The sequence below is a fragment of the Megascapheus bottae genome, chromosome 28, assembly GCF_031878675.1.
Source record: "Megascapheus bottae isolate mThoBot1 chromosome 28, mThoBot2.hap1, whole genome shotgun sequence".
NCBI classification, from domain to species: domain Eukaryota; kingdom Metazoa; phylum Chordata; class Mammalia; order Rodentia; family Geomyidae; genus Megascapheus; species Megascapheus bottae.
This window is the reverse complement of record NC_143536.1, coordinates 12,350,325-12,638,682: the sequence shown is the minus strand read 5'-3', so window position 1 is coordinate 12,638,682 and position 288,358 is coordinate 12,350,325. Positions and strand designations below refer to the sequence as shown.

Here is a 288,358-nt window from a genome sequence, read left to right as displayed (position 1 = left end):
AAAATTCTGTCCCTGGCTACTCCCCTTAACACATGTCAAATCTCTAATCACTTTTCTACCTGCACAAATGCGTTCAGCACTGGTTAATTTTAATGCCTCTGAGCTCCTTCTTGTTTAAATCCTCTTTTGCAGGCCTGTACTGACTCATAGCTTTGGGACAATTTCAGCAACTGCACCCTGGATCTGTGTAGGATGCTATTTGTTTTTTGTTTTTTGTTTTTTAAAAAAAAGAGAGCGAAAAGGAGCAATGTGTGTGCGTAAGCACGTTTGCTTGTTTATGCCTAAAATAGCTCCAAAAAAGACACATGAGAAAGTGGTTGTTAGTTACCTGAAGTGGTGGGGAGGGGATTGGGTGGCTAGGGGGAGGGGGATGTCTCCCCCCACCTCTCTCTGTATATATATGTATATATAGCCTTTTCTTCTTTTGCCTTTGAAATCCTGTGACTGTATTACCTAATCAAAAAATAAACAGCATGTAAGAAACGGCACCCATCCTGGTTCCTCCTTCATGGTGCCTTCCCCTTGTTGCTTTCTGATCTAGCATTCTGCAATCCTAGCTGTTCAGAAGGCTGAGATCTGAGGACTGAGGGTCAAAGCCAACCTTGACAGGAAAGTCCACAAGACTCATCTCCAGTGAATCACAAGAAAACCAGAAGTAAAGCTGTCGCTCAAAGTGGTAATGGGTTAGCCTTGAGCAAAACAGCTCCAGAACAGCACCCAGGCTGGGTGGACAAGGCTGGCCTGGCTCTCTCCATACGCCACTGGCTGCGCGGCTCACATTGCCTTCTAAGTGACCAGTGACTCACCTGGCTTTCCTTATAACTGAGCACCGGCCTACCTTTGCCCCCATGCTCCAGATAAGGAAACCGAAGTTCAGAGAGTGCAGAGATAACTGCACTAGTCACTGTGATTGTCAACAGGGCGGCCAGAGTCTAAACTCCAAAATCTCAGCTTTCAACTCTGACTGCCTTTTGTGTGTGGGGTGTGTGTGTGTGTTATAAAATATTCCTTTGCTTCCCAATATGGGTGTGGGAATTTACCATCACCAACAGTGCCACGAATCTCTGCTGCTGAAGACACTTCAGTATTTGATTGGTTCAATTCGTTTCCCGAGGGAGAACATTCTAGACAAACGGGCCAGCACACATGCTAACAGAATGGATTTTTTTTCCCTGTCAGTCATGGTGCTTGAGCTCAGAGCCTGGGCGCTGTCCCTGAGCAGTTTTGTTCAAGGCTGGTACTCAACCACCTGAACCACAGGGCCACTTGTGGTTTTCTGGTGGCTAATTAGAGATAAGAATTTCATAGTCTTTCCTGCCCAGGTGACTTTGAACAGCTATCCTCAGATCTCAGCCTCCTGAGTAGCTAGGATTATAGGCGTGAGCCACCAGAGCTCATTAACAGAATGGAATTCTAATGCAGACAAACCTTGACTATGCAAATGTATCCACCTCTCCTCAAGAAATGCCGCTCAAGTTTTCCTTGTGAGCAGATCTGCAGTGGAACTTCCAGCCAGGCCTGAGGGACCGGTTCTGCTTTTCCACACACACTCTGCCAGGGTCCCAGGGCCACTACCCTCTCCGACTGTGACCCTCCCAGGGGGTGAATTCCACTTGCAGAGGTATAGTGTATCTCAAGGAAACCTTGTATGGACACATCCACTCCTTAAGCCCTCAAGTTTCTCCATGTCTGCATGGAAACCTGCCTTTCCCCGAGTCTGCATGACTGACAAGCTCATTAACAAAAATGTAACCAAAACAACGAGGCCCCGCTGTGTGTCAAATCACAGCACACAAATCATATTGTACTTCAAATATCTTTAAAACAAGCTAATGGTTTCTAAAACTCATTCTCTTACTTGTATAAATTCTAGACTTATGTGGAAGAGTGTTGCCTTAACTCTTTCTCCCCCAGCCAATGTGTTTCATTTTATTATTTTATTTCTTGGCACCGCATTCTCAATGATTAGAATACATTTTTTTCCTGCCAGTCGTGGGGCTTGAACTGAGGGCCTGGGCACTGTCTTTGGACACTTTTTGCTCAAGGCTAGCGCTCTGTCACTTGAGCCACAGCATCACTTCTGGCTTTTCCTGTGTATGTGGTACTGAGGAATTGAACCCAGGGCTTCTTGCATGCTAGCTGAGCACTCTACCACTAAGCTAAGCTCGTGGCTCCCAGAATACAATTATTTTTTAGCTATTATTTTAGTGTGGAAATTCCTAATACATTGGGAGTCTTAAGTGACATCGAGCCTTGGTTCTCACAGTGGCGTGCATGGCTTTGAACTTGTGTGAAGGCAGCTTTGACACAGATTGCATTTCCAGCCTCTTCCTGGCACAAGTGGGCTGGAGAAAGCCAGAAGGCAGACTGCAGAGGGACCGGCAGAGGGAAAGGAAGGTGTGGTTTCGCTGTCTGACTTCAAAGGCAGGTGGCAATCACAAACCTAACCCATTTCTTCTCAGCTAGACTAACTTTCTGTAAAGACAGAAAAACCCCAAGCAGCCTAAATCAAACCTCCCCCGCATAATTTGTTAATTTAATGATGTCCCAGTTTCCAAGTTATCATCTAATTTTTGTAAATTTCACTCAAGAAGCTCATTGTCAGGGGGAGAAAAGGGAGTGTCAAGTTTTTTTCCCTTCTTCTTCCTCTTCTTCTTCTTCTTCTTCTTCTTCTTCTTCTTCTTCTTCTTCTTCTTCTTCTTCTCCTCCTCCTCCTCCTCCTCCTCCTCCTCCTCCTCCTCCTCCTCCTCCTCCTTCTTCTTCTTCTTCTTCTTCATCATCTTCGGCTCCTCCTCCTCCTCCTCCTCCTTTCTTCCCCCCCTTCTCCTCCATCTCCTTTTCCTCCTCCTCCTCCTCCTCCTCCTCCTCCTCCTCCTCCTCCTCCTCCTCCTCCTCCTCCTCCTCCTCCTCCTTCTCCTTTGTGTGCCAGTACTGGTATTTGAACTCAGGGCCACGCATTCTTAACTTTCCCACTCAAAACTGGTGCTCTACCCCTTGATCTACACGTCTACTTCTGCTTTTTTGCTGATGAACTAGACATAAGAGTCTCACAGACTTTCCTGGGTCATTTCAAACTGTGATCATCAGGTCTTAGCCTCCCAAGTATCAAGCATTATAAGTGTGAGTCACTGGCACCTGGATTTCTTTTTATTTGCCCTGCAGTTCCTTCACGCATATGTGTTTGTTCATTCCATTAAATCTGGAACAGACAATGGGCTTGCTTCCTTCTAATAATGAGTATCTGGCACATGGATTTTTGTTCTTCCCTTTTTCTTTTTGCAAGTCCTGGGGCTTGAACTCAGGGCCTGGCCATTGTCCTTGAGCTGTCCAAAGGCTAGCATTCTGCCACTTGAGCCACAGCACCACTTCTGGCCTGCCCTCCCTCTCTCCTTTCCCTCCCTCCCTCCTTTCCCTCCCTCCCCTTCTCTTTCTTTTTGAACTCTGGGCCTGAGCATTGTCCCTGAGCTATTCAGCTCAAGGCTAGAGCTCTACCACTTGAGCTAGAGTGCCAGAGTTTTCTGGTGGTTAATTGGAGATGAGTCTCACGGACTTTTCTTGCCCATACTGGCTTTGAACTACAGTCCTCAGATCTCAGCCTCCTGAGTAGGTAGGATGACAGGCGTGAGCCACTGGTGCCCGGCCACTTCTGGTTTTTTCGGTATATGTGGTAGCGAGGAATCGAACCTAGGACTTCGTGCATGCTAGGCAAGTGCTTTACCACTCGGCCACACTCCCAGACCATCATTTACAGTTTCTATTTCTCCCATATTCTTGACAGCAAAGATGTGTGTGCGCCCAGTGCCATCTCCCCACCGCAACACATACCCTGCATCTGAAGCACACATTTCCCAGCCTCTAGGCAGCCTGCTAGCAGACCAGCCAGTTGGGATGAGGTATTGTGAAATAATAAAATCCCTACAGAAGTTTTCTAGGCAGGTTTGCATGTTCAACTTCAACTAGAAGGATCTGTCAACTTCCAATAAAGTTGATAACTATCAACCGAGATTGAGAGCTAGATCTCATTTGGGGATTCCAGAATGGTTCCTTCTGAAATTTCTATTGGCTAATTGCTCTGTGTTATTCATTTGCTTTGTGGGGCAAAGACTCTTAGCGTCTTGGTAATGCTCATTTGTATTTGAACGCTTGCATAACAGGGAGCTCACCATTCCGCAGTTAGCCTGTTTCCAACGTTGGACAATCTGTGTTGTCAAAAGCCAAACAGATGAATGGATTAAGATGTGGTACTTATACACAATGGAATTCTATGCTGCCATCAGAAAGAACGACCATGCACCATTCGTAAGGAAATGGAAAGACTTGGAAAAACTTGTAAATGAAGTAAGCCAGACCCAAAGGAGCACAGGCTCCATGCTTCCCTCATTTGTAGTAATTAGTACACATCTAGGATTCTCCTAGCAGAGGATCACGATAGCTCAAAAGCTATGTACATATGGTCATACAGGATAAGCCTAAATGATGTGAACTCTACGTTAGGGAAACAAGAGGTTTATCTTTTGTGATTATTGTTCTTAATGTACTATGTGAAGTTATTTCTTTTCTTTTTTTCCCCACTTATGGTTAATCTCATGGAGTTACTGTATCTGACTTTGTTACCTGGCATACTGTATATACACTTATTTATTTGAAATAGGGAAGGGAGGGGGGAAAACAAGATGATTGGGAGGGCGAGGAGGAGGGAGATAGGGACAAAAACATGAGAAGGGAAATCAAAGTTCGAGAAGTAATACACCCATTCCCTGACGAATGTAACTGTAACCCCCTATACATTATCCCGACAATCAAATACAATAAAAAATTTAAAATTCTTTTAAAGTAAAATTGAGGGGCTGGGAATGTGACTTAGTGGCAGAGTGCTTGCCTAGCACGCATGAAACAAAGAAGGCCAGAAGTGGTGCTGTGGCTCAAGTGGTAGAGGGCTAGTCTTGAGCAAAAGCAGCTCAGGGACAGTGCCCAGGCCCTGAGTTCAAACCCCAGGACTCACAAAAAGAAAAAAAGGAAGCCGAATTGACCTCTCATAGCTTTCACCAATTTGGTCTCAGATCTGCCCTCTGAAGAAACACAAAAATAACCTTAATCCCTCTACTAGACAGCTAATCTCTCTATGTGATCCTCTTAAAACAAATGGTGGTGACTCAGGCTACAGTTCTGTCAAGGATATAATAAACCCAATTACCTTCCCCCACTTTCTGCTTTTAGTGGTGGAGCAGGCTTCCATGAATCCACTTAGGCAAGGGCCACGCTTCCTGGCAGGCCTTGAGCCTCAGCCCCATTCAAGGCCTCAGCAGGGAGGCTGCCCCTCAGAGGCACAGCTGGTCCAGCCAGGGGCAGAGCAAGACAAGCAGACGCCCACCTGTCTTCCTGCCCCTTGTCCCGGTCTCCTCCCTCAGAGGTCCTGTGTCACAGGACCTCTGTTTATATGCATATTACTGTCTCCCCACCACCACCTCGCACCCCACAGTGGGAGTTAGTGGAATGGCCTCATTTCTAGGCTTAAGAATTTTTTGTTTTGTTTTGGTGCCAGTCGTGGAGCTTGAACTCAAGGCCTGGGTGCTGTCCCTGAACTTTTTGTGCTCAAAGCTACCACTTAAGCCACAGCTCCACCACTTCCAGCTTTCTGGTGGTTCACTGGAGGTTTGTCTGCCTGGGCTGGCTGTGAACTGCTGATTCTCACATCTCAGCCTCCTGAATGGCTAGGATGACCACGAGGTGCGAGCCACGGGCTGGCATCTTTATCTTAATACTCCTGTGGTACTTCACGTGCGAGACATACTAACTTCCACGAGGAAACTACCCAGAGTGAAAACAGATGAACCAAAAAATACCTCGCATTTTGATTTTATTTAACCACCAAATACATGCACTTAACATTTAACTTACTTTACGTTATAAATCTACAGCATGTAAATCATACAAACAACAGTTCAAGCCTTAGTTACTCCATCTTGTAACTAACCATGGCATCTACGCACATTCTTCCGGATGGAGGCCAGGAGAGGAACTCCTTTCCTCTGCAGGGTTCTGATGGGGCACTGCAGTGCCTGTTGAGCAATATCAACCAGGCGTCCTTGGGACTGGCCCAAAGACCAGGGGCTGAGGCAGAGCTAGGGGCTTTCCTGGAGAACGTGCGCCAGTCCCACATGTAGCTGACCAGGCTTGCAGCTCAAGTCACCATGGAAGTCACACCTGGCCAAGCGCCCCCACGCTGGTCCCTGGCCACAGTGCGGGAATGCGTGCAGAGCGGCAGAGGGATTCCAGAGCACAGGTTACAACAAGCCAGAGCTCCGCGCCGCAGTACATACTCGAGAATTCAACGGTGTAAGGAAAATCCTTTTTTTTTTTTTTTCCTTTGAGAACAACAGCTTATTTTTTTTTTTTTTTTGCAGAATAGTGGCTGTGTTTCTTTGACAGCTATAAAGAGAACCCTCAGCTCTGCTCAGCCAGGAAGCTGACAAAAAAAATTAAGTAACACTCTGTGTGTGTGTGTGTGTGTGTGTGTGTGTGTGTGTGTGTGTGTGAATGGAGGCTTGAACTCAGGGTCTAAGCATTGTCACTTAGTGTTCTTGCTCAAGGCTGGTGCTTTACTACTTGAATCACACCTCTACTTTGGGCTTTTTGCTAGTTAATTTCAGACAAGTGTCTCGCAAACTTTCCTGACCAGGCTAGTTTTGAACTGTGATCCTCAGATGTCAGTCTCCTGAGTAGCTAGGATTATAGGTTTGAGCCATGGGTGCCCAACTGACAAATAACTTTGGGAAAGGGAAAAAAAAAGTTTCAGTGATAAAAATTTACTTTCCAAGGGCTAGAAGCATAGCTCAAGTGGTAAAGCACAAGGGCTTGAGTTCACACCTTAGTGACTACCCCCACACAAAACAAAATAATAAACCCTTTCCCGCTAAGCTGTGTTCTTGCACGTGTTTTCACATCACGATGCACAGGGGTCTGCCTTGCATTCGCTGTTAGAGATGAAGGCTGCCGTGGGCTCGCTGACCTTCCTCCTCTTCGGGGAGCTCTCAGAACTCTCCTGGCTGAACATAAAATTCATCCTTTGAATCTAGAAGAAATCACCAGAGAGAGGCGTCACTCAGCAGTGATCTGCCATCTGCACGAGGCCTCTCTGGCAGGCAGTGATCCCTGGCGCTGCCTAGCGGATCCAAACCTGTTTGTTCTCCTGTGGCCTCGCTGGCCTGCACGCAGCCTGCTGCCAGCATCAGACGCTGGGATCCCAAGTTTCAGGAGTGAGGCTCCCCTGGAGGCAGCCGGGTTCTGGCTCTCTTGAGTGAAGTGAGCACAGCCAACTCTTGAGGGCAGGGTTGGCAGGGTGTGGGGCCCAGGGGAGCGGGGAAGGGTCAAGAGATCTAGGGCACTGATTGTTTATGTCCCAATTTCAGTCAGCAGAGATATGCTGCCTCATCTTTTCAATGTGTGTGTGTGTGTGTATGGGTATGTGTATGTGTGTATATATACATACATATGTATGTATGTATGTATGTATGTATGTATGTATGTATGTATGTATGTATGTATGTTGTGTGTGAGCATGCGCACACCAGTCCTGGAGCTTGGGCGTTCTCCTTGGACATTTTTGCTCAAGGCACTTCTGGTTGTTGTTGTTGGTTAATTGGAGTTAAGAGTCTCACAGGCTATCCTGTCTGGGCTGGCTTCAAACTGTGATCCTCAGATCCCAGTCTTTTGAGTAGCTAGGATTGTGTGCGTGAGCCACTGGCTAAAATATGTTTGAAAAGGAGCTCTGTCAGACAACTCCAACATTTTTCCTCTGATAATATATGTATTTTCTTATAGGGTGTTGCTACAAAATCATGGGAATAAAGCCAAAAATATAGTTTAGAAACAAAGATCTAAAAATGGGTCTTAAGCAATTAATTTCAACCCTAATTGATCCCTTAAGTTTTAGACAGAAGTTGTATTTCTTATCTCAGGAACCACAAATTCCCTCTGGCTTCAGCTAAAATTAAAAGAGTAAAATGGAAAATAAGTGGAGCTGCTTGCCAGGTGATACTTTTCTTTGAAAAGCCTTGCTCTAAAGGCGTAGAAACAGCAGCATAAATACTCCAAAGACAACAGGAGATCTCTGTATTTAGAAAAATGAGTTGTTTTCAGTTTGGCTGTAAGAAAAAGTCCTTAGACTCAGCTTGTCCAGAAATATTGCCTGGATACATTCCCATTTCCACTCCTCTTCTTGCCAATCTAGGAAGATGCTGATGAGAAGATGGTATCCAAATTCCCAAACAACAAGTTTACCTGATGGTTTGATAGTACTGCCCTCTTTTTCTTCTACTCTTCAAATAAACCTGGTTTCTTTTCTTTTTCTTTTCTTTCTTCCCCCCCCGATCCCTCGTTCTTGGGCTTGAACTCAGGGCCTGGGCGCCGCTCCTAGCCTCTTTGTGCCCAAGGCTAGCACTTTACCACTTGAGCCACAGCACTACTTCTGGCTTTTTTGAGTAGTTGTCCCAGCTGGCTTTAAACTGCGATTGTCAGATCTCAGCCTCCTGAGTGGCTAGGATTATATGCATGAGTCACCAGTGCCCAGCTTAAACCTGAGGTTTATTTCAAGTTGTAGAACTACAATTTTATGATAGTAAAGAGTCTTAACATTTTCAGTGGAGTATGCAATCTCAAAGCAAACAGTGGAGCCTGGGGATTCTTCACAGCTTTGAGAAAATGAGTGGTCCAAAAGAAGGGTGCTAGCAGTTGGGGAGCAGTCCTGTGAATTACACAGAAAAAAAAATGATCCTCCCTCACAAAGAAGCATTTGAGGAAGCTTTTCATGTGTACTGCTGCTTAGCAGTGCACGTGCTTACGGACAAGAGAGCCCGCTGATTGGACAGCCCTGGAGAGGGGCCGTGCTTCTACATGACTGTCATTTCCTACAGTCTGTCTTTCTCCTTTCTCCACACTGAGAGTGAGTTCACCCGCTCATCAGAATCAACTGCCAGTCCATGTGTCCAGTCTAGATCTGCCTTCCAACTCCACATGCACACGTATGTCTAACCTCACACTAAACACCCACGCGGCTTCCCACAACTCAAAGGTAGCCTGTCCATGTTGGAATTCATCACTCAGCCAAAGTACCCAGGTTTAAAAGCAGAGTGCTGAGCACCAGTGTGGCTCATCATGTAGTCCTACGTTACTTAGGAGGCTGAGATTGAGTTCGAGGGCATCCTGGTCAAAAAGTTAGCAAGGTTCTCTCTCAGCCAGTGTGGAAGTACAGAGATGCATGCCTATAAGCCAAGCTACAAGAAGACGTTGAGACTGGGGGATCATAATTCCAGGCCACCCTGACCAAAGAAGCGTGGGAGACCCTATCTCAACAGATGTTTTTGTTTTTACAAAAACCTGAATGAGTGGTGAAGTCAGTCATTTCAGCAGGGAGAGGAAATGGGAGGATCACATTCCCGACTGTCCTGGAGCACACTGTGAGCCACGCTCAACAAACACCCAAAGGGCTAAAGGTGGAAGGTGAGGAGAGGCATCCATAACAAGCCATCATCCTGACATCCAGGCCCGAGGCTCCTCACCCCTCCTTCCCAGATCCATCCCTTTGTCTCTGTTTTAAGCAGGTCAACATCCTCTCCCCCAATCACCACCACTACTGCTTCTCGGGTGCCATCCTCCAGTCTGGAGCACAGGGGACTTACAGGCAGCTCTGACCACCCCTTCTTCTGCTTCTTCACGCAGTAATGACTCCCTTGTCCTCAGGATGGAGTCCACGTGCCTCAGGTCCTAGCCATCTCTGCAGCGTCCTCTTGCTCGTTCCCTCCCTCCACCCCTCTCTACTTCCCTGTCTGGGGACAGCCCCACACTTGATTCCACCCTTCCCCACACCCCCACACTTCCTACCAGGGCACCTTTGGTCCTGCTTGCCTTGGCCTTCCCCCTGGAGACAGACTCGAGCTGGGACAGTATTCTAGTCACCTCTGTGCACTTGTTCTTGGCACAGGCCGGGTGTTCATCAGTACTGGATGCGTCCTTGAAACTATTTCCGGGGTGAAGTGTGAGCCAGTTGTGGTTCTGTTCATTTGCAGGGCAGGGAAAAGCCCCAGACTGGCTGGAGGATTGAAGGATCCATGCACTCCCTCTCACCCCCCCCCACAGTCACTTTGGCAGACCAGTGGGGGGGGCACTGGCATCAGTTCCCATCAGAGGTGTGGCCCCTCAGGCCTGGTGCCCAGCCTCAAGCCTTGTCCCCATCCCTTCTTTCCCATTCTGATCCTTGACTTATTTCTCCTGCCTAAAACAGTCTTCTCTCCCTACAAGCCCCAGTTCACTCAGATTAGTTCTGCAGACCTAGATGAAAAACTAACTCCTCAAAGAAACTCACCCTGACCTGGGATAGCATGGCATATACATATACACACACACACACACACACACACACACACACATATATGTATATATAAAATCTCATTCCCCCAACAGATTGTTACTGCCTCCTCCCGCCCTAGGACACATGGCAGAAACTCAAACCAATTCTTCACTTCTCTGTAGTCAGTCTTATCCAACACTAGGCAGATAATAGGGCGAAGGTAGAGAAGACCTCCCACCCCGCCAGTTCGGAATGGATCCTCCCCCAGAGTGGGAAGAAGGAACACGGCATAGGAGGACTGTAAATAGACCAGGTGCAGTGGCTCACACCCATAATCCTCGCTACTCAGGGGGCTGAGATCTGAGGATTATGGTTGGAAGCCAGGTCAGGAAGGAAAGTCTAATGTCCAGTTAGCCACCTAAAGAAGACAGAAGAGGAGCTGTGACTCTTAACTCACAGACTTTCCCCTTGGGCTCGCTCTGAAGCATGATCCTCTGATCTCAGCCTTCTGATGCTATAACAATGTAAAGGTAGAACAGGGGGTAAGGATGTGAAAATATTAACATGAGAATATGATGTAAAATAGTAACATAGTGAATATGACATGAAAATACTAAATGAATAGGATGTGAAAATACTAATATAATGAATATGATTAGAATGAAAAACAGTGAAATACAGCTAAAATACTTAAAAGAAGTATATTGTCAATGCCAACTTGTATCTAAAGGCATAAGACCATAAGATATAAAAACCACTAGAACAGGGCGCACGGCAGTAACGACGGAAACAGCCAGCACCCAGGCACACGAGATAGCATAATCGTGAATGGCTAAGCGTCCAGACACCTGGCCAGAGGAGAGAGAGTAAGACACCAGCACACCCCTGGCACAACCAATCCGAAAGAGACTTTTCTGGGTCCTAATCAATCTGAATCATCAAGAAGGAGTTTGTGCCAGAGAGGAGCAGCCAAGGACCAACATAAGCAAAAAGACCCAAAACTGAGGGACAGCACTTCTGCTGGCCTTAACCGAGATTGGGGTTCAAGGATCTTTGGCCTGCAGAAGCCGTTCCTTGCCCGAGAGGACTGACGAGGACTGAGACTCACACTGCGACAGGACTGGGAGCTGCGTCTAACAACTGATGGGCAGGCCCTGGTCACCTTTGGGACAAGGAGGCGTCAAGAGTGGTGAGTCCAGAGGGTGTGCTGGATAGGCAGGAGACAAGTAGGCATCGTAACTAGAATATAGTGTTAACTCTATTGAGTGATGGTAAATCAATAAACTCGGTTGCATCGTATTACCTGCCTATTGGTGAATTACCTCTCCTGCTCACGACACCTGAATAGCTACGATTACAAGCATGTGCCACTGGTACCTGGCTCAATGGTTTTATTTTTAATTTTTTTGTGGATAAGTGACACTTCAAAGAACATGCTGTGGTGGGGAAATGTGTAAAAATTGTGGAAATGAAGTGAGTGATGTAGCGTTCGATTATAGTAACAGTGAGATGATGGCCTGGGGGCAGGGGAAATAAACCAAAGCCAATCCCTATCCAGAGGCGTTTCTAGAAGCTAGTCTTTTCTTTTTGCCAGTCTTGGGGCTTGAGCTCAGGGCCTGGGCACTGTCCTTGGGTTTTCTCAAGGCCAGAGCTCTACCACTTGAGCCACGGCACCACTTCTGGCTTTTTCTGTGTATGTGGTACTGAGGACTCAAACCTAGGACTTCATACATGCTAGACACTCTTGGCCCCTAGAAGGTAGGTTCTTATGGCAGCTGGATATGAGAGTGGGACAGAGGCAGATGGGTCAATAATGCCTTCCAGTTGCTAGTTTTGCTACTGCAGAGAAAGAGGTGCCAATCTTCCCAGTAGAGGGTTCTGGAACTCGAGCCTGCTGAGGGCAGAGTATCTGCAAACCTTGCACAGGGACACACTGGCTGGGAGGAAGCCTGAGGCTCAGGAGAGAGGTCTGGGTTGGACATGTAAATCCAAGAGCATCTGCATATGGATCATTAATGTCCTGGGTGTGGACGCATTTTCTTATGGAGAGATCAGATCGTGAGAAGGGAAAGGAGCCAAGACACTGCCTGAAGGAATTCCACCATCTAGAGATGAGCTGGCGGATCAGCCAATCGAAGAGACTGGGGGAGAAGTGAGAACAAGGATTCAGGGAAGAGGGTATGGAAAAAATAGGAGACAGGCTTCAGGAGTGCCAGGTATTTCTGAGGTGTCAGGAACAATGAGGACCCGTCACCGAGTCAGCCACAGGGGGGCGAGGGGGTAGAATCAGGGAGCCCTGGACTGAGAGACCTAGAAGGCACCATGAGGGCAGCTGAAGCTTGTATAAGATGATGAAGAAATCTAGGCAAATACAAAAGGTCTTCAGAGTGTCCGCAGGCTTGTTCGGGAGCTTGGAGATGGTGTGAGGAGTGAGCAGGGGTTGGAGGAGTGGCTCAGCTGGTGGAGCAACAGCCAACGAGCAAGAGCATCAGGGGCTGAGTTTGAGTTCCAATCTCAGACCAAAAAAACAAAAAGAAAAAATGGGGGGGAGGGAGGGAGGAAGGGAGGAGGAAGGGGAGGGGAGGGGAGGGAAGAAGAGGGAAGGGGAGGGAAGGGGAGGGAAGGGACAGCAGCAGTTTCCAAGACTAGGAGCAGGCAGGCACATTAAAGCTCCCTTCCTCATGAAAGTCAGAAAAGATGTCCGGGACAGTGAGAAATGCCCCTTTACCAGATCTGCTCTCAGGGGGGAGTCTTTACCTATCCAAAAACTTCTGTTAAAATGTAAATTCTGCTGGGATTATTACTCAATAGAGTGTTAGTGGGAATTTACTTATCAGGGGATCGCCCTGGCAGCCAGCAGGAAGCGGGAAGCGGAGCCTGTCAGGCTTTGAGAAGACAGCTCCTGTTTTCTTCTAGAAGAGCAGTTAAGGCCACAGAGAGTCTGCTTTGCATGGCCAGGGAGGCCTAGTGGCCAAGTGAGGGAGCAGAGGGGCCGCCTTGGCCCTGGCAAGTGGCTGCCATGACAATAGAGTGAATTTTATTTAGTGCAATATTAACGTTTTTTTTCTTTCTTTCTTTCTTTTTTTGCCAGACCTGGGGCTTGAACTCAGGGCCTGGGCACTGTCCCTGCTTCTTTTGCTCAAAGCTACTGCTATGCCACTTGAACCACCAGTGCTACTTCTGGCATTTTCTATATATGTGGTACTAAGGAATTGAACCTTCATGTATGCTAGGCAAGCACTCTACCACTAAGCCGCATTCCCAGCCTCTGCACTGTTAACTTTTCAGAAATATTTCTTTACCACGTGCACATTTATAGATAGTTAGTGAAAGCCTAGCATCTTTGGGGTTTGCCTTTCTCCTAGGTCAAGCAATTCTATGTTTCAGAAGGTCTAGGCCCCTGAGGAAGTTATAGCACCAACACTAGCTTTGATTCCTCTCCCTTGTACAAGTTTGCACAAAGAAAGGTAGACAGGGGTCACACAAGCACGATTCACACAAATGCAGCTATGCTAACAGTGCAGCAGGAACGCTAAGTGTGAAATGGCGCAGCTCCCGGACGAGGCATATCTCCAGGCGACCAGCTCTGCTCACTTGTTACGGTTTTTATTTTCTGTAGTTAATGACTAATGCTCTGAATTGTGACTACATTTAGGAGATAAATCAATCATTTTCATCAAGTCCTAACTAGATATTGCCGTGTATCTCCAATTCTGCCTTGGATTTTCTAAGGCACAGTCTATCTTTGAAAGTTTTCTACTTTATTCATTCATTCACTCATTTACCAAACATACTTTGAGTACCTTTCTGTTCCAGCTGAGCAATGAAGATACAAAGCTCCAGACAACAGCTCAAAGACTCTATCCAAAGAATAGCAAGTTAAAGAAATAAAACAGGGCTAGGGAGTGGCTTGTGTGGTAGACTGACTACCTAGCAAGTGCAAAGGCCCTGAGTTTCAACTCCACTACTACTCAAAGTAAGACTCTGAATAGAACATGGGATGCCCAAAAGAAGAACTTTTACCAGGGTGTCAACTGGGACCAGCAGGTAAGGCAGAGATTTGAAATGGAATCAAGAGCACATCTAGAAACAAGGACTTATTTTAGACAAAATAATGATTTGTTTTGTTTTGTGAGGTCTGGGAGAGGTAAAGAGGATGCTTCTCAATTCACCATGAGCTTCTACCTGGACTAACTCATCATTAAGGTGGCGATGTGTTCAACGCACCTAACTCCCAGAGCACTGGCAACAGAGACCAATACAGCACACAACGGGCAGCAAGGCTGCCTGCAAGCTGCGGCTCAGGGCCGGCCGAGCACCACGGGAAAGCATCCCACAGCACATTTCTAGCTCAAAGCACAGCGTTTCTCCTGCTACACACACCATTGTAAAGACAAAAGCTCTTAAGCCAAACCATCATAAGAGCCAATTTAGTAAATCTGGAACTATGGAGGCAAAAAGTTGAACGATTTATGTTGTCTAACCTTCTTTATCTTATAGAGTTTATATTATCCTCTTAGGAAGGGGGACAAATGGAGGGACAAGAAGTCAGTAAGTACAGGAGTGGCACTCACAAGACACTATGTTGAAAGTGAGCCATGCAATTTGTCCGTGGGGGCTGGAGGGAAAAACTGGGAGTGAGGTTAAGGGATGACACTGTCAAAAGGGAACTATACACATTACTTGACATATAATTGTAATCCCTACGTATATTAGCTTTATTACAACAATAATTTTTTAAAAAGACACTACAGATTTGTAAAAAAAAATAAGAATCGTGTTTAGGCTACACTATCTTCAAATTAAAATGCTCAAGATTGATACTTTACCATTTGTGCTCTTCCTTTTGACAAACACTTGAATGCATTCAATAACCTATAGACTATGAAGATATGAATACCTCAGCTGTCATGCCATTCAACTCCCCCATTATCTGGTGAGATGAGGGAGCAGGTTTTTATTGCTATTTATGGGCATGGAAAAAACGAAGCTCAAGAGAAGTGAAATGGCGTGGTGAGGTCACATATTGAGTAAGTGGAAGTCTGGCACCCAGGTCTCCTTTCAGCTTCAGTGTACTCCTTCTAATGCACTTCAGCACAACTCAGAGAAGCAGGGGTGCCCATCAGAATGCCTTGTAAGGCTGCAGAGATTGCCTTGGGCACAGCTTACTGGGACCTCAAAGTAAACTAAATTCATTATCCTTCTTTTACACTCAAATTTTTCCCCACCAGCCTCTACATTCTGCTCATCATTTCCCAGTGATCAGAAGTGACCGACTGGAGTCTTTTAGAATGTAAACACAATGGCACGAAGAGCCTGGCCCAAGGCGTAGCACATGTGGGTCACTCAGTGACTAAGCCTCATTGGTCCACAGCCACGGGAATCCTTGCTCCACTCAAACTGATCTCATAGAGGGCTGAAAACTAGGTCCTGAAGAGATGTCCTGCCTACATGAATGCTGCTAATAAAGGAGTAAGAATTTGTGGCTGAGATGCAGGACTGTCCAATGAAGAGTTTAATTATCCCGGGGAGTCCTAAATGGAATCATGTATGTCCTTAAAAGAAGGAAGGATGACAACATTTGACCACAGAAGAGAAGACAAAGTGAGCATGGAGACAGAGGCTGGGGTGATAAGGCCATAAGCCAAGGAATGCTAGCAGCTACTACAAGCTCAAAGAAGCCACCTTCTCAGCTGCATTAACCACACTGGGTGTCCACCAGCCTCATGCAGTGAGTAGTTATTTAATGAATTTAGAACATTTTCATTAAAATAGAGTAGGAAAATAGAAAGAATAGAGCATTCAGAATTAAATTCCTACATTCTGGTTGAATGATTTTCAACAATAAGGAAGCAAATGGTATTGAGAAACATGGTATTCATATGTGTACAAAAGAAGTTGGATCTTTCTCCTCTCTCTCTCTCTCTCTCTCTCTCTCTCTCTCTCTCTCTCTCTCTCTCTCTCTCTCTCTCTCTCCCTCTCTCTCTCTTTTGCCAGTCCTGGGGCTTGAACTCAGGGATTGAGCACCATCTTTGGGCTTTCTCAAGGCTAGGGCTCTACCATTTGAGCCACAACCCCACTTTCGGTTTTTCTATGTATGTGGTACTCAGGAATCCAACTTGGGTCTTAGCTGGCTACGTAAGCACTCTATCACTAGACCAAACTCCTGGCTCCAAGAAAAAAAAATTAAACCTAGGATTGGCAAGGATTTTTTAGATATTGCTTTTAAAAAAGTGTATTAGGGTGCCGGGAGTTTGGCTTAGTGGTAGAGTGCCTGCCTAGCATGCACAAAGACCTGGGTTCAATTCCTCGGCACCACATACATAGGAAAAAGCTGGAAGTGGTGTTGAGGCTCAAGTGGTAGAGCTCTAGCCTTGAGAAATCCCAAGGACAGCGCTCAGGCCCTGAGCTCAAGCCCAGGACTGGCAAAAAAAAAAAAGTATATTAGACTTGATGGAAATGACCAATGCTTGTGCATCAAAGGACACCATGAAGATAATGAAAAGATGGCCCTGGATAAGAGAAGAGACTTGCAAACCATGTATCTAATAAATGACTAATATCCAGAATATAGAGAAAACCTGTACAACTCAACATCAAAGCAATCTGATTCCACATGACTGAGGACTTGAAAGGTTACAAAGCGCTGAGTACCAGCGACTCATATCTGTGGTCCCAGCTGTCAAGCAGCGAGCTCTAGAGGATCACAGTTTGAAGCCAGCTGAACAGGAGAATTCACGAGACTCTGTCTCCAAAATAATCAGCAAAAAGAAAAAAAAAAAAGCAGGGGTGAATTGAAAGCTGCGCGTAGCTTTCCATTGGTAGCATTCTGTTAGTCTTGTCAGCATTAAATCATCTTGTTTGGTGCTTGCTTTTTAAATGCCTTTTAAAGTCTAATTTTAGAATAAATAAATTCAGATGTGTTTTGGACAGTGTTATTTTGCAAAATGTTCTTGTTTGCAGATTGTCCATTGTTTTTGAGTAATTCCCAACCAATGTGACAACACTTTTATTGTCTTACCATAAAGCCTTAATGATCAACAGAAAAGCAGATATGGTGAAGCTTTTTGCAAACTTAAAAAATGCAAAATAAAGCATCCTCGTTTAATTTGTTTTCTAGTCCTGGCACTTGAACTCGGGGACTGGGTACTGTCCTAGGCTAGCATTCTACCACCTGAGTCACAGCACCACTTCTGGCTTTTTCTGGTATGTGGTACCAGGGAATCAAACCCAGGGCTGGGAGCATGCTAGGTGAGCGCTCTACCACTAGGCTATTCTCCTGGCCTATTTTTTTTTTTTAACAGGGTTGGGGGCACAGCTCAAATAGGACACAAGCTTAACAAACAGAAAGCCATAAGTTCAAACTCTAGCACTAAGGGAAAAATAATTAAAATGAGCACTCCAGAGAAGTAAGGCAGAAAGCTCATAAGTTTGAGGCCAGCCTGGGCCACACAGTGAGTTTATATGCATGACTGTTCATTTATTCAACAGAGCTAAGATGTGAGACATACATAATTTGATTTCACCCACATTTTTTAACTTAAAAAAAAAAACAAACCAGATTAGCAGGGGATGGTGGCTCACACCTGTAATCCCAGCTACTCAGGAGACTGAGAACTGAAGATGAAGGTTCAAAGCCAGCCCTGACACAAAAGGGCCTGAGACTCCAATTAACCTCTAGAAAACGGGAAGTGGGGCTTGGCCCAGGGGCAGGGTGGTAGCCTTGAGCTGAAGAGCTCAGGGACAGCACCCAGGCCGAGTTCAAGCCCCATGACCCACAAAACAAAAACAAAAACAAACAAAAAAAGATTAAATTTTAATTGTGACTCTGCAAGACCCTGGCAAAAAGAAAAATTATTCAAATAGTTTACATGCTTCGATTAGTAGATTTTCATCATCCAGTGTATCTTCATAATTATAGCACATTCCACTTAAAACCCACCACATTTTTATATGCTCAGTGGGCATATGTGGCTAGTGCCTGCCATATTGCCTGATACAACGTGTGTGTGAGTGTGTGTGTGTGTGTGTGTGTGTGTGTGTGTGTGTGTGGTGTATGACACTCCTGGGGCTCAAACTCAGGGCCTGGGTGCGGTCTCTAAGCTTTTGTGCTAAGGCTGGGAGGTCCAGAATTTGAACCACAGCTCTGCTTCTGTCTTTTTTTTTCTTTTTGCTGGTAACTGGTGATAAGAGTCACATGGAGCCAGGTGCGGTGGTTCAAAGCCAGCCCAAACACAAAAGTCTGTGAGACTCTCCTCTCCAATTAACCTCCAAGCCACAAGTGGCACTGTGGCTCAAGTGGTAAAGCACTAGCCTTGAGCTGAAGAGCTCAGGGACAGCACCCAGGTCCAGAGTTCAAGCCCCACGACTTACAAAACAACAACAACAACCCCCCCCCCTAAATTTTAGCTAGACACAGTGGCTCAAACCTACAATCATAGCCAGGTGTGGTGGCTCACACTTCTGATCCTAGCTACTCAAGAGGCTGAAATCTGAGGATCAAGGTTCAAAGCCATCCCTGGCCCTGAAGAATGTGAGATCTCCAATTAACCACTAGAAAACAGGAAGTGGTGCTTGGCTCAAAGCAGTGGCCTTGAGCTGAAAAGCTCAGGGACAACCACCAGGCCCAGGGGTAGGGCGCATAGACTTGAGCTGAAGGGCTCAGGGACAGTGGCCAGGCCCAAAGGTCAAGCCCCACGACCAAAAGAATAAACCAAAAAACAAAAGAAAAAGAACCTATAATCCCCACTGAGAGGATTGGGCAAGGCAGAGATGCACAGATTTGTGGACTGAAACCACCCAAGAGGAAGAGTTCAGGAGACTCCATCTCAACCAGTGGCTGGGTATAGTGGGATGTGCCTGTCATTCCTCATGAGGCAGGGAAGCAGGAGCAGGGGGATCACAGCCCAGAGTGGCAAGGTGAGCGGTGAGACCCTACCTTGAAAATAAACCAGGCAAAAAGAGGCTGGAGAGTGTGGAGGGAGGTGATAAAGCACCTGTCTAGCATGAGCATGAGGCCTTGAGTTCCGCTCCTAACACGACCTAAAGAAACGCACAAGAGCATTTTCATTAAAACCTTAAAGTCTGAGTTATTTTTTAAAATGTAACTGAATACATCCCAGTCTCTCAAAAATGCTCTTTCATTTAAAAATGAGTTACAGCTACTTCCCTTGTTTCAAGGGGCTGAGTAATTAAATTTGAATTTTGTGGTCGCTAAATGGATACATAAAGCTCATAAGCCCACTGAAGCAAGCTACTTAAGGAGTGATAAAATGAAGAGTTCTTTCTTGGTTGGTTGGGCATGAATGGAAGACATCTACAGGCAATGACATGATGGTGGTATTAGATGTACTGAACTTGGCATAAGCCTGCTGATTCTTCAAAACAGAGATGACTCGATAATGGAAGTGTGAATGCTGTGCTGAGCGTCTCGGTCTTGCTGTGGAGGTCACTGGCTCGTACATGACATGAGTATCTCCTGAAAGCTCTAGCAGGTGCTGAAGAGAGCAACACAGAACCCCAAGTACAGAAACCGCTCCTGGGTACCACAGCCCATGCTGGCCTGGGATGGGAGGTGTCTACTGGTGGACAGAGGACCTCTGTTCATACAGCTGCCTCTGGCTGGCAGAAAGAGGGAGAGAGGGAGAGAAGCAGTCAACACCTAGAAGCCCACCTTCCCCCTTGTGGGATGCAAGGTTCCCCCCCCCGCCCCCCCCCAGATGGAGCTGGGAAACAAGCAGACAGAGGAGTTCTATTGTCCCTTTATGTAGCTCTATGGAGAAAAGGAAAAGCAAAAACCTTCAGGCACTGGATCTTAGAGTGAGGATGAATTTTAATGAGGGTAGACACCTAAATATAAACTTTCATGTGATTTTTTTTTTGTGTGCCAGTCCTGGGCTTTGAACTCAGGGCCTGAGCACTGTCCTTGGACTTTCTCAAGGCTAGAGCTCTACCACTTGAGCCTCAGCACCACTTCTGGCTTTTTTCTATGTATGTGGTACCAAGGAATCGAACCTGGGTCTTTGTGCATGCTAGGCAAGCACTCCACCACTAGGCCAAACTTCATGTGACTTTTTAAATCAACAACAGAGTAATGAATTTTCAGAGTTTCTCATACCTTGCTTTCAGATTGTGTGTGTGTGTGTGTGTGTGTGTGTGTGTGTGTGTGTATCTGTACTGGGACTTACACTCAGGGCTTTATACTCTCACTTGGTTTGTTTGTTTTGTTTTTGCTCCAGGCTACCACTTGAACCCCAACTCTATATCTGGCTTTTACTGGTTCATTGGGCTTTTTTGCCCAGCCTGACTTTGAGCCTCACTGCATAGATCTCATCTGTCTAGCTAAGCTTACAGATGTAAGCCATCAGATCAACTTATTTATTTATTTTTTTTGCCAGTCCTGGGCTTGGGCTCAGGGTTCGAGCACTGTCCTTGGACTTTCTCAAGGCTAGAGCTCTACCACTTGAGCCTCAGCACCACTTCCGTCTTTTTGCTATGTATGTGGTACTGAGGAATTGAACCCGGGTCTTCATGCATGCTAGGCAAGCACGCTACCACTAGGCCAAACTCCCGGCCCCAACTTATTTATTTATTTATTGCCAGTCCTGGAACTTGAACTCAGTGCCTGAGCACTGTCCCTGAACTTCTTTTGCTCAAGGCTAGCACTCTACCACTTTAGCCACAACACCAGTTTGGGTGTTTTTTGTGTATGTGGTGCTGAGGGACTGACCCCAGCGTTCAGGAAAGTACTCTACCACTAAGCCACATTTGCAGCCCAACTTTTGTTTTTAATATATTCAAACACTTTTCTATAATAAAACAGAATTTTCTGTTATCCACTTAGTTGGCGTCTACTTCTGGTTCTTGTTTCCTTTATCCATTTCAGTAGCCAAGACACTCACATAGAAATACAGATATGGAGACAGTCATGTCAGAGGTCCTCAGTCCCCCGAGAGGATTGGCCACTGTGACTCACCTCCTGACAAAAGCCATCTGTCCCATCTTCAAGCTGAAATCCACTGCACCACCAAAGGTTACACTGTAAAACTCGTGCTGTTTGTTCACTCTCCTCAGGATGTTTTATTAAGCTGGAATAGTCCTGGCATCAGTATGAATAGCAAAGAAGAAGTGCCCTGGGTCTGTAGGAACACTCATTAGAGCCACATGCCTCCCCTGACCACAGGGCGGGAAGGACACCGAGAGTGGGAGGGTTGAGGAGGAAGGCTGCGTGCCAAGTGCCATGAGAGGTGCGTGAGTGGCAGCTGAGATCAAGGAAGGGCTCCTGGGCACAGGACATTTGCGGGGGGGCTATGGAGGGAGAATGGAATAAGAAAGATCCCGAGCCCAGGGCTGGCTGCGCCTGTCTGAGGAGCCCCCGGTGGGCAGGCAGCATCTAGCCCAGGACAGTGCAGGCAGTGCACCGGAGCCCAGGCCTGAAGGAGGACCTCAAAAAACAACATGGAGAGGAAAAGAAACCCAACACCTAGCACCTACACTAGAAGTACGAATAGTGAAAGCCGGACTGCTGCTTATGGCTACAAATCAGAGAGGGAGAGAGAATGAGAAAAGCAAGCATTTTCAGAAGCTCTTCTAATGTAAATCAGCTAACAGCCCCTGTTGAAGTGCAGGAGAGAACAGCTCCCCGCTGCCTGTGCTCCAGGAGCCCGGGAATTCCCACAGCGGTGGACAGCGCTCGGGACACACGGACAACGGGACTGATTCTTGCCATCTGCGGTCCTAGAAATCAAACCCAAGATCCTACAAACTGTAGGCACGTGCTCTACTGCTGAGTTCATATCTTCAGCTTCACATAGCAGATTGTGTGTGTGTGTGTGTGTGTGTGTGTGTGTGAGAGAGAGAGAGAGAGAGAACGCGTGTGCGCTAGTCTTGGGGCTTGAACTTAGGCCTGGGCACTGTCTCTGAGCTCTTCTGCTTAAGGTTAGCGCTCTACCACTTGAGCCACAGCTCCACTTCTGTCTGGATTTCTGGTGTTAATTGGAGATAAGATTGTCCCAGACTTTCCTGACTGTGTTGGCTTTAAACCTTGATCCTCAGATCTCAGCCTCCTGAGTAGCTAGGATTACAGGCGTGAGCAACTGGTGCCGGGGTGGCTTCAAAATTTTTTAGGTAGCTATGATTATAGGTGTAGGCCACCAATGGCCTATATATGATTTTTTAACTAAATTCTCCCATTGCTAATTTTTACTCGAAATACAAGGCATTCTACTTGACTATTTTCTAAGGTAAGGAAAACCACGTGTGTGGAGTGTTACATATATATATAGATATATTATACATACATATTTAAAACCCAAGGTGATAGGGTTTATACCATAGCACAGCTATGCTGCAGAATATAGCTAGACTACAGACCTAAAGTATGACATGCTATACATATTTTCCAACCAATAAAGATTTTCCATGAGACAGGAGGGCTGCTAAGTTTCAAAGTAAACACTATTTACTTAGACACGCAGAGCCATTTCTAACCTAGCTGAGGCAGAGCGCACAGTGGAACAGTGTGGTGCAGAGCGCATGGCACATGGGTACTCTGAGACTTTCAGCATCTGATGATTAAAAACTGAATGTTTCTGCCTGACTTCAGAAGAGCTTTTCTGATTTTCCCCAGTACCTTTCATTTCACTTGCCATGATCTAATTCAGCAAAGTGGAAGCATCGACTGCCAAGTGAGAAAACACCATGGAAAAATGAAGTGAGAAACTGATTTTTGTGAGTGTTTAAAATCATGTCACTACAGTTCACAATTCCTGGTTCTAATAATCCGAAAAGGAAGTGTCTCACCAGATGAAATCAAGAAATATTTGTCATCCTTAGATATGACTGTGTTTCATTCTCTTTCCCATATTTTGCATTAAATACATGAGAATCAAACTTCAAAGGCTTCCCCCCCCCCCCTTTCTGGGTATTGAGCTAATTCCTGGTGCTTTTTAAAAAAAATATAATTTACTCACATTTTCCCCTTTTGTGGATATATTTACCCTGGGGATTTCCCCTAAAGGAATGACACCTAGTTGAGAGTTTTTTTTGTTGGATATTGCAGCTCAGGACATACATATTTCTGTGGATGATTCTTTGTTTTTTTTCCCTACCCCAGGGGGACTCCCCCAACCCCCCCTTAAATGTAACAGGTTTACAAGAAGTGTTCTTTTTTTTTTTTTTTTTTTTTTTTTTTTGGCCAGTCCTGGGCTTGAGCTCAGGGCCTGAGCACTGTCCTTGGACTTTCTCAAGGCTAGAGCTCTACCACTGGAGCCTCAGCACCACTTCCGGCTTTTTTCTATGTATGTGGTACTGAGGAATCAAACCCTGGTCTTTGTGCATGCTAGGCAAGCACTCTACCACTAGGCCAAACTCCTGGCCCACAAGGAGTGTTCTATAGGTAAAGTAAATTTATATGTTGGCAAATATCCGATACACAGTTTACAATCTGTTAATTATTTGGTGTAAATGGTGCATTACTTGCTTTGGGTAAACATGAGTGTGTGACAAAATGAAGCGTGTCCTGAGCTGGTGTGGTCATTTTCCCAAAATCAAAGTTATTTGGGCTATGGGAAATTTAAAGGATCTTGGGATAATGAGTGAAATGAATATCCAATAACCAAGGCTTTCACTTCAAATCTCAGCTATGAACTTCCAGTCTTCCCATAAATGCAATCATCAGCTAAAACCCTTGCACTTACACTGAAAGCAGTTGAATGAACAGAAGCTAAGAGACACTGAGGGCTGAGATGCACATGAACTGCCATATATTCTCCAGTCCCACCCAAGAAGCAAGGGCTAAGCCTTCAAAGCCCTCGTCTGGCTTTTCTCATGGCACAGTGCCTAACTTGAGAAGCAGGGGTCTGCTTCCATCACTGACTTGCAAGTTTCCATCACAGTAAAAAGAAACTGGGAGGGGCGGGGGACGGGGGCTCTTGTTTGCCATACAGCAAACAGGAATGCTTTGACGATTAATGACATAATGTCTGTAAGGAGGCTGGAGTTCCTTGGCAAAAAGACACCACATAAATATAAAGTTATAATATTTAGGCTTAGTCCACAAGGTGAGACCTGGTTTCTTTGGCACTTGGGTAGAATGCTGCTCAGATGCCCACAGAGGAGTCTTGTGAGCCTCCTCAGAGCCGATGGCACAATGAATCTGACCACCGGGTTAGAGAACTCACACGCACAGATTACACTTGGGGAGTGAGGTGGAGCCAAGACTGCACTGTCACCACATTTAGAGTTTCTAAGGAAGGCAGTAGAGTGTATGTAGGTTTTGACTGAGAAATAAAATCATTCTCCTATCTTGATTTAGAAGAAAAGTTAGATCTGTGATTAAAATAAGGAAAGCTTGGAGTAAGTAATTGCATGAGAAAGCTACTTCTTGGAGTGGCTGGGATCTTATTGTGCCTCAGCCATGTTGCAGTGTCTGGCAGTTTTCTCTCCCTCATGGCAGTGCCCTGAGCCCGCCTTGGTGCTGCACTCTGGAAAGCTTATCTGTCCATCTCACAGAGGCTTCAGTTCTAAAGTTTCAAGGGACACTTAAATGAATGCAGATTGCACCCTGCAAAATCTTGTGGTGTAACTGAATGACAAGTAATGCTGTTATGACTAAATATTTGCAATTCTCAGACTTAAAGATAAGATGCATCTTGACTCAAAAGACCTCAGGCATGAGAAACGGCCCTTTCCTAAGAGGAAGGTTCATAAACATATCATTACTCGCTAGCTTACAATAAGATTCTGAAACTCCAACTGTCATAGCAAAGCACTAGAACAAGAGGTGAAAGGTGTGAATCTTCCTTTTTTTACTTGGTTGTATATTTCCTCAGGTTCACTGTTTTTTGTTTTTTAAATCATTGTCTACTGATCATGTGGTCACATCAACTTTAAGTTCAAAAAGCACTTTCTAACTAAAACTTTGACCTTAGCTCTTCTTTAGCTCTCTGTGGCCTAGGGACAAAGCCAGTGTGCACAGAAGGGTAGCGAGCCTGCGTGGGGAAGTGCATCCACATGAAAGGCGTGGAGGGGACCCAGAAGATGCCCTGGGGCAGGGAGTGGGCTCAGCCGGCTGAGGAGGCAATGTGTGTACAGAATGTGAATCCTGGAAGTTGGCTGTGTGTTCTGCAGGTGGGTAGGGAAGGAAGACGACCACATTCTAGGGAGTGGGTCAGATAAGTGAATCTGTGAAGGATAACAGAAGCCAGCTTTATCATCAATGGAGAAATTACAAATATGGAATGAGAGAAAAACTAGATTGATCTTTGTGGCAGTGTAGGTGTGAACTCGCAGACTTCCCCACAGACATGAATCTAGTAGAAGTATTTGAGTATGAGTGTGTGTGTGTGTGTGTGTGTGTGTGTGTGTGCCAGTTCTTGGGCTTGAACGTGGGCCTCTTCCACTCAAGCCTGTGCTCTACCACTTTCCCTACAGCTCCACTTCTGACATTACGGTGATTTACTGGGGATCTGAGTCTTGTGGACCTTCCTGCTCCAGCTGGCTTCAAACTGCTATCCTCAGCTCTCAGCTTCCCGAGTAGCTAGGATTATGGACATAAGTCATCAACACCTGGCTAGAACCTGTATCTGGCACCTTCCTGTATTCCAGCTCTTAGGCTGTGGTGGGTGGCAGGAGGGCTGTGGGTTTGAGGCCAGGCTGGCCTAGGCAGCAAGAGGTTACTGCCAGGAAGTAACAAAATGCTCAGAGAATTAGGGGTCATAGGCAAGGACATGGGAGTCTTCTGACAGAGCTCTCACCAGAGACATCTTGGAGGATATGACAAACAAAGTATTGTAGTAGTGGATAAAGCAGGGACTGGATAACTCATACTGTTGGACATGAAGACATGGAAAAATTGACGGCTTCGAAGAATTACCTGATAGATGATTAGTGGCAAAAAAGGAGTAGCATTGTAGTAGATCAGCCTGGCAGACACACCTTAACCAATGACGGAGGAAATATCACCAGAAGAGGGGCAGATAAGCACCATGTGCCACTCAAGAGGGGAATGAGGACATTCCCCATCTGAGGCATTTCAAGACGTCTTCCCCGAGTCTAAGTAGGAACACAGATGAACTCAGATGGGTATTCTTCAGAACAACAGGCTCACTGCAGGCAGACATGTAAAGGTCATGAAGACTGAGGATGAGGTCACAAGCTCAAAGAGACAAGGACTTTACCAACTCTGGCCTGGAAGTTTTGGCCATAAAGAACATTATTAAGATAGCCGAACACACCAGAGTGGAGCCTCACATTTAAGTGTAGTCATTTATCCAAGCTGATTTCCAGTGTGATGATGGTCGTGTGACCCTGTCCTTGGGAAAACTGGATTACAGCAGTCAGAGGAGATAATGCCAATGCTTCAGAAAAGTCATCTTTTGCATTGTCCTTGAAGCAGCTCAATATGCTTATCTCAAAACAAAAGCAAACGTCTATGATAAAATTGATTTTAGAACAAAGGCTTTTCTTTCCTGTTGGTATTATACATATTTTGCCGACACTCTCCAACCTGTTTACCTGACCATTCTGCGATGTGTCCTCCTGTAATGAGCTTGCTCTAGAAAACAGAGCAGGTGGGGGAAGCTGGAAGTGGGAAAATGGAAGGGATTTGGAAGGATGTGAGGTCAAAGCCTGGGGCAGAAGCAGATTGGGAATAATTTAGAGACCCTGGATGGGCCTGGAGTTTGGCCTAGTGGTAGTGTGTTTGCCTAGCATGCACGAAGCCCCAGATTCGATTCCTTGCTACCACATGCGCAGAAAAAGCCAGAAGTGGTGCTGTGGCTCAGGTGGTAGAGTGCTAGCCTTGAGAAAGCCCAACGACAGTCAATAACTAACTAACTAAATAAATAAATAAATAAAATGGGACTCAGGACAGTGAAGTAATGTACACCAAGTCACTTCTTTAAAAGAGACTTCTGAGCTGGGTGCCAAGAACTCACACCTATCGTCCTAGCTACACAGGAGGCTAACGAGGATCACAGTTGGAAGCCAGCTGGGGCAGAAAAGTCCATGAGATTCCATCCCCAAAATAATCGGCAAAGAGCAGAAGCGAAGGCCTGGCTTCAGTGGCAGAGGACTGCATGCCTGCATCCCTGGCAGGAATGGAGGAAGAGGACTCGTGTAGACGTCCTGTCCACCCCTCAGTGAATGAACGCACAACACTTGTGGATGGGATGGATGGAGTGATGAAAGACAAAACGCAAGGCTGGCTCCCAGGGTTTTAGGCAGAACTAACTGGAGAAAGGGTGGCATCAGTTACTGACATGGCTGACGAGTGACTAATGATGGGAAAATTAAAACCTGTAACCTGGCCAGTGGAATGGCGAGAATTAAACCGCACTGGAGAGGAAAGAAAGCAAGGAGATGGTCACCAGTGCATAGACAAGCACTGGAACAGGGCGCAAGTGGCAGGTTTGAACCCCAGCACTGACAAAAAGTAAAAGAAGGACCTTAGATAATTCTCTTGTAAAAGGGATAGAATTTGGATCACTGAAAAGAAAGGCATTGGGGACAGGAGAATATTTATGTGTTAAGGTACAGGGCAGCGGCGAACCTGACTTGCTCTCAGGGCAGTGAGAAAACTAAGTTAACTCAGGCAAGGGGAACGTGTTGAGTAACAGTGAGACACAAGACAGCTAAGGTGGAGCCAGATCATAAGCAGCCAGCAAGCCAGGCAGAAGTGTTTAGACTTGATTTAGTAGGAAATAGGAGTCAGGAGGCATTTCTGATTAGGGAAGTGATCTGATGAAAGTTATATTTAAAGCAGATTGCATGGCAGCAGTGTGCAGGGTAGAGGAGGCTGTGGGAGAGCCTGGAGGCCATGGCAGGGATTCAAATGGGAAAGGATGGAGCTGGACCCAAGCGCTGGAGAGGGAAGGCCTGGGGAATGCTGACGCCTGACTAAATAAGGTTCTCAGTGGAGGACACCGAGGTGAAGGTGATCTGGGCAGGGAAACCGCGGTGGATGCCGGAAGGGAAGGCAACGGGATGGCTGACTTGAGCACCGGATGGACGGATGGACGTGACCGCAGACTTCAAGGAAGAAGGTCCAGGGGCGGGACTAAGAGCAGACGTGTGGATCCCAGCAGAAGAGCGGACGTGTGGAAATCCACTGTCTCCCTGGGATGCCGGAGCCCTGGAATGGACGATCTGACCAAGAAAAACAGCTCGCCGAGGAGCACGTGCTCAGACCTCGGTGCTGTAGGGGGATGGCCCAGGTCGAGGCAGGATGAGAAAGGAAACCAAAGGAGAGAACTTCCCTCAAGACTCATTGGAGGAATGGAGAGAAAGTGAGATCTTAGAGTATGTCAGAGAAATAGTAAGAAATGTTTTCAAACGATTATAAAGTCAACTGCATAACAGGCCCAGAAGAACATAACAGAACCAAGACTGTGAGGCCTTTTAATGAGGAAACCATGGTTGATTATGAATTGAATCTTGTGGAGAGTGAAAGGGGGAGGAGGCCAGCTTTCTGCAGGGAAGGAAGGTGAAGAGTGGAGGTAGGAGCATGTGTCCTGTGAGCCGCGTGGTAAGGCAAGGCCAGCCCAGGACTGACGTCCTCCTCCCCCAGGGGCTTTGTTCTACCTATGGTAGATCAGCTTCCTCCACGTGTTCCTCCCTTTGTCTTTGAGAATTTCACAGTAACACAAAACATCCAAAATCAGTGGAGTAACTTGATCTCTCTCTGTGTGTCCTTGTAGATGAGTAGGAAACATCCATGCTTGCTTGCTCTCTCGCTCTCTCTCTCTCTCTCTCTCTCTCTCTCTCTCTCTCATCATGGGGCTTGAACTCTGGGCCTGGGCATTGTCCCTGAGCTCTTCAGCTCAAGGCCCTATCACTTCAGCCACAGTGCCACTTTCGATTTTCTAGTGATCAATTGATTAATTGGAGATAAGAGTCTCTTGGACTTTAGTGCCCAGGCTGGCTTTGAACCACCATCCTCAGATCTCAGCTCCTGAGTAGCTAGGATTATAGGCGTGAGGCACCACACGTGGCTCATGCTAACTTTCAAATTAGCTTTTTTTTCCCCAAAAAAAGTAAATTGAAAGATGTTTTGGAAAGCTCTGAAAAGACTTTGTGTGGGATTTTTCAAAAATTCAACTGAAATTTTTTGCGCATATTTTTCAGATATTTATGATATTGTGCCCAGCCAGGATGTCTACTCCCGTGTGGAAGGCCACGGGGAGCACCGCCTCCTTAGAAGACTATTTGGACTTATCCCTTGAACATACTTGGAATACTTTACATCGTAATGAAGAGCTTTTCATGTTCGAATTCACAGGCAATCCTAAGAATTCTCAGAAATCCTGTGTGAAACGTGTAATTCTTTTCTTCAAACAAAAATGCTTTAAGAAAACCCCCCATCGTGTGCCCTGTAAACTGCCTTTAACCTACGTATGTATTTACTTGCATTTAAGTAGTTGTGCTTTAGTTGTACAAGACAGATTAGGAGTACAATGCATCTTGCTCAATGTCACCCTTCCCTCATTCTCCCCAGCTCTCTTATTCATGGTTTTAAAATATATGTCCTGACATTTGGACAGTGGTAATTAAGTTGACACATTTTCTCCTGAAGCCTTCCTAGAATGACAGTGGTTTCTTTAAAAGACAGACTCTGAAATGATAAGAGAAGAGACAGCAGTGATGGAATTTTGGAAGCAGATGAAAGAGGCATAACTAAGGCAATAGACCTGAGAAACCCAAAGCAGCAAAGGACACCCAAATGTACCTCCTTCTAACCACCCATGTAGTCCTGGAAGAGGGACCAAGAGGATGAGGAGCAAGACAGGAGACAAACTCAAGGGCCTTTATGAAACTACTGTAATCCCTCACACCACCAAACAGTGTTCTTCTCCTAGTCTGGGATCAATGGATTTATTCTCTAGAAAAGATGCTATAAAATTATAGAACACTAAGTGTATGTGTAGGCCAGCGCCAGTGTAATACTAGCTACTTAGAAGGCTGAGGAAGATGGTAAACATTCATGAGCCCCTTTTCTAATGGGAACCCAGCAGAGTGCACATTCCAGTCATCCTAATGGGGATGGGATGGGGAGGCTAATATTGGCCCCCAAACGTGCTCATCAGGAAGAGAGATCCTATCCTATCTCAAAATAGCTAGTTCAAAAAGGCCTGGAAACATGGCTTACTAGCAGAATGCCTGACTAACAAGCTCAGGGCTTTGAATTCAAAACCCTAGTAATGCATGCATGCATGCATACATACATACATACATACATACATACATACATACATACATACACACACACACATATATAATTTTTTTAAAAACACACACATATGGGCCAGGAGTTTGGCCTAGTGGTAGAGTGCTTGCCTAGCATGCACAAAGACCTGGGTTCAATTCCTCGGTACCACATACATAGAAAAAGCCAGAAGTGGTGCTGAAGCTCAGTGGTAGAGCTCTAGCCTTGAGGAAGCCCAAGGACAGTGCTCAGGTCCTGAGCTCAAGCCCAAGACTGGCAAAACACACACACACACACACACACACACACACACACACACACACACACACACACAAATATAAACACAGTTTTCTTTAAAAGAAAAAGAACACAAAATGCAGCTGAGGCAGAGTTAAGGTGCTGGGCTCAGGGATCAGCAAACGTACTGAGTGTGGAGACCCTTGGCCTCTTCTTATTTGGCTCCCCAAATTGTAGTGGTCAGCCCCACTTCAAGCAAACCCACTGAGAAGATTTTTTTTGTTTATATATTTAATTTTTGTGCTCCTACGAGGGCTTTAACTTAGGGCGTAGGCACTGTCAGTTAGCTTTTTCACTCAAGGCTAGCATACTACCACTAGAACCACAGCCCCACTTCTGGCCCTTTGCTGGTTAGCGTCTTATAGAGCTTCCTGCCTGGGGTGGCTTTGAACTGCAGCCTTCAGATCTCAGCCTTCTAAGTACCTAGGATTACAGGTGTGAGCCACTGCCATCCAAATTAAGGGAAAAAAAAAGACTGTAAAATACAGCTTTTAGGAATTCTTTCTTGTAGATTTGGTCAAGTCATTCTACAATGAAGTCCATGGTCTGCAATTCTCATTCTCTAGCTCCTCGCCCTCTTGAATGTGAGCAGACAACTTCACCAGCTGGTAAATTCTAAGAAGATACAGAGTGCTAGAGCAAGTAGAAGAAACAAACACCGACATACTGGGAAGGGAAAACCTATGCAGAGATCATTAATATCCTCTAAGACAGAAGATGAGTCTACAGTCATGAACAATTGCAAGAAGTCTATCATAAAAAGAAATGTTCAAACCAACAGCCAACAGCTTCTGGAAATGAAAGGGCAAATAAAAACTCAATAGAAGGCTCCAATTATGTTGAATTTCTTCCAAGATCAGGAGAAAACTGGATGGAAAACATTTTGTTTTAAAATAGAGTACAGAAGGCCCAATACCAAAACAGAAACAGATCTAGAAAGAAAGAACAGAGAAACTTGACTAGATATAATTTGCATCAAGGAAATAATTCAAGAAAATTCCCAGAACTGAAGGAGCACTTGAATTACCAGATTGCAATGGGCCACTGAGTGCCTAGCATAAATAATAGATTGTAAAAATAGCCCCATATCATGGCACGCTATTATGAAATTCACAACCCTGAGGACAAAGCATCCAGACAAAAGTCAGATCCACAAAAACTATATGAATGCCTCAGGAGTCCTCAAACACGACAACACCAGAAGCTAGATGACAAAGGAACAATGCTTCAAAACAAATAATTGCCCTCCTAGATTTCTTCATAGACTCACAAAGCTCTGGCCACATGGCCTACATATTACTGTGACCCATATATCATGTTCCTTCTAGATTTTTATTTCCAGCCAAATTCTCAAGTAATTTTATGGCATGGTCATTCTTATGGCAATTCTTACGAGATCTTAAAATCTCAAAAACTCACTTCTCATTCAGTTCTTTCTAAGAATCGTATCAGAACATATGCTCCGCTAAAACGAGGGAAGTAATCAAGGAAAGAAGGCGGCCAATAGTCCCAGGAAGCTGTTACGTTGTGTATATTTTTACTGTAACTTTTCTATGTTTGCGTAAGTAGGCGGAGCTACACAAACACACATCCACTATGTTACAACTGCCTAAGTTGTTCTGTGCAGTAACATGCCATACAAGTTTTAGAGCAGGAGCGGCAGGCTGCACCTGCTCTAGGAAAGGCCGTCTCCATGTAGGTGCATGCACGCTGACATGCTCACGTGACAAGGAAAGCACCTCACAGCGTCACTCACGGAGTGGACCCAGGGTCCCACTGCATAGGACACACGACTGTCCTAAACAAAATTCCTCCAGCCGAAAGCAAGTGCCCCAGGTGATAAAGCAAGAAAACAGACCACCTACATGCTCTGGAATGCAATCCCAAAAGGCAGTATAAACACATACTTCTCCTTTCTTCTCTAAAAGAATAAAAAATAAAAATATATACTATGTATATAACATAGTTTGATCTGTAACATGAAGAAATCCAATATATTTGCCAATAACAGCGTAAAAGAGACACAGGAGTGCCAAGTTGCAGGGGCTAAGGGAATGGTGAAGGAATGGTTACAACAGTGATTGCTAGACTTGTACATTAATCAGCGTACATGTAGTAAAAATCCCACAGAAACAGATGGATATTAGAACCATGTAAGGATACCATGGTGGTATCTTAATGAAATCAGACTAATGTAAAGTTGAAGTGGATCCTGTGAACTTAGCACACATACACTGAATTTCTAGGTAAGTTAGAATATATGGTCCTAGAGTAAATACTAAAAAGTAACTAAAAAATACAGTGGGGAAAAAACCTGAAGGAATTTAAAGGTTTTATTCATTTAATTCAAAGAAAAACAGTAGAGGAGAAACTGAAATACAAAAAAGAGCCAAAACACAGAGAACAAAAAAATAAAACAAAAAACTTGATCATTTTATTAGTATGTGTAATAATAATCATTAAGTGTGATTGGATTAAACACTCAAAAAGATTACTGTACATAATAAAGAACATTTTTGATTAACCAGAGGGGAAAAAACTGTCAGCACTATAAACCATCAACACCAAACAGGTGTCTCTAGAAAGCCATACCCATAATGCAGTACACTGTCTTCTCAAGTGTGTGTGAAGAGTCCCCAGCATAAACTATAAATTAAGCCATAAACGAGTGTTCATTAAAATGTTAAGGTAGAAATAAACAAAATACTGTTCTCCTGACCTCAGTGGAATGAAATTAGAAACCAATAAAAAATAAAATCGGGGCACTGGTCATGGTTGCACAGGCCTGCAAACCCCGCACCTGGGAGGTGGGGACGGAGAAACACAAGTTCCAGATCAGCCCGAGCTACAGAACTGTCATCTGTCTGTTGCATGCACATTTGCACACACGCGTGTGCACACACACACACACAAAAGACACACACAGTAATAAAATAAAACTGAAGAAAAAATTAAAAGTGGAATTTCTTTATTTCTAAATAACAGGTCAAAGAATCAAAAAGAAATCAGGCAATACTCTGAAGTAAATTAAAATGAAGCTACAACAAAAGGTATCACTGCTAAAGCATTGCTTACGAGGAAATTCGACCCTCCTGGGACAGAGGCTTGGGTTCTCACCCTTAATCCACAAACCCTAACCCACCTAGAGCTTCTCTCCTCCCCCTCATCAACCAGTCAACCACGTTTGCAATGTGCTTGCTTATTATCACTAGAGACATCAGGATGTCCCTAAGGACAAACTGGCCACTGACCTGTATCTATGTGCAAAAACAGCCTTAAGCTGAGGGAAGAATTCTTAAAAACACAGACCAATGACTAATAAGAATTTCTAGGCCTGTTCACCTTCTGCAATCATTGTCCTCATCCTTGACCCTTTTTTTCCTTCTTATTACAACTTTTTCCTGAGAGGTTGTTCTCTCTACCTCCAGCTTTTATTTCTATAATCACTGGATTGTAGAAATGATATCCAATATCACAAATGCCTAAAGAAAGAGGAGGCCAGGGGATATAATTCAATAGTAGAGTGTGTGCTTAGCATATGAGAGACCCTGAGTGCCAGACTCAGCATTGATTTAGGAGAAAAGGCTAGGGGGGAGGGAAAGTGGGAGAAAAACAGGAGAAGGGGTATCAGTGTTCAAGAAGTAATGTACTCTCTGTGTTACCCTGACAATAACATGTAATTAAAAAAAGACTAAAGGTATGACAGTACACAACTGTATTCCAAGAGTTAGGGACGCTGAAGCAGCGGAACCTCGAGTATGAAGCTCGCCTAGGCACCGAGGCTGACCTTGTCTCAGAAAACAAATTTAAAAAAAAAGAAAGAAAGAAAGATGGGGGCTGGGAATGTGGCTCAGTGGTAGAGTGCTTGTTTGATTTCTCAGTACCATACAACCAGAAAAAGCCAGGAGCAGTGCTGTGGCTCAAGTGGTAGAGCACTAGTCTTGAACAAAAGGAGCTCAGGAACAGTGCCCAGACCCTGAGTTCAAGCCCCAGGACCGGAAAAAACAAAAGAAGAATGAGGAGGAAAAGGAGGAGGAGGAAGAAAGGAGGAGGAAGAAGGAAAATTGGGAAAGGAGAGAGAAAGGAAGGGAGGGAGGCAAAAGGAAAGGAAGAAGGGAAGAAAAGGGAAGTGACCTCAATTAAACTTGAAAAACATATAAAAGTACACAATTAGCTGAGTGCAGTGGCTCATGCCTGTAATCCTAGCTACTCAAGAGGCTGAGATCTGAGAATGGCACTTCAAAGCCAGCCTGGGCACTAAGACCATGAGATTCTTATCCCCAATTAACAACTAGAAAACGGAAAGTGGCGCTGTGGCTCAAGGGGTAGGGTGGTAGCCTTGAGCTGAAGAGCTCAGGGACAGAGTTCAAGCCCCATGACTGACAAAATAAATGTACACAACTAAGCCTGAAGCAAGCACAAGGAAGGAAATGATGAGGTTTATAGTGGAAATCTATAAAATAGAGTATATAAAGACAACAGAGAACATCTGATGAATCCAAACACTGGTTCTTTGAAGGACCATCAAAATTGATGAAACTTTAGAGAACATGACCAAGAGAACAAGAGGGATATTTGAAATGACTGGGGTGAGAAGTAAGGAGGAGGTGGAGAGGCAGGGCTCAAATGGTAGAACACTTGCCTGGCAAGGTCAATCCCTAATACCACAAAAAAGTTGAAATATAAGTTTGTCTCAAAGAAACGAAAGCATAGACCTTACTATTGACCTCACAGAAGAAAGGAATACAATGACCCATCTATGTGCCAATAAATTTAATGTAGATATAATGAACTATCCTAAATTAGGATGATGGAAATAAGATGACAACCACAAAAGTACAGATTTGTAAGGAGGAAAGGACTGACTTCACGATGAGCTTTGTGTAGCCTTGTTTAAGTGCTGACAGAGCTCCCAGCTGAAGTCTGAATGTGGACGTGGAGTGGGCAGAGCCCTAGGAAGGAAGAGGCCATGGGGTGAGAGCCTGGTAAAGCGCTTGCTTCTCTAGTTAACTTTTCCTTACCAGTGTCTGAAGTCTTGATATTGAGATTCTAATATAAAAGCTAAAAGAATTTCTCTCACAATGAGGCCCAGGTGCATACAAACATAACCTTACTGAGTACTGATAGACAATCTAGCGTCCGATGGAAAACCAGAAGCATATACAGCAGTATGAGGAAACTCAACTTATTGGTGAGGCCACCAGTTGGTGGCCCACATCTGTGATCCTAGCTACTCAGGGGCTCAGATCTGGGGGTCACAATTTGAAGCCAGCCTAGGCAAGACAGTCCACGAGACTCTTATCTCCAACTAAACATCAGCAAAGCTAGAAGTGGAGCTCTTGTGGTCAAGTGCTATCCTTGAGGAACAACACTCAGGGACGGTGTCCAGGCCCTGAGTTCAAGTCCCAGGACCTGCACCAAGAAAGAAAAAAGAAGAGATAACTCAGCCAGTTGAATGTAATTCTAAGATTTGAACTCATAGCCTCAAAGTTGCTAAACAGTAACTCTACTGCTAGCCACCCACTCAGGTGGATATAATTCAAGATGAGGAACACTGTCATTATTTTCCAATGTGAAATTGACTAACGTTCATTTATTTTTTAAAAAAAATCAGGGCCGGGAGTTTGGCCTAGTGGTTAAAGTGCTTGCCTAGCATGCGCGAAGACCCGGGTTCGATTCCTCGGTACCACATACATAGAAAAAAGCCAGAAGTGGTGCTGAGGCTCAAGTGGTAGAGCTCTAGCCTTGAGAAAGTCCAAAGACAGTGCTCAGGCCCTGAGCTCAAGCTCAAGTGATGCTGGCTTCACTCTGTATTCTCCGCCTCTGTTTATCTTAGGTGCTGGGTACTAAGTTTGCACCTAGAGGCTAATGTGGCTAATACTACCATGTATGAAATGAAGACATAATTCCGCGCACCGCTTCGTGAGATGCAGTGGCTAGTTCTCGGTAGTTAAGTCCATGACTGTCAACACTGGCATGGTCAGATGATTAATACCCTCTTGGCTCACCAATTTAACAGTTTATGACAAATCTCATTGTATGTAGTACTTTTTGAAGTGGTGAGCTGGTACTTCTGGGAAATTGCCAAAGGGAAAGAAATTGCATGAGAGCTATGAAGAGTTGTGGATGTTAACTATTGCCTGCCTTTCAAAGCAGCCATGACAGCTAATGTTAATTCTGCTGAGTGTCCTTTGTATATGAGTTACCTTTTTATTCATGAAAATAATAGCAATTTATGTACAAAAAACAATTAATCAATATTTAAATTAACCCAAATATTTCACTGGCTTCAGTATACATAACATTGTATTACTATAGACAACTTTTTTTTTTTAGCCAAACAGAATATTATATCTTACTCTTTAAAAAAAAAAAAAAAGGAGAAGGGGAGGAACGGGCCAAGAGTTTAGCCTAGTGGTAGAGGGCTTTGTCTAGCATGCACGAAGACCGGGGTTCAATTCCTCAGTACCACATACACAAGAAAAAGAAAAGCCAGAAATGGTGCTGTGGCTCAAGCGGTAGAACTCTAGCCTTAAGAAAGCCCAAGGACAGTGCCCAGGCCCGGAGTTCAAGGCTCAGGACTGGCAAAAAAAAAAAAAATGTTTCTTTTAATGTTAGGATTCAGTAGTGTCCCTACCTTAGTCACTAACCTCACCTGGCCTTCCTACCCTCAGCGTACAGATCTAGCCTTTCTGTGTTGAGACATCCGCAGCGCGTCAGGGAGCACTCCCCACTCATGATAGGAGAGAAACAATTCCCTTGGCTGTTCTGGAATGAGTCATAGAGAAAAAAAGAAGAAATGGCTTCTAAGAGTGGTTAACTTTGATTCCTTTTCACATGATTATCAAAATATAATTACATTCTGTAAAGGAGAACCAAAAAATAAACTGAAAAAAAATCCTACTTGAAAAACAACACATTTCATGAAAAAGACTGTATCGTCTCCTGAGGAAGAGAGAATGAGGGGTAGTTTGAAAAGGCTGGACAGTTTCTGTAGACAATGCGTCTTCTCACTGATTTCAATCATCAAATCCACTTCCAAGAATCTGAGAGAGATTCGCCCACACCACACTGCAACTAACAAGGCGTGTGTGTGCCTCAGGAGATGTGATGCTGTGAAAACCATCACACTACCGCTCCCCAAAATGCAAAACTTCGGTTCAGTAGGAGAAAATGAGTTCTGAATGAAAAGGCTTTTGTCTTATCTGCTGGCCAGAACACAAAGTAATTTTAAGAACTCAGAAGAAAAGATTTAGTTTCCAATCCATACTTCAGTGTGGCTGTTTACTTTGGCACCAAAGTGCTTAGCACATTAATTTCTTATAATCAAATCACTTATACTTGAATTAAATATTTAGGACAAAAAGATGAGAAGTGGACTTTATGGAGGGGGAAAAATGACTGCAAGCCAGCCATATATTGTGGTTTATGGGTTTTTTTTCCCCTTGGGTCTTGGAGCTTGAACCTAAGTTCAAGCTACACGCACGCATGCCTACACGCTTGCCTGGATTTTTTTTCTCCCTTAAATCACAGTTGGCACTGGAGACATGTCTTTAATTCTATTTTTTTTCTGGTTATGTGGAGATAAGAAGAGTCTCTCAGAGTTGTCTGCCTGGGCTAGTGTCAAACCCCAATCCTCAGACCTCAGCCCCCTCAGTAGCTAGGATTATAGGTATGATCCACCAGCATCAGGCTGGCTTAGAGAGTCTTCAATGGGATATATAAAGAAGAGAAAAGCTCCCTTAAAACAGTATTTTTAAGGGGCCGGGAGTTTGGCCTAGTGGTTAAAGTGCTTGCCTAGCATGCACGAAAACCCGGGTTCGATTCCTTGGTACCACATACATAGACAAAAGCCAGAAATGGTGCTGAGGCTCAAGTGGTAGAGTTCTAGCCTTGAGAAAGTCCAAGGACAGTGCTCAGGCCCTGAGCTCAAGCCCAGGACTGGCAAAAAACAAAAACAAAAACAAAAAAAAAACAGTATTTTTAAACTCAATAAGCAGAACTCCATACAAAATACTGTTTTCATTGTACATGGAAAATAGTGTGATATCATATATGTATGTTTAAGATATGTTTAAAAAGAAAATGAGCAGGGTACAGTGGCTCATACCTGTAATTTTAGCTACTCAGGAGGCTGAGATCTGAGGATCAAGGTTCACAGCCTGCCCAGGCACAAAAGGACCTGAGACTCTTATCTCTAATTAACCTCTAGAAAATGGGAAGTGGGGCTTGGCTCAAGGGTAGGGCGGTAGCCTTGAGCTGAAGAGCTTAGGGACAGTGCTCAGGCCCAGGGGTTGGGCAGTAGCCTTGAGCTGAAGAGCTCAGGAGCAGCGCCCAGGCTGAGTTCAAGCCCCAAGACCCACAAAAAAAAAGGAGAAGGCAAGAGGAGGAGGAGGAGGAGGAGGAGGAGGAGGAGGAGGAGGAGGAGGAGGAGGAGGAGGAGGAGGAGAGAAAATGATTCAGCTGGCACTGGCAGCTCACACTTGTAATTCTAACTACTCATGAGGTTGAGATCTGAGGATCATGGTTTAAAGCCAGGCAGACAGATTTTCAAGACTCATCTACAATTAACCAGAAAAAAATTAGGATGGAGGTATGGCTCAATTGGCACAGCACCAACATGAGTTTAAAAAAAAAGCTGAGTAAGACTGGGGCCCTGAAATCCAATCATCCACTGTAATTCAATCAAATAGTAAAACGTTGAATACTTTAGAAATATTTGTGGCTCTTATAAACTACTATTATCTACCTTTAGCTCACACTCAAAAACCATAATTTATGTTATTTATGCTTCAGTGAAATGAAAGTGTTATAGATGGGGAAAAATACCTTTTTAGATAAATAAATACAAAGGAAAAGTCTAAAAACAACTTTTTCTAGAAAGAGTATCTAGCAATTCTTTCTAAGATGAACAAATACTCATTGGATGACAGGAATTTGTTTTTTATTTTTGTGCTAATGCTGGGACTTCAACTAAGTACCTAGGTATTGTCTCTTAGCTTTTTTGCTCAAGGCTGATACTCTTATCATTTGAGCCACAGCTCCACTTTTGACTTTTTGCTGTTAATGGAACTTAAGAGTCTAAAAGACTTTCCTGCTCGTTTCCAACAGTGATCTTTACATCTCATCCTTCTAAGCAGCTAGGATTATAGGTGTGAGCCACAATACCCAGTGGATGTCAGAAATTCAAAAGTTGCAGAATACTACCCACTCCTTGGTATATATATAAAAAAAAAGAGAGTCAGCAAACAAAAGAGATTGCTACTCACTCCTGTTTATTGTGATATATAATAGATATTATATATGTGTATCTATATATAAGTGCACATTAATAGATAATATATGTATAGATATTGTGTGTGTATATATGTATATACACTATATGTTGCATGTATATGTATACAAACCACACACACATATGGGAGAGCAGAGCTGAAGGAGCTCCACCACTTGAGTTTTGCCTCCAAGCCAGCCTTGTTGATTCAGAGGTTGTTTATCACTGCTAGTTTGGTGGGTGGGGGGATTGATCCCAGAACCTTGCACTTGCTAGGAAAGCACGCTATCACCTGAGAGTCACACTTCCTACCCAGTTATAATTTTAAAACATTTTAAAATCTTGAAGTTAGAATTTACCAAGAGTAAAACTACTTCAGCAAAAGCCATTTAACACAGACTAAGAGTGGAAAGTTCAAAGATGGAATGTCACAGAGATAGAAATTTTGATGTCACCACACTATACTTTCCAACTTGCCTGGAATGTCCTCTGCCTTAATTTCTGCTAAACAAACATGACTTATTCATAAAATCACTCACTGCAGCCCAGTGCTAGTGGCTCAAGCCTGTCATCCTATCTGCTCAGGAGGCGGAGATCTGAGGATCATGGTTCGAAGCCAAACCAGGTAGAAAAGTTCCTGTGAGACTCTTATTTCCAATTAACCACTTAAAAGACTGAAGTGGTACTGTGGCTCAAGTAGCAGAGTGTTAGCCTTGAGTGAGGCTCAGGGACAGCACCCAGGCACTGAGTTCAAGCCTCAGGACCAACAACAACAACAAAAGAAACCAACAAAGAAAAAGGAAAAAATCACCCACTCTATGAACCTTCCCACACAATACCTGTTTACGCTAATTTCTGCATCCTACGAGCACATTTGGAGCCCATACACTGTGTTTGGGATTCTGGCCCTACCACTTATTTAACTGTGTATAAAGCCATGGGCTAACTTCTCCAAGTATCAGTTTCCTCATTTACAAAATCAAGATAACAATAGCATCTACCTCGTAAAGTATCTGGAGTGACTAAACGTGACAATACCTCGAAAGGCCTGAGAACACTGCTCAGTAATACTGTTTGCTCAGATTGTTTCTGCCCTTCCTATGTCCTCCATACCATTTCTCATAAGACGCAGGTACTGTGTCTTCAGCCCCAGTTCTCAAGGACAGAAACTATCTTACACATCTTTCTTTTCCTCACAGTGGCGATTATTCTCTCGGTAGGAATTCAAAAATACTCCAGGGTTAGAGATTTTAGAGTTCAACTTAGTTCAATCGTTTCTCTAAATTGTGGTGTGTTTTTTTTTTTCCTGCACCTTCCTAGACACGCCCATCTGTAGTCCATCGTGAACACAGTGGGTATCTATCTACATGAGAGCACAGCGAGCGACAGGAGCCTGTCCTCTCACAAGGCTCATTGTGAGAAATTTCATCCTGAGGAAGTGGAGAAGCTGGCAGTTTCTGGATAATGAAATTATATTCCTCATTCACAAACTATATGAATTTATAGTCTTTATACATTTTACTTCTGACACTATAACCATTGAAAATAAGGAAACATGTTTTCATGTGTGCAAAGGTACTTATTGTAGTATTATCTGTAATCTAAACACCAGGCATGAGCTGGGCGCCGGTGGCTCCCGCCTGTCACCCTAGCTACTCAGGAGTCGAGTCTCCTGCTCTCTACTTTCTGAGTATCTGGCATTATCGGCCACCATGCCCAACCACAATCTCATTCAAGTAGAATGATGCCATGGCAAAACTACAGGGGTGTGGGGTGCCATGAAGCAGGTCTGCACAGCAAGCTGTAGTGTAATAGCGATGTGTGATGGATGGTTTTATTACTTAAATGGCACCTATTACTTTACATGCTTTCTTTGATACATGCTGTATCTCAAAGTAACGTTTTAAGTACAAGTTCCACAATACATGCATGCACGTGAGTGTACACGTGAGTGTGCATACATTTCCGGCAGGACAACAGAATGTTGTGGACATCACTCTCTGGGCTCCTGGTGGAGAGAGGACCCTGGACAGCCAATGCCACCACCGCTCTCAGATCTTCACACACACACTTCTAAACCTACGCACGGGAAGTGCTACCACATGGCTTATCTATTCTAGCAAGGAAACCGTTCCTTTACAAGCTAACTTGATTACATTCCATTTGGCAAAAGAGCACATTTTAATTTTTGAACTAGTTAAGCTAGTTACTGGTGGCTCACACCTATAATCCTAGCTACTTGGGAGGTTGAGCTCTGAGGAGCTTGCGTTTGAAGCCAGCTTGAGCAGGAAAGTCTGTGAGAAGCCAGAAGTGGAGCTAGGGCTCAAGTGAATGAAAAAGCTTAGGGTCAGTGTCCAGTACTGGTGGTGCTCTGTGCACGCACATGCATGCCCAGAGAATTCAATTCCACACACACATAAATGCACAGAATTCAATTCAAAATTTTGTCTTAACTGGGTTTCGCCATTCCATGTTAACTGCCATCTTCCTTGAGTGAATCAGAAGAGAAAGTACATCAAAATGTTAGGTTTTCTGCTGGGTGCCAGTGGCTCTCTCCTGTCATCCTGGCTACTCAGGAGGCTGAGATCTGAGGATCGTGGTTCAAAACCAGCCCAGGCTGAGAGTCTGTGAGACTCATCTCCAATTAACCACAAAAAAACTGGAAGTGGAGCTGAGGCTCAAGTGGCACAAAAGCTCAGGGACAGTGCCCAGGCCAAAAAAAAAAAAAAGATTATCAAATGTTCTAAATGTATGGGTATCTTAAATAAGTATATTAAATATATTGACAGCCCTTCTTTCCCTTTCAGTCATGGACAATTTAATCTAACAACCTCTCTCTTCTTCTGGAAGACTACACTTTTTGGCTAAACCCTCCTAGATGTCAGGAGTCCATCTTGTTCCAGTTTTACACCTGACATGCTCTGCTGAACTCTGTTACTGGATGACCTGACCTGTGTTCAAAAGTGTCCACTGCATTTCACCAAAGCAGCGGAGGCTCACCAGAACTTGGCCTTACTTGAGTATTGTTCTCCTCTTCCTCCTCATCACAGTCCAGGCCCTGATGGACAATCTCGGCCGTGCTGTCCTCCGGATCTGACACTCGGCCGGTTTCCGTGGTCACCTTTACTTTTATTTTATGAAAGCCAGTGGAGACCATTCCTACGTGCATGTTCACCGGATCCCCATCAAACAGCAGGAAGTGTGAGTTCACTGCTTCCTTAAAGCCCGGGGGGTGATAATCATGTGGAGTCACTGCAACGTGAGAAGGGCAAAAGTCATTAAAATGGTGTTTCAAAAGAGTAAGTCAAGCGGCCGGGAGTTTGGCCTCGTGGTAGAGTGCTTTCCTAGCATGCATGAAGACCCAGGTTCAATTCCTCAGTACCACATACATAGAAAAAAAGCCACAAGTGGTGCTGTGGCTCAAGTGGTAGAGCTCTAGCCTTGAGAAAGCCCAAGGACAGTGCTCAGGCCCCCGAGTTCAAGGCCCAGGACTGGCAAGAAAAAAAATCCTTCTGTTTATGTAAGACAGTAGTTCAGCACTTAGGAATTTGACTAAAGGTCTCTGCCCACCTGCATTATAATAATGGAGTTTCATGGTAAGAGTCACATCATTGGGAAGGGGCTCAAGGTTCTGCATCAGCAAGTATAATTTCCGGATCAGGAGGATGCTGGCTCTTTTAATATCTTCACTGCTTCCTCTACTGTCAATACTCGTATTACTGCTGCAGTCACATAAAAACAGTAGTGTACTATTAAGGGGTGACATTGATCAAGATGCATTAAACACACGTGTTGACTGATAACTCTTATACAACTATTTACACATCATAAAACATAGTTTAAAAACAGCATTACTTTTCAATCTTATACTGCCATCTATTACAAAAAGAGTACAACTTTTGCTGGTCGCCAGTGGCTCATGCCTATAATCCTAACTACTCAGGAGGCTGAGATATAAGGATTATGGTTTGAAGCCAGCCTAGGCAGGAAAGTCTGACAGACTCTTATCTCCTGTTAACCACCAGAAAACTGGGAAGTAGTGCTGTGGCTCAAGTGGCATGGTGCTGTCCTTGAGTAAAAAAGACTCAGGGAAAGCACTCAGACGAAGTTCAAGCCCCAGGATCATCACCCCCCCTCCACACGCATACACAAAGAATACAACTTTCTACACATGGTCAAAAATTTCTGAACTAAGTATCAGGACATTTTGTTGATCGTTTTTGCAATGTCATTTAAGGGAGTACTGTTTTGGTGGCACAAAGAATTTCTAAAGAGCAAGTGTCCCTATAGCATTTAAAATTGGACCTGATTTTTCTATTTGGCTTTCAAATACTCACATGTCATAGTAATGAGAACAATGGATCTGATTTAGATGACCTGGCATCTAGTATCAGCTGTGCTGTTACCTTGACCTCGGTCAAGGTATTTAGATACACTCTAGGTCAGTTCACTCATTTGTGAGATCCACTGACACCTCTGTATGCCTCTCCAAGCACAGCGCCAATCAGTGCCCTGCGCTGCCTGCCTGCCTTGTCTCCTTCCTCGCTAGGAGCTCGGGGCACCACAGCTGCAGATCTACACTGAGAACCATTCGCCGCACCACTTCCAAAATGTACCTGTCCATGATACCATGTAGCTGGAAAGTCTTCCCTGAGGAGAGCTTCAGTTCCTTGATGCATCAAGTATGAAGGCTAGTGAATGTCTAACGCCTTTTGGGTGCAGCCATGCTCTCGCCTCTACCTTCACTTCCACCCCCCCCACCCGTAGCTACTGCCCCGTTTCCTTTCTGCCATGTGGTTTTGCATATGCTGTACACTTCCCTTGTAATCTGCTTTTCTGTGTCCCTTCGTCTAGTACCTACCCCCCTGTGTGTCCTCTTCTGGGAAGTCTTCCCTACCATTTCGCAGGGCCACCACCCCAGAGTCCTTGGTGTTAATTCATAAAGAAGACATTAAGTGACTACTTGAAAGTCCTCTGTCAATTTCAAACAACTCCCAGCATTATCTGCCCAAATGTAACTAATCTGGGCCGAGGTAACCAGGCAATCTCCGCGGGCTCATGGCTCTCCACGATGTACCCACAAGGTCTGAGTTGAGACTCCCATCTAAACAATGCCGGCCTCTGGTTTCTAAGAAATGCAGTGTGCATTACCTTCTCACCTCCTTCATATCTGAAAGAGCTGGCCATGTATTGTATTGCTTACCTCCCGGCATACATAACTTTAAAAGAAGAGAGTACTGGGCCAGGAGTTTGGCCTAGTGGTTAAAGTGCTTGCCTAGCATGCACGAAGACCCAGGTTCAATTCCTTGGTACCACATAGAAAAAAGCCAGAAGTGGTGCTGAGGCTCAAGTGGTAGAGCTCTAGCCTTGAGAAAGTCCAAGGACAGTGCTCAGGCCCTGAGCTCAAGCCCAGGACTGGTAAAAAAAAAAGAGTACTCTAGTTGTCAAGAGTACCTATATCTTAGTTTTCAGGAGTAAAGACAATTGTTTTAACATGAGAAGACATGCAAAATGTGCTGTATGATCTGAAAAGTATATAAATGTTAACGCATGTAGATAATATTTTAATTCTCATTTCTGGAATTTCCTCCTCCCATCCATGTGCTGTCTGTATCACAAATGAGAGGACAGTTAAGGAAGTTGAGTCCTAGAAAGAATTCCTGAGCCCCCTGGGGCTGAGGCAGGGAAAGGAAACTTCTGCTTATGTTTCTCTGAAACATCATGGCTTTGGGGATACCCTTAACTGCCACCGAAAGCTCCCACTGTCCAGAGATGTTCACTCTTACTTCTTCCCCTTTCTCTTCTCTTCCATCTCATCAGCAGTGCTTAGCTCCCTGGGCCTTCCTAGCTGTCCTGAAGCCAAAATCTGTGGAATCAATGCCCCACCACAAAACACTAGAAGCACTCATTGTTGTCTTTGTCATTAATAAATCTCAATCTTGGAGGCTTGCTTGTTTGTTTTGGCCATACTAGGGCTTGAACTCTAGGACTAGGCACTGTCCTTAAACTGTTTTGCTCAAGGCTAGCACTCTACCACCTGAGCCACAGTTCCACTTTTGGCTTTTTTTAAACTGTTAATTAGAAATAAGAGTCTCTTGAGACTTTCCTGCATGGGCTGGCTTTGAACCATGATCTTCAGATCTCAGCCTCCTGAGTAGCTAGGATTACAAGTATGAGCCAATGGGGCCTGGCTAAGTTTTTCAATGGGATGGTTAAACAGTACTTCAGAGTCTTTTGTAGGTAGGGACACATGTAGAAAACGGCAGTAGGGAAAGCAGATGAGAAGAGTTGTTTAAGCAGGCAGATAGTGCTATGGGTTTGTCTACCCTGGGTCAATCTTCCAATAGGGTGGTGGAAGAAGACAAACATCTCAGCACAGTTTGGAGAAACTAGGTCCATAGAACCTTAGTTCTTCAACCCACATCATGTAGAAGCCTGCTGGGTATCATTTCTACCACCATGACAGCTAGCACGGTCTCCATGCCAACCAGCTTATATCTACCATTTCAAGTATTCAAATGCTTGCCATACGCTTTTTAAAATTTTTGTGCTGGTCCTAGGGCTTGAACTCGGGGTCTGGATGCTATCCCTGAGCTATAGTGTTCACAGTTTACACTCTACCACTTGAACCACAGCTCTGCTTTCTTTTGTTGTTGTTGTTGTTGTTGTTTAGGTACTTAACTGGAGATAAGAGTCTCGCAGACTTTTCTGCCTGGGCTAGTTTCCAGCCATAATCTTCAGATCTCAGCCTCCTGAGTGGCTATGAGTACAGGCATGAGCCACTTGCACCCTGCTACATTCCACTTTACAGAGGGTTTTGTTAGTGTTTACCATAGAGAAACAACTTTTTCCTAGACTACTAAAACTTACTCCCATCATGTCCAATAATTAAATTATACCTGTCGAAATCCATAGTGGCTCCATATTTTGTGTATTTGAATTTGAACTGGTATATCTCAGTCACTTTCTAGGGGGGAAAAGCAAAGGAAATGGTGAAAAAATGATTTTAAGAGAAATCCTGATAATAGAAACATACTGGCTGCATACCTGCTTGCTTCACAGCATTCAATAATTCAGGAGTAGTATTTCTTATCTTTATGAAGATAACTTAATTTCTCTGCTCTATGCTAAAGTAGATTCAGTGACAAATACTGCCATTTTCACTAAAACTGAGAAAGAGGTATCTGCTACATACAAAGTAGTACAGCTGGTAGAGAACTCATTTATTCATGTAATACTTGTTTTACTGCATATCTCTGCGGTTCCAGGCACTGGAGTCACAAAGGATGAACAAGACAGAAAAGGCCCCTGCAGGTCAGGGAGATGGGGAGCAGATAAGCAAATGCAGGTAATAAGAGCACTTCAGATAGCGTAAGTGCTGTAGTCACTCTGGAATGCATTGTGTGAGTAGGTACGGGGAGGGGAAGCACGGATTGGACCGGGTTTGGAGGAGTGGAAGGGTCAGTGAGTCAAGAGCCGACCTGGACTCTGGTGCCTCAGGCAGCTACCTGCCAGGCTGAGGCTCTGTGGTGGAAGGGACTCTTCCAGGACCTGAGGGGAGATCAAGCAGCTGATGAGAACACAAAGGGAGAGTATAGGAGATGAGGTGGTAGGGAGACAGACGAGGCCTGTTTAGCCATGGTGCAGGTTGAGATCGTACTCTAAATCAACCAAAAGTCTATTAAGAGTTTAAGCAGGAGAGTGAGTTACATTTTAAAACCTTCCTGTGGCTACTTTCCGAGTCCAGGGGAAGACTGGAAACCCCAAGAGCAGTTGAGAAGTACTTCATTGAGAGACTTGGAAACTGGAAGAACTGAAAAAAGATGGAGGACCTAGGGCTGGCTGCCTGTCTTGTTTTCTAATCCTGTAGTGGCTGCCACTGCCATGTGCTTTCCTGTTGTTAGAGGGCTGCCTCGTGAGAGACGAGTCCTCGAGTCCTCGTTAGTTAGATAAAGGGACTGTGGTCTGGAAGCAGGTGACCACTGTGAGTTTCAGAACATAATCACTGTCCCCGTCCTTCATCTGATTCAGTGCTCACTCTTGGCAGCGTGGGTGAGGGCGCAGCTCAGAGCCTGTGTTCCGTCACCATTTGCACTCGCTCACCCGGCTCCACAGACCTAATGCCTTAACATACAACTTAATCATTAGCAATCAGGTTCTCGAATTGTTCATTTATGCTGCTCAACTCTATGGAGACTGACGACTAAGCCAGACAAATCATCTGAAAAATCAAATAAAGCTCAGGAGGCTGCTGTGAGAACACAATAGGAGAGATGGGTAAGATTGGAGCCACCATCAGGGGCCTAAAAGCAGCATGCTCACTCCACAAGGCCAGATACACAGCGTCCTCTCTCCAGCAATGCTGATTGTAACTGCCCCATCAAGCAAACAGCGTCCATTCTTCCCTGCCTGTCCATGCTTCTAAGCCAACTCTGACACTGTGTGTGTGTGTGTGTGTGTGTGTGTGTGTGTGTGTGTGTGAGAGAGAGAGAGAGAGAGAGAGAGAGAGAGAGAGAGAGAGAGAGAGAGAGAGAGAGAGAGAGAGAGCGAGAGCGCGGCGCCTTGAACTCAGGGCTTCAGTGCTGCTGTCCCTGAGCTTTTTTTTTTGCTTAAGGCTAGTGCTCTACCACAGCTTTACTTTAGGATTTCTGGTGCTTAACTAGAGGTAAGAGTCTCTGGACTTTCCTGCCCAGGGTGACTTTCAAGCGTGCTCCTCAGACTCGGCCTCCTGAGTAGCTAGGATAATAGACATGAGCCTCTGGCACCTGGAAACTCTAGTTTCTTGATGTTGTGAACAGTTTTTTTTGTTTTTGTTTTTGTTTTGCCAGTCCTGGGCTTAAGCTCAGGGCCTGAGCACTGACTTTCTCAAGGCTAGAGCTCTACCACTTGAGCCTCAACACCACTTCCAGCTTTTTTTCTAGGTATGTGGTACCAAGGAATCGAAACCAGGTTTTCGTGCATGCTAGGCAGGCACTCTACCACTAGGCCAAACTCCCGGCCTGAACAGTTATTTTTTAAAGGAATGAGATCTCTTAGCAGTGGACAGTTGCATTTTATTAGTTGGTTTCTAAAGTAACTAATTAAAGATGTATGTTTGTTTTGTAGGAGATGTTAATCCTTAACAACTTCAAACTGACTGCCTTTTCAAGAAAGGGACATTTAAAGAAAACATAATGCCTTCCTTATAACTCACTCAAAAGCTCTCTCTCTTTTCAGGCTGTTTACCTAACAATCATGCACCTTTCAACTTCTCATCAAGCATTCTATCAACAATGTACACAGCCTGTTTCTCCCTCCATATTCCAGCAAGACTCCAAGGGACACAAATCCACCTGAGATCTATTTTCTATACTGTAGCCAAGAAGGAGTTTTTGAAAATAAAAATCAAGACTATACTTTCAGGGATCATTTCTATAGTATGTGACTAGAGAAACTCCACTGATTCTGTAGAGGACTGAAGAAGAGCTTCAGAAAGCAACAGAAGAGAACAACAACTTCAGCAAAATGGCGGAGGAGAAACTGACCCACAAGATGGAAGCTAACAAAGAGAACCGAGAGGCACAAATGGCGGCCAAATTGGAGCGTTTGCGAGAGAAGGATAAGCACGTGGAAGAGGTGCGGAAGAACAAAGAGTGCAAAGATTCTGCTGATGAGACTGAAGCTGACTAATTTTCTTCTGAGAACTGACTTTCTCCCCTTCCCCTTCCTAAATATCCAAAGACTGTACTGGCCAGTGTCGTTTTATTTTTTTTCCCTTCTGACAAATATTCTAGAAGCTGATGTAGGACTGTATAGGTAGATCAGACTCTAAGATGTTGTTTTAGGGGCTAAAGGGGAGAAACTAAAAGTGTTTTACTCTTTTTCTAAAGTGTTGGTCTTTCTAATGTAGCTATTTTTCTTGTTGCATCTTTTCTACTTCAGTACCCGTGGTGTACTGGGTTCATGGCTAGTACTGTATTGGCTCTGTGAAAACATTTGTGAAAAGAGTATGTCGTGGCTTCTCTTAAAGTGTTAGATGCTGAATATCTGTTCACTTTTCAATCCCAATTCTGTCCCAATTTTACCAGATGCTACTGTACTTGAATGGTTAATAAACTGCACAGTGCTGTTAAAAACAAAACAAAACAACAACAACAAAAAATCAGGGGTAGAGGCAGGGTTTACACCTGTAATCCCAACTCCACGTATGCATGTGTGCCGAGACACTATCTAAAGCAAAAAGGGCTGGGGTGTGGCTTACTTGTTTTGCAAGTGTGAAGGCTTGAGTTCAAACTCAGTACTGTCCAAAAAGAAGGAAGAAAATACTGATCAGAAGATGTCCTCCTGGAACCTGCCCTTAGCCTAAAGTCCACAGGTGACCTTACTTACTCATTTGTCCCTGCCTATCTTGCCTGCCACTTGCCCTCTCACTCACAAAACACCAGGCTCTTGGCATATGGCACCTTTTCTGTACACAGACACCCAAGATTCCTTCCTGATTGGGGGTCTCTGTAGAGCTACACTATGGAATGTGCCCTCTCCAGGTGATGATAATCTTCAGGCATTCCTCTTTATTTTGTCAATTACAATCAATACAGCACCCCAGCCCCTTGGAGGACTATGTGAAACTGCATTTGCTCATTTTGTTCACTTGCTTATCCTTCCTTTATAAGAATGAAAGCTAGTTGCCAGGCACCAGTGGCTCACACCGGTAATCCAATCTACTCGGGAGGCTGAGATCTGAGGATCACAGTTCAAAACCAGCCGAGGGGGGCCGGGAGTTTGGCCTAGTGGTTAAAGTGCTTGCCTAGCATGCATGAAGACCCGGGTTCGATTCCTTGATACCACATACATAGAAAAAAAAAGCCGGAAGTGGTGCTGAGGCTCAAGTGGTAGAGTGCTAGCCTTGAGAAAGTCCAAGGACAGTGCTCAGGCCCTGAGCTCAAGCCCAGGACTGGCAAAAAACAAAAAACAAAAAAACAAAAAAACAAAAAAAAAAACAGCCGAGGGACAGAAGTCCATAAGACTCCTCCAATTAGCCATCAGAAAACCAGAAGTGGCCCTATGGCTCAAGTGCTCAGGGACAGCGCCCAGCCCCAGAGTTCAAGCCCCACGACTGACTATTAAAAAAAAAAAAGTGAAAGCTGCTAGAGGGCATTGACCTTGTCTCCCCCTGCCCCCCTTCCCCGTGTACTCCTGTGCTTTCTGTACTAAGCACATGAAGGAACCCAATGGTATCTATTGAGTGAATGAACAAATGTTCAGTCAATTAAAATTGTATCCCACAAGGATGAAGCAAGCACCCCCAATGGGCACAAAGGAACAGATGGAAAAGCCAGAGCTGTGTCCTTGGGATGTTCCTTAACCGTCTATCCCAAGCCAGTGCGTTCTAGAATGTACTTAATCACCACGCACATTTTTAGTGTGGCCTACTGGGCAGAAACATGGCAGGAAGCCGTGGCAGCCAAGCCATGAGCTCTGCAGGGCACACCGGCACTCTTCTCTAGGTTGCTTTCTTCAGTGCATCTCTTTCAAGACATGGAACCACTAGAGCGAAATGTCAGGGGTAAAAGCACCACAATAAAGGTACAGAAGCAATGCCTCAATTCTATTGGCCTCTGATCTAGGATTTAAGCCAGAGGTTTTCTGGGTTTGTTTTTTTTGGGGGGGAGGTGGGGAGGCTGGTCCTGAGGCTTGAACTCAGTGTCTTGGCACTGTCCCTTAGCTTTGTCACATAAGGCTGGTGCTCTACCACTTCTAGCTTTTTGCTGATTCGTGGAAATTAGAGTCTCACAAACTTCTCTGTGTAAACTGGCTTTAAACCATGGTCCTCAGGTCTCAGCCCCCTGAGGAGCCAGAATTAAAGGTGTGAGCCTCCAGCTCTTGCTTCCAAATATATTTTTGCTTCAGGTAAATGTTGACATTGTTATTGTTTGTGCAAGTTTGTGTAGGGCAGGATCTGCATCGAAGGATATGACTCAAGCATTTGGCACGGTTTCAGACAGTGCCAGGTACTGTGTGTGAGAGCATTGTTCTAGCGCTGACAGTTATGTCAGGGTCTTGGTGATGATCAGCAATCCTAAGGCTCTGTAACCTTGTGGACGCTTTCGTGCTCGGTCAGTATTGCTAGGCGACAGTAGCACCGATACTAGAACTAGTGCTGACTCGGTTGTAAGTTGTTGAATACCCTCAAACATGCTACTTTTTTTTTTTTTTCTGATTTTACTCAGATCTGAACTCATGGCCTCCCAATTGCTAGGCTGAGCCATGCCTGCAGCTGTGTTTTTAACTGATTATTTTAAAAACAGGGTCTGGCTTCTCACCTATGGGCATGCCTGAGTCTCCGTCCTCCTACTTTCAGGCCTCCCCTCGTGGCTGAGACCACACACGGATGTACTGTATCTATCCAGCTTCCCTCTGTGGAGTCTTTTGGACCTTTTCTGCCCAGACTGGCCTAGAGCCACAGTCTTCTCAGTTGTAGGCTGCCATGTAGGTTGAGGAAGATAGGCGTGCGCAAGTGTACTCAGCTATGCATTGAGAAGTGGTCTCACCAACTCATGACTAAATCTTCCTCTTCTAGCCTCCTAAGTAGATAGGACTATAGGTAGGTGTCACTGGTTCCCAGAAGCACCAACTTTTCTAGTAATCAAACATATGCCATGAATATCTAGTGGTGAAGGGATCCCTATTATAAGCAGCAATATGCAAATGGTCAAAATAATGTCAAATGATAGCTCGGAATTTATCTCCATAATAAGGTTTCATTTCCTAACCCCATCACTATATAGTCCAGCACCAAAACTCATTTAACGGTTTTCTTTCCACTCTAAAATCTTTCTGTAGCTCAGCCTAAGTTGCTCAGCATTTGAGCATTTCACTACCTTAAAAACTGCTGACTTAAAACTAGGAGGTTTGCAAGCATAAGACAGCAAGGCTAGCTCTGCACTAAGGAAATGGCAAATATATTAACAATGTTGCAAGAAACTTACAGAGACAGAACATTCCAGAAGTAAAGAAGGTGCAAAGGTGGAGGCAGGTAAACGCAGAGAACTGCCCCAGGCCTTCCTCACACAGTTCATACTTTCAAAAGAAAATATGAGCAGCTACAAACACTTAAGCTAGTCTTCAATACCATAAGGTAGACTAAAAGAAAACAAAGTGAGAAGGCAAACAGCTTCTCCCTCCACTTTTGGGATCCGCAGGACCCGGGCAGTGCTGAGGTGATGGCTGCATATCCATGGCTTTACTACTCGCTCCCGCTGGTAGGCAGAAGACAAGGCCAGACCCTCATCCTCAAGAGCTCACTCCCTATCTGCATAAGTCACCCACGTGACTCAATGTAGACCGCGCATGCGCAGGCCTCTGCTGGAGGAGGTTAGAGAAGGAAAAAGATGGTGTCCACCAGGCAGCCAAAGATGTTTGCATCAAAGATAGCCTTGAGGGTGAGTAGACTGCCTCAGCCAGGGGAAGAAATCTAGAAAGAGAAGTGAGGAGGTAAAACTCCAAGGGGAAATGACCATAAAACAACAAGGGGGGAAGTAAATTAGCTATAAAAAAAAACCCTTAGAACTATGACACATCTCAGTAAGTTTTTAAAAATGTTATAAGCAGAATAAAAAAAATCAATTAAGGCTGGGAGTTTGGCCTAGTGGTTAAAGTGCTTGCCTAGCATGCACGAAGACCCAGGTTCGATTCCTCTGTGCCACATACATAGAAAAAAGCCAGAAATGAAGCTGTGGCTCAAGTGGTAGAGCTCTAGCCTTGAGAAAGCCCAAGGACAGTGCTCAGGCCCTGAGTTCAAGGCCCAGGACTGGCAAAAAAAAAATCAATTAAAATGAACAATAAAATGAGGCTTTTCGATAATCACACATTAAGAGAATTATCTTAATGGTAACATGTCAAGACACGGGCTCATTTCCATTCAGTATTTTTTCCCTAATAACCCTATACACAGTTTTATATTTCTTATAATAAAGGATTGATCCCATTTATAATGAAATACTGAAAAGAGCTCACTATGTATTATTCTGTTCTAGATATATAATCTACAACCTCAATTCAGGTAAATATACTAAAACATCATTACTACCCACTTATATATGTATCTTCTTACCTCGGGTTCCTTGGGATTTGTGTAAAGCTGTTTAAAGAAAAATAAAAGGCATTTAAATTCTGACACTTATTAGATTTCCCCTCATGGAATTTGCTTTCCCTGTAGAGTTAAGTTTGTACTCCATTAATTGAGTGCTGTATTGACATAGTGCAAGTGAGAGAAAGGATGAGCTCTTACTTTGTTATTCTCAACATCGAAGAAAATTGATTGTAAGAAATTTAAGGTATTATCAGGTGCTGGTGGCTCAAAGCTATAATCCTAACTTCTCAGGAAGCTGAACTCTGAGGACTGAGGCTCAACGCTAACTCAGGCAGACAAATTTGAAAGACTCTTAGCCCCAAATAACAAGCAAAAAACAAAAGGGAAGGTGTGGTAAAGCTCCAGCACTGAGGGAGAAGGCCCTGTGTTCAAGTGTCACAAAAACAAAGAAAACGGAGCCAGGAGTTTGGCCTAGTGGTAGAATGCTTGCCTAGCATGCATAAAGACCTGGGTTCAAGTCTGGTACCACATATATAGAAAAGGCCAGAAGTGGTGCTATGATTCAAGTGGGAGAGCTATAGCCTTCAGAAAGCCCAAGGACAGTGCTCAGGCCCTGAGTTCAAGCCCCAGGACTGGCAAAAGAAAGAAGGAAGGAAGGAAGGAAAGAAGAAAAGAAGGAAGGAAAATCCTGCCCTGTATAAATAATGTAAATTAGTAAAAAAATTAACACAGGACAAAAAAATTATAAATTGCTTATATGTGACTGAATTACAGATAAAGTCTAAATAATCTATTATGGCTTAAAATGTTTTCTAATCTAAGATTGTTCATGAGATCATGTCCATGTCCTTTCTAAGGACATTCCAAGCACATTCTAACCAAATATATCATGTTATGTCCCCGGGTATATAAAACTTAAAAAGACAAAAAGAAAAAAAGAGAGTGAGGGAAGGAGTAACATCGTCCAAAAAGAAATGTACTCCTGTAATCCTAGCTACTCAAGAGGCTGCAATCCAAAGATCACCATTCAAAGCCAGCCCAGGCAGGGAAGTTCATGAGACCCTTATCTCCAATTAACCACCAAAAAAACCCTGGTTGTGCTGTGAGCGTACTTATATAATTATAACTTCTCTGTACATCACCTTTATAATAACAATGAAATAAATTTTTAAGCTTTGAATCAGCAAAGTAAAAAGTGAACAAAATACTAAGACCATGAGAGCTGGTAGTAAAGAAGACAGACAGGATATCCTACATACCACGAGCACGTATTATACTAGAGAAAGACATGGTTTATAATATCTCACTAAGGTTTCTGACGGAGCCTAGCTTGTACAGTCCAAGCATCGCCAGACGACAGGCAAAGGCCAGGCAGGCAGGGCAGGCCGGGCGGGGGTGGGGTGCTGCGTGCCACCCGCCTCTGGGCAGCTGCAGGTGGAGAAGAGGCCTACTTACCTCCAGTGTGCACTTACTGTGAGTAGAGCCATGTGCAGCTTCAAAAGAAAAGAAGACCAGCGTTACTGTATGCTCACACCATGTGCTGGTTATTCTCAATGAAGGCTAATCAAGCTATGCATTTAAATATTTGGGTAGAAAAAAAAAAGAGGCAGTTAATTAATGCCTCTCATCCACACGGGGCTCCCCTGCTATAGACACAAAAAAGAAGAGGGATACAAAAAATAGTTACAATCTGATTTGAGACGCAAAATAATTTTTACTCAAACTTAAATATACCTCAGAATCTTTTCTTTAAATGCCTCTTTCAAAGTTAAGGGTCTAAAGTAAAAATCTAAAATTCCTGCTATGTCTTATTTAAAAAAAGCTCTTGCCTCTGTATATATACACTATGATAAAGAGATTCTCTGATTTTTAAGAATAATAGAATATACAAACATAGACGGAAATATAATCAAAATAAATTTCAAGCCCAGAAAACACATCAGAACATATTACGGGACAGGATTAGGACTCTGGTGACACTATGTGGAAACATTTGTTACTGCAGGTAACTGATTTGATGCCTGAAACTATTATTACTTTATTCAAAGTGCAAAAAGATGACAAAGATAATGAAAAAGAAGATGAAGAGGAGGAGGAAGAAGCGGAAGAGGACATGTTTCCTAAGGTCAGGAGAAAAGCATACAGCAGGGAAGTGTCAGGTAGGAGATAACCCAAGTCAGATAGCCAGTGAAATGAAACAGCACTTCAGAGCTGCTGACCCACTTTTAAAAACAGAAGGACAATCTAGGCGGAGGGAAAAAGCTCCCAGGAGAAGCAAATCATATCCAAAAGGATACTGGAAAATAAGTCAGCACTGTGAGTGGAGATATGTGAAGACAAGAGGACTTGGGCATGTTCTAGAATTAACTGTTAGGTGGCTTGAAGATGGGTGGCAGTGATGCTCTAGAGAGACTTCCACACCCCCTCCAGCCTTGCAGATCTCATGAAGGACTCTGAACTTTATGTGGAAGCAACTCAGACCAGTTGCTACCTTTAGCTGCCGGACTTCAGAGCAGCCTAAAAAGATTTGGGAGGAGACACTAAGTCAGGTAAGCAAGAACATGGTGGGTACGCCAAAAAGCAGGATTTTTAGGGCCTCAAAAGAGCAGCTGTTTCTTTTCACCAGTCCTGGGGTCTTGAACTCAGGGCCTGGGCACTGTCCCTGAGCTTCTTTTGCTCAAGGCTAGCGCTCTACCACTTGAGCTTTTCCTGTGTATGTGGTACTGAGGATTTGAATGAACCCAGGGCTTCATGCATGTCAGACAAGCACTCCACCACTAAGCCACATTCCCAGCCCAAACTGTTTTTTTTTTCTTCTCTTTCGAAGCAGCTATCTGCCATAAATACAGAAGTACCACCACTTTGTACCAGTAGGTACAGATGGACTGGCACCTAACCTCAGATCACCGATCTTCTGCTCTTGCTTTTGTGTTCCTCAGTCCCTGCATCAGTGTTGAATAAGCCATATATCATACCTGCTCCGTGAAGAGAGGAAATATGTGACACCTTGAAGAACTAGCCAGCAGGGAGAAAAGGAAAGCAGAGACAGGAAAAGGGGGGAAAGCAATGATAGAAATTTCATTTATATTCATCTTCTCTCTTCAAATAAGACTAGAGCCTCTATTTTTTCCACAAACACCTTAACTGTCCAGGGAAGCAGAAGAGATCAGATGTACTTAAATATTAATCTAAAAACTCGGAACTATAACAGTAGCTGCTTTGAGAGAACAGGTTCTACTGGTGAACCAGAGTTACCAAAATAATCAAGAGCAATAAAAATGGATTCCCCAAGCCTGTTCCTTTTCATAGCTACAAAGGGAATCTCCCATTTTGAACAAGTGCAACGTGACAAATGCCACATTCTTGTCTCCCCTGTCCCAATCCTATGGAGCTTTTCCAGTGCCTTCAGAGGAAATTCTGTGGTCAAGAAGATATGCGTATGTGCAAGAAGAAAGGAGGTCTCCTCTCTCCTTGATGCAAGAAAGACTTCAGTGAGACAAGGCAAAGGAAACCCTTTGTGAATGAAAATGGAGGCACAGAACTAAACTCTTTTGTGAAAGGATAAGAGATGTATTGAATAAACTTTAAAATATTCTTACATATTTCTTTTCCAGAGCATCAAAACAACCTTGAATCCTGTCAAAATAAATAAATAGATAAATAAATAATATACATACATACCAAGGCAAGAAAAAAAAAAGGTCAAAGTACAGGATGAGTTTACATCTTTTGTTTAAGGTATATTAAACTGATTACTGTTTTACTTTTCTGTGTGTGTGTGTGTGTGTGTGTGTGTGTGTGAATGCGCGCCCTGGGCCTTGAACTCAGGGCTTAGGTGCTATCCCTTAGCTTTTTAACTCAAGGCTGGTACCCTACTACTTGAGCCACAGCTCCACTTCCAGTTTTTGAATTGTTAATGGAGATGAGGGTCTCATGGGGACTTTTCTGCCTGAGCCAGCTTTGAACCACGATCCTCAGGTCTCAGCCTCCTGAGTAGCTAGGAATATAGATGGGAGCTCCTGGCTCAGTGATTTCAATACATTCACAGAACTTCATAAATAATAGGCAAGCAATTTTGAGGTTGAGAATCACATGTTTTGTTTTTGGCTACCAAAAACAAAGCGGAGCTGTGGCTTAGTGGTAGAGTCTTTGAAGTTCTGGGTTCAAGTCCTCGGTACCACATACACAGAAAAATCCAGAAGTGGTGCTGTAGTTCAGGTGGTAGAGTGCTAGACCTGAGCAAAAGAAATTCAAGGACAGTGCCCAAGCCCTGAGTTCAAGCCCCAGGACTGGCAAAAAAAAAAAAAAAAGTTCACTGACATGCAGGTGATGAATAACCACTCCACTTATTTTTAAAATTGAAAGCAAAAGCTGAATCTTAAAATAATAGTGAGCACTGTAACTTTGTAGGAAATTAAGCTTTAGAAAGAAAGATCAGCGGGGAATGGTAGCTCACACCTGTAATTCTAGCTACTCAGAAGCCTGAGGTCTGAGAATTGAGGTTCAAAGCCAGCCCAGGCCTAAAGTCCATAGACTCTTATGCCCAATTAACCACCAGAAAACTGGGAGTAGTGTTGTGGCTCAAGGGGTAGGGTGGTAGCCTGGAGCTGAAGAGCTCAGGGACAGCGCCCAGACCCAGAGTTCAAGTTCCAACAATGACAAAAAATAAAAAATAAAAAGGGGGGAATGGTTTTAAATACGTGATCTCATGAAATAAAAGTCTTAAGGGTAATTTCAGCCATGCTAAAAAAAAAGTATTCAATTTTTATGGCACTTAAGTTATTTTTTGTGTGGAGTTTATCTACTTACCATTTGATAATGTGCAGTGACCCAGGACATTTTTTGTCTTCCCGAAGAATTTTTAAGCTTAGATCTGCAAAAATAGAATTAATTTGTTTTTATCTCCTAGACGACTGCTTTATTGACAATGGACATTCCAAATAGAACATTTCCTTTAATTACTTTATGTAACTTATTTAAGTTTTAAAGCTTCCAGAGATATTTTGAATGCATATGTATCTAGTTTTTAAAGTCCCATGTCTACAATGACCATTGTCTTAACAGTTTAGCATCTCCCCTCTTACAAGGCAGCAGAATCTATTTGTTATGCTTTGCTTCCAGTGAAAGACCACCATGCCTGACGCACTGAAAGCACACACTGCACTTTGGTCTATTTTCTCTCCTTCCTCCCTTCCTTCCCTCTCTCTCTCTCTCTGTCTCTCTCTTTCTTCCTTTTTGATTATGTGGTACCAAGAAATTGAACCCAAGGCCTTATGCACGCTGGGCAAGCACTCCACCACTAAGCCACATTCCCAGCCCTCTGTTACTTCTTTATCGATGAGACAATCTTCCATCGATTCATTTTTCCTTTCCATCCTTCACCTTCCTTCCTTCTCTCCTATCCTCTTCCCTTCCTTTCCTTCCTCCCTCCCTCCTTTCTTCCTTCCTCTCTCTCTTCCCTCCCTCCCTCTTTTCTTCCTTCCTCTCTCCTTCCTCCCTCCCTCTTTTCTTCCTTCCTCTCTTTCCTCCCTCCCTCCCTCCTTTCTTCCTTCCTCTCTCTCCTCCCTCCGTCCCTCTTTTCTTCCTTCCTCTCTCTCCTCCCTCCCTCCCTCTTTTCTTCCTTCCTCTCTCTCCTCCCTCCCTCCCTCTTTTCTTCCTTCCTCTCTTTCCTTCACTGGCTCTCACTTTCTCTTTCTTTCTTTCCTTTTTTCTTCCTTCAGTCCTGGGGCTTGAACTCAGGGCCTGAGCACTGCCCTTGGACTTTCTTCAAGGCTAGCCCTCTACCACTTGAGCCACATCACCACTTCCAGCTTTATCTGTGTATGTCGTACCAAAGAATTGAACCCAGGGCTTCATGCATGCTAAGTAGTCTACCGCTAGGCCACGCTCCCACACTTCTTTCTTTCCCTCCCTTCCCTCCCTTCCCCTCCCCTCTCCTTCCCCCCCCCCTCTCTTTTAAGGCTAGTGCTGAGAAGGGGCATCAATGTGTGAGAAGTAATGCGCCTTATATCTGGCAAATATAATTGTAACCCCTCTATACATTGAAATAAAAAAAAAGGCTACTGCTCTACCACTTGAGCCACAAAACCACTTTTGGCTTGGGTGGGGTGGGGGCTGGATTATTAGAGGTAAGAGTCTCATGGACTTTTCTGCCCAGCTGGCTCCGTACCATGATCCTCATCTCAGCATTCTGAGTAGCTAGGATTATAGGCGTAAGTCACTAGTGCCCACCTCATCTATTATTCTCAAGTTCAGATTTCCATCCAAAAGTCAATTCAGTTTTACACTTGGGAAAAAAGGAAGGTAAGTGTGAAATCAATAGTTGATTTGCACCGGAGTCTTACCTTGCCATAATATTTCTTTTGCTAAAGCTGATACGACCTGTTCTCTTCCTTCCTTCCTTCCTTTCTTTCTTTCCCTCTCTCTCTCTCTCTCTCTCTCTCTCTCTCTCTCTCTCTCTCTCTCTCTCTCTCTCTCTCTCTCTCTCTCTCTCTTTCTTTCTTTCTTTCACCAGTCCTGGGGCTTGAGCTCAGGCCTGAGCACTGTCCTTGGGGCTTTCTCAAGGCTTGTGCTCTACCACTTGCACCACAGCATCACTTCTGGCTTTCTCTGTGTATGTGGTATGGAGGAATTGAACCTGGGCCTTTGTGCATGCTAGGATACCACCTGTTCTATCAAAGGACATGCACAGTTTTCCACAGAGGCATAACATTAAGAGATTCTCAGAAAGAAAGTCACATGGAAGTGCTATGTGTAACTTTAAGTGCAGACACTGAGAGGGAGACATTATAATCCCCACAAAAATAAGGCCATTGTGAGGGGGTGGGGGAGGGGAAGGAGGACAAAAACAAGACAAATGTAACTGTAACCCCTCTATACATTACCACGACAATAAAATAAAATTTAAAAACATAAAAAATGAAACCATAAGGAATGATTCTGCCCCCAGGCCTAGCATGGTGATTCACCTAAAAAATGCACCTAATTTCCCAAAACATGTCTTTTATGATTCTATCTTCCAAACCAAAGGAAAGCTGCAACTATCTGCCACATATAAATACATTCATAAATGTGTGCTGACTGATGGGGAAAGGGGTAAAAAGAGGGAGAGGAATGGTTGTTGTATATATATTTTATATATATATATATTACATATATACAATACTCAATGTGTGAGCATGAAAATGGAACTTGAGATGGGTTGGGAGGAAATGGGAGAGAAGGGAGTGAAGAATGGAAGGAGTGACTCTGATCAAGATGCATTGTACACATAAATGGACATGTTACAGTGAAAATACATTCACAATTATAGATTTGTATCACACAGACCAACAGAGGTTATAACTGATACAAATGAGGTTGTTGTGATTTCACGTGTCATGCTTCTGCTTTTATAGCACAAATATATTTCATTGATGCTCAATGAAAATCAAATATTGCTTAAGAAAATTCCATTGGAATGAGGCCAAGGTAATCATCGAATACAAATGTGAGAAATTAAATGTTAGAAGGGAGGGAAAGGGGGACAAAAACATGAGAAGGGGTATCAATGTGTGAGAAGTAATGCACCCATTACCTGACAAATGCAACTGTAACCCCCCCTATACATTACAAAAATAAATTCAATGTTAGATTTTGAAAAATAGCAACTTAATAGGAAATTTGTGGGTAGCTATATTATTTATTTTCCAAATGACATTTCCATTTTGGTAACAAGTCAACATGATTTACATTCCCCCTTTTAAGCAAATTTGCTTCAATTTTGAAAAACTGAAGAGTCTCAGATATGTATTGTTTTATATAATGAGAAGAAAAAAGCCAGAAATGGCTTGTAGAATACATAAGACAATGTAAAGATACCTTTAAAGGCACAAGAAACAAAAGAAGTAAAAGTGGGCCTGGCAATTGAGAAAAGAATAGAACTGCTTAGAGTAATAGTTGCCTAAATACCTGTACTGCATACCTAGCCAAATAGCTGTGTGTATGTATATATGTTAATGGTAAGGAGGGGCTTCTCATCTGGTTCCTTTGAACTTCATTGTTAAAACATCAAAGAACAGGGGGCTGGGAGTGTGGCCTAGTGGTAGAGTGCTTGCCTAGTATGCATGAAGACCTGGGTTTGATTCCTTAGTACCACATACATAGAAAAAAGCCGGAAGAGGTGCTGTGGCTCGAGTAGTAGAGTTCTAGCCTTGAGAAAGTTCAAGGACAGTGCTCAGGCCCTGAGCTCAAGCCTAGGAATGGAAAAAAAAAAAAACCCTCAAGGAACAAATTTAGTTGAGGTACAAAATAGTGTGAGTCTTCAACACTCAGACAGAGTTGTTCTACGCTGTTTCAGGGAGAGCTCAGAACTGCCACACTTGGTCCTTCAGATGGCTTTGGCCATTTGCTAACTAGTGAGAAGCTAATGGTTGCTATATATACAAATACTAAACAGAATGGAATTAAAATGGGAAATGGATTAGCTAATTAAATGTTGAAAGACAGGACTGTGAGTTGGAATGAGCAGTATGCAAGAAATATCAGTTTACTCCAGCTAATTAGAGGAGAAAGTTACAGTAGCCACAGTGACAGTTTCATTGAACAGTTACCATCCACATGGCGCTCTCCATAAGAACTCTCTGGAAACAGGCCCCTTAGATAGGTTATGCAGGAAATAGAAGTAGCAAAGAGCTTCTTCACCATTATCAACGACTGGTGCTCATTCGTGATCTGGGTTGGGAAAACTGTTTCCTGGAAAGAGAAACAAACAAAGGTGAAAAACCTTAGTATGCTAACATATTTACACCATGACCACAGATAAGATGGAAAGCTTTGACACATTTATAGGTAATGAAAAGGAAAACAGGGCTTCAATGTTACATTAAATCCTTATTGTCAAGGCAGAGCTGAAAGGCAGAGACAATTACCCAAGTAAGTTAAGACTTAACAACAATGTCTTTCACTATGACCCATAGATGTGAGGCAAGCCTGAAGTTTTGTTTGTTTGTTTGTTTTGCCAGTCCTGGGCTTGAGCTCAGGGCCCGAGCACTGTCCTTGGACTTTCTCAAGACTAGAGCTCTACCACTTGAGCCTCAGCACCACTTCCGGCTTTTTTCTATGTATGTGGTATGGAGGAATCGAACCTGGGTCTTCGTGCATGCAGGGCAAGCATTCTACCACTAAGGCCAAACTCCCGGCCCCAAGCCTGAAGTTTTACCATGTAACGTCCTTCCCATTTCCTTTCTACATGTTCACCCAGCGCCTTCCTCATGGATACATAGCTGCTTGTCTGCCATTGTTTTCTCACCTGCTCCCTCACACACACTTTCCACACACTTCCAGTTTTGTGTTTTGTTGCTGTATTGGCAAGGCCTCCTATCACTGACCAGCCCCTCTCCACAACAGTCTTCACCTGTCCCTACAGACCTAGCTCAGTCTCTCGTGTCGGGGGAAGAGAGGAAGGGGAGTTCCTGGGGCTTGAACTCAGGGCCTTGGCGCTGTCCCTTAGCTTCTTCACTCTACCATTTGAGCCACACCTCCTCCAGCATGTTGCTAGTTCATTGGAGATAAGAATCTCACAAGTCGTCTGCCTAACCTGGCTTCAAACCTGGGATCCTCAGAGCTCAGTCTCCTGAGTAGCTAGGATTGCAGGCATGAGCCACCATCTCCAGGCTATTTTTCTGTTTTCATAGCTCTCTTTTTTTCGATGCGTTCATCTATTCTTCAGCTTCAGATACAGCTATACAGAGGACGTCAAGTGCCTGCTTCTGCCTAATTTCTGACATTAGACATTAGACATTCCTAATTTCTGAATATCTGCTCCAGACCACTTTATGGACCCTGTAAGCTCAGATCATCCCACCACCCTGGCTGAAAGGATCCCAAGTTTCATTCTGGAACACGTGGCTCAGCACCCATTCATAGCATCCACGTTAGACTCGGCTTCATCGCTGGCCTCCCTCTGTCCCTTACACTCAGTTCTCCCTAAGAATGTCAGACCTGCTGGGTACAGTAGCTCACGCCTGTAATCCTAGCTACTCAGGAGGCTGAGATCTGAGGACTGAGGTTCAAAAGACCATGAGACTCTTATCTACAATTAACCACTAGAAAATGGGAAGTGGGGCTGTGGCTCCAGGGGCAGGGTGGTAGCCTTGAGCTGAAGAGCTCAGGTCTGACAGCCCAGAGTGCAAGTCCCGTGACCCACAAAAAAGAAAAAGAATGTCAGACCTGCATTCTTCTTCCCGATCACTGCTGTTGCCGGGGCTCAGGCCATTCCCACACCCCTTATCACTGCAGCAGCCACTGGCGCAGGCAGCATTCAGCCTGTCTTCCATACTATCATCAGAATAACCTGATTAGCTATGACTCTTACCACTCTCAATGCACATACAGCACTCAAGTTCAAGTACCCTGCTATGGCAGTTGAAACTGGCAAATTCTAGTCCCTGTGGTCTCATCTCTCCCATGGCTCCTAAATGATGTGTATTAGAATGTCCATGACAACATTATCATAAGAGCTCCTAATTAGAAACTACCCAATGCTTCTCAATAGACTAGATGAAGAAATTATGGCGTATGTCCCAGTGGAGTACTAGGTAGCAATGAGAACAAATGATTGCAATTACATTTAACAACACAGATGACTCTCACATCAAAAACGAAGCAGAACAAACTCGATATGAATGAATTGTATGATTTCTTTTATATAGAATACAAAAGCAAGAGACTAATCTGGGCTGTTAGAAGTCAGGATGGTACTTTGGGCATGTGAAAGGCCTTGTTGTTTCTTCCTATTTTTCCCTTAGTTCATTTTTATCATATATTTTTAATTGTAGTTAATAGAAGGGTTACATTATATTCACCAGATAGAGGGCGCATTACTTCACATACATTGATACCCTTTCTTGTGTCTTGGTTTTGTTTTGTTTTGTTTTTTAAATAATGAAGCTATAGGAAAAGAAAACATTTTCAATAGACGGAAAGCAGATCATCTCTAAGGGGAGAATGACCAATTTTATCCTGTTTCTTGACCTGGCTTCTGGTTTACAAGGATGTGTCTGACCTGTTAATTTAGTTGTACTTGTGTATGCATTTTATGAACAGACATTCCCAATGAAAATATGCTTTAAGTGTAGACTAGTCAAATAAGTTTGGAAAACATTGCTTCAAGCAGTCCTCTTGGCCAGAAATGTACTTCTTTTCAGTTCCAAAAATGTGGACATTTTAGTTCAAATATGTATTTAATTTTAGATTCTGCTCCAGGTTTTGAGATGCGGTTGTGGGCATGGTGCTTGATAAAAGTCTTCTCTCCCGTGGAGTTTACATCTAATGCTCCACTGGCTCAATGCTTCCCTGTTATCCCAGTCACCCCTTGCTCATGCTGCAAGGGTGACACTTCCCACAGGTCTCTGGAGGGGCAATTTCAAGACTATTTACCCTGTGAACTTGCTACCTAGCTCAGTGCTCAGTACACAGTCAATAGATAAATGTTTTCTAACCTATCAGCAAGCATTTATTGAATACATGGGAGTAGTGTAAGTGGCACACAGAGAAAAAGAGAAAAGTTATATCTACAAAGTGTAGCAGAGAATAATTTCTCCTTTTTACAGTTTTAACACAGAGTAAATTAGACATACTAATGGGGTACAGTGTGACATTTCAATACATGTACACACGTGTAACAATCAGATCAGAGTGCGTGATGAACCCTCTGAACCCATCACTTCAGACATACACCATTTCTTTGTTTTGGAGACAATCAAAATCTTGTCTACTATCTATTCCAAACTAACCAACTATTGCCAGCCATACTTCCTCTACTATGTAATAGAATATGAGAAGCTTTTCGGGGTGCCAGGGACTCACTCCTGTAATTCTAGCTACTCAGAAGGCTGAGACTGGAGGATCAAAATTCATAGGTAGCCCAGAAGATAGGTGGAGGTATTTAAAAAGAACAAGAAATAAAATATCAAAAACAATAAATTAAACACAGAGAGAGAGAGAGAGAGAGAGAGAGAGAGAGAGAGAGAGAGAGAGAGAGAGAGAGAGAGGAGGGAGGGAGGGAGGGAGAGAGGGAGAGAGGGAGGGAGAGGGGGGGGAGAGAATTAGCCCAGGAAGAAAAGCTTGTGAGATCCCATCTCCAAAGTAATCAATCAGCCAAAGGCCAGGGTAGAATCATGGTTCCAGTGGTACAGAGCCAACCATGAACAGTCAAAGCTAAATTCATGCCCTGAGTTGATGTCTAGTACTATCAACAACAACAACAAAAAGAAGCAAGCTATTCCTCTTACTCAGGCATGGTGGCAGATCCTGTAATCCTAGCACTCAGAAGGATGAGGATGACAAGCTTTTTTTTTGGCTGGGGGCTTGAACTCAGCCTGGGTGCTGTCCCTGAGCTCTTCAGCTCAAGGCTACCACCCTACCTCTTGAGCCACAGCACCATTTCCCTCTTTCTAGTGATTAATTGGAGATAAGAGTCTCAGGTTCTTTAGTGCCTGGGCTGGCTTTGAACCTCGATCCTCAGATTTCAGCCTCTTGAGTAGCTAAGATTACAGGCATGAGACTGGGATGACAAGTTTAAGACCAACCTGGGCTACTTAGTGAAATCTGGTCTCAGTAAAAACAAAAGATTTTTTTTTTGCCAGTCCTGGGCTTGAACTTAGGGTGTGGGCATTTTTTTTGTATGTATATGGTACTGAGGAATCAAATCTGGGTCTTCATGTATGTTAGGTAAGCACTCTACCACTATGCCAAACTCCCAGCCCCATATTTTTCTGATCCAGTTGTACCTGTGCGCTCTCTCTCTCTCTCTCTCTCTCTCTCTCTCTCTCTCTCTCTCTCTCTCTCTCTCTCTCTCGCTCACTCTTTCTCTCTACCTCCCCACACTGTTTCCAGCATATCGATGACTTGCTGTTAAGGAAAGAGCCCAGTTTTGGGGCTGGTAGTTTGGTCTACTGGTAGAGTGCTTGCCTAGCATGCATGAAGACCCGGGTTCAATTCCTCAGTACCACATACATAGAAAAAGGTTGGAAGTGGTACTGTGGCTCAAGTGGAGCACTAGCCTTGAGAAAGTCCAAGGACAGTGCTCAGACCCTGAGCTCAAGCCCAGGACTGGCAAAAAGAAAGGAAAAAAAGGCCCAGTTTTGAATAATAATGATTTTGTTATATAAAGCACATCAGAAGTAAGCCCCTATTTAGGCATTGCAATCAATCGCCACATGTATAGATTTTCCTCCTCACTCGCTGCAAGTCAGGGTTTTCACGTGTGTGATATCCCTTGCAGCTATGCGCAGTTGGGCTAGGTTGCCTGAGGAGCAATGAGGCCTCAGCCTCGGCACAGCAGCTGCCCTCTGTCTTCTGGCCCATCTCTTGGTCTAGCTGGGGCTGTGTGCTTCTTTCTTTTTACGTTTTTATGTTTTCTACCTAAAGGGTCCTTGAGAATAGCTCGTTAAGTCAAGCTGGTTAGTGCTCTCAATTTGAGAAGACTCCCGAAAACCTTGGGGAGAAAATACACCTGTTAGAGAACTTTAATTTAGACATAACTTCCAGTGCTGTTGGCTTTGAGTTCACAGTGAATGAGTCATCAGCATGCATTAAATGTATTTAAACAGAAGCAGATGTAATACCGGTTATGGAATCATGGGCTGACACAATGTTCTGAGCAGAGGCTCAGGGAAACCTAACCCCATATTTCTCCTAAGCACAGCACCTCACATTCACTCATTCACTAGACCATGACTACTCTGAATAGCCAGAATCAACTCTGTGTGTGTGTGTGTGTGTGTGTGTGTGTGTGTGTGTCTCCCTAGACTAAGGAAGAGAGTATAGAAAGAAGCATGTGACATTTCTGGCACCTCTCAGGGTGGCTGGGAGTGGCTGGGTAGGAGGGAGCCCGTATGGTAGTGTGATTAAGAAAATCAACACACCAAAGCCAGCCAGCCAGCTCAAATCCATATTCTGCTCCCATAGCAGGCTCTACGATCCTGAAAAGGCCCAAAACCTTTTCAATATTAGGCCAAATACTAAACATTTTAAGTTTTGCAATGAAGTCTGCCAGGGAGTATGAAAAAAGCCACAGACTCTGTAACTGAAGCAGTTCCAGTTTAGCCATATTCCAATAAAATTTTATTTGTAACAACTAGTGTTGAACATCAGATTTTGCATAAATGAACCCCTCTGGGCCTCCACTGCTTCATTAAAAGTGATGACTACATTTCTGAATTATGGCAAGGTGCTTAGCAAGTGCCTGGTTTAACAGGTCCATATTTTATCTGTATGGTTTTACTTGTTTCTAGTATTATGAAGGTGATCCGCAGACATCAAACCTCAGGTGAAGTAAAGACAGCACTTTCCTGGAATTTACAGAGCAGCTGGGGACAAAAGACTTGGATCTCCAAGAAGTAGAATCACCAAGCCATCAGACGTATACATCACCAACGAGGAGAAGATAGCAGTACAGGGACTGCAGGTGCAGGAAGCAGCAGTGTTTGGTAGTAGAGTGGAAAGCCTACGTGAGGAACATGGATATCTAGGCCCTGAAGAAAAGACAGTTCAGAGAAGTGCTGGGAGAGAAACCCAACTAGTAAAGAGGCCAAGGAAGTCTGGGGTACAATGATAAGACCCAGATTGCTGAGGCTGAGTTCAAGAAGAGAGGAGGGATAGCCACGTACCAGCACCAGCAGCTCACGCCTGGTATCCTAGCTACTCAGGAGGCTGAGATCTGAGAATCATGGCTTAAAGCCAACATGGGCAAAAAAGTCCATGAGACTCTTCTTTCCAATTAACCACCAAAAACCTGGAAGTAGAGCTGTGGTGTAAAATGATAGGGTACTTGCCCTCAGAAGAAAAACAACAACAACAACAAAAAAAAACTTAGGAGAGAAAGACAGAGAGAGAGAGAGAGAGAGAGAGAGAGAGAGAGAGAGAGAGAGAGAGAGAGAGAGAAACAGAGAGACAGAGACAAACTGTTTTTTTGTTTTGTTTTGTTTTGTTTTGCCAGTCCTGGAGCTTGAACTCAGGTTCAAGTCTGGGTACTGTCCTTGAGCTTCTTTTGCTCAAGGCTAGCACTCTACCACTTTGAGCTGTAATAATATTCGGTACTGAGGAATTGAATCCAGGGCTTCATGCATGCTAGGCAAGCACTCTACCACAAGGCCACTAAGGCACACTCCAGCCTAAGAGATTCACTTCTATAATGAAATGCTTAAGTTTAAGAAAAATAAAAGCTCCAGCTCCAGGACTACCATATGCTGTAAAATCTAGTCTTCGAAAATTGATGAATTTGGGCCGGGAGTTTGGCCTAGTGGTAAGAGTGCTTACCTAGCATGCACAAAGACCTGGGTTTGATTCCTCGGTACCACACACATAGAAAAAAGCTGAAAGGGGCTGGGAGTTTGGCCTAGTGGTAGAGTGCTTGCCTCGCATGTATGAAGACCCAGGTTCGATTCCTCGGTACCACATACATAGAAAAAAGCCAGAAATGGTGAGGAAGCTCAACTGGTAGAGCTCTAGCCTTGAGAAAGTCCAAGGACAGTGCTCAGGCCCTGGACTCAAGCCCAGGACTGGCAAAAAAAAAAAAAGCTGGAAGTGTTGCTGTGGCTCAAGTGGTAGAGTTCTAGCCCTGAGAAAGGCCAAGGACAGTGCTCAGGCCCTGAATTCAGTCTCCATGACTGGCAAAAAAAAAGTTGATGAATTTGTTTGAAAACCAAGCCATACTTACAACCTTCTGTGACAAGCCAGCAAATGAGAAAACATGTATAGTTAGGTTCTGTACAATTCCAAAACTTAATGACAAGAATCATCTAGTAAGACTACACTAATCTAATTAGAATTCTTCTAATATTAATAGAACCTTTCTCCTGCTCAGATTAAAGTTGAAACTATCACCTGGGTAAAGCAAACCTTAATTCTTTGTTTAGGCCTTTGACAATAGTTCAAAACTGGAAACACCTGGAAGGACCCTTCTCATACAGTGTGCAATGCTACAGGTAACAAAAGAAACTTAGAAAAGTAATCTGGCAAATGATGGGACTCTTTATTATGCTCCAAGGTTCAAAGGTGCAAGTTCTAATAATCCTGTTACTTAGAGGCAGAGTCTGTCCAAAAGAAATCATCAAACGAAGAAGAATTTCCTGTAGAATGTATTTTGGAAGTTCTAAACATTGTTTTTCTATATAAGAATATGATTTATTGGGGCCAGGAATGTGACTTCACTAGTGGTAGAATGCTTGCTTTGAATGTATGAAGCCCTGGGTTCGATTCCTCAGTACCACATAAACAGAAAAGGCAGAAAGTGGTGCTGTGGGTCAAGTAGTAGAATGCTAGACTTGAGCAAAAGAAGCTCAGGGACGGGGCCAGGAGTTTGGCCTAGTGGTAAAGTGCTTCCCTAGCATGCACAAAGCCCTGGGTTCGATTCCTTGGCACCACATATACATAGAAAAAGCCAGAAATGGTACTGCGGTTCAAGTGGTAGAGCTGTGGCCTTGAGAAAGTCCAAGGCCAGTGCCCAGGCCCTGAGTTTAAGGCTCAGGACTGGCAAAAAAAAAAAAAAGCTCAGGGACAATATCTAGACCCTGAATTCAAGCCCCAGGACTGGCAGAAAAAAATAAAGAATACATTTCCTTAGTATATAGTGACAACATATTATGGCATTGTCCTTTTGCCAAATCACATCGTATTCTCGTATATAACAACATTACTACTTTTGCATGTGTGATGTTTGGGGAAGTATAAAAATGTTTTAATTGTTTTGGGGGGCTATAGTAAAATATGCCTCTAATCCTCCAGACCTCAAGTAATTTATTTTACTTTTCTTCCATATGGAGAGGTTTGATGGAAATAATAACATAAAGCCTTTGGTACCATGCCTGGACATGGACAAGTGCTGAATAAATACTGGCTTCTATAGTGATTAGTGTTGTTTTAATTATTAAACAACAAATACTATACTATCATTTACATTTTACTGGGAAAAGTAGTTTATGCCGTCTAAACAAGGAAGATTTGGTTGTATTCAAAGGTCAGTTGATTTACAGTGAGAAAGAGAACAGCCAAGCTGATTGTGACTCATACACCCAGCTCAGCATCTCTCCCCCCCACCACCCAGAAAGCAAATGAGATCGGTGAGAGGGCTGAGGCCAACCTCTTCCTGCGCTGCTCTCCTTCACTTCTACCTCTGTAACAACTTAATACCCCCAAACCTTATTCAGTCTCCTAATCTTGCCCTTGGACTTTCCATAACTACAAAAGACAGCACACATTCCTTAGGCCGCCTGTAAGATCTGTAATTCATCTACGTTCAAAGTTGCTGTCTAATTCTACTTGGTGCCCAGAAAGATGAGCACCCCACCCAGGAAGGGGGCTTCCGTGGGGCTCTCTGAACCATGCCAGGCTTACTTCCTCTTAGGAAGGACAAGACCAGCCTTCCTTCAAAACCCTCTTTCTATCAGTGCCATTTCATTATGCCAGATACTCATCTCCCTCACGAGAAATGTACCGATTATTTCTGCATTTACCAACTGACAAACTCCCCAATATTCTTCACATATATGCAAATATCAGTATGTTGACTCAACTACAATTAATCGTGTGTGTGTGTGCACGCATGCGTGTACGTACATGCATACACACGTGCTTGTGTGAACACACCTGTGTTCAGCTTAAACTAAGAGCCTGGATTCTGTCCCTTAGGTTTTTTTTTTCCCTCAAGGCTAGTGCTCTATTACTTAAGCCACAGCTGCACTTCTGTGTTTCTGGTGATTAACTGGAGATAAGAGTCTCACAGGTTTTCCTGCCCAGGCTGGCTTTGAACTACAATTCTCATATCCTCCTAGCCTCTTGAGTAGCTAGGACTAGACGCATAAGTCATCAAAGCCCAGTTTTGTTTTTTTTTTAAATCTTATTTCCCTAATCAGATTATTAAAAGCAAAAATTAAAGACCATTTCTATTGTATTATGTCCTAAACAAGGCGATATTCTATAGAATAAGCAAGCACTGCATTGCTGAGTGTGTGAACACACACTAAAGTGACCCAAGTAACTCCAGCAAGCCTGCTCCTAGAACACCCGCCATGATCTTCAGTGACCCCAAAGGTCCTTGCCTGGACTGAGCTACTGGGAGGAGGTGGGACTTCCCAAGTGAAGTCTGATGGGAAGGAGACAGCTCTAGGGCTGTGCCCTGACCAGGGTGCTTTGCCTCACCACAGGCCCCCAGTGATACAATCCACCATCTCTGGAACTCTGAACCAAAGTACATCCTTCCTCTCTTTACGTTTGTTTTTTTTGTGTTTTTTTTTTTTTTTTGCCAGTCCTGGGGCTTGAACTCAGGGCCTGGACACTGTCCTTGGACACTTTTTGCTCATGGCTAGCACTCTGCCACTTGAGCCACAGCCCCACTTCCGGCTTTTTCTGTGTATGTGGTTCTGGGGAATTGAACCCAGGGTTTTGTGCATGTTAGGCAAGCACGCTACCACTATGCCACACTCCTGGCCTTAAGTTGATTTATCTCAGGTATTTTCTTCATAGCAACGGTAAGCTGACCAACCAACTCCCCAGATTTCTAGCATTTTATTCTCAGCATTCTCCTTAGTTCACATAATTACATCACCGTGCGCCTTAAAAGTTTCCTAATGATCCAGGAAGTGGATGTCTAACAAAGAATCATTCTCTTTAAATATCATTTTGTTTTCTGATTTCCTGCACTCTGGAAGATATATCGACATTAAACAAGCACCTAGTGAGTAACTTTGCAAACCTTCTAATTTTCTAGAGCTCTTCAGTCCATTAGACATACTCTCCTAGAATATTACCTGCCAATTAATGAGTACGACTGATGCTTTTTTTAAAGAAAAAAAAAGACTAAAATCATGTCTCTAAAGTAGTTTACTAAATGGGCATTGATTTTCTTTAGTTCTTCACAAATACCTTAGATGTCCTGTGTGATCTGGGGGCGTGCGAGAGCTGAGCAGTCGCCATTATGGTCATCTATCAGGACTCTTCCAGCAAATCTGTCCTGTGAAGGGAGACATAATACGGAGAGGCTTGCCTAACAGAACACTTCCCGGCTTTCTCTTTCCAAAGATGAAAGTGAAAATTCTAAAAACACCCCAAAACCCAAACAAGGACAGTCTCCAGATTGTCCAGTTTAGAGAAAAGTTTATCAAGTTCAATTCTGAAAACTCATAGGATGAATTAATACTACAACAGTCTTATCAGGTTCTATCTAAAAATAAGACAAATTTGAATTGGGAAAATCCTTACTGTGAATTTCCAAATGAAAACTATAGAATCCCATCAATTGATGGTATTCTTTGGTAAATGAGTTAAAGAAACAATTCCATCTCTGCACCAATTGTCTTTGAATGTGGCATAAAGTCTCTGGGTTAATTTTCAATTACCCATAGAAAATTATATGATAACTTCATTTATTTAGAAATATACTTACAAGGGCTAGGAATGTGGCTTAGTGGTAGAGTGCTCTCCTAGCATGTATGAAACCTTTCATACATGGCCAGAAGTGGTGCCGTAGCTCAAGTGGCAGAGCACTAGCCTTGAGCAAAAAGTGTCCAAAGACAGTGCCCAGGTCCTGAATTCAAGTCCCGGGAGTGGCAAAAATGAACAAATAAATAAACAAACAAAAAGAAAAGGCTGGAAGTAGCACTGTGACTCAAGTGGTAGAGTGCCAGCTTGAGCACAAGAAACTCAGACAGTGCCCAGGCACTGAGTTCAAGACCCAAAACTGGTAAAGAGAGATGAGGGATGGGGAGAGAAAAAGAGGGGGGTGGAGAGGGAAGGAAGGAAGGAAGGAAGGAAGGCATTTATAGGAGGAAAGGAAGTTATATGAACATCTAAAGACTCAACAATGTATTTTAGATCTCCATGATCTCCTACAGGATAACAGTATTTTTGACCAAGGGCTCAAAATGTTTCTTAACCTTATTTGCAAATTCAAAAACTCAAAAGTTAATTGGTAGATTCCATTCCTACTAGATTGCTACTGGAAAAAAAATAGAGAAGAATGAGTATTTGTGAAAATGTGGAGAAACAGCAGCTCTACACACTGCTGGTAGCCAGTAACTGTGGAACGCCGGATGTGCCAGTTCCTCAAAGATGTACAATTAGCACAGTACCCAGGACTCTACTTCAAGTCTACTGGGGAGGGTGGGGGATGAAGGCAGGTGAAAACAATCCAAATATCTCTCCTAGATGAGCAGATAAACAGCTGAGCACAGTGGTGTGAATGCATAGCTTTGGCTGTCAAGTGGAAGAGGGAGGCTTGCGCACAAGCAGTGAGAGGCCAGTCTGAACAATACAGTGAGAGCCTGTTTTTTTTAATGGTTGGTAAATGAAAGGTGGCAATACACATGGAGTATTAGTTATTCTTTAGAAACAAATGAAACTGTGATGCAGGCAACCATGTAAAGGAGCCTCAGAAACATTTATGCTAAGTGACAAAAGGCAGATTCAAAAGAACAAATATTATATGCTCTCACATAGGAGGGAAGCAAAATCATACGCAGTAGAAATGGTGGAGGCGGGTGGGAGAGACCGGCATGGAATAGCTCATCTTTGAATGTGGTGTTTGGAAGAAGGCTGGAAGCGGATGGTGGTGGGATTAGACAACACTGAGCATGTGCTGGTGCCATCACACCCCTGGAAAGGCTGACCGGAGGACCTGCACGTTGTGCGTGGTGTGGGCTATAAAGAAAAAAGTGGGTGTTTAAAGCATCTGCTTTCACCTCACTTGTTGTGAGCTGTGGCTCACATCTGTAATTCTAGCTGCTCCGAAGACTGAGATCTGAGCATCTTGGTTAGAAGCCAGCCAAGACAAGAAAGTCCATGGAGACTCACCTCGAATTAAACCAGCAATAGCCGCAAGTGGGGGGGGGGGCTCAAGTAGAGAATACCAGCTGTGAGTGAAACATCCACGTTAAGAGCTTGAGGCGCTGATCAAGCCCAGGTACCAGCACTAAATGATTTTTAAAGAAAAAAGGAAGCAAGCGAATTCCTTTTGTTTACAAAGGCCTTGTTTTTAGTAAGGGCTTCTCCCCTTCAATGTTTTACAAAATTATAACTAAAATACTTGTAAAATAACCGTTCTATCTGGGATCACCTAGGGAAGCCCATGACCTGCTCTGTTTACAGATCAATACAAGCAAGATTCTGGAAGATTTTTTGCCAGTAAGAGGCTAAACTTGTCTGACACTACCACAAGATGGTGATAGAGATCACAGACAATAGATACTCAATTGTTCCAAAATTACTTCTTCAAAGCAACACTAGGGGACACTCTATTACAATATTTTCTATGTGACCAAAACTACCTAACAGTCCTTTATCCTTCAGCAAAGTCCCAGGTATCCTTTGTTAATTTCAAAGTATCACCTTCAAATCTGACTCCTGCATCTGCTGTCTCCCTTACATCTCAAGAAATAAAACAGGGAGGAGAAAGAAAAGTACCTATAAGACTTTAAGCTCTAGTTCTAGCCCATTAAACCATCACCCCCTACTGGGGTGGTTATTAGTTTTAGAGACAATAAATAAGGAATAATGATTTTTAAAATAGCTTCTATATTGGTGGGATATTATTTTAATTCTCTCTAATCACAAGATATTCTGATGGCCTGTCTAGAGAATCAAGTCCTGAAAATAGCAGCAGCCAATTAGACCAATGTATTACTGCACCTTTATTTTCTGTCTGATATATGGATGGCCTGAATTAAATTGATATTATCACTGAAAACTGAAACATCTAGGGCATTTGCTTTTGGAAAAAAATTAAAGTCTGATTCCACTAACATTTAATAAATCCCTTAGGGATTCATGTCTGTAAAGGAAAACAAATAAAATTAAATTTTATGCACATAGTTGTAGGTATACAGAGAAAAAATAATTAACGGTAAAATCTAGTAGAAAGAAGTTTGGGAATTAAGGAATCTAGGTTCAGATTCTGACTCAATGGCCTACTAGTTGTGTGCTGCTGTCCAAATTACTCAATTTCTTGGAATCTAGTTTCCTTTTTATAAGATGGGACTTTTTAGGGCATGTTCAGTGTTTGTCTGGTCATGTGTTTATCTAGGGATAGAGCAAAACATGTCTAATACATGGATTTTTAGAACCAAACTGTCTAGAATCACATCTCAAAGCCCAATTCACCCTCCCTATGACCTTGAGCAAATTACATGCCTTGTTTTTGCCAAGTATGAAACAAAGATAATAACTATCTTTATCTACTTGATAGGATTGTTTCAAGGATTAGTCATTATTTATGAGGCACTTGGGACACTTTCTGATAGACATTCCGTCTTATGGAACAAAACCTGCTTGCTTCCAAGATCTTACATGAGTGTTCTATCTCTGGTTTTCCTGCAGATTCCTCCTTCCTTCTCCTGTCCTTGAAGACATTTTTCCCATGAAACAGGAACAGACACCTAAATATGTGCACCTTTGAAAGCTACCCAGTGACTAACTCATTTACTGACCCCATGCTTCCACTTACACGAGCTGAACAAGGCTTCTTTCTTTTCTTTCTTGTCCGATCTCTCTCCTTCCATTCCCCTGCATTAGGGGGCTCAAAAATGTCTTCACAGGCAAGTTTTCAGTACAGCTCCCCTCCTCCCTTGACCATTGGGGTGAAAGAACACTCAGGACAGCAACTCTGGAGACTGGTATCTGCCCCTCCAGAAATAGGCAGACCCAGCCATCACCCGCCCAAAGTCACGCCTCAGCTTGTACACCCAGAAGCCCAGGCTGCTGGGGCTTGTTTAAAAGCCACATCCTTGAAGCCAGTGGCTCACATCTGTGACCAGAGCTACTCAGGAGGCTGAGATTTGAGGATCACAGCTCAAGGCCAGGAAAGTCAGGAAAGTCCGTAAGGCTTTTACTTTCAATGAACCAATCCATCATCAAAACGATGGATGTGGAGCTGTGGATAACCTTGAGCACAAAAACTCAGGGACAGCACACAGGCCGTGAGGTCAAGCCCGGGTCCTGGCACTAAAATGATACATACATACATACATACATACATACATACATACATACATACATACCCATTCTTCTCCCCAGCCTAAAGAACTGCACTTTTTTTCTCTCTTGGAAAAGCAGTACATTTTATCTGTCCAAATCAAGCCTCACTTTTCTACAAACCCTGTTCTGAGCATTTGTGAGTTGGCCTTGTGTCCAGGGCACTTAAGTACCATGCCCATGTCCCCTGCCACCTTGTAGTCTGTAGCTATTCTGTCCTAGGCGTTATTTTTCTTCTAAAGCTCTCATTAGACAAATAGACTCTCTTTTTCTCTTTGTAATGATTGTGTGTGTGTGTGTGTGTGTGTGTGTGTGTGTGTGAGAGAGAGAGAGAGAGAGAGAGAGAGAGAGAGAGAGAGAGAGAGAGAGAGAGAGAGAGAGAGAGAGAGAGAATGAGGGCTGAAACTCAAGGCCAGGGCACTGTCCCTGAGCTTCTTTTTAGTCAACACTACATCACTCTACCACTGGCTTTGAACCTCAACCCTGAGATCTCCTGAATAGCTAATATTACAGGCATGAGCCACCATGGCTGGCTCTACGCTAATGATTTTTAAACGTATATCCCCAGGCCAGGCTCATTTCAGGAGGTACTGGCCCATAACTCTATTCATTAGATAATTCCACTTTTATGCTCCAAACACATCCCATGTGAATTTTCCCCAAATTCTGTTTCTGTTGCCTCGCTAAGGAGTAGGATTATCAAACAACTAAAGGCTGAAATGGAAACCATGCGACTTTAACCCCGCCCCCTTGCCCATTCACCTGCCTAACCCACCCAGCTTCTTGTCAGCTGTGCTGTGTCTCCGCTCATCTTCGGTGGGGATTCCTGCAACCACCAGTCTGCTTGTCGTTAGCCTTAGTCCTCTTGTTCTCTTCTTTATACTGCAGCCAGTTTTCTCTTTCAATTACAAACCTGATTATGTATCTTTTCCAGACTATAGTGCTATGATGGCTTTCCACTGCCCTCAGAATAAAATCCAAACTACTGCTCACCATGGCTTCAAGGTTTGGCTCATGCCACCCTGTTTCATCTCCAAATCATTTACCCTTATACTTTTATGTACCAGCCATTCTTACCTAATTACCCTAAAGGGCTGCACTTCCCTGGCTTCCAGGCTTTGGCAAGAATTCCTCCTTCCGAAACATCTTCCTCTCTTCTCAATTCTTACTCATCTCCTGGAAAGCTTTCTCATGGCATGACTTCCTGACTGCCACCCTCACCACTAGCAAATCCAGGTTAATCATCTATTGCAACATGTACCATAGTTGCTTTTATGCTTCCATAATGAACAAAGGAGCTGTGGTTTCTATTAGCTCCTTGCTTTTCAAGTTATCCCCACCCTACTCTCACGGCAGCTTGAACTCGGGAACTGTGCTTGCTAAGCAGGAACGTTTTTAGTCATGTTTCCCTTTAATTATTTTTCAAGTAGGGTCTTACATATACACCTTGGTCAGTCTAGACCACCACAATTCTCTGGAGGTCTGGTTAAGATGGAGGTCTTACTTTTCCCCCCAGCTGGTCTCCATGATCCTCCCAATCTCAGCTTCCTGAGTCACCAGGATTACAGGCATGAGCCACTGTACCTGGCAAGAAGAGTTTGGGGTTCTGGTTTTGGATGGTGGTACTAGAAGTTTGAGCCCAGGGTTTCATGCTTGCGAGGCAGATGCTCTACCATTGAGCTGTCTCCAGTCCACTTCTGTGCTGGTTATTTTTTTTTTTTTTTTTTGCCAGTCCTGGGCTTGAGCTCAGGGCCTGAGCACTGTCCTTGGACTTTCTCAAGGCTAGAGCTCTACCACTTGAGCCTCAGCACCACTTCCAGCTTTTTTCTATGTATGTAGTACTGAGGAATCGAACCCGGGTCTTCGTGCATGCTAGGCAAGCACTTTAACCACTAGGCCAAACTCCCGGCCCTGTGCTGGTTATTCTTGCCACAGGGTCTGGCTTCCTTCCAGGAATGTGCCTAGACCATGAGCCACTGATTTCAGGTTGGGATGACAGGCGCACACCACCACATCTGCTTTTTCTATTGCAACTGAATCTTGCCGACTTGTGTGTCCACACTGACTTTACACCACAATCCTTCTAATTTTAGCTTCCCTAGTAGCTAGGATGACAAGTGGGAGGCACAGGTACCCAGCCCAGTAGAGTCAATTCAGAGAGCTTTATCATATGCATCATCACTATCTGATCCCAGAAGATCAGAACATGTTCATAAGAAAAAACCTGAAGAAACTCATGCTTAGCCAGGAGCATGGCCTAGTGGTAGAGTGCTTGCCTAACATGCATAAAGCCCTGGGTTCAATTCCCCAGTACCACATACACAGAAAAAGCTGGAAGTGGTGCCATGGCTCAAATGGTAGAGCTCTAGTCTTGAGAAAGCCCAAGGACAGTGCTCAGGCCCTGAATTCAAGCCTCGGGACTGGCAAAAAGAAAAAAGAAAGAAAGAAAAAGAAACTTATGCTTACAGTAGCAGGCCCTCTCGTTCTATTCCATCCATCCTTGCTAGCCTCTAATGTGCTATTTTAAATTTTGAGATAGGTTATCACTAAGTAGCTCGGGCCAGCTTTAAACTCATCATGGAGTCCATGCTAACGTTGAACTTGTTACCCATCTACCTCAGTCTTGAATTACAGGTATGTGCTTCTAATCTACTTTTCTTCTCTATGGATTTTTCCATTCTGGACATTTCCTATAGGTTGAATCATCTCACATATGACCTTTAGCGTCTTCTTTGACTTTTTCTTGAGTCCATAGCATCATCACAGACTAGAACAAAGTAGATAATAAACATTTGCTACTGGGGGCAGTGGCTCACAACTGTCATCCTAGATAAATGGGAAGCATATATAAGAGGTCCAGGTGGGCTAGGACAAAAGGTGAGACACTATTTGAAAAATAATAATTAAACTAAAAGGACTGGAGGTGTGGCTCAAAGGGCGGTATGCCTGCCTAGCAAACATGAGGCCTTGAGATCAAACCCTGATACTATTAAGAAAAAAAATCACTGAATAGAGCTGGGTCCCGTGGTTCATGCCTGTAACCCTAACTACTGAGGAGGCCAAATCTGAGGAAAGACCATAGACTCTTATTTTCAATAGATGACCAAAAAGCTGGAAGTGGAGCTATGGCTCAAAGTAGTAGAGTGTCAGCCCTGAGTGGGGAAAAAAACAAACAAACCCTAAGGGATAGTACCCAGGCCCTGAGATCAAGCACTAGTATTGATACATTAATCAAACAAACCAATCAATAGATGCACAAGGGAAAAGCACTATAGACACAAAAGAGGCATTTTAAATGTCATTTAAATCTGAATACCTAATTTTCTAGATGAAATCATCAAGATCTAGAGAAATCACAGCCTTACTCAGGGCCAGCCTGCCAGTGGGTGGTGAAAGTGGCCTAAAGAAAATGTACGCACAACGTCCTCTTCCTAGACTGATTCCCCAAAGTGAATTTCCTCTTTGTTTTCCCCTCCTCTAATATCATGCACCCCCAGACTCTTCCTACTTGTGGCCTTATTTGCTTGTGTGTTTCTAAACATGGCAGGGTGTCTTTTTTTGTATTCTGCCATGGGCTTGCTTCAGAAAGTAGAAAGGTCCAAATCACTTTCAAAATAAGCAGGTTCCTTTCAACCTGCAACTATTTTGTTGTTACTGTTATTTTCCCTGGAGCAGGTGTGGGGGGGGCGGGGGAGGACTCCTATTCAAGTACAAACCACTGCTTGACTTTGAAAGCTGGCCACCTAGAGACCATGCCCCTCCAGAGAATAGTTCTGATGGAATGTTTCAAAAATCACCTTGATCTGTTTCATTATCTATGAAACAGAGGTTTCATAACTATGAACTTACAGAGCTCTTCACTTTCAAATGTCTTTTGCATATGTATTTGTTGACAATGCTGGGATCTGAGAATAAATGATATGCCAGTATAATTCATCTTTAGATTTGGTCTGACCATACTGTGACAAGAATTATGATCTTGAAGAGACAATATTTCTGTGATCTTTCTAGAAAAATATATCACCCCAGGCCTTCCTGACCAACATGTCAAATGCCCTATTTTAAACAATGGCACAATTTCTACTTTCCTCCTTTATCTGAATCTTTATAAGACTTCAATCTTTGTAAGCTTCAGATAGACTAACCAGTTTTGTTTTGTCTAGTAAAACTTAGCCTACCTTTACTGTCCTTTGTTTTTGCCATTCCAACTGGAGCCAAAGCTAATTTATTCTATTTGCCCAAAGATAATCATATTTGATTTACTAAGGCTCTGAACCCATGTGTCCCAGTCTTCCAAAGCTAATATTTCATCTTTTCTTTTTTTGCCAGTCCTGGGACTTGAACTCAGAGCCTGAACACCGTCCTTGGGCTTTCTCAAGGCTAGTGCTCTACCATTTGAGCCACAACATCACGTCCAGCTTTTTTGTGTGTGTACGTGGTACCGAGGAATCGAACTCTGGTCTTCATGCAAGCTAAGCAAGCACTCTTACCACTAGACCTAACTCCCAGCCTCTAAAGCTTCATTTCTTACAAGAAAATCCCTGTCAAGGAGGAGTAAAGAGCCATGTACCAGTTGTTGTGGAAACTAAGATCTAAGGAGTGAGGTTCAAAGCTAGTCCAGGCAAGAAAGTCCATGAGACTCCTATTTCCAATTAGCCACCACCACAAAAAAAAAAAGCTGAAAGTGGACCTGTGGCTCAAGCAGTAGAGTGCTAGCCATGACCAAAAAAAGCTCAGTGACAGTATCCAGGCCCTGAGTTCAGGCACTGGTATTGGCACAAAAAATAAAGAGGGTATGAAAATAGTTCACAATGAACCCCGTGCCAGAAGAAATATATACTTTCTGAAAGAGAAGAGTCCCTTCTATAAGTGAACAATATCTAATAGCTAGATCCAGAAATGCATCTAAATGGCCTTCTCTTCCATATGTATGATAAGAAAGATGGCTTTATTCAAAGTTTGTCAGTGTCAGCATAAATGGATCCAAGATTCATAAAGCTCAGAAGGAGCCAGGGGATCTTTTCCTACTAGTAGAAGAAGGTGCTAGGAATAAAAGGATAATAAATGAAGATGGGAGGAGGAAGAGAGAAGGGAGAGGAAGAGTAAAGAAAGAGGGAGTCTGTACAGCTACTAAAAGATAAAGAAATCAACAAGCTCAAGGTAAGGATATTTGGAGCAGTCATTAAAAAGATTTTTTTGAAAGAAAAAAGAAGGGACTGGGAATGTGACTTAGTGGTAGAGTGCCTGCCTAGCATGCATGCAGCCCTGGGTTTGATTCTTCAGTACTCATACACAGAACAAGCCAGAAGTGGCACTGTGGCTCAAGTGGTAAGAGTGCTAACCTTGAGCAAAAGAAGATCAGAGACAGTGCCCAGGTCCTGAGTTCAAACCCCAGGACTGGGAAAAAAGGGCAGGAGGGAGGGGAAAAAAGAAAAAGAAGAAAGGCCTTCTTTCTGTAATCCTAACTACTCAGGAGGCTGAGATCTGAGGATCGAGATTTGATATCAGCCTAGACAGGAAAGTCCATGAGACTCATCACCAACAAACCACCAAAAGGCCAGAAGTGGAGCTGTGGCTCAGGTGGTAGAGCCCCACCCTTAAGCTCTCAAGCCCTGAGTTCAAGCCTCAAGTCCAGCACCAAAAAAAAAGAGGAGGAGGTCAACCTTATTTTCAGACCATACACAAATATTCCAATTGAATCATGGATCGAAATGTAAAACATAAAACCATAGAGCAAGGAAACCTGATTTGCCAGTTTTCTCTCTGTTCCTTAAGACTTTTCCCGGAACTTGCTTCAATGTCTTATTATCCACCACTGTAACAAATTCCATTTGGCCCTTATAACTCTGCTATTCCCTAATCAGAGTAAATTACTGCCACTCTATTAATTGAGTATGTGTTCATGCTCTTTTGATTCTTAGATATCTTTCTCGTGCTATGTCAATTACTTTGTGCATTCAGCTTAGTAGAGGAACTATATACTGTGCCAGGCGCTATGCAGAACGGTGTATGGTAAAATATGGTTTCCATTCCAAGAGATTTATGGTCCAGTGGGGGAGAAATTAAGATGGTACTCCCAGTGAGATTTAAAACCCCGTGAAAGGGGCAAAACAAAACAAAAGAGAGAGCGTGTTGTTACTTCACTTGCTCTGCACAGCCCAGCCTGTGCTCTGCACCCTTGAGCTGCAGAATGACCTGGACGTTCCCATTCCTCCCCCTTGTGGTTCCTTGCTGGTTGACTTCCCCGGGCTGGCTTTGAACTCATCCTCCTTCCTACCTCAGGCTCCTAAGTAGCAGGGATTACAGGCGGAGCCCCCGGCACCGGCAATTTCTTCTTTTAATCAAAAAAGAAGAGATTAAACGGGGGTGGAGGGGAGGCGAGGGGGGGCTCACCTCTTCTCAGTCCCCACCAGCGCTTCAGAATGGTTTGACCCCGGGAGAAACGAAGCCTTTAATTCAGATCTAAAAGCCTCAGGTAAAAAGGCCCCCACATGGAAGAGCTTACCACGCCCAACGTCCTTCTTCCAGAAAATTCTCCACTTCTCCCCGCCACGCCGCCTCCACACCTCCACACTCAACTCCAGACTTCACAACGGCTTCTTCAGCCTGGGCCCGCCCCCTCCCGCTCATGAATAGTCAATGAGCCTCTCCTGGGCGGGGCCAGGCGCACCAACAGCCAATCATTATCTCTTCCATCTGGGACCCGCCTCACCCAGTCTCATGCATATGCAAATAAGAGGCGGGTCGTGCCTAACGGTCTTTGGAGGGCCCCGCCCCCTCAGGGGACAGCCGGGCTCCTTCCAGGCCCTCCAGTGCCCTGGCCAAGGGCGCGCGGGGCCTCGGGAAGCTGGGGCTGCCCGACTGCGCCAGGCCCTCGAAGGGCAACCTGCGAGGCCAGAAAGAGGAGTTTGATATCCAGCAGACATCTCCGCCTCTCTCCTGTGGCTGGACTCTCTCCCTCTCCCCACCCTCGCTCTCATTTTCTCTCTCTGTGTATATATATATTATATATAATACAAAATATGTATATTATTTTATTATATATTGCATAATGACATAATATAATCGTGTGTCATACATTATACACACAATACATTATTATATTACACATCAATATAACTATATGCCAATATTAAATGTCATGTAACCACATTAACTATATATTAAATAATGTTATATATAACTATTATGTTGATAACGATTCTATAAGTTATGTTGCATATTTTATATTAATTACATATTTTATCACTTATAAAACGTATAGTTATAGCTGGGCGTTAGTGGCTGACGCCTGTAACCCTAGCTACTCAGGAGACTGAGATCTGAAGATCACAGTTTGAAGCCAGCCCACTCAGGAAAGTGTGTGAGACTCTCACCTCCAATTAATCACAGAAAAAGCAGAAAATGTGGTGCTGTGACTCAAGCTGTAGCCTTGAAAAAAGTTGATCAGGGAGAGTGCCCAGGCCCAGAGTGCAAGCCCCAGGACACCAATTATTTAAATATATATCTGTATCTATATATCCAGGAGGGGTGGCTCATGCCTGCAATCCTACCTAACTTAGGAGGCTGAGATCTGAGGATTGAGGTTCAAAGCAAGCCCAGGCACTAAAGTCGTGAGACTCATCTCCAGTTAACCACCAGAAAACCAGAAGGAGCACTATGGCTCAAGGGGTAGGGCAGTAGCCTTGAGCTGAAGAGGGACAATACCCAGGCCCAGAGTTCAAGTCCTACAACCGACAAAAAAAGATATAATATATACTATATAATATATTTTATATAAAGTATATAACAGATAATACATTTTAAAATACATGTTATACTTATGTTCATATATGATATATATAACACTAATGTGTAGTTACACAAACATGACCCAGCTTTCTTTACCCTGGCCTGAACTCAGCCCCTTCAACAGAGGTAAGTCCAGAATCGGGAGACTGTCTCCCTACGTCCTTCACCCAGTATCTTAAGTGCATGCTTAGCATCGTGTGGCACTCTCCTAAAGGTCCTGACATCTCCAGGTGTCTGCAGTGGTGTTTCCTAGAACAGGAGACAAAAGAGAAGGCACTGGGCACCTCTTCTAGTTTTGTCTCTGCAGGAAAAGAAAACAGCAGTAAGATTGAAGCTGGTCGGGCTGGGATGTAGCTCAGTGGCAAAGTGCTTGCCTAGGAAGTGCAACGTCCTGGGTTCGATCCCCAGTGCCAAAAAAGAAAAGACAAAAAAAGAAATACAGTTAAAAAAAAAAGATTGAAGCTGGTAAAAACCTGACTTTAGGACACAACGACTTAAGAAACACAATTCGAACTGTAACTATTCCCCAAGCATGACAATCAAAACTGTCTCTAGCCCTTGCAAATGCTCCCGAGGGGGGCAAAAATCACCTTGGTTTGAGGATTGCTTGGGTCCTACATTATTTCCAGAAATGACTTCTTAATTTCCCATAACACAACTGGACGGCTTTTCAATCAGCCTTTTTCCAGCTTCAGCAAATGCTGCCTGGTTTTGCTGGCTGGCTGGACCTCTACTGTCTTTATAGTAGCTGTCATAATTGTCCATCTGGCTTCTAATCTCAGCCATCAGCATGTCTGGAGACCTTCCCATTCTGACCCATATGAACGCAAGTTGATCCCACTCACAAACGAAGCTGTTCCATCTCACTCGGGGTTTTCTGCCCAGATGTATCTCCATCTAGACTTCATTTCTTTGTTAACCTGTTCTTTCCATGCCCCTCTCCCCTGATTTAGAAGGTAAATGAGCTTCATTTGAGGCATGGTCTGGTTAAGATAGCTGCCTCCGCAGTCCCAGTACTCCCCAATAAAGTGTCGGGCACGCTATGAACATTCCATACATGTGGGTGAGCCTAGCATGGTAGTGAGTGCCTGTAAGTCCAGCTGCTCAGGAATTTGAGGCCAGTCTGGGCTCCTTGTAACTTTAGTTTAGATCCTGGATGGCTGAATGAGCCCCTGTCTTTAGGCCTGTGCTGGGAGCTAGAACAAAAATCTTTCACCTTTTCTATTGACTTACCAACTCCTTGCGGGCAAAAGCTGTTCATTCGACTTTCTTTTATTATGTTCAAATAGATAAATGAATGAACTTATCCAATGCTTAAGGGAACATGCTAGACACTTAAGAATTGAAATGCTGGAGGAGCCTTTAGAACTCATCCAAGTCCAGTCCTTTTTAGAAGAGAGTTTAATTTGCTCACAGTCCCCAAGCTTGTTAAGAGAGAAACTTGCACGCACAGGATCGCATAATCAGAGACATCCCACATCTCTCATTTCAAGGCTTGATCTTGAATCCAGCCAGGGTAGCACTGATTACTTTTCTGTGAACCTAACTTACAACTCAAATACAGAAATCCCCAGCCAAAGAATTGTTCCTTGTCAATTCAGAAGCTTTGGGCTTATACTCTATTAAGTCCAGCCTTAGGGTATAATAACCAAATGAACTCAAAGATGCTATATAATATTCAGATAATTTTCAAGCTGATTTTCCCCCATTTCAGTGGTAAGAAACTGGAAACTGTCTCCATTCAAGGCCAAGCATCCTGGGTTTTGTTTGTTTGTTATTTTTGATTGATTAGCTGACTATATTGACAAGATACTGATTGGTTACATGTTGAAGAAAATATACAATATAAAATACAGGAAAAAAAAATGGTTCCATCCCCTCCCTCTTACCCACCCTTACCCACCTACCTCAAATACTCACTAGTGTGATTTGCTCAGAATAAGAGCTCAAAGCCATCTTGTTTGTTTGGGAAGACTAAAATATTCATTGTGCTAGACATTGATCATTATTTAGAAATTTCCAAAACTGCCAAAAGTTCAAAATTCTCAGATTTTTTGAGTTCTTACATCCAGAAGTAAAATAGTATTTGAAACATGTAAAGGAGATAGAGGGGGGAGGAGGGAGAGAGGGAGGGAGGGAAAGAGGGAGGAAGGAAGAAAGGAAGGGAGGAAGGGAGGGAGGGAGGGATGGATGGAGGGAGGGAGGGAGGGAAGAAGGAAGATGGGGATGGGAATGGGAATAGAATGGGGTATCTTATGTGAGAGACTTTCACTGGCTGTAAAATTAGCCATTCTGTCTTCAGAAACATTTGTATCCTTTCATTCTTAACACTTGAAACAATGGTTACTCTTCATATAAGTCTCTGGTTAGACCCCTGGCTTCAATCTCTTTTCCATCCCAGTTAAAAAGAATTCAGCTCTCTCTGATGACAGATTAGCCAAGCAGAGTCATGGCCCTAGATTTGGGGAACCACGCACTGGAACACTGTGTCCCCAGAAACACTTGGGTAAGTTAGAACTAATGGAAACTTTGTCCATCCGAGTTCAGTTAAACCTTGGAAATCTTCAAAAGATGCCAGGAACCAGGGGCTTCTGCCTCTAATCCTAACGACTCAGGAAGCCGAGATCTGAGGATCACAGTTAGAAACAAGTCCAGGCAGGAAAGTCTGAGACACTGATATCTCCAATCAGGCACCCCCAAAGCCCAAACTGAACCTGAGCTTCAAGTGGTAAAGTGCTAGCCTTGAGCAAAAAAACTCAGGGATAGTACCCAGGCCAGGAGTTCAAGTCTCAGTTCCAGCCCATACACAAAAAGATGTATGTTGAAGAATTATCAAAATAGCCATATTAAATATAAATTTACTCCCAAGAGGACATCTCTGGAGGCATCTCCCCTTTTAGTGTATCACATGTGAGAATTAGAATGAAAACTACTTGAGAGGCTGAGACCTGAGGATCACAGATCAACACCAGTCAGAGCAAGGCAAGTCCAGGAGACTCTTTTTACTTTTTTATTTATTATTTTTTGTTGTTGTTGGTTGTGGAGCTCAAGATCTGTGTGCGCTAGGATTACAGGCATGAGCCACTGGCACCGGCTCCTGAGACTCTCATCTCCAATGAACCCCCAGAAAACCAGAAGTGGTGCTGAACCTCAACATGGAAGAGCACTAGCCTTGAGCCAAAGTGTCAGGGCCCTGAGTTCAAGCCCTATGAATGGCAGAAAAGAAACTAGGGAGATGAGTGTACACAGTGAGGCAGGAAGGGTGGCTTACTTTATGCTCTCTGCTTTGAATTTGTATTAGATTCTCAAAAATCATTCTAACTTATAGTTAGGGAGACACTGACATCACTTGGCATTTATTTTGTACCTCCCATTTATAGAGAGCTGACACTGTGGGGACTGATGCTAATGACATGGCAGAGGGCACGTCGAGTGGGAAAGAGAAATCTCTAATACCACTCCCCATGTAGAAAACGCTTTGCAAACATTAAGAGAAGCGCAAGTCAGGGTGAGGGGCTAGATGTGGAAGCTCAAACGTCTGCATAAGGAATCCAGGCAGCTTTCACCAGCAGAGTGGCATTTTAGGAGAAGAGCACACATGTATCATTTCTTTTCTCCGTATTTCAGCAATGGCTAAGCAATTTCAAGAATGGCACACGTTTCCCCCATCACTTTAGAATCAGGAGAGAAAAGAAGATGTGAGACTCATTCATTCCTCCTCTGGTACTAATGCACTCCTGAGAGCTAAAATATTGCTTTTCAGTTCCAAGCATCTTATGGTGGAGGAGAGAGAGGCCCCTTCTTTGTCTTCTCCACTAAGGTTAAATCAGATGTGATGCTTTCATGCCAGCTGCTTTATTTTGAGCCCTCTGGTTTCTATGTGAGGCTGTTGCTTTATCCTACTTTTCACTGGGGAGGGCGTATGGTAGTGTTTGCTTGGATTTTTGTTTATTTGGTGGAATTGAGATTTGAACTCAGAACCTTGTGCTTCCTGGACCAGTGTTTTATCCCTGAGCTACATATCCAGCCCTGCTTTTCTTTTTGCTAATTATTTCCATTTTGCTTTTTTTGGTTGTGGTTATTGTTATTTGTTTGGGGGCTGAGATTTGAACTCAGAGCCTGGTACTGTAGCTTGGCTTGACGTATTCAAGCACTTGAGCCATGCCTCTACTTCTGGCTTTTTGCTGGTTAATAAGAGTGTTAAGGATTTGGCTGCTCTTGCTGCTCAGGTATTAGCTGCTTGAGAAGCTAGGAGCGTAAGTGTGAGCCACTGATACCCAGCTTTGCTAGGTGTGTGTGTGTGTGTGTGTGTGTGTGTGTGTGTGTGTGTGTGTGTGACAGAGAGAGAGAGAGAGACAGAGACAGAGACAGAGACAGAGACAGAGACAGAGAAAGAGAGTGTTCTGGGGCTTGAACTCAGGACCTAGGCACTATTCCCGAGTTTGTTTGTTTGTTTGTTTTATTCTAGGACAGTGCTCTATCACTTGAGCAACATTTTCACTTCTTGGTTTGGGGTGGTTAATTGGAGATGAAATCTCATAGACTTCCTTGCTTGAGCTGGCTTTGAACCACACCCCCCCCAGATCTCAGCTTTGCCAAACCAAACAACCACGAACTGAGACATCTGAAACCAGGAGCTGAGTGAGTCTGTCCTCCTCATTAGTTGCTGGTCTCAGTTATTTCGGAAAAGTAATACAAGTAGGCATGTGATTTGTAGTGCGGGGGGGGGAGTCTGTGATGCTTCTATCTGTATTTATGAATGCAAACCTAGCACAGGAAGCACCACTGAAAAGAGAATAGAAAATGTAAGTGTTCAGTGAAGACTTACATATTATCATATAGATAACCTTATATACTACACATAATATTGACTATACTGCTGATTTGGGATTGTGTGTGTGCGTGCATGTGTATGTGTACACACATATGTACATGCACATGTCAGGACTGAGGCTTGAACTCAGGCCCTTAGCTTTTTCGTTCCCAGCAAAGTGGAGCCCACAGCTCCACTTCCAGTCTTTTTGTTTTGCTTCATTTTGTTCTGTTGCCAGCCCTTGGTCTTGCACTCAGGGTCTAGGTGTTATTCCTGAGCTGCTTCTAGTCAAAGCTAGCTTCTACCACTTAAGCCACAATGCCACCTTCTGGTCCTTTCTGATTATTTTATTGGAGTCTCACAGACTTCCCTGCTTGGACTGGCTTTGAACTGTGATCCTCAGATCTCAGCCTCACGAGTAGCTAGGATTATAGATATGAGCCACCGATACCCTGGCTACTACTTTCAGCTTTTTTTTTTTTTGCCAGTCCTAGGGCTTGAGCTCAGGGCCTGAGCACTGCCTTTGGGCTTTCTCAAGGCTAGAGCTCTACCACTTGAGCCTCAGCACCACTCCGGCTTTTACTATATATGTGGTACCAAGGAAGCAAACCTTGGTCTTTGTCTATGCTAGGCAAGCACTCTTACCACTACGCCAAACTCCCGGCCATGCTTTCTGCTTTTCTGATGATTAATTGGACCTCAGAGTCTTACAGACTTCCCTAACCCAGGTTGGCTTTGAACTTTGATCCTCAGATCTCAGTCTCCTGAATAACTAGGATTATGGATACGAGTCATGGTTATATTTCTGTGTGTATATATACATATACACACATGTATGTATACTTATTATGTACTTATAATATATAAAAAAAGATACAGGGTTTCCAGCTTGGCTGCAGCTTCTGCACTGTGTCCATCTTTTGCAGCCCAAGAGAAGGCAGTCCATACAAAATAAACTCACAACTCCTCAGGTGCAACCGGCATCTCCGATTCTTCCCTCTCCCTGTCATCCTCCAACATATAATCCCATGTGTAGGTGGTGATTTACGGTGGCCTCGGGCCCGGCTCATAGTTGCATATCAATTTCTAAGCCCTGTGAGTTGATTCCTCCTGACGGGCGCAGAGATTTCTATGTGGGCTCTGTGCTCCAGGGAAACTCTGGGGTTTAATGAACTGGAACAAGAAATGACAGGGCTGCAAGCGACGGGCCACTGCCTGAGTGCCCAGGCTGAGATGACAACGAGGAAGCATGGTGGCTTTTCATGCATTAGAGAAACCTTCTGGTGGGAAACTTGGTTCAGCTTTTTTTTTTTTTGGCCAGTCCTGGGGCTTGAACTCAGGGCCTAGGCACTGTCCTTAGACACTTTTTGCTCAAGGCTAGCGCTCTGTCACTTGAGCCACAGCGCCATTTCTGGCTTTTTCTGAGTGTATGGTACGGAGGAATAGAGCCCAGGGCTTTGTGCATGCTAGGTGACAACCCTTCCACTCTGGGCGCCACCCCCCCTATTTCTCCTCCCCCCCACCCCTGCCCCAAGTCTTGGGGCTCCAACTCAGGGCCTGGGCATTGTCCCTGAACTTGTTTTTTTTCCTTCAAGGCTAGCACTCTACCACTTGAGTCACAACACCACTTCTGGCCTTTTCTGTTTATGTGGTGTTAAGGAATCGAACCCAGGGCTTTAGGTAGGCAAGCACTCTACCACTAGGCCAAAGTCCCAGCCCAGTCCCAGTTCAGCTTTTGGCTGGGAAGTTTTGGTGCTCACATGTAAAGTAATACAGTTCCTCTACATGATGAATAATGAATATCAACAGTTTCCAATAAAATCGCACCCAACCTGGTTTTCCATCTCTACTACCCAGAAGACCTGGAGAGAGATGGGAGATGGGGGGAGGTTCAAAATTTTCCACAGGTGCTGGTGGCTCATACTTACAATTCTAGCTACTCAGAAGTAGTAGCTGGGATCCTCAGGAGAATCTGAGGATCATGGTTCAAAGCTAGGCTGGGTAGGAAAGTCTATGAGACTCTTATCCCCACCACCAGAAGTGGTGCTGTGGCTCAAGGGGTAGGATGATAGCCTTGAACTGAAGAGCTCAGGGACAGTGCCAGGCCCAGAGTTCAAGTCTCATGACACAAAAGTAAAAGACTTATCTTCCTAAGCTGAACCCACAATCCTTAGATCTCAGTTCCTGAGTAGCTAGAATTACAGGTGAAAGCCACAGCACTCGACTTCTCTGTCTACTTATGTTTTTTTCTGACCTTGATTATGACAGTCTATGCTGTTTCCTCACAATGAAGGTTTTTCATTTTTCTTCTTTCGGACTTTTATGACTCCTTTAGGCTGTTTGCTTTTCTACACTGATTTTAGAATCAACTTAGTTAATCTCTACAAAACTCTCCACTGGGATTTTGATTGGGCTTGAGTTTGCGTTGCATCTCTAGATCAATTAGGGAGAATTAATGTCTTAAGAATATTGAGTCTTTTAATCCGTGAACATGGGATATCTCCCTATGTATTTGGATGGTTTGAAATTCCTCTCAGCAGTGTTTTTGTAGTTTTCACTGTTTTGGTCTTATGATATTTTGTTTAATTAATCCCTAAGTATTTCATGTTTGGTTGATTCTGATGTCAATGTTGTGTTTTTAAATTTTTCAACTTGCAATAATTTGTTACTAGTGTAGAGAAATACTGTGGGTTTTTCCTACATTTCGTATACGTATAGATGTGCTACCTTCTGTTTATTTTTAAACAAAAATAAACATTCTACATATCCTAAGATTGCCAAAGGCTTTCATATCTCCCTTATTACTGTTTTTTTAGACTGTGTGGGTTTTTAAAAAATTATTTCATAGTCTGTCCTGTGCAACCCACAAAAATATTCATGGAATGCTTAAGAGTTGACAAGCACATCCTTGTATTGTAGGCAGGACTAACGGTCCAGCTTAGAGACGGGAGGTGGAGATAAGGAGATAAGGGTCTTGATTTCTAAGACCCACAACAAGGTTTTCTTGTTTGTTTGTTTTGTTTTGTTTTTTGGTCGTGGGGCTTGAACTCTGGGTCTAGGTGCTATCCCTGAGTTCTTGAACTCAAGGCTACCACCCCACCCCTGGAGCCACAGCCCTACTTCCCATTTTCTAGTGATTAATTGGAGATAATAGTCTCACATTCTTTAGTGTCTGGGCTGGCTTTGAACCTCGATCCTCAGATCTCAGCCTCCTGAGTAGACCACAACCAGGTTTGAGCAAAAATTTCATCCTTGTCTTTGCCTTGAGGGCCAATGCCCAAGACCATGCAAATCAAATTCAGTCTTCCTTCCTTCCTTCCTTCCTTGCTTCCCTGTCTCCTTTCCTCCCTCCCTCCTTTCCTCCCTTCCTTCTTTCCTCCCTTCTTTCTTCCTTTCTTTCCTTCTTTCTTTGTCCTCTATCCCTCTCTCTGTCTCTCTCTCTCTCTCCCTCCCTCCCTTCCTACTTCTCTTTCTTTCTGTTTGTGCCAGTACTGTGGCTTGAACTCAGGGCCTGGGCACTGTCGCTGAGCTTTTCACTCAAGGCTGGCGCCCTATCCCTTGAGCCACAGTGCCACTTCTGGCTTTTGGCTGGCTCAGTGGTAAGAAGACTTTCCTGCCCAGGCTGACCTTGAATTGGGATCCTCAGCTCTCAGCCTCCTGAGGAGCTAGGATCACAGTCTTCCTTCACTATATCATGGTTCCCTTTATTGAGGCTTCAGTTATTGTGGGTTTTGTTTTTGTTTTTTCAGTATGTAGTGATTCCTTATGAAGCAGCAATTAAGCACGATATGGGAATAACTATTTACTGCGGCTACTTGGGGGTCTCTGGAACACAGCTCCCGCCATCGGTGAGGGGTCACTGTGTCGTCACAAGCCGGTGGCTCCCAGCCCCTCTCAGACTGAGCTGAACTAAACACACAAAGAATCTAGAATAGCTGAGACATTTGGATTAAGAAAAACAAAGCTAGCCGGTGGCTGGTGGCTGATGCCTGTAATCCTAGCTACTCAGGATTTTTTCTGCGAGCCAGGGTAGAAAAGTTGATGAGATGTGAGACTCTTTTCTCCAGTTAATCACCAAAAAGCCAGATGTAGAGCCATGGCTCAAGCAGTAGAGCACTAGCCATGAGCAAAACACATTCAGGGGACAACACCCAAGCCCTGAGTTCAAGCCCCAAGACAGACAGACAGACAGTATACACAATGGTACAAATGATAAACATTTAATAGCCTTTATCTGCTATATCAGATTTTGTCACTGAAATAGAGATGTTTTAAGTATTTATTAACTCATTAAAAATAGCGATGCTAGCTGGGCACTGCTGGCTCATACCTATAATCCTAGCTATTTGGGAAGCTAAGATCACGGTTCAAAGCCAGCCCAGACAGAAAAGTTGGTGAGACTCATATCTCTAATGAGCCCACAAAAAAAGCTAGAAGTAGAGCTGTGGCTCAAAGTGGCAGAGCTCTCACTTACAGCAGAAAGGCTCAGAAACAGTGCCCAGGTCCTGAGTTCAAGCCTCAGCATAGGAACACAAAAAGTAGCAATAATAAATGAATCACTCACTTATCTAAGCAGTATATTTATTTAAATCACACACACACAAATAATAACTGGCCGGGTACAGATGGCTCATACCTGTAATCATAGCTACTCAGGAGGCTGAAATCTAAGGATCAAGGTTTAAAGCCAGCTCAGGCAAGAGTCCATGAGACTCTTGTCTTCCTGAATATTGGAAGTGGCGCTGTAGTCAAAGTGGTGGAGCACTAGCCATGAGCAAAAGAGCTCAGGGACAGTGCCCAGGCCTTGAGTTCAAGCCCCACAACTGACAAAACAAACACGGAAGTAAAAAAAAAAAATGAGAGAGCAACACTGCCATTCTCCTGGCTTTATTTTCTGTCTGTGAATGTCTTTTAACACCTGGCTGAAAAGAAGACAGCTGGATTCTCAGAATCACTCCAGCATTAATTGGCTGACATGTCACGCAGCCTTTGGAAATGGCACTGCACCCTTGGCTGAGAAAGCAGGTAAGGAGACAAATCACCACTCAGCATTCTCTCTGTCTGTCCCAGAGCTGCCATCCAGTGCAAGTGAGAACCTGCTCCCCGATTCCCCTCTCTTAGCTACTGCTTTGATGAGTGACCAGAAGAGAAATAAAATGCCCAGGTTTAGAAAGGAGCAGGGTTGGTGGTAGCAGCTATTTATTACCAGCATTGCTGACATCCACCCATCTCCATCTGCCAGGAAGAACAGCAAATCTCCAGTCACCTCTCTTCCTATGCCAGAGGCCCCAGCCCAAACAGCAAGCCAAGGAGAGCAGCAGGGGCCAAGTTTGTTCAAGGCGATGGCAGATGGCCTCTACTTTCTTTTCTCCTAGATACAATGAGTATTGTGGTGTGAATTAAAATCAGTCTTGTTCTATGTGTGTGAGTGTGTGTATGTGTGTTGCCAGTTCTGGGACCTGAACTCACTGGTTTTGCTTGCTCCCAGCTGGTGCTCTACCACTTGAGCCATGCCTCCAGCCTGGCTTTTGGTCTGTTATTTTTTTTTAATTAGAGAATTTATTAACGTTGATTTTTACATCATATTTTAAATGACAAGTTTAACAAACAAGTGTTTAAGGAGGGAATCTCTATTTACAATCACTGGGACTTAGTATTTAGAACTTAATCAAAATTAGGCTAAGGGTTTGTACGTCATAGAAACATATTAATTTATGAAATAAAACATTATGTCTATAGAGTCATAGGTTTTTATTATGTCTATATAGTTATGTTTGTATTTCCTTTACCATGTCCATAGCATTGGGTATGCAGTTATTGAGTCCTCGCTCTTGTACACTTTGGATTTAATAACCGCATATTAAGGATACCATGCACCTTTTGTTCCTTAGGTCTTGACTTGTCTCACTCAGCATGATTCACTCTAGATTCATCCACTTCCCTGCGAATGCCATTATTTTATCTTGTCTGTTGGCTATGTAGAATTCCATTGTGTATATATACCACATTTTCTGTATCCATTCATCTGCAGTAGGGCATCTGGGTTGTTTCCATCGCCTGGCTATTGTGAGTAGTGCAGAGATGAACATAGCTGAGCAGGTGTCTTTATAATACCCTGGGTCATGCTGTTCAGGATAGATGCCCAGAAGTGGTATGGCGGGATCATAGGGAAGGTCTATTTTCAGTTCTTTAAGGAACCTCCACACTGCTTTCCAGAGTGGCTGAACTAGTCTACATTCCACCAGCAGTGCAGTAGGGTTCCTTTTTCTCCACAACCCCGCCAGCAACTGTCATTGTCTGAGTTCAAAATCTTGGCAATTCTTGTTGGGGTAAGGTGGTATCTTAAGGTCGTTTTTATTTGCATTTCCTTTATGACCATAGATGATGAACATTTTCTCATATGCTTTTCTGCCATTTTTAAGTCTCTCTTTAGTTCCCTTGCCCATTTAGTGAATAGTTTATTGGGTTTTCGGGGGATTCGTTTCTTGAGTTCCCTGTGGATACTATGGTCTGTTATTTTTAAAATGGAGTCTCACAGACTTTTCTGCCCAAGTTGAAGATGAACCTTGATCCTCCAGATTTCAGCCTTCCTAAGTGTCTAGGATGACCGGAGCGAGCCACCAGCACTTGGCTACAGTTAGTCTTTGTTTTGATCCACAGATTTATTCACCTGTGTTCCATGTCCAGCTTTAAAGTATGATGGTGGCCGAAGGTAGGAAATTCTCCCATACCCTGTCTCAATCAGATCCCGTCCTTACCATACTTTGTGTTTCCAAATGACTTTTCATCTAATAGTCAATGGAGTACATTGTAAATGACTTTGGAATTTTCTGAGTCACTTGAGCAACTCTGTTCTTGGCTAGCTGCCAGAGAAATCATAGACATGTTCATATCTTTCCCTAGATGGCAATAGATTTTTTTTCCTAAAAACTATTTTAAATTATAGAACAGGAGAATGGATCTTCAAGCCACAGAACAAGTATTTATTAAAAAGCCTTTTATTTCTGTAACTCTTCTGTTTTGTTTTTAGGGTTTTTTTTTTGTTTTGTTTTGTTTTGTTTTGTTTTTGGTCACAGGGCTTGAACCCTGTCCCTTAGCTCTTTTTTTTTTATTCAAGGCTGGCTACTACTTTGAGCCATGGCTCCACTTCTGATTTTCTGGTGGATAAGTCTCATGAACTTTCCTGCCCAGGCTGGCTTTGAACTGTGAGCCTCAGATCCTCCTCAGTAGCTAAGATTATAAAACGAGTCACTGGCACCCAGCTTATTTCCATTACATTTAATTGCATAGATCTAAGGAAAACCATATTTAATGGGCAAAACTTAGAGGGGAGAGAGGGGAGGAGAGGGAAAGAGATACTCCAGAGGCTCACACCTATAACCCAAGCTACTCAGAGGCTGAGATATAAGGATTGGTGTTCAAAGCCAGCCTCAAGGCTCTTTATCTCCAATTAACCAGCAGAAAGCCAGAAGTGGGGCTGTGGCTCAGGTGGTTGAGAATATCAGCTTTGAGCTAAGGGACAGTTCCCAGGCTCTGAATTCAAGCTCCAATACCAACCCCAACCAAGCAAAATGCAAAAGAAAAAAAAATAAACTACTTTGGCTCAATGCACTTACCTGTGGTCAAGCAAGGACAAAGCTCTCAATGTTCAAGGTGAAAAGCAAGCTCTAGACTCAGGGCCTCCGAGTTTTAGGATATGATTCAAGCTCGGGGACAACAGGGCCTGTTTTCCAGACAGTTCCATCCACCATCAGCACTCCAGGTGGCTCAGAATGTTTCAGAGTGAGGGAAAACACATCCTGCCGTGTTCAATCACCCTCATCTCCAGGCCTGCAGATAAACACTGTTATCAAAAGAAGACTTGAGTCTCCCATGAGTACTAAATGACTCACTCATTCTTTCCTCTGGCCCATAAAATGGTTTTTCAGTGTGGAGAACAATTCTCCACATGACTATTTATGTCTTCGAGCAGGCTAAACCCTGTGGTGCTCTGGAGGGGGGAAAACCTCGCTTCTCAGTATCAAGTTTAAAATCTATGCAGTTGTCTGCTTTATGGGGGACAGGACGTAGAGAAAGATTGGGAAGAAGGGCTCAGGTGGGGTGAGGCGGAGAGAGGAGGAAAGAAAACCTGGCAGAAAGCATTTAAGGATGGGAAATTTTGCACTGTGGCTCACACCTTTAATTTTAGCTACTCAGGAGGCTGAGATCTGAGGATCAAGGTTCCAAGCCAACCAAGGCAGGAAAGTCCATGAGACTCTTATCACTAATTTACCACTAAAATATATGAAAGTGGAGCTGTGGCTCAAGTGGTCAAGCACTAGTCTTGAGAAAACAAAACAAAACAAAACCCAAAAGTAACAACACCTCAGAGACAGTGAGTGCCCAGGCCCTGAGTTCAGGCCCCAGGACTGCCTCCCCTAAAAAATGGGGTGGTAAGATTTGCCATATCTTGGGCTTGGAGTTTGGCCTAGTGGTAGAGTGCTTGCCTAGCATGCATGAGGACCCGGGTTCAATTCCTTGGTACCACATACATAGAAAAAAGCTGGAAGTGGTGCTGAGGCTCAAGTGTAGAACTCTAGCCTTGAGAAAGTCCAAGGACAGTGCTCAGACCCTGAGTTCATGGCCCAGGACTGGCAAAAAAAAAAAAAAAAGATTTGCCATATCTTAAGTCCCCAGCAACTATTTTAAATGAAAATCTTACACATATTTAAAAAATGTGATTACTGTTCACCCCAGAAATGTCATTTTGCATAACTTCTAATTAAAATTGTTAAAAAGCATGCAAAAGAACATCAACTGTAGCGATTTTCAGAAAGCAAAAAGCTGGGAACAACTGACCTCTTTGAACATTAGAAGGCAGTGGACTGGCCACTGGTGGCTCACACGTAGAATCCCAGCTACTCAAGAGGCTGAGATCTGAGGATTGTGATTCAAAGCAAGCCCAGGTTGAGAGGTCCATGAGCCTCTATCACCAATGAACCACCAGAAAACTGGAAGTGGCACTGTGACTCAAAATGGTAGCTCTCTAGCTTTGAACAAAAGAACTCAGGGACAGCATCCAGGCCCTAGGTTCAAACCCCATGACTGACAAAAAGTAAAAAGAAAAAAGAAAGCAGTGGTTTATTGTTGCAGGATGTCCGCTGATCCCTGGCCCCTTCTAAGTAAATGCTGGAGGACCTTGTGAATGTTGTTGCCTTTGATTCCCACGATGAGGCTATTAGGTCAGTAGAGAGCTCAAAAAGTTTGCCTTGGTTTCTCCCTCTTTCTTTCCTTTCTCCTTCTCCTCCCCCTTACTGGTTCCTTTTTTTTTTTTTTAATGGGGGTGGGAAATCCTTGTCCAATACTGGGGGTTAAATCTAGGACCTCACATATGCTCAACAGGCACTTTAGCACATAGCTACATTCTAGCTTCACTGACTTGTTTGTGGTGCTGATATCAGGCCTTGAACTCAGGGTTCTACACTCTCCAATGGCTTCTCTGCTCATAGCTGGCTCTCTACCACTTGAGCCATACCTGTAGTCCCGCATCTTTTTTTCTTCTTGGATTTAGAGCCTGGGTGCTATCCATGAACTTTTTCTCTTCAAGGCTGGAGCTTTACCATTTGAGCCATAGACCCACTTCTGGCTTTCTGCAGGGTTATTGGAGAGAGGAACCTTCCACAAGTCCCACCCAGGCTGGCTTTGTCCTATAATCCTTAGATCTCAGCTTCCTAAATGGCTAGAACTTACAGGCTTGCTTGCTTTCTTTTCTTCTTCTTTTTTTTTTTTGAGGCAGGGTCTTGCTATGTGGCCCAGATTAGTTTGAATTTGTGGTTCTCTTATCTCAGCCTCCCCAGTAGTGGAATTACAGGCATGTACCACCACCATACTCAGCTGGTTTAATAAATTTTTTTTCAAGAAACAAAAGCTTGCTGTAATGATTTTCAGTGGCTGGGAATCTAAGAGGTAGATGAATCCCGTTCTTTGGAGTACAAGGGTATTTACATACCCTGAAGGACTCTGGGTCAGTGTACCAACCATTTCCTCACTTGTGGGCTAGAAGGAGCTCAGGTTTTGGGGGAGGGTTCTGAAGCTGGTGGGATTAGAGGTGCTAGCAGAGCAAGACCTGAGTGGAAGTGGAGCTTTCTCAATCGCTTTTCCCTCCCTCCCTGGATTATTTTGAAGCAGTCTACCCTCCCTTCCCACCTGTAGCTGAGCGATAGAGCAACTCAGATGAGCCTCTGCCATAAGCCATAAAGAAACAATTAGCCACAGTTAATGGTCCATCATTTGTTATTTCTGTATGCCATTCCCCCAGGACTTCCTCCTAAGTTATTACGCAGAAAGAAACATAAAACTGCAAGGAAAAGCTGTGTATATCACAGAAACAAAGGAAGGGCCTCACTGTGATTTAAAGCAGTGGGTCTCTCCATCTCTGCAGATGGAAGGCTGGCACCCACCAGCTTGCACCACTGCCAGACAGACATATGGACAGGGCCAGCTGCCCAATGAATAATCAAAGCTCCTCTTTACAGGAAGAAGTTCAAGGTTGAAGCAGAGGAACATTAAGATGAAGATGGAGCTCCTGAGCCACTACAGAGATGGCACAGCTTGAGAGGCCAGCTGTGTCCAGACGATAGGATGGAGATTGGATGTCCAGGCTCAGGAGACTGCAGGCAAGGGAGAGCTGGGGAGAGAAGGGGAAACAAGCTAGCCAGCGAGAGGATGGGTGTCCCGGTGTGAAAGAAGGCTGGGACTGAGGAAGGTGGGCAGAGTTTTCAGGCAGAAAAACCATTTCCATGAATCATCAAGAACATTGCTAGGCAAGTGTTTACCACTTGAGCCAGGCCCCTAGTTTGTTTTGCTATAAACTTGAACTCTGGGCCTAAGTGCTGCCAGTGCACTTCCGGTTCTTTTAGTTAATTGGTGACTTTCACAGGCTTTGCTGCTCAGGCTGGCTTTTAATCCGGATCCTCAAGGTACAGCAGCTAGGATTACAGGGGTGAGCTACCAGCACATGGTAGAATGCATCAGGCCCTGGCTTCAATCCCCAGGACTACAAAAAAAAAAAAAAAAAAAAAATTCCTAAAACTGGACGCACTTATTCCGAGAGGTATGTTAAATATTAGAAACCATCAATATGTCCCAAGGGTTCAGAGCCCAGGTGTTAGCCAATCCCAGCAGTGGAGCATGTGTCCTTCACAGGGTCACTGCTGGGTCATTGTCCCCTCCTTCCCCCTGCAGGAACTCAGTGCCTTTGGCTCTACTGCTACAATCAGCAGTCTTCAGCTGTTTTTCTTTCCTTCAGTGCCTATCTTGGGGTTTGAACTCAGGTCCCGGGTACTATCCCTGAGCTTTTTGTTCAAGGCTAGTGCTCTGCCACTTGAGCCACAGTCCCACTTCTGGCTTTTGGGTGGTTGATTGAAAACAGTCTTATGGACTTTCTTGCCCAGGCTGGCTTTGAACCATGATCCTCAGATCTTTCTCCTGAGTTGTTAGCCTTTAGCTATTTCTTAGCTTTTATGCAGCTGGTAAGAACTGAAAATAGGTGCCAAATATACTTTTTCTTTAAGTGTCTACTTGAGTTATGTCAATATCCCGAGACTGCCAGTGAGCTGTGACCATTTACTTACTATTCATGAAGTCAGGATTCCCCGAAACAAACTTCACAGGTAAATGGGGTGCTGAGACAGTTCACAATTAACCCATTTGCCTTAAGCAAGCAGGTTTCCTCTCCTACCTCAGTGTTCTCAGACCTTAGGATTTGCATTTAGATGATCCAGTCTCACTGGGGGTTCACAGACTGAGGAACACAAAAGAGCTGGGTGACATGGTTCACAGCACTTGGCTGAGTTAAATCTCTTGTACTGAAAGCATAAAGAAATAAAAGACAAATCCAGGGGCTCAACAACTGTTTGGGAGTGACAAAGACAGGTTTATTCACCAACTATGATCAGTGAGGCTACAGCAGTACCAGTGCTTTTACAAAGGCAAGCAGGTCTGTCAGTAACACTCCAGAACTTTTCACAGCAGCATCTGGGCCTATGTGTTAATGCTTTCTATTTTTTAAAATTTTAACTCTTACAAACCAATGAAGGTTCATTTAAAATACCAATTCATGGACGATACAATTCATGTGCAACCGCTAGGAACACTGTGAAATAAGGTGACTAAGAGCTGAAGATTGGCAAAGTCCTTTCGTGTTAAGTGGACTACAATAGCAGCATTCAGGAACTTTGCGATTCCCAGTTCTCAGGGTGTTCAGTCCTGACAGCTAGGCCCATCAGAGGGACAGAGAGGCAGAGGAACTCGGCTTCAGTGAGGAGGCTGCGCGCTGGGGCACTGCAGGGCTGGTGTCTGTGTCTGAGGCTTACAAGTGTCATTTCCCATTTCCCTTAGGAAAATGCTCAAGCAGCCCCGCCCCGCCCTCGAGGTCTCCCATGGAATCTCCATTCAGAGCCACCTCTTTGGAACTGTGACTGGAAATTCAACAGCAGGGACCTGAGCCCCAATTCTCCAATCTTTCTCCCCAGCCCAGGGCCCATTGGAAATTCGATTTGCCCTGCTGTCCCAGGAATGTATGACTTAAACACGCACCAGCTATTGAATTCCTGCAACAGAACTTACATATCAGCCCGCATTCATTCGTAAGAGGGTCAGAGCTTAGGGCCCACGTGAACTTCTGCTCATGTGAGCCGCCGGGGATGACAGCTTATAATGGCGTCCAAGACAAAACCCTTATCCCACTTTGCTATGGCTGCTGACTGCTTCACAGCTTCCATGGCACCCATTTTGTTTGCTCATTCACCTTTACACTGGCCACAAAAGCTTTTCACTTGTTAGAATTGTCTTTCCCAACATGGAGATGAACAGGGCCAGTATTCACCAAATGAGGGGAGAAAAAAATGTTCTGTGTGCCCTCACCAGGAAGCTCCACTGGGTTAAGGCAGAATTTTTTTTTATTTTTATTTTTTGGTACTGGGCCTGAGGCCAAAAGTATCTAAAAAGAGGTATTGAGCAAGTGAGCATAGTGAAGTTCAGAGATGAAACAGACATCCTGACAGCTCAAGGTCACAGTCAGTACAAAGTTATTGCTGGTCGGTGGCCACCAACAACTGCTTTTCCACCCACAGCCACTGTCCTCAAAGCAAATTTCGTATCACATTGCGTGTCCCCAGCACCCCTGGCTCTTTATCCGCCTACCTCCAGATTCCCACTAGCCTGGAGATGCTACGCCAGACTTTGAACCTGGTGAAGATGAAGCCACCAGGCCTCTGGGCCAACGGTGTCAATGTGGAGACACGTGTTTTGCAACTTGGTGTGAACACAGCTGGTGTTCTCTGGTGGAGGGACTGAGGTGACAGGTGCAGGTCCCTCAGGCACCTACCCATGGCACAACGTTGACTGGGACCAGGTGAGTGGTTCTTAAGTGCTTTAGTCCCCTAGACTACCTCAGAGGTAATGCTCCAAGGGAGTTTGTGGCAGGTCCTGTCAGAGGCTGCCAATTTGCCACACAAATTAGGTTGAGAACCAAGTACTGGGAACCATTCCCCAGCCTTTCCAAGGGAAGGAATACATAATGGATCTCATCAACAGGTGGGGAAAGAACATTCAGCAAACAGGCCAGAAGCAAACTAGATGCCAAGGCCTTTCCCAGAGGGAAGCAGATGTCAGAGGTCTGAGGAACGATGTCTCCTCCCTGGGCAGAAGAAGAGGACCAATCACATCTGACTCCGCCTCCTGCCCACACAATCAGCCAATAATGCCAGGCAGAATCATTCTCTAAGATGACTCCCTGCAAAGTATCTCGTGTGCCCCTCCACACCCCAGCACTATTGCTCTCCCCTGGTGGGGTTCAGGAGGGGTGGGGAGGAAGAAAAAATAAAGAGCCCAGAGGCCAGAGGTAGTTTTAATTACCACTGATGTGCAGGTGGCTGTTAGATGTCTGGACTTTGCCACCTCTCCCCCCACCTTTTGCTTAGTTTGTGAGAATCTCAGGACAAAACCTTTAAGAAAACGTTTTTCAGTGCTTGGGCATCATGGTGAGGCCCTCGTCATGGTCTCCAGTTGAAAAGCTACCTGCCATTTTCCTTTGCCAAAGGTCGGTTTCCCAGCCCTTCCTCAACCCACCTCCTGTGTGAGTAGGAAAGGACAAGGAGGGGATAAACCACAGGGCAAAGAAGAACGGGTTAGCAGATGCCACCATGCCAAGCACTCAACTTTATTTGCTTTATTTATATATTTAACAATTCTAAAGTATTTACTTCTTGCTTTGACAAAAAAATGAAAAATATAGGAGCACTGACTCCTCTTTAGGAGAAAAGGGTTATATGTACAACTACGGAGAGTTACGGTTCCTCCTTTACATACAAAGAAAATATTAATAAAAAAGTGCTTCATTGATCAAAAAAGGGCTAAGAGCTGCAAGCAATTATTCACACTGTACAACAGACCCAAGAAACCCGTATCATAACCTCTTGGCACCTGTCAATAGGAACTGCACAATCTTCCATCACTCCGACTCTTCCCTACCTGCCGGGCAGACCGCGCAGCACGCAGAGAACAACACCCTGTTTCACTAGAGCCAGACTCTGCACAAGCTGCCGCCACCCGAGCCCCCCTGTACTCAGACACTCTGGGTTTTGCCCCAACCGCCAGCACCAGGGAAGGCTTCCGCTCGAGCACCTGCAGGAGCCACCTTGAGACACAGCGGGCCCTAGGTGAGAGGAAAGGGAAGCGAGCACAAAGCAGGCTAGAACCTAGCATGGTGACCTCACCCACCCTTCTCCTGTCCAGTGACCTGTTAGCAGCTTTCAGCAGAGTCGAGGCCCTTCCCTGGAGGGAAGGCAGGCACAAACATGGATGCCAGCATAACAAAGCACCACGTTAAGCTCCTCTGCACCCTTCCCCATCTCCACCTCCAAGATTCTTGATTTAAGGCTCGTTTGGACCACATCAGAGCTCGCTGAGCAAAGGCTCCCTGACTCTCTTTAAGACGCCTGCAGCCACAGTGGACCCTCCACTGACAAGCCCACTCAGGAAGCCCACCGCAGAGAAGAGGACTTCGGGCCTTCTTTGCTGCCTCAATAGAAGAGGGGAGGAAGGCTGATTTGTACTGTGAAGGCTGCTCTGCCCCTTGAGGGGTGATCCACGATCGGTTTGGTTTGGGAATGGGGAAATTGTGGAACCCTGAGTCTGGATTTGCCTGTGCTGACCCAGGAGAGATTGTTCAGAGGACCTCGACCCACGGGGGCTCGCAGGTGTGCGTGGGCCCAGCTGCTGGCAGCCTTCACACAGCAGCAGGACCCCACCTTCTGGTCAGTCTGTACCCCAGGTCTTCGGGTAGGAAGCACGGCCCAGCCTTCCCAAGGAGGCGGTCCTGGGAAGCAAAGGGAGCCTCAGGCAGTCTGGGTCAAGTCACAGAATCCCACGTGGGCCAACATGCTGTGCTGACCACCAACCAACCCCTCGCCTGCCGCAAAAGCAGTACACATTTCCTTCCCCCTGGGGAGCCCGAGGGGAACCATTCGTGGTGTGCCAATCCTGTTGTCTGTCAGTGGGGTGGGGTGGGTATGGGGCAACACTCCTGGGCGAAGGCGCTGCCAGCTTCCCCACCAGCTCACGTGGTGGTGGCACAAGGAATGGTCACCACCGTTGGCGCTGTGTTCTGCCCCACTCACTGTCCCCCCATCTCTACTGCTGGCTGACGGCCCCGCCCTCTTAGAAGCTCACACCATCTCTCAGCATGCCCAGCAGCAGGCAGCTCGGCTGTTCCAGGAAGTCTGACCTCTGCTCTTCTATTACAAAACATCAAAATAAAAAATTAAGACAACCAGGGGACTTTTTTCTTTTTTGAAAGCAGAGGGAGAATGGAAAAGGGAAGGGGTAGAAGAAAAAAATCTACAATCCAGTGGTACATCCCAATTCCTGTCACTCTGTATAGATGGTTCCATGCCCCCATTCCAAAGTGCACGGGCCTCTCGGGCTGCCCGGGTGGTGTGGGCCTGTCAGAGGAGCAGCAGCTTGGCCTCTGCCCAGGCCAGCTCACTGAACTTCAGTTGGAAGTGGCAGCAATGGGCTTATCCAGTTCAAGGTCGACGCTGGAGCTCGTGGGATGTAGGCTGCTATAGCAAGACTTGCATACCCGACTGGGTTCAAAAAGTTGCTGGCTAGGAACCGGGACCTTCTGGTTACAACAACTGGAGCAGAATACATTCCCACAATTCCTAGAGAGAAGAAGAAACAAAGCCTCATTAGTGTTACCAAGCAGGTATGTGGTGGAGGGAACCAACCGCAGGAGACAGAACTTTGCCGTGTGCCACTGGATGTGCTGGAGACTCCTGTGAGAGCAAAGGCTTCATATCTCTAGGCCAGCAATCAGCTGAAGACAGGGAGGCCTTCCGCCCGGCAGACTTGCATGCCACTTTCATTCTGGAGGCCAAGAACACTTGGCTGCCTCATCACTATGGCTCAAGGTTACTTGACGTACAAGAAGATGCTGCATGAGAGAGATCCGTGAGAACCAATGTATCCGGGGCAGAAGCAGTCGCCAGCTCCACAGATAAGTCCAGGCCTGAGAATTTCCTCAGTGGTTACACCCACTAGGGAAATGGCCTCTGCTGCTTATGATTACTGGGAGACCAAAGACAACAAGAGAGATGTCTCTTGGCCCCTCAGAGGACAGAAACAACTACCTGGCCTGACTTGGGACAAGGAACCTTGCCCAATGGCCACTGCCCCAGAGGCTTGGGGGCAGCTTGTTGACACCTAGGCTTGCTGTTGCAGCATGCAAAGCAGGAGTTGAGCATGCTCCGAGAGACAAGAGGAGAGGTGGAAAGGCAAAGGCTTGGATGAACACACATGCACACACATACCCCCTTGTAGAGTCAGTCGGTTATGGCTCACTGCCTGGCCCCATGCATCTCCAGGGAAACTCAGCGCTCTACCTGAAGGTCTGACTACCCTCAACCCCCAATCCTCCTCCACCAAAAGCCCTGCTCAGCTGTACTCGCACAGCAGAGGTCCCATCACACTCATAGGAAAGGGGACAGACAAAGGACAAGATTCTGCCCCTCTTACTTTTGCTGGCCCTGTAGTGCACACAAATCCCAATGGGCTGAGTACAGAGAACTCTAAGGAGCCTGACATGCCCGCCGCCGAGGAGGGGAGGTGGCAGATAGGAAGGCCTCCTTGGCAATCAGCATCTCTGCCTTCTCCGTCATGCCCCCGGAAGGCACACCACTGCTGGCTAAGGCAGTGAACACCAAAGCTAGAACACCAAAGACCCCACGGGAACCAACAAATACTGCAGAAGGAAAAAGTGGCACGCAGGGCAGCGGAAGGACAGAGAACCAAAATGAGCACACACGATCTCATTTCTAGAACATAGTAAGCACTTTATAACTGCCTGAGGTAGTCAAAATTCCTAGATAACTGGGAAATTTTTTGAATACTGTCATTTTGTTCTGGCAATACTGGAATCTGAACTTGAGGCCTCATATTTACTAGCACGTACTCAACTACTTAAGCCATACTCATGGCCCCTTTTGCTCTAGTTAACTTTTTTTTTTTGGGGTCAGTTCTGGGGCTTGAACTCAGGACTTGAGTACTGTCCTTGGGCTTTCTCAAGGCTAGAGCTCTACCACTTGAGCCACAGTACCACTTCCGGCTTTTTCTATGTATGCCACACCAAGGAATCGAAAATCCAGGTCTTCGTGCATGCTAGGCAAGCACTCTACTACTAGGCCAAACTCCCAGCCTCTAGTTAACTTTTGAGAGATCTATTGGAGCCACGCCTTCAGTTTCACAAGACTAAATTTCTTTGATATGCCATTTGGAGTTCAGCTCAAAAGTTTTAAATGAATATCTGAATTTTATTTTAGTTCCAGTACTTGCACTTGAAGTCAGAGCTTTGTACTCCCTTATACTTCTTTTTTGCTCAGAGCTACTATTCCACTTCCTGAGCTACAGCTCAAGTCTATTTTTTTCTCTTTTCTTTTTTTTTTTTTTTTTTCTTATTTCTTGCTGGTTAACTGGAAATAAGTCTCCTGGATTTTGCTGCCCAGGCTGGCTTGATCCTCAGTAGCCTTGATCCTCCTGAGTAGCCAGGATTATAGGCATGAGTTCCCGGAGCCAGCTTCTGACATGAATTTGATCCGTCAAGCTTCTCTGGCTCCCTTTAGGAGGCTCTGGGAGGTATAACTGGAGTCGTCTCTTAGTCTACCATGCCTACATAATTTGCTAGGATAATTATCTCTGGGCAGTTCCGTCTCTACAAAAACAAAACAAAAAGCTACAGTGGGGCTGACTTGCAAGTTACCAGCATCATCCTAGCATTTCAATGACTGACTGGCTCCCCCACTGATCAGCCCCTGCAGAAGCACTGCTTCCTGTCACAAGCCCCAGGACTCAGCGGACCTGGATGGTCAAGAGGGAAGCACAAGGCTGCAGCTGGACCCACCCTCAACAGTCTCCTTGGTCAGCTTCTGAGGCTCCTCCCAAGCCCACCTGCCTGCCAGTGCTTCCCAGCCCCAGTTTTGCCCCAATAAGTGCAGAAAGGGGAACGACAGCATTAGTGTGGAGAAGTTACTGTAGGTGTGCAGACATCACAGACAGGTTGTTGCAAATGCTCACCACGTTTGATCAACACGGTCAGTGTCCCTGCAAGGAGGGGAGAAAGAGCTCAGAGAAGAAGCCAAAGACATTTGGGCTTAAGGTACAGAATGGGGAGACACATGATCCTACAAGCATGACTAATAGAGTTTGTTCTTCCATTTTCAGTGCAGCTCACTTGTATGGACCAACCGTGGCATGACTCCAGTAAGCCTAGCCCCTAAACACTCCACATCTGCAGGCAAGCATCCCTCATAACAACTCATTACCCAGACTGGAAGGGAAAGAAGTGGACAGCCGTCTGCTACTCATTCTCCTGCCAGAGACCACGGCTCACCAATGGCACAATGATCAAGTTTGGGTTTGGGGAGCACAGCAAAGTTCTCTGCCCACAGCCAGTAAACCTGCTCAAAGTAGCTGTGGGTTTCGTTCTGGGAATAACAAACAGTGGTTTGAATGGTGGCTACTAGCTCACAATCTGATAAAACAAAAAAGGCTATTTTTGCACATTAGCAAATTCAATAGTTTTGCAAGCACCAATTTCAGACACAGAAACTGTGATCCCAGGGTCCCCCTTAGGCAGAGCAGTGCCAGCAGGATGCTTGCTACCCGTCACTCTTCCAGCTCACCCTCCAGCCCCAGCCCACCCTACCACTCCCCCAATGGCACCTGCAGTGGTGCTTCCTACTGGCGAGCCAGAAGGCACTGTCACAAGCATAGCAGTGGGCAGCCAGGTGGTCAGGGAGCCAACGGGTCATCTGCAAAACAGATGGGGCCAGGTTAGTGACAGCAAGTGGGACATTCAGCTGGAGCCAACAGTCCCTGCTGGTGGCAGCAAGAGTCACTAGTCACTAGGACCCTGTCAGCTCTGATGGTACCAGCCCAGCAGGTCTGATGGCAACAGTACAAGAAAGGCGTCCAAATCATTTCCCTGGAGGGGACTCAAATTTCCCCTGAGACAAAGTGGCAGCGGCAGCCCTCTGGGTTGCTGTGAGAGTTGGCAGGGCAAGAGAGAGGTCTGCCTGATGAGGCTCCCAGGAACCAAGATGCCAGAGGTTCAAGGCTAACTTCTGTTCACTTCTTCCTTGACTAGGGAACATGGGGCAGGGATGGGGTGGAGAAGGACTACAAAAACAATTGCATGGATGGCTCTCAGAGCAGGGGCTGAGCCTGTACCTCTGTGTCTTGTTTATCCACCTGCTCCCAGCTGGCTTCAGAGAAAATCTCTGTGCTGCAGCGAGACAAACAGCTCTGATCCAGATTGCTTTCCGAGTCGGGGATTGAAGTCTGTTGGCAAACAAACACAGCTGAACAGAATGAACCTAGTCTCCTCTCAAAAGAAGAAGAAAGGTCTTGGTGAAGGAAGGACTGCAGGGGTCTGCAGGGAGACCGACCGGCATGCTCCGGTGGCCGCATCTGTAGATGCACCAACCATCCAGTCTCAGGTTGACCAGGTGTGGACGTAGAAAAGAAAGATGAGACTTTATGGTTCTAGAAAGTGGGAGAAAAGTGATCAAGACTGAGTGGGGGCTCCCAAAGCCAACTGCTTTAGTGGGCCATTCATCCAACCCTGCCACTTCAAGTAATTGGTGCTTTGGCCATGCCTTCCTCCTTTTTTTTTGAAGGACCATTTAGAACAATGAAAGAAAAAACAACAACAACATTAGTGTGAAAGAAAAGCCGAAAATGGCTTTTGGATTGAAACTCATTGGATGTGCCCGCCTTTAATGTACGCTGCCGGCTTCAGAGCCCATTATACTTACACCTGACAGCCCCATCCGGAGAAGAGAGCCACTGCTTGGAAAGCTCCCTGTTGAGTACCCCCATTTCCAGCCACCAACCCTATAAACAGTGCTTCAAAGAAAACCACAATTGCTTTCTTCCGTTTCTTTTTTCTTTTCATTCTATGGAGACAGGGTTACCCTACATAGCTCAGGCCTGGCTTCACACCTGAAATCCTCCAGTCTTAGCCTCCCAAGTGCTAGGATTGTGTATACTACCATACCCTGCTCCTCCTCGCCATCAGCCACAGAGTGGGTACAATACTTGTTTTTTTAAAAACCTCCATCTTTAAATTGCCCAAGGTCTGGGAAGACTGTAATAGCCTACGAGCTACTAGTCCCTAAAGTAGGATAAGCACTACAATTTGACAGGCACCCTTGGCATTATCCGGTATCTAAAGACACAGGAACTTCTGAAAAGATCTCAGTAGCTACATAGTGCTCGTTCTCTCCATTAGACAGAGCATGGGAAAAAAAGACTAGCAGAAGACAGATTGCGATCTCCATGGCTAAGGCTGTTCTCCAACCTCCTCCACGGGGCTACTCTGGGTCTTTCCAAGTCTTTCAGCCATCTTTTCCAGGCACCATGTCCTGGAGCAAGGGGTGCCCACCTCCGTGTGCTCTTGTGCTTAGGCAGTATCGGAAGAACGATGACTGAACTCACCACTTCATCTCCGAAGTCCCCATTGAAACGCAGGGAGCTGGTCAGGTACTGGCTCTCTAGGCGACTCTTCAGCTCCTGGACTTGTTTCTTCAAGGTCTCCACTTCCTGCTGGTGGCCCGACTCAATCTGGCGCAAGCGCTGTTGGATCGTGTCAGTGTACACAGGCATGCCATCATCATCCAGGTGGCTGCGCGAGGGCTGGTCTGGGCTGCTGGTGGCAGACGGCCTCCCCAAGTGACTGTGCAGCCACTTGTGGTGCAAGTTCCTCGAGTATAATGGGGCAGAGCTGCAGCTTGTGGCAGAGAGCTGGCGGCTCAGAGAGTCCTTGTTCCGCCCAGCCTCCCCATTGGTGCAGTGTCCGTTGGGTGTGGGGTACTTCTGGAAGGTGCCTAGTCCAATGGGCTGCTCCGAAGCCTTATTCTCAGTCTCTGGGGAGCCATTGCACACAAGCCCCTCTTTACATTCAGCTGAAGGCAAGGCACAGTGGGCCCGCTTGGGGCTAAGAGTGCTGCCAGGAGAAGTTCTGTGCACTACAGACTCACCTTGGCGCCTCTCAGCCACATTCCTCTCTGCAGGCCTGAGCTCTGCTGCTGGCATGTCCTTGCCACTCAACCGGTCACTGGTTATCAAGTGAGGTCTACGATGGACTTGAGGCCTGCTTTCAGATGTCACCTTAGCGTCTATTAACATGTCCACTGAACTGTCCACGTTTGGTCCTCTGGTCTCACATGGGACTTGGGAAGGTAGCGTAGAACTAGACTGTGAGGTACCATAGCCAACTTGAGCATCTACCAGTATGGGAGGCACGGCCCCCTCCCTGCCCTCTGTAGCATCCCTTATTTGCGGCGGCTCCCCAGGGGTCTCCTGGGAATCCTCTCCCCTAGGCGGGGCCTGGAGTGAACTGTGCCCACCCTGCTGTGGAGGGATACCCTGTGAAGACAGAGGCAAGCTGGAGTCTGGGTGGCTTTGTGGAGTGGAATCATCCACTTCTGGTTCTTGGTGTAGAACAAGCGAGCCCTCGGCTGACATCCTCCTTCTCTCCTTTGCTAAGAGTGTCTCCTTTTTGACCTCTGGCATTTCCACGCTCCCAGTGTGGGCAGGCTCTTCTGCCCCACTCTCCTCTTTGGTGGCCTCTTGCAAAATATTCTCCATCTGCCCCTCAGCCACTCCAGCTGCCACAGATAGCTCAGCACCCCCTGGCATCCTGCTAGGCTTTCCCAGGCTCTCCGCAGCATGGGCAGGAGGCTCTTCTCCAGGACCAGCCAGGTTGCTCAGCTCCAGGGAGCGCCGGTGCTCCTGCCATTTCTCATTCAGGCTGGGGTCACTACTGCGCCGGCTGGCCAGAGGCATTGTGCTGTCGCAGGCTGTGGTCAGATTGTCAAACGATCTAGTCTTTGGTAGCCTAAAAGAGAAATTGGGAAAAAGGATGACCTTGGAGGTTAATCAGAGGGAAACAGAAGGCAGTAGGTTTTAAAGAAGTCATGGTTTCACACTTGGGTCCGTTACAGCTGCACAATAGCATCTCTGAAGTGAGGCTCATTTCACTAGAGTCCTAAGGCTCTGCCTATCTACACTGCCCCTATGCCATGTTCCATCTACTCAAATAAGCTCAGAGCAAATGCTGGTTTTCAAAGAAATGCTTCTCCAAGTGCTAGTGGCTCCTATCTATAATCCTAGCTTCTCAGGAAGCTGAGATCTGAGGATTAAGGTTTGAAGCCTCCCCCCACACACACACGCGCGCGCGCACAGCCACACACACACACACACACACACACACACACACACACACACACACACACACACACACACACACACGCACACACACACACGTGAAATAGGGGCCATGAGAGCCCAGAGGCTATACTCCATCTCTAAGAAGCCATTTAATGCATGCATGCAGTAGAACAAGGGAGGAACAAGGCACAACTCACTTCTAGAAATAAGTATTTGTTTTAAACTACTTTCCTTAAAGAGACTACATTTCCAAGATCTAAGATGTACAGCCAGGTAATATTATTGTCTGTGCCGACGTCTGGCCCTGTTCTAACCCAGGAACTCATTCTCACGGGACTGGAAGCCTGAGCATCACCCCTGGGCTCACCGGCTCAGGGGGGGCTCATCAGGGCTGGTGCCCGGGGCGGGGTATGGTGCACAGCTCTCGTCCACCGGGGTGGAGGGGGATGGGCAGGGCAGGTACACTGCACTCCACAGCATCAGGTTCCGCACATGGCACACAGGGTATAGTACCTGAGGAGAGGGGGATGACAGAGGTTGAAATATGTCACAGATGGCTCTTAGAAATGTCTGACAATGAGACAAACAGATGGCATAGGTGGCAGAGACTGGGCTGCTGATCCACAGGGAGGCAGTGCCAACAGAAGCAATGTATCTCCCAAAAGGAACAACACAGGACAAGAGATTTTGTTTGGCATCATTTCCCACCTAAGTACCTTCCGTGGACATGCAAACCTAAACGACCTTTTTTTTTTTGGTGGGAGAGGCAGTCCTGGGGCTTGAGCTCAGGGCCTGAGCACTGCCCTTGGGCTTTCTCAAGGCTACAGCTCTACCACTTGAGCCACAGTACCGCTTTTCTATGTATGTGGTACTGAGGAATCAAACCCAGGTCTTCATGCTTGCTAGTCAGGCACTCTACCACCAGGCCAAACTCCTGGCCCCTAGAGGAGTTTGTTTGGGTTTTTTTTTTGCCAGTCCTGGGCTTAAGCTCAGGGCCTGAGGACTGTCCTTGAATTTTTCTCAAGGCTAGAACTTTACCACTTGAGCCTCAGCACCACTTCTGGCTTTTTTCTAAGTATGTGGTACCAAGGAATCGAACCCGAGTCTTTGTGCATGCTAGGCAAGCACTTTACCACTAGACCAAACTCCCGGCTCCCTCCCCCGCCCAGAGGAGTTTTTAAAGGTCCACTTCTCATTAATTATTTCTCAGGTCACCTTTATTGAATGACTTTCATTAGCTTGATTTGCTTCTTTTATAGCATGAGAAGTGAGTCATTCTGTTAGATAGTGATTTTTCCCCTGGTATAAAAGCTTGGCTTCAGCAGAAACTGTCAAACTGTCAAACTTATTTTATAGGACCATTTAAATTAAAAGGAATTTTCTTCCTGTAGTTTGTTCTCCAGCAGGCACAGCAAAGGAGGGAGAAAAGCAGCTTAAATCTTTTGACTGTTTCAATGTAACGGGAAGCATATTAATTACTTAGTAAAGCAATACAACCTCTGATTAGCCTGCTTTTGACTCCGTAAGGGTTTAAGATGCGTTCTGACACATACTGACACACAGACATATGTGTCTCCTCATTCCTCTTCTTAACAGAAGGCACTCCTCTAGGGAACAAAGTTTTAATGGCCTGCCAGTTCAGACATGCATGCCAATGTCATTAACACTTCTGTGCTGAGACAGAACCCATAGAGACTATCACTACCTGGTTCGTGGGGAGGGAGTTGGAAGCTGGGGGCAGTACCAGCTCAGCCATTAGAGACGTCCAGGAAACAACTTAAGGGCCTCTTCTACATATTAGACAGAACATGCTAAGAGCACACTGAGTTCCAGAGAAGGTGCCAGAAAAGATTTGTGTTTATAGTGTCATGGAAGAAATGTGTATTACACCAAATCACACTGGGCAAGTCAAAGCATCACCAGGAAACAGGCTTTGCTTAGATAGATGGGAGGAAAAAAAAAAAGGAACCAACCATACAGAGATAGCAGACCTGCTTTAACAAAGCAGGCGCTACTCACACAGCCTCCCACATATTTCCCATCCCCAAATTCCTTCTGACAATTAGAGCATAGGCTGAAGCATACATACGGCTTCTGATTGAGATGAATACAGTAGGTTTTTGAAGGCCTTGTTGCCTGCCCGAAGAAGTGACCACACAGAGCACGTCCGTTCCTGAGTATGCTTTTCCCCTCTCTCCTTGGCGTTGTTGCACAGGAATGTTCCAAAGAGGCAGGAATAGGTATGCTGTACCAGTTTCACCTAAGGGAGTCCAATGAGGCAAGAGCCTTCATTAGGGCACAGAGTCTCAAGGACATCAGCCCAGCCAAGTAAATCTACCCTGACAACCTTGAGGGAGCTTTTCAGCTCACTCTGCAGGTGGGGGAAGCCCGGCAGACCAGACAGTCACCAGCACCCGTGACTCAAAAACAGATTGAGGAATCCTACCTGCCCCAGGATCTCTGAGCTTCTGAGTCAGAGAGTAGCCACAAAAGCAACAGCGCCTATCAACTGGGCACAGGAGCCAGTCTATGTAAACTCCAGTCTAATCAAAAAGCACATCTACAAAAACATCCTCAACACTCAAGAAATCGTTCTGAACATTTCACACACCCCAGCAGGACCATGAGTACCAGATACTCAGCAATTGCCAGCCCACTCTTTTATGCTCTAGCTGTCAGGGCAAGGGAACAAGGATGTTCAGGCAGGCTGACAGGATCTGGGCTGGTGCTAGGAAATAAAAGGCTTCAATGTATGAGACCTGGTAGAAGGGAGAGAGCAGGTAACAAGGGTACCTAGGGGGCAAGTAAGTTCAGTAAGCAGTAGCAACAACAAGCTTAAAGGCTTTGAAAGAAGCATATACCTGGCATTTCTGAAGAACAGCACAAACCTTTATGACTTAAGGAGATCATTCAACAGGGAGAATGACAGGATATGAACCTAGAGACTCATGCAGGGGACTTCAGCTTTCATTCTGTGTGACTTGTAGTCACTGTGTGATTCTGAGCAGGGGAATGACCTTGTCTAATGATTTAGAAAGATTCTCCTGTGCGTTTTAACTTTCTAGGAGTGGGGCAGGAAAAATGATGGCTTAGCTAGCCAGTGTGGCATGAGCAAAGGCTGCAGTAAGTAATCAGGTTATAGATATTTTGAAAGCAGAGCTACAGAATCCAACAGACTGAATGTAGACTATAAAATAAAGAGTTGAGGATGATATAAAGTTTTGTTTAAAAGAATGGAGCTGTCACAAGTAAGACAGAAGACTCCTGAAAAACTGGGCTTTGGAGCAGGGAAACGTAGAAGACAAGAATTGGGGTTTGAAACACAAAGTGTTCAGGTGAAGTTGCAGAATATTCACCTGGTTAAGGTGAGGCTGAAGGTAAGTGGAGATGTCTGAGCTGGAAGTGTATATACTTCAGACTCTTCAGCACACAGATAGCACTAAAGCCATTAGACTGCGTGAGATCTATTAAGAGGGAGTAAAGTGAAGCAGCAGCCTCCAGTCTGAGCCTCGAAACTTGGAAGACCAAGTGGAATCAGCAAGGAGACACGAAGTACCAGCTAGGAGATCAAGGGAGAACCAAAAATGAATGCTCTAAGTCAGTTGAAGAAAGTAAAATAGGAGTTAAAACTATGCCAATGGTAATAATGGATCAAAGAGATGAAGAATCAGCACTGATCACAAGATTAGCATGAAGGCCACTGGCCACTCTAGCAAGAGCAGCTGTGGCAAAACAGTGAGTGAATGCCCAACTGAAGTAGACTTAAGAGAAAATGAGAAGAAAGGACTGGAGAGGGCAAGTGTAAAAGACTCAAGGAACTACTATAAAGGAGAAGAGCAAAATGAAATGATAGTTAGGGTTCAATGCTGGACCAAGAAAGATCTCTGACAAGATGAAAGACACTACTCCATGTTTGTATGCTAATACTGAAGAAGGAGAGGGGAAATGCTGGAGTCAGGAGTCAGTCAGCAGAATAGATGACAGGGGATGAGGGCTGGCAGACAGGAAGACAGCCAGAGGCTAAAAAGGACATGGACACTACATCTTCTTCAAGAAGGGGCAGAAAACATGGAAGGGAAGATTGGTAAATTGTGCAGAGGGAGCATGGGACATTCTGATTACTTCTGTTTCTAATTATTACTTAGGGTTTCTATCATCCCTTCAAAGGCTAAATTTAAAACAACTCAATGTTTGCACAGGCAAACCTGGTACACCTTGGGATTTACTGGGTGAACAAAAATGCCTGTTTATTGTTGCTTTACTCTATTAAATTCTAAAATGGCTTCATAGTTTTATATGAAAAATGGCTCATAACATTTTCACAGCACATCCCCCTGAATTTAGACGGGTCCCCAATGTAGAGACACAAGTCCAGACTCACAAGGAATGCTTCACTGAACTCAAAGGAGCAAGGAAATTGCCTCTGAAGCTGATGAACGCAGTCAAGCCACTGCAGAAACACTGGGCAACGCTCATTCAGATCGTCCGAGTTCTCCCCATGACCACACCGGTCAGCAAACTTATGGCCAAAATCTAGCCACTCCATCTCCACGAGGACCTGAAAACCCTGTAAGGGAGAGACCGTTTGTGCTGGATTATCCCAATGGTGACAGTCCTCAGTGTGATGTCACTAATGGCAGCTTCATCTCCCAAGACCTTCTGGCCAGGGAGCCCATGGCCAATGGCCACTCCTTGATGGGACACAACTGCTTCAATTTCATTCCATAGCCATTGAAAAGGCACTAAAATATCTCTTTCTTGAGTCTGTTTATATGTCTAGCTTCTCATTTACTTCATAAAAGTGGTACTTTTCCCACTAAATTTCTCTTATTTTGAAATTTTTGCTTTTTTTTTTTTTGCCAGAACTGGGCTTGAGCTCAGGGCCTGAGTACTGTCCTTGGACTTTCTCAAGGCTAGAGCTCTACCAGTTGAGCCTCAGCACCACTTCCGGCTTTTTTCTATGTTTGTGGTACTGAGGAATCAAATCCAGGTCTTCGTGCATGCTAGGCAAGCACTCTACCACTAGGCCAAACTCTCAGCTGAAATTTTTGGTATTAAATTTGTATAGGTCATATTTGTAAAAATCCTTTCCCACCCAAGGTTTACAAATATTCAGATACTGTAGGATAGTTTATTGTTTTCTTACATCTTTTCTTACATCCAGATGGTCATTTCAGAGCAATTTTGAAATTTTTGCTTTTTGGATTAAATTTCTATAGGTCATATTTGTAAAAATCCTCCCCCACACAAAGTTTACAAATATTCAGATACTGTAGGATAGTTTATTGTTTCCTTACATCCAGATGTTCATTTCAGAGCAGGACTCTTTCTCCACAGCACTCTATGGAGACCCATTATCATTTAAGCATGCTAAAATTCCTTGATAGAAGCCTACACTGTCTACACTCTGAGTATTTTGTTCCTTACAGTTTAAGAACTTCATGAAGCATCATTACAATGTAGCTCAAGGGAAAAGTAAGAAGGCAAAACAACTTCTGCTTTCTTTAAACCTAATCACCAGCCCAAAATTCGATCATAAACTCCTCTGAGAGGTTTCCTCCACGCATTCTGAGGTACTAACTCTCTTCCTCCTTTAGACATACTCACTTACCTCTATAGTTCGGTAGTAAGGGTCCAACAAGAGCTTGGCCAGGGCCACGATCTGAGGAGTGCGATCCCAGCCATCTGAGCAGTGTACCAGCACTGGGCGCTGATCACGATCCACAGCGTGTACCACCAGAAGGGCCGATTTCAAAAGCACAGACAGGTGATGGAGCCATTTTGTGCCCTCAAGAGCTGAAAGCCAGCTTAAAACAAATAGGAGATGAGAAAATGTACATTAAAAATGATTTATTACATCATGTTCAATGCCTGTCAAACTATAAAGCAATTCCCCAAGACTTTTCTCTTCAACTGTAGTACTGCCAACATGAACAGAAAATCTGTTTATAAAGCCTGCCCAAGGATGAGCCTCCAACTCTACTATGTAACTAAGGAGAATCTTAGAAACAGGGACTGTGCTTCATAGTACCTCCTTTGGTCCAATATCCTTATTCCCAGAGAAAACTCAGTATTTAATGTTTGTCAGTCCATAATAGCCACATAGACTAGGAGAAAAATGAGCTGAGGGTCCTGGTTCAAGGACAGCCCAGGGAAGAAAATCCCTAAGACTTTTCTCTCTAATTAACACTGAACAATAGAGCTGTGGTTCAAGTGGTAGGACTCCAGCAAAAAACAAACCAAACCAAAAAAAACCCCTCAGGGACAGCACTGAGGACCCAAGTTCAGGCCCCAGGAAGAGCACACACACACACACACACACACAAATGGTACTATCTAGAATCTTCTCAGAGCCACTGAGATATAAAACAATAACTAGTGGCAGGCAAGTCTGCCCAGCACGTTTTCAAAAAAAAAGAAAATTGATACATACGAATGTGCCTATAATGAGCTGTAAGCAGGATGTCGTTCCCCCAAATGGTATAAACATTGCCTATTACCCATACTTAACACGTATTACTATTTGAGTATTTATTAACCAAAACTGGGTGGGCCCAAGAAGGTGGTTTAGACTAGTGAATATTAGTATACCAGTGGCGACAAAAGAATTGCTGGGCTTAACCCAGACTGGATTCAGGAGGGAGCTAGGTTTATTTTTGTTTGTTTTCAAAAGGCCTTCAGGAATGTCAGAGAACAAGCAAATAACAAGTGAACAAGTGACAGTGTTTTCGACTATGTTGACATTTGTTTCTTATGTTTCCTTTTCCTAATGGCCCAAAACAAGTTCCAGTGTTTCCCAAATGCAATCAGATGTGTAGTTTAAAACCACAAGTGCAGCTCTTCAGAATCAGGAAAAAGGAATAAGTAATTCTGTCATGGAGCTCAGAGAAGGCTTTTCCAGAATTAGGACTACAGTATAAGACAATAAGGGTTACCAAACTCTAGGACATGGATATGAATTCCTGTTTATAGAGTTGAAGGAGGGGTTTTCCCAGCTAATAGAATGCTAAGTGTATGTACTGGTTTTACATAGTTTGTTCTGTGAACCACACTGTGACTCAAGGGGCTGACAATGACTTTATCATAGTTCTGTCTCAAGCTCAGTGCAGAGTAAATAGGAAGTACTACTGCTTATTATGTAGTAAGTCTGTCGTGGGTAAAATCAGTCTCAAGACTTTTTAATCTTCTAGTAGGTACCTAAGGGATATCTTTTTCCTGCAGGATTGTTTATTCTCATTCTTCACATAGTCTTGGAAGAAAGTAAAAAAGCTTAAGAGAGCAATAACTAGCTGGGCACAGGAGCTCACACCTGTAATCCTAACTACTCAGGAGGCTGAGATCCAAGAATGACAAATGGCGTTCAAAGATAGCCCCGGCACTAAAGAACTAAAGAACACAAGACTCTTATCTCCAATTATCCACTAGAAAACAGGAAGTGGGGCTGAGGTTCAAGGGGTAGGACAATAGCCTTGAACTAAAGAGCTCAAGGACAACGCCCAGGCCCAGGCGTAGGGTGGTAGCCTTATGCTGAAGAGCTCAGGGTCAGTGCCCAGGCGTTGTGGAGGACCAGCTGGTATGATCCATGCCTCTAAAACCTCCTGGGGGGAGGATGCAGTAAGACTCCCTGTGCTGTCAAGCAGGAGCAGAGACACACTATCCTGCAGCCTCACTGTGCCAAATGGATGGCAGGGCCTGGTGAGGATGCCCGTCCCTGCCAGGGCTTCTTTTTTACCCACTAACACAGCTTCAAAACTGTGTTATTCTTTGTGGTCAATTCTTTGTGGCAATGAATACCATCTTCTTTAAGAAAATTCTCCATTCATGGAAGTGGCACTGTGGCTCAAGGAGTAAGGCAGTAGCCTTGAGCTGAAGAGCTCAAGGATAATGCCCAGGCCCAGAGTTCAAGTCCCACGACAGACAGGAAGGCAGGAAGGCAGGAAGGCATGCAGGCAGGCAGGCAGGCAGGAAGGAAGGGAAAAGAAAGGAAATTACCCATTCATCTGAATCAGTTAAGGATTAATTAACAGTCTTCTTGATTCTGAGCCTAAAAAGACCTAAAATGATTTTAATGCATGGAAAGTATTAATGATTGTGTGTATTAATCTACCTTTTTCATTGTATAGGAAGGAAAACAGGTCCAAAGTGATTAGGCTACTTCATAAGGTTACAGTTGTGGCAGGTCTTCTGATTTCTCAGCCAGACTCCCTCTTTGCCCCACCGTAGAGGAGAGGATGTGCCAGTGAGCTAAACTCTTGCATAACATGTCCTTTTTAATCTCCAACAGCAAGCAGCAAGCTCATCTCCCCCTGACCTATCCGGCTCTCCCCAAAGGGCATTGCTTCCCTGAGGGGACGATGGCAACTGTGATGAACTGAATCATCTGCTCCCAAGAGCCAGTACAAGTGGTTCAGGCAACACCTAACTTAATAAATTCAATAAAGAATGCAGCAAAACGATGTGATCATAAAATCTATTGAATAGGACCCAGGAAAACACAAGAATCAACACAAGAAAGAAAAAAGAATATTGTCTTCTCCAGTACCATTTCTGACTTTCTGAAATAGTAAAACAGGGGTTCTTAAATATTTATGTGTTCATATTTGTTGTACAGAGATTGCTTCTAGTTCATTTGTATTCAGACAGTACCCTTGTAGAGGGTACTACTTCGCCTTCCTCACTACAGATGCTTGCTATTCATTTTTAATAAGCAATAACAATCATGATCATGTTTTTGGTAAATACAGTTGTTCAGAAGATGTAAAGGAACTGACCTAGTGACAAATTTAACCTGTTCAGAGCTTGATGAGTAAACTGTGACTGCTCATGGTGAAGACATCCCACATCAACAGTGTCACTATTGGAAGTCAGCAACCAAGGAATTAAACATAAAAGAAAAGGGGATGATCTCAGGAAAACAAGAATGCTACACTTCTGTTTTGAGGGGTCTCAAAGGGTTGGATTCTTCTCCAGTTCCCACTCTAGGCTGCCCTGCCCTTGATCCAGATAGAACACTATCCAGAGTGAAAGTAGAATTGAAGTTCACCAAGAAAGGTATCCTCATAAAAAGAAAGAAAAAAAAAACCCATTTAATGAGCACTGCAACACTAAAACCAATGTCTTACTTTCCGGGATCTGGCATCTGTGTGCACAGCAAACGCAAAGACTGAAAACTCCTCCGAATAGAATGAATGTTTGCCATCCCCATAAATACAACTTCACAGTTCGGGTAATACTCTGGAAAGAACAACAATAAAGAGAACATAAATATGTTTAATTTAAAGCCCACATGGCCAAATTCAGAAGAAGTAAACTGGCTATAAAACAAACGCACTGCAGCTGCTTACTAATGAAACTCCACTGTGGGGATGGTTGACTGTTAGACCAGCGCTCTACCCTAAGAGGAAAAAAGTATTTGAATCTAGCTGTCCTCTGTGAAAAGACAGGGAAGGTCAGATCTATAAAGAGGATATTGACATAAAGTCTGTTATCAAAAAGAAAGACTTGCAAACTTCTGTGTCACTTCATTTCTGAACCTCATCTAACTCATGGCTATGAAATTTCATGGAAAGAATCTGGCAGAACAATGCCTTCATGTGTTCAAATTTTCTCTAAGTATAGCTAATTTCCATTTCCAGCTTAGCTCACACCTGAATAAGGAGCTTAGTGCCTCTGTACCATCAATACATAACTGGCATGGAGACAGACTCTTAGGGACAGACAATATTCAAACAGCAGGAACGTGACAGGTCCTGATGGGGTACCCGTATTTATGGCTTCAATTTTCACTCCAGGTCTTCTAGGGAGAAAGCCTAAGAGGAGCTGGCTAGTGGGTCAGTGATGAGCCCAATCGCTGTCAGAGGCAACAAAAGCTTTAATAAGGCCAAGAAATTGCACCATGAAAGCAGGAATCAAACATGCTAAAAATTAGACAAGGAATATCTGCTTTCCTTGTCTCTTCAGGATGGCACAGAGGAGGCCTCAGTACATCCCCTTCATCTTCCACTTTTACTCAGAAAAGCAGGGTTAAGACACCGAAGAGAATGGCTGGCTCTCTCAAGACAAGTGAAAATGAATTAAACTTAGGTGGGCACAGACTGCACTTACAAGGGCGGAGCACTGGTGTCAAAGACGCAGACCGCTTACCTGGGCACTCACAGCCTCCTCCTTTGGCTCTGTTGGCCACAGCTGCAGCATAGGAGCGGGCATCCAAGATCAAAAGCTTCTGTGGTTGGATGGCTAAACTCTCTGCTCCTGAAGCATTTGACAGAGAAGAATCTAGGGACATTGGGGTAGGGGGACATAAATTGTGAAGTTAGAACAAGAAGCACATTATGATAGTACAAAAAATAGCTCAATTAAATGAAACCATTGATACAAGGGCTTCTTCCTAGTTTCTCTTTTGCTTTAAAAATAAAGTTGATTTTATTTTCTAACACTGACTCTTGTAGCACATGAGATCTGTACTGCTCAAATCTCTTCCCCCTCAGTTCTATGCCTAGAGTCCTTTCATAAAGCCTGGCATCATCACCTCCATGGACTAGAGGCACAGTTCTTGTTACGACTCTAAGGAAGACAGCACTCCCTACTCCAAGTCTGAAATAAAAGTTCTTTTAGTTTTTTTTTTTTTGTGGGGGGGTAGGGGAAGGTCAGTACTACAATTTGAATTCAGGGTCTCATGCTTGCTAAGTAGGTATGTATCATTTTAGCCAGGCCTCCAGCCCTTTTTGCTTCTGTTTTTCAAGTAAAGTAACAAGGCCTGAACCACAATCCTATCAATGCATCACAAATGGAGTGACAGGTACACACAACTATACCCAGATTTTTTTTTTTTTTTTGGCCAGTCCTAGGCTTGAACTCAGGGCCTGAGCACTGTCCTTGGACTTTCTCAAGGCTAGAGCTCTACCACTTGAGCCTCAGCACCACTTCTGGCTTTTTGCTATGTATGTGGTACCAAAGAATCAAATCTGGGTCTTCGTGTATGCTAGGCAAGCACTCTACCACTAGGCCAAACTCCCCGCCATATACCCAGATTTTTAGTAGTTAACATGGGAGTCCTGAGTAGCTAGAATTATGGGTGAGCCACTGTGCCTGGTTGTTCTAACTCCTCAGACAAGTCTATCAGATACTCTCTTCTGTAAAAGTTAACTTTCTAAGGAAAAGATCACTTCAAAAAAAAAAGGTTCTGAGAGCTATAAAAACTGGATCAAGTCAGCAACTTACCAAACTCCGCATCAGAAAGGTCTGCCCCATTAGGACAGTCTCGAGAACTGTTCCTGGTTGACAGCTTGCTGGCACTAGATCGGGAGTCAGAAGCACAAGCTTTGGCCACTGACTGCACCAGGTGCTCATCGTCTGCGTTTCTCCAGCCCCACCAGCTGACCTCTGGCTGTCCACAGCGGGCGATGACAGCTCCATTGCTCTGGTGCCTGTATAGAATCAAGACATGACGACTGTACCAGCCCACCATTCAGATGCTATATACTCACTCAATTTTAAGCAGCTTAATGAATAATTTGACTCATACTAGGGTGGTTTCAAGTTCTCTCAGTATCTAGAGGGCAGAAATTTCACACACGTAATTAACAATACCTATGCATATACTTCTTCAGTTATCACACCATTTTAAAGCAACTGTGTACATTTTTTTCTTTTTGAGTCATAGGGCTTGAACTCTGAGCCTGGGTGTTGTCCCTGAGCTTTCAGCTCAAGGCTACCTTCCAACCCCTTGAGCCACAGCTCCACTTCCCCTTTTTCAGTGGTTAATTGAAGGTAAGAGTCTCACTGACTTTAGTGCCAGGGCTGGCTTTGGACGGCCATCCTCAGATCTCAGTCTCCTCAGTAGCTAGGATTATAGGTGTGAGCTACCATGCCCATCAAACTGTGTACTTTTTTGATTTCTAGTCCCAAGGCCTAAACTCAGGGCCTTGGCACTGTTCCTGAACTTTTTAGCGTAAGACTAGCTCTACCACTTGAACTGCAGCTCCACTTCCAGCTTTTTGGGTAGTTTATTGGCAATAAGTCTCCCAGTCTTTCCTACCCAGGCTGTCCATGAGATTTGTTATTGTTATGAGGCTTAAGCTTGGGGCTTGGGCATTGTCCCTTAACTTTTTTGCTCAAGGCTACCTACCACTCTCCACTTTGAGCCATAGTACCACTTCTAGTTTTCTAGTGGTTAATAGGGGATAAGAGTCTCATATACTTTCCTGCATAGGCTGGCTTCAAACTGTGATCCTCAGATCTCAGCTTACTGACTAGCTAGGATTATAGGCATGAGCCATGGGTGTCCAGTGTGTATTCTTATTTTTAATGATTTTTGGGGGGGTAGCCAGTCACAAAAGGCCATATTCTGTACAATTCCATTAAATAAAGTTTCCAGCTATTTGTATGTAATGATAGATTACTGGCTACTTGGGATTATTTTTGGGGGGGATGGGGGGGAGAGGGGAGGAACCTAGGATGTAAGGTAGGGTTAGGGAAAGAATGATCAGTAACTGCTAACAGATACATGAGGTTTCTTTCCTGAGCGATGAAAAAATGTACTAAAATTGTATAGCTCCAAATGTAATACACTAATATACCAAACTTAAGGGACAAACTATATGTGATAAGAATCAATAAAAAATTTAAGGTATCAAATAACTTACTATAAAAATAAATTATTAGGAGCCGGGAGATTAGCCTAGTAGTAGAGTGCTTACTTAGCATGAATGAAGACCTGGGTTTGATTCCTCAGTACCACATACATAGAAAAAAGCCAAAAATGGTGCTGTGGCTCAAGTGGTAGAGCTCTCGCCTTGAGAAAACCCAAGGACAACGCTCAGGTTCTGAGTTCTAGGCCCAGGACTGGCAGAAATAAATTAATGAATTATTAGAAATAAAGGCTGGTGTAAAAAAATTCAAATTTCCTCTACTCAACTCTGTATTTCAGAAGATGTTCAGGATTGATTCCTCAGTACCACATACACAGAAAAAGCCAGAACTGGTGCTGTGGTTCAAGTGGTAGAGCATTAGCCTTGAGAAAGCCCAAGGACAGTGCTCAGGCCCTGAGTTCAAGCCTGGTCTGACCAAAAAAAGTTTTAAAACATGAACACATAAACACATACATGACATAGATGAATTTAAATAAAATGGATGGATTTACATAAAATGGAAGAGTGAATCTACTTGCCTTCTTCAAGGAACAATGTGAGAAAGATTTTTGTTTTTAAGCCTAATATTCACAAGCAAATGAATTAGATGTGGCAATAACTATCATAAGTTGCTTAATAATTTTTGAAGCCGCTCTCATTATGAGACAAGAAGCTGGAAGTACTGGTGTCTTGCCAACATTTGGGTCTCATGTTGAATGAAACCAAATAAGAAATAAAACCACTCCTGTCATGTCTCCTTACAAACAGGCACAAGGAACCTCCTGAGCTGAATGACTGCAAGGAATGATTGGAGAATAGGCTAGTGAAGCTTTTCTGAGCATGTTCTGCCTCTAAGTCTTCCCACACTGCCCAAGAAGAACATTAGGTGGCACTATTCAACCTTGGTTTTTGTGGAGTCCAAGGGCCCCTGGACGGATTTACAATAGCTAGATTTCTAGTGGGCTACTTATTGCAAGAAACAGTTTTGCAAGAAGAAGTTATGTTTCTGTAGTCTTCTATAATGCTTTACATTGCACAAAAGATAAGTTAAAAAAAAACTACAGTTAAAAAGCACTTAAAAAGGATTGGGAATGTGGCTCAGGATAGAGTGCTTGCCCAGCATGAATGAAGCCCTGGGGTTCCATTCCTCAGTACTACATAAACAGAAAAACCTGGAAGCAGAGTTGTAGCTCAAGTGGTAGAACATTATCCTTGAGCAAAAGAAGCTCAAGGACAGTGCCCAAGCCCTGAGTTCAAGCCCCAGGATTGACAAAATCAGAAAACAAACAACACAACCACCACCACAACAAAAAACAGCAGCAGCAGCAGCAGCAGCAGCAGCAACAACAACAAAACACTTAAAAAAAAAAAGTCATTTCTCATGAGCCAGAAGCGTAGCCTAGTGGTAGAGTGTATGCATGAAGCCTTTAGTTCAATTCCTCAGTACCATATATACAGAAAAAGAGGTGGGAAAGTACCCAAGGACAGTACCCAGGCCCTACGTTCAAGCCCCAGAACTGGCAAAAACAAAAAAACAAAACAAAACATTTCTTTCACTTAAACAGAACCAGGGAAAGAATCAAAGATGTCTGATGTACAAAAGTGTAAATGGCCTAGTGGTAGAGTGCTTGCCTAGCATGCACAAAGACCCAGCCAGGTTCCATTCCTCAGTACCATATACTTAGAAAAAAATAGGAAGTGATACTGTGGCTCAAGTGGTAGAGCTCTAGCCTTGAGAAAGTCCAAGGACAGTGCTCAGGCCCGGAGCTCAAGCCCAGGACTGGCCAAAAAAAAAAAAAAAAAAAAGTATAACTGATGTCCAATGGATATGCCTCACTTATAAAACACTTTCAATGTACACAAAAACACATACTACTTTAAATATTTCTAATTTAAGGATCAGGCAAGCTCCCCATGTGACTAGAAATTTCTAATGATCACCATGCACACAAGGAATAGAGCTGTGAACTGCACTACAGAGGTGCCTTTTGCACCACTTCTCTGTTAAAGAAATCTGTCTTCAGCTATAAATCCAATTAAGAGTCCCTTTGTCGCAGAATGACAAGGTCCTTATCAGGTGCCAGTTTGGCATGGAGCTGTCATGTAACTGCTGCTTTCAACCTCAGAAGTCACTGGTACAGTCTACAGACAACTAAATTCAGCAAATGTATGTTGGGTTCAGAGATATCCTGCCACTTAGATTAGCAAAGCAAAGAGAACATTCTTCAGTGTACCTCTCACAAAGCTCCCAAAGTTAGCCAGTTTGGAGTTCATAGATAACAAACACATGTTGTAAGAGAGGCTAGCTCTAGTAAAACTGGCCAGTTTTGCATAGACAATACCAAAACCTCTTTCCCTCCTCTCTCTGTCTCTCTCTCTCTGTCTCTCTCTCTCTCTCTCTCTGTCTCTCTCTCTCTCTCTCTCTCTCTCTCTCTCTCTCTCTCTCTCTGTCTCTCTCTCTGTCTCTCTCTCTGTCTCTCTCTCTCTCTGTCTCTCTCTCTCTCTCTCTCTCTCTCTCTCTCTCTCTCTCTCTCTCTCTCTCTCTCTCTCTCTCTCTCTCCCTCCCTCCCTCCCTCTCTCTCCCTCCCTCCCTCTCTCCTTCTCTCTCTCTCTCTCACACACACACAGACACACACATCTTTTTTTTGATGGTGGTATAACATTTACACTGGTGATTTCATTCATACCCTTAAGCTTTTTGGTCAGTGGTGTTTTTCTGTTTTTTAGTGTCTATGCAAGGCCTGAACTCAGGGCCTAGGTACTATCACTGAGCTTTAGGGCTCTAGGCTAGCATTCTACGTTCTAAGCCATAGCTCCACTTGCGATTGTTTTTGTGTTTAGTTGGAGTCATTGTCTTTCCTGCTTGGCTGACTTCAAATCACAATTCTCAGATCTCAGCCTCCTGTGTAGCTAGGACTATAGAGGTGAGTCACCAGTGCTGGTCTAGCCTTTGTCTGAGTCAGCCTGGATCGTGGTCCTTCTATTAACACTTCCCACCACAGCTGGGATGACCAGAAAGCAGCATAATGCCAAGTTTTTCCGGTATAGGTGCGATTTGTCAAATTTTGATTGCCTGGGCTGGCCTGGGGACTGGGGAACTTTTGATCTCAGCGTCCTCCATAGATAGGATTATAGGAATAAGCCACTAAACCTGGCTTCAACTGCAATACTTGGAAATTTTCTCTGAAAAAAAAAAAAAAAACGAACATTTTCGTTTATGTATATACTCTAGAGTCTCTAGAAAAGAGAAAATACCCTCTGGATTGCGCCCTTTAGAATAGGTTTAGAAAAGAAAAAAAATAACTCTAATTCTTATTCTATTCTAGAATCTTTTTTTCTTCAACCAAGACTCCTAGGCTTCTCTGCCTCTCAAAGTCAGTGAGAAGCAGACTGCAGGCTCTTGATCTACCCGAGCTGTGGGCCATGCATCAGCTGGCTGCTCTGCCATTCCAGTGGGGCTGCTCACTGATAAAGACTCATAAATCCCTTCAGTTTTCACTGTTCATTTCCTCATCACTCCAGTGATAGGTAAATTTGATGACCTACTTTTCTAGGGGTTTCTGAAGAAAAAAAGTGATGAAAACTAAGAGAGAAAATCTAATAATAGGTTTCACTGGGCCAGAGCAAATATTTTTTTACTCTGTGTTCAGGGCTGGGAACCAGAATTTGCCTTCAGTGGACTAAATGAGTAATCTGGTTACTTCACAGGGAATTCCAGAGAAATCCCTTCTGACAATCTCAGTAATTTCACTGGAATGCCTCTTGGCACTAGAGTTTCTAACTTGAGCTACTGGTTTCATCTCAGAGTCCAAAACGTCTGCAAATTAGAAAAATGAATTTTAAATGTAAAGAAGTAACAGCAATGACTTCCTAAAAATATAACATGCTTCTCTAAAAACTGAGTCACTGATTTATAAAGGCAGTGCTCAAGGAATATAATCTACACCAATCAAAGGAGCCCATGTCACTACTCGAGAGAATAAACTGCTATCAATTAGGGAACTTACTACTCAAGGTGACACAGCAAGGAGTGTCACCAAAAATTTGAACACAGGTTTGAGATTTGACTCTTAAAAAACTTGTCATTCTGTCACCATACTATCAACCCTTTCTGAAACCTGCAACTCTTGGCTCTTTCTGCCATGCGTCTCTGAAATCTACCCTGCCCCAGCCATCTCTAAATGTTTCCTCTCAATATAAGTCTTTCAGGTGTCAAAGAAAATATCACCGTTGATCCCACTCTATTTTCCCAAGTCTAACTTTCTAGGATTCATCTCTCTCAATCCTAAAGCCCTGCTAACAACTGAAGTGACATGTAGAAAGCACACATGATCTTGAAATTGTGAGCCTAACTGTTTTTCTATTAAAATGTTCTCACCAGTGTCACCCAAACTGCCAACTAGTGTCCTAGAGTACCAATGTGTTACTTAGAGGAGCAGCTTCAGCAGTAAGGAAGCACAAACCTGTCCAGAAAAGTTCTCTGAAACGCCTGTACCTGGTCCCAGGGCAGCAATGGTAAAGGCAGAAGACCACACACCATACACAGTGGGCACCAGTGTTATCCCAAGCTGGAGCGGGTCTGGCTTACTTACCTATAGACAACTGCAGGGATGCGCTTCCAGGATCTGAAGCTTGCTACACTTTCTAGTTCTTTGTCAGTGATCCAGGCAGGCACAATGAGCTCTTGTGGGTAGCTGCCACATAACCTAATCGAAGAAAAAGGGGTCGAGGCAGAGAGACAGATGGGAGATCCAGGTTAAGTCAACAAGGGAATATGGATTATGCTATCACAAAGCTAATGGCAATGGGGGGAAGTTACTACTTAACTTTTGATCTTCTAAACAGAATGGGCTATTCTAAGTGTTTGTTTATACTATACATATCAATGATACTAGTGTGGGTCATTCCACTGGATGCTACCATTTATTATCTAGAAATCTAACAATGAAAGAAAGGAGAGTTGAGGGGCACTATCTTTACTTTCTATGGTTAACTGTTGTAACACACATCTAGGTCATTTCTAACTACTATTTCAGGTTTCCAGAGACTTCTTAGGATTAACTAAGATTCTCTGATTTAAACCAGACGGTCCTAATTATAGGTAAGTGGTACAACCAAGAGTGTACAAAAGTAACAGCATATGCTAGCCTAGGTCCATACAAAATGTCAGTCCCATCAAGTAAGGTAAGGAATGTAAACAAGCTATTAGTCACAATTTCTACAGAACATACTCCACAACAAACTATACTCTGAGGAAAAAGCTCTCCTTTTACAAAGGAAGATGGCCGGTCAAGTTGGTGACCTGGGAACTAACATTTCTGATATATTTTTTATTTATAGGATAATGCTTCTCTGTGGAAACCAAGCTTCCTTCTTAACATTAAAAGAAATAAGACTTTCAATACAAATATTGAAACATGTCAACTATCACCTCCATGTCCCTCCTTTTCTGTCCACTCCTATGAATTATTATTAGAGGAAGAAGCAGAACTCCACACAATGGTTTAGGAATTGGAGTTTGATGGTTTTACACTAAATATCTCTTAGGTTTCATTTCCAGAAGCAGATGTAACAGAAGTCCAAAAGCCACCAAACCTAAATGACTATGAGTACTTTACAATCTTCCTAACAGCTATTCACTAACTCCTAAAAGTAACGTGAAACACAGCAATCATTGTTAATAAACTAACCAAGAATCTTATTCCTTTCATTTTAAGCTCAAGAACAGATTATGACGCTTACTTTTCCTTTATAGTACCAAGAGTCTTTCAAAGTCTTGAGGATGGAATCTGCTAGTTGTGCTTAAAATCAAAGACAAGAATTTTTTTTTTTTTTTGCCAGTCCTGGGCTTGAGCTCAGGGCCTGAGCACTGTCCTTGGACTTTCTCAAGGGCTAGCGCTCTACCACTTGAGCCTCAGCACCACTTCCGGCTTTTTTCTATGTATGTGGTACCAAGGAATCGAACCTGGGTCTTCATGCATGCTAGGCAAGCACTTTAACCACTAGGCCAAACTCCAGGCTAGACAAGAATTTTTTTAAAGCCATGTTACCTAGGAATTTTTTTGAAAAACAAGTTCGGTGAGGGAGGGCTCTAACATACATAGACATGTTAAACTGTAGCCTTTTGTACAATTATTTGAAAACAGTAAATATGTTAACAATAAAACAAAAAGGTTGGCTTCCTTTTTTTGACTCTACTAAATGTTCTGAACATCATGATCATTATCTTCTAGATACTACACTACCAGAGACCAGCCCTTCATCAAGCACTAGCTGCTCATTTAGCTTCTTACTGTTGAGAAGCAGGTGCCAGTGCAGGAAAGGTGAGTTGCAGTCAGCAGAGCCTGTGGCAGCCTCAGACTCTGCAAGGCCTGTCCCTCCTCCACATTCCTCCATCTTTCCTTACCATGTCTCAGAGAACACAACAGTTCTAGACCAAAACAATCTCAGGTTCTTAACTCTTTGGCTAAGGCCCATGTTAAAAGAGTGTGTTCAGTAGTTAGCAACTTTCCTAACAGAAGAAAATGGGGGATATACACTAACAGGACAGGAAAATTTGGCTATCATAATTTAAGGCAACTCCTGAGACCAAAGAATTAGTGCTACAAAGAAACTTAAAAAGAGGGCCGAGAGTTTGGCCTAGTGGTTGAGTGCTTGCCTAGAATGCATGAAGACCCAGGTTCAATTCCTCAGTACCACATACATAGAAAAAGCCAGAAGAGGTGCTGTGGCTCAAGTGGTAAAGTGCTAGCCTTGAGGAAAAAGCCCAAGGACAGTGCTCTAGGACTGGCAAAAAAAAAAAAAAAAAAAAAGAAAGAAACTTAAAAAGAAAGGATGTTTTATAGAAACTTGGATTACCAAAAATCAGTGACTATCTGCCTTACCCATTCTACCATAGCATCTATGTTAGCACCTATATATTCCATAATAGTTGTATTAACACATAAATGGTTTAATGGTCATAGCTGTGAAGTTAGTTTAAGACCAACATATTAAAAGAATAGAATAATACTTAATGTAATGTCTATGTCATAGGGTCTGGAGTAAAATGACAAAGACTGTCTCCTCTGAGATCATGGATCCTTATCTCTAATGTGATGGCAAGCAGTGATGAGAACAGTGGAAACTGCCTGCCTACACAGAGGTAAGAGTATTATTATCTAGACATGCTTGTATGTGCCAACAAGAACAGAGGCCTGACAGGGACAGAAAAATACCTTCAGGATCTTGTTAATGAAGGATCACTTTCTACTCCAGCAAAGGGAACAGAAGTTCAAGAAGTACACTGAAGATCATGCATTTAGACTTAATAAATAAAACTATTTTAAAGGAGAAGTATTAGGTTCAAATTTCTGCCGCCTGAGAATTGACCTTTCTACACGGGCTGTGAAAAACACAGTCTGTAGGGACCCACACAACTCACTTGTACTTCTCATTAATATTGGAAATCCTCCAGGCGTTGTTCATATCAAAACCCATCCGCTCCACTTCGTTCTTAAACCTTGACGATACATGCTCCCCTAGGGGCCAGAGAGGGAAAGAGAGAGAAAGAGAGAAACAGACAGAAGAAAAGAAGAAATGAATGCCATTTTCTGAAACAAGGAGAATAAAACCATGGTTACTTTGTTATATATATATATTTTTTTCAAATTCAAAGGCAGGAATTGTATTAATAATGAAATGACATATTTAGTTTCAGTTAAAAAAACACAACCCAGGCAGTTTAAGACAGTAAGGAGAAAATAACTTTGATCAAGAATTATGCTATCTCTCATCTCCACTTCTGACTATGAGGGTAGCATCACACAGCTCATTTTACTGCAGACAAACAAGAGAGGCAATAAGGAGAAAATAATTTTGATCAAGAATTATGCTATCTTCATCTCCACTTCTGACTATGAGGGTAGCATCACACAGCTCATTTTACTGCAGACAAACAAGAGAGGCTTTTATGGCCACTGTTCTTTCTTTTCACTCTGGTTACTTTTTCTGCCTCAACACCTCAAACCCATGGTCTGAAATATAAAGATCACCAAGGGGGAGGAAAGAGATAGGTTAAGAGGGATGAGTAAGGATGTTCAAAGGGGTGATGCTGATCAAGAGGCACTGTAGTCATAAACAGCTCTATTGAACGGCAACTCCTTTGTACAATTACTTCATATGTGTGTATGTATTTCTTTTAAAAGATCACTGAGAATAGTAATATGATCTATAATCCTTCATCAAAACCTTTATCAGTCAAATTTTAGAACTTAAAAGCAATTTTCTGAATTATAGAATAGTATATTAATTTTTTTTTTTGCCAGTCCTGGGCTTGAGCTCAGGGCCTGAGCACTGTCCTTGGGCTTTCTCAAGGCTAGAGCTCTACCACTTGAGCCTCAGCACCACTTCCAGCTTTATTCTATGTATGTGGTAACAAGGAATCGAACCCAGGTCTTCATGCATGCTAGGCAAGCACTTTAACCACTAGGCCAAACTCCCAGCCCCTAATATATTAATTTTTAAAAATTGGGACTGGCTAATCACGCATTGATATTTTCCAGTGCCAACTACCAGAGTAATTCACAGGAAGTGAGGGATGGTCCTATCAGCTCAGCTCAGGTCAAACTGCCAAAAAAGGGTAAGAAAAGCCTTCTGTTTTCTGAGACTTTAGGATTACCCAGCTGCAGGTAAGTAAGTGGGCAAGGAATCAATCCCAATCGCCAGTACTCCAGGAAGCACCCAACTACTAAGCAGAGTGCTGACCATCTGTATAAACACCCACTCAAATTAAGTATAATCTACATTTGCCCTAATAAATTTGGCTTTTCTTTCCTTAATACAATAACAAAGGTAGAGACATCATAAATGCTCTAAATCTGAAGTGCTTTCTTTCTTGAAAAGTCTTACAGTAGTGATTTTTATTAAAATATAAAATTTTAGCAGCTGAGTGAGGTGGCTCACGCCTGTAATCCTAGCTACTCAGGAGGTTGAGATCTGAGGATTGCGGTTCAAAGCCAGTCTGGGCACTAAAAAGACAGTGAGATTCTCGTCTCCAATTAACCACTAGAAAGTGGGAAGTGGGGCTAAGGCTCTAGGGGTAGGGTGGTAGCCTTGAGCTGAAGAGCTCAGGGATAGCACCCAGTCCCAGAGTCCAAGCCCCATGACCCGCCACACACATACACATACACACACACACACACACACACACACACACACACACACACACACACACACACACATCCATCCCCAAGAGCATTAGCAGACTTCTAATGTACATAAGTTGGTATTACAGGTTGTAAAATAAATGTTAGTTAAGGCTGAAAGAAACCATAATAACAAATAAAAGCACAAAACTAACTGCTTTGGTGATAAGACATATAAAGCTTTCCTCTCCCTGAGAGAAGAGTTACAGAATAGGAAACAGCAATTACTTGAATGAAGGACAATTCTGTAAAACTACTTTCCATTTAAACTGCTGTTCTTGAGCTTAAGCTAGGTATTATATGCTTCCTGAAGGAATGCTATAAAAAGATGAGGTTCAGAGATGCAGGGAGAGGTAATAGCCGAGTATGTCCCATTTGGAAAAGTTTTAAAAGCAATGTAGCAGGTTTCCAAATAGGATTAAAAAAAAACAAAACACTATCTGAATTGGGTACCATCTGTCTACAAATTACAAGAAATACTGACCACTGGGAAGATCAAACAAGGAGTCTTCCACTCAAAATGAAAAAGCTGGGAAATTAACAACTTTTCAATGCATTAGAAAGGTATTTCCCCTTTCCTATTATAGCTCCAACTTTTTGCAAAAAGCAAAACTATTTTTATTAGTGTTCTTTTATAATATATAGTTTCTTGAGAACAAGCAATACATTTTAATGATCTTTATATTCATAAAAAAAATGATTTCACTGGGTTGGGAGTTTGGCCTAGTAGTAGAGTGCTTGCCTAGCATGCACAAAGACCCAGGTTCCATTGCTCAGTACCACATACAGAGAAAAGCCAGAAGTGGTTCTGTGGCTCAAGTGGTAGAGTGCTAGCCTGGAGGAAAAAGCCCAAGGGCAATGCTCAGGCCCTGAGTTCAAGCCCTAGGACTGCCCCCCATCCCAAAAAGTAAAAAACAAAAACCTATTTCACAACCTTTGAAATGGACCATTACAACCTACAACAAGAATTAAGTTTTTCTATTTAGAAGGCCAAGATCTGAAAATCACTGCTCAAAGCCAGGCCCGACAGATAAACCTGTAAGATTTTTATTTCCAGTTAACTATGAAAAAGCTGGAAATGGATACATGGCTCAAGTAGTACAACACAGGCTGTGAGCAAAAATGGCAAGAGGCCTCAAGTTCAAACTCACATGCCAGCACCAAAAATGATAGCATATATTTATTTTTAAAAAACGTTCTCAGAAAATAATACCCAAGCGCTGGCACCAGTGGCTCATGCCTGTACCTTAATTCTAGCTGATCATGAAGCTGAGATCTGAGGAACAAAGTTCAAAGCCAGCCAGGCACAAAAGTCTATGAGACTCTTATCTCCAATTAATCACCAGAAAACCAGAAGTGGTACTATGGATCAAGTGGTAGAGAGCTAACCTTGAGCTCAGGCCTGTAATTCTAGCTACTTGAGAGGTGGTGATCAGAGACATGCTGGGCATAATGTGAGACTACTTGGAAAATAACCAGAGCTAAAAAGGTTCTGGAGGCTCAAATAGTAAAGTGCCTACCTAGCAGGTCCTAAGGTAAATCCCCAATACTATGCAAACAAACAAACAAACAAACAAACAAAAAGAAAAAAAAAGGCCTACTTGGAAGCTGAAATATGAAGATCCTGCTTCAAAGTCAGACTGAGCAGGAAAGTCCAGGAGATTCTCATTTCCAATTAACAAAAAGCCAGAAGGAGAGGTGTGGCTTAAGTGACAAGAGGGTCAGCCTTGAGTAAAAAGCAGGATAGCAAGAGAGACTACATTCTGGTTCTAGCCCCAGGATCAACACAAAAAAAAACAGATAAATCTAAGGCCTGATAGTGGTTCCAGTACTAACACACACACACACACACACACACACACACACACACGAGAACTAGAACTTACATGAATAATTTTCTTACATGAATAATGTGGCTTCTATAAACTGTGTTGACATTCATTTATGTTTAGCTAGCAAAGTGAATATAAGCTTATCTATTACTGGATTCTCCAAGAATTTCCATCTCAGAATTCATCCCTACAGGACTCAATAAACTAAAATTGAATTAGTTATTATGTTGTAATAACCCAACTTATTTTAAATACTGAGGCCTTAAGAGTCTTCTATCTAGTTTCATATTTCATTTCAATTCTTCTTGGCTTCTTCTGCCCCAAATGAGAATTTATTCCTTTTCAATATTTAGTGTTTTTGGTATCACAAACAGTCCAACAATATCCAACATTCCATTTTCTGAAATGAACATTTTTTAAAGAAATGTACAGTTTATAAATCTTTAATCTAAAAGAAATTTCTGCCCTGGCTGATTCTGCATAATTGTGAGTACTCAAGCCTATAATGCATAGAGGTGTACACAGGTCTGCTACAGAAGAGACTTACTCAGCAGGTGGAGAAGCAGACCTACTCAAAGTCAGGAGAGGCAATCAGTATCCCTTCCAGATATTCAACTATGTCAGGAAGAATCATTCTTTTTATGTACAAACTCTTAGTAAGCCCACTAGACTCACACTGTCTGAACTGCATTCAAGCCCAGTAGACAAAGAGGCTGCTATACAGCAAGCAATGTTAAGACTCAGAGTCACATGCCATTTATTGATAAACAAGACATACTTAATGGACAGCTCTCACCAGAGATGTCAGAGAGGTAGGCATGGTGCCGGTGAGCTAGCAGCTGAACTGTCAAGACTCAAAACTGAAGCTCTAGCACAAAACCCACCAAGAAGCTGGCTACAATGAAGTTGAAGAAGACATGAGAGAGAATCTTCAAACTGTTGAGTCTATAGTTTGTCTCAGTTTGTGATGGGGCCAAATGTAGAGTCAAAAGTCTGGCCAGTTTCACAAGGGAACTTCTATAGCACTGTGAGACTTCTTTCAATCCTGATTAATATCTAGAGCTGTGGTTATAGTATAAACGGCTTAACTATGGCAGGCTAAACAGCTAGACATCAAAATGTATATGAATGCCAAGGCAATGACATAATTTACCAAGTTCCCTGCCCTGATTCTTTTGGCCCTTTAACAGGCTAGGTAGAGAACCCATAAGAAGCTTTATGAACTGTTGAAAGTCTCAGTCTGTGCCTGTGGTCTCCTGCACTGGGCAGAGTATACATGTGCATCATTTGGAAATATCTCACATGTTGTTATAAAAACATGGTTGTCTGGTGTGTTCATATTTTGGTTGAGTAATGCTGAAGTCACCAATACTCACTAACAGCAAAATAAAAGAACCAGGTTAACTTGTTTTAAAAAGTACCACCACAGTATTTATTTTTTTACTCAAAAGCAAGTTTTTTTCTTCTGCATTCCACAGTGAAAATATATAAAAGAAAAAAGGCAAACATGCTCAAATCAAGTCACTAAAATATGATTCTATGGGAGGAGTGACAGGTTTACCTTTGATGTGGATTGTATTTGGGGAAAACAGAATACTCAGAAAATTTCCAGTCCTAATTATGATGGCCTTCCTTGTACTAGTAAGATTTCAAAAGAATTCTCACAAGCATATCACAAAGTCTCAAACGTTTACTGAACTCTGCAGCATTAGCAGATTTCAGGATATGCATATCAGTTTGGAAAGAAGAGTATAAACAGCCCCATTTGAAGAAAAAAAAAACATGTAAGGGGTTAATAGCTTGTCTGGTATTATTTTCAGTTTATTAAGAGTACAGATTTAAATTCCAATTTTTTGAGTTTCATGTATCTTCATGTATTACGAACAGAGGAGAAGGCAAAGAACATTCTGTCTATCTTTGTCTTGGTGGCTGAAGACTACCAGATATTATTATTAGGAAGTGAAGGGCTTGGCTGAGGATGTAGCTCAGTGACAGACTACTTTGTCTAACATGTACAAAGTTCTGGGCTCTAGTCCTAGAACTGGAAAAAAAAATCAGAAAGAAGAAAGAAAAGGATCTTCTTTTTCTGAATACCCTAAGAATTGATTCAAATCCAAAAGAAACAAATGAAATTATCAAGAGAGTCTATAGGTATAGGTGTGACACAACAGGACAGAGAGAGAACAAGGATGGTTGACTGAGGCTGGCAACCAAAAACTGGAAATCTCTTTAAGTTAGGGGTCTTAAACCCCAAGAAGGGAGTTTTGTTTTTGTTTATTTATAATCCAGGGCCTTTTGCTTACCAGGCAAGCACTCTAGGCCCTATTACAAACCTAAGCCCTTTTTAAACTTGTTATCTTTTAGTCGTATCTTTGTCAAGGGTCATCCTTAGTGGGCAATTCTCTTACCTATGGCCTCCTGCCTTGCTAGAATCACAGGCCCTAAGATATTATGCCTGGCTTATTTGTTGAAGTGGTGGCATAGGGGTAGTTATCTTACTAACTTCTTGCCTAGTCTGGCTTTGGACCCAACCTTTATCTCCCAAGTAGATGAGATTACAGGTATGTACCACTATGCCTGGCTGGTCTTCAGAGATAACACCTTGCTGATCTTGCCAAGGCTAACCTCAAAACTATGTCTTCCTATCTCTACCTCCTCAAAATCAGGGATCATAGTCTTATGCCACTACAAGCAGCTCCAAATCATGGTTCTTTCATAATAATGCAGGAAGATGCACATCTCAATTCATTGTTCTAGGAGATGTTTGAGACTGAAATTTCAATAAGATGCAATGATAAGATACAATTCAGCAAATAATACGTGTAATATTTATGCATCTCATTGCGTAGACAGTGGGAATCAATGTAGATTCTGAGGCTTTCCCTAGGAGAGGGACCTCTGTTTCTAGCTTTGTGTTCAAAGATTCCAAGCAATCCTCAAAAACTGAGGACTAGTTTTAAGTCCTACATCTGTTACTGACTAGTAGTGGGACTTGGTAACATGTTTCATTTCTGGGCCTTTTTTACTTTGGATCCTAAAAGAGATACTTGTCTTGCCGGTCTGACAAGGTCAGGGAGACCAAATGAGGGTATTATACTAAAGGGTAGGAAAAGGTATATATGAAAACATCTTTTAAAATAAGATACTTTTTGTTATAAGCACCTTAATTAATAAAACAAGAATATAAACCAAAACTACCACCAGTGACCCCTAAGAGAACCAGAAAAAACCAGTCAAACTTTTAAGACCGAAGACCCAGAATTCAAAAAAAAAAAAAAAAAAAGTACTAAAAGAGGTTTGAAAATACTTACAACTTTCCACTGCTTAGAAGTTAAAGATTTTTTTTACTTCTAAGCCTGACACAGGCTGTGCTACAACAGCAGAAGTTTATTTATGGCAACAAAGTTTATATAAAAAAAAATACACATGGAAAGGAATAGCATGATCTTTGTCAAGGCCATTTGAAAGAGAGAAAGACACTGAATGTAAGGAGTCAAGAAACTGGGTTCTAGAACAGACTCACTATCTTTATATACATCCATGAGGTAGTCGCTATGCCTCTCTGATCCGTTTCTCACTTACAAGTTCTCACGAGTTATAGAAGAGACAAAACATAATCTATGACTTGAATTTCTTTTTCTTTTTTTTTCTTTTTTCTTTTTCTTTTTTTCTTATTTCCAGTCCTGGGCATGAGCTCAGGGGCCTGAGTACTGTCCTTGGGCTTTTCTCAAGGCTGGTGTTCTACCTTGAGCCACCACATCATTTCTGGCTTTTTCTATGTATGTGGTACCGAGGAATTGAACCCGAGTCTTTGTGCATGCTAGGCAGGCACTCTACCACTAGGCCAAACTCCCGGCCCTATGACTTAAATTTCTATGAGAGTAAAAAGTCATTCTGTATTACACTATTCCCTGTCCTCACACTTGTACATCTTTGTTCTATATCATGTTCTTTTCCCCATCCTCTCATCAGTAATCTCCTTGTTTAACCTTCAAAATCTCCTTAAAAGTTACTTTAAAATTTCCCAAACATGTACACAAAACTCTTGACTTGCTTCCATTAGCCTTGGACAATACCCACATACCTTATTATAGTATTTAGCAATAGAATGAGTGTCAAATCTAGTGTTCTTACCCTCCCCAGGAAGGCAGGAAACATCCTATTAAGCTTAAGAGAACAATGGGCACAGGCTGGGTGCTCCATAAAACATACTTTGAGTAGATACCCAATGCTAAGACATCCCACTTCGTGTTAAAGGTATGTCCAGAATGGCTTGTTAAGGCCTTGCTCATTTGCATACTTGAGATAGTCTTACCTGGTCTGCACAAGTCTCCATGCTGCTCTTTTTCACTGGCATAGACCTCCATGCACCAAGCATGGTAAGCAAAAGAGAAGAGATCTTCTATTTTAGCAGGTGGTCGGATGGCATTGTTCAATCTCTTAAGCCAATCTTGACATTGCTCAAAAGTTGAGAACTGACACCTTTGCCAAAACCAAACCAAAATAAAAGTAATGAGACAGTTATTTTGAAATCTAAGGATTTCTCATGATTACTTATGCATGAAGTGACAACTGTAACAGGTAAAAGCATCAGAAGTACCATTTACAAGTTCATTATTATTTACCATAAAAACAAGTCCAACAAACTTTACCCAGTTATGCAAAATGTCAGAAAGTTGAGCATGCAAACAACATATTATTTAATATTGATAAATAGGAATTATAAAGCAAAATGGCAGCTGTTGTCTCTCTCTCTCCTCTCTTCCCCTGACCCTCCCTCCCCCTGCATCCTGGGGCTTGAACTCAGGGCCTGCGCACTGTCCTTAAGCTTTCTGAAGGTTAGCACTCTACCCCTGAGTCACAGTACCACTGGAGCTTTTTCTGTGTATGTGGTACCAAAGGATCAAACCCAGGGCATCATGCATTCTAGGCAGGCACTCTACCACTAACTAGGCTACACTCCTAGCTCGGCTGTTCTCTTTCATAAGTGAGATTTCATTCTCCTTTGGTTTTATAATGTTCCTCTCAAAAATATGTTTAGAAAAGCTCCTTTGGTTTCTTTATAATGGGCCAGGCTAAAAAAAAATAAACTACTTTTAGCCTATGAGGAAATAATTAAAATTTGTCTATTTAATAATTAGATAATAGTATCTTCAGGTCCAAAGTAAAACAATGTATACTGAAACTTTTAGCTGTCACCACTCAAGAGAACAAAACAATTCTATTATCAATACATAAAATGAAGGTGCTAAAATAATGCAAACTGATTCTTTGAGGATTTAAGTACTTTAAAGTTTTTTAATGCGATATTAAAAACTAAGAAATCAGTAAGCTAATTTTTTAAACTATGAATGGTAGCCAGTATCAAAGGAAATTCAAATCTCATAGACCAAGAAGAAACTTAAATATTTACCTTAAAACTAAAGAAGTAACCAGGCAATAGTGGCTCACATCTTAGTACTAGTTACTCAGGAGGGTGAGATCTGTGCATCACTGTTTGGAGGCAGCCTGGGCAGAAAAAGCCTTGGGACTCTAATCTTCACATCCCTAGCAAAAAGCTGGAACTGGAGGTATAGTGCTAGTAGTAGAGTGCTAGCCATGAGGGAAACAGCGGAGCAAGAATGTGAAGCTCAGCAGGACAGTGGTGGCTCTCACCTGTCATCCTAGCTACTCAGGAGACTGAGATCTGAGGATCAAAGTTCAAAGCCAGCCGGGGCACAAAAGGACCACAGACTCTTATTTCCAATTAACCTCTAGGAAAAAAAGGGAAGTGGGGCTTGGCTCAAGGGTAGGTTGGTAGCCTTGAGCTGAAGAGCTCAGGGACAAGGCCTAAGCTCAGAGGTAGGGTGGTAGCCTGGAGCTGAACAGTGCCCAGATCAAGTTCAAGCCCCATGACCCAAAAAAAAAAAAAAAAAAAAGAATGTGAAGCTCTGAGTTTATGCTCAGTACCAAAAGAAAACATTAAAAAAAAAAAAGTCCCTTAAACATAAAAAGTCCCTTTTCTTAAGACGGTTCATGAAGAAGACAATATACAATGTTTTACTAGTACTCCCAAATAAGTCAGAGATAATCTTGAAAATTTAAAATCTGTTGTTTTTTTTTTTTTGTGGGTCATGGGGCCTGAAGTAGGCCTGGGACCTGTCCTTGTGTTCTTTAGCTCAAGGCTACCACCCTAACCCCTGGGCCTGGGTGCTGTCCCTAAGTTCTTCAGCTCAAGGCTACCAACCTACCCTTGAGCCAAGCCCCAAGTCCCCATTTTCTAGAGGTTAACTGGAGATAAGAGTCTCAGGTCCTTTTGTGCCCGGGCTGGCTTTGAACCTTGATCCTCAGATATCAGCCTCCAAAGTAACTAGGATTACAGGCATGGGCCACCATGCCTGGCTAAAAATCTAAATTTTGAAAAATTAAATTTTTTTTATAGTTACTAAGTGTACAAACACATTTCCAAGTGTCATTTTGCAATGGTTACAGTTAAAATTAGACTAGATACCCGGGTACAGCACTAAAAAAAGTAAGACCCATCTCCAATTAATCTCTAGAAAATGGGAAGTGGGGCTGTGACTCAAAGGGTAGGACGGTAGCCTAGAGCTGAAGAGCTCAGGGACAGCACCCAGGCCCAAACCACATGACCCACCAAAAAAAAAATTAGACTAGATAAAAATCTTTAGTGAATGCTGAAATTAAAAGGGAGAAATTTTTGTGAGAAGCAGATATTTGCATGTTTTTAAAGTGCTTCCCATAGGCTGTTTATTACTTGCAAGGAAGGAAGTATAGAAGTTATAGATATCAAGCCGGGCATGGTGGCTCATGCCTGTAATCCTAGCTACTCAAGAGGCTGAGATGTGAAACCAACCCAGGCATAAAAGAACCTATGACTTTTACCTCTAATTAACCTCCAGACAATGGGGAAGTGGGGCTTGGCTCGAGGGTAGGGAGGAAGCCTTGAGCTGAAGAGCTCAGGGTCAGCACCAAGGCCAAGTCCAAGTCCCATGTGTGTGTGTGTGTGTGTGTTTCTGAAGTGCCAATTCTGGGCCTTGAACTCAGAGCCAGGGCACTATCCCTAGGCTTTGTGCTCAAGTGCACTCTGCCACTTGAGCCACAGTTCCACTTCCAGCTTTCTAGGCTGTTAACTGGAGATAATATCATGGACTTTCCTGCCAGTGCTGGCTTTGAATCGTGATCCTCCCGAGTTGCTAGGATTACAGGTGTGAGCCACCAGCATTTGGATGATGTGCCTTTTTTTTTCTTTCGTTTGTCGGTTGTGGGACTTGAACTCTGGCCCTGGGCATTGTCCCTGACCTCCTAAGCTCAAGGCTACTGACCTACCCCTTGAGCAACAGCCCTACTTCCAGTTTTCTAGTGGTTAGTTAGAGATAAAGTCTCATAGACTTTAGTGCCCATGCTGACTTTGAACCCTGATCCTCAGATCTCAGCCTCCGGAGTAGCTAAGATTACAGGAGTGAGCCACTGCACCTGGCTAGATGATGTATTTTTATTTTTGTACTGTTTGTAGCATATGTAACTACTTCCAAATAAAAATTAAAAAGCATTTATCAATGTTGTCAAAATAGGCTATATATAATAGTTCAGGTACCAACTACTCAAATTAATATTCCTAACAATGTTGGCCCTCAAAAGCTCTTTTGCTAGGTTAACAAACCATATATCCATTCTTTATTTTCTTGCAAGCTAGGGACTGAATCCAGGATGTTATGCATGATGGACAAGCATACCACCACTGAGCTTAACTTGTTTATTACATTAAAATCTTCATGTACAGACTACATACCTGATAACTTTACAGTCTTTGCAAGTCAAATGAAGCTGAAATATATCACGGCATTCAACAGTTTCTATAAGCTGTAATGGAACCTGTAATTAGAAACACAAAGTCCTTTTAGTCAAAAAGGAACTGGCTTTGGGGCTGGGAGTATGGCCTAATGGAAGAGTGTTTGCCTAGCGTGCACGAAGCCCTGGGTTCGATTCCTCAGTACCACATACACATGTAAGTGGTGTTGTGGCTCAAGTGGTAGAATTCTAGCCTTGAGAAAGCCCAAGACAGTGCTCAGACCCTGAGCTCAAGCACAGGACTGGAAAAAAAAAAAAAGATATAGGGGAACCAAGTAAAGAGAACTACACATTTAGCTGGATCCACAGTACTTAAGTGATTCCCTGAAGAGTAATTAGGGCTTCCCTTTCCATAAATCGATGGCCTCAAGCCAATCACAGCAAAGGAGAATGAAGGAAAGGCACCACCTCTACAAGAATAGGGGAATATATCTTTTTAACATCAAATTCACAAGCTTATCTCTCAAAGTACAGTTTTAAGATTCTAAGCAGGGCACTGGTGACTCACATCTGTAATTCTAACTACTGAGGATGCTGAGATCTGAGGATCATGGTTTAAAGCCAGCCCAGGCAGCAAAGTCTGTGAGACTCTTATCTCCAACTAACCACAGGAAAAAAACCACAGAAGTAGAGAGGTAGCCTTGAGCAAAAAAGGTGCCTAGATATACCACTGAGGTGGAGTTCAAACCTCAGGACTGGCCCCCAAAAAAGATTTTACAGAGGCTATGCTATGATTTGCAATGACAAATGAAAGTTTAAGGTACTAAAACACCAATCTTGTCTTGCCAGCAGAAAAAAGCTACAGATCAGAGTGTAAAATAGGACTCTTACTTGTTGACTCTTTTTTGTCCAAGCCCAGGACTTGAACTTGGTATCTGACACTTTTGCTCACTGGTTGGCGCTCTACCAACTGAGATATGTCTCCAAATCCCTACTTACTGACAAAGTGATCTTACAGCTTAGCATAAGCCTTTTGCAAAAGGTCTCACTAGAGGTCTCAACTGCCCGAAGGTTGCCATGAAAAGATGGTGGGACAATAGCTGTTAGTCAGGTTCAATAGAATAGACCTCCTGGTACCAAGAGGAAAGGAGGTCACACGGTGCTCAAAGAACCCGATACTGGGAGGTCCAATTCAATTAAAAAGCCAAGTTCAAGAGCCTTGGGTGCTAACTAGGGTTTGAACAAGCTGCATTGATTCTCTCTCCCTGTCAGTTTGAACAGCCACAGATTCTACTGTGCAGATTGTGTACAGGAGTAGAGAGGGGATACAGGAGTCCATAGTGGATACAGAAGGAAGACAAACAGGGAAGCATTTGAGCAGAGTAGGTATTCTCAGTGAGACATGATGATCCTTCTCCTGCCCCTGAAATTATCCTGACTCAACCTTTGGTTTTAAAAAGCAAGTTCTAAACCTTCAAGAGAAAAGCCTGGTAAATAAACAGATATACTCATTCCTTGGAAAAGGGATGGATTACTTGTCTCTTACATTCGATCAAGCTCAGCCAAAATGTGGCTCTGGGAGTTGCAAGTAACATTCCAATAATTCCTGTTTAGCAATAAGAAAAGGGAGGCAAGGCAGTCTCCTCCTTCAAGGCAGGACAGAAACAAGAGTGCTCTCAGCACAGTGTGGCTTCAAGTCAGATAAGAAAGTTTCAGAACTGGCTTCCTACGAACTCTCCCCCACCAATTCAGCTGCCAGAACAAGGATGCAGGATCAAATAGAAGCCCAGTGCTAAAAGTCTGGGGCCGGGGGGGTGGGGGACAAAAAAAAAAAAAAAAACAGAAACTGGGACACAGATTAAAGAAGAGAAGAAAGAAAAATGTTACTCAAACGACTGGGAGTTTTTTCATCTCAAGGCCAAAGCCTTCTTGCTACTAAATCTGTAGTACACACACACACACACACACACACACACACACACACACACACACACACACGGAGAAAAAGAAAGAAATCCCTTATAATTTTAATAGGACCACAAGTAAGAGAAAGACCAAGAAATCTTACCTGTATTCTGAGAAAAAAGGAGTTTGGGGGTTGCTGCTTTTAAGTCCTTAACCTTATAGCTGATGTAGCTAAAAATTCTTTCAAGAATTTATCAGTCTTAGAAGGACAACAAAAAGCCCCAACTATCAGGAGGGATAAATTATAATGGCATAATGGGGAAATCAAGATAGGAGATTAGAAGAGGGCACTGATTTATCCTCATTCTAGTCCTACTGCAAGATTCTCCTATTCTCATTGCCCACCCTCCAATATACTCATACTAGCTACTTTATTTCCCTACTCCCTAAAAAAAACTGGCTGCCAGACTGGCAATTAAGAAGCTTCAGTTTCTAAAATTTGCTAATTAAGATCTTGCCTGCTTCCTGGCTTCCTTGTGTGAAGTCTCCAGACTTCAAAATGACACTTGACTCAGATTTCTGAACTTCAGATGGTTACAAATCAGAAGTTTCATGCCAGGGCTTGAGAAGGGCCTTCAGTGGAGTAAGTGTTACAAATTCCTAGTGAAAGGTGCATTCCCAGCAGTCACCTGCACGCCACCAGGTGCCTTCAATTTCCTTTCCTTGCAGCTAGAAAAGATCAAAACTATTAATGGTATTAGCAGCTGCTGGAGAGTGAGATGAAAGATGATCAACTTCTGCTACCTTGCTACAAATTCAAAGATCAGGTACAGCGGGCCGGGAGTTTGGCCTAGTGGTAGAGTGCTTGCCTAGCATGCACGAAGACCCTCGGTACCACATATGTAGCAAAAAGCCAGAAGTGGTGCTGTCCCCAGGGACAGTGCTCAGGCCCTGAGCCCAAGCCCAGGACTGGCAAAAAAAAAAAAAAAGGCAGGACTGTCTACCTTTTCCTCTGAACTTAAACTAAAACTTAAGTTTCTCTACTGTGTTAAGGTCTGTCCCATTTTTCTTGTTTTCTCGAGTTTCTTCTCATGTGAGGGAGAAAAAAATATCTTGCCATTTCTACAAAGAACAATGTGAGTGCCAATTTCCTTGCTGGCCCAAGAAACACAGCCACTAAACTACAAGAGAGCAGCAACATTGGGCAGGAAACCATGTCTAGCCTGGACTCCTTATGCCATATGGTCTGCTTTTCTTCTCAATTCCCTTCTAGGCTATACTGTAGTTTTCTTTCACAAATAAGTGGCCTATCCATCAGGGATCTTCAAGAGAGAAAAATAAATTTAATTTGAAAATTCCTCAGGGGCAATTTCATCTATAGCAGAATAGTAAGAAAGCTAAAATCACTTTAAATCATCCACAGCTCACTGATCCAGTGTCTCATGGCAACTCATTTTCTGTGTGCTTCTTTACCTTCTACCTGCTAGGTTAATTCTATTATAATTTCCTATTACAAATTTCATCAAATTCATGCTCAATGTATCAAACACACTCAGTGCTGTTAATAAAGTCTTCAAAAAGTGAAAAGTTATAATATAGACAACAAACCCATAAAAGCATCAATTCAAGAAGCAGAAGAGTAGCTATTTTAATGGCCATGCACAGACATTAACTATCTAGAGTTTGTCATGTTCTACTATATTTATCTACTCAGATCATTCTGTGTATGTACACCCTTGTGGGTGGAAATGGGATAATTTCCACCTTTTTAAACACAACCACTATTTCTATACCTTGAATGGGAAGTACTAATCTTGTGTGTATAAATATATATATATTTAGAAAATGGCACATATATACATATGTATGTATACATATGTATGTATGTATGTATGTATGTATGTATGTATGTATGTATAAAATGGCATGCCTGAGTGAAAATAAACTGTGGGATAGTTAGGCACTAAATATTTTTATTTCAAAACCATAGTAGAAAGACTGTCAGGATTAAAAGGCAACACTTTGTTGCTCACCTTAGATATGATACAAAGTGTCCCTCTAGTACTGGTTTCTCAGGCCTCCCCTAATGCAGGAATGCTAGGCCAAAGAACATTAGATGTTAACAAAACCTCCTCTGCTCCATGCAGAGTGAAGGTAGCCATAAACAAAGGAGCATGTGAAGACATACTAAGGAAAGGTACACCCAAAAGCTGCGTTTTCACCTCTGTTTCAACAGACACTGGCAGATCAGCTTCACATTTTAATGTCCTCTGAAATATTAACACTGATTATATAACTTACTTCTGCTTAAAACTCATAGTCTACTTTTTTTTTTTGAAGGTCATTATTCTACAGATTACCCCCACAAACGTATCACACAGCACGCTGCTACAACGTTGGTAAGAGGGAAGGGACTCATGCAGAAAGAACACATTCTGCTGATTTGTGAGGTGACCATCTAACATTCAAAACCAGTTTATTCCAATCAAGCACAGGTACAGCGACTACCTAGGATCTCCCATGCTACTTACTGGGATTTCAGAAGGAGCAGATTGAGAAGCAGTCTATTGAATTACACAACAGAAAATTGTTTTAAATCTCACTCGAAAATTCCAGGATATGTGATTTCTCTAACATTCAAAAGAAATATGTCTGTGTGTGTGTATATATATATGTATATATATATAAACATAGTATAGAAAAGTAAAAACTAAGAATAATTCATACTTCAAATACTACAAATGACTTCTACTCAGAGTTGTTTTTTTTTTTTTTAATTGAGGAACAGTAAGCAGTTTAATTCAAAAGTAAGGAGCTAGAGGTGCTAAAGGCTACTCAGAGTTTTTTTACTCGGCCAATTGAAAATTTGATGGTCAGTGTAGATTAATATTGCTTATTAAATCTCTACAGAGATTTTACTCAATGTTCTGTGAAATTTTTAAAAATAATTTTTTAAAAAAACCTTATTTAAAACTGGACAGAAGGAAAATGGCGCTGTGGCTCAAGTGGTAGAGTGCTAGCCTTGGGCTGAAGAGCTCAAGACAGCGCCCAGGCTCAGCGTTCAAGTCCTACTATTGACCCCCAAAACAACAACAACAACGGAAAAAAAAAAAAAACGCCTTAGGGAAAAAGGAAAATCAAAAAATCCTCGATGAAAAGTCATTTTGTCATGTGCTAAGTAATGTAAGGTGGGGTGTGCCACGGCATAGACTGCACATTTGGGTTCTAGGGGGCAAAATGACTTTGATTTTACATACAATAATCTGTAACAGGAGCCTCCCAAACACCCATATTTTGCTAAAATGCTCTGTGCTGACAAAGTAAAAAGGGACAAAGAGGTACACAGAAGCAACACTACCACCAACTCTCTGATGTCCATCCAGGAATTTCCTGGGGTAGCTTCAGATTTCAGGTGCCTTACAATGCGGTAAGGTTAATGTAAGGGTAGTGTATTGATGTGGAGAAATGCTTATCTCTAGATATGAAATGTTTGGTCTCCCTGTGGTATAAAAAAAACAAAGCAAAACAAAAACCAAACCTCTTGCACAATTATTTTTCTGTGCAAAATCCATTTTCTTGGACTTTTTAAGTGACATGCCAATTCTAAGCCTTATTAGAAAGCTATAACATCAAGACTGGGAGTTTGGCCTAGTGGTAGAGTGCCTGCCTAGCATGCATGAAGACCCGGGTTTGATTCCTCTGTACCACATACATAGAAAAAAAAGCCGGAAATGGTATGGAGCTCAAGTGGTAGAGCTCTAGCCTTGAGAAAGTCCAAGGACAGTGCTCAGGCCCTGAGCTCACGCCCAGGACTGGCAAAAAAAAAAAAAAAAAAAAAGAAAAAGAAAGAAAGAAAGAAAGAAAGCTATAACATCAGAGAAAGTATTTGAGAAAACAGGCTTAAAAAAAGTAAGAGTAGTGTTCAGTTTCCTTATGCATTATATCTCAATCCCAATAGAAGATCAATAATTTCAGTAAATCATCTACTCATACAACAATTCCAAAAGACATATAATGGTCCAGGCCTATTCACATAGATACGTTGTTTTAAAATGAATTTCAATCCATTAAGGGAGAAATAGTCTTTTAAAATGAATTTCAATCCATTAAGGGGGAAATAGTCTAATATCCATTTCAAATCCCTATTAACTTCAATTCACTTAATATTTTACTGAGTATCATGGCATCAGAGAAAAGCTGGATTCTGATGATGCAAAGAAATTTTTTAAAATTACAAGATCTAAATGTTGTAAAAGAATGTTTAAAGAAGAAGCCAAGTAAGTGTAATTAACCGTCAGGGAGAGAGCTGAGACTGAGCTAAATTTCACAGAGGAAGATACTGTCGGAATTAAGTTCTGACAGATAAAGAGAAATTCCCTGGGCAGGGAAAGAGTATGTGAATGTGAAGTATGGATGGACAAGTAGTCTGGTCCAGGTAGGGGAAGAGGAAAAGCAGAAATAAAAGGTGGCAGAAAACAAGGATCACAGCCTCACATGGCACTGAATAACTGATCTTCATCTTAGAAACAGTAGTACACTATCGCTTCAGATACTGAGGAAATGATTCCAACAGACATTGGTTATTGAAATAGTCAAAAATCAATAAGCTGGTAAGTAGGCAATGATATGGGAAAATGCAACTACCATTCTCACATGCAATGAGATTATAATCCCATTGATTCCAACCATTTTAACATGAAAGAACCCAAAATTAAGTTTGATAGTTTTAGAAGTGGAGGCCTGGCTCAAATGGTAGACTGCCAGCAACGAACAAAAAGGCTGAGGGAGAGTTCAAAGACCTGAATGAAAATTCCAATACTGGCAAAATTAATTAAAATATGTATGTGTGTTTTATGTATCCCTTAATTCCACAGTAAATGGTGTAGAATTTTCTGTTGTGGAGATTTTAGTCTCCACCCTTTCTCCTCCTTGTTATCATCACTCAATTCAAATGGAGCTGTCTGAACAAAGTGCTACATGGCATAAAAGTTCAGTACTTCCTCTTTCTTTGGTGAATTTTGTGTAAAGCTTTAGTGGAAAGAAAACAGATTTAAGAGCAATGGTCATAGCCTAATCTGGAAGCCAGAAAGAATTTAGGTCAAAATGGCTCCTGTGCATAAATACTTTACTACAAAGAATAAATCATAAATGCCAACTACTAAAATATGGTAGCCATAATCCTTCTATAATTCAAAGAATGCAATTTAAGGGATTAGGCTATTTTTTGGACTAGCGAGTAAATGAATTAAATTTACAGATTTAAAAGAATACCAAGCCAGGCACGGTCGCTCATGTCTGTAATCCCAGCTACTCAGGAGTCTGAGATCAGAGGATCACAGTGTAAAGCCTGCCTGGGCACTAAAGTCCACGAGACTCTTATCTCCAATTAACTACCTGAAGACTGGAAGTGGCTCAAGACATAGGGCAGTAGTCTTGAGCTGAAGAGCTCAGGGACAATGACCAGTCCCAGAGTTCAAGTCCCACGACACACACACTCTCTCTCTCTGTCTCTGTCTCTCTGTCTCTGTCTCTCTGTCTCTCTCTCTCTCTCTCTCTCTCTCTCTCTCTCTCTCTCTCTCTCTCTCTCACTCACACACACACACACACACACACACACACACACACACACACACACACCAAAATGAATCCCAAATCACATATTCTGAATAGAAGTATAATCCTGAGCTCTTATAAGGTGTCATAATATACTTGTCTGAGCTAGTACTCAAGTGCAAGAAGTACAATGCTGGCAAGTGAAGAAGGAAGAACCCACTGAATTGGTGGAAGTTCATGAACTTCTGAGCCTTTATTACATTTGTTTAGGACTACTTAATGATAGCAGTGCACTGAAATAGCCAGTTCACTGAGAGAAGCCTCATAACTGAAAAAAGGGTAAATGCATTTTTTTAAACTGAGAGCTTTCCTTTTTGTTCAGTAAAATATAGTCCATTATGCAAATCAATGTCATACTTAACATGTATACTTATACCACTTAGAAGCCATTAAGAGTAATTCTAACCTATAATAAAATCTGCAATGAGCTCCAAGAACATCTCATCATTTGATATTAAGGACTGGGAAATTATCTCAACTGAAACATCTGGTAACTATGAAAGATTGGGGAGAAAAAAGCCTATTCAGTTTTTGTATCTTTATGAAGCTCAGATTATTCAATGTTAACTGAGTAATAGACACCTCAGCTGACAGCTAGATAAATCATTTTAAGTAAAGCGTATGAGTTTGTTACTTATGTCCCTTGAGTACAAATCTGAGGGAAAATGAAAGTACATTATGCTTTCACACACCCAAATCTATATGGTTCTTTCCTCTTTGGACACATTACCAAGTTTTTTCAACTTCCTTTTCTGCCTATCTTAAAGGAAGAGCAACTGGTAATCACTTACATTAACAAGAGACTCCTTGAACTTGATGTGAAGTCTGTAATTAGAAAGAGCAATGATGGCATCCTCAGCACGGCCCACATACTCAGTGCTCTCTCCGTGAAGTTCAAGGAAAGGAACCTTGACAAGGGAAGAAGAAACTTTTCAAAGTTCTGACGCAGTAAGCCAAGTCTTCAAACACAGATCATCTGAATGAATGCATGTCTAAAGCACAGTACATATATAGTAAGGAACCCAAAAAGGATGGTTTTATATACACCCAATTCAAATATAATTAATTTGAATTATGGCCCACTAAAGGAATGTCAAGATGACCATCTGCAACAAAGGGTTCTTAGGAAATCAGTCTTGCTAAATGAGAGGTGTTTTCCAGTTTCCATTTCTATGTGTAAGGGTTTAAGAAAAATATACATAATGCATTACTTCAATACATAAAAACACAATGCATTACATTACTTCACTTATATCATTACTATGCAAAATATATATTACATAATCAAGTGTCCTATAATCACCTGAAGATTCTCATCCTCCCGAATCAGCTGCTTCCTTGGAAAGATTTGATTGGCCTGGATGCACTCAAGACTGTGCCGAGTTTCTTCATCCTGGAAAAATAGAAAATCTTTAGATAATTCCATTTGTATGCCATGTCTTCTTACATAATTATGAGCCTTGGAACAGGGAGAAAAGTACAAGGAAAAAAACAATCATCCCTACAAGTTCTTTATGCAATGTATATAACAAGAGTTCAGGTGCTAGTACCAGCACAATAAATAAATACACACGTGTATATGTATATTACATAGAAATTAAATAAATACCAAGTGCTTCTATTTAATAAAAACTACAGAAAACTGGGCATGGTGGCTCACACTTATAATCCCAGCTACTGTGGAGGGAAATCAGGAGGCTCATTGCTTGAAGCCAGCCGGACAAAAAACTGATGAGACTTAATCTCAACAAACAAGTTGTGCATAATAGTTCACAACTGGAATCCCAGCTAGCATTGAAGTATACTAGTCAGAATGTAGCCCAAGGCTGGCCTACAAGCAAAAAGTGATGGAGGCATGGTTCAAGTAGTAGAGCACATGCTTAGCAAATGCAAGGCCATAAGCTCAAATTCAAGTACTGGCAAAAAGAAGAGAAAAAGAAAGTAGTGTTTAATTTTTTTTTCTCATGAACTAATAGGAATAGGTAGGAAATGCTATGAAACATTGAGGGCATGCCTCTAAAGGTTCTTACATAGAAGGACATTTTAAACATTCTCAGAAGCACTTCACTAGCTTTTTAACTCCCATAAATGTGTAAGTCTTAAATTTTTACTGTCTTTAAGAATAGTTTACAGAGGTACTCATTATTTCTTAAGTGACTGCCTGACCCAGTTTTCTGCTGACAATTTTAACAGCTCAAAATGTAAATAATGTGTCAAGCTTTTAAAAGTAGGGTTGGGAGGAGAGGGAGAAAAGGACAGGAGCACTAGAGGCCATTTAGCTATTCATTCTTGCTAGTACACTAATGTGTGCACTAATCTAGCTCCATGGATATAACAAAAGGAGCTCCTGAAAACAAAAAATGGAATGAGAATTAAGACAAGCAAGACAAGAGTATACTTATTTTTCACAGTCAAACCAAACTAATATTCTTTTTAAAAATAACATTTGTCAGTCAGGTGGTGGTGATTCATGCCTGTAATCCTTACCTCCTCAGGAGGCTGAGATCTAAGATACATTATTCAAAGCCAGCCTGGACAAAAATTCCCTAAGACTCTTAGCTCCAATTAACCACTAAAAAGCAGGAAAAGTGAGGTTCAAGTGGCAGAGTGCCAGCCAAGAGCAAAAAAAGTGACAGGCCCACAGTTCAAGCCATAGCACCAACACACACACACACACACACACACACACACACACACACACACACACATATCCCAGGATTTTTGTTTCAGTGGTCATTATCTGACATGTTTCAAGGGGAGAGGGAATAACTTTTCCTTGTGCACAAAAATGCATTTAATCCCAAAGGATTACAATTAACATTAGAATCAACTATGCACTGAACTTTCTAAAAGAGTAACTCAAAAAACACTGCTCAGCTAACAAATTGGTAGCCAAATTATTCCTTAAATTTATTGCAATTTGTATGAGATTCACAAATAAAAAAAAGAAGCCAAATGACATAGATGGAGTACACATTAGAAGACACAATAAAATATTTGGATTACAGAATGAATATTACTTTGTGGATTTCCTGCTTTACTGAGGAATAACAGGCATTATGAAATCTAGTGGTTCATAGACTTTACCCATAAAACCAGGAGGGTCACCTCTGATCACTTTTCAAAACCTGAAAAAGACTGATCAACCACACTTAAGACATGCTATGCTGACTTAACTATCAAGAGTTAAGTACATACTGCAAAAGGGAAGTTAACACCGCAGATAAATGGTCAAGGTATGTGGAGAGAATCTAACTAAAAAGTGCTCATGTTCACAAATGTAAAAATGAAAGCAACTGGGTCCGGGAGTTTGGCCCGGTGGTAGAGTGCTTGCCTAACATGCACAAAGACCCGGGTTCAATTCCTTGGTATCACATACATAGAAAAAAGCTGGAAGTGATGCTAAGGCTCAAGTGGTAGAGCTCTAGCCTTGAGAAACTCCAAGGACAGTGCTCAGACCCTGAGCTCAAGCCCAGGACTGGCAAAAAAAAAAAAAAAAAAAAAAAAAAGCAATTACCATTATAGCCAATCCCATTCACTATTTTTCCCCCCAGTACCAAGGCTTGAACTCAGAGTCTGAGCACTGGCCTTGGACACATTTGGCTCAAGGCTAATGCTCTGCAACCTGACACAGCACCACTTCTGGCTTTTTCTAAGTATGTGGTACCGAGGAATGGAACCCAGGGCTTCATGCATGCACTCTCACTAGGCTATGCTCCAGACCCACGTTCACTATTCTTAAGATATGCATTGGAAGCCATCAAAAAGATACTTCCCTTGATATATTTCTTGGAATTTGTATCAAAATAATCCAAAGCCATAGCAGGGATCACATCAAACAAGAGAAACCATGAACTGATGTTTACTGCAACTGACAACTATGTTTTCCTTGCACAGACTTAGTATTATGTTAAAATACAATATAAACATGTTTTCCCAATAACAAAACTCTCAAAGGTATTTCCTTTTAAAATTTCTTTTTTTGGTGCTGGTACTGGGGATCTCTACCACTTGAGCCACACCTCCAGTTCCTCATTTAAGAGCTTTTTTTTTTGCTGGGGCTCACGCTTGTAATCCTAGCTATTCAAGAGGCTGAGATCTGAGGATCATGGTTCAAAACCAGCCCAGGCAGGAAAGTCTGTGAGATTCTTAGCTACAAAAAAACTACTCAGAAAAAGCCAGAAGTCATGCTGTGGCTCAAGTGGTAAAGTCCTAGCCTTGAGCAAAGAGAAACTCAGGGATACAACCCAGACCTTGAGATCAAGCCCCAGGACTTCCCCCTACCCCCAAAAAGACTCAAGATCTTTGCCCCCCAGGCTAGCTTTGAACTACCACCCTCAAATTTAAGCCTCCTGAGTAGCAAGGAGGGTAAGCCACCAGCACACACCTCCATTTGAGATCTTTTAAGAGCAAGGGAAAAAAAAAAACAGAAGAGATTACTCTCAAGTTAGTGTAAAGATATATTTAAAGCAAAAAATTGTGCTGGACACTAGTGGCTGACACTTATAATCCTAGCTACTCAGGAAGTTGACATCAGAGGATAGCAGTTCAAAGCCAGTTTGGGTAAGAAATTCTGTAAGATTCTTATCTCCAATTAAGCAACCACCATCACGCCACCTGCAAAAAACCAAAAACCAAAACAAAACAAAAAGCCACAGTTCAAGCCACTTCTGTCTCAGTGGTAGAGTTCCAGCCTTGACTACAATAGCTCAGGGACAGCGCCCAAGCACTGAGTTCAAGCGCTAGCTAGGATAGGCACATTCAACAACAACAAACCCAACAAAACAGAAAAATCAATGCTCCAAATTTTTTGTGTAAAAACTAAGGACCAAGGATTTACAATCTAAATGATAAAATATGATATGTACTAAAGTGAATTAATGCCTCAACAATTTGCAAGATATTACAGTCAGGAAAAATCAACATTATAATATAAAATTAAAACCAGGAATCCAATGAATAAACATGAGAAAATGTTCAATTCGTTGTATGAAATAAGCTAAACAGAAGCTTAATTATGTTATTCTGACTACTTACAACATGCACATATGGACTAGTCAGAATGGAATACATACACCATGAGGTCTGGTGGAAGAATTCTAAATTAGATTCTTTTTAATCGCCATAATGCTGCTTTATGAGAAATTAGGGGGAAAATAAAGATATACAGCCAACCATGCTGTTCCCCAACTATTGTACATAGAATCATCTCAGTGTGTCTGTAACTCAGAGAAGGGAGCACACCAGAGAAACAGTTTGCCAAACACCACAGAGACCCTAGTAGCACCAGGAAGAGGACCATGCTGTTGCTGGCTGTGTGGCATCCAATGAAGGACAAACCCTTGGCTCAGAACAGAGGTGCTTTCATAAGCCCATCATTTGCTATTCATTAGCACTGGCATGCAGACCATATAAATACTAGGCAAGCACATCTTCAATTCATTAAAAATTGGGAAACCAATAAAATATTCTCTAGAGAAATAATAGTAAAATTTAGGCAGTGTTTGGGTACAGGATAAATCAAAAAGCTTTAATGCCCATGAACTAAGAAACATTGGCCCACCTTCACGAGGGAGCAGTTAACCTTTTCCTCCTTTTAAAAGGACATTTCTGCACAACCAAGTCTTTCTGTTTTGTTTTACTGTTTTTAATTTTGAAAAGCATTTTCCACATATGTCTCTAATACTGCTTGAAATTCAATTCCTCCTTTGTGCACTAGCATGAAAGTTTGAATCTATGAAGTATCCCAGGGTAGAAATAGATCAATATTATAATGTTTTTTTCTCTTAAGCCATGAAGCATTCATGTGTCCTCAGAACCGAATAAATTGCTACTGTTTTGTTGTTCCATTTCCTCTGTTTACTAGGCCCTAACTGGCCTACCAGCACTGGAATGTTAGGATAAAGTCCTTTTCAGTCAAAGATACAGGGATGTGATAAGCTGCTTCAAGTACAATGGAATCAAAATACTGCCTTCAATAAATCTAACAGGAAAGACAGAAATGGCTGCTACTCTGAAAGGTACATTTATAGAATATACTTTATAAGTTAATAGATGCTAATTAGCTTAATTTTTCCATTCTACAAATATATATACATTACACAATTCTGTCAATTAAAAAATAAAGACTGTGAAAGTGATCACCTCCCAATTCTTCTGTTTAATTACAAAAAAAAAAATCTTTTTTGAAGTCAGAGGCTTGCACGCACCAGAGCATTTGCTGTACCAATAAGCTATACCACCAGACCTTAAAAGTGATTTTTAAAGAACCATGTGTCTTAATCTTAATTCAATTTAGTAGTGAACTTAAAATGTGACACAGTACCAGGTGCCAATGACTCACTCCTGCAATTCTAGCTACTCAGGAGGCTGAGATCTGAAGCTCACAGTTCAAAGCCAGCCTAGGCAATAAAGTCTGTGTGATTCTTATCTCTAATTAACTATCGAAAAAGCTGGATAGGGACTGGGAGTTTTGCCTAGTGGTAGAGTGCTTGCCTAGCATGCACAAAGACCCAGGTTCAATTCCTCAGTACCACATACACAGAAAAAAGCTGGAAGTGGTGCTGAGGCTCAAGTGGTAGAGCTCTAGCCTTCAGAAAGTCCAAGAACAGTGCTCAGGCTCTGAGCTCAAGCCCAGGACTGGCAAAAAAAAAAAATAAAAAAAAAAACCCTGGACAGGCACACACACCAAAACAAAAAACAAAACAAGAGCAGGGAGTATGGCCTAATGGTAGAGTGCTTGCTTACTATGCATGAAGCCCTGCGTTCGATTCCTCAGACCATATAGACAGAAAAAATAAAAGCCAGAAGTGGTGCTGTGGCTCAAGTAGAGCCCTAGCCTTGAGGAAAGCCCAAGGACAGTGCTCAGGCCCTGAGTTCAAGCCCCAGGTATGGAAAAACAAAAAACAAAAGCAAACAAAAAACATAGTATCTAGCTCACTAGCTTACAAACTCAAGTGAATAGAAATGAAACTGGTCTGTACACTGGAGTAGTACTTCATCATTACAACTATCAGACAATGAGTGGACAATTCTAAGAAAAGGAAAAATGAATTTTTTTTTTTTACAAAATCAGAAATGAGTAACTGCAGACTTACTGGTGTTCACAAAATCATTAGTGCAAGTCCAATTTTCTTATTTCCTTGTACTTACCATGACAGGAAGCCCAGATTAGGAGGAGATATCCCCTTCCCTTCTTCAGTGTCTGAAAGCTCTTCTGTTTCTTCTGCTGAGGTCTTTCAGGAAGGAAAAAACAAAAAGGCAAAATTGTCAACAATTTTCCCCTAATTGGTCATACCCTAATTAAAAGGATTGCATATATGTGTACCTAAAAATCTGACCAGAGTTAGCCAAGAAAAGTTTAAGAACATTACCTTATTATTAATTCTCACTAGTCATTACCCTATTATTAATTCTCACTAGTCACTACCCTATTATTAATTCTCACTAATCAATTCTAACCTTGATCATATCTTTGTAAAAATCCTCCAGGCCTTAATCAGGTCTTCTTTTTTAAATCATTTAATTCCAAGGAAATTAGTGCATAGTTTCAAACTACATAAAAATCGGACTAGTTTTCTAACATCTTTAATCTTCTAAATAAAGGTAAGATTGCAGTTTGAGGCTAGTTCAAGCAGAAAAAAAGTTCACAAGACCTTTTCCACAATGCAGGGCTGGCTGTGGTGGGGTGATGTGTAACCTAGCTACTGGAAAGTTTAACATAGGTGTATGTAAGTATATGCACAGAGTAGAACCCTATTATCAAAAAAAAAAAAAAAGCAAAAAGCAGGGCTGGAAACATAACTCAGCAGTAAGAGCACCTACCTAGCAAGCATGAGTTCAAATCCCAGTACCTCCATAAGAAAAAAAAAAAAACCCTACAATTTGGATAGGACAGTTTCTAACACTGTTTTGAGTGTGCATATGAATGTGCAGTTATTTTATTTTCTTTCTACCATTTATAAGAGGGTCTCATACTAGACCTATTGAAAATTTACTTCAGTCTACCTTTATTAACTGCAAAAAAAAAATCTCTTACAGGTTCAATTTTTGAAATTGAGGAAATTTAGCACTGATAGAATATCACCTCCATTTTGTTATCTGATTTAATTATATACTTCACTGCAATTTTTACCCCCTGTGTTAAAGGATCCATTCCAGGATTACATGTTAGATCCATTTGTTATCTCTAGTCTATAGCTTTTTTTTTTTTTTTGGTTGGTCGTGGGACTTCAACTCTGGGCCTGGGCATTGTCCTTGAGCTCTTCAGCTCAAGGCTACCGCCCTACTCCTTGACCCACAGTGCCTCTTCTGGTTTTCTGATTATTAATTGGAGATAAAAGAGTCTCACTGACTTTTTAGTGCCTTGGACTGGCTTTGAACCACGATCCTCAGATCTCAGTCTCCTGAGTAGCTATGATTACAGGTGTGAGCCACAATGCCCGGCTTCTAGTCTCTTTTTATCTTGGGGCACCTATTATATAATTTAAGCTGTGTTTTCTGGCATCCAAATTTAATAATTTTACATATTTTCCTCCAAATCTTGCTCATATGAAGATAACATTCATATGAATAAAAATGTAAAAATTTTCCCTGTTTGACAAATGCCTTTGATGAATGTCTTCTGTAAAATCAATCCATACACTGATTCTTAAGTGCAAAAACATTTACACTATTTGGCAATATCAATGTTTAAGTACTTCAGAACAGAACAGCATATTAGGATTACATTTCCTCTCTAAAGGACAAGACTCTTATTCCAAGAATCCAGATGAAACTTCATTTAATATATTTCTGAGAATTTTGACAATGGGACCTGCAGGCTTCTCTCAGCTCCATTAACAGTACTATATCATGATGTAACAGCTCAGAAATCTTTTACAAAAGTAAATCTTCCTCGACCTAGGTATCTATCTTTAAAGCACCTATTAAGGAAAAATTTATCAATTCCTTATTTAAAATCTTAAACTTGCAAACAAGAATAGCTCAGGACATGGATTATATTCAGCCAACCTATTCTTATTTTTATTAAAACAAAAACCCTAACTAAGAACCTATAGTGAAAAGACATGGTATTCAAGTAATATGAGGATCATTTGTGTAAACTTTCAATTAGGAAAATAGTGTTTATAAATAAGATGACAGATAATAAGGCAGACAGTGGTAACAGATGTAAAATGTAAACAATAATACAAGATAAAGATATGGATTCTGACATGGGTACTCAAGGAAAACTCTGAAAATGATTCTGCTTTTAATGGTTGAGACAGCAACCATTAACTATGAGACAAAAAGAACAGGAATAGCTAGGTGCCGGTAGCTCACACCTGTAATCCTAGCTACTCAGGAGGATGAGATCTGAGGATCACAGTTCAAAGCCACAGTTGAAAGCCAGCCTGGGCATGAAAGTCTGTGAGACTCTTATTTCCAATTAACCACCAGAAAATTGGAAGGGGCACTGTGGCTCAAGAGGTAGAGCACTAGCCTTGAGCTGAAGAGTTCAGGGACAGTGCCCCTAGCACAGGATTACAATAGCATAAAACCTTGGTCCATAAGGTCATATAGGATGGCACTAAGTGAAAGGATCCCTAGGATATGGAAACAAGAGCTTTATCTTGTGTGATTGTTGTTTTTAATGTACTATGTTATTTCTCTTTATTTTTTTTTTTTGCCCTTTGGTTAATCTCATATTGTTACAGTATCTGACTTTGTTACCTGGTATATTGTACATATGTTTGTTTATTTGAAATAGGAAAGGGAAGGGGGGGAAATGAGATGATTGGCAGGGGACAGAGGGAGAGGAATGGGGACAAAAACATGAGAAGGGGTATCAATGTGTGAGAGTAATGTACCTACTATCTGGCGAATGTACTGCAATCCCTCTATACATTACTCCGACAATAAAAAAATATATTTTTTTAAAATAAGGAATAGGACATGAAGCAAAGTAAGACAAAAAGGTACACTAGAGAATATCTAACAGACAAATAGAAGGTCAGTGTGACTACCAGAGATGTACTAGGTACACAGGGAATTGGTGCCTAAACATAAAAGTTATGTTTCAAGATATGTTTCCATTTGTAGGCCCTATATGCCATGTTAAAGAATTTGGTCCCTAGTCTAAAGGCCAAAGGTAAGCCAAAGGTTCCTAACAAAGAAATGATTTCAACTTAAAAATTTAGAAAGGGAACAATTTTTCTTTTCAATTAAAATTGAATTAAGATTCCCTAGTTAAGGGCCGGGAGTTTGGCCTAGTGGTTAAAGTGCTTGCCTAGTATGCATGAAGACCCGGGTTCGATTCCTCGGTACCACATACATAGAAAAAAGCCAGAAGTGGTGCTTAGGCTCAAGTGGTAGAGCTCTAGCCTTGAGAAAGTCCAAGGACAGTGCTCAGGCCCTGAGCTCAAGCCCAGGACTGGCAAAAAAAAAAAAAAAGATTCCCTAGTTAAACAGAGACTAGTCTAGGAAAATAATAGGAAATGGATGTCAATAGTTTGGGAGGGGAAGAGAGAAAATTCATAGTTTGGGAAGGGAGATGATAGGCAAGGGATTAATAACCACATTGGAGAAGTTTTTAAAACCTGTTTTTCTAATTAAACTTCACACTGTGCTGGCATAATGGCATATACTGGTAATTTCAATATGCAGGAAGACTGAAGCAAGAGGGTCACCAGAAGGAGGACAGCTTGGGTTACAAAGGGAGAAGAGGGGGAGGGGGAAAGGAAGAAGAAGAGAAGGGGGAAGTTATAGATTTGATCTACTATCTTTAGTATTAGAGGCTAGAGGCCTTGGTTTTCATATAAAGAAAATGCAAATAAAACTTTGAGATTCCTACAAAAAAAAACCCCAACTTTGAGATTCCTCATTAGTCCAGTCAAGATGAACATCACTGAGACCGCAAACAACAAAAATAGTAGCAAGGATGTGAAGAGAACAAGAAACTCTAATACAGGGTTGGTAGGGCTATAAAAATAGTACAACCACTATGGAAATCAGTATGAAGTTCCCAGGGATGGGGGGACAAAAACATGACAAGGGGTCTCTACTGGAAAAGTATTGCACCCATTACTTGACAAATATTAACTGCAACCCCTCTATACATTATCCCAACGATAAACTAAAATTCAATTTTAAAAAACTGAAAATAGATCTTATATAATCCAGTGATTCCATTCTTGGACATTTATCTGGAGGAATGTGCTAAGTCAGGATATAATACAGGCCCCTGAACACCCATATTCATCACAGCACTTATTCATAATAGCAAAGCTATGGAGATAGCCCAGAAGCCCTACAACTGATCAATGGATCAAGAAAATAGGGTATATATTCACAATGGATTATTATTTAGCTATAAAGAAGAATGAAATTATTGCTACTTGCAGGGAAACAGATGAACTTGAAAACCAATACTAAGTAAGCGAGGGTAAAGGACAATTTTTCTAAATGTGGATATTATACTTAAAATACATTCACATATGTGCTTATATATTTACATATTTATATACATAAGCACATACTAGACATAGACACACACACACACACGATCATCTGACTAAAGTATGGTATAGGTACATGTGAGATTCTATGATGAAACTCTTAAACAACATATACTTCAACAAAAAAAATATTAGGAAGATGAAATATTTCTTGTCTGGATAATAGAAATTAGTAGGAGGGGGCAGATGAATGGAAACAAGGAAGGAGGGCAGTTATAGGCCGTGTGTGTGTGTGTGTGTGTGTGCGCGCGAGGGAAAAACAGAGTAATGAAACCTTATACTGATTTGGGCAAGGGAGGTATCAGGGGAGAATGATACAGGGATGATTATGATTAACAAGCACTATACTCATGGACTTGTTAAAACAAATCTCCATGTACTAATTAATGTCAATAGTTTGGGAGGAGAAGAGATAAATCTTATTATTTCAACTATTAACTAGTACTAAGAGACCTTGATTTTTGTATAAATTTATACTAACTTAAACTCAAAATAATAAAGTTTTATTTATTTATTTTTGGTGGGTCTAGGGCTTGAACTCAGGAGCACTATCTCTGAGCTTTTGTGCTCCAAGCTAACGATTTACCACTTCAGCCTCAACTCTACTTCTAGCATTTTGATGGCTAACTGAAGGTAAGAGTCTCAGGACTGTCATGCCTGGACTGGCTTCGAACCATGATCCTTAGATCTTAGCCTCCCTAGTAGCTAGGATTACAGGTGTAAGCCACGGCACCCAGCATTCAATTGTTAAATCTTCAGGTCAGTAAGACTTTTATATAGGAGCACTACAACTTACAAAATCCCAATTTAAACACAATTTTTCAAGCACAGAAACTATAACATATACCACAAATAAATAAGAAAAAGGTAGCCTGACCTGCGTCTTATTAGTGTATGTACGTGGGGGAATCTAAATATTATGGACAGGGACAAACTTATTCACAAAAAATCAATATCTATCTCTGGCCATAAAAGAAATATAAATCAAAACAACTTTGAGATTCCACCTCAGTCCAGTTAGAATGGCCATGATCAAGAAATCTAATAACAACAGATGCTGGCGGGGATGTGGCCAGGAAGGATCGCTACTACACAATTGGTGGGAATGCAAACTCGTTCAACCACTATGAAAGCAAAAGACTAAACAGAGCTCCCCTATGACCCAGAAATTCTACTACTTGGTATTTACCCAATCGGCCAGGAACAAGGGCATACTAAAGCCACTAGCATGACGATGTTTACTGCAGCACCATTTACCATAGTAAAGATACAGAACCAGCCCAGATGCCCCTCAGTAGATGATCAGATCACGAAGATGTGGTATTTATGCACAATGGAATTCTATGCTACCATCAGAAAGAATGACATCGCTCCATTTGTAAGGAAATGGAAAGATTTGGAAAAAAATCATTAAATGAAGTAAGCCAGATCCAAAAGAACATGGGCTCAATGGTTTCCCTCATTTGTAATAATTAGTACAAGTCTAGGACTCTCCTAGCAGAGGACTACAATAGCTCAAAACCTAGATACATAAGGCTATATAGGATGAGGAAAGGGTCTTCAGGATGTGGAAACAAGAGCTTTGTATTGTGTGACTGTTGTTCTTAATGTAGTTATTTCTCTTCTCTTTTGTTGCCCTTTTTTGTTACAGTATCTGATTTTGTAACCTCATATATTGTATATACATTTATTTGTTTATTTGAAATAGGAAAGGAAAGGGGGGAAAACAAGATGATTGGCAAGGGGTGGGGGAGGGAAATGGGAACAAAAACATGAGAGAGGTTGTCAATGTGTGAGAAGTGATATTCCCTCTGTCTGGCGAATGCAACTGTGACCCCTCTATACATTACAATAAAAAAAATCTAAGTTAATTTTTCCCTGCTTCAAATAAGCAGAGATGGAGACACAGATAAAATATGAATTTGAGAGAGAGAGAGAGAGAGAGAGAGAGAGAGAGAGAGAGAGAGAGAGAGAGAGAGAATATGAATATGGGAGAAAACCAAACTTACCAAATAGTTTGTCCTGAGAGCTTTTTCTATTAGAAGGTTTCACAAGGAAATCTGTAAAAGAAAAACCATTTGTCTTATAATAACAATAATCAAGTAATACTATTTATATCTCCCTATTAGGCTTTTCTCTACATACTATAACAGATTTTTACATTGTTGTGATATAGATTGTTTAGTCAACCACAGACTCTGAAAGGTTTAATTACACAGGATATACCCAGTTGGGACTCCGGGCACTTTTACAAAAACTTCAGAGCTGTACAAAACAGAGCTTTCTAGGAACCTAAAGACATTATATTTGAGTTTTCCTCAGTTAAGTAATAAAGTATCAAAATTCTTGACAGCTTCTCAAGTAAGTCTCACTGCTACAGGAGCAGGGTTTTGTTTTATTGTTTTCTGGGGGTTTTATTGTTGTTGTTGTTTTTGCCAGTCATGGGGCTTAAACTCTGGACCTGGGCACCGTCCTTGGGCTTTCTCAAGGCTAGTACTCTACCATTTGAGCCACAACACCACTTCTGGCTTTTTCTGAATATGTGGTACTGAGGAATCGAACCTCATGCATGCTAGGAAAGCATGGCCACTAGGCCAGGCTCCTGACCCCAGGACATATTCTTTAAAGAAAAACAACAACAAAAACCTAAGATCTCAACCACTCTAAACTTAAGACTGACTTTCTGGCTTAAAGTCTTCTGTATACATAATTGGCTTCTATCAAGAGATCTACCTTTTTGATTAAGGAAAAAAAAAAAGCAATGGTAAGAAAATCTAAAAACAAAGTACCCCTGTAACTAGCAACAATCTATGTTTGATAGAAGTAAGACTCATAGACCTAATTTATTATGACAATTTCAGTATTTGAAGACAATTTATTCTTTTGAGTGAATGGTTTAAATGACATGAAGTAACTCAAATGAACAGTACTGTACAGAAAAGTATCAAAGGGCAGAGTCCAAGGAAACTGGACAGTCATGGTATGTTAGTGACCTCCCAAAGGCCAGCTGGCTATTAAAGGGGGCTATGAAACTAAATTCCAGATGCAGCCAAAACTATGGGTAAAGCTGAACTTGTGCTAGTAGCTTATGGCTGTAGTTCTAACTACTCAGGAGGCTGAGATCTGAAAATAGTGTTTCGAAGCCAGCCCAGGCAAGAAAATCTGTGAGATTCATCTCCAATTAACCAACAAAACCTGGAAGTGGAGCTGTGGCTAAGTGGCGGAGCACTAGCCTTGAGCACAGAAACTTAGAGACAGCACCCCCCCACACACACTTACCTAGCTATAGACCTAATCCTGGCTATTTGAGAGGCTAGGAAGATTTCAAATTCAAATCCATAGCAACTAGGAGAAGATCTTTATCAGCTATCTACCCAACAAGGGCCTAATAGCTAGAATATGCAAAGAGTGAAAAAAAACTAACTCCCCCAAGTCAATAACCCCCCAAAATTAATAAATGTGTAGAGGTGCTAAATAGACTTCTAAGGAAAAAAAGTAATAATGGCCAATAAACACATGAGGAAATGTTTAACATCCCTGACCATAAAGGAAATGCATATCAAAATACTGAGATTCCATCTCTCACCTTAAAGATTGGTCCGCATCATAAATAAGAACAATGGCTGGGAGTGTAGCCTAATGGTAGAGTGCTTGCCTAGCATGCACAAAGCCCTAGTAGGTTTGATTCCTTGGTACCACATACACAGAAAAAGCTGGAAGTGGTGCTGTGGCTCAAGTGGCAGCGTGCTAGCCTTGAGCAAAAAGTGTCCAAGGACAGTGCCCAAGCCCTGAGTTCAAGCCCTAGCACTAGCAAAAAAAAAAATAAAAAAATCAAGGCTAGACTGAAACCAGATAGTGAGTTTGAAACCTATCTGGTCAACTTAGTAAAATCCTATCTGGAGGAAAAAAAAAAAAAGCTGGGCACAGTGGCGAGAGCCATTGTAATCCTAGCTACTAAGGAGGCTGAGATCTGAGGATCAAGGTTCAAAGCTAGCCCAGGCACAAAAGGACCTGAGACTCATCTCCAATTAACCTCTAGAAAACGGGAAATGGGGCTTGGCTCAAGGGTAGGGAGGTAGCTCAGGGACAGCACCCAGGCCGAGTTCAAGCCCTATGACCCACCCCCCAAAAAAAAAAGAAAAAAGAAAAAAGTGAGGAACTGCTTGTGCTTGCAGTTATAGCTCAGTGGCACAGTATTTGTCAAGCCTCTAGATTACAGGTTCAGTCTCCAGCACTGGATTGAGTAGAGTGGGCCCAGTGCCTCTTATGTAGAATTTTAGCTATTCCCAAGACCCTATCTCAACTGTAAACTATATGAAATTGTACAAGCCTATAATGCCAGCTATGTAAGGGCTTTTAATAAAGGATTATGGTGAAACCCATCAGTCTGAGGCCAACCCTCTGCAAAAGTACCTGATCCTACATAAAAAATAACTAAAAACAGAGTTGGAGGGGGCCGGGAGTTTGGCCTACTGGTAGAGTACTTGCCTAGCATTCACAAAGGCCTGAGTTTGATTCCTCAGTATCATACATAGAAAAAGGGCAGAAGTGGTGCTACGGTGCTAGTGGTAGAGCTCTAGCCTTGAGAAAGCCCAAGGACAGTACTCAGGCCTTGAGCTCAAGCCCCAGGGCGGGCAAAAGAAAAAAGGGGATAGATGTATTGGTCATGTGGTAAATAAAACACCTGTCTAATCAAGTAGATAGCCCTAGGGTTCAAGTCTCAGTATTGCTGTCACCCCACCAAAAGAATCCCCATTACTAGGTGGGGGAAAAAATACAGAAACAAATCAAATTAAACCAAATAAATGATGCAAAAGGTTCAGACAGACCTCTTAAAATCGTTTGGGAAGAGGGGGCAGGGAGCAGCACTTTTTAGCTAAGATACATTTACTTATTCATTTATTCTATTTTGGCCTGTATCAGTTATACCAAGGGTGTTTAGTTTATTTGACAAATTATTTCTGAGTAGTAGGCACTGATGATGCACAATGAAGAAAGGTTCCTACCACTATGCAGCTGCCAGTGTGATGTCAAATGTCATTTCCCCACAGTCCTGAATGCTCATATGAGACGTAGTAACAAAACTGAATGAAAACTGACTCGTGAATACCTCCAAGTGGTATGATTTAAAACAAAAGTTGTCTTTTCTACTTTTTTGGAAACACGAAGCACTAGGACTACTGGGAATCCAGATGCAATTTTATGATCAGCATACTGCATTCCTCTGCCAACTGCAGTGCACAGATAAGCAGCTAAAATACCACTATTTCCTAAACAGAAAAACAAGCATTCTTTCTAGGAAAAAAAAAAATCCCTTAAGACAGCAACTGTTAAAATCCACAGTACAATTGCATTGCTATACTAAAAAAATCTATAGACAGTGGTACTAAGTCACTGGAACCCATAACCAGTAATAATGTCACTGTACTATGGGAAAATTTGGTTTCAAAATAAAATAACCAAAAAGTCAATTTTACATAATCCTAGAACTACATATGTGATGTAGAATGTGTAGTTCATTCCTCATTTACATAAAATAATTTTTATAAGAACAATTCTGAACACATTCCTCAAAGGGAGTTCTACTATAGGAACAACAGGGATCCGTGTCATTTGTCTTCATTTAGTTGGTGAATTAAGGACAGCTGCTTTCTCAAATGTGCACTTCAATACAGTGAGTTAAAAGCAAAGTAATTGTACTATGATATTTTTAGACATTAAGATTTGACTTTATGGGCCAGGAGTTTGGCCCAGTGGTAAAGTGCTTGCCTAGCATGCACAAAGACCCGGGTTCGATTCCTTGGTACCACATACATAGAAGAAACCGGAAATAGTGCTGAGGCTCAAGTGGTAGAGCTCTAACCTTAAGAAAGTCCAAGGACAGGCCGGGAATTTGGCTTAGTGGTTAAAGTGCTTGCCTAGCATGCACGAAGACCGGGTTCGATTCCTTGGTACCACATATATAGAAAAAGCCAGAAGTGGTGCTGAGGCTCAAGGGGTAGAGCTCTAGCCTTGAGAAAGTCCAAGGACAGTGCTCAGGCCCTGAGCTCAAGCCCAGGACTGGCAAAAAAAAAAAAAAAAAGTACTTTACTTCACAAGCACCTTATTGCTCTTCAAATCTCAAGAAAATAGGTAAGAAGAAGCTTTGTGTGCTCAGAAAAGATTAACTTTATCAAAAGAGTAAGACATTTTATGGGCCCTTTTTAAGATCATTTGTTTTTTAAGTATTTTTCTTTTCAATATGATTCTTTCAGAGTGAGGTAAAAGAATGCAGCCATATATCAGAGAATTTTTAATTCTGTTTAAGAGATATTATGTAGCCGGAGAATTTTTAATTCTGTTTAAGAGATATTATGTAGCCGGGTGCCAGAGGCTAAGATCTAAGGAGTACAGTTTAAAGCCAGCCCGGGTACTCTTATCTCCAATTAACCACCAGAAAACTGGAGTGGTTCTGTGCCTCAAGTGGTAGAGTGCTAGCCTTGAGCTGAAGAGCTCAGGGACAGTGCCCAGACCTCAGAGTTCAAGCACTAAAACAGACCAAAAAAGAAGAAGAAAAAAGAAGAAAGAAAGAAGAAGAAGAGGAGGAGGAAGCAGCAGAAGCAGCAGCAGAAGCAGAGGAGGAGGAGGAGGAAGAAGGAGACTCTATGTTCTAACTTGCTTTTCATAACACTTCTATTGAGGAACACATTTTCTTCATACTTCAATTCAAATATATTAAACAATTACTAGTATTAGAAGTAATCAGTAATGTTATTTTCTAACTCCATGTCCCCTATGAAAGATTTCATGGTTAGCATCATTTTATAATTAAAATTTTAAAATCTAATGTTTATAAGGCAGAAGAAATATGCCCTCTGCCTTCAGGAAAAAAGGGCCTTATAATTTAACAGGACAAAAATCAATATTTAAGTCTTGGTTATTAAGATAATGGGATATTAACAATCAATCACTAGAAATTAATTGAATTAAGCAGCACAAGATCATTCTGAATGCCAGAGCTAGTTAAATATTTATAATTGCTATGGGAAGATGAGAAAGACTACCTACAGTGTTGGAAAAAAGTTTCCTGACTTTTGTTCCTTTGGCTAGTTTCCAAGGTCCACCTTTGAGAAGGCAAATTCCTGCACTCATGAATGTCCTGCTCTCTCTCTGTTAACTTCTAGTTTAAAAAAGGAAAAGAAAAAACTTTTCTGATGCTCTCTCTCTTTTTCCCCCTACCCTACTGGTGAGAACTCTTCAGTTCCCATCAGCAATGCATAGATTGGTTCATTAAAACGGAAAGAAGATTTAAATTTCAAAAATTCATGGAAACTTAAATTGCCCTAAATACACCATTGTAATGACTTCTCATTATATATAATCGTATCTTAACATTCAACCACAAAATCTATCCCTCCTTCCAAAGTAAAACTTTAAGTGAATTTTCTTAGACAAAAGACCCAAGATTACCCATCTTTATGAAGTGCCCAGCACTCTCTCTCTCTATATATATATGTATATATATACATATATGTATATATACATATATATATATAGTGTATATACATATATACATATAGTGGGTGGTAGGGCTTGGATTCTAGGCCTGGGGTGCTGTCCCTGAGCTCTTCAGCTCAAGGCTACTGCCCTACACCTTGAGCCACAGCACCATTTCAGATTTTCTAGTGGTTAACTGGAGATAAGACTCTCATGGTCTTTAGTGCCTGGGCTGGCTCTGAACCAAGATCCTCAGATCTCAGCCTCCTGAGTAGCTAGGATTACAGGTGTGAGCCACCACACCCACCATAAAAGAATAATTTTTAAGGCAATAAATCCTTGACAAAATTTATGATTTAAAAAGAAATGCCAGTCTGCCAGACACCAGTGACTCATGCCTGTTATCCTAGCTACTCAAGAGGTCGAGATCTGATTATCAAAGTTCAAAGCCATCCTGGGCAGAAAAGTCCCTGTGAGACCCTTTCCTCTAGAATTAGCCACTCAAAAACAAGAAGTGGAGCTGTGGCACAAAGTGGTAGAGTGCTGGCCTTGAGCAAAAGAGCTTAGGCACAGCACCCAGGCTCCCCCTACCCCCCAGAAAAAGCCAGTGTCATTTTGGAACCAGTCAAGTTTTATAAAGTTTATGCTAATATGCTTTACTTTGGAATCCTACATTAAAAAACACACACACACACACAATTTCATAGGAAGCAAAGATCTGAAGACTGAAGTTCAAAGCCAACCCAGCAGGAAAATTGCATGATATTTACCTCTAATAAATTACTAAAATAGCCTCTACATAGCTCAAGTGGTAAAGCACTAACCTTGAGCATGCAAATTCAGGAAAAGCACCCATACTGCAAATTCAAGTCCCGGGACTGGTACATACACACACCGAAAAAATGTCCACAATTTTCAAGCTCCACTGTAACACTATTGCCCTTCTCTAGCAGCTGCCTTATAGTTTTCTTTTCTAGAAAAATAGGCAACCGGGGCCGGGGGTTTGGCCCAGTGGTAGAGTACCTGCCTAGCATGCACAAAGACCCGGGTTCAATTCCTCGGCACCACATACATAGGAAAAAGCTGGAAGTGGTGCTGAGGCTCAAGTGGTAGAGCTCTAGCCTTGAGAAAGTCCAAGGACAATGCTCAAGCCCACGACTGGCAAAAAAAAAAAAAAAAACAGGCAACCTACTTTAAAGGTCAATTTGCCAAAGAAACTCAAGGGTATATCCATGTATAAATGAGTATGTATATTCTCTTTTCCTAAATTACCTAAACATTTAAGATTAAACACTAATTATAGGGAACATATGAATGTAAACAACACTAAACAAATAGCTACAAGTATCCCAAACCAAGCTTATCTGTATACATATCAGCATATGAATATTTTTATTAAGAATGATAATGTTCCCTCCCTTTCCAATAAGCAGACTCTAAATTCCTACGGAGTTTTATACAAAGTAACACGCATCTAGAAGGACTAGAAAGCAGGATGAAAATGCAGTTATATCCTTTAGACACAAAATCTAACCATAAAAATAAACAAACTTAAGGTTTAACTGCTATCATCTACATTAAAAACTGTCAACTGCTGGGCACCTATTGGCTCATGCCTGTAAACCTAGCTACTCAGAAAGGTGCAATCTCAGGACACAATTCAAATACACATACAGAAGAAATGGAACTTTTTCAGCTAGCCCAGGCAGAAAAATCCATGAGACTCTTATCTCCAATTACCAATTACCCAAAAACAGCCAGAAGTGTAGCTATGATAGGTACAACACCTGGGCCTTGAGTTCAAGCCCTAGGACTTGCACCCCCAAAAAAATATGTAAATAAAAATACACACAAACACACACACACACACACACACACACACTGTCAACCAAAGAACATATTCAAAGAAGACAAAATTCAAACGTAGAAGCTGTCCAAAATGAAAAGAGCCTGCTCTTCTATAAGCTTACTTAAAATTTATGTTTTGGCAATTGGGTAGGGACTACTCATATTTCTGAAAACAAGCCAATAAAAACTCAAATAACCTCCAATAACCACACACCACAATGTGGGCTATGTTTACATGGTGAGCTCAAATACCTGGTCTTTCTAAGCAGTTCTCCTTAAATTTAATGGCCAATAGATCAGAAATTGTCATGATCTCAACACCATCTTCAACACATTCCCAGAAAAAGACCCGCCCTTTAAAACTAGCAATATTTATCTCACTCAAACAGAAGGCTACATATGACTGCCACCCAAATACATACAAAAGAAATGTTACTTTTTCAGCTTAAACAGAGAACTAAAATTCATCAACATGCTTTACTCAAGGCAGAAGGCAAAGCCTCCTGAATAACGAAGATTACAAGCATGCAGCTGACTTTATGTTATTGGTTTCCAACTATTCATCATGTATTCTGGACACTAGACATTTATTAGATCAGACCAGTATCTGATGATTACAATTTGAAGCTAGCCCACGCAGAAAAATTCAAAAATTCATCTTCAATAAACTACCAAAAAACTGGAAATAGAGCTGTAGTTCAAGGAATAGAGTACTAGACTTGAGCAAAGAAGCTCAAAATGGGGGTGGGGGAGGGGAACATGAGCAGGAGTATCAGTGTGCGAGAAGTAATGCACCTACTACCTGATGAATGTAACTATAACCCCTCTATACATTATCCCAACAATAAAGTAACAAATACAAAACAAAGAATACAGAGGAAGCGGAAGCGGAAGCGGAAGAAGAAGAAGCAGAAGAAGCAGAAGAAGAAGCAGAAGAAGAAGCAGAAGAAGAAGCAGAAGAAGAAACAGAAGAAGAAGAAGAAGAAGAAGCGGCGGTGGCGGCGGCGGCAGCAGCAGCAGCAGCTCAAACACAGCACTCAGGCCCTGAGTTCAAGCCCCAAGAATGGCACACACCAAAAAAGGTAAACAGAGTGTATATACTTAAAAATATATATATATACATATATACTTAAAAAAAATATATATATATATAAGAAGGCATTTTGGCATTCAGTATGTATTCAAACAACTGATTTTCAAAGGCATTTAAGATATCAGAATTCCCCCCCAAAAAAAATTGGCTTTCAGGGGCCGAGAGTTTGTCCTAGTGGTAGAGTGCTTGCCTAACATGCACGAAGACCTGGATTCCATTCCTCGGTACCACATGCATAGAAAAAAAAAGCTGGAAGTGGTGCTGAGACTCAAGTGGTAGAGCTCTAGCCTTGAGAAAGTCCAAGGACAGTGCTCAGGCCCTGAGCTCAAGTCCAGGACTGGCAAAAAAAAAAAAAGAACATTGCCTTTCTATCTGCTGATAACGGTCATGAAACTGTAAATCCAAATGAAGTACAGGACAAAGCTAAACTATTATTCTAAATTACTGGGAAAATGACAGAAAATAAAGTACAAATAGACACACTTACTTCTTTATTTTGATTGGGCTTCTGTATCTTAGTTTTGTCAGCTATAAAAAAGTTACTTGAGGGCCGGGATTTTGGCCTAGTGGTAGAGTGCTTGCCTAGCATGCACGAAGACCCAGGTTCGATTCCTCGGTACCACATACATAAAAAAGCCGGAAGTGGTGGTAAGGCTCAAGTGGTAGAGGTCTAGCCTTGAGAAAGTCCAAGGACAGTGCTCAGGCCCTGAGCTCACGCCCAGGACTAGCAAGAAAAGAAGTTACTTGATGTAAGGTTTAGGAATAAGGGTAAAAAGTAAGCCTTTAAGTCTGAAGTTCAGTTCAAATTTTCAAAGGGGTGATATGTAATCTGTTTGTGTCTTGGCTTGTAGGGCTGAGGACAAAACTCAGAGCTACAAATGCTAGGCAAATGCTTTACCACTGAGCATTTGTTCCAGCCAAGATATCTTTTTTTTTTTTTTTTTTTTGCTAGTCCTGGGCTTGAGCTCAGGGCCTGAGCACTGTCCTTGGACTTTCTCAAGGCTAGAGCTCTACCACTTGGGCCTCAGCACCACTTCCGGCTTTTTTCTATGTATGTGGTACCGAGGAATCGAACCCGGGTCTTCATGCATGCTAGGCAAGCACTTTAACCACTAGGCCAAACTCACGGCCACAGCAAAGATATCTTTTCTCTAGTCAGGTAAATAATATAAAAAATCATTTTAAAACTCAAATGGAAAGCATATGAGAGGCTGTATTTTTAGTTATTACAAATTTTTTATTTCACTTGACAAGCTATGAAGAAAAGAAAGTCTTTAAGGGTATTAGAAAATACAGAAAACTGGGGCCAGAAGTTTGACCTAGGGGTAGAGTGCTTGCCTAACATCTATGAAGACCCTGGTTCAACTCCTTGGTTCTACATACATAGAAAAAGCCATAAGTGGTGCTGTGGCTCAAGAGGTTGGGCTCTAGCCTTGAGAAAGTCCAAGCACAGTGCTCAAGCCCCAGGACTGGCAAAAAAAAAAAAGAAAAAAGAAAGAAAAAGAAATAGAAAAAAGAAAAGAGAAGAAGGAAAAAAAAAAGAAAACTTACCAAGGCTAATGAATGGCTGAATTAAGAACCTGATGCTACTAAACAATGTTTTAGTAACATTAAAATCCATTGGCACTTTCAAAAGGTTCAAGTAAGCAATATATTATTCTAAAAATTCACATTTATTAGATATCCTCAAGCCAGGCACTGCTTTCTACCCATTCAAGCTTATAGCCTCTTTATTTCAACACTGATTAACCCAATGGAAGAAAAAATAGGAATTGAGGTTTGTCACTGAACTTCAAGGCTCACCATCCTCAGAGCTGGCAACTAATATAGGAAAAGCTCCAGGGCAGGAAGAAAGTCAGTCCACTTGTCCTGCATTAGTAGGCTGTAAGTTTATGTTGTTATGGCACCAGCACAACAGAGCAAACGTAAGAACAAGGAAGCAAAAGCTGACCAGAGAAGACAATTTACCCCATGTGATCAGTATATTAATGAGACTGCACCTACCTAAAAGTTCCCAAACTTCTAAACTATCTAACTTTCCCCAAAATGTATTACTAGGATAGGGTCCATATTATAAAAATATCAGACAAGTTAAGGAATCTTTTGCTTTTAACTTGACCCACATTACCACTGTATACAGTCATAATTCCTAGCCTAGCTAAGGAATTTCTTTTCTTTTCTTTTCTTTTCTTTTTTTGCCAGTCGAGCTTGAGCTCAGGGGCTGAGCACTGTCCTTGGACTTTCTCAAGGTTAGAGCTCTACCATTTGAGCCTCAGCACCACTTCCAGCTTTTTTCTATGCATGTGGTACCAAGGAATCAAACTCGCATGCTAGGCAAGCACTCTACCACTAGGCCAAACTCCCAGCCCAGCTAAGGAATATCTAAAGCTAGTTTTGTCTCTACTTGAAAGGAAGGAGAAAAAAAAAAAAAAAAAAAAAAGAAACTTCATCAGAAATGTAAATTCTTTGCAAAGGTCAGGATTCGAATTAGATCTACTTTTTCCCCCTTGATTTTACTCCCACAATTTAGGACGGTAATTTTCTATTCTATCTTTGGTATCATGGAGGAATATGACTTCCTCTTTTACCCTTTAGTTTCTACTGTTCTGCCTTATAGAACTGCAGTACATAAGGTAAGAATGGAAAGCAAACACTAGCATTTTGAAGACTGGCTGTTTTTGTTGTTTTCTTGGCAGTACGAGAGTGTAAACCTAGGGCCTTGTTTTTCAGTTTGCTTTTCAGTTTTCTCTCTCCCTCTCTCTCTTTCTCCCTCACTCCCTTCTCTTCCCCCCCCCTTTTGCGTAGGGCCAATCTCAGAATGCAATTTGACTACATCTATATATACTTCTGGAGTAGCTGGGATTATAAACATAACTATCTATATGGCTTGTTTACTGAGACAGCATCTATCTCCACCTCCCAAGAAGCTGGGATTACAGGGATGAACTGCCATATCCAAAAAGAATATTAGCTTTTAAGATACTCTTGCATAGCAGCTGGACTGGGTAAAATGGTATCCCTCATGACTCAAGGAAGGACAAGGAGAGGATCACAAGTGAGGCATAAATCAAGACCCTAGCTTTAAACCAACCAGTGCAAAAAAGGGGGGCTAGAGATATGACTATTAACAAATATAAAGCCTTTTGTTCAATCTCCAGTAGGGAAAGGAGGAAAAAGGAGGAAGGGAAGGAGAGGGAGAAGAGAGAATGGGGAGGAAGGAGAGACACAGATGGAGAGGCAGGGAGAAAGGTCTTGAGAATTTTTTTTCCAGGCTGGCCTTGAATCATGATCATGATCCTCCCACAAACAAGGACATTTTTAATAACAATTTTTTTAAAGTCTATCTTTGAAAAAATTCAACCCCTATTGTTACTTTAAATGTTGCTCTGTCTGTATGGAAGAAACAACTTAAGCCAAAAATCAATGTATATAAAGACTAACAGGACCATTAAATTAACATTTAAGAGGCAAGTATGGAAACAGATAAGGGTAGATCAGCTAGTGCTATCTTCCTTCCACTGGGCTGTATCTCATTTCAAAGATCCAAGCTCTGTTAACCTTGCTGTGTCAGTATTTCCACTGCAGAATTTAACACGAAAATTTTATTTAACCAGTGAAATAGTTTCCAAGCCACCGACTACCCTCAACTCTACAGAAATTCAAGGTTTTAAACCAACAAATCTTAGTCATTTTTTTAGTTTGTATTTTAATAACAATAGAATCATAAGCTCAGAATTTCTGGAAATAAACATTTAGTCTATGAGATTTAAAACTAACCAGTGACAAGACAGATCAATAACTCACTGAAGGAAAAAGGCAGATAATGGCATGAGGGTACTTCAATTCTTTTTAGCCTAAGTATCACTATTGGATTATTTTGTTAGGTATATATATTTATCAATATATATTATCATACATAATGTAACCTTCATTATACATAATTATCAATATACATATATAATGTAACCTTCATTATATACAAACTTACCATAATAAAGTTGACTTAAAGAAAAGTATTGCCAGGAATTTGGCCTAGTGGTAGAGTGCTTGTCTAGCAAGCACAAAGGCCCAGGTTCGATTCCTCAGTACCACATATATACAAAAAAGCCAGAAGGGGTGCTGAGGCTCAAGTGGTAGAGCTGTAGCCTTGAGAAAGTCCAAGGACAGTGCTCAGGCCCTGGGCTCAAGCTCAGGACTAGTTAAAAAAAAAAAAAATGGGGCTGGGAGTTTGGCCTAGTGCTTGCCTAGCATGCACAAAGACCTGGGTTCAATTCCCTGGTACCACATACACAGAAAAAGCCATAAGTGTTGCTGTGGCTCAAGTGGTAGAGCTCTATCCTTGAGAAAGCCCAAGCACAGTGCTCAGGCCCTGAGCTCAAGCCCAGGACTGACAAAAATAAATAAATAAATATGTGTAGGGGGCCAGGAGTTTGGCCTAGTGGTAGAGTGCTTGCCTAGCATGAACAAAGACCTGGGTTCAATTCCTCTGTACCACATACACAGAAAAAGCCATAAGTGTTGCTGTGGCTCAAGTGGTAGAGCTCTAGCCTTGAGAAAGCCCAAGGACAGTGCTCAAACCCTGTAGAATGTGGCTCAGTGGTAGAATGATTGCCTAGGATACATGAAGCCCAAGGTTTGATTCCTGTGTACCACATAAACAGAATAGCAGAAAAACAGAAAAGGATGGAAGTGGCAGCATGGCTCAAGTGGTAGAGTGCCAGCCTTGAGCAAAAGAAGCTGAAGGGCAGTACCTAGGCCCTAAGTTCAAGGCCCAGGATTGTCCTTCTACCCCCCAAAAAAAGATGTATCTACAATAATTCAAAAGAATTTGCAACCCACTCAATTATCCATCAAAAGGGGTAAATATACAGAAGAAACATGGGTTGTTAACTTTTTTTTTCTTTCAAGTTGTAGGGCTCAGGGCCTGGGTGCGGTACTTGAGCTCTTTTACTCAAGGATAACACTCTATCACTTGAGCCACAGCTCTGCTTCCACTTTTCCGGTGTCTAATTGGAGATGAGTCTCACGGACTTTCCTGCTTGGGCTGGATGAAACCCTCATATCACAGCTTCATGGGTAGCTAGGGTTATCTCATATCACAGCCTCATGAGTAGCTAGGATCATAAGTGTGAACCATCAGTGCACAACCAACTTTTTTTTAGATAAGGCCTCATTAATTTTTTTGCCTACCCTAGCTTTGAACCAAGATTTTACTACTATTCTCCTCTATTTCCCTATTTCTACTTAGCTGAGATTAAAGCTAACAGCACCATACCTAGCCCTAAATTGTATACTTTCACTTAAAAAGCAAAAAGATTCATCACTTAGTCATGTATTCAACTGTCTGCTATAACAATTTTTTTAATCAATTTATGACTTAAATCCGAATAATATGACTTCAGCATTGTAAGTATGACATAACCAACTTATTTACAATCCATAAAATCTACCAATTCTTTTCCTTTCTCTCCTTTTTTCTCTGTCTATCGTGGGGCTTATACTCAGGGCCCAGATGCTATCCCTGAGGTTTTGTACTCAAAGCTGGTGTTCTACTGCTTTGAGCCACAGCTCCACTTCCAGTTTTCTGGTAATCAACTGGAGATAAGAATGTCACAGACTTTCCTGCCCAATCTGGCTTCAAACCATGATCCTCAGATCTCAGCCTCCTGAGTAGCTAGATTACAGACATGAACCACAAGTGCCCGATTCTAGTAAAAAAAAAAAAGTGTGTGTGTGTGTGTGTGTGTGTGTGTGTGTGTGTGTATGTGTGTGTGTATTTTGGGGGGGGGGGCAGTCCTGGGTACTAAACTCAGAGCCTGAGCACTGTTCTTGGGCTTTTCCTCAGGGCTAGTGCTCTACTACTTGAGCCACATCACCACTTCTGGCTTTTCTATGTATGTGGTACAGAGGTGCATGCTAGGCAAGCACTCTAGGCCAAACTCCCGGCCCAGTAATTCTATTCTTCATCAAAAAGAAAATACAAGGCCTAGGAATTAGCCTAGTGGTAGACTGCTTGCCTAGCATGAACGAAGACCCTGGTTCAATTCCTTGGTACCACATACACAGAAAAGGTTGGAAGTGGTGCTGTGGCTCAAGGACAGTGTCCAGACAAGAAAGAAAGAAAAGAAAAGAAGAAAGGAAGGAAGAAAGAAAGGAAAAGAAGGAAGAAAAGAAAGAAAGAGAGAGAGAAAGAGAGAAAAAGAAAGAAGAGAGAAAGAGAGAGAGAGAAAGAAAGAAAGGAAGAAAGAGAAAGAGAGAAAGAGAGAGAGAAAGAGGGAGAGAAAGAGGGAGGGAGAGAAAGAGAGAGAAAGATATAGTAACACTGAGCAATCTAAAAGAGAAAGTAAGAAACCAAGTATACTTACAATAGCATCAAAACAAATTAGGAATTTAACCAAGGAAGCAAAAGATAAACACATTCATAACTGGAAAATACCAAAAGACACTGAAGATTACAGAAACAAATGAAATCACAAGTGTTGATGGGTTGGAAACAATATTGTTAACACTATCCAAAAACACTCAAATGATCCCTATCAAGAGCCCAGTGTCATCTTTTGCAGAAATGTCATCCTGAAGTTTACATGAAATTTCAAAGGACCCTAACTGTCCAAAATAAACTTAAAAAAACAAGGATAAAGTTGGAGAAATTACTTTTTTATTTCATTCTATCTACTACTAAGCTAAACATCAAAGAAATGTGGGAAGGATAGAATGGATATAGTTCAACATAAACTACTTTCCCTGCTTATGAAAGACCCCGAGTTTATCCAGGTGCTAAAAAAATAAAAATAAATAGACCTACTATGGACATAGACCAAGGAAATTAAGAATACCTACAGATAAATCCTTCCATATTCACTATAACCCCTTATTTGAATTTTCATTTTCTGCAGTTTCAATTACCCAAGGTCAACCACGGTCCAAAAATATTAATATTACAATTCTAGAAGTAATCACAAGTTTTAAATTGCATGCTGCTCTGAAAATAGTGATGAAATCTCACTCTGTCCTAGATATGAATTATCCCCTTGTTAGTATACCCTCACACCAACTTCCTTCTCATTAGTTACTTAATCACCGTCTCAATAATCAAATTGCCCACTATTGTAATAACTGTGTTGAAGTAAACTTTGCATCATGCTGTAGCCTTTGCCCCACTTCTTTTCATCACAAGGTGTTGTTAATTATCACATCATAACAATGATAAATACAAGATATTTGAGAAAGAAAAACCCATCCAGGCTAGGAGTTTGGCCTAGTGGTAGAGTGCTTGCCTATCATACACGAAGACATACACGAAGACCTGGGTTCGATTCCTCAGTACTGCATACTTAGAAAGAATCCCAAAGTGGTGCTGTGGCTCAAGTGGCAGAACTCTAGCCTTGAGAAAACCGAGGGACAGTGCTAGACCCTGAGGCCAAACCCAGGACTGACAAAAAAGAAAAGAAAAAAAGAAACCATCCACATAACTTATTACAGTATAATTCATTGCTGTTATTACTAATTATTTCTGTTTATCTTACTGTGCCTATTTTATCTTGGGTAGGTATAGAATAGGAAAAAAACTATATAAATAGAAGACTCAGTACCATCTAGTTTTAGGCATCCACCAGCAACCAGAATTCATGGTTACAGAGAGCACTATAAAATCTCACTATTTTCAGCAAGAATATATAGGTATTACCTTTCCAACAAATAGTGCTGGGAAGACTGGATATACATAAATGTAAGAATAAAGTTAGGCTCTTCCCTTTTGTCAAAAATTACATCAAGCTGGGTATCAGTGGCTCACACCTGTGATCCTAGCCACTCAGGAGGCTGAGCTGTGAGGATCTCGGAAGCCAGCCCAGGCAGGGAAGTCCATGAAACTTTTATCTCCAATTAATCACCAAAAGCTGGAAGTAGAGCTGTGAGTTAAGTAGTAGAGTGCTAGCCTTGTGCAAAACAGCTCAGGCACAGTGCCCAGGCCTTAATTCAAAACACACACACACACACACACACACACAGGCACACACACGCGCGCACGCGCGCGCGCACGCACACACAATCATATATAAGATCCGGTAGCAAGTGCCTCTAAGTCCCAGCTCCCTGCTAGTCAGGAGACAAGGGGCAGTAGGTTCACTTGAGCCCAAGAGTTCAAGACCAGCTTCTGCAACACGTAAGACTCAGTCTCAAGAAAAAAAAAAGAAAAGAAAAAGAAAGTTTAGGAGTAAATATGACTAAGAAAACAAAACTGAAGTCTGTAGTTTTGAGCCCATTTTTCCTTAAATAAAACATTTCATGTTTACTCCACATTTTAGATAGCCATTTACAACCACTTTTTTCTACTCTAATGTTAAAAAATGATTTTTAAGGCCAGGAGATTGGCCTAGTGGTTAAAGTGCTTGCCTAGCATGCATGAAGACCCGGGTTCGATTCCTCGGTACCACATACATAGAAAAAAAAAAAAGCCAGAAGTGGTGCTGAGGCTCAAGTGGTAGAGCTCTAGACTTGAGAAAGTCCAAGGACAGTGCTCAGGCCCTGAGCTCAAGCCCAGGACTGGCAAAAAAAAAAAAATGATTTTTAAGAGTATGGTCTTTTTGAAATATTTCCACATTTTAATTATTACTATTTTGTGAGAGCCAATACCACATCTTTTACTAAGTTTAAGAATATTACTGAATAGGTACAAAATAATCTACAATTAACTAGTGATATTTGATCTTAAAACTTAAAAAGAACTTACTATAATGCAGAGACCATTGACATAGTTATGGTTTTTTTGTTTTGTTTTGTTTGTTTTTTTTTTGCCAGTTCTGGGCTTGAGCTCAGGGCCTGAGCACTGTCCTTGGACTTTCTCAAGGCTAGAGCTCTACCACTTGAGCCTCAGCACCACTTCCGGCTTTTCTATGTATGTGGTACCAAGGAATCAAACCTGGGTCTTCATGCATGCTAGGCAGGCACTCTAACCACAAGGCCAAACTCCCAGCCCCATAGTTATGGTTTTTAACTGTAGTTAACATTAAGGAGCGAGTGGTAAAAAGCAAGAGATCCAGGATACTACTTAGAATTATCAAGTCTAAACACTTAATTTGCATAAAATCTTACAATGAATAACTAGACCAGCTGTTTGCTAAATGCAACATATTAATTAATCAAATAGGCTATAATAGCTTTTATCATCAATCTTGTACTTACAAAAATTATAGTCTGGTAATGATAAAAATTACTCATTGGAGACAAGCCCTTCCCCATCACAAACAACCAAAAAATAGCAAAATTCCTGAAACTCTTCTTGGATATTGGACAACAGGTAACACAGAACTGTGTTACTGGAAAGAAGAGAAACAAATTACCTGAGCCCTGTGAGGATCCAAGCTTTTTGCTCTGAGGCACTCACCAGACCTGGCAATCTAACAAGAGAGAAATCACAGAATCCAAACAGAGAAGAAAGCCAGCCAGAAACTCAAATATGTTTTTTATATATTTTTATTGTAATTAATAGAAGGGTTACATTATATTCACCAGATAGAAGGCGCATTACTTCACAAACAATAACCTTTAGAAAGGTGCTGAAGCTGTAATTTATGTAACACACTTTTACTAAATTAGCAGTGAAGGCACTGGATGAGAATTGGATGGTGGGCAAAGAATCATTCAGTAAAAAGCAACCACATAGGAACTATAAACTTAATTACCAAAGCTTACACAAATGTTCTTGTTCTAACCAACCAAAGTAAAGAGATACTAATCTGAGGGTAGTCCACTGAGATCTCAGAAGCAGGACTATGGCAAAGGTACTATCTAGGTTCATGTTAACAAAGCTGTGAATAAAAACAGCCTTGAAGGATTCAAGGCTTTTCTTCTTAAAGCAGATAACAAAAACAATAAATTATACATTTTGTACCATATCTAGGAGTAAATTTGTAGGACAATGGCAAAAAGAACAGAAGCGGAGGATGTGGTACAACAGCATACTTAAATAATTCATCAAGTAGTATATTTTTTTTTTAATTTTTATTTTGGTCGGTGGTGGGGCTTTTTTTTTTTTTTTTTTTTTTTGGCCAGTCTTGGGCTTGAGCTCAGGTCCTGAGCACTGTCCTTGGACTTTCTCAAGGCTAGAGCTCTACCACTTAAGCCTCAGCACCACTCCCAGCTTTTTTCTATGTATGTGGTACCAAGGAATCAAACCCGGTAGGCAAGCACTCTACCATTAGGCCAAACTCATGGCCCGGTGGTGGGGCTTGAACTCTGAGCCTGAGTGCTGTCCCTGAGCTCTTCCGCTCAAGGCTATCATTCTACCACAGCACCACTTCCGGTTTTCTGGTGGTTAATTGGAAATGAGATTCTCGTGGACTTTAGTGCCCAGGCTGGCTTTGAACCATGATCCTCAGATCTCAGCCTCCTGAGTAGCTAAGATTACAAGCGTGAGCTACCAGCACCTGGCTAGTAAAATTTTATTTTAAGGTGATGTGGTAAGGATAAACTCTAACTATAAACTCTAGAATGGTCATGGAAAAAGTAAAACAAGACTGGCTCATTGTTAGAAATCTTGCCAGGTATATGCAAAGCCCTGTTTGGATTTCCAGCACTACAAAAATAAAGTAACAATAAATAAAAATAGGTAATATACTAATAAAGTAGATAAAACAAATACAAAATTATCAAAAAAATGACAAGAAAACAAAAAAATACATGAGATGTGTAGAAAACAACTAAGCCTCTTGAAATTGTTATACATGTATGGAAGTGTCACAATGAAACTTCCCCCTTGTATAACTAATGCATGCTAATAAAAAGGAACTACAGATATTTACATTAAACACAGTGGATCTTTCAGAGTCTATTTTTTAAAATGGAGACTGTGGCCTAAATAAGGGAGCAAGAGGCCAGGAGTTTGGCCTAATAGTAGCGTGCTTGCCTAGCATGCTCGAAGACCAAGGTTCAATTCCTCAGTACCGCATACATACAAAAAGCCAGAAGTGGTACTGTGGCTCAAGTAGTAGAGCTCTAGCCTTTAGAAAGCCAAAGACAGTGCTCAGGCTCTGAGTTCAAGCCCCAAGACTGGCAAAAAAAAAAAAAAGAGGGGGAGGGGGGAGTTTGGGGTGGTGGTAGAGATCTTGCCTAGCATGCACAAAGATCCCGTTCAATTCCTTGGTACCACATACATAGAAAAAGGTCAGAAATGGTGCTGAGGCTCAGGTGGTAGAGCTCTAGCCTTGAGTAAATCCAAGGACAGTGCTCAGGCCCTGAGCTCAAGCCCAGGACTGGGAGGGGGGGTGGGGGGGAAGAGAGAGAGACACAGACAGAGACAGAGAGACAGAGACAGAGAGAGGAAGACCCAACTACACACTAATCACAAGAAACACATTATAATATAAATACATATTGAAACTGAAAGTATGGGGAAAGACACACCATGCAAATTCTGGTCATCAGAAGACTATAAACACTATACTCAAGTAACCTTCTACATAGCAAATATTACTGAAGCCAAACACAGACCATATCTCATAGCCAACTCCTTATTTAATATCATCTGAGCCTTCTCAACCACTATACTTAGGTGAAGAATGTTTCTTTTCATTAACTTGAGTTTTGCAACCTCCTCTAGTCTATACATTGTGTAACATGTAACTGTACAAGGGCACACTAGTATAGTAAGTATGGTAAGAATAGTTCAAATACATGATGATCTTTGTTCTTGTGATTGCAGAACTGAAAAGCATCTCATGACAAAGTAATTATGATCAGATGAGTATCCCTTGAAGAAAGCACCCACCAGTCTGAGACCCCGGATCAACTACCTATAGAAAACCACCCCTAAATCAGCTTCTCAACAGGATGAAGTTCAGTCAAGAGTCTTCCATCTTCGTGTCCAGCAGCTGTTAGAATAGTCACCCTCCTTACTTCAAAACTTGGTCTTAACTTAATGTGCCTATCATTCAGCAAGCAGCGGACTTTGGTCCAGTAAAATTTACAACATAAATGGGATGATTCATGATTTTTTTTCAATGAATTTACTGAGAAAACAGTAATTTCAAATATGTATATCCCTAAAACCAGAACTTCTGAAATATGAGGCAAAACCTAGTCAAACTCTAATTTGTCATTTTAGTACTACTCAACACAACGAATAAAAGAAAAAAATAGGAAAGGAGATAGAAGATTTGAACAACACTATCAATGAAGAGTTGGTATCTATCTTTAGAATGAATACATACATGTTCTTTTCAAAGACAGTACATTTACCATGACAGACCACAAACCTCACAAAACAAATTCAAGACTGCATTCCCTGGTCGTGATGGAATTTACATTAGAAATGAATAATAAGTCCAGGCATGAGGACGAACACTTTGAAACACCAGTTATTCAGGAGGCATAGTTAGAAGGATCACAGTCTGAGCCTATCCCAGGCAAGAAAAATCAAGACCATTCTCTGAAAAATAAAGCAAGTAAATAAATAAACAGCTTGAGGAGGGGAGGGATACATGGGTCAAATAGTAAAGCATTTGTGTAGTAAGCACAGGCCCCGAGTTCAAACTCCAGGACCATAAAAAAAAAAAAAAATAGTAAGTTACTACTCCCAGTGGTAATAGTAATTATATCTAGAATGACTTCAAATATATAGAAATCACAAAACCCTTAAAAAAATAATACAGGCTGGGCCCGGGAGTTTGGCCTAGCGGTTAAAGTGCTTGCCTAGCATGCACAAAGACCCGGGTTCGATTCCTCGGTATCCCACATACACAACCAAGCCGGAAGTGGCAGAGACGAGACACAACCAAGCCGGAAGTGGCAGAGACGAGGCTGCAACAAGCGACAGAGAGCGAAAGCAAGCAAGCGGAGCTCAACCGAGTGGTGGCCGGAGCCCAACCGAGTGGTGGCCGGAGCGAGCAGGGCCGGAGAGTGCGGGAGCGAGCCGAGCCAGAGCCGGAGCGGGGCCGGAGCCAGCGGGGCCGGAAAGAGAAGGGGGCCAAAAAAAAAAATACAGGAAGTGGTTCCGTGCTCAAGTGGTAGAGCACTAGCTTTGAGCTGAAAAGCTCAGGGTCTGCTCCCAGGCACAGAATTCAAGCACCACGACTGATGAAAAAAAATAATAATAATAATAGCAATAATAATAATCCATAGGCCAACAAAAAAGCTACAAGAGAAATTAGAAAAAAATTCAAGACAAATGTTAGTATAGTACAAATTATACCTATTCAGAGGATACAACTAAAGCATTGCTTTGGAAACATGCTAGAAATCTCTATGTACGAAACAACAACAAAAAAAAAAAACCCTTCAACCCTAACTCACTTACAAGCTTTGCTTTGAATGTTCCACTCCTGAAGTTATGAAAGTTTCTGATTAAACATAAGAAAATAATATGTAAAGTCTTTAGAAAGAATATAAAGCACATTAACTAGTAAAAAAGGGGGGGAAATCTAGTAACTTAAACTACATCAAAGTTCAAAATCTTTCATTCTGAAAGATACTGTTAAGAAAATAAAAAAGCAAACCTAGGAATACAAGAACATACTTATAAAATATGATCCACACACCTGGTGCTGGTGGCTCACACCTATAATCCTAACTACTCAGGAGGCTGAGATCTGAGGATCACCACCCAAAGCCAGCCTGGGCAGAAAAGTTCCTATGAGACGCTTATTAAAAACTGGAAGTGGCACTGTGGCTCAAGTGGTAGAGTGCTAGTCTTGAGCAAAGGAGCTTAGAGACAATGCTCTGGCCCTGAGTTCAAGTCCCACAACCCACAAATAAAAATAAAAGGTGATTAAAAAAAAAAAGTCTAACAAGGGCCGGGAATTTAGCCTAGTGGTAGAGGGCTTGCCTAGCATGCACGAAGAACCAGGTTTGATTTCTCGATATCACATACATAGAAAAAAGCTAGAAGTGGTGCTGAGGCTCAAGTGGTAGAGCTCTAGTCTTAAGAAAGTCCAAGGACAGTGCTCAGACCCTGAGCTCAAGCCTAGGACTGGAAAAAAAAAAATTCTAACAAAAACCCCATTGATTTTTAAATGGGTAAAAGATTGAACAGATATTACCAAAGAATACATAAATAAGCATATAAAGGGAGGATCTTCCAGAAATTAGTCTTCCAGAAATTACAAGTTACAAATTAAAACCAGTCACACTGATGCCCACATATAATCTCAGCACTTCATAGACAGAGATAAGAGATAAGAGCTTTGAGTTCAAAGCCAGTCTGGGGAAAAAAACAACCAAAAAACTTTTCCTGAAGTTGGGGGTAAGGGATGCAGGGTAAGAAGGGCAACGCCTGGGATATAATTCGGTAGTAGAGCCCTTGCCTAACAGAGGGGGAGGGAGGGAGGAGGGAGGAAACAAATACAACCATATACCACTATTTGGCCCAACAGAATAACTATAGTTAAAAACATTTTTAATACCAAGTGTCAACAAGATGCAGAGCACATGAAATTCTCAAGTTACCAGTGGAAATGCAAAATAAACAGTTTTTCATGAAGCTATAAACATACACTTAACCATACAATGCTGAACTTTCTACTTCTAGGTATAGAACCATGAGAAATTAAAACACATGTATATACAAAGGCATGCTCAATGTCCATAGTAGCTTTATTCATTACAACCAAAAGCCACAAACGCATCAACTAGTAAAGACATAAACTGTGAAACAGCCATACGACAAGCTACTATTGTGGAACAACATAGATGAATCCCAAAGCATTAGGTTAAATTGAATGAGCACTGATAAAATAGTACATTCTGCATAACTTCACTTATATGGCATTCTAGAAAAATGAAAGATGTATAAAATTATGCTTCTATAAAGATGAGGGCTTATTGTATTTTATTTACTATTTGACAGCAAAAATAAGTCAAAGATAAATATATGTATTCTGGATAAAACAAATATTTTCTTTACATCTTAGTTACAGAAGAGCTCTAAGAAGTTTATAACTTGCCCCAAATAATACATTGGTAACTAGTGGAATTGTTTTGGAATACAGACCATTTTACTGTAAATATTGAAATCTATGCTTTAGAATTGACCATGTAGGTTTATCTAACACTCTTTCAATAAAGCTATAGAAATTGCATTTTACTCCCAGTGAAAAAATTAAAGGAAATTTCAGCATACATAGGGAAGGTCTGCTGAAACGGATTAGGCTAAAAGTCAGATGGTGAGGCACAGACATCCCAAATATCTGGCTTAACACAATGTTGCAATGTTCAAGTTTATTTGGGGACTAATTGAAACTTCGTATTCTCACAGATCCTGCACAATTAACCCCAGTAATCAAAGGCGTCCAAAACAATAATTCTCAAAGTTTTGAGCACAGTAGACCCTCTGTATCTGCAGGGGGGGGTCATTAGGTGGTTTCAACTGCCCACAGACAACTACCATCTGTAAAACATTATAATGCAGTGAGGTTAAGATGATAACAATTCTGAACAACACCTTAACAACAGCAATAAACATATATATATATATATATTTTTTTTTTTAAGATGGGGTTTATTCCCTTTTCTTTTTTTTGGTGACAGTCCTGGGGCCTGAACTCAGCCTGACCATTGAGCTCCTTTTACTCAAGACTAGTACTCTACCACTTCAGCCACAGCTCATCTTCTGGTTGTGATTAATTGGAGATAAGACTCTCTTGGGGCTGGGAATTTAGTCCAGTAGTAATGCTTGCCTAGCATGCACAAAGAACTAGGTTCGAGGGTGGGGTGGGGGGAGGAAAATAGGGACCAAGACATGAGAAAGGGTATCAATATATGTGAAGTAATGCACCCTCTATCTGGTGGATATAATGTAACCCTTCTACTAATTACAATAAAAAATATATGAAAAGGCTGGGAGTTTGGCCTAGTGGTTAAAGTGCTTGCCTAGCATGCATGAGGACCCGGGTTTGATTCCTTGGTACCACATACATAGAAAAAAGCTGGAAGTGGTGCTGAGGCTCAAGTGGTAGAGCTCTAGCCTTGAGAAAGTCCAAGGACAGTGCTCAGGCCCTGAGCCCAAGCCCAGGACTGGCAAAAAAAAAAAAATATATATATATATATATATATATATATATGAAAAAAAAAAAAACTAGGTTCGATTCCTTGGTACCACATACATAGAAAAAAGCCAGAAGTGGTGCTGTGGCTCCAGTGGTGGAACTCTAGTCTTAAGAAAGTCCAAGGACAGTGCTCAGGCCGATTTCAAGCCCCAGGACTGCCAAAAAAAAAAAAAAAAAAAAGGGTAAAGCCTTACCAAAAAAAAGTTTCACAGACTTTCCTAGATTCTCAGCTCTTAGTCTCCTGAGGGGCTAGGATTACAGGAATGAGCTACCCACACCCAGCTAAAAAGATATCTTAAGAAACTAAAACCTATTTGTATAACTATTTAAAAAATAATTTTAAATAAATTTTTTAAAAAATTTAGGTTGGGCCCGGGCATGGTGGCTCACGCCTGTAATCCTAGCTACTCAGGAGGCTGAGATCTGAGGATCAAGGGCACAAAAGGATGCGAGATTCTTATCTCCAATTAACCTCTAGAAAATGGGAAGTGGGGCTTGGCTCAAGGTTAAGGTGGTAGCCTTGAGCTGAAGAGCTCAGGGACAGCACCCAGACCAAGTTCAAGCCCCATGACCCCTAAAAAGAAAAAGAAAGAAAGAAAGAAAGAAAGAAAGAAAGAAAGAAAGAAAGAAAGAAAGAAAGAAAGAAAGAAAGAGAAAAAGAAAAAAATTAGGTTGGGTGCCAGTGGCTCATAACTGTAATCTTCACTACTCAGAAGGATGAGATCTAAGGATGCAGGTTCAAACCCAGCCCAGGAAGAAAAGTCCCAATGAGACTCTTATCTCCTATTAACCACTCAAAAACCAGAAGTAGCACTGTAGTTCAAGTGGTAGAGCACTAGCCTTGAGCACAAAGAGGCTCGGGGACGGCGCCCAGGCCCTGAGTTCAAGCTCCATAACCAACAACAGGAAAAATTAGGAAAGTGAAGTGAATCTCAAGTGGAAAAGCACCAATCCTTGAGCAGAACTGCCAAGCAAGAAAGAGCATGATAGAAGACCCTGAGTTCAAGTCCCATCACCAGCACCAAAACAAACATTATTTTGAGAGAAGGGGAGGAAGAGAAAAAGAAAAGGAGCAAATAATTTCAAAGTATAATGTGATTATGTATGAATACTGTACAAGGAACTTCAATAAGGAGTTAGCTGAGCAATAGGAAATAATGGAGGCCAAGAGAAGAAAAGCAACAGACAATTTTTCTAAGCAAAAACATTATACCCATCTGAAATACCACAGTGAAACTCCTTTGTGTAATTAACACACATTTTAAAAAAGAAAAAGAAAAAAAGAATGACAGGAAAGTAAAACAGGTTGGAGGGAAGGAGGAGAAGTACCAGAGGAAAAGGACAGGGCTAATGAAGGGTGTAAATAAGGATAAATGTGGTTCATAGTTTATCTGCTTGTTTGAAAATAGAACAATGAAACCTGCTAAAACTGTTTTAAGAAGGGTAGGGGTAAGGGGGAGTGATTAAAGGGGTAAGGTATGCTTTGCTTACAGGTATGGAAATGTCACAATGAAATCCCCTCATACAACTAAATATATGCTAATAAAAATAAGAATGACTACATTCATGTAACTATTGTAGTATGTTGTTATTGTTCTGTTTTATATTTATTGTTAATTTCCTATTGTGCCTAATTTATAATTGTATTATGTAGGTATTATGTATGCATAGAAAAAGCATTATCTGTGTAGATGTACTGTATGTATGTGCACACATACACCATGTACATGATGTGGTATCATGTGTGGTTTTAGGTATCCACTACGGAGAATCTGGAACAAAAGTATCCTCCATGGATACGAGGAGACCATTGTACTCATTTGCCAACTCTTACCTAAGAGTTACCTCTAAGCAATTGGGGTCAAGTAACAAAAGAAGCAGATTTTTGCAAAACTAAGTAATACCAATTACCTACTAAAAAGCAATATAGAAAGCTGTTTGGGGGCTGGGAGCATAGCCTAATGTAGAGTACTTGCCTAGCATGCACAAAGTCCTGGGTTCAAATCCTCAGTACCACATACTCAGAAAAAGCTGGAAGTGATGCTGTGGCTCAAGTGGCAGGGTGCTAGCCTTGAACAAAAAGTGTCCAAGGACAGTGCCCAGGCCCTGAATTCAAGCCCCAGGACTGGGAAAGAAAAAATGAGAGGGGAGGGAGGAAGGGAGGGAGGGAAAGCAAATTTTAATTTCAATTAACTACGTCAACATTAACCTAAAGAAAACAAAGATTTTTCTTCATCTATAACCAACTTATTTCTCAGCAGTCTAGCATGTAATCCAGCAGTGATCAATCCATAGAACCTAAAGCAATTACTAATAGCTTACTAATTCTTAGTTTTACATATTGGACCTCTTCATTTCCTCTTTTCTTCCCAACTTTTCAACCAGGTTTTTCTTCTTCTTTTGTACAGTTACCACATTTACCTTATGAGATGAATGAACATATATGATATTTATGCCTAATCAATAAAATTATTATTATGATCTTGACTTTTATGTTGCCATCCTTCTACATATTACATGAAAAGTTCTTTAGCGGAAACTTCAAGGGATGAAGATGTCTTTCAAATGGTAGAGCACCTGCCCAGCAAGCAGGTTCAAACTCCCCCAGAAAAAAAAAAAATAAGAAAACCTGGGCTGGGAATGTGGCTTAGTGGTAGAATGCTTGCCTCCCATGCATGAAGCCCTAGGTTCAATTTCTTAGTACCACATACCCAGAAAAAGCTGGAAGTGGTGCTATCGCTCAAATTGTAGAGTGCTAGCCTTGAGAAAAAGAACCTTAGGGACAGTGCCCAGGCCCTGAGTTCAAGCCCAGGACTGGCAAAAAAAAAAAGAAAGAAACTTTATTTACTATTATTTACTTTATTGCATAAGTATAAACAGAGGAATACTCACATATTCTATCCCACTATAAATATTTGACTTCTATTTTCATTCTACTAATTCTGAACATTAATTCATACATGAGTGTACCAGTTTATTAAATTCTTATCCTGAGACTAAAGCTCAAATTATCTTTAAATATCCCAATATAGGGATGGTAGATGTCACAGTAATATTGTATACATTCCTAAGTGAAAGGAATCCAAAAGCACTTTGAGATGGTGTGTAGAAACAAAGGAAGAATTGAGAATACCTGGGTCTCAAAGACTCACTGGACATGTCCCTTCATCTCACACTCCTCTTTGCTTCTCTGGCCTCATTCTCTCTCAGTGTAGACCAACCAAGCCTTTGCCTTAGGAAAGGCAAGATGGGAAGGCACAGGTGGCTGGATGCAGTCCCAGCTCAAGAAAACTTACAGCTTGTTCCTAGCATCCATGTTATTAATAACAGTGGAGAAAAAGAAAAGAAAAAAATACTTAATGGTTCTTTATGTCAAATGCCAATGTCTTGCACCCATATGTTTTACAGGATGAATCTGTACAAAATTGGTCTGATAAACTTGTTCTATCTTAAGCAGCCAGAAAATGAGGCTCTAAAATCATTGAATAAATTTCTATTGTCATGTATTAAATACAAAAATTTAAAAAATAAAAAATATTCTACTTCTTTACTAGCAATAATTAAGTGTTGGAAAGGAATTTCTAACCATTTAAGGATATTTGAGGATATAATCTAGGTATTTGCAATAATCTACTGAATCAAAAAAAATCTAACTCCTGGCACTAAACTACTGAAACAATAAAGAATCATAAAAATCACTGTAATAAGCTTATGTTGTATGGTAGTTTAGCGAAAACAGGGCAAACTTCCTTTTTCGTCAGTCATGGGGCTTGAACTTAGGGCCTGGGCACTGTCCCTGAACTCTTGCTCAAGGTTAACACTCTACCACTTTGACCCACAGAGCCACTTCTGGTTTTTGAATAGTTTATTGGAGATAAGAATCTCATGGACTTTCCTGCTCAGGTTGGCTTTGAACTCTGATCCTTATATCTCAGCCTCCTGAGTAGCTAGGATTACAGGTGTAAGCCACTGGTTCCTGGCTTACAAACTCATTTTTTAAAATGAGAAGAATAGCATAAATCTAAAAGTACAACACAACATGAGATTCCTACTTCTGGCAATCGTTAATCACCACAGTAAAGACTAAAATTCAGGGATCTCAATGCTTCTGGAGAAATGTTTCCTTCTTCAAGAAAGGTTTTTCAAATGAAAAGGAATCTAAAATTACCTAGCATATCTAGGTTTTTAAATAACTTTGTTTCAGGGAAAATCATTTCAAACAATTGAGTGTTGAATAAAAAAATAGCAACCTTAAATTCTTGGCAGATCCACTGACACAATCTAGTACCAACTACACTTTTTATCTTCCCAGTACTTCTAGTCCCATGCAAAATGTTTCAATGTACATAACTGCACTAGATTCAGATATACATTCAATTCAATTCAAGCAATAGATTATACACAGTAGGACAATACCTGTAAGACAAACAAAAGTAATAATTCCTGCTAACTTAACTTTCAAGCTCACTCTAAGATAGTAAAATAATATTATATAGCTATTTTATAGCTAATTATGCTAAAAAACTGAATACAACTGACATTTATATTACCTTTTAATACAAAGTCTATTAGATTCTGATATTCACATTATTTATGAAAAATTGCAAAAATGATGAGTTGCAAATGATGAAGAAAAGCCAAAGTCCTTGTAATTTTTTTTTTTTTTTTTGCCAGTCCTGGGCTTTAACTCAGGGCCTGAGCCCTGTCCTTGGACTTTCTCAAGGCTAGACTTCTACCACTTGAGCCTCAGCACCACTTCCAGCTTTTTTCTATGCATGTGGTATAGAGGAATCGAACCCAGGTTTTTATGCATGCTAGGCAAGCACTCTACCACTAGGCCAAACTCCCGGCCCCCCTTGTAAATAATTTTATGAGGGAGGTAATATTATGTTCATTTTACAAAGACAGAAAGTAAGGGGCAGAGATAAGGTAACTTTCCCAAGTCATATAGCTAGCTAATAAATATTTAACAGATGCAAGTTTAAATCATATATGAAATTAAGTAGGAATGGTACATACAGAACCAATTCATAAAACAAAAGACTGAGCAGGGCACAGTGGCTCACGCCTGTAATCCTACCTACTGAGGAGGCTGAGATCTGAGGATCACAGTTTAAAGCCAACCCAGGAACTAAAGAATGTGAGACTCCTATCTCTAATTCTCCAACTAACCACTAGAAAACAGGAAGTGGGGCCAAAGCTCAAGGGGGAGTGTGGTAGCAGAAGAGCTCAAGGACAACGCCCAGACCCAGAGTTCAAGACCCATGACCACAAAAAAAAAAAAGACTGGACCTGGAACATAGCTCAATAGTACAATACATGTATTCAATCACCTACAGTGGGGGGGGGGGGAGGCCAATGTCAAAGAACTGCATCTACAAAAAGCTGAAAAACACAAAAGAGAAAGGTTTTGCTTTTCTCTCAGTGCAATGGAACTAGGTCCAGATCACTGTAGGTGGGAGTTCAGAGCAATCTGCAATCTCAAATTACACTTTTTTTTTTTTTTTTGGCCAGTACTGGGCCTTGAGCTCAGGGCCTGAGCATGAGCACTGTCCTTGGGCTTTCTCAAGGCTAGAGCTCTACCACTTGAGCCACAGCACCACTTCTGGCTTTTTTTTTCCCCTATGTATGTAGTGCCGAGGAATCGTGCATGATAGGCAAGCACTCTACCACTAGGCCAAACTCCCAGCCCTGAAATTACACATTTCTTAAATAAAACTTTTAAGAAATTTAAGCTTTTGAGAAAATGCATTTTGCATTAAATGATTGGAAATGTATTATCTCTATGTACTATGCTCAAAATATTGCAAATATTAATTAATTAATATTAATTAATACAACCCTCCACATATGCTAGAGTAAAGTGCTATTATGTCTGATAGTTTTGTTGGTTTTTTTGGTTTTTTTTTCAGTTGTGGGGCTTAAACTCTGGACCTGGATACTGTCCCTGTGCTCTTCAGCTCAACACTAGCGCTCTACCACTTGAGCCCCAGGGCCACTTCCAGTTTTCTGGTGGTTAATCGGAGATAAGAGGTTCACAGACTTTTGTGCCTGGGCTGATGGTGAATCGTGATCCTCAGATCTCAGCCTCCAGAGAGTAGCTAGGATTACAGATGTGAGCCACCTGGGCCCAGCATATCTGACAGTTTTTGAGAAACAAAATGTTCTACAATAATCAAATAGCAAATCCACCATTAGCATATTCTTTTAGCCTCATCTTTGAAAACTATTTTGACATAAATTATGTATTTTCTTACCTCAGGGACAACTTGTACCACAAAAAAAAGCACAGTCTTGCTATATTTCCCACTCAAGTGATAGTGAGTATAAAAGAAAACTCTATGGCTATGAAACTACATTTTAAAATAGAGTTGCAATTACTCAAACCCACAGTACCCATCAGAATTAATGTCTGTTCACTTTCATATTATTTTTACTCCTAAAAATGTACAGTGTTAATATGCTAAGGCCCACTGCTCAAAACTGCAACGATTTTGGTGTTGCTTTGGTTTCTTCTGGTCTGTTCAAGGAGGAAACAGTGGCTACAGTGTTTGACAAGAACATGATACTTGTGCTTACTACTGAGCTAAGTATATTCCCTTAGCTCTAGAAAACTGATATGCATTGAGCTTCTTGAGTTAACCCTTAGTCACTGTAAGGTTATTCCCATCGACACTCAGAAAAGAAACAGGCATTGCAGTCCCATAATGCTCACTACCATTCTAAATCCTAAAATTTATTCCTCAACCCAAAATTTCACATAATAGTTGGCAAAAAAGAAAAATGATAAGGAAAGACAGACACACAGCAAAAAAGAGAGCTGGAAGGAGGGAGGCAAGACTGGAGGGACAGAGGGACAGAGAGGGAGGAGATCATGCTTGCTCACTACTATGGAAGTCCTGACTCCTTACGTATCATTATTCCCAGGAGGTACAAGATCTCAGATCTTGATTTCTTGGCTGCCTCTGACTGATGTAATCATAGCATGAAGCTTTGAAACACAATCCTGGGATAGGTCATTCCCTTCAAAGTATCTATCATCACTCCTTGGTGAGTCAGCTTCTGGACTACAATGTGCTTTTTGCTGGGCTTAGTATGAGCCATATTTCAGCAGAGTTGGGAAAATGGCCAAAACACTGCATTTCATGTCTCAAATATTTTTCAAAAAACAAAGACCCAGATATATATCCAAGAAAATTATTCACATATTTTAATAAATGAAGAACTAAATAATAGAAGTCAAAGCCTATAGCATCATGTTAAAAGATTCTCTTAGCTCAGCATGATAGTGCACCCCTAGACCCCCAACACTCAGGAGGCAAAACCAGGAAGGTTTCAAGTTCAAGGACAGCCTGGACTACAGAGAGACCTTTTGTCATACCTGTAGACCTAGCTATCCAGGAAGCTGAGATCTAAGGATCAAGGTTCAAAGTCAGGCTAGGCAGGAAAGTTGGTGAGATTCTTATCTCCAATTAACCATCAAAAAGCCAGAAGTGAATCTGTGGCTCAGATAATAGAGTACTAGCCTTGAGCACAAAAAGCTCAGGAACAGCATAGAGGACCTGAGTTGAAGCTCTAGAACTAGAAAAGACTAAATTAATTAATTTACTAAATTAATTATTAATTTAATTAATTAAAAACATTCTCTTACATGCAAGTGTCCAAAATGTCCTCTCATATATCTTGCCAAAATCAACTCCCTTTGCTCAAAAACCTATGTGCTCAGAAATTTATCATTTTTTAATATTATTGCTTCTTGCACTTATCTTTTTTCAATTCTTACTGTTTCATAATAGATAAAAGGATATATTATAGTGGTGTTATCTCACAGTAATAAAATGGCCAGCCACTCAAGAAGCAAAAGCAGGAGGATCTTGAGTCTGAGGCCAGTCTGAATAACAACAACCTCAAAAAAAATCAAAATTAAAATTAGAAATCACCACCACAGCTAGCAAATACGAAGAAGTGCTTGCTGTTGGCTGGCTACACAATGAGCACTTACTAAATTCTCAAGAGTCCTAAGAGGTATTGTTATTCCCATCTGAAAATAGAAAGCTAAAATAGGAAATAAGTTAAGGAACTTGACTAAGATCACAGGAAACTTTTACTTTCAGACTTTCATAATCAATTACATAACTACTTTACTACTTGACCAAACAAAAGACAGCAACGTACAAAATAAAAGCTACTAAAAATATTAAAATATACACTATAGTTTAATATATAAATTTATCCATTAAATAAGTATGCATGTCTAACTACTTCAAAAAATTCTAGCCAGGCACCAATGGCTCATTCCTGTAAGCCTAGCTACACAGGAGATCTAAGGATAGCAATTCCAAGCCAGTCCCTGCAGGAAAAGTCATTAAGACTCATCTCCTCCAATAAACTACTTGAAAAAAGCACAGAGAGTACAAAAAGGGATAGTATCCAGCCCAAGGAATAGCAAAACAAAAAATTTTAAAAAATCTAATGACACTGTAAGATTATTTATATACAACACTGTAAGATTATTTATATAAACAGATTAGTCTCATTCATTCCAGAGCCTTTTTTTTTTTTAATAGGGGTATAGAAAAAAAAACTGACAATGTTCTGTGAAAATTACCAGTCCTTCGGGTTCTATAGTAATATTACAAATGGTCTAAGCATTTTTTTTTTCTGGTCTTGAGGCTTGAACTCAGGGCCTGGGCACTGTCCCTATGCCTCTTTGTGCTCAAGGCTAGCATTCTACCACTTGAGCCACAGCTCCACTTCTGGCTTTTTTGGGTAATTTAGTGGAGCTAGGAGTCTCACAGACTTTCCTGTTTGGGTTGGCTCAATCCTCAGATTGCATAAGCACTTCGACAGCAGCTTTATCTGTAATTATCAAAATCTGGAGACAACACAAACATGCTGAAGAGTGAATAAGCTATAGTACATCCATAGACAATGAAATGTTATTCAGTAATAGAAAGCAATTACTGATGTGAAAACAATGAATATTAAGTAGAAGACCCCAGTCTAAAAGGGATACAAACTGCAAGATTTCATTTACATGGACTTTTGAAACAGATAAGGCAACAGAGACAAACCAATTACCAGAAACTACAGTGAGTACACAAAGAGCCAGGAAAAAAAATCTTTAGAAATGATTATAATGGGTTTTATATACCTATGTTTCCAAAACTTGCAGCACTGTACTCAGCACTGTACAGTTTTGCTATATATGAATTATACCTTGTAAAATAATTAGAAGTGGTGGGGTTATGAATCAAGTGGTACAGGCATATGCAAGACCTTCAGTACAAATCCTCAGTGCCACTAATTTGACAGGGTCTGATACCTGCTGATACCAGGGACAACATCAACAAATTTGAATTTTTACTTTCATTGTACATGTTGCCTAGAAATCTAAACAATATTTATAAATTAATCACAAATTCCCTTATCAGTAAAAAAAAATATTCTTTTTTAAAAAAAATAGTACTGGGGTTTGAGAATCCTGCATTTGCTAGGTAAATAACCTATCACTGAGCCATATCTACAGTCACCCCTAAGAAATGTTCTTTAAACTTTTACGGGGGCATGGTACTAGGGTTTGAATTCAGAATACTTAAGCCATGCCCTCACTTATATTCTTTTTTCTTTGTGTTGGTCCTGGGGGTTGAACTCAGGGCTTGGGCCCTGTCCCTGATGTATATTTTTTTGCTCAAGGTTAATGCTCGACCACCTGAGCCACAGCTCCATTTTTGCTTTTTGGTGGTTAAATGAAGGTAAGAGTTTGGGGCTGGGAAGTTAGCTTAGTGGTAGAGTGCTTGCCTAGCATGCACAAAGACCCCATTCAATTCCTCCATACCACATACACAGAAAAAAGCCAGAAGTGGTGCTGAGGCTCAGGTGGTAGAGCTCTAGCCTTGAGAAAGTCCAAGGACAGTGCTCAGGCCCTGAGCTCAAGCCCAGGACTGGGGAAAAAAAAAAAAAAAAAAAAAAAAGTCTCATACACTCTCCTGCTTGGGCTGACTCTGAACCAGGATTCTCAGATCTCAGCCTCATGAGTCATTAGGATTACAGATGTGAACAACCAGCCATCACTTACATTCTTAAAAGAAAAATTACAAAAGTAATGACATCGTAGTTTTAAAAGAAAATGAACTTGGGCAGAGAATAAAAGGCCAGCTAATAAAAATGAACATACCTTTTCCAGAATCATGATAAGCAAAATAATAAGGCTGTATAATTGATACTTTTAGGGGTTGTTTTGGTAGTGGTAGTGGTACGAGGTCTTGAACTACGGGCTCTACTGCTTGCACTACACCTCCAACTTCAAATTTGTTTAAAAATATTACTTCAAGAGACTATTTTAAGATCATAAGCTCTGCATAAAATATCTGTAAATATCTGGTTAAGAGCTCAGACTCAAGAATTCAACCTACCCGGGCAAGTTATTTACTTACCTTGTCTCAATTTCCTCAATGGTAAAATTAGAATAATCGCACCAACCTCTGAGGATAATCCTGAACAAATTAAATGAATGAATACATACAAAATGCTTATAGTAGAGCCTGGCATATTTAAGTAAGTCTCAGTAGATAGTAAGCTAATATAAATGAATGATATTAATAATCACCAGCTATGTGGCCTTAAACCAATCATGTTATGCTTTAACACTACAATTCTACTGTACGTGGTAGCTGACCTAAATTCAACGGCCTAAATAAAGATCTAGCTAGTAATACTGTTCTATAGTCCTATGATTTTATCCACATCACTTTGAAATCCAAATAAATTATGAGTTATCCAATGAAACAGTAATGTAGCCCAGACACCAGTGGCTCATACCTGGAGGCTGAGATCTGAGGATCACAGTTCTAAGCGAGCCTGAGCAGGAAAGTCAGTGAGACTCTTTTCCAGTTCATTACCAAAAGGCCAGAAGTGGAGTAAACCTTGAGCAAAAAAGCTCTGGGACAGCACCCAATCACTGAGTTCAAGACCCAGTATGGTCACCAAAGAAAAAGTAACATAAAGGCAGAGCAAGACAGACAAGGATCTGGTTTTCTGAGAGTCCTTAAAATTTTGTTTTCAGGGTAAGGGTGTAATTCAGTAGCAAAGAATTTGCCTAACAGACAAGCCTTAGGTTTGTTAAATTTCTACTACATCAAAAAGCAAAAATAAATAAATAAACAGATAAGATAACCATCTTTCAGTTCATGCTGCAGCTTAGAGAACTAGCATACATAACATTCCCAAATCTGACCCTCAAAAGAAGGGGAGAGATGGTCTCGGCTTTGTTCTCTACAAAATGTACAGCCTTCCCTCCTGATAAGACTAAAGTTTACATACCAAAAAACAACCAATTTAATCATTTTAAAAATTAAGTTTACATTTGCTTATGCACTGTTTTGTTTTACAATGTAATAAAATGGGAAAAAATGTTTTTACCCCTGAACATATTTATATGTAAATACAAGCAGAGGAAATGTTATAGCAACAGCTAAATTTAGAAAAATACAGCTGAGTTCTGATTTTGGAACCCAGATGCTATGGCATAACAGAATATACATTTCTGTAGTCCCCATTATTCATGAGGTTAAAGCAAGATTATCTGGTCCCAGGAGTTCAAGACTATCCTGGGTAACAATAAGACGCTATCTCAAAAAAAGAAAGAATACTGGGGGGTGGGGCTGTTGGAAATGAGATATAGCATATAATACAAAGGAAAAAAAAACCCTGATAGGTATAAATGCCTAAATATACAACTCCGTGATTCTCTTAAACTGAACACACAAAATTAACAGTCTAAATGAAGACACAGAGCATTACCAGTTACCTCTGTGGCCCTTCTTGTCCTCATCACTAAGTACAATCATCATCGGATTTCCATTCCCATGGATAATCTGTTTTTGGAACTGGAGATGTGGCTCAAATGGTACAGTGCCAGCTCTGAGCAAAATGAGCCAGGCAAAGGAGCTAGACTCTGAGTTCAAGCCCTCGTACTAAACATCTTAGAAAAGGAGTATGTTTCTTTACACACTGGTTCTTTTATACATGCTTGAAATCAATAAGAAAAGTTCTATCTAAAGCCAGGTGCAGTGACTCACACCTGTAATCCTAACTACTCAGGAGGCTGGTTCAAAGCCAGCCAGGGCACTAAAGAATGTGAGGTTCTTATCTCCAATGAATCACTAGAAAACAGGAAGTGGGTAAGGCTGTAGCCTTGAGCTGAAGAGCTCAGGGACAGAGCCCAGGCAGGCAGAAAGAGAGAAAGAGACAGAGAGAGAGAGACAGAGACAGAGACAGAGACAGAGACACAGAGACAGAGAGGGAGACAGAGAGAGAAAGAAATGTTCTATTTAGAGGATGGGAGTGTAGCCTAGTGGTAGAGTACTGGCCTAGAATGCATAAAACCCTCAGTACCACACACTACTTCCCAAGCAATAAAAATATCTTATTTGTGAAAGACAAGGTGTTCAGAAGTTTAAAAACAAACATATGGTTTAGCTTTATTTCAAGAGCATCAATATTCACTAACATTCTATTCCCTAAGATTTTATTCTGCAGAATTATTTCTGTAGCTAAAATCCCTCAATTGTTCACTAGTATAAGTGCAAAAATGTCCATCACTACACATTTTATGCTTTAAGTTTTAAAAATATCTATTCACAACCTGGGGAACTGTGCTTAGGCCCAGAGTTCAAGCCCACGACCCTGACCAACAACAACAAAAATCTATTCACATCTGAAAAAAAAAAAAATCAAAACCTTTGGTGCGATTTGGAAACACACACACAAAATGAATGACAGGGAAGCAAACTGGGAAGAGGTAGAGGAGCAAGTACACAGCAGGAAGCATGAGGGCTAAGGTGTTGATTGAAAATGAATATGGTGAATTTAGGGTATCTTAATGTATGAAAATAGGACAATGAAGCCTGCTGAAACTGAAGGAGAGGGAAGAGTAATAAGGAGGGTAAATTCTTCGGGATACATTGCTTCTGTGTGCATAATACATGCAAATATAATTTTTTAAAAAAAATCTGCTGGGCACCACTGGCTCACACCTGTAAACCCTAAAGTTTCAGTGGACTGAGACTTTAAAACTGTGGTTCTAAGGCAGTTTGGGCAGCAGTCTGCCCAACTAACCAGGAAAAAAAAAAAAAAGACTAGAAGTGTGGCTCAAGTACTTGAAAAGTGGTAGAGCAAAAAAGTTAAGGGAGGGAGGGTGTGTGTGTGTGTGTGTGTGTGTGTGTGTGTGTGTGTGAAAGGTACCAAGACATGTGAAAGGGTATCAATGTATGTGAATTAATGCACCTTCGATATGGTAAATATCATGTAACCCTTTTATTAATTACAATTTAAAAAAATGAAAAAAAAAAAAAAAAGTTAAGGGACAGTGCCCAGACTGAGTTCAAGCTCTAGTACCAGGACACATACACGTACCACACACAATCTATAAATATACCTTCAAGCAACTCTATCAAGATATCAGTATCTATTAAATCATTATTTATTGAAATTCAGATATTTACATGTACACTAACCTCCAGATTTTCTAAATTTAAAAAATTGACAGGGCCAGGAGTTTGGCCTAGCAGTACAGTGCCTGACTAGCATATACCAAGACCCAGGTTCAATTCTTCCGTACAACATACATAGAAAAAGTCAGAAGTGGTACTGTGGCTCACGTGGTAGAGCTCTAGCCTTGAAAAAGCTCAATGACAATGCTCAGGCCCTGAGTTCAAAGCCCCAGGACTGGCCAAAAAAAAAAAATCGACAGTACTAGTTTAAACTCAGTACCTCACACTTTAAGCAGGTACTTTATCACTTGGGCCACACCTTTCCAAGCAATTTTTTTTAATATTTAAATTTTACCTTAAAAATAAACATATAAAGGCCAAGGTCAAGCAAAACAGCTCACATCTGTAATCCTAGCTACTCAGAAGGTACAGTCTGAGGATCACAGTTCAAAGCCAAGACTGGGCAAAAAAGTCCATGAAACTCTTATCTTCCACCCAGCTGGAAATGGAGTTGTGGCTCAAGTAGTAGAGTACTAACCTTGAGTGTAAAAGCTCAGGGACATCATACAGGCCCTGAGTTCAAGCCCCAGAGTGACACAGAAAAGACCAGGGGGTTGGTGGTACAGTGCCAATCAGTGAATGCAGCAGATTTGGAGTTCAAGTTTGGGTCCTAGGGAAAACACACACACACACACACACACACACACACACACACACACCAGAGTTATGGAGATGATATTGAGGTAAGTAAGTTAGGTTTTGTAGATTTATTTATTTTAGATATCTGATATCACACTTGATATTTAACATACACCAGACTTATAGAACTTGTTCAGGGGATGTCAACAGGAAAACTAGTTTATGCTAAGTCTTGGATTTACAAAGTTCTTTAAAACTGACTTTTGAGATATCCCTCCGATTTCTCAATCAGCATATAGGAAGAAAAAAAAGCAAGTTGAATCCTCCATTGCTCCTATATCATACAGATAACACATTATATATGCAGACACTAACTAATGGGTTGCCTTTTTTTAGTAGCAGTCTACAAAATAAATACACTCACTTATATATAGTCTTGCCAACAGGAGAGACATACACAGAAAATGGAATTATAAAGAGCTTAACTTTTTTGTACTCTTGAAAGTACCTTAAGGGAAAATAAAGGTATACCTGAAAGGTTGATTTAAAATTAATGACTTTTCCCGTAAAAATACTTTCTCTGCACATCACATGAAAGAATCTAACTTATGAAAATGTAAGTATTAATTTTCCATTATACTTTATTTACATGCATAAGTAAATGGAATTTTTAGTGCCTGAGCTGGCTTTGAACCTCAATCCTCAAATCTCAAACTCCTAAGTAGCTCGTATTACAGGTGTGAGCCACCATACCCAACGTTGAGCTAAAACCTTTTATGGTGAAGCTTAGATTAAAAAGTAACATGGTAAAGGGTTAAACAATCCCTAAATCCTGAAAGTTTACTATGTACAAGGCAGTACAAGAAGTGCTAGGGAGTAAGAGCCTCAATAGCCACCAGTTCCTACCTTTACTGAGTTTTCGGTCTACTCTACATATGATGTCACACCCTCGGCACAGAGCCTCAAACAAGTTACAACACACATCCCTGATAAATGATGGCCTGAAATTCTTGTGGGGATCTAGGAAGATATATGTGAAAATAGTTCATAAATCATACTACTAAAGGAAAAAGGCAATATTGACTTTTTGTGTAAAGCACTATATACAGCAATCACCTTCTCACAAATTATCTTTAGCTGGCAAAAAAAAATAGTCAAGCTATTTAATTATAATCTCCTTTCACAACTCTAAGATTTTATTATTATCCTCTGACAATGAGCCATATGAAATAACTGAAAAGTTCTCCATATGGGATAAGAAATAAAAAAATAAGTCTCTTTATTTTTTTCTAGTACTAAAGCACAGTATTCCCTGATTTCAAAATTATGGAGGAAGGGGAACAAGTAAAAAACAACTTACCATGTCACTTTTTTTTTTTTTTGCCAGTCCTGGGCTTGAGCTCAGGGCCTGAGCACTGTCCTTGGACTTTCTCAAGGCTAGAGCTCTACCACCTGAGCCTCAGCACCACTTCTGGCTTTTTTTCTATGTATGTGTTACCGAGGAATCGAACCTGGGTCTTCGTGCATGCTAGGCAAGCACTCAACCACTAGGCCAAACTCCCAGCCCAAACCATGTTACTTTTTTAATCTAAGCTTCACCATAGAAAGTTTCAGCTCAATGCTGGGCATGGTGGCTCACACCTGTAATGCAAACTACTCAGGAGGCTAAGATCTGAGGATAGTGCTTCAAAGCCAGCCTGGGCACTAAAAAAATCCATGAGACTCTTATCTCCAATTAACTACCAAAAACTCAGAAGTGGCACTGTGGCTCAAGGAGTAGGGCAGTAGCCTTGAGCTAAAGAGCTCAGGGACAACGCCTAGGCCAAGGGGTAGGGTGAAAGGTAGCCTTGAGCTGAAGGGCTTAGGAACTTCAACCAGGGCCAGCATTCAAGTCCCACTGACCAAAAAAAAAAAAAGTTTCAACTCAAGAAAGCATTTTTTTTAATGTTATAGACTTAGGCTCTTCCAAATAGAATGACGGGTTAATTGTGGTACTTTGCAAGCAAAGAAAAGCAAGTAGCAATTATTCATCTCTTCACTTACTCACTCTAAGACCTAAACTCTTAAAAGAACAGAGATACGTTATAACTAAATTGCTCTCTAAAAGCATCTTGTGCCATGTGAGTGTGTATGTGCTTGTTGTATATGTGTGGTATTAGGGTTTGAATTCTTGTTAGGCAGACACTTTACTACTTGACTCATTCTGAGCATTGTATGGGCACTTATGGGCACTCACATAGATATATAACTGATGTAAACCTGAACCTATCCAAAATGATGCTATCTCTGTTACCTAGTATGTCTTAAGGGGAGAAAAGTACTTAATTAGCATAAGTTTATGTGCTGTGTTCATTAAATTTACAATATATAACAAAATTATGAAGTATTTTGCTATGAAAATAAAAGCTCTAAAGTAACCAAACTTTACAACTTTACTTGAGGCTTTTCATTTGTTTTATGCTTCACTATCTTTTTTATTATTATTTTATTAGTGTGTGTGTGTGTCTAAGAGAGAGAGAGAGAGAGAGATTATGTGATACCAAAGAGTGGAACCCAGGGCCTCATACATGCTAGGCAAGCACTTTACCACTATGCCACATTCCTTGTCCATGGAGCTTGCCATTTCTTGCCTACAGGAGCTCTTCTACCTGCAATGTCCAAGTACCATGTCCCTAAACAACTGCTTGGTAGTTGGTGGTGGTGATGGTGGTGGGTGGGGCGGGGGGGGGGGGGAGGGTGTTATTTTTTTTGGAGGGGGGGGTTGGTAGGTCATGGGGCTTGAACTCTGGGCCTAGTCACTGTCCCTGAGCTCTTCAAAAGCTCAAGGCTGCCACCCTACCCCCTAGAGCCCCAGCCCAACTTCCCATTTTCCAGTGATTAAAATTGGAGATAAGAGTCTCACATTCTTTAGTGCAGGGGCTAGCTTTGAACCTCAATCTTCAGATCTCAACCTCCAGAGCAGCAAGGATTACAGGCTTGAGCCAGTGCTCCCAGCTAAACAACTGTTTCTTCACAACCCATAAGAAAAATATATTTTCACACCACATCCTAGCACATATATATAAGCATAGTTTCAAAAAGCAATAAACAAGTACTGGTTTCCAAATCAAGTTACTTTTATCATATGCAATACACTAATATATTCTTCTCAAAGCACATTGATTGTCCCGTGATATGACATTGCCATCTACCATTTAGAAAACACAATTCTAAAACTTTACACACAAATTGTGTAAACCTTATACTGATATCTACCACAGCTCCAACAAAGGAAAAATGAGTAAAATGTAGCAAGTCTATTCCAACTACAGAGCTTGGCATAAACAAAAGATATCCAGATCCCCCAAGAGTGCCTGCAACACTGTGACCATTCCTATTAGCTGGTGATAAAGTTGAAAGGTTTCATCACAGAAAAGGAAACCTTTTCTGGTGCCCTATTGGTGACCTTAAGAAATTCTGACATGTACCAAGTTTAACACCATTTAACAAGCAAACTCTTTCAAGAAAATAAACAGAATTCTAGGTCCTGGAGTTTAGACTAGTGGTAGAGTGCTTGCCTCGCATGTGGGAAGACCCAGGTTTGATTCCTCTGTACCACATATCTAGAAAAAAGCTGGAAGTGGTGCTGAGACTCAAGTGGTAGAGCTCTAGTGTTGAGAAAGTCCAAGGACAGTGCTCAGGCCCTGAGCTCAAGCCCAGGACTAGCAAAAAAAGAAAAAAAGAAAAGAAAAGAAACGGAATTCTAATGCAATAGAATTCTAATGGCATCCTCTTAACACTTTTAAATTGCTTTCCATATACACCAATCCACTTGATCTTCCCTGACTGCCCAGAGAAACAGATTGCTCTTCCCCCTTTCACTAATGAGGGAACTGGAGCTCAAGAGGGTCAAGTGGTTTGCCAGAAATGACAATGAAGAGCACAGCTCAAGATTGAACTCAGGACTTAGGGTCTATCACTGTCATGCGAAAACAATTTTCACACCAGGTAGACAGCAAAAGAGGTATTCCCAGCACTGAGGACGCCCAAGAAGGAGAATTTCAAATTCAAGGCTGGTCAGGCTAAATAGCAAGATGCTTGCAGTTGCTCTCTCAAGCTCACACACACACACACACACCTCCCTCTCTCTCTCTCTCTCTCTCTCTCTCTCTCTCTCTCTCTCTCTCTCTCTCTCTCTCTTCTAAGAACTTTTCATTTTAAACACCTTATACAAATATGAACTTAATAGTCTTATTAAGTTTCTTGATACAGCACAAAAGATGAAAGCATACCAGCATTAGTATCACAAAATCATGATTAAAAATAGCAATGACAGTAACTTTGGTAGCCTCTAAAATTACTATGAGTCCTAGTTCAAACCAATATGGATATGATTTCATAATTTGTCTTAAACCAATGTCTCACTGATCATAAAATTAGATATAAATTCTGCCAAACTGGGTGGTCTACGAGAAGTAACTACTCATATAAATTGCACAAACTTCTCCCAAACCATTCATAGTCTGTGGCTTCAAACCAAATTATGATGTTCCCTATGTGAAACCCAATTTGATTTCAACATTGAGTTACAACAGCATAAGCATGTTGTTTCTGCAAAATACTTGCAACATGTGCTCAAATTTTCAGAGCACTTTTGGGCAATGTATAAAAGCCATGATCCAAAAGCAAAACCTGAGACATAGTGTCCTTTGTTTCTCATGCATTTAAAATGATATCAAAACCAAATTCTGTATTACAAACTGCAAATTATAATGAGCTTTGAACCTAGGGCTTTACTAAGCCCTACCACTTGAGCCATATTTCCAACCCCATAATTAGAAATGCTTAAAAATATAGGCAGGGCCTGTAATCCTAGCTACTCAAGAGGCTGAGATCTGAAGATCGAGGTTCAAATCCAGCCTGGGCACTAAAGACTCGTGAGACTCTTATCTCCAATTAATCACTAGAAAATGGGAAGTGAGGCTGAGGCAAAAGGGGTAGGGTGGTAGCCTAGAGCTGAAGAGCTCAGACACAAAGTGCAGGCCCAGGGGTTGGGCGGTAGTCTTGAGCTCAAGAGCTCAGGGACAGTGCCTAGGCCCACAGTTCAAGCGCCATGTATATATGATAGACAGACAGACAGATCGATAGACAGACAGACAGACAGATAGATAGAGGCAGGCATTGTGGCTCACACAGCTGTAATACTAACTACATCAGGAGGCTCAGATCTGAGGATCCTTATTCCAAGCTAACTGGGACAGGAAGGTCCATGAGACACTTATCTCCAATTAACCACCAGAAAACCAGAAGTGGAGCTGTGGCTCAAAGTGGTAGAGCCTTTTGCCTTGAGCAAAAGAGCACAGGGATAGCAGCACCCAGGCCCTGAGTTCAAACCCCATGACAAAAAAAAAAAAAAAGGATGGAATCCGACTAGTCAACAAATACAGGCCCTTGATTATACAGATGAAGAAACTGAAAACCAAAAACTGATATTCCCAACAGCAATTAATGACACAAATGTCTACCAATCCAGAGCTTCCCCATTACTCTACTATATACCATTCTGCATTTAATAAAATGTGCTCTTTTAAATAAAATCATTAACCACTCTAAAAAAATGTTAAATACATCTAAACTCAGAAAGGCTAGGAACCATGGCTCACACCTGTAATCTGAGCTACTTGGGAGGAGGGGGAAGATCAAGACTCAAGGCCAGCCCAAAAACTGATCTAGACCCCATATCAGTCAATAAGGCCTGGTGTGGTGCTGCACAAGAGGTTTAAGTTGGAAGTTTTTGTTCTGAGGCCAACCATGTAGCAAAAATATCAGACCCATCAGAAAAACAAGCAAAAGAGAAAAGGATGGTGGAGTGACTTTAGTTGTCTAAAGCCTGCAGAGCAGGAAAATACTACTAAATAAATGAATACTTATAAGAATACATAAAATAAATACATAAGTAAAACAAACTAAAACTAGACAACAGGGTAGGATTGAATGATAGTCTTTACAGAAACAGAATCTCTTGAAGGAAAAATCAAAAGTTACAAGGAAGGAAATGAAAATGGCTTATTAATCTAATGCAAGGTATCAAGTAGCTTTTAACAACTCATGCTGCCATCAACTCCCCTACTTCTTTTTCTATACCAATACTAATCAGTTACCCAAAAAAGATCTGTAAGCATAAAATTGCTGAGAACTCTGTTAAGCACTGGAAATATCAGGAAACAAAACAGTATCAGGTGCACCTCTATAAAAATACTCCTCCATAAGACAGGATATTTACCAAACTCCTTTACAACCCTACACAACTATAAGAATACTTTCTTCTCACCACACACCCTCTGAAACATGAATACTTCCTTTGGTAACTCAGAATTCCACTTTACCACAGAAAGTATTAAGGAGAAATTATGGCAAACTTTTAAACTGTTTTACCACTCCTCACAGCCTGGGGCAAATTTCAGGAACTATTCACAATCTGTAGTACACCTTCCTGGTTCCCAGCTCTGCTCTCAAATGGCTCTTAACACACACATCCTACCCACTGTTTTACTAGAAACTACTCAGAAGCCCGAAAAACTACCATGATGTTGGAATATTGGGAAGCATTGCAGTAGGCTCCTTTGTGGACCGAAACAGACTTAGTGCCCCACCTCTGCTTTTTTTCCTTTAGATTTGTCCTTTTTAAGGCACCATCTAATTTTAAAACATGCATTCTAATGACTGACACACTAATTCACCGGGTCCTATATGAAACCCAAGAATCAGTGAAATATTTCTAATGAATGGTCTTTAAGGAGGCAACCACTGAACCAGGCCTACAAGCTAAGAAACCCGAGTTAAGTTTCTATGTCTTCATTAACAAGTGGGGCAACACCAGTGTGCTAGCTACCAGAACTATTCTTGGTCACCTGAAAGTGAGGGCAGTAGATCCAATAAGCACTCAATCCACAATTTTAAGACCCTCTAAATTTAGTTCAGTAACACACTGTGCAAATCATCGACACACCTTACTGGGTCTCCAAGAATATACAACTAACAGAAATCATGCAGGTCTCAAACAGATAAGAAATCATCTGTAATTCAACTACGACCTCTGATGGTATCACCTGTTCACATTGTGAGAAATTAAGTTGAACTTCAAACAGAAGGCTATGTGATATATATATATAATATATGAAATACATGTATATGAGATATGTGTGTGTATATACGTGAATATATGTAAAATATGGATATGTATATTTCTACAGTACACGTTTATATATATATATATGAGAAATAGAGATGAAAAATAATAGAGCTCAGAACACAGAGTGGATGTCAAAACACCATAACAATAAGAATTTAAATGCTGCATCTGGGAGAAGACACCTGGACATCAACGTCTAACAGTAGGCCAGGTACAAAACTCCCCAGTGAGATGATTATCAGACTCTAGAGGGGCCTATTAAAGTGACCATCAAATCTACCCCATAATTTTGACCTGAGTTTTCCAGCCCCAAGTACAATCAACAATATCATCTTATGGGTCATGAGATGCAATGCATCAAGCACAATTTCTACCCAAGAAATAACACTGTAACCTTTGGCGGAGCAGCTCGGCCAGGGTTCCCCCCACACACACCCCCCAGACTCCCTCCACCGCCCCGAGCCATCCTTCCCACCCCAAATTCGCGGCCAGGTCCCGAGGATGCCCCGGAGGAGTGGTCAGGCGGACACTCCTCCTTTCCCACCAGGCCCCGATCCCGCACGGCTCGTCCCCCCGCGCAGCCTCGGGCCCGATCCCCGGACTCCCGCCGCTCCGGGCTCCCCCAGGCCCCCGGCCAGGCCGAGGGGGGGGGGCGCACGCCCACCTTCCCGGAGGGCTCCGCACGGGCTCGTCCGCGCCGGGTCCCAACAGGCCGCCCGGGCCCGGGACCCCGCCTCCCCCGCGCCGCGGGGTCACCCCCGCTGCCCGCCGGGGAGCCCAGGCGGGGCTCCCGTACCCCACCCCTCCGGCCCTGCCCACCCGCCGCGACCCCAGCCGCCGCCCCCTCCGCGGGTGACAGCCGGCCGGCCCCAACGCCAGCGGCTCCTCACCAACCACCCGAGGCTCCGGGGATGGGCTTCTTACCGGGCGGCAGGACATGGCGAGGCCCGCCACGGTACGGCCTCCTCCGCCACCCCACGAGGCTCCCGGCCAGGGCTGGCGGGGGGCAGCGCCTGGGCCGCTGGAGCGTCTCGTCCGGCTGCTCCTCAGCCGCCGCCGCCGCCGCCGCCGCCGCCTTCTCACAACCACAACAACATGGCGGCAGCGGCCACACAGAGCGCGCTCCCAAGGCTGAGACGGGCCGTGAGCGGGCACGCGCGCGCACTCACACTCGGCGCTCCGACGGCGGCCGGGGAAAGGGGGCGGGGCGAGGGCGGGGCGAGGGCGGGACGGGGGCGGGGTCTCGGGTCCCGCCCGCCAGGTCCGTGGGCGGGGCTCCAGCCCGAAGGAATGTCCGGGGCTGCAGAGAGGCTGTCCCCAGCCTGGGAAAAGAAGCCAGACGAATGAAAAATGATGAATAAGAGGCAATCAAGCACACGCTGGTGTGCGGGTGGGAAACCCAGTGGGAGGCCTAATGAGGAGATAGAGAGATAGATAGATCGTTGAAATCGTGTGTATGAAAATTGTTGAAATTGTTTTAGGAAGAGGGGCTGCGGTGGGGAGGCGTAGGGGATGAGGTTGATTAGAATACATTGTATACAAGTGAGAAAATGCCATGAAGAAGCTTCTCCCACCCCCCCCCCATAAACTAGTATGTGTTTTTAAAAATCCATTCTGAAAAGAAGAAAACAAAAAGTGGTGCTACCGATGGTTTTTTGTTTTGTTTTTTTGTTTTTTGGGTTTTTTTTGGCCAGTCCTGGCTTGAGTTTGGACTTTCTCAAGGCCAGAGCTCTACCACTTGAGCCTCAGCACCACTTCTGGCTTTTTTCTATGAATGTGGTACCGAGGAATTGAACCCCGGGTTTTCATGCATGCTAGGCAAGCACTCCACCACTAGGCCAAACTCCGGGTCCTGGTGCTACCGATTTTTAAACTTTCATTTTACTGTTTGCTCTTTATTATTGTCTTTTTGGTTGTTAGGATGATGTCAGAGGGGTTACCTGAGTAAGGTAAGGAGTATTATTATCTTTAAGTAGTAATACAATAATGCTTAAGTTCAATTTGTCCGTTTATGAGTACAGTGCACCTTGATCAGCATCACCCCTCTTTCTTTTCTTTCTTTTTTTTTTCCCCAGGCTTCAACTTAGGGCCTGGGCTCTGGGGCTTTCTGCTCAAGGTTAGTGCTCCACCACTTTGAGCCACAGCTCCACTTCAGATTTTCTGATGATTAATTGGAGATAAGAGTCTGGCAAACTTTCCTGCCCCTGCTGGCTTCACAATTTTTAGATCTCTGGTGCCTGATTAGCTAGGACTACAGGGGTGAATATCAACACTCTGCCACTATCACCCTTTCCATCTGTCCCAACCCTATCCATCCCCTCAAGGTGTTGGGTTTTGTTTGTTTGTTTTTTACAAGTCCTAGGACTTGAACTCAGGGCCTGAGCTTGGGCTTTCTCAAGGGTAGAGCTCTACCACTTGAGCCACAACACCATTTCCAGCTTTTTCTATGTATGTAGGACTGAGGAATTGAACCCTAGTCTCTGTGCATGCTAGGCAAGCACTCTACCACTAGGCCAAACTCCCAGTTCCTTAATAGATTCACTTTCTATCCACTGCATTTTCATATTATGCTTGTAACTTTTCTGGAAGATGATGGGAAGAACAAGTCAAAGGAATTTGAGATATTCTTTTTGACATCTGTCTTAAAATTGTTTACTTGCAACTTTATTGTCTCTCTACCACTACCCCTCCCCCCAGCAACAGAAGAGCTACTTAAACATAAGATTGTTTTTTCTTGTTTATCACCGAGCTTCCCCCCAACTTAAGATTGTGCAAGGAGTACACAGCCAAGTTTCCTGATTAAGGGATAACATTATTGACACAATTCATCTAAATAAATCTTCACAACTCTAATAGATATCGTTATCTCCATGTTACAGTTGAACCAAGTTATCTGGAGATGAACAAGAATAGCTGCACTTCTAAAAGCAAAATTTAAATCCCAACCCAGCTTACAGAAAAAAAAATGTGTTGTTCCTCATACAGCTCCATAGTACCAAGGCCTAAAATAAAATCTCAAGTATGAAATTGCATCCCTGGTCAAAGGTAGGGAAGCTGTTGCTTTACTCTCAGAGAAACTAGTAGCTTCCTCCTTCTTGATAATCACATAGCTGATTGGTTCTCTTTTCACCTTGGTTTACAGGAAGTCAAGCCTAGTGGTGGCACTGACAACAACCTCAACTTCTCCTTTTTTTTAATTTTTAATGTTAGAGATCAAACTCTACTTTGTATGTTTGCCACTGGTAGGTTTTGAACTGTTGATCCAGGGCAGTATTCTACCACTTGAGTTACAGCTCCATATCCAGCTTTTTGGTAGTTAACTGGAAATCAGAGTCCCATAAACTTTGTTTCCTGAGCTAGCTTTGAAATGTCAGCCTCAGATCTCAGCTTTCTAAGTAGCTAGGATTACAAGCATAAGCAACTGGTGTCCAGCTTGTGTCTAATGATGTAAATTTGATTCTGCCTCATATGCTTGTCCCTCATTTCCTTTTTCTATGCCTCAGTTTCCTCCTTGTCCTGAATTATCATTATCACTGCCCTATTCACCTCACAATGTAGGAGAACCCTCTTTTGAGGTAATATATTTTAAGACATTTTGTATTCTGTATACTCCTACCTACTCAAGAGGCCAAGACCTGGAGGATGGATATTCCAGGCCAGGCCAAGCAAAATAAAGCTGGGACAATCTCCAATTATCTAGCAATACAAAAAGCTAGACTGGATGTATAGTTCAGATAGCAGAGTACCAGTCATGAAGAAGAAAGCTGAGCAGGAATAAAAAAGGTCCTGAGTTCAAGCCCTGGTACCAGCAAAAATTATTAATTAAACTAAACTAATGGTTTGGGATCTTTGTGACTGTGGCTGAGAAATGCGAGGGACACCAACAAAGGTTCAGGGATATTATTCCTTATGTGTGACTCATGTGTGTGTGTGTGTGTGTGTGTGTGTGAGAGAGAGAGAGAGAGAGAGAGAGAGAGAGAGAGAGAGAGAGAGAGAGAGAGAGTTCTAGGGCTTAAACTTAGGCCCTGGGTGCTGTCCCTTAACTTTTTTTTTTTTTCTCTCAAGGTTAACATTCTACCACTTGAGCCACAGCTCTACTTCTGGCTTTTGGATAGTTAATTGGAGATAAGAGTCTTCACGGGCTTTCCTGCCTGGGCTGGCTTTGAACTACGACCCTCAGATCTAAGTCTTCTGCATAGCTAGATTACAGGTGTGAGCCACCAGCACCGAGCTAAGAGGTTATTTCTCATGGCCCCATTTCTCATAACACAGGACTAGCTCTCTCTCCCCACCTCACCTTCCTGTCCTCCTGCTGTCCTTTCAGCCTTGCTTCCCTGCCACATTCAAAACTGAAAAATGTTCCGCCAGCTGCTCAGGGTGTCTCTAAAGTAGGCTTCTCTCGGAGGCTTCTGTTTGAAGTCAAAGACAGATGGAAAGGCTGATTGATAGAGAATGAAGAGGCCCAGAGTCATACAGTGTCTCTGGAAGGCAAGGTTCCCTCAGTCCCTAAAAATGCTGACTTCCCACTGTAGGGTTCTGCTGCCAAATGATAAAGGGCATTCACTGCAGTGCATGGCTTTTGTATGGCTTATCCTCAAACTCTCACAATGTCCCAGCATCCCCTTGGCTTCTCAAACCACCCATCCCACAGGACTAGCTATGACTTTCAGACATGAAGAAAGAACTTTCCCAAGGCCAGACAGACACTAGAACTGAATCACACTTTTGGTGATTCAGAATCTCCCCAGGTTTTTCCAGATACTTCACTGTACCCTTGTCACTGGATGGAATCCATTCAATTCCAGTTCAGTGTAGAGTGATGATTTTCCAAATGATGTCTGCAGATACCTACAGGCCTATTTTCATAATAATATTAATAAGCTATTTATATTAGCCAGACAATAGTGGCCCACACCTGTATTCCTAGCTACTTAGGAGGCTGAGATCCAAAGGATCAAGGTTCAAGGACAGCGTGGGCAGAAAAGTTTGCCAGATTTCATTTTCAAAGTAACCAGCAACAGCAAGGCTGTAGGTATGACTCTAGTGGTAAAGTCTTAACCTAGCAAGCATGAAGCCCTGAGTTCAAATTCCAGTACCCACTACAACTATAATGACTAGTTTGCTAAACTACTATTTAGTTATAATGTTGATATTTCACTAATGGTGCAAAAGCAGTCTGATAAAACTGCTGGTTTTATCAATTCAACGCAATTGTCCCATCTGTACTTGTCACCATTGTAGTTGTCACCAACATAGACTGGGAACAAGTGAATGTCACTGAAGAATGGCTTTTAGAGAGCAATAATAATTTCCTTTTTATTTTATTAACTCTAAACTTTTGAACACAATTCATTTTAGCACAAGGTCTGGAGTTGAAGCCCCATGACTGGCACAACATGAAAAGTCATCTCACTGTTCTGTACGATGAAGTGAGAATTGTATAAATAAAGCACTTCATTTAATTTCTGTATTGAGTTGAAATTCACATGAAAGAATGCTAATCACTTGAAAGTGAACAAATCAATGGAACTTAATAGGATCATAATGTTATGCAAGTACCACCTCTCTTCCATTACAAAACATTTGCATTGCTCTAAAATAAAGCCCTTTGTCCATGAAGTAGTTATACTCCACACATAAAGCACCTTTCCTGGGTGCAGAAGCACAGTGTTGGTTGAGTGCTGGAGTCTCACACCAGTAATCCTAGCTAACATCAAAGGATCAATTAACCATCAGAAAACTGGAAGTGGCATTGTGGCTCAAAGTGGCCGAGCAATAGCCTTGAGGGAAGAAAAAAAAACAAACCCTCAGGGTCACTATCAACAAAAGACAAGAAAACATTGCAAGGAGCATCAAGGTCCAAGAAGGACTATACTCATTACCTGACATATAATTGTAGTCCCTGGGCCAGGGGCATAGTCTAGTGGTAGAGTGCTTGAGTGAAGTCCTGAGTTCAATTACTCAGTACCACATGCACAGAAAAATCCACAAGAGATGCTGTGGCTCAAGTGGTAGAGCTCTAGCCTTGAGAAAGTCCAAGGACAGTGCCCAGGCCCTGAGTTTAAGCCCCAGGACTGGCAAAAACAAAAATTGTAGACCCTCTCTCCAATTCCTTAATGATAATGGTAAAATTATATTTGTTTACAGTATAGTGAGTTAACCACTTCAAGTTAAAACAGTTATTCATATTTGGTATCAATGGAACGGTTCTACTATAACTATAATTTTAGAGAACTTGAATATTCTTCTATGAGTCTGACTGCTCCTTTACATGTATTCTTTTCTGCTAAGAAGGATGGCAATCCTAATAAAAATGAATTTTATATCATTCGATAAAATGGGCCACGAAGAGCTTCATAACTCAGTGTACAAAATATTTTCCACATGACCAACTCATGATGGTACCAAATCATGCATGAATAAAATGATTCAGTCCAAGCAGAAGACAAATAAATTTCAATATAACTGAGTCCTAAAGCATTATTGATGTAAATTTCTCAACTAAACTTTAAGTTCCATCAACTTTTGATATAATAACATGAAAGAATAAACCACAATCATTTGATTTAAATGAGGTTTGATTTTTCTTTCTGTTTTTTGCAACCAAAACAAATTGTCACAAACTAAAGATATGACAATATTGTTTACTTGTTTTAACTGAGTGAGAGTGTAGTGCTAGAGTTTGACTCAGGACCTTCTACCCCCTCAGCTGGCACTGTACCACTTGAGCCATATCTCCAGTCCAGCTTTCTTTCTTTTCTTTTTTTTTTTTTCCGTCAGTCCTAAACTCAGGGCCTGAACACTGTCCTTGGGCTTTTGCAACGCCAAAGTGCTGCCACTTGAGCCACAGCACCACTTCCAGCTTTTTTTCTATGTATGTAGGACTGAGGACTTGAACCCCGGTCTTCATGCATGCTAGGCAAGCACTCTACCACTAGGCCAAACTCCCAGCCTCCAGCCCAGCTTTTCACCGCCTGTTTTAGAGATGGAGTCTCATGAACATTTCTGCTTCAACTGGTTTCAAATCATGATTCCTCTTCCCTTCCCTCACCCCCACCTGGTCTCAGTTTCCTGAGTAGCGTGGATTACAGGCATAAGCCACTGGTACCCAAGAACCTAAGCAATCAATCTACTACAAGTTACAGTAATCAAAACAGAAGGATATAGGTATAAACATACATGGACCAAGAAAATAGACTAGAGATCCTACAAATAAATTGACCACTGCTGCCATACTGTTTTTGTTTTATTTTGTTTGACCGAGAAGCTAAAAAAATATATATGTATATATATATATATATATATATATATATATATATGGTGGTTAAAAAAACAAAAACAAAAACAAAAACAGTGGTTTCAAGAAATGGTGGCTCACTCCTATACTTCTCTAATCCAAGATCTAAGGATCATGGCTCAAAGCCAGCCCAGTCAGGTAACTCGTGAAACTCTCACCTCTAATTAACCACACACCTCTAATTAACCACACAAACACAAAAAAGCCTGGAAGTGAAGCTGTGGCTCAAGTGGTAGAGCATCAGACTTGAGTGAAAAAGCTACAGGACAGTCCCCGGGCTCTGAATTCAAATCTCAATACTGGCACGCGCACACACACACACACACACACACACACACAAGTATAACATCATGATTGTACCAGTAAGACAAAAGATAATAAATTCTGGTGAGAATGGGGAAAAGGGAAACTTCATTAGTAGTAAGAATGTAACTTACACATGTGTGCATACATGTATAGACACTGGAACCTACTAGTGAGCCTGGAAAAAAAGTCTTATTACTTCTTGAGGCAACACAGATGAACTTAAAGGACGTTATGCTTAATATTGTGTTAAGTGAAATGAGCTAAGCCCAGAAAAACTAGTAGAGCATGAGCTCACTTATAATGTGGAGTCTAAAAACACTGACCTCATAGAAACAAAGAGTAAAATGGTAGTTACAAGGGACTGGAAATGAGGACACAAAGTATCAGTTAGACAGGAGGAGGATTTCTTTGAAGAGATCTATTGTACACTGTGATTCTATTCATACAGTCTACTATTGTGTATAGTGTATCCCCTACTATATTGTGACACTAGATTGTGTAAGAGAGGAGACTTTCGTGTTCTCAGCACAAAACCACGGTAAGTATGTAAGGTAATGAACATGTTAAACAGCTGGTGTTAGGGATCCCACAGTGTGTATGCAAATCGAAATGGCAGAAATACAAAGATCTTTATTTGTCAATATCAAAAAGAAAAGAAATAGAAAACCAGTCTTACAAAATTTTTCTATGAAAAGGTATTCAAATGCCAGGTGTTGGTGCATCACGCCCATAATCCTAGCTGTTCAGGAGGCTGAGATCTGAGGACCTGGATCAAAGTCAGCCTGGGCACAAAAATCTGTGAGACTCTCATCTCCAATTAACCACCAGAAAAGCGAAAGTGGCTCAAGAGGTAGAGCACTAGCCTTGAGCTGAAAAGCTCAGAGACAGTGCCCAGCCCAGAGTTCAAACCCCATGCCCAACAAAAAAAAAAAAAAAAAGGAATTCAAAGAGAACATAAACAATATTCCAGGGCTGGAGGTACACTTCAGTGGGAGAGCACTTGCCCAGTTAAGTCTATGGCCTTGAGATGCATCTACAACATTATAAAAATAGTATTTGAGTATTTGTGGGCCAGGAGTTTGGCCTAGTGGTAGAGTGCTTGCCTAGCATGCATGAAGACCCAGGTTCAATTCCTCAGTACCACATACATAGAAAAAGCCAGAAGTAGAACTAAGGCTTAAGTGGTAGAGCTCTGGCCTTGAGAAAGTCTAAGGACAGTGATCAGGCCCTGAGCTCAAGCCCAAGACTGGCAATAATAATAATAATAATAACAGCAATAGTATTTGTGTGCGTGTGTGTGTGTGTGTGTGTGTGTGTGTGTGTGTGTGTGTGTGTGTGAAACCCAGTACTGGGGCTGGAACTCATGGCCTCATATTCTTCCCCTCCACTTTTTCACTCCAGGCTAGCACTCTACCACTTGAGCCATAGCTGTACATCCAGCATCGTGCTAGTTCACTGGAGAGATAAGAGTCTCATGGACTTTCTTGCCTGGGCTGGCTTCAAAATGAAATCCTCAGATCTCTGCCTCCTAAGAAGCTAGGGTGACAGACATGGACCACCAGCGCCAACTGAGTTTTTAATTTATAGGTTGCAGTTCCTCTAGATTTATAATTCAGTTTAACAGATCAGACTCACGGGTACAGATACCTTGCTTAAAAGGAAGCTAAATTCATTTATATAAACTAATAAATGCAGGGACTGGGGATTTAGCTCAAATATGAGGCCCTGCAGCTCTGCAAACAATAATAACAACAACAATATCAATAGTTAAAGACATGACTCAGTTAATAGAGTACCAACCAATGCAAAATCATCAGGTAGGAAATTTGAGTCCTGGAACCAGATCTCAAAACAAGAAAAAAGAAAAAGAAATAAAATAATAAACCTACTTTAAAATGATATGTCACAGTAAAATAATATACTGTACCAGCTACCAGTGGTAGCAGAAGAAGGTCCACAGCAGAGGAAGGATGAATGAGGATGAATATGAATTATAGGCACATATGAAAATAGAACAATTAAACCTGCTGGTACTGTTGTAAGAGAGGTGAAAAGATGAGATAAAGAAATAGAGCAGTGGAGCCAAGAGCATGGCCTAGTGGTAACGCGCTTGCCTAGCATGTTTGAAGCCCCTGGGTTCTATTCCTTGGTACCACATACACAGAAAAAGCTAGAAGTGGTACTATGGCTCAAGTGGTAGAGTGCTTGCCTTGAGAAAGCCCAAGGACAGTGCCCAGGCCCTGAGTTCAAGCCCCAGGAGTGGCAATTTCAGGGTACATTATATGATATATGCAAATATCACAACAAACTCCACCACATGCACAAGGAAGATATGTTAATAAAAATTTTTCTTCAGGGGCCGGGAGTTTGGCTTAGTGGTTAAAGTGCTTGCCTAGCATGCATGAAGACCCAGGTTCGATTCCTCGGTACCACATACATAGAAAAAAGCCGGAAGTGGTTCTGAGGCTCAAGTGGTAGAGCTCTAGCCTTGAGAAAGTCCAAGGACAGTGCTCAGGCCCTGAGCTCAAGCCCAGGACTGGCAAAAAAAAAAAAATTTTTTTTTCTTCAGGGGCTGGGAGTTTGGCTTAGTGGTAGAGTGCTTACCTAGCATGCATGGAGACCTGGGCTTGATTCCTCAGTACCACATACATAGAAAAAAGCTGGAAGTGGTGCTGTGGCTCAAGTGGTAGAGCTCTAGCCTTGAGCAAAAAGTGTCCAAGGACAGGGGCCGGGAGTTTGGCCTAGTGGTTAAAGTGCTTGCCTAGCATGCATGAAGACCTGGGTTCGATTCCTCGTGTACCACATACATAGAAAAAAGCCGGAAGTGGTGCTGAGGCTCAAGTGGTAGAGCTCTAGCCTTGAGAAAGCCCAAGGACAGTGCTCAGGCCCTGAGCCCAAGCCCAGGACTGGCAAAAAAGAAGAAGGAGGAGGAGGAGGAGAGAAGGAGGAAGAGGAGTGGGGGGGTAAAGAAAAAAGAAAAAAATAATCAAGGTTGAAATCCAGCCCCAGACAAAAGTCTGTGAAATTCGTACCTTCAATTAACCACCAAATAGCCAAAAATGGGAATGTGGCTCATGAAGTAGAATACCAAAAAAGCTGAAGGACAGGGCTGGGTGTTTGGCTAGTGGTAGAGTGCTTGCCTAGCATGCTCAAAGACCTGGATTCAATTCCTCCATCCCACATACATGGAAAAAGCTGGAAGCGGCACTGTGGCTCAAGTGGTAGAGCTCTAGCCTTGAAAAAGTCCAAGGACAGTGTTTAGGACCTGAGTTCAAGCCCCAGAACTGACAAAAAAAAATGCTAAAGGACAGTGCCCAAGCCCTAAATTAAACCCCAATGCCTATACACACATAATACTATAAATAATAATAATAATGCAGATCAATTCAAAAATTCATGACTAGACTTCAAAACAAATTGAAACAGCCATTGAGCTGTTAATCAAGCAGATTTTAGGCCACCATTCTTTCCTTTATGAGTGAATGGCTTTCATTTGGAAAATGGAGGACTGTGGGAGTTAATTGAGTTCACACATGCACAGTGTCACTTGGTAGATATAACTCTTATTGTCCTCCCAGGGAAGAGGTACCCGGCGGCTCAGTGTCCCAGAAGGCCTCTACCCTGGGGAGAGGTAGGAGGTGTGGGGTTCCTGACCCAGCAGAGCCAGTGACTCAGAGCCCAATATGACCTCACCCTGAAAGCCTCAGTTTTCCCATCCAGAAAATGCCAGAGCTAAGATGTCATCCAGTGTCTGGAGCCTCCCGGTCCTACTTACCAATCTTTTGATGAGAGGAAGGATTTAAGCGCTCCAGATAGATCTCCCTGCCACTCCAATCCTTTCCACCAAGGAAAACACTGAACCTCTGGAGTTTCTGAATTGCTGGAGATCCTGAGGGAAATCACATGCAGTGTAGAAATGGGGATAAGACTGCTCTCTCTATTTGAAAAAGGACTTAGGAGGTTTAACCACCGCAAGTTTCTAGCAAATACTCTGCAGTTCTGCTGGGGATACAAATCTCACTTGAACCTGAGGACAAATATATAGAATCAATGGCATCCAGGTGGGGGCAGTGAGTTAACGAGATTGGTGAGTTGCCTCTAGTTACTAATGAAACACACCTCTGAAAGGTCAGTGTCTCTTCTAACTTCCCTTCCCAGGAAAGGCAGAGGAAATGAAATGGGCAAGATGGGGTTAAAAATGGGGGGCTAGAAGGACTTGAGTGCTGAGTGGCTTCCATACACCTTCTCCCAATTTGTCCTCTGTGTCTCCTACCTCTCCTTTCCTTCCCCTGACCAGTGTAAGATGACACACCCCACTGCAGATCCAACTTGCTCTGCCCAGAGCTTCCCTGCAGCCTGGGCCAACTCACCGGCTACAAATAGAACCAGAACCCACTGAAAATAACTCCTCCCCTCGCCCCCCTCACCCAGAACTTCCAAGTGCTCACTAGGGTTCCCTGCCCCCACTGAGTAGGCCTCACACAGGGAATTCAGGTTAAGGGACCACCTCCCCCCCAGAGTCCAAGACTAGGGCCTATCTGGGGAACAAAAGTCCCAGTAATAGCTGACTCTTAAACCCCTGGTTCTGTGCCAATAGCACTGCAAAGGCTTGGCATTAGATTTCCCAGAAACCTCTTGAGCAAAGTACTGGCTGTGTTTAGTCCTGCAAATGAAGCTCAGAGAAGTAAGAACCATGCCTAAAAGCCACACAGCCAGTGAAAAATAGAGTTAGGGTCTGAAGCATTCTTTCTCTGGGTAACTGCTGCAAAAATCTTCCTTTCTCTATGAAAGGCCAATTCGATCCAGATCCTTGAGGCTCCAAAAATAAATATGGCTTAGTGGTAGAGTGCTTGCCTAGCATGCACAAAGCCCTAGGTTCGATTCTCCGAGTACTATATAAACAGAAAATGCCAGAAGTGGTACTGTGGCTCAAGTGGTAGAGTGTTAATCTTGAGCAAAAGAAACTCAGGGACAGTGCCCAGACCCTGAGTTCAAGCCCCAGGGCTGGCAAAATAAATAAATAAATAAATAAATAAATAAATAAATAAATAAAAGAAAAGCTCAGCTCCTTCTTCAACAGCCAGGGAAAATGAGGCCCAGATAGAGGAGAAGTAGGCAAAGCAGGCAGTGAGTAATCAAGCACCCAATTCTGTTAGCTAAGAGGCTAATTATTTTTGCAAAAGTCAAAACAGAGATCCCCTTGTTCCTTTTAGGTGGAAGCCCCATGGGCCTTAAAAAAACACACACAGACACACACTTTTTAATCTCCTCCCATTTCCCAACAGAGTGATGTGCTCAGAGCAGCCCCCCACCACTCCCTGCCTGTCTCTCAGACACCCAGACACTCCTCTAGCAGCCAGGCATCCTGAGATTACCTCTTCTTCCCTCTCTGCTCAGGGTGTTTAATGTTCTAGGGGAAGAGAGCAAACAGCAGGACATAAATCACGGGTGACACAGGCTGGCTTTCTCTTTTGCTGAATATGAACCAGACAGGACCCAGCAAGGGAAGAGAATTAGCAGGGATGTGCTGGCTCATTTAAAAATTCAAGGTCCAAAGGCACACATTTCTCCTCTGTCTGAGAGCTAGATAAATTTCCCTACTCTGAGATCCCATTTGTTATAAAAAGAATCCTCTAAAAGAGCCTTAACCTCGACAGTGGTGACAAGAACAAATCAAGTAAGGCTAGGTGCTCTGCTGGGAAGGAATTAAGTTGTTTCAGAAATGGTTGAAGGGAATCTAGTGCAGTAGCATATGCCTATAATCTCAGGAGGCAGTTGGTCAGGAAGTAGAAGGTAGGATGATTGCTGCCAGCAAAAAACAGGAGGTGCTGCCTGAAAACAAATACATAAAAGTCAAAGATCTGGGGTATGTGTGTGGTGGCTCAACTTACAGAATCAAACCCTAACTAATACCTAAGACACACATAAAGACAACAATTGAGGGACGTGAAAAGTATCACATCTAGTATGTCAGCGATTCTTTATTCTGCACCTCTACGGAGTCTGCCAAGCTGCCTCAGTTTCTCCAATACCTTTTGGAATCAAAGAGTCCAAAGAGATGCCTAAATAATTCACTTCCCCCTTGCTTCTTTTTCTTTTCTTTTCCTTTTTTTTTTTTCTTTTAAGAAAACTCAGTAACTCAGGGCCTCACACATTCTAGACACGCACACTACATGCCCAGCCCTCCCCCCCACCCCCACTTGCACCAATCATCTCTCTGGTGCAAATATTTGTTGAAGACTCCTTTGATTGAACACCGGGACAAGCTTGGGCCCTATAACAGTGAACAAGATAAAATCAGTCTCTACCTTTCTGAGACTTCTAGGCTGGTTGGCAAAACAAAGTCAACAGAAACCCAGGTAAATGGTCAGATGGAGATGATATGTATTTATGGGTGCAGAGATGTAGGGCAGACATAGAGCAGTCAAACGAACATTAGTGCAGATCCAAGAAGGAAGGGAGGGAGGAAGGGAGAGAACAAAGGAAGTTCATTAAGCAAGAAGTCAAATGAAAAGAGGACTTAAAGAGAGGGCACAGCGCCTGTGAATACAAGAAGTGATAGGGAGCTGACCTCTTCACTGAACTCACCAATAGGGATCTATATTGGCTTATTTATTTATTTACTTTGTTTTGTTGTGGTTGTTTTGTGCTGATACTGGATCTTGAACTTGGGGCCTTAAGCTCTTGGCTTTTTTACTCCATCATTTGAGTTATGCATCTCCATTTCTCCTTTTTACTGGTTAATTGGAGATGAGAGTCACTGGAACTTTTCTGCCTTGGTTGGCTTCAAAGTTTGATCCTTAGTTCTCAGCTACTTGAATAACTAGGATTATAGATTATTTCGCCCAGAGCCCAGTAGTATTGGTTTATTTGCACATCATACTAGGAGATATCCTAAGAGGAGAATCGTGGTGCAATTCTGTGGTTTAATACTGGGTCAATCACAGAGTTCAGACTGGATTCCATATAGTTACATTTTTAATATTATAAATTATTTTATCAATCCCTCTAGGAAATAATCTTGTCACTACAAGTCTCTGGAGGTCAATAGATCTTTCTATTGAACTTATTTCATCTGTCTATGTCCCACAGTCCCTTTTTTTTGTTTTTTGACTTTTGTTTTGTTTTGGGTTTTGGTCAGTCATAGAGCTTAAACTCAGGTCCTGAGCATTGTCCCTGAGCTCTTTTGCTCAAGGTTAGTTCTCTACCACTTTGAGCCACTGTACCACTTCTGGTTTTCTTTTCTTTTTTGGGGGGGGTGGGGAGGCTCATGGGGCTTGAACTCTGGACCTAGGTGCTATCCCTGAGCTGTTCAGGTCAAGGCTACCACCCTACCCTTGAGCCACAGCCTCACTTCCCATTTTCTAGAGATTAATTGGAGATAAGAGTCTCTAGCTTTGTAGTTCTGGAGCTGGCTTTGAACCTCCATCCTCAGATCTCAGCCTTCTGAGTAACTAGGATTACAGGTGTGAACTACAGCACCCAGCCATTTCTGGTTTTCTTTTTTCTTTTTCTTTTTCTTTTTTTTTTGCCAGTCCTGGGGCTTGAACTCAGGGCCTAAGCATTGTCCCTGGCCTTTCCTCAAGGCCAGCACTCTACCACTTGAGCCACAGCACCACTTCCGGCTTTTTCCTGTGTATTTGGTACTGAGGAATCGAACCCAGAGCGTTGTACATGCTAGGCAAGCACTAAGCCAAACTCTCCCACTAGGCCAAACTCCCAGCCCCTACTTCTGGTTTTCTGATGGTTAATTGGAGATAGGAGTCTCATAGTCTTTGTTGCTTAGGCTAGCTTTGAACCTCAATCATCAGATCTCAGCATCTTTTGTAGACAGGGTTATAGGCATGAACCACCAGTACCCAGCTATATTCCTGACTTTATAAGGTGTCTATTTCTAGACACTGACCCACTCTGCCTCCCCCTATTGTGTTGTATTTGGCAGCCAAGGTGATTGAAAGGGCCCTTTCCTTCTGAGGAAATTATAGAATTATTCCAGAGATATTCTCTGTCTTCAGTCTGATGGCATGGAAGAATATCAATAAACTTCTTTTTTTTTCTGTTGTTTGTTTGTATTGTACTACTACTGGGACTTGAATCAGGGCCTGTACTCTTGTTTGGCTGACATGAGTCATACCTCACTCCCAACTTTTTTTTTTTTTTTTTTGATAGTCCCGGGGCTTGAACTCAGGGCCTGGGCACTGTCCTTGAACACATTTTGCTCAAGGCTAGCACGTTGCCACTTGAGCCATAGCTCCACTTCCGGCTTTTTTTATGTATGTGGTTCTGGGGAATTAAACCCAGGGCTTGTACGTTAGGCAAACTTGCTACCACCGGGCCACGCTCCTGGCCCTCACTCCCAGCTTTTTGCTGGTTAGTTCAAGATTTAAAAACTCTTGGAATCCAGGTACCAATGGCTCATGCTTGTAATTCTAGCTACTCAGGAAACTAAGATCTGAGGGTTGCAGTTCAAAGCTAGCCCAGGCAGGAAAGCTGGTGAGACTCTTATCTCCAGTTAACCACCAGAAAACCAGAAATGGTGCTGTATCTCAAATTGGTAGAGTGCTAACCTTGAGCTGAAAAGCTCAGGGATAGCACCCAGGCCCAGAGTTCAAGCCCCATGACTGACAAAATAAATAAATAAAAATAAAAAATGCCCAAGTTGACTTCAAAGCATGATCTTTATATCTGAGCCTTCTGAGTAGCTAGGATTACAGGTGTGAGCCATCTGTGTTAGGTTTATTGTTCTCTTTGAGCCTCATTTTTACCCTCTATAGCTACAGACAGCAAACTTGTTTTCTGTAAAGTACTGGATAATAAATATTTTAGCCTTTGAAAATCATGGCTCTTTCCATCCTTCCTCCCTTCCTCCCTCCCTCCCTCCTCCTTGCTTTCTCCCTTCCTTTCTTCCTTCCTTCCTTCCTTCTTTCTTCCTTCCTTCCTTCCTTCCTTTTTCCCCTCCCTTTGCTTCCCTTCCTTCCTATAACTTTTCAAAATGTAAAAGCCATTCTTGGCTCTAAGACTAAGAAAGCAGGCCAGAGGGAAGGGCAGGGCAGGATTTTGGCCAGAGCTATGGTTAGCTGACTCATGCTCAACTGCATCCATGTAAGATATGAGGACACTGAGCCAGCTAGTCTACATTTTGTTATTTGGTGTTCCTAAGCCACCTTCGAAGGTGGGCATCTGGTTGCTTTCCTTATTTAAAGGAAAGCTGATGTCTGAATGAACTTTATTTGCAGGGTTGCAATGGAAACTCTTAAATGTCAGTCCTGATGAGAAAGACAACAGACTCTGTAGCCCGGGAGAAAAGATGCCAAACCTAGAGTAAATACTTGTATTATCTGTGCTATTTCTGTGACACAGAGTTTATCAGCTTGGGGCTGGAGATGCAGCTCAGTCATATACCATATGTTTAGCGTGTGCAAGGCCCTAGGCTCAATCTCCAGTTTTTCTGTTCCCCAAAGAGCAATAACTTGGTAGATGAAGAGACTCCTTAATCAGTCCTGAAGCTGCGTTTGTAAGGCGCATTTGCATAGTATTTTCACACTGGACTTTAGGTAAATCTTCAATTTGGATGCTCACAAGGGGGCTGATAAGACAATTTGGGCTAAAACTTTGAAATCATTTATTGGATCTATTTTGCTATAGACCATGCTCTGTGTGTGTGTGTGTGTGTGTGTGTGTGTGTGTGTGTGTGTGTGTGTCTGTGTGTGTGTCTGTGTGTGTATGTGCGAGCGCATGCGCACGCTTGTGCTCGTGCTAGTACTGAGGCTTGAACTCGGGGCTTTGTGTTCTTATTCTTTTTTCCCAGTCCTGGAGCTTGAATTCAAGGCCTGGGCACTGTCTTTGGACACTTTTTGCTCAAGGCTAACGCTCTGCCACTTGGATCACAGCACCACTTCTAGCTTTTCCTGAGTATGTTATACCAAGGAATCGAACCCAGGGCTTCATGCTTGCTAGGCAAGCACTCTACCACTAGGCTATACTCCTAGCCCAAAGGGCTTTGTATTCTTGCCTAGTTTTTTCACTCAAAGCTGGCACTTTACCCCTTGAGCCACACCTCCTCTTTCAACTTTTTTTTTTTTTTGCTGGTTAACTGAAAATAAGAGTCTCCTGGATTTTTGGCTCAGCTAGCTTCCAACCATGATCCTTAGATCTCAGCCTCCTGAGTAGCTGGGATTACAGATGTGAGCCACTTGTGCCTAGCCTAGATCATACTTACAGTTAACCACTTTGCAGTTCCCCATTCCCATTTGTCTTCGGCCTAATTCTAGGAATTAGGAATGGAATCTCCACTGACTGACAGAGAAAGGATGTTCTAATACACCAGTAAACTTGCTTATCTGCTCAAGGATACTCAGGTGATAAATCATGGACTCAAAATCTTACTGCAGGTCTCTATGGTTCTAAATCAGAGCCTGAATGATTTAAACTACTTTCCTGGGCCTCTGAATGATTAGGTCATCACAGTTAATTGCTTACAGTCTCATATTTAATTACATAAAATATTAGGTTGTTTGACAAATGTTTCGCAGATTAGTCTCTTCAGTCTCTATATGGAGTGATTCCTGTGTTTTGCTTGCCTGAGTTCAATATTTGAGTTAAAATTCCTTCGGGTTCTTGGCTCAGAAATAGAGTCACATAAAGAGGCTCAATTGATTTTGACAGATGCAAAAGCAATCCAGTAGGAGAAAGATATAGATTTTTTTTTGAAAATGATGCCAAAACAATTGGCTATCCATAGGCAAGAAAATAAATCTAAATCATAATAGAAAATTAGCTCAAAGTGGATCTAGGGCTGAAACAAAACTATAAAAGATTTAAGAAAAAAAACAGGCAGAGAAAAATATTTGAAATCCAGTGGCAAGCAAAAAGGTTTTAGACTTCAACATAAAAAGTACAACCCATGGGCCAGGACTCTGGCCTAGTGGTAGAGTGCTCAGCTAGCATACACCAAGACCCAGTTTCAATTCCTTGGTACCACATACACAGAAAAGCCAGAACTAGTGCTGTGGCTCCATTGGTAGAGTGCTAGCCTTGAGGAAAGCCCAGGGACAGTGCTCAGACCCTGAGTTCAAGGCCCAGGACTGGCAAAAAAAAAAAAAAAAAACACAACCTATATAAGGAAAACTAGTAAAGTAGACCATATAAAAATTTAGCATTTACTGAGTGCTGGTGGCTCACACCTGTAACCCTAGAAATTTAAGAGACTGAAACCCAACTATCATGATTCCAAATCAACCCATCCAACAAAGTCTGTGCGATTCTCATCTTCAGTTAGCTAGCAAAAAGCTAGAAGTGGAGCTATGGCTGAAGTAATAGAGCACTATCCATGATCCCCCAAAATGCTAAGTCCCTAGTACTTGTATACACACACACACACACACACACACACACACACACACACACACACACACACTTAGGCTGATAGACTCTTTGAAGAAAATGGAAAATGACCTACACACTGAAAGAAAATAATTTATAATCTATATATCCAAGAAATCTTTTTAAATGTTTATTTTTAAATTGTTATTCTAAGGATGGTATATGCAAACAAGTTATAGTTATATGTCAGGTACATTTCTTTATGGACAAAGACAAAGAAGAATTTTTAAAATTCAACAATAAATAGAAATATGCCAGGAGCCCGTGGTAGCTCACTCACCCCTGTAATCCTCAGAAAGCTAAGTTCTGAGATTCTTGGTTCAAAGCCAGCCCTGGCAGGAAAGTCTATGAGACCAGAAGTTGGGCTGTGGCTCCCTATGGTAGAGCACTAGTCTTGAGCAAAAGAACTCAGTTGTTGAATACTAAGTTCAAGCCCTACAAGCAACAACACCAACAACAAAACCCTAACCCTTACTAATATCCAACAATTGGACAATTGGACATTTATGCCAAAACATTGCCAACAAAAACCTGTAGGGTATTGTGCATAGCAGCTTGAAGAGCTTCCGACAGGAAATAACTGAGATGTCTGTCGATGGGAATATGTCAACTGGTTTATCCAGTTGATGTTCACCTGATATTCATCTGCCTGATAGAGAGCCCTACCATGGAATAGTATTCAGCAATAAGCAAAGATGGAATTTTTGATATGTGCAGGTTTTTTTAGATCTAAATTATATGGAGTAAAACAGCCCATCTCTAAGAGTTACAGACTATCATCCCCATTTATTATAGCTCATTCTTTTTTGTTTAAAAATTTTTTTTTGTTAATCATGGGACTTGAACTCTGGGCCTGGGTGCTGTCCCTGAGCTCTTCAGCTCAAGCTACGGCCCTACCCCTTGAGCCACAGCACTACTTCTGGTTTTCTAGTGATTAATTAATAAGAGTCTCACAGAGAGATCTCAGCCTCCTGTGTAGCTAGGATTACAGGTGTGAGCCACTGTACCTGGCTATAGCACATTCTTAAAATGACAGTGTTGCAGGGATGGAGAATAGATTGGTGTTTAGAAAAGAAAGAAAAGTCTATAGCTATAAAGGGGTTACAAGAGGCCTCCTTGAGATGGAACTGCTCTATATCTGGATTGTCCAATAAATGACTAATATGCATAAAACTATACAGAAGTAAACACACACACACACACACACACACACAAATGAATGTGTGCAACTATGAAATCCCAATAAGGTAGATGTATGAATGTCCTTTTTCTAGTTGTGATACTTAACTATAGCTATAGAGAATATTACTACTTAGCTGAATGTGGGGTCCATATCTAGAATCCCAGCAGTAAGGGAGCTAAAGTTGGAGGCCTGAAAATCTCCTGAAAGCCAGTCTTGGCTACATAATGAAAATCCTAACTCTAAATATATGTATAGATAGATAGATGCACAGATGGATAAATAGACATTTACATAGATCTGTAGATAGATAAATAGACCTATAAGTAGAGATAGCTAGATAGATGGACCTGGAAGAAAACCAGCTGAAGGAAATAGATAATCATTTGGAGTGATTTCTCACAACTTTATGCAAATCACAATTATGCCAAAAAAATCTCTGTTGTTTTGTTTGATTTTTTCGTTCTATGTGCTATTAGCACAGTCTGATTCAGTCCACGGAATGTGTGCCGATTATTTGTCTTCTAAGATCTCACTTCCTAACTTTGAGCAAAGAGAGGCTCTGGGCTGACTGTCCTTCAGAGAATTTCTCTTGCAATAGAACCTAGGGAAGAAGGAAACACTGCAATTATGTCTCCTTTTAACAGATGAGGAAACTGAAGTCAAGTCATGTGCACCAATTCACATGGCAATTCAGAATCAGGGACAAACCCAACCCTCTTGAATCTAAGACTCACACCTGTAACATCTACCCTTCACCTTGTCTCTGATTAGGTGCCATGTAATATTGGTCTCCTGCTCATATTCACTCTGAAACACACACACACACACACACACACACACACACACACACACACACACGATCAGGGCTCTTCTTCTTCTACCTAAATTCTCGAGATTTCTCCTAAATCTTTCCAATTCCAAGTCTGAGTCCCAGTCTCCATTACTTGTCAACTGTGTGGCCCTAGAAAAGTCACTTCTCCTAAGCTTCTGTTTCCTCATCTTTAAATCAGAGCTTGAAATTCCAGCATTGTCAGTGGATTGAATGCAGTAATGCATTTCAAATGGCTTTGGACACACCAAAGAAGGCAGTTAGTATTAATAACAGGGCACCATGAAGTAAATTTTAAATATAGGCCACTCCTATTTATCCTCTGGTTTGGATTTGTAAATGCTTTGAGGACTTTATCCTTTTATTTTATCCTGTCTTTTCATTCATAAAGTGCTCCCCAAATGAGCACATATCTAAAAGTCCTTTTTAACTGTAAAATGTGATCAGGACACAAAATAAAAATAATTGATCAAAATTAAAAACTAAAAGTAATAAAGAAAACCCCGTATCCTAAATGCATTTTTTTCCCTCATTAACTGCGAAAAGAACTGAACTTGGTCTCAGTCAATAAATGACCCCTGGATTTCCTGCCTTTTCTAACCCCAGGTAACTCCTTGTTTTTAATTTTGAAAGTCTGGGTTCCATCTTTTCAGGGGCATGCAAGAATGTGAAATTTGCAAAGTACTTTGAGGTACAGTGTGTTCTTGTTATTTACACCAACCAGGATCTGTGGTGGTTTTTTGGGAGAGATTTTTCCATATAAACTCAACCTTTTCCTCCTTCTTTCCCAGTTATGACAGCCATGCACACACACAAACAAATTCCTCAGCTTTATTACTAATGCCACTAACATGGACTTTTACAATTACCTTTCATCTATACATCTTAAGTAATGTTGCAAACAATAATTAAAGTTCAACCCCTTGGGGAGGGAGGAGGCACCTATTATTCAACCCATTTTCCAAACAGGTAAACCCAGACATACAAATTAGAGGCCTGATCACAGGCCACCAGGGTTTGGAGCAAGGAGTAAGAGACCAAAAACTAGAATTGTAGCTGTTTTGGCTCTAAGATTCCCTAAGGTATTGGGTAGTTAGAACTTACGGATAGCAAAGCAGAAATACTCAGTGAGTTGGTATTCATTAAGATGGAGTTATCTCTAGAGGGGTTGGGAAAGAATAGGTGAATAAATAAAAACAGAAAAAAATGATAGATGGACAGCCAAGCCCCAGTGACTTAGACCTAGAATCCTACCTACTCAGAGGCTGAGATCTGGAGATCACAATTTGAAGCCAGGAAAGTCCATGAGACTCTTATCTCCAATTAACCACCAGAAACCAAAAGTGGAGCTATGGCTCAAAGTTGTAAAGCACTAGTCTTGAGCAAAAGAGGCAGGAAGGACCAGGAGTGTGGCCTAGTGGTAAAGTGCTTGCCTAGCATGCACAAAGTCCTAAGTTCCATTCCTCAGTACCACATACACAGAAAAAGCTGGAGGTGGTAATGTAGTTCTAGTAGTAGAGCTCTAGCCTTGAGAATGCCCAAGGATAGTGCCCAGGTCCTGAGTTCAAGCCCCAGGACTGGCAAAAGAAAAAGAAAAAAAGGTCAGGGATAGAGCCCAGGCCCTGAGTTCAAGTCTCATGACCACCACCAACAAAAAAGATGGATAGATGGATGGATATATGAATAGACAGACAGACAGCAAAAAAAAGGAGAGCCCTAAAACCACTTAGAAAATAAAATATTGTAATATATTTGATATATAAATCTGTTTGATCAGGACGAGGTGTGGTGGCTCAAGTCTATAATCTTAGCTATTCAGGAGGCAAAGGTGGGAAGGCTGTCAATTCAAGGTCAACCTGGATAAAAAGCTTATGAGATCCAATCTCCACCAATCAATGCTGGGTATAGACGTATGCACAGGGAGCATTCAAGAAGTATAGGTAGGAGGGTTATGATATAGGCCAGACCAAGCATAAATGAAAGACCTTATTTGAAAAAAACCTAAACCAGAAAGGCTGGAAGCATGGTTCAAATGGAAGAGTATCTGCCTATCTCAGAGTTCAAATCATGGTACTGTCAAAAAGAAAAAAATGTAGGTAGATGATAGAAAAATATAATTGAAAGAGTGTTGCTTAAATCACCTAATTTATTTTCATCTTTTGTTGTTGGTCATGGGGCTTGAACTCAGGACACAATATAGTTAATAAAACTTCAGACTTTCACCATATTATACCAGTTCATGGAGCCAAATATATGTATAACTTTTTTCTCAGCCATGAGGCTTGAACTCAGGGTTTGAGTGAGGTCCCTGAGTTCTGCTCAAGGCTAGCACTCAAAGCTACACTTGGGCCAGAGTTCCTCTTCCAGTTTTCCCGTGGTTAATTGGAGATAAGAGTCTCATGGACTTTCCTTCCTGGGTTGGCTTTAAACCATGATTCTCAGATCTCAGTTATCGAGTAACTAGGATTACAGACATGAGCCACCAGCGGCTGGCTTTATGTCTAACCTTTTTTTTTTTTTTCTTTTTCTTGTGGGTCATGGGACTTGAACTCTGAGTCTGGGTCCTGTCCCTGAGCTCTTTACCTCAAGGGTACAGCCATACCCCATGAGTCACAACCCCACTTTCCATTTTCCAGTTGTAAATTGGCAATAACAGTCTCATTAATAGGAGATAACAGTGTCATGTTCTTTAGTGCCAGGGCTGGAGCTGACTTTGAACCGAGATCCTCAGATCTCAGCTTCCTGAGTAGCTAAGATTACAGGCGCCCATGCCCAGCTATGTCTAACTTGTTGATTTGTGTAAAAAGCACACAAAGTTTAAGAATATACTTTCTGTAGTATTTTTCTCTTGAATATTATAATCATACACTGAATGCAGTGGCTCACTCATGTAATCCTAGCAACTCAGAAGGCCAAGATCTATGGATCAAGATTCAAAGCCAGGTCAGACAGATTCCCTTTTGTACTTGTCTTCTTTGGCAAAACAGGAGATTCATTCGTGATTTGACAGGTGATATAGGTTGTTTTTTTTATTTTTTTCTTTCTCTTCTTTTCTTTTCTTTGTTTTTCAGTACTTGGGCTTGAACATAGGGTCTCAGGTTTGCTAGGCGAAGGCTCTACCACTTGAATAACAGCTCCAGCCCATATTGCTTTTCATTGTGGAAGAATATTTTGTTGTATGAAAAGACCACAATTATTTATTCATTCTACTGGAGATGGATGTAGTGGGTGTGTCCAGTTTGAGGCACCATTCTTGTATGTGTGATTTGCTGACCTCCAATATTCACGGCTGATAGAGAATAGAGAATAGAGAACTACTGCCCATCAGGTAAGCACAAATCCGGCTTTGATGTACTCCTCACAGGTTGTCCCTTCCACTGGCAATGTATGTGCTTCCATGGGTGCATAAAATATACTACTATAATTCTATATTAAAACTCTTACCAAATGATTATACCTACTAAAATCCATCTGTGCTTTCAAATTCTGTTTCATTTTTTCCCAATCACAAGCAAACATTAAAAAAAAAAAACTGTCTAAGAAATCTCAAAGATTGCTAGGTGCCAATGGCTGATGCCTGTAATCCTAGCTACTCAGAGGCTGAGATGTAAGGATATGGTTCAAAGCCAACGTGGCCAGGAGAAAGCCCATGAGACGATTATCCGTAATAAACTACCAAAATAGAAAAATAAAAAGTGGTGCTGTGGTTCAAGTGGTAGAGCACTAACATTGAGCAAAAGAAACTCAAGGACAGCACCCAGGCCCTGAGTTTAAACCTCAGGGCCGTGAGTACACACACGCGTGCGCACACACACACACAAATAAATATCAACGATTGGGAGGCAGAACAATGACATCACAGGTCAGAAAGTCAAGAAACTAAAGTTATCATTTTGTTGGGAGACTTGGAGGCTGGCACTGCTGTATTAAGCCTCAGTTTTCTTATCTCTAAAAATAAAGCAACTAGATGGACCATTTCTAAAGTTCCTTTTAGCTCTAAAGGTCATGATTCCAATGTGAAAAAATGTGAATGTTGTAATGTTAAGTGAAAGGAGAAAAGCAGCATGTGCCACTACTTAGGAAAATATTATTGCCCAATGGCAAGAGGGAAAAAAATATGCAATGCTTGTGCTGTTTACTTCATATTTATTTTCTTTCTGTTTTCAACAATATTTTTAAAATCCATGCCTTATCTGAATTTTAAGATACTTGCCTCTGAAAATAAAATGATCTATTTACATCGCTTGGTAACAATGTTCACATATTATGTAAAGCTGGGTATAGTGGCTGGTGCATGCAATCCTAATTACTCAAGAGACAGCTGTTGGGAAGAACCTGGTTCAAGGCCAGTCTAGGCTAAAAGCTTGCAAGCTATCATCTTAACTAATGGAAACTGGTTGTGATGGTAAGTGTCTGTCATCCCGGGAAATATAAAAACAAGGTCACTTGCAATTTTCTGGTGGTTAGTTGGAGATAAGAGTCTCATGGACTTTCTTGCCTACACTGGCTTTGGCCTGCTATTGTGATATATATCTCAACCTCCTGAGTAGGTAGGATCACCACGTGAGCTACTGGCACCTGACGAGCATCTCCATCTTCTTGAGTGCTCATCTAGCACTCTAGGTTCAATTCCTCAGTACCACATACACAGAAAAATCCAGAAGTGGTATTATAGCTCACTTAGTAGCGTGCTAGCTGTGAGAAAGCCCAAAGACAGGCCCTGAGTTCAAGCCCCAGGACTGGCAAAAAAAAAATTAAAATTAAAAAAAAATTTAAAGCTCAGGAATAGTACCCAGGCTGTGAGTTAAACCCCTGAACCCCACCACACACACACACACACACACACACACACACACACACACACACACACACACACAAGTGAAGATGTTTAACCAGCAATTCTCAAATGGGAGCAATTTTGCTCTCCCTCAACAAAGATCCAGGGATGCCTGATAATGTTATACTGGGGTGAGAAGTTGGGACTTTGCTACTGTCATGTGATGAATATAAGCCAGAAATACCTGAAATCCCAGCACTAGAGAAGTGGAAGGACGATGATTATGGGCTTAAGGCCAGATTAGACTATCTCAAAATATCAAAAGAGCAAAATGGGGGGGGGGAGGGGGAGGCTATTCACTAACGTTCACTGGTGGTTCTTGCCTATAATCTTAGCTACACAAGGGGCCTGAAATATGAGGATCATGATTTGAAGTCAGCCTGTGCAAAAAAAAATCTGTGAGACTCTTATCTCTGATTAACTACCTAAAATTGGTAGTGGGGCTGTGGCACCAAGTGGTAGAGTGCTAGCCTTGGGCACAAAAGCTCAAGGATACTACCCAGCCTATGAGTTCAAGACCCATGACTAACCATATATATCATATATATATTATATATATATATGCTGAACACTACTGGTTTAACTCTATAATCCTAGCTACATGAAAAGCAGAGATTGGGAAATCGGGGGGGGGGGGGGGGGGAGGGGGCGGGGTTGTCCAAGGCCAAATCAGAAGTATAAATTCTTGAGACTCCATCTCACTCAATGTTTGGGCCTGGTAGTATACACCTGCCATCCCTGGTGAAACTGGAAAATACAATTAAGAGGATTACAGTCCAGGCTGGCCAGGACATAAAATGTAATTTTACCTCGAAAATAACCAAGGAATAAAGGGGTTGGAAGTGTAGCTCCAATCCCTTGGATTGCCAAAGCCTTGCAAAGGTGAGAGCCTGGGTTAAATTCCCAATACCACCAGAGAGAGAGAGACACACACACAGAGAGAGACGAGAGAGACACAGAGAGAGAGACAGAGACAGACAGACAGAGAGACAGACAGAGACAGACAGATAGACAGAGACAGAGACAGATAGATAGACAGAGAGCGAGAGAGAGAGAGAGCGAGAGAGAGAGAGAGAGAGAGAGAGAGAGAGAGAGAGAGAGAGAGAGAGAGAGAGAGAGAGGTTGCTCAATATCTTACAGTATGCAGAATACAATGAAGAATGATCCAGGCCAACGTATTAATAGAGCTGAAGCTGAGAAAAACCAGCTTGACTCAGGCAGGGTCACTTGGAGTCAGGGCTCAGATTCAACATGAATTGCTACACTGTGTGCTGTTTGGGCCCACTCAGAATGGGCAATGCAGCTCTGTGTAAGAGCTCAGAGTGCTTTGGTTAAGGTTCAGGAAAGTGAGAGGCCTACCAGCCGGCAGACAATGGAGCCCAGACATTTCCGGGGTTCCCTCATCTGTACCAGCTTCAACCTTGGTGGAGAGCATTCCAGGGTGAGTGAGCCCCTTATGGATTCCTGCATAATTTCTTGGCCTCCTCAGCCTGTGCCTCAGGGAACCTGGCGACATCAATGATTCCATGCCCACGGTCTCAATTCTATTTCTACCTGTTTGCTTGGTATTTGCTGTCCAAAATGGGAAATTAATACTTCATCATACAGAGTGAATTATTTAACAGGGGCACAGGACTGCTGGAAATAGTTGGCATTACAAAACCAGATCTTTCTTTTTTTTTTTTTTTTTTCCTCCTAAAAGGAGAAGGGAAAAGAAATTTGGTAGCCAGGCTGACAACGGAATAGAAATCACTAGTTGGGCACCCGTGGCTCATGCCTGTAATCTTATCTACCTCAGGAGACTGAGATCTGAGGATCCAGATTCAAAAGCAAAGGCAGGATAGTTGGTGAGGTTCTTATCTCCACTTGACCACTAATAAGTTGGAAGTGGATTTGTGGCTCAAGTGGAAAGGTGCTAGCCTTGAGTAAAAAATCTCAGGGACAGAGCCCTGAGTTCAAGATCCCATCTTCCCTCTCTTTGTCTCTGTCTCTGATTGTCTCTCTCTGTCTCTGTCTGTCTGTCTGTCTGTCTGTCTGTCTGTCTCTCTCTCTCTCTCTCTCTCTCTCTCTCTCTCTCTCACACACACACACACACACACACACACACACACACTAGCTGGATTTTAAATTCCTGACTCATGGAACTGCAGGTCACGTGGGACAGTTGAAACATATCATGTCTAAAATTCAAGTGCTGCGAAATGTGATAGTATTAGAAGGGCCTTATTTTCATGAATGGGGTTAGGTGCTGTTATGAAAGAGCTTGATGAGAAAGTGCAAGTTACTGGTGCTTCTACTCTCGGCCTAGTGAGGATATAGCATTCTGTACCTCCAGAAGATCAAGGTATCATCTTAGAGGCAGAACAATAGGAGAGTATGATGGGATGTAATCCCAGCTATTCAGGAACTGGAGATCAAAAGAGTTGTACTTTGAGGCTATCCTGGGCCAAAATGTTTGAGATTCCCCCACCCTTCCTCCATCTCAATCAACAAGACAACTCATGGTGCTATATGTCTGTGATTCCAGCAACAGGTAGGCTGTAGTAAAAACATCATGGTCTGTGGCCTGCCTGGGGGAAAATGTCAGACTTTCCCTGAAAAAGTAACAAGTGAAAAAAAAGGATGATGGGTATAACTCAAGTGGTAGAGCACCTACCTAGCAAGCCTGAGGCTCTGAGTTCAAACCTCAGTATTGCCCGCCCCTCCAAAAAAAGAAAGAAAGAACAGAAGCCAAGAGCAGTTCTTTCCAGACGACCATACCTGTTTCTTTGTCAGTCGTGGGGCTTGATCTCAGGGCCTGGGTGCTGTCCCTGAGTTCTTTTTGCTCCAAGAATGACACTCTACCACTTTGAGTCATTATGAGAAATAAATATCTATTCTTCATAAATTCTCCAGTACCAGATCAGGAATCTCTTATAGAAGCATAAACAGACTAAAAGAGCATGGAAAACAGTTGTATCTCAGCCTTGTACCTCCTCCATGGGTCCTGTCTCAAGGCTGAAGTACTTTAAGGAAGTGACTACCCAGCAAGGAGTCATTAGATACCTGCTATATGATCCATAGGTAATGTATTGTCCATCTCTGATTGTAGTTTCTTTGCTTGGAATTGGAAGAGTTAGCTAATATAACCCTAGCACTTCAAGTCAACCATTCATTCAGCAAATTACCACTACTACTATTTGAGTTCTATGGCTTGAACTCAGGGCCTTGCACTTTTGCTTGGTTATCACTTGCTTAGCTTTTTTGCTAAAGGATGACATCCTACCACTTGAGCTATATCTCCACTTCTGGACTTTTTTTCCTGGTAAATTGAGATGTGATTTCCTTGGATTTGTCTGCCTGAGCTGATTTAAAACTTTGATCTTCACATCTCAGCCTCCTGAGAGGCTAGAATTATAGATGTGAGCCATGGATGCCCAGCTTCCAGTTGAAATTTTTTGCTAGCCAGAGTTTTTCTGTTTGGGCTGACACGGACATCAAATCACAATCTTCTCAAAAATACCCAGGACAAAAAAGAAAGAAATGGAAAGAAAGAAAGAGAGAGAGAAGGAGGGAGGGAAAGAAAGAAAAGGTAAGAAAGAAAAAGGAAGAAAGAAAGAAGGAAAGAAAGAAGGAGAAAGGAAGGAAGAAAGGAAGAAAGAAAGAAGGAAAGAAAGAAAGAGAAAGGAAGGAAGGAACAAAGAAAGGAAGGAAATAACTAACCCAAGGTTTGGAAGTGTGGCTCAGTTGATGTAGTGCCAGCCAATGAATGAAAGCATCAGGTACTGAGTTCAAGTCCTGGAGTGGGTCCTTCAAAAATTGACCAAGATAATAATAAAAAGCAGGCTGGTGGTATGGCTCAAGCCTTGAATTTAGACCCCAGTACCACAAAGGTGGAGGAGCAGAAAACCAGTTTCATCGTGATATGAAACAATGATCTACCTGTGCTAGCACCCTCTGCAACTAAGTCATGTTCCAATCTTGGAGGAATTGGTCCTGTGGCTCTGTTGTCCTACAGTAATGATTATGTAGGCACTAGGATGTACCAATTGCCACTTTGATGGGTGATCTGAGTCCAATGTCTCCAGGCTGCACCAGGCAGACAGAGATACCCTTTCATTTCCTGGGGTGGGGCTTAGATAGCAGACAGCAAAGAGACTTTAGTCCCAGTGACCATTCTGCCACCCTAGAGCTGCCAGGTGACTCTGGGCAAGTCCCATCCTTTCACTGAAATGTGATGTCCTTATCCATAAGCGTTTTGCATTACATATTCAATAAGGCCTTTCTTCCTCTTCAGGATCCACTTGCCCTCTGATTTCTTAAATGTGTCAGCTTGGATCTAATTCTCCTCTTTCTGTTGTTCTCAGATCAGTGGCAGGAGGCAAAACAGCTATGAGTTGGAAATTATAATGAGAAGACAACCAGCTGCTTTCCGATCAAACTTCCTTTCTGAGAAGCTAAGAGGTCTGGGTTTTTTTAAGTTGTTTATTAATACCACCAATATACTTAACTCACTAAAACCAGAGGAGCAGGGAAACTGACAAGCAGATGTTCAGTTATTAGGGGCCCTGGGGGATGATTTGAGACTTTCACTGGAGCGATTCTTCTCTAGATTCTTCCAGAGTCAGCAGAAGCTTTGATGAACAGTGAGCAGAGGAGATTGGGCAGACACAGACCAGAGGCCCATTGACAATCTGGCTTAATGGAAAACTGCTAGGATAGCAGTTGCTGACTAGGGACAGTGTAGATTATGAAACTAATATATTTATGTAACACTTCACAAAGAGTATTCAACTGCTATTATTTCATTTCTCATGAGGACACTTCTTGGATTATCTACAAATACATGAATCTCTCTTCCTTAGTAATTTACTTGGTTTTCATAAATTGTGTGTTAAAATGGCCACCACCCCCCAGGAAAAAAAAACACTCCAGAGACAAAATAGATTGGTGGTTATACATAAAGGGGGAGGTGGACGAATTCCTCTCTCCTTTGAATCAAAATTGGCCTTATTAGTTGACTCAACCAATAGAATATGGAGGAAGTGATGCCATATGAGTTCCAGAATCTATGCCCTAAGAAATCTGACAGCTTTCGCTTTTATCCTCTTAGGGTCTGGTTATGGTTTAAATATAAAGCATTCCTCTGGGCACCAGTGGCTCACACTTGTAATTCTAGCTACTCAGGAGACTGAGATCTGGGGATGAAAGTTCGAAATTAGCCTGGGAAGGAAAGTCTGTGAGATGCTTATCTTCAATTAACCACCAAAAAGCTGGAAATAGAGCTGTGGTAGAACACTAGCCTTAAGCAAAAAAGCTCAGGGACATTCCTGAGTTCAAGCCTCAAGACTGGCACCAAAAACAAAACAAACACTCTCTCTATATATACATTCATAAGTGTATATATATTTATATAAATGTATATATGTTTGCACATATGCATACATATACACACACAGCACTCAGGGACAGTGCCCAGGTCCTGAGATCAAGGCCCATGACCAACTTTAAAAAAAAAAAAAAAGACACCTTTCCTCCTCCTCTTCCTCCTCCACCTCTTCCTTCTCCATCTCCTTCTTTTTGGCCCACTCCTGGTTCCCTGAACTTTTTCCCTCAATGCTACTGCTCTACCACTTGAACTACAGTCCCACTCCCAGCTTTTGTGTGTGTGTGTGTGTGTGTGTGTGTGTGTGTGTGTGTGTGTGTGTGTGTTATGGTTAATTGAAGACAAAATTCTCATGGACTTTCCTACCTGCACTGGCTTCAAACCTTGATCCTCAGATCTGAGCTTCTTGAGTAGCTAGGATTACAGGCATGAGCCTTAGTGCCCAGATCATCTTTCCTTCAAGTTGTCTCTGTTGGGTATTTGGTCATTACTATGATAAAACTGACCAACACAAGATTTCTCAATCTTGGCATTATTGATGTTTTAGATCAGGTCGTTCTTTGTACTGGGGACTTCCCTGTGCATTATAGAATAGTGAGCATTACCCTTGATCTCTACCTCTGACTTGCTCCAGTTGTGACAACCATAAATGTGTTTCCATGTGTCGTCTATGATAGAAAAGTCTCTTCTGCCAATAGTCGCTGAAATAGACTACTAAATGATAAGAAATTGTGTGGTTTCTGCAGTTAGTCTGTATTCCATTGTGGTGACAAATGTTGACTTTTTTTTTTTTATGGTACTAGGGTTTGAACTTAGGGCATTGTACTTGTTTGGCCTTCTTGTTCAGATGGGACTCTTCCACTTCAGCCATACCTCCAGTCTGAGTTTTGCTGGTTAATTTGGAAATGAAGTCCCATAGACTTTTCTGCTTCAACTGGCTTTGAACTTCCATCCTCCAGATTAGCCTCCTGAATAGCTAGGATTACAGGCATGAATCATTGGAATCTGCCCTGCCAGCTCATACTTGTGAAGATTTCAGTGTGTGGCCCGGCTGTATTGGGCCTGTGGTGGCATTTCAGGACAAAGCAAACAATTCACATGACTAGGAATCAAAAGAAGAGGCCAATTCCCTTCGAGGGCATACCTCCAATGACCTAAAATCTAGGCACTACTTCTTAAAGGTTCTACCACTTCCCAGTAGAACCACAGCCTGGGAACCAAGCCTTTAACACATAAGAAACACTCCATGTTCAAATAATAGCTGTGGGTAAGGAGTCAATCCCAAGTCCATTTGGATGTCAGTGGGAGGGATGTCTCCATAAGAAGTAATCCAAAGGCATTGGTGGGAAAACAGAAGAAATGAACAATGGATAGTTCTCTCAGGATGTAACTCAACCTCAGTGCTCTGCAAACATGCTTGCTAGAAGATCAAAGTACAAGGGAAGTCAACACTGACTCATCCCGTGTGACACAGAGGGTCTGGGCCAGGCAGGACTCAGGCCCTCCTAGTCCTCTACTAATTATCAGCTGCCATTATTAACAGTTTTTTCTCCAGTCTTGACTGGTTATCAGCACGGTGGGTACTCCCCTCCTTTGCCAATCCAATCCTTGCTCCTAAAGGATATTAGTTATTTCTTTTCATCTGGAGAAAAATACAGGCCAAGACTAAGTATGTGTGTATAAAACTTACGCATGGTTTGAGGCCTCTCCTGTTCAACTGACCTTTTAATGTTGGCAAGCCATATTTTGGCTCAGAAAAGAATTGCCTCCTTCGGAAGCCCACATTCCTTAATAATCTCTTCGAACAAGTCAGTCCTGGGGATTGACAGCTATAATTCTAACTACTTTGGGAGCTAAGTTTGGGAAGGTCATGATTCAAGTCCAGCCCAGGCAAAAATCCGAGTCAAGTAAAATGCGCACCGTGGTGGGTACCTGTCAGCTACGCAGGAAGGGAAAAATGAGAGGCTCGCCATCGAGGCTGCCTTGAGTAGACCCGAGAGCCCCTACGTGGGAAATCCCCGAAGCCAAAGAGTGCCGGCAGTGTGGTTCAGGCGTAGAACACCCGCCTAGCAAATGCAAGGCCCTGCGGGCCCTTCTTCTTCAACAGCCCAAGAGGTACCAATCACGATAACCTTATCACCACTCATTCATTTTAACTTTTTAAAACGCATCAATGAAATGGCAGGTTGTGCATGTTCGTCTGCCTTCTTTCTCTCCACATTGCGTTTATGCTTTTGACTTCTTGAGTTTTCTTCTGAACTCAGTTTGACGAGGTGGAAGCTTGGGATTCTGAAAAGCCGACTCGGGTATGGCAATCGGATTTTCCGAAAGATGGAATTTCTAAAACCCTGTGTTACCCAAGGTGGGGAGAAGAGGCGTGGTCATAGCCGTCAGGACACGCCTTGTGGGCGGAGTCTCCGGCGTGGGGGCGTGGCTTCCGGCCGGGGAGCCCAGCGGCAGTTGGCTTCTGGGGTGGGGCCACGCTATGGGCACCGGGGGGGGGGGGGGAGAGGGGGCGGAGCCGGACTGGAACTTCCTGTTTGCGCCTGCGGAATCGCCGTTTGACCCCGGAAGTTCAGAAGCTCCTCGAGCTGTCACCGGGATCGGCGGCGGCGGCGGCGTGGCGGCGGCACAGCGCCGGTAGTGGAGCCGCCGAGGTGAGTTGCGTGACTGGGTTCTGCCGGATGCGGATGCTGGGGCTCGGAAAGAGCCGCGGCCGTACCTCGGGAGAGCGCGGCATCCCAGGCCCAGTGTCTTCCACCTCGGGGCCGAGGCGTACGCTATGCCATGGACCTTGAGCCGCACCCCTGAGTTCTAGGCCGCCCGACCTAGGAGCCCCATGTTCGAGGCTCGGCCCCAAAGTATCTTTAGATGAGTTTCCCCCGCCCCTTTGCTTCCAGGGCTTCAGTTTCCATGGGATTCATTCATTCACCCAGCAGGTATTTGTTTATTGTACCAGGCACAGAGCTGGGAATACATATATTTTTTAAAAAAAGCCAGACAACTAGATAGTTGTGGACCTCAAGGAGTTTACAATCAATGAAAGTAAATGTACGGTGTATTTAAACCGGAAGAGTAAACACTTTAGACCGATCCAGGACGACTTCCCTAAACCGTAATATTACATTGAGACAGATGCAATAGCAGCCAGAAAGTTTTCCCAAGTTCATTAATTTCTGCAGCCAGAAAGTAGCAGGCTGTATTATAATGGGTGTTTGTACCAAGCTCCCCTCCTAAGACAAACCCTGCCTAACTTTTGGCTGCTGCTGCATTCTGCAGCCAGAGCCTTAAACATACAGCAGGCATCACGGTATTGATTGTTATATTGTTGTGTGACTATTAGATTTGTATCTGTTGTTCCCACAAAGAATAAGTCTAAACTTGTTATTTGCCAACATTAGGGTTATCTGGGCATCAGTGCCTGCTACATAATAGATACCGAAACATCTCTCGATGAAATGATTATCCAGAAGTGTTTACTCTTCACTGGTTCATAAGCGGTTGCCTATCACCAGGTTATTATCTTTTTCTGATTATGTCTCTTCCCTCCTCATGTGGCTCCTCATGGCCCTCAGCTAAGAAGCCAACATTTTTAGCCTCTCATTTGAGGTTCTTTTTAAACTGACTCTATCATCCCTATCCACCTGTTCTCCATCCTTTCCTTGACCTTGTGTTTTCAGTAACACCAGTCGTCTCCCTCTTCCTGCAAAGCCACACTTTTCATGGCTCTGTGCCTCTGCTCATTGTGTGGTCTCTCTTTGGAATGTCCACCTTTTCCTCCTAGCCTTTAACATCCAGGCTATAAGTCACCTTCTTTGTGACTTCCTTTCTTTTCTCCTGGGCTCTCGTTTGACAGTTTCCAGGTACAGCTCTAACATGATGTGAGAGTTATTTACATATGTGTTCAGGGCTGAGAAAGTATTCAGTTGGTGTTTGCTACATTATGAGGAAGTCCATAGTGCCTGTTGTTGAGATTTGCCTACTCACAACTTTACTTTATGGTGATCTTATGATGCACCTGGTATTGTGTTGGATACTTACCATTGATTACTTCTCACAGCAAGCTTAAGAGATCATGTATAATTCTACAGTCTGTAAGAAAATTAGTGCCCAGGGGTGTTAAGGAAGTGCCTCAAAGTCTCAGCATGAGTAGGAAAATATGGAACAAGGACCTGAACCCAGTAAGAATGTGGAATTCTCTTCAACTGCCACTAGCCTGGTCCTGAACTGACCTTTGCAGGCGATGGCTTATAGTGAATTTTTCTTTCTTTCTGTCTTCCTTTCTGCCTTCCTTCCTTGCTTGCTTTTATTTTATTTATTTTTATTTTATTGTTGGCATAACAGAGGGGTTACTGTTACATTCATCAGGTAGTGGGTACATTACTTCTTGAACATTGTTACCCCTTCCCATGTTTTTCTTCCACTTTCCCTCCCTCCACCACTCCCACTTATCTTGTTTTTCCCTAACCTTTCATTTTTTAAATAAAAAACATGTGCTTGCTTTCTGTCTCTCTTTTCTTTCTTTTTCTTTCTTTCATACTCAGTGGTAGGGCTTGAACTCAGCCTGGGGACTGTCCTAGACCTCTCTTTGTTCTAGGCTAGCACTCTACCACTTTGAACCACAGTGCCACTTCTGATTTTCTGATGATTAATTGGAGATGAGTCTTATACACTTTCCTGACTGGGCTAGCTTTGTACTATGATCCTCAGATCTCAGCCTCCTGAGTAGTTAGGATTACAGATATGAGCCACCAGTACCAGGCTAGTAGTGAATTTTTTAGACAAGCAGGTGTTGTTTCTGTCTGTCTACGTCAGGACACTGAAGTCTAGAATTTAAAGGGTAGGGAGCTGTCTTCTCTGTATGACTTTTTCCTGTCTTCAGCTCCCATTCCAGATATTCTTGCTTCCTATCTGGTGGATGAGCCTGTAAAGAACTAAATCTGTGAGCCATTTAGACTTCTGCACTAGAGTGCAGCACTGCATACTAGTGTACAGATGTGTTTCTACTTGCCTGCCCAGCCTGGGAATTGGGAAAAAAGTGTCATTCAACTTATTCTACCCATGAGTCCCAAGTACAAAAGTAAAAGAGGTGGATATCAATCTCAATTTAGCTACTAAAGCAAATTAAGAGCTCCTCCACTTTTTTAGACATTTACTCTTAATAACTCTTCTATTTATTTGGCCTAATTTGAAAGGCTAGCAAGATAAAAACTTTTTCAGTCCTGATACTGGAGCTTGCTGTGACCTCAGGGACTGAGTGCTGCCACTTAGCTTTTTTGCTGAAGGCCACTCCTCTACCACTTGAGCCACAGCTCCACTTCTGGCATCCTCCTCCTTTTCCTCCTCCTCCTCCTCCTCCTCCTCCTCCTCTTCCTCCTCTTCCTCCTCCTCCTCCTCCTCTTCCTCCTCCTCCTCCTCCTCCTCATCATCATCATCAGGCTTTCCTACCTGGGCTGGCTTTGAACTGTAATCCTCAGATCTTAGCCTCCTGAGTGGCTAGAATTACAGGTGTTGGCCATTGGTGCCCAGACATGCTGGCTTCTTAATAGTATGTCTTTTGAGAGAGACTTCATTTACATTCCATGATTCAGCCAACGTGTGTATGTGTGTGTGTGTGTGTGTGTGTGTGTGTGTGTGTGTGTGTGTGTGCGCGCGTATCCTGTGAATGAGGCTAACTGGTAATATGGAAGAGAATGCTGGATAGGAAGACAACAGACTTGGGATGTGCCGTTCTCTGACTTTTTTTTGTGGGATGGGGGTGGGGGGAATGGTAGTAGAGTTTGAACTCAGGACCTGGGCTCTGTTCTTGAGCTCTTTTGTTCAAGGTTAGTGCTCTACTACTTTGGCCACAGTGCCACTTTCTATTTTCTGGTAGTTAATTGGAGATAAGAATCTCTAAGAATCTCATGGAAGCTGGGTACCTGTGGCTCACACCTATAATCCTGTGAGCCTTTTTATTTGGGGGGGGGTTCATGGGTCTTGAACTCTGGGCCTGGGTGTTGTCCCTAAGCTCTTCAGCTCAAGGCTTCCACCCTACCCCTTGAGTCACAGCGCTGCTTCCAGTTTTCTAATGGTTAATTGAAGATAAGAATCTTATGGACTTTAGTGACCAGGTTGACTTTGAACTTCAATCCTCAGATCTCAGCCTCCTGAGTAGCTAGGAATATAGGTGTGAGCCACTGGGCCTGGCTCATGAGACTCTTTATCTCCAATTAGCCACCAGAAAACTGGAAGTGGTGCTGTGGCTCAAGTGGTAAAGCTCTGGCCTTAAGCTGAAGAGCTCAGGGACAACACCCAGCCCCAGGCTGAGTTTAAGCCTCACAACTGATGAAAAAAAGAAAAAAAATTGCATGGACTTTCCTACCTGGTCTGACTTTGAACCATGATCTTAGAGCTCAGCCCCCTGAGTAGCTAGAAATAAATGCATGAGCCGCCACCAGCACCTGGCTATTTTTTTTTTTTTTTGCTTTTTTTCCTATGATGAGATTACACCTAGTTCCTTGCACATTCTGTCACTGAGCTGCACCTCAAACCCAACTCCCTTGCTTTGAGACTAATTTGTGCCTCTGGAGGAGTTTGCATTTTCTCTTTTTGTCCTTGTATTTGAATTTTTCATCCATGGAACTTAAAGAGTTTGGAAAATCTTGTAGGGAGACAAGGGAGGAGGGGCCAATGGCTCCACTCTTGTTAAGATTTAGGATCTTGTGAGAGATGAGAAGAATTTCCTCAGTCATTGTCAATTTGCTGTGGCTGCATCTGTCCTAGGCCTGTGCTGATCATGGGAAAGGTAGCAAAAGGAAACAATCCCTGGACAGTGTCTTTATAGAGTCTAGGCTGCAGGATGCAGAGCTAGATTCATTATAAAGATAATTTAAGCCTGGCACTGGTGGCTCACACCTATAATCCTAACTACTCAGGAGGTTGAGATATGAGGATCTTGGTTCAAAGCCAGTCCAGGCAGGAAAGTCCATGAGACTCTTATCTCCAATTAATTACAGAAAAGCCTGGAAGTGGAGCTGTGGTTCAAATGTGGTAAAGTGCTAGCCTTGAGGAAAAGGAGATCAGGCCCAGAGTTCAAACCCCAGGACATGTTTTTAAAAAAAAGGGATGGGGGAGCTGCGGTTTGGCCTAATGGTAGAGTGCTTGCCTAGCATGCATGAAGACCCAGGTTCAATTCCTCGGTACCCCATACCAAAAAAAGCCAGAAGTGGTGCTGTGGCTCAAGTGGTAGAGCTCTAGCCTTGAGCAAACCCAAGGACAGTGCTCAGGCCCTGAGCTCAAACCCCAGGATTAGCCAAAAAAAAATAAGGGGGGGTTAATGTAGGGAACTAGAGGTATGACTCAGTGATACAGCACTTACATACTATCCCCCCACCAAAAAAAAAAAATTAATAAGCCAGGTACTGGTAAGCTCGTGCCTGTAATTCTAGCTTCTCAGGAAACTAAAATCTGAGGATCACTGTTCAAAGCCAGCCTAGGCAGGAAAGTCCAGGAGACTCTTATCTCCAATTAACTACCTAAAAAGTGGATTTGGAGCTATAGCTCAAAATGGTAGAGTATTAACCTTGAACAAAAAAGTTCAAGAATAGTACCCAGGCCCTGATTACAAGCTGTTAGGTCTGGGAGAACAGCCCTTTCCCAACTCCATTTTCATCAAAGACAGCAAGCACATAGCCTTACCAGAAATCATCTGCCTGAAACCAGTAATCACCTGATTGTCAATCACCTGATTGTGAGTAGGCTAAGGACCCCAAACTTTGAGCTCACTTTGGTATGCTCAGATCACTTCCTGAACCAGCCGTCAGCCTCCTCTGGGCAATGAGAGGTTCCCCAGGCTCTGAGATCACTTCTGCATCCACTGTGGTCAGTCACACCTCCGCCCCGTCTTTCCCTATATAATCTCTCTCAACCACAAGCTCTCTTCCTCTCTTCTTCCCTTCTCTCTGTGTGGGCCAGTAGTTTGCTCTCCTCCAATAAAGTCTTTTCTGTCTGAACTATGTGGCAGTCTCCTTTCGGCGAACCTTCTACAATCTCTATGACCTCTCCCCACACACAGAAAAATATAACAAAGATAATTTAGATACTTTTAGCCACCACATAGAGTGGGTGAGAGTCATCCGAACTGTATCTTCCTCCACAGTTTAAGCACCGCTGCTTTAGATTAAAAGCATCCCTTTGATCATATGGACCAACCAGCCTTAAGAGGCCTCATCTAGAAGCTCGCTAAGGGGCAGGTAGTGGGGAGGGGGTGAGGGAGTGCTTCTTCCTGGCTCTGGGATCCACTCCAGAGCAGGCCATGCCCCCAGGAGTCTGTGTGTCTGCTCTCTTCTTCCCATCCATATTCCTTTCAGGAGGGTCACGCAGCACAATGCCAGCTCTGCCCCTGGACCAACTCCAGATCACCCACAAGGACCCGAAGACAGGAAAGCCGAGGACTTCACCAGCGCTGGTGAGCCAGTGCCTTGAGGCCGTTCAGCCTGATATTATCAACCTTGCAATTTCAGAACCAAAAGTAAATTCCTTCCTTATCTGTTCCGAGAATGACCTGAGTGCCATGGTCAGTAATTTAGTACCTGAGTCCCTACTAAGCCTTTTCAGGCCTAGTGTGGAATTTTCCTTCTAAGTAGCAGCCTGAACTTGAGTAGTAGTTTTCATGTCACCCCCCCCCCCCCAAAAAAAGCATTGCTTTACACTTAGTCCAGTGGTAGTTCTGATGCAGCCCAAGCTGAGCTCCATACGGCTCTGAAAGCTGAGTTTAAATATTGGACCCTGGGTGGTTGTTCATGTTTCAGGTAGAATTTTGCAGAACTGTCTAAGCTGCTCCCCACGCTTGGGTGGGAACGCTGAACTCAGAAGTAGGGCCCTCTTATCTCACCAGGGATAAGAAGTGCCATGTACAGACTCAGCCAAGGCTTGTGAGATTGAAAGCTAAGGAGGCTGTGAACCTGCCAATTCCCAGCTGCAGAGAGAGATTAGAGCCATGGAGAGGTGCCAGGCTACTCAAAGAGGAGACAGACTCAGGGACTCCAGTCCCCATACCCACTTGTTGATTTCCCAAGAATATGAGTTTACTTGACAAGGTGGGAAAAAGTATTTTCTAGAAGCCTGAGTAAAGTCGTGGGAAACCAGAGGTGGGTATTTTATTTCCTGTATTCTGGATGGCTGCTTATTACTTCCTCAACAGTGTCTAGTAATAGTAGCTAAGCTATATTAGAGTGCTCATTATAAGCCAAGCCATTCTAAATGCTTTACCCGGATTATTTCATTTGAGCTGAATCCTAGCCCTGTGAACTCTTTTTTATCATCCTGATTTAACAGATGAAATTGGGAGTTCAGGATCATAGAACTAGGAAATCAGGAGAGACAGGTTAGAGAACCAGCCAGGTAGACCCTAGAACTCTTACCTTGAATTTTTTTTAACTGTTAAAGCTCTCATTTACTTTTCCTTTATGCATGGAAAGTATTTGCCAGAAAAGCTAGTACTGTGCCCTTTAATTGGTAGCCATTTTGCCACATATAGCTTTGAGCAGTTGTAGTGCATATGACTGGTACTTGACATGTGAAACGGGATTATTTTTCCTTTTCTTTCTCTTCTTGCTAGTCAGGTGCAATACTCTAGGGGCTTTTTAAATGAGGTCTTGTGTTTATGCCTAGGGGTAGCCTGGATTACAATCCTTCTATTTCTGCTTTTCATGTATCTAGTGTACCACTATGCTCAGCTTTTCTTATTGATTGAGGAATGGTCTCACATGTACACCCAGGTTGGCCTCAAACTTTGATCCTTCTACTCACCACCTCCCAAGTAGCTAGGACTACACGTGTGACTCTGCATCGAGTGGAGCTGCAATTTTAATTAATATATATGAAAATAACCCTGTGATTGAGGGCCTACTGGGCTGGCTCTAGAGATAATATAGACTCTAGGTTCTGTTAGATAATGCTGGTAGAAAGTTAGTAGTTGTATCTGAGTTTCCGTCTCAGTCCTTCTCTATGAACACTTGGTTGGCTGTAGACTCAGAGCAGGAACCTGGTTCCTTCATTTCTGGCTTGGTGCCCAATGTATAGTAGGTGGCTCTCAGGAAATATATAGTAAGCCAGACTTAGTATCAGGTATTAGAGTTATGAAAAGAGAAGTTGTGATTTCTACCTTGAGGAGCCCATCACCTAAGAGAACAGACAGTATGCTCAGGATTGGGCTACCTGGTGGTGACATGAGTTCAGACCCCAAGCCACTGATCAGGCCTGGGGGACTGGAGGGAGGATTGGCAGGGACAAGAAGGTCTGGTTGGCTTTCGTGGATGAGAGGGATTCTGAATGGGATAGTGGTGTGTGAGTGAGCACTAGCTGCTCAGAGTAGGGCCAGAAGGGAGATGCTGGAGTCCTGAGGGAGCCTGGCTCATAGCACCATGAGTGACTGGGAGAGGTGGCAGAATAGAGAACTAACAAGGACAGGCTATGCATTCATCTCATATTTATTTGGCAAGTTCACTTTGTTAAGCAATCAGGATCCAAAAGCAGGTGATCAAAGGCTGAGCTTGGGGTGGTGGCAGCAAGAATGAAATAGTCACGATTCCCACTGTGCCTTGCACATAGTAAGCACTCTTTGCAGTTGTGGTTGTGACTGTAGCACTGACTGAGGGCTAGGTAAGAAGAGGAACAAGCTGAGGGAGGTAGCTGCTTGGCTGCAGAAGGGTCTTTTGGGCTATACTGAAGAACCATATTCTCTCAGATTGCCCTGAGAAGTACCCACCTGCATTTGTGTTTGGAGTCCCAACTTGAGGCCCAAAGATCTCCGGCTATGCTGCCTTTTGCAGAATGATCAGTGGAACTAGTGTTTATTGGGTGGCCTCTGTTTCAATTGTGCATGCTTGATGGACCCACGAGAAATACTCTTGGAGCAGAATAAGTGAATGCCCTCCTGAAAACAAGACTCAGATAAGCAGAGCCTTTGGAGAACAGTGCAGAACGAGTTCTTATCAAGATGCACTGAAGTTTGATGGGCAGTGAATGTTCTCATAGTTTCCCAGAACAGGCAGGACCTAAACCAGGCTCATGAGAAGGCTCATGAATTTTGATAAGTGAGGTCACCTCAGAGTTGAGCTTGATACCCAAGGTCCTTTGGACATCTTGGCAGGATTTGACCATTTGTTAATTCCATTCATTCCTTTGTGAAAATATGTATAGAGTCAGCTTAATGCCAGGCAGTGTTCCAGAACTGGGGGAAGCTCTGCAAGCAAGGCTCTGACAACCATTGGGGGAGACAGCTGAGAAGGTCCTGGGGCTTGCACTCGGGGCCTGAGCACTGTCCTTGGGCTTTCTCAAGGCTAGGGCTATATCACTTGAACCCCAGCACCCCTTTCAGCTTTTTCTATGTATGTGGTACCAAGGAATTTAACCCAGGTCTTAGTGCATGCCAGGCAAGCACTCTGCCACTAAGCCAAAATGTCAGCAGTTTGATTGGTTTTAATATTGGTAAAATAATCACAAAACCAACATCACAATTCACATTTCTACCCCCAAAAGTCTCCTGTGCCCTTCTGTATTCCATTCCTTCCTGTCCCTCTGGTTCTGAAAGTACTAGTCTGAAAGTACTTTTGATGAAGTTCAAAAGATGCCACAGTCAGGTCAGCACAGAGCACAAATGCCTGGGAGCGCGCAGGTGGATCCTTAATCCAGCTGGGATCAGATTCATGGAGGCTTTCTGGAGGGGGTGAGATCACATCTAGGGTGTGATGGACAAGCAGTGAGAGCAGAATACATTTAATAGGTCTCCTAGGTAAACATTGCTTTAAGATCTATCTTTATTTCCTCCTAAATCCCCAAGACCTTAAGGAAGATCTTTGGCCTTAAGGAGTCTTCATTTCCTCTTCTGGAAAATGGGGGAATTCTATTAGTTTAACTAGTTACTGATAAGAAGGAAATTGACCTGCTCAGTAGCTAGTCCAGGGTAGGTCCTCAGTCTGTGCTAGCTTTCCTTATTGTCATTTAGCACCCTTCAAATGCATCTCCCAGCGTACATTCTGTGACCTATTTTTTTTTTTTAATGCTTCTACCAAAGTGCTGCTTCTTAGCCAGGCATGGTAGCTCATACATGTAATGCTAGCTACTCATGAAGGTGGCTGAGATCGAGAGGTTCCAAGCCAGGCAAAAAGTTTATGAGATTCCATCTCAACCAACAAAAAAAAATAGTAGTGTACACCTGCTGTTCTCTCTACTCAGGTAGTATAAATAGGACGCCAGTCCTGACCAATTAGGCAAAAGTGAGATCTCGTTTGAAAAATAATGGAAACAAAAAGAGGCCTGACTCAAATAATATAATGCCTGCCTAGCAAGTGTAGGGCCGTGAGTTAAAACCCCCGTACACCCAACACACACACACACACACAGACACACACACACAGATATGTATACATCCTTTTCCTCCTCTAAAGTTTATCTCTGATCTATTTGTCCTGGGAAGCCATCCCTTATCCTGCTCTTATTTTCCTTCTGTGCTCCCATGATCCTCTGTTAGGTTTGAGCTATTGCTTCTTCTCTTCAGGGCTCCTTGGTGCTCGGATGTACATCTTCCCCTCTCTAGTACCAGAATGCTTTATTCACATGCCCCCCACTCTTGGTATAGTGGGTCTCCAATAGTTCATGTTAGTGGGATTGTAGAGGGTGTGTGTGTGTGTCTGTGTCTGTGTCTGTGTGTGTCTGTGTCCATCTGTCCTAGAGCTTGAACTCAAGACCTGGACACTGTTTCTGAGCTTTTTTGCTCAAGGCCAGCATTACCACTTCAGCCCAGATCTAGTTCCATCTTTTTTGGTAGTTAATTGGAAATGAGAGTTTCACAGACTTTCCTGTCTGGCCTGGCTTCAAATCTCAGTCCTCAGATCTCAGCTTCCTGAATAGCTTAATATTACTAATGTGAGCCATTGGTGCTGGGCAGCATTCTTTTTGCAACAGATTTGGAGCTGGAAGTTCACTGTATGAATAAAATTTAAATGGAAGAGGGTCCTATAGCCCCATATGCTCAATGGTCTAATGAACCTAAGGCCTCCATGGTTCCTGAGGCTAAACCATCCGTCTGGATTGTTCTGTATCCCCTGGCCTGACAGGGCATCCCCTGTTGGGAACAGTGGCTTATAAACAAACTGGGACATTGCCTGGCCTTCCTCCTATTTCCAATTCCAAAGAAAACCTCCCTCTTGTAGTCCACCTTCTCCTCTGCATGGTGAATAAAGTAAGGTCTGTTCATTCTGTGGCCCAGCTGAGAGAACTGTGAGTCTAGGCTGAACTACTTGAATAGCATCTTTTCTTTCATAAAATTAGTGGGGGAAAAGGAAAAAAAACCCAGAAAGTAAAAATAAATGTGAACAAATGCTTCAAAAGGCTGAAGTTTCATGTAAATGCTTAGAGAAGGCCTAGGAGGCCTTCCCAGGACCCTAGCAGATGGCAGGTAGCAGGTAGCTTCCTCTGGGAGGCCACAGAGACTTAGGAGTGTGATCCCAGTGACTCATCTGTGTAACATTGTTTTCCCTCTCCTTCCTTCCTTCCTTTCTTCCTTCCCTTCTCCTCCTCTCCCTCTCCCCTCCTCCCTTCCTGTTTTCCTTTTTTTTGGGGGGGGCATGGGGCTTGGACCCAGGGCATCACTCATGCTGAGCACATAGTCTGCTACTGACCACCTTCCTTTTGAAGGAAAAGGTGCTCAACTCTCATTTATATAATTAAAAATTTAAAACAATATATGGCCATTATCTAAAAATCAGAAAGTGTATTCAAGCCTCAGTCTTCTCCTAAGAAAACCACTATTTGTTTTGGAACTTTTGTCCCCACCACTTTGTTTTTATAAATCTGTGCCAGTGATCACAAGTTTGAGGCCAGCCTGGGCTACCTGTCTCGAAGGAAACACACATGCGCAAACACACACGACTAACAGACATGAATCTGTACCAAAGTATGACTATATAGACTTTAAAAACAATCCACAAAACCCCTGCTTTTTATTAATAGAGCTTTGTATCCTGCTTTGTCTTTCCTTAACCTTTCCCCCTGTTAGTGAATCCCCCAGAAACATGGTTTTAAACAACCACCTTGTGTTCTCTGGGAACACCCATCCCCCCTTGGTTAGCTACACTCGGTTCTTTATGTTGAAAGCTCCTTGGAGGGTCACCAGGTGGAACAGCCACGTGTTGTCATTGCTGTGTGTTGGCAAATGGGCCCTCGCTGACTAACCTCTGCCACGTTAACACGTGGTTTTTGGATCCCTAGCACCCCGAGCAGAAGGCAGACCGGTATTTTGTGTTATACAAACCACCCCCTAAAGACAACATCCCCGCCCTAGTGGAGGAGTACCTGGAGCGCGCCACCTTCGTAGCCAATGACCTCGACTGGCTCCTGGCCTTGCCTCACGATAAATTCTGGTGCCAGGTAACATTCTATCAAAATTAATGCTAAGACAAAGCACATGACATGCCGTTTGGTTGGTTGCTGGTGTTTTTCTTCCCCTCCCCACCAGGAGATGCTTTAATAACATTTTTTTGTTGTTGTTTTATTTTATTATTATTTTTTTTTGTCTACTTCTTAGCCTGGATCCTTAACAGCAAATTGTGGTTTGGATTGCTCTGTCTCATATCACAGTCTTAAGTGATGTTTACACAGCTTCTGAGTGTCATTTTAAGAAACGCGTGTGTAGCCCTCGGCTCATTCGTACCCCTTGGTCCCCTTGGGGTTGGAGTGTTTGAAGTAGGCCAGGGACGATGGGCAGTGAGCCCTGTGCAGTCTGCTGCAAGCGCTTGGTCCTCAGCCATCAGTCCTTGCTGTCCTCTGTCACCTGGCTTAGGTTATCTTCGACGAGACTCTGCAGAAGTGCCTGGACTCCTACCTGCACTATGTGCCCCGAAAGTTCGACGAGTGGGTGGCCCCCACCCCTGAGGTTGCAGACATACAGAAGCACCTACACCGAAGTGTTTTTCTCACCTTCCTCCGCATGTCTACTCACAAGGAATCCAAAGTAAGCCTCTAGTCCTGTGACTGGTCACCACCAGCCACCTGCCACCTCTGTGTTGGCCTCCCCACCCTGGGAAGGAAGGGTCTGGAAGCATCAAGTTTCCTCTTTGTCTCCTTGTTGCCTTCATTCCCACCATTGAGGAGGAAATCTGTGCCACATCCCCTAGCCTCTAGTTTCCTGGCCTATCTGCATTACACCCAGTGTTTTCATCAATGGGAGCTAAGGGCTCTTTGCCAGGTGACGTGTGACTGACTGCCTTTGCTCACACATCACAGGGCGAAGACACCAATCCTGACTTTTTAAAGGAACCTATATAATTCTTTTTTTCTTTTTCTTGTGTGAGTCATGGGGCTTGAACTCTGGGCCTGGGTGTTGTCCCTGAGCTCTTCAACTCAAGGTTAGTGCTCTACCACTTGAGTCACAGCACTACTTTCGGTTTTTTGGTGGTTAATTAGAAATAAGAGTTTCACAGATTTTAGTGCCTGGGCTCACTTTGAACCAAGCTCCTCAGAGTTCAGTCTTCTGAGTAGCCAGGATTACAGGCGTGAGCCACCAGTGCCCAGTCATTACTGAGGCTGGGAATGGGGTGTAGTGGTAGAGTGCTTGCCTAGCATGCGTGAAGCCCTGAGTTCGATTCCTCAGTATCACATATACAGAAAAAGCCAGAAGTAGTACTGTGGCTCAAGTGGTAGAAGGTTAGCTTTGAGCAAAAGAAGCTCAGAGATAGTGAGTCCCAGGGCTGGCAAAAAAAAGTAATTACCGAGCTAGGAGTGTATTTCTGGGGTTGAGCTCACTTGCTTAGCATGCATAAAGCTCTGGATTCCATTCTTACTATTGCAAAAAGAAAAATCATACTATGTCAACACCATTACAGGAATGTCATTTGGATATTAAATGTCTTCCTAAAAGTCCCCTACCCCAGAGTCACCATTATCAGGACTGGGAGTATAGCTCCAGTGGTAGTACAGCTGACTAGCAAACAAGAGCCTGGAATTCAAAGCCCAGAACCCCAGAAAGAAACAAGAACTGACCAAACTGGCCACTGTTACGGTTTATGATCTTTTAGGAATTTTTTTTTCCCTTGGAGGAGGTGGAATTTTAAAAATAGGATCTTGGAGTTGGCACCAATGGCTCATACCTATAATCCTAGTTACTTAGGAAGCTGGGATCACTGTTCAAAGCCAACCTTGGCAGGAAAGTCCATGAGACTCTTAAAAAAAAAAAAAACTGTATCTTATTGTTGGGGTACTGTATAGAGGGGTTATATTTACATTTGTCAGGTAGTAGGTGCATTACTTCTCAAACAGGAAAGTCCATGAGACTCTTACTTCCAATAAACTCAGATAAAAGCTGAAAGTGGTGCTATAGTAGAGCACTAGCCTTGAGCACAAAGGCTCAAGGGACCGGGCCCAGGCCCTGAATTCAAGCCCCAGGACTGGCAAAAAGAAAAGGATCTTGACATTGGGGGTTTGGTTTCATGGCAAAGTACTTGCCTAGCACCACAAAACCAGAAAAAAAGGTTTTTGCTGTTGTTGTTTAATTTTTTGTTTTGCTTTGTTTTGTTTTTTGTGGGTCATGGGGCTTGAACTCAGCCTGGGTGCTGTCCCTGAGCTCTTCAGCTCAAGGCTACCACCCTACCCCTGAGGCATACCCCACTTCCCATTTTCTAGAGGTTAATTAGAATAGGAGTCTCAGGTCCTTTTGTGCCCGGGCTGGCTTTGAACCTTGATCTTCAGATCTCAGCCTTCTGAGTAACTAGGATTACAGGAATGAACCACCACACCCGGTAGAAAAAAAGATCTTTAGGGAAGAAAAATGCAACTGGTTGCTGATAGATCATACCTATAATTCTAGCTACTCTGGAGTTTGAAATCTGAAGATCACAGTCAGTCCAGGTAGAAAACTCTGTGAGACTTTTATCCAATTAAACACCCAAAAAACTGAAAGTGGATCTGTGACTCAAGTGGAAGAATACTAGCTTTGAATGCAAAAGCTCAGGAACCATACCCAAGCCCTAAGTCCAAACCCCAGGACCAGCACAAAAAAGAAAACAAAGGAAAAGAAAAGGAAAGACCTTTTTACTATTTAAGTTTTCAGATAATATACATATAACTTTGCAGATTTTTTATATGTAAAGTGCAATAAATCCCATCACCCAGCTCCAACACTTATTAATGTTTTGCCTTTATTGATACTTTGTTTTGTCTTCCTCTTTATTCTTTTCCTCTTTATGGCAGACAGACCATAGTCAGTGAGCCAGTCCCCACTTTAAAGGCCTGAGGGTTGTTTTCATGGCTTTGCTATGACTGCACAGTTTGTAAGCATTCAGAGTCCACATCCTTTCTCTCTGCACTTTTCCCCTAGGATCACTACATTTCCCCCTCTGCATTTGGAGAAATCCTCTACAACAACTTCTTGTTTGACATCCCAAAGATCCTGGACCTCTGTGTGCTCTTTGGAAAAGGCAACTCACCACTACTCCAGAAGATGATAGGTGCGTGGATCATGGAGCCTAGAGGATACACAGACAGCACCCACCTGCCCACCCCGAGCCACAAAAGGCCAGTGCTCAACTAGCAAAGGGGCATCAGGCAAAAGATGTGGGTAGTGCTGGGAAATTACTCTCTCCATATATGAGTATCTAATCTGCAGGAAATAACTAGAGGGCAGCTGGCAGGGGGTGGGGGTGTAGGGCCATAAAAATACATGCCAGACAGTTGCTCAAGGACCTGGAAATCTTAGTGTTCATCCAGGTGTCAGTCAATGGCAGGAATGCGGAAGTTGGCTTTGGCAATGAAAGTCAGAATGGCATGGCAGCTAGTCTTTGAAGTGTAGCGCTGAGCCCCAGCACACATCACATCTGTTATCTCCACTCGATCCTTACAGCAGTTGTCTGTGATAAAGGCCTTCACTCTCCCCATTTATGCATGAGAAGACTGAGGTTGAACTGCAGGGGGAATTGGCTGAGAGCATGTGACTAATAAGTAGCCACACTGGCCTTGGGGACCTGTCCTTGGAGTCCTTGTTCTTTTTGCTCCTTACTTCAGAGATAACAGGGCCGCCTCAAAAATGTTACAATTTACAGCACTGCTGAGATCAGATGGGGACAAATTTCAGAGAGGTATCTTTGAGGTTGTGAATGGCACAGATGTCAGCAGTTGGAGCCCATCAGGTGGCCATGGGCAAGAGGGTTCAATCAAAATGAGTGATGGTGGAATGCCATAGAGGTAATGCTCTAATGTGATCCTCCATTTGCAGCTTGAGGCCTTTCAGAGACAGCCTCACCTGGGCAACCCTGCCAGCCTCTTCCTCCTGAGACCTCCTAAACGTCTGCTTGCAAAACAGAGTTCACTGTCATGAAAACCTCCCTCCTCACCTCTCTCTGTCCCTCCCTTCTTTGTATCCATCCTTTTCTTTCTTCCTTCATTTCTTCCTCTCCTCCTATGTCTCCATTTCCTTCTTTCCCCCTCCCTCCATTGCTCTATCCTTTCTCCCTCCCCCCACTTTTTTTTTTTTTTGTCAGTCATGGGCTTGAATTCTGAGCCTGCTTCTTTCTTCCCTTTTAATAGTAATATATGTTAATTTAGAAAATTTTGGATCAAGCACAGTGGTGATTTATATCTATAATCTCAGATGTGCCAGAAGCATTTTTTTCTTTTGCCTAGTAAGACTTTTCATGATTTTTTTCATATATTTTTTATTGTAATTAATAGAAGGGTTACATTATATTCACTAGATAGAAGGTGCTTTACTTCACATACATTGATACCCTTTCTCATGTCTTGGTCCCCATTTCCCTCCCTCCAACTTTTCATGATTTTACTCCAGAATGAAAGGATGAAATGAGCAAGCAATAGAAAGGATGGTTAGTTAGCAAACAATGACTGGACCAGTTTCAATGACAGTGGAGTATTTCAAGAGGGCAATGAAAGGAGACAGGAAGAGGAGGGTCTCAGGATCTACATTGGAAAGGACTCTATACCAGGCTTCAGCAACTGGGGGCAATGTTACCAGCAGGTCCTGGGTTGAAATGCCAGATGACATCCCAGTTCAGTTCTCTTAGTCTCAGTTTTCTCAGTAAGCTTCTCTTAGTCTCAGTTTTCTCATCTGGAAAAAGGAAAGATTTGCAATCTATCTTCCTTCTAGGGTGGCTGTGAGATTAAGGAAGAGATGTGTGGGCAGCATGCTGGCAGGACACAAGCACTTGGCAAGTGTAAGCTCTGCCGCAATGAGAGGGTGGAGCCTATAAGAGCTTGGAGCAGAGCAAGGAGCCATCTGGTGACAAGGTTAACCTGGCAAGCAGGCAGGTGGGGAGGGCGGAGACAGCAGGCCATGTAGGAGATAGGCACATCAGCATGGGTGTGAAGGTGAGAGCCTGGTTAGCTACTGGAGCAGAAAAGAACATCTAGGAGGCAGATTAAAGCAGGGCTTGGTGAGGTTAGCTGGAAAGAGAAGTCTTACCTGTTCTGGAGAAAACTGGCATTGATTACAGGAGAAAAGGCCTTGGGAAAGTGGGGGCATATTTGTGAGTAGACAGGAGGTCAGCACATGGGTGAGTCTAAGATGGTGGTGAAGATCAGAGGTTAGTTTGGAGAGTAGATTGGGAAACCTCTGCCTGCTATCCTTCCCCCCCCCCCTTATCCTAGGGCTTGAACTCAGTGCCTGAGCACTGTCCCTTAGCCTCTCTGTGCTCAAGGCTAGCACTCTACCACTTGAGCCACAGAACCACTTCTGACTTTTTCTTTTGATGTGGTATAGAGGGGTCAAGCACAGGGCTTCATGCATGCTAGGCAAGCACTCTACCACTAAGCCACAGTCCCAGGCCCTGCGCTCCCTTTTGAGTCACAGGCTCCTTTGAGAATCAGATGAAAGATGAGAGTCATAGATTTTGTTTGTTTGTTTGACCAGCACTTTATAGTCCAGGCTGTTCTCAGCTTACATGTAACCTAGGCTAGCCTTGAACACTGTATCCTCTTGCCTTTGCCTCATAAATGCTAAAATAATGTGTGCACTACTATGCCTGACTAGAAGTGGTTCTTTTTTTTTTCCTTAGAGTTAACTATTTTTATCATAATTATTAAATAGTTGTACAAAGAGGTTACAATTCTACAGGTCAAGTTAGACAAGTCTTTTTAAGTGTTCTCAGACCCCCCACCTTGAGAACCCTAAGCTAACTTACTAAGGAGGGCTCCTTCTTTGGCTTCTGGAGGGTGATTAATACCCTGACCCTCAGGGTCAGGCCCTGTACATTTGTGTTTAGAGTAACAGACATCCACCAGGGGTCTGTAGTCATTGTTGCTCTTTCTCTATTATGCACACACAAGTATGAACCAGCAGCTCTCTTTTCAACCCTGAAGCAGAAGGCAGAAGGGCAGCCTTCACTTTCAATACCCAAGAAATTCTTTGAGCAAAGCAATCACTTATAAGAGGTTTGACAAAGAAGGAAGGGTGAGGGGAAGGAAACTGATTGTCCTGTGGGTACAAGCCCAGTCCTTACCCTGACTTTTTTTTTTTTAATCTTCAAGGCTGGCATTGTTAATCAGCAAGCAAGCATACCTTTGAAAGCACAGCTTTTGAGTCCATCTCTCTTGGAGCTGCTTTGCAAACCAGGAGGAAATTGGGTCATGGCCCCTGCCTGAACTGCACTGATCTGTTTGGCAATAATTCCTTCAGTCTGGGCTTCTGAGCTGCTTTTTGCCTAAAAAATAACAGTTCAAACAATCCCAGGCTGACCCTTACTTCTGTACTATTTCTTTAAGAGATCAAAAGCTAGGAAGATCTTCACTGTCACAGGAATGAGAATAAGAGGAAGGGGACTCAAGATGCCAAGGACAGACTGTGAAATTTGAGCTGTCTTATTGCTTTAAAAATGAGGCTCTCACTGAGTCTGTAGCACTGGTGGTCTTAGGAGAAAGTGCCTCCCCATGCCAGGAGGCCAGGATGCCACGGAGAATTCTGTGTGGCCTTGGGGGTTGTGGAAGGACACTTTTCCTGTTTGCCTGTGCCTAGAGAAGATGGCATCTGTTCTATAATGGAATGAGCTTAGGCAGGTCCTTCCAAGCAGAGGGAGGTGACAAGGCTTGTTGTCTGAACTTGAGGATTGGTTTGAGGGAGAACTGTGATAAGGAGGATAGAGAGTAGCCTCCGATGCCGGTAGGGTTCAGATCTCACAAAGACTTCTGTGCCAGGAGTTCAGACTTGAGCTTGAGGATCAGTATAGAAGGGTGTTAGGAGAAAGAGCAGAGGCACTAGCTGAAACATTCCTTACCTGTCTCAAGAACTGATGCATCATCACAGGTTGTAGAATCAGCATCCATCTATAAAAGGTAGGAGGTGCTGCGCAAGCCTGGACTGGAAGAACCCAAGTTTCTGGAATCAAGAATGAAATGGCATCCAGGAAAGTGTTGATGGAAAAATATAGCTACCTGGTGACTTGCTTACTCACCCAGCCCCAACAGGCTCCAGGATCAAGCCAGGATTATCAGTAAGGAAACTGCCCAGAGACAGAGGACATGTAAAATTCAGAGTGTCTAACTACCACTTTAGAGACTGGAGTTAAGTGAGAGGAGGAGCCCTGGCCTCTTAGGGGCACTAGCATTTCTCATTGTCATGTCTCCCAGCTAGCTGTGAATCTCTTTCTTTCCCTCCCCATTTAGACAGTGGAATCCTAGGTTTTTGTTCTGGCTATCATATGCTGTACCCCACGTGCACACAGTAGCAGCAGTTGGAGAATAATAAATACATGGAGACACGCTCTATCTTATCCAAACAAATGCAAGTGGCTATTGAATCCTTTAGGTCCCTCTTAAGCCTCTATCTTAGAACAGATTGAAGTGGTAGTGTGTTCAAAAGTAAAGGGTGAGATTGAGCATCAGTGGCTCACGCGTGTAATCCTAGCTACACAGAGAGGCTGACATCTGAGAATCACAGTTCAAAGCCAGCCCAGGCAAGACCATCTATGAGACTCTTATCTCCAGTTAACTACCAAAAAGCTGGAAATGAAGCTGTGGTTCAAAGTGGGTTGAATGAAAAAAAGTTTAGGAATAGTACTAGGCCCAGAGGTGAAGCGCCAAGACTGCCACCAAAAAAAGAGTAAAGGATGAAAGGATTTTCAGAGAATTTTTCCCCTGGAGTCTTTACATTTTTGGGGATGTGACCTGGCAGCAACCCTAGATTATTATATCCAGGTTTATTGAGCAAAGAGATCATATTTCCTCATTTTCCTGGATGACTGACTCCCACTTCCAAAGCCCATGCTGTCATACAAGGCACAGTGCCCACAATATGGTCACTCCCTGGGGATATGAAGGCAAGCAAGTTTGACCAGGGCAGGTCTTTTACCTAATGCACTAGGGTAGGCAGAGGTGCTTAAAAAGTTAAACTGTATTGAACAGGGCCCTTCCCTGGCCCTGGGGAAGTTTCTAGGCTGGGCCAAAGCTTAGTACCAGCAAAGTCTAAGGCCTTGCCTTAGGTCCTAGCCATAGACAGGCTTAGGAAAAGGGAGAAAGGTTACAGATCACACTGGCAACTCCTTAATGTGCCTTCTCCCCTCCTGCCCACCTTTGTCTACCTCCCACTTCTCTCTTTTCCTTCTAGGAAATATCTTCACCCAGCAACCAAGTTATTATAATGACCTGGATGAAACCATGCCCACCATCCTTCAGGTAGCAGCACTTGGTCCTACCTGGGGGAGAAGGAGCGGGGAGGGGGGGCAGACCTTCTCCCACATCTTGCAGTTATTTGACTTTTCTAGAAAGGGGTGGGGAGATGCTTACTCTCCACCTTTTTCTCTAGACTCATCTCCCTGCACAGTAGCTTCACATTTTCAAGTAGCACTAAAACACAAGGGCAATCTGACACTCAGAAAAAGAATTTGTCTGACACTTTGTATTGTTTGCCAGTAACTATATGACTTTAAAGATATCCCCCAAGAGACCTGTGTTCTCAAATAACTGCTTGTTTTACAAAATCATTAATTTGAAAGGAAATTGCTCATTGTAAAATATGGGAAATATTTTTTTAATAATAATATTACTATTGCCTCCAAAGCTCTACCACTAAGAGATATCGACTGCTCTCTGGAACTTTGGAAATAACTTCTGAATGCTAGCTTGCTTAACAATGATGCTGTCAATTCATTCTTACTTGATTGTTTGATGGGCTCTGTTTTTTTTTCTTCATCACTTTCTCTTATAGTTCAGTACAGCTCCCACAAGGCAGATCTGAAATCTATAGGGATCCCTCGACCCACAAAGGTGTTTTTCAAGTGTTCACTATCATATATTTGCCAGGTCTCTTCCACATACATATGAAGGTTTTGGCTATTGGCTTTTATTCTGTTGGTTTATGTGTGGGTATGAAGTGCTAAGGGTAGAACCCAGGGCTTCATGCTTGCTAGGCAAGTGCTCTCCCACTGAGGCACACCCTAGCCCCACATCTGTGTTTTGAGCCCTCTATAGTCCTATGTTCCTGTTACCAAAGTCTTACATAGTTTCTGCTCTGACCCCAGCCTCTGAGGAGACCATTGTCTCAGCTTTCCAGGAATGAAGGAACTTTAGGGATCCTCTGTCCTTGGCTGTGGGGTGGGGATGTGGCCATGATTTCCACAGGATGTGGGCCATCTCATCTTTTCACAGGTCTTCAGCAATATCCTCCAGCACTGTGGCTTGCAAGGGGATGCAACCAGTGCCACACCCCAGAAGCTAGAGGAGAAAGGACGCTTGACACTCGGTGACATGCCACTCCTGGTAAGGTCTCCCTGCAGCCTAGCCTCTTCCCAACTGGGTCCCTCCCCCTGGAGCCTAGCTCCCTCAAGGCTAGAGAGATTGCCATAATTCTATACTTACTGGTCTCTTCCCCTGCTCATAGCCCCTTTCTCTGACTCAGTGGCTATTATGTCCCATCCCACAGATTAAGAGCATTTTTAGCAGTCTTCATTTATGGCCTGGAAAGATCAGAGCACTAAAATTCAGAGGCCAGGGATCTAGTCTTCACTTAGATCTACACAGCAGGCTTATTGGGGTCTTCATCTTTGAGCCAGTCGTTGATTCAGGGCATTTATGTCAAGGAACCAATATGTCCAGGACTGTGCTGGGCATTGAACATAAAGCAGTAAGCAAAAGTAGGCATGGCGCCTGTCTCAGAATTTTCCATCTATGGGCTGGGAGTTTGGCCTAGTGGTAGAGTGCTTGCCTAGCATGCACAAAGACCCAGGTTTGATTCCTTAGTACCACATATGTAGAAAAAAGCCAGAAGTGGTGCTGTGGCTCAAGTATTAGGGCTCCAGTCTTGAGAAAGCCCAAGGACAGTGCTCAGACACTGAGCTCAAGCCCAGGACTGAAAAAAATAAAAATTTACCATCTATAGAGGATGACAGACCAAAGGCAGACATTTAAGAGGGCTGGCTGTGTGCCAGGCACAGCACTGAGCACTAGAAGTAGCACACTGAGAGCCACCCTTCTGGTGTTTGCCATCTGGTGGGAAAACAGCCATTAAATAGTCTCTCAGAAGAGAACATGGCATGGCAGGGGCTGTGACACAAATCATCTCACTTCTCTGAGCCTCAGTTCCCATATCTGTAAAATGAAGATCCTTTCAGTCTCCTGCCTGCATGAGGATCAGCAAGACGGATGAGCCAGTACCCCATGTCCTATTTGCCCTTTCAAAATGGAAAGAGAATGATGGCCCTTAGTCCTGTCATTCTCTTGGGGGGACCAGAATTCAGGGGTTGGCTTTCCTTCAGAACAGAAGATACTGTATTATCATAGAACTAGAAGTGACCTTAACTATTACCAGGTGAGAGTCCACTGGGGCTGTGCTGCCAGGCCCCTGAAACTTCCAGCGCTGGGCGGGGATCAATTGTCTCCTTCCCCCCACCACCATCTTGACCTCTGCAGAGTGGGGCCAAGAATAATGCAATGTTTTTTCTCTTCCTTGGCAACAGGAACTAAAGGATGTTATTCTCTACCTGTGTGATACCTGCACAACACTCTGGGCCTTTCTGGATATCTTCCCTTTGGCTTGTCAGACCTTCCAGAAACACGATTTCTGTTCCAGGTATAGCTGAGTTTTGGCTGTTGAAGTAGAGGCTCTGGTCCACGTATTGACCCCACACATATTTAATAGGTCCATATAATATGTCAAGGCATAAGATGGATAAAGCCTCCTGCTGAGAGGAGACTGCATTCCCAATTTTGGGCAAAAACAGGCATGAGTGGAGAACATGACACAGTAAGAATGGTGCAGTTTCAGTTCTACTCCATTTTGAAATCTCTCTCCTGGGCAGGTACAGAGAGTGACAGACAGGAAGCACAGGCAGAAAAGCAACCCAGGTGCTTCTCCTCGGGTGGGGTTAGGGGATGATGGTCCTAAAAGTCTTGAGTGAACTAGAAACTGTTCTTCCTTCCTTCCTTCCTTCCTTCCTTCCTTCCTTCCTTCCTTTCTTTCTTCCTTACTTGTTGGTCATGTGGCTTGGACTCTGGGCCTGGGCACTGTCACTGAGCTCTTCAGCTCAAGGCTACCACCCTACTCCTTGAGCCTCAGTGCCATTTCTGGTTTTCTAGTGGTTAAGTGGAGATAAGAGTCTCAAGGTCTTTAGTACCCAGGCTGGCTTTGAACCAAATCATCACGCCGGGCTGCACTAGAAGCTTTTTAAGAGGCTGTAGTAGGAGGATTACTTAAACCTAAGAGTTAATACCAGGCTGGTCACTTAGTGAGACCTTTCTTCTACAATTGAAAAAAACCAGAGATGAGTACAGGTGGATCACATAGCTATATAGGAGGCTGAGATCTCGGGATCACAATTTGAAGCCAGCCCATACAGGAAATGTCTATAAGACTCTTGTCTCCAACTAACCACCAGAATACTGGAAGTGTCACTGGCTCAAAATGGTAGATAGCCTTGAGCGCAAAAGTTCAGGAATAGCAGCCAGGCCCTGAATTCAAGCCCAACAACCAACCCCCCCCCAAAAAAAAAAGCAGGGCCGGGAGTTTGGCCTAGTGGTAGAGAGAGTGCTTGCCTAGCATGCACAAGGACCCGGGTTCGATTCCTTGATACCACATGCATAGAAAAAAGCTGGAAGTGGTGCTGAGGCTCAAGTGGTAGAGCTCTAACCTTGAGAAAGTCCAAGGACAGTGCTCAGACCCTGAGCTAAAGCCCAGGACTGGCAAAAAAAAAGAAAAAAAAATGTGTGTATGTGTGTGTGTGTGTGTGTGTGTGTGTGTATAAATATAAAACATCCCACTTTTTTTTTTTTTTTGTAAGTACTGGAGCTTGAACTCAGCATTGCCCCTGAGCTCTCTGTGCTCAAGGCTAACGCTCTACCACTTGAGCCACAGCACCCCTTCTAGCCTTTTCTGAGTAGTTTATTGAAGATAAGAGTCTCATGGGGACTTTTCTGCCCAGACTGGCTTAGAACCATGATTCTCAGATCTCTGAGTAGCTAAGATTACAGTATATATCCCATTTTCTTCTGCATTTCTGGGGGTAGAACTTAGGGCCTTACCTGTGCTAGGCCAAGTGCTGTACCACTGAGCTCTACCCTAAGAGTACTCTAGAATTGAATGCTCAGATATTTTGAATATACACACAGTATTTGCATTGGACTTTTGTACTTAACTGTAGTGCCATGGCAGTATGCAAAGCACTTTCTGTCTTTGGCATTGCTGGAGAAAATTCCATTGTCCATATGTACTCAGCTCCATGGATGGACATTTAGGCTTTTTTTAGTTGTTTACTATATTCCGCCCTCCCCCCCCCCAAAAAAAAAAGAAAGAAAAATGCTACCCATGGCAGGGAGTTTGGCCTAGTGGTGGAGTGCTTGCCTAGCATGCACGAAGACCCAGGTTCGATTCCTTGGTACCACATACATAGAAAAAAAGCCAGGAGTGGTGCTGAGGCTCAAGTGGTAGAGCTCTAGCCTTGAACAAGTCCAAGGACAGTGCTCAGGCCCTGAGCTCAAGCCCAGGACTGGAAAAAAAAAAAAAAGAAAAAGAAAAATGCTACCCAGAATGACATCACACTTATCACCTTGAGCCTTTGCAAGGTTTCATTCCTAGAAATGGAATTACAGGGACAGATGGTACACGCATCTTAATTTCTCATAGATCTTGCCAAATTGCCCTCCATGGGGGTTGTTCCAATTTACCCTCCTACTAGCAACATATCCTGGCAACAACTGAACCAGCATCAGCCAAAAACTGCCCTCTCTGGCCTCTGCTGGTACCATGCCTAGCAGCACCTGCCTCTTTTGGCCTCATTACTTTCTACCACGTCTAGTAGTGCAGTAAGACAGATATTGCTGAAAGAAACAATGATTTGCAAAGTGCTTGCTAAGATTCTGCATCTGCAGCTTTAAGAAGCCTAAGAGGTTAGTAGGAAGAACTACATCTCAGAAGAGGCAGGTGCACAGCATTGTGAGATGTTCTGTGTGCAGCACATCTGGTTCCCCCCTCCCCTGAAGGGGGGAAATGCCCGGGGAGGAGGGCAGAAAAGGAGAACTGTGGCCAGGCCTAAGAGAAAGCCAGAAGGCCTGGGAGCATTGATCTTTGGGTGGACAGTGGGGGCCAATATAGCTGGGATGAAGTGTTTGATTTCTTTCTTTTCTTTTCTTTCCTTCCCTTTTCTTTTTTGTGGTAGTACTAGAGTTTGTTCTCAGGGCCCTGTACTTGCTAGCAAATATTCTACCACTTGAACCACACACTGGCTTTTGCTTAAGTTACTTTTCACATAGGGTCTTATGTTTTTTACTTAGACCAACCTCAAATCACAATTTTTCTACTTAGACCTCCCAGGTAGCTGGGATTACAAGATCACCACACTCAATTTGTTTATTGTAATGGGGTTTCACTAGTATTGAACTGAGCTGGTGTTGAACTGTGATTTTCCCTATTTCCATCTCTTGAGTTGCTCGAATTACAGGCTTGATGTAACACACCTAACTCAAGGTTTGATTAGGGAAGAGGTGGGAAGGGTAGGTAAGAAGCAGTGCTGAGTATACTGTGAATACTGTGGTGCATATGGAGTATGGTCAGGTATGGGTGCATAGGTATGAGAAAAAATATGTTTTATTAATAGTTTCATATGTTTTATATACATATATATACATATATATATATATATATATATATATATATATATATATATATATGTTGAGACAGGCCTCATTGTGTTCCCTAAGCTGGTCTCAAAGTCCAGGGCTTAAGCAGTCCTGTCTTAGCCTACCAAGTAGCTCCTATTGCATACACATGTGTGCATGCCTGCACACACACACACACACACACACACACACACACACACACACATTTATTATGTGTTTGTGTAAGTTTTTTCTTTTTTGATAGTACTGAGGTTTAAACTCAGGATCTTGAGCTTGCCAGGCAACTCTATTACTTGAATACAGAGTATATGCACTCTGTCCCTTTTTACAATTTTTTATTGTTTTGTTTTTGAGACACAGTCTTGTTGTATAGCCTTGGTTAGCTTGGGACTCACTGTATAGCCCAGCCCAGCCTTGAACTCATAATCTTCCTGGGTAAATATCCTAAATACTTTGCAAATTATAGTCATATACTTCCATACCTGGCTTACAATTTTTAGTTGTTTGTTGTTGTTTATTCATTGAGGGACTTGCACTGAGGGCCTAGGTGCTGTCCCTGAGCTCTTTTTCTCAAGGCAAGTGCTCTATCACTTTGAGCCACAGCTCCACTTCTGTTTTTGACTGGTTAATTGGAGATAAGAGTCTCATGGGGACTTCTCTGCCTATGCTGGCTTTGAACTGTGATCCTCAGATCTCAGCCTCCTGAGTAGCTAGGATTATAGGCATGCATCACAGATGCCTGGCCTAATTTTTAGTTTTATAAGCGTTACAGCATGCTAACTGACTTAACTTACCAAGCCAATGTAGAAAATACGCTATATGTAACGTAGCACATTTAGCTTGTTTTGGACAAGTATAAATACTGTATATGTATAAACTGTGTGTGTGTGTGCATGTGCATATCCTTGAGCCAGTACTGGGACTTGAGCTCAAGGCCTGGACACTGTCTCTTAGCTTTTTCACTTAAGGCTAATGTTTTGCCACTTGAGCCATAGCTCTACTTCTGGCTTTTTTTGTGTGGATGTGTGGCTAATTGTAACTAAGAGTCTCGTGGGGAGGACACTGGTGGAAGAGCCCAGGCAGGAAAGTCCTTGAGACTCTTATCTCCAATTAACCACCAGAAAACTAGAAGTGGCACTAAGTGGTAGAATAGTAGCCTTGAGCGAAAAAGCTGAGGGACCCAGCCCCTGAGTTCAGGCTCCAGGATCAACAACACAAAAAGACACATGGATCTTTCTGCCTGGGCTGAGTTTGAACTGTGACCCTCAAATCTCAGCCTCCTGAGAAGCTAGGATTGCTGGTGTGGGCCATGAGCACCTGACTGACTTTGGGTTTTGAAGAAATGGAGTATTTGTGACCTAACGCAGTGTTTTTACCATGTATGCTTCCATAGAATAGCGTCTTTTTACGAAGTGGCAATTCCTGAATTGGAGTCCACAGTCAAGAAGAGGAGGCTTGAAGACAGCAAGTGAGGCGGGAATGACAGGAGAATGTAGTATGGGAACACAGGCCCTGCCTTCCCCCCACTGCGGCACCCCTTCTCTCAGACAAGGGGGTGGGACCACAGACTGTGTGTGTGGCTTCAGGTTCCTGTGTCTCACCCTAGCAGCCTTGTGGACCCTGCATGCTTTATTCCCAAGATTTGGGGAGAGTTCTGAGATTGAACCCTGGCCCTTGTGTATGCTAAGCATTTGTTCCACTATTGAGCGAAACCCCTACCTTCTGCCCTTTCAACATCTTTATTTTCTAGTACCAAGTTTGAACTAAGGTCTTTGAGCTTGCTCAACTTTCTTATTCATGGATGGTACTCTACCACTTGAAACATGCCATCAGTGTGGTTTATTTGGTTAATTGAAGATTTCTGCCTGGGCTGGCTTCCAATCTATCCTCTAGGCCTCAGCCCGCTAAGTAGCTAGCATTACAGATGTGAGCCACTAGTTCCCGGCAGATTTTTTTTTCCTTTTTTGCTTTCTTTTTTTTTCTTTTTTCCCAGTTAATAAGTGCTCTATAAAGAATCGCATGAGGATCTAAGGAAAATGAGTTTAACAAATACACAGTTAGGTGCTAAGTGTGCAAAATAGATTCGACAAAGTTCTGCTTGGTAATTAAATCCATTAACTCAGTGCTGCTCCCCCTCCTCCATTGTGGTATAATAGGATGGTGGGCCCTTGCATTTAAGCCCTCCCTCAGTGGTTGCTTGAAGCTGTTAGTAACCAAGCCCACTGCTCCTGACCTGCTGTTGAGCTGAGAAGTCACCCTAGAGCCATCAGGCCCCCTGGCAGCAGTAGCCTTTTCCTACCGCCCCCAGCAGTGACCTGTAAGACCTTCTGGGCCAGGGGGAGGAGCCTGCAGCTGCTGGGGGGAGTGCCCGTCATGTCTGCTGTCTCCTAAATCTATGTCTCTTATCCTTCCTCCATCAAAGGCTGCTGAGTGATCTGTGGCAGAGGCTCTCCCATTCCAAGAAAAAGCTACTGGAGGTGTTCCACATCATCCTGAACCACATCTGCCTTCTTCCCATCCTAGAAAGCAGGTGAGGGGAACCCCTGGCAGTGCTCCGAGCCCAGCAGGAATGTTCTCACAACTTCACCTCAGCCTTCCCCCCTACCTCTGGGTTTGCCAAGAAGAGATGGGAAGCCCAAAAAAGTGCCTTCTTCCTTTAGCTGGCCAGAGCCTGGCTGAGGGGCAGAGTGGGTGGGGAAGGGACCTGCAGATTGTCCTACACTGCATGGGCTCACCTTTTCTGGTGTCCTGTTCCAGCTGTGACAGTGTTCAGGGCTTCATTGAAGAGTTCCTTCAGATCTTCAGCTCCCTACTGCAGGAAAAGAGGTGAGTGTGCCTGGGCCGGGAACAGTCATGACCCATTGAGGCTGGCCACAGCCTAAAGGTACTGGCACTTGTGGTTGAGTGGAGATGCAGGAAGTAGCCTGCAGCAGTGTCCTTATGGCCCTAATCCTGTCCTTCCTGTCTGCTCTGCCCTGCAGATTCCTCCGAGACTATGATGCACTCTTCCCTGTTGCTGAGGATGTCAGCTTACTACAACAGGCCTCATCAGTCTTGTATCCTTGTACCATTGGGACAGAGCCTGACCAGGTCAGACATGGCCTGCTTAGACCAGAGGAACTATGGAAGGCCTAGCCTGAGAATGGACCTCACTGCAGGAGGGGAGATGGACAAATAGCCAGAGTGTTTCATGACAGGCTCTGAGCCCACACCTCATCTAGTGGAGCTCCGGGTGAGATTGTCAGAGTGATGGGGTCAGGACAGAAAAAAAAACAGATGCCCCAGCTGCAAGCTAATAGAGAGGACAAGTATGTTTCCTGGGATGGAGGACAAAGGACTGGTTCTTTTGAAGAGCAGAGTACAGGGTGTGGCCGGGGACCTGGGACCTGGCAGACATACACAGCCCGTGTGTGACACTCACTGTGACATTGGACTGTGTCCTGCAAGCACTGGGGAGCATGGGATGCTGTGAGGTCGGAGGTGACATGGGAGGTGACGTGGGCACACCTGTACTCTAGAAAGATCTGTGTGGCAATGGCCTGGGACCACCAGGGTCCAGTGGGTCAGCGAGGAGGCTGCTGGCAGCCTCCAGGAATGGAAGTGGGGATTGGGAATAGAAGGGAAGGGAGAGCATGGAGGTAGTACCCCAGGTGGTAGAGCAGGAGGAGACACAGAGAGGAGTAGGCCTATAGACTGTTGGTTGCCGAATGCCTCAGGGACCCTGTGAGCCTACAGCCTTCAGGTGCCATCAGCTGATTGGACAGGAAGTCTGGTGACAGTGACCCTGCCAACCCTCCTGGCTGTCAATGCAAATGAGTGGCTGCTGGCTTGTCCAAAGATGATGTCTTTGCCCCGAACTCCTTTTGCCTGAGTGGCAGGAGCTGGATTTTAAGATCTGTGCTCCACAAAATCCTGGGAACATGACACCCACCATGTGCCTGTCTGTCTGATGCTGGGTATGGACTCAGAAATCATTCTGGGAGGGAAGAGTGATTGAAGAAATCTGAGCCATGAGAACAAGAAGCCTTAACACAGCCCCTTAGGGATGAGACACGGACTGCCTACATCCTCCAGGCCGTGGAGAGCGCTTGGGAAGGGGTAGACAGACGGAAAGCTACAGATGCTAAAGACACATTAGTAGCTGACGATCCTAACAGAGCTCTTAATGGGGTTCCAGTGACAGCACAAATGCCATCACATCCAGAAAACTTGGAGGAAGCGGAGGTATGGTATTGGTGAGGGCTAGAGACATACCTTCCTGGCTTCCCCAGCCCACCTCAGCCCCCTCTGCGAATCAGGGTAGTGGCAGAGTCCTTCCTTATTCCAGCTGTCTGGAAAGAAGGTCCTCTGGAGATTGACAGCCTCAGACCATTAGTCCGCTGAGTAAGTGCTAGACTAGGGGTAAGGAGAGCAAGTTGCTTAAGCCACTGAAGTCTTAGTGTCCCCTCTGCGAAATGGGGGTGAAGCTTTCATTCTGCGAAATCTTCCCATGACCAGAGGAAAGAGAGGTTCCTTTAGTTGCAGCTAGGAATGACCTGGTGCTACCTCTTGGAGTCTGTATGAGGCAGAGAGCTCCAGCGTGCAGATCTGGAAGCCTTGGATCTAGTGCTTCCTCCCCCGGGAGCTTTCTCCAATGCTGTACAAGTCTCTAATGCTCTGATTGACCTCTGAGCTCAGAACTTGTCCCCATGGTTGAGACGTAGTAGGATGCAGGGATGGCAACCTCGTGGTTCTCTGCTGGAGAGGAAGAGGGCCACATCTGTGTGGCCTTTAGCTCCCATGGAGCTACGGCCTTTAGCTCCCATGGAGCTACAGCCTCTTGTCTGTAAGCTGAGATCACAGGTGCCCACTTCTCTGAGGTTGCTGGCATTCCTGGGGCTGCTGTACATAGCCCTCTGGGCTTAGATGACCCTCAATATCCTGGACTCCCTGCTAGACCCCTCCCTACTGGACCGTCTCTACCCTCCACCACTTCCCACCCTCTTCCCCATTTGGCTTCTTGTCTGAGTCATGGAGGGGTTGCTGTTGTTATGTGCTGGAAGTCAAACCCAGGACCTTAGTATACAACATATAAGCCATACCCTGGCCCTTTAATTTTAATTTTTATTATTTTGAGTTGTCAGTTCCTTTGTGTCTGTCTGTCTGTCTGTCTTTCTTTCTTTCTTTGTCAGTTGTGAGGCTTGAACTCGGCCTGGGCACTGTCCCTGAGCTCTTCAGCTCAAGGCTACCACCCTACCCCTTCAGCCACAGTGCCACTTGCAGTTTTTTAGTGATTAATTGGAGATAAGAGTCTGACAGACTTTTGTGCTTGGACAGGCTTTGAACTTCAATCCTCAGATCTAGGATTATAGGCCTGAGCCACCGCATCCAGCTGAATTGCCAGTTTAAAAGCCTAACAAAATTAAGGTTAGGCTGCGGTTAGGCAGTATATAAAATGTATCCTCTTATTAAAAAAAAAAAAAGAAAAAAAAAGTCAGGTGCTGGTGACTCATGCCTGTCATCCCAGCTACACAGGAAGCTAAGCTCTGAGGATCACAGTTCAAAACCAGCTCAGGCAGGAAAGTTCATGAGACTCTTATCTCCAATTCAGCCATCAGAAAACTGGAAATGGCACTGTGTCTCAAAGTCGTAGAAAAAATGAAAAGGCTCAGGGCTCAGGCCCTGAAGTCAAATCCCACAACTAAAAAATAAAATGAGTAAAATAAAATTTTTTTAAAAAATTAAAGGGGCCGGAGTGTGGCTTAGAGTGCTTGCCTAGCATGTACGAAGACCCCAGTTGGATTCCTTGGTACTACATACACAGAAAAAGCTGAAGGTGGTGCTGTGGCTTAAGTGGTAGAGCTCTAGCCTTGAGAAAGCCCAAGGACAGTGCCAGTGCTCAGGCCCTGAGTTTAAGCCCCAAGCATGGTAGAAAAACAAAGATAATTTAAAGGAAATACCTCCATATCAGGCCCTGCCTGATATTTGCTGTTTTACTTTGACATCTGTCATTTAATAATAGTGGGAGAGGACCATGAGTAGTAAAACAAAGCCATTTATGGGTGGGAGCCTGGGTGCACTAAGGTCCTAGCACAGTGGTTTGTATTCCTTGCCTCATTTAGTCATCTGAAAAACCTCACAAAGTGGATGCCCATTTAAAAGTATGTGTCATCTTAAAAGGAGGAAACAGATTCAGAGAGGGAAGGCCCTTCGCACAAAGTTACACAGCCAGAAATAACTCAGCCATTAAGTCACAGAGCCCCCACCCCCACCCATTTTTTTTTTTTTTTTTTTTTTTTTACAAAGGACAAGATAGAGGCTTTGAACTGCTTGTCTTGAGGTCCCACAGCCAGGAAGATCAGGGCCAGGACTCAAAGCAGGTGATTACCTGCCTGGCTTAGCCTTTCCCACCTTTTCTCCTGCTCTTGCTGCAGGGCATGGGAGCCACCGCCGCCCCTGGCCCTGCAGTGTGTGGTGTGGAGTTGGACTCGCTCATCTCCCAAGTGAAGGACCTGCTGCCAGACCTGGGGGAGGGCTTTATTCTGGCCTGCCTGGAGCACTACTGTTATAACCCGGAGCAGGTGATCAACAACATCCTAGAGGATCGCCTGGCCCCCGCCCTCAACCAGCTGGACCGCAGCCTAGACAGGTGGGAGAGACAGGTGGGAGGAGATCCCAGCCCAGGCTGCCTCAGGAGAGGGGGCCCTTTCCCTGCCTCCCAGTCTTCCATCACAGCTTAAGATGCTTCCTTCCTCTTCACCGCAGCTGTGTTTATAACCATTTAAACTAGCCTCTTCTCCCCCAGGGAAATAGAACCTGGAGCCCTGGAGGTTCCAGTGCACATCTGGGCACTCCTGCTCTACCTGTGGGAAGAGCAGCTAAGGACATATGTGACAGAGGGCTGCTGAGCCCTGCCCTGCTCCTTCCTGGGAGATTTCTGAGCCACCCTAGCCAAGTCTTTCCCTTCCTTAGCATTGGCCTCTCTCGGTTTCACCCCTTCTGCCCTGAATGCCTCACAACCCATCAGAAATCATGACAGTAATGGCATTTCTTCATGAACAAATGGTGCTGGCTGAATGAATGAAGCTAACTCTTACCTCTCAGCCTCTTTGTGACCAGTGAGAGCGTTCAGGCTCCAGGAGGGTGTTGGGGCTAGGGGCAGGAAGTGGGACATAGTGGCAGAGCATGTGCTAGGCAAAAGAAGTTGAATGACCTGACTTGGCGTGTCGCAGGGCCATTATGAGTGTGAAATAGGACATTATGGGAGTAAAGGGCTGACTTGCCTGCAGGCCATGTGGTGCAGGCCTGTCTTCAGATCTGTTTTAGGCATAGGTTCCGAAGGGGAGTAAAGAATCTGACAGATAGTATGTGGTAGAGGTGGGGTGAAATTAAGGACACCAGAGGCAGGATCCTGTGCATTGATTTCTGTGCCATGTTCTCAGACAGGTGAAACCAGACCCCACTCCTCTGCTGGCATCTCGTCATAATGTCTTCCAGAACGATGAGTTTGATGTCTTCAGCAGAGATTCAGTGGACCTGAACCGGATTCATAAGGGCAGAAGGTGGGTGCTGCTGGCCCCCAACCTTAGGGATGCAGAGAACACAGGATTTCAGCCCAGGCTCTCTTTGAAGTCTTGATCTAACCAGCCAGTCTCCTGGCTGGGGGCCAGGAGCAGGCGTTTTGATCACACTCCAGACTGCAGCTCTGTGGGGTGGTTGTTAGCAAACCTCATGTGGGTAGTCAGAGGCCAGAAGGCCACGTCTGTCTGTTCTTCCTTCCTGTATGGCTTTTGTTTGGTAGTCTTTTGTTTTGTGGTTTGCGGTGGAGCTTGAACTCAGATCTTGGGTGCTTTCCCTGAGCTATTTTGCTCAAGACTAGCACTCCCCCACTTGGAGCCACAGCTTCATTTCCCATTTTCTGATGCCTAATTGGAGATAAGAGTCTCATGGACTTTCCTGCCTGGGCTGGCTTTGAACTGCAGTCCTCAGATCTCAGCCTCCTGAGTAGTAGGGTTATAGGCATGAACCACTAGCACCTGGCCTTACATGGCTTTTGCTGTGCTGACCTTTCACTCTTGAGTGTAGAGCTGGGCAGTGTTTCCCAGAAGTCACTCCGACCCTGCCGTCCCCAAACCAGGAAATTATATGTAGTGAGTGAGCTTTGCCAAAGGCATACATATTTTATTTTTTTAAGACCTTTCTCTGTATTTTTCAGTTTGTATCTTTCCTATTTTTTCACCATGACAAAGTACATTCATGACGTATTCATTCATTTAACAAATATTTGCACAGTACTTACAGCTCTGGGTTTTAGGCCCTGGATTAATGAGGTCCTGGAGCTGTAGTGGGTAATGAAACAGACACAGCCCTGCCCACATGGTGTTTGCATATATCAGCTCAGCAAACAAGCGACATCATTTTGTAGATATAACAAGTGGTACAAGATAGAGAGAGGGACTCAGACTCCTATGCCTTGAAGGCAGGGTTTCAGCTGCCTGAGAAAGTAACATGGAACTGAGAGCTGAAAGGGGCTGCTGGGTCAGGTCTGTGAAGCAAAGGAGAGGCTTCTCACACAGTGCCCCCAGGCCATCCTTATCCTGGCAACAGTTCTGTGAGCCAACATTTTGTATTGAGTTTTTTGTTTGGGGTTTTCTGGTGCCAGTACTAGGGTTTGAAATCAGGCTACATGCTCTCATTTGGTTTTTCCACACAAGACTGGCACTCCACCACATGAGCCCTATTTCTACTTTTTTTTTTTTTTTTTTTTTTGGCTGGTTAATTGGAGATAAGAGTCTCCTGGACTTTTTCTTTCCTTCTTTTTTCTTTTTGCCTCGACTGGTTTGAACTGCAGTCCTCAAATCTCAGTCTTCTGAGTAGCTAGGATTACAGGCATGAGTTGTCATGTACCCAGCTACATTTTATATTTTTAAAAGATGACCAAGCTCTGGAATGGTGACCCAGGGGAGGGACCAAGAATTGGCAGTAATAGAAACAGTATGATGCCACGTCAAGAAAGGCATAAGATGTTGGCAACTCCACAGAAGTCCTGCAAAGTTGAGAAGTAGCACCCAGAAAGCTAGGAAATTGGACACAAGTACTTACTGCTTTGTGTTCATCCAAATGATAGCTATAGAAAAAAAAAATGCCTGATCTCCTGGCCTTGTTCTGGAAGGAGCCTGTGGATGGAAGTTTAAGCTGCCCCTTATATAGGTACCTGGGGCTGCCCAGTGCTGAAAGCTTGCTGGCTGAGGGCTGGGAGGCAGCTCTGAAGCCATCTGGTCCCTGGACAGGAAGCACTTACAAAGTGCTTAGTCACACACATTGCAACATCCCCAGGTCCTGGCAGAGCTGTTAATCCCACATCAGTATCTACCGTGCCAGGCCTGGGTGGCACTCTGAAGCCCCTGCTGTGAGAGAGCATGCAGATGGGGTCCCCAAAGGTTTGATCCCACTCTAGGGAGTCCTATTGGTAGGTTCTCTATACTCAGAGTCTCGTCATCTCTGGAGATGGCTTGCCCCCTTGATCTGTGGGTTTACTCAGTGCCTGTCATATATTATAAGAACCACTCCATCCCTTCCCAGGTCGTAGGTATCCGCGAGCCTTTGCCAAGACTCCGATCTCAACCTCAGGGTTGTCAGAAAGGCCTGGCATTGACAAGCAGGTGTCACTCGCCAGGTGTCCCAAAACTGTTTTGGGGCCAGGAGTTTGGCCTAGTGGTTAAAGTGCTTGCCTAGCATGCATGAAGACCCAGGTTCGATTCCTCGGTACCACATATAGAAAAAAAGCCGGAAGTGGTGCCGAGGCTCAAGTGGTAGAGCTCTATCCTTGAGAAAGTCCAAGGACAGTGCTCAGGCCCTGAGCTCAAGCCCAGGACTGGCAAAAAACAAAAACAAAAAACTGTGCCCCAGTCCTAGCGTGTTCTGGATGCCAGGCTGAAATCGGATTGCCATTATTTACTGAACACTTCCCCCCCCCCCACCTCCCCACTGCCCTCTGCTGGGTGACCCGAAGTCAGGGATTGCAAACAGGCAGAGCCTCCATTGATGTATTCATTATTTATTCACTCAGCAAATATTTATTGAGTGATTTACAAGCACCAGATCCTGTGCTAGACTCCAGGGAACAAGGTGAGCCAGGCATCTGGGCCTTGCCCTCAAAGGGCAGAGACCGTGGGAAAGACAGACCATTAAACAGGCAGTGGCAGGGTGAGAAGCTTCCAGGACAGGAGCACCAGGAGGTCAGCAGAGCCGCCTGCCCCCGGTGGGGCCCTGCCCTTGGGCCACACATAGGTATTCACAGGTGTGGAGCACACTTAGGTGCTGTTGGAGTGGGATGGATGCTCTTAGCAGGTGCATGGGAAAGAGACAGGTTCCCTTGCATGGCAAGGAGCTTGGGGAGGGGTCTTAGCCTGTGGTACAGCAACATGGAGTAGCACACATGTTTTTGTCCTCTGAGGCCTTGGTTTGGTGGTCAAGTGGTAGACTGAGGCTGCAGCAGAATTTCTGGCTCTGGCTTCCAGAAACAATGCTGAGAAGAAATCCAGACCAGATATTCCTGTCTTTCTTTTTAGAGCCTAGCAAACCTTGTCCTAAGTGGTAGGGCCAAGACCCGTGACTCTAATGTGAAGTACAGAGGTAGAAAGATAAGTGGTATTGGTGACATACTCCTACAATCCCAGCATTCAGGAGGCTAAGGTTACCTTGGACTTTACACTGTATAGCAAGATCCCATTGCAAAGGAAGTAGAGAGAGAAGGAAGGAGGAAGGAAAGAAAGAGGGAAGGAGGGAGGGAGGGAGAGAGGAAACAGAGAGGGAAGAAGGAAGGAGAAAAAGAGAGAAGGATAACCAAGAGCAGTAAGGTTAAGTGGACACCAAATACCTTGCTGCAGGTGTGTCACAACCAGTGAAGGAAGCTGCATAGATCCCCTAACTCCTTCGGACTGTCCCATGAGACCCTGAAAAAAAAAAAAAAGGCTCCTTCCCAGAAAAGGTTGTGGGGGCTCAAAATGTCTGTGCACTCTTCCACATGGTAGCACATTAAAGGCTCTGACAAGTCCTACAGTAAAAGACACCAGATTCACTTTGTGGTCCCAGCAGGTGCCAAATCTCCTTCCACACAACATCTTATTTCATTGTCACATCAACTCTGGGAAGCAAGGGCCGGGAGAAGGAACCAAGACTCCTCCGCTGGGCCTCTAGGGGCTAGTTTGTCTCTGTGGGCCTCTAGGGACCAGTTTGAGGTGGAGGTTGAGGTAGAGGAGATGAGGAGGAAAAGAAGATCAGGTATCTTTGCCTTCCTTGTTCAAAAAGAAGTCACGAAACCTACACCCTAGACAGGCTGCCCAAGTTCCAGATGCCCTGTCCCTGTGTGTGCCCCCTCCCAGGGCCTGACCCAAGTGGGCAGAGGTGGACAGGCTTCTCTGTCTGGACCTTGCAGGAAGCCACGTAATCAGAGATCACCTCATATGTAAAAACTGCCCTGCTGCCCAGAACCAAAAGCCACAAGCAGGGTGGGACGTGGACATCTTGTCTTTATCCTTGTTTCCTGGCCCAGCCCAGCTTGTGGCATCCAGCTGCCCTTGGGAAACATGGCAGAGTGCATGGTTGTGTCTCTCCCAGGGCCATACACACACACAAGCCTGGGCCCCTTTTGTTTCCTCTCCCTCTTCCCAAGCTCGGGAGAAAGCCAGGGACAGGGCCATGGTGACAGTCCCAGGCCCCTCCCTGGTGACAGTAAAAGACTTGAGGACCAGGTTTCTCTGTGGTTCAAATCCATGTCCTGTCCTTCCTGCCTACTCTGGGGCCCTGGAACTCCTCAGTCTTGTCTTTTGTTAGTTTCCCTCTACACCCCCCCCGCCCTCTCTCTCTCTTTCTCATGAATTCCACAGAGAAAAATTGCTCTGTATCAAAGTCTCATCTGGAGCCTCATTGTCCCTTCCTTCAGACTCCTGGCTGGGCCTCTGAGGCTGTCCACTGTCCTCCTGCTCTGTCCAGGACAGACATGCCTCCACTTGCTCCCACTACACTGTGAGCCTTATCCACCTTCTCCTAGACCTCTTCCCACCTCAGCCTTGCAACCTGGGCTGGCATGCTCACAGTCGGCCTTTTATAAACCATGCTAGCACACACTGGGAGCTGCCGCCCTGCGCTGTCCCACTCTCCCAGGAAGCCAGCCTGACGGACACAGATGCCTGGCCCCCTCGCACTAAAAGCCACTTGACAGAAGATTTTTATGGAAGCTGCGTACAGCTTTGCGTCTCTTTTTTTCCCTGGTCTGTACCTTTGATACATTCCAGAGACCCAATTTCACAGCTAAGCTGGATTTTCTTGTCTGGCATCTCATATTGATTATCCCCTGCGGGGCTAGAAACTACATTCCACAGCCCTGTATCTGCAGCTGACAAACCAAGCTTTTCTACAGGTTCGCAAAGCCATGGTCAAGAGACCCAAAGCCTGCCAGCACTGTGCTGCCACCATTCAGTGTGGCTCAAGCCTGTCCCTTCCCACAGCCCCTACATTCTGGGATCCTCGCCTGTGACCAAAAATCTTCCAGACATTTCTCTCAGTGACCTCGCAAGGGAAGCTGGAACCACAGAGCAGATAAAAGGTCTCTGTGGTAGAGGGAGTTCAGGGCTCCCTTGAGTTCAATAAGAAAGCCACATGTAGCCTTATTCTATTGATTTATTTTTGTTGGTCCTGGAGTCTGAACTCAGGGCCCAGAGCACTGCCCCCTGAGCTCTTTTGCTCAAGGCTAACTTGTGCCACAGCTCCACTAGTGGCTAATTGGAGTCTCATTAACATTCCTCTACAGACTAGCTTTGAACCACCAGCTTCAAATTTCAGCCTTCTGAGTAACTAGAATTACAGGCATGAGCCACCAGCTCCCAGCCTTTTACTTTTTAATGATCCAGTGTGCTGCCAGGTACCAGTGGTTCACACTTGTAATCCTAACTACTCAGGAGATGAAGATTGAAAGATCACAATTTGAAGCCAGTTGAGGACAGGAAAGCCCATAAGACTTATCTCCAGGTAACTACCAGACAACCAAAAGTGGAGCTGTGGCTCAAGTTGGTAAAGCACTAGCCTTGAGCAAAGGAGCTCAGGGACTGGTACAAAAAAAAATAAAAGATTCAAACACGCAAGACCCTAGGTTCTAGTGCCAGTTCTACAAGTAAAAAGAAGAATCGAAGGGAGGAGAGAGGGAGAAATTCCAATGAGCCTTTCCTTGGGCCTCCCTTGTCATTAGATGTGGGATTTGCTGGCCTTGTCCTATTGGTATACTTTAATACTGGGAGAGAAAATCAAGAAGGTTTGCTTGCAATATCATTCTGAATGTACTTTTTTGTAGCTTGTTTTTTCTATCAGGAATGGGTCTTGGGCTTCTTTCTCCAACATCATAAATAGATCATTCTTGAGAATGACATAGAGCAATCTCTAATACAAATGAGGCACAGTTCAAGGGCCATTGACTCGGGAACATCAGTTGGCTGCCATTTTTCACTATTGCCAACAATCCTGAGCAGCAGTGTTTCTCTAGACATCTTGAAAGGTGGGCATTCATCTTATAACACTGGTTCCTAGGATACCCTGCAGAGGGGCTGGGTGTCATCACATGAACATCGGCTTCCCTGAAAGCCCCACCTCCCGCATTCTCGGGGCCTTTTGTTGTTGTTGCTTATGGGAGTCCCGGACTTGAATTTAGGGCCTGAACGCTATCCCTGATCCTTTTTTTTTTTCCCCTCAAGACTAGTGCTTCTGCACTTGAGCCACAGCTTCACTTGTGGCTCTTGTTTTATGAACTTTTCTGCCCAAGCTAGCTTTGTATCCTGGTCCTCAGATCTCAGCCCCCTCAGTAGCTAGGATGACAAGTGTGAGCCACTGAGGCCCAGCCTGAGCAGGGCTTTTGTCACCAGCCCCGTCATGGGCCAGCCCAAGAGGTAGATAAACGAGCCCTGCATGCCTTGAACCTTCTGTACTGTAAAAGCATGTGTAACCCAGTAGTTTTCCATCCTCTGTCCCTGCCGTTTCCAGGAAAGAGGAGAACACTCGGACCCTGGTGAACGACAAGCGGGAGGTGGCAGCCCAGAGGCGGCGCTACGAGCAATACAGCGTGGTGGTGGAGGAGGTAGGTGGTAGCAGTGGAGGAGGTAGGCTGTCCTGGGCTTCCGCTGGGCCCCTCCAACCCATGCTCGCCCTGTCTCAGGTCCCACTGGAGCCAGGCGAGTACGGTGGTGACGACTATGAGGATGAGTACGACGACACATACGACGGCAACCAGATTGGTGCCAATGATGCGGACTCAGACGACGAGCTGGTCAGCCGCAGGTCAGCAGGGGCAGCGCTCAGGCCTGGGGCTCTGGATCCTTCTGTGGCCAGATGCGGGGGCCACAGAAGCCAGTGAGAGCAGCGCCAGGACCCAGGTTCCTGATCCCAGCCCACCCCGCAGAGGACAGCATGTATTAGCTCTTGGGAAGCCATTTTACATTTTTTTCCTTAAATACAAAACACTTTTCCCTGTGAAATTTTTCAGAGATTCCCTACTACAGCTCAAAGCCGGGCTGTCCTAATGAAAGGCAGTACTAGAGCCCCAGATCCCAGCTCAGCAACCCTACCCCCCCACCCCCGAATCAGACCCTGGAGCCCTCGTAAGATCCCGGAGGCTGCCCCAGCCTCCCCACCGCCCTCCTTCTCAGCTTGTGTCCCCAGGCTCCTGTGCAAGTATTTAACCTTCCTTTGATCTCTCCTCTCCAACTTCAGACCCTTCACCATCCCTCAGATACTGAGAACCAAAGTGCCAGGGGAGGGGCAAGAGAAGGAAGATGATGGGGAAGAGGAGGAAGCTGAAGACGACGCGCCCAAGGTACCTTCTTGGCAGGTCTCATGCAGGGCAGGGTGGTACAGTGCTAAAGGGTGAATTGGGAGTTGGGTGCCCTCCATGCTGCCTCTAGCCCCAAGGTAGCCCCAGCATTATTGCCTAGGAGCAAGCTCTCTTCTTGGAGAGGTACTGGTTTTAGACTCACTTCCACTGCCCAGAGGGCACTAGGGAACAGATCAGAGGCTGAGCCTTTGAGTTGCCAGGCTTATTGGCCCCAGAAATGGGCAGTTGAGCAAGAAGGGCAGCTCCTGGCCTCTGTGCACGGCGCTGCAGTCATCTACCTCAGTGGCTCTAAACATTCTGTTTTGCAGAACTTTTTTCCTTCAGCTGAAGTGTGAACTAGAAGTGCCACATATAAAACAGATGACAAGGCTTCAGTGGTGGTACACCACTTGTAAATAGATGACAGCCACACTGTTCATGGTGACTGGAGTGGCAACCAGTGACCCTGGAGCCCTAGGGTTCCCTCTGCCCTCCCAGGGGACAAAGCCAGTAGTCCTGGGCCCTGTCCCCAAGGGCACTGAGTAGAGAGGCCCGCCACAAACTGACCTAATGATGGGACGCGCTTGGCCTGGCCTGAGCATGCTCAGCAATGACATTGTCCTCGGATGTCCCCTCTTCTCAGCCCTGGTATCCAGATTTATTTTTTTTGTGATCTCTACCAGTCTTCACACATTACTGATTCTATTCATTTTAGTTTTGTTTTCTCAAAACCCATCAAAGCCTGCCCACATACTTAGGTCTCAGTTGTCCTCCACCCTGCTGGGGTCCTCTTGGCTTTCATAGTCCCAAGTGTCCACTCTCAGCCACCTTGGCCAACTTCCCTTGCTCCTCCTTACTGTCATGCCCCAGCTGTGGCCCCATCCATCCCACCTGCCTTCCCAGGAAGCCCCAGTCCCTTCCCCCCTAATGGAAGCCTGCCGTGCTGTCCCTCACACACCTCCTTACAACCTGGCCCAAAGAATCAGCTTCCCCTCTGCCTCCACAGCCCGACCACTTCGTCCAGGACCCTGCGGTGCTGAGGGAGAAGGCTGAAGCCAGGCGCATGGCCTTCCTTGCCAGGAAGGGGTGAGCAAACAAGGGGCTGGTTCCAGCGGTGCGGGGGGGTCTATCTGGGGGAAACTCACAGGACTTCCTGTGTATTCACAACCTTATTTTATAGATAAGGAAACTCAGGCCCAGAAATACGAAGTAATCTCCCAAAGGTCACGCAGCTAGTATGTGGTAGATCAAATATTAAGCCCAAGCCAGGCTCAGTGGAATGTACCTAAAGTCCCATCCACTTGGGAAGCTGAAGAAGAGATCCTTTGAGGTCAGGAGTTCAAGACCAGCCTTGCCAATATAGTGAAACACACCTCTTTCAAAAAAAAAAATGATTCAGATCTGTAATTTCAGCACTTAAGGGACTGAACCAGGGAGGTCATGATTTCAAAGCCAAACTGGACTATATATGTTCCAGCCCAGTCTTGGCTACATAGTGAGACTGTCAGGTATGGAATTTGGTGGTACATGCCTGTAATCCCTGTTACTTAAGCAATATAGTCAAGGGGATAACAAAAGACTTATCTGATAAATTATCTAAGCAGGGCACCATGGCTCATGCCTATAATCTAGCTACTCGGAAGGCTGAGATCTGAAGGTCATAGTTCAAAGCCAGCCAGGGCAAGAAAGCTCATGAGGTTTTTAACTCCAGTTAACCACCAAAAAGCCCGAAATAGCTCAAGTGGTAGAGTGCTAGCCTTGAACGAAAAAGCTGAGAGATAGCACATGGGCCATGGAATTCAAGCCCCAGGACTGGCATTAAAAAATAATAATAATAATAATAATAAAGCTGAAGCAAAAGGACAGAGGGCATAGCTCAAGTGATAGAACGCCTGCCTGACAAACATGAGCCTGGGTTCACACCCCATACTGAAGGGGGCGAAAAATTCTGAGTCCAGATGGTTCAGCTTTGGGTTTTGCATTCATAACCATTACTTGACGGACTCTGCAAGTCTGTCATTCAGCACCGCTCAGCATGAGTGCCCAGTGTGTCCAGTGCCAGCTGTAATGGGCAGAAGATAAACTACGGCAGAGCCCAGGTAGTCAGACACATCCTTTATGGCTGAGACAGGCATAGAGGGACATGGGAATGCTTGAGCCAGGCCCTGGAAAGTAGAAAGAATGCAGGGGCATCTTCATGGGGACAGGACAGCCAGAAAGCACCAGCATAGTCAGAGAAGGCCTTGAGCAGGCAGCCTGAAACACCCTACTTCCAGTAAGGAAACTGTGCAGTGGGACCCAAGGACAGCTTCTGTGTGGGGCATTTGATTTGCACCTTCTGAAGCCACTGGGAAAATCCAGATCCCTGTGTTTAAGCTAGATAGTGATCTAAGTCAAATACTTGAGTGCATGTGGTCACTGGAAGCCACCAAACTGAGCCCTAGGAATGGCAAGCATGTGACCCTGGACAAAGAGGGGAGGAGGCCCACCCCAGGTCGTTACTTGGTAGCATCCAAAGCTCTTCCGACCAGCGGCTTCTCCTGGGTGGGTGTTGCTCCCTCAGGTACCGGCATGACAGCTCCACAGCAGTGGCTGGTGGGCCCCGAGGCCACGGGCAGAGCCGGGAGACCACCCAGGAACGCAGGAAGAAGGAAGCCAACAAGGCAACCAGAGCCAACCACAACCGGAGGACCATGGCTGACCGCAAGAGAAGCAAGGGCATGATCCCTTCCTGAGGCGCCTTCTCCAGCTTCAGCCTCACCCTCAACCTCAGCCGTGCAGCCCCTAGAAGGCCACCTCAGCGTCTACCAGCCAGCCACGAGCGCCTTCTTCAGACACACAGTGCCTTATCCTTCCACGGAGGACCCAGGCTGTCCAGCTGTGCTGGCAGGAGATGGACAGGGACAGAGCCGAGAGGCATCCACACCAGAGCAGCGCCACGCCACTCCCCTTCTGCCCTGGACGGCAGGAACCCGGCACAAAGGACCTGCGAATAAAGTCGCTGACCCTTTCCAGCAATGACCCATGGCCCCTGTGACCCTCTGTGTGTCATTCTTCAGTGACAGTGCCAGCTAGAGGACAGAGGGCATGATAGTTCCTGAGCTCGTGCCAGCTTGCTGTTTGCAGTGCCTCCTAATGTCATTCTGCCTTGCTGTGGGACCCTGCTGGTACAAGGAGGTGAAGGGAGGTGGGTGTGAGCTCAGCGCGCCTTTCATCAGCTCCTTCTGTCCCCACGGCCTCTGCCCAGGAGGTTGCTACTCCTTTCAGCCCTACCTTAGACATGAGTGAGGCATGGAAGGCTGAAGGCACTGCCAAGCCACAGCCAGGAAGGGGTAGAGCCAGGCTTGGCTTCTCTGTCTAACCCCAGCTTTCATAAGTTCTAGACCTATGTCTCCTCCACACAGCTGGCCCAGGGACAGTTAGCCAGTGGTAGAGCCAGGATCAGAACTCAGTGCC

The 288,358-nt window shown here is 43.0% G+C and overlaps 3 protein-coding genes and 1 pseudogene across 8 annotated transcripts; 2 read left to right on the top strand and 2 right to left on the bottom strand.

The window, feature by feature from the left end:
- Window positions 1-5,840: 5,840 nt before the first annotated feature.
- On the bottom strand, window positions 5,841-83,743 carry Hormad2 (HORMA domain containing 2). The gene is made up of 11 exons (XM_090320452.1): window positions 83,700-83,743; window positions 73,094-73,181; window positions 62,782-62,923; window positions 59,000-59,063; window positions 57,790-57,826; window positions 55,663-55,683; window positions 54,212-54,238; window positions 47,019-47,086; window positions 43,690-43,841; window positions 43,136-43,371; window positions 5,841-7,072 (listed from the first exon to the last, which is right to left on the bottom strand). Exons 2-11 carry the CDS (start codon window positions 73,151-73,153, stop codon window positions 6,944-6,946), a joined length of 936 nt encoding a protein of 311 aa, XP_090176578.1. The 5' UTR covers window positions 73,154-73,181; window positions 83,700-83,743; the 3' UTR covers window positions 5,841-6,943.
- Window positions 49,506-49,601, top strand: LOC150045201 (small nucleolar RNA U3; annotated as a pseudogene).
- A 20,223-nt stretch (window positions 83,744-103,966) lies between the features above and the next one.
- Mtmr3 (myotubularin related protein 3) lies at window positions 103,967-211,926 on the bottom strand. Of its 4 annotated transcripts, XM_090320448.1 has the most exons (21): window positions 211,703-211,926; window positions 165,028-165,078; window positions 158,673-158,755; window positions 152,824-152,913; window positions 152,312-152,428; window positions 144,004-144,086; window positions 140,530-140,696; window positions 132,621-132,717; window positions 129,790-129,903; window positions 123,789-123,994; window positions 122,712-122,843; window positions 121,691-121,802; window positions 118,180-118,375; window positions 116,950-117,135; window positions 114,658-114,828; window positions 112,936-113,081; window positions 110,835-112,236; window positions 109,566-109,676; window positions 109,059-109,147; window positions 108,411-108,437; window positions 103,967-106,003 (listed from the first exon to the last, which is right to left on the bottom strand). In XM_090320448.1, the coding sequence occupies exons 3-21, from the start codon at window positions 158,673-158,675 to the stop codon at window positions 105,832-105,834; spliced, it is 3,621 nt and encodes a 1,206-aa protein (XP_090176574.1). In that variant the 5' UTR covers window positions 158,676-158,755; window positions 165,028-165,078; window positions 211,703-211,926; the 3' UTR covers window positions 103,967-105,831. The 4 variants fall into 4 exon arrangements, with proteins under 4 accessions (XP_090176574.1, XP_090176576.1, XP_090176575.1 ...); XM_090320450.1 differs by lacking the exon at window positions 109,566-109,676; XM_090320449.1 differs by lacking the exon at window positions 108,411-108,437 and having other exon boundaries at window positions 211,703-211,925.
- Window positions 211,927-244,565: 32,639 nt separating this feature from the next.
- Window positions 244,566-287,923, top strand: Ascc2 (activating signal cointegrator 1 complex subunit 2). 3 transcript variants are annotated; one of them, XM_090320445.1, is made up of 20 exons: window positions 244,566-244,634; window positions 250,329-250,426; window positions 256,231-256,389; window positions 256,802-256,972; window positions 259,334-259,463; window positions 264,566-264,633; window positions 265,606-265,716; window positions 266,913-267,025; window positions 271,460-271,534; window positions 272,489-272,596; window positions 272,824-272,892; window positions 273,048-273,122; window positions 274,110-274,290; window positions 276,480-276,694; window positions 277,488-277,607; window positions 284,077-284,170; window positions 284,249-284,370; window positions 284,803-284,905; window positions 285,909-285,988; window positions 287,466-287,923. In XM_090320445.1, the coding sequence occupies exons 2-20, from the start codon at window positions 250,346-250,348 to the stop codon at window positions 287,635-287,637; spliced, it is 2,247 nt and encodes a 748-aa protein (XP_090176571.1). In that variant the 5' UTR covers window positions 244,566-244,634; window positions 250,329-250,345; the 3' UTR covers window positions 287,638-287,923. The 3 variants fall into 3 exon arrangements, with proteins under 3 accessions (XP_090176571.1, XP_090176572.1, XP_090176573.1); XM_090320446.1 differs by lacking the exon at window positions 256,231-256,389; XM_090320447.1 differs by lacking the exon at window positions 250,329-250,426 and having other exon boundaries at window positions 244,618-244,634.
- The last annotated feature ends 435 nt before the right edge of the window (window positions 287,924-288,358 follow it).

Bases quoted from the DNA above. Each gene is read 5' to 3' on its own strand.
- Hormad2 (XM_090320452.1), bottom strand. From the start codon at position 73,153: ATGACCATAATGGCGACTGCTCAGCTCTCGCACGCCCCCAGATCACAC. The intron at 62,924-73,093 runs GTATTTGTGAAG...TTCTCTTTCCAG, and splicing joins GATCACACAGGACATCTAAG to GAAACAGTTTTCCCAACCCA. The intron at 59,064-62,781 runs GTAACTGTTCAA...CTATTTTTGCAG, and splicing joins TGGAGAGCGCCATGTGGATG to ATCTAAGCTTAAAAATTCTT.
- Mtmr3 (XM_090320448.1), bottom strand. The intron at 129,904-132,620 runs GTGAGTTGTGTG...TTCTTCGATTAG, and splicing joins AATATTAATGAGAAGTACAA to GTTATGTGGCAGCTACCCAC. The intron at 108,438-109,058 runs GTGCCATTGGGG...CCCTCCTTGCAG, and splicing joins AGTAGGAAGCACCACTGCAG to GGACACTGACCGTGTTGATC.
- Ascc2 (XM_090320445.1), top strand. From the start codon at position 250,346: ATGCCAGCTCTGCCCCTGGACCAACTCCAGATCACCCACAAGGACCCG. The intron at 273,123-274,109 runs GTATCCTTGTAC...ACAGCCCCTTAG, and splicing joins CAACAGGCCTCATCAGTCTT to GGATGAGACACGGACTGCCT. The intron at 284,906-285,908 runs GTACCTTCTTGG...CTGCCTCCACAG, and splicing joins CTGAAGACGACGCGCCCAAG to CCCGACCACTTCGTCCAGGA.